Genomic DNA, 288,358 nt, shown 5'->3' on the forward strand with positions numbered 1-288,358 from the left:
CCAGCAATTAGTACTATCATTTTTCTTTAACCCATTGAATGGGAGTGGAAGAGACTAAAGTTTTTTTTTTTTTTTTGTTTCTTTGCCTTTTAGCCTTTATTTACAGAACAATTTAGGTTCACTTCAAAGTTGAGCTGTGTGTACGGAAGTCTGTTCACCCCAAGGTGCAGCCTCTCCCCCCCCATCAGCACCCCCACCTGAGGGACAACCGTTATTACACTCAATGGATACCAGGTCACCAGTGCACAGCTCACGTTAGGGCTTGCTCTTGGTGTTTTAGATCCTGTGGATTTTCTTTTAAAATTATTTTTATTTATTTGTTTGTTTGACAGAGAAAGAGGGAGAGAGAGAGAGAGAATAGGTGGGCCAGGGCCTCCAGCCACTGCAAACAAACTCCAAACGCATGTGCCCCCTCATGCATCTTGCTTACATGGGTCCTGGGGAATCGAATCGGGGTCCTTAGGCTTTGCAGGTAAATGCCTCAACCACTAAGCCATTTCCCCAGCCCAGATCCTGTGGATTTTGACAAATATATCATGACATGTGTCCACCACTATAGCATCTTATAAAAATACATTCAATGTCCTAAAAACCCCTGCGCGTCCTCTGGTCAAACCCTGCGCTCCTCCGGCCAAGCCCTGGCGATGACAGATCTTTATACCTTCTCCATAGTTTGTCTTTCCCAGAATGTCACATAGTGGGAAGCATATCTCTGTAGCCTTTTCAGAGATTGACTTCTTTCACTTAGTCATAGGCATACAAGTTCCCTTCATGTCTTTTCATGGCTCAGTAGCTCGTGTCCCTGAGGTGCTCAGCCATGGTTCTTCATTTGGATGTATCTCAGTGTCTTCATTCACCTCATTAAAAATACCTTGGGGGGCTGAGGAAATGGCTTAGCGATTAAGGCGTTTGCCTATAAAGCCTAAGGATCTCAGTTTGATTCCCCAGGACCCACATAACAGCCAGATGCACAAGGGGACACATGAGTCTGGAGTTCATTTGCAGTGGCTGGAGGCCCTGGCATGCCCATTCTCTCTATTAGCCGCATGCTCTCTCTCTCTCTCAAATAAGTAAATAAATAAAAAATATATATTTAAAAAAAAAAAACAAAAAAAAAACCTTGGGGCTGAAGAGATGGCTCAGCAGTTAAAAGCACTAGCTTGCAAAGCCTGGTGGCCTGAGTTCAATTTCCCAGTATTCATTTAAAGCCAGATGCACAAAGAGGCCCATGTGTTGGAGTTTGTTTGTAGTGGCAGGAGGCCCTGGCACGCCTATATCTCACACACACTCTCTCTCTTTCCGTGCCTATCTATCCCTCAAATAAATAAACAAAAATATTTTTTTAGGGCTGGGGAGATTGCTTAGTGGTTAAGGCACTTGCCTACAAAGCCTAAGGACCCAAGTTCAACTCCCCAGAACCCACGTAAGCTAGATGCACATGGTGGCACATGCATCTGGAATTCTTTTGCAGTGGCTGGAGGCCTTGGTGTGCCCATTCTGTCTCTCTCATAAATAAATAATATTTAAATGTTTAAAAATATTTATTTATTTGAGAGGAAGTGAAAGAGGCAGACAGAGAGAATGGGTGTGCCAGGGCCTCCAGCCACTGCAAATGAACTCCAGATGCATGTGCCACCTTGTGTATCTGGCTTATGTGGGTCCTGGGGAATTTAACCTGAGTCCTTAGGCTTTGCAGGCAAGTGCCTTAACCACTAGGCCATCTCTCCAGCTCTAAAATTTTTTTAAAAAAATAAATTTTAATTTGAGAAAAGAATACCTTGTTTGCTTCCAAGTTTGGGTGATCATAAATAAAGCTGCCATGGACATCTGTATGTAGAATTTTGTGTGGACACAAGATTTCAACTCATTTGAGTAAATGCTAAGAAGTATATTTGCTGGGTCAAATGGTAAGAACTTATTTAGTTGTGTACAAAATTGCCAGACTGTCTTCCCAGAGTCCTTACCATTTTGCATTCCACAGCTGACAGAGTTCCTGTAGCTTCATATCCTCGCTAGCTTCGTGGGCTTTGACCTGTCTACTAGGTGTGTGTTGTACTGCGTTGTTGTTTTAATTTCCAGTCCTGTGGTGATACACAATGCTGAGCATATTTTCAAAGTTGGCTCAGGTCTCGCTCATTCCAATTGCATTGTTTGCTTTCTTTTCCTCTTTTCCCTTTTCCTTCTTCTCTCTCTCTCTTTCTCTCTTTTAAAAATATTTTGAAAGCCAAGCTGGGTGGCACACGCCTTTAATCCCAGCACTTGGGAGGCAGATGTAGGAGAATCACAATGAGTTCAAGACCACCCTGAGACTACATGGTAAATTCCAGGTAAACCTGAGCTAGACTGAAAACCCTATCTTGAAAAAAATAATTATTTATTTTCAAGCAGAGAGAGATAGACAGAGGGAATGGGTGCACCAGAGCCTCCAGCCACTGCAAACGAACTCCAGATGCATGGGCCGCTTTATGCATCTGCTTTATATGTGCATACTGAGTAATCAAATCAGGGTCATTAGGCTTTACAGAGAAGCATGCTACCCCTGAACCATCTCTCCAGCCCCTTATCTCTCTTTTTGAGACAAGGTCTCCTGTGACTCATTCTGGTCTCAACAAGAAGATTGTTGTCTTATTGTTGAGCTTTAAGAGTTATTTATATATTGTGGATAAAATTTGTTTTTTTTTTTTAAATCACATATGTGTCTTGAAAACATTTTGTCCCAGAGCCCGGCATGGTGGCACATGCCTTTAATCTCAGCACTCTGGGAGGCAGAGATAGGAGGAACAGAGAGAGTTCGAGGCCACCCTGAGATGACTTAGTGAATTCCAGGTCAGCCTGAGCTAGTGTGAGACCCTACCTTGGGAAACAACAACAACAAAAAATTGTCTCAGAGACTGAAGGGTTAGCTTTAATCAATCAGTTAATTAATTAATTAGGTAGTGCTGGGGATTGAACCAAGGGTCTCCTACATGCTAGGCAAATACTCTGCCCCTGAGCTCCACCCCCATCTCTTCAATTAAAAAGAATTTATTGGGCTGGAGAGATGGCTTAGCGGTTAAGCGCTTGCCTGTGAAGCCTAAGGACCCCGGTTCGAGGCTTGGTTCCCCAGGTCCCACGTTAGCCAGATGCACAAGGGGGCACACGCGTCTGGAGTTCGTTTGCAGAGGCTGGAAGCCCTGGCGTGCCCATTCTCTCTCTCTCCCTCTCTCTGTCTTTCTCTCTGTGTCTATCGCTCTCAAATAAATAAATAAAAAAAATAAAAAAAAAGAATTTATTTGTGTGTGTGCGTACGTGTGTTTGTATATGGGTATGGGTAACTCCACGCCACGCATGCATCACTTTGCTTTCTAGCTTACATGGATATCGGGGAATTGAATCCAGGCCAACAGGCTTTAGAGACCAGGGCCTTTAACCACTGAGCTGTCTTCCCAACCTCGACCTGATTTTTTTTTTTAATTTTTAGTTTTCAAATACTTTCAAACTTGTACAGGAACTACAAGACCAGTACACAGAACTCCCTGGTGTGCTTCGTCCACACTCACCCGTCCTGGCAATTGCTTTGCCTTGTCACTTGCTGTTTACACACACACACACACACACACAGAGAGAGAGAGAGAGAGAGAGAGAGAGACAATTTTCTTGAACCATTTGAATGTAAGTTACATACATCATGTTGGCATGTATTTCCTAAGAAAAAAGACATTACTTTATATAGCCACTGTGTAGTTATCAGTTCAGGAATTTAACATTGATGTTATACTATTATCTAATCTTCACCATCCAAATGTCACTAAATGCCCCAATGACATCCTTTATGGCAACTCTCCCTCAGATCTGGGGCACAGTCTAGGGTTCTTGTTCTTTTGGTTTCCTTTAACCCAGAACAGACTCTCAGTCTTTCATTATCTTTTATGACACTGACTCTTTTGATGAGTGTGGACCAGTTATCTTGTAGACAGGCTTTTTTTTTTTGACTTGTCTTATGTTTCCTCTGTCTGGTCTGCGTTTTTGGTGGGAAAACCACTTTGTAAAAGATAAGAGAAATCAAAGTGTTTTTCCCTCTCCCACGCTACCCACTTAATCCTCTGATCACCAGCATGCGTGGGAACGGCTCCTCTCAGCAGCCACCTCGTCCTCCAGCAGACACCAGCTGAGGGTTCTCGAATTCACTTCCATTCTGACCTTGGCTGCCTGGAAATGGCATCGGATCTCACAGGTGGAGTGCTTAGCCCAAGACTGTTCCTCTACATCAGACACCTCTCATAAGCTCCAGGATGTCACCTGTGCTTCTGACAGAACCGCCTCACATTGGAGCTCCCATGACCCCTTGCTCAGGTGTGGTTCATTTGCTGGAGCAGCTCTCAGGACTCGGGGAAATACTTATCCATGCTCATTAGCTGCTTCTTATTATTATTTTTAACCCATAAGCTCACCATGGCTTACGGCTTTTTTATTTGATTTGATTTATAGATAGATAGAGAGAGAGAAAAAAAAATGGGTGCACCAAGGGCCTTCTAGTCTACGTGGGTCTTGAGGAATCAAACCTGAGTGGGGAGTTGGGGGTTTACAGGAGCTATTTTATGTGGTCTCCTTCACAAATTAGCTTTTCATCCATGTTGGGGTGGGGGAGGGGCACTAGAATGAGGATCTTTGCCATAAATTGACTTTTTGTTTCAAGATAGAGTCTCACTCTATCCAAGCTGGACTTGAAATTGCTATGCAACAGAGGATGACCTTGAAGTCTTTTAAGAAAAAAAATTACTTATTTATTTTTTTGAGAGGATGTGCATAACAGAGAGAGAATTGGTGCACCAGGGCCTCTAGCTATTGCAATCAGACTCAGATACGTGCTCCACCTTGTGTGCGGCAACGCACTCGGGCATCTGGCTTACAAAGCTTCTGGGGAGTCAAACCTGGGTCTGTAGGCTTCACAGGCAAGCGCCTTCATTGCTAAGCCATCTGGCCAGCCCGACCTCCAACTTTTTTTTTTTTTTTTTTTTTTTCAAAGTAGAGTCTCACTCTAGCCCAGGCTGACCTGGAATTCACTATGTAGTCTCAGGGTGGCCATGAACTTGTGACGATCCTCCAACCTCTGCCTCCCAAGTACTGGGATGAAAGGCATGCTCCACTACGCCCGGCTGACTTTGAACTCTTGATCCTCCTACCTCTGTCTCCCAAGTGCTGGGATTACAGGTGCGTACCACGATGCCTAGTTTATGTGGAGTTGGGGAGCAAAGCCAGGACTCTGTGTAATCCAGGCAGACACTCTACCAACTGAGCCACATCCTTGGCTCCAGGCTAGCATTTCTTCCTCGTGCCTAGGAGGGTTCAAACCTGAGACCTCTCACCTGGGCGGTGCCTCAGCTGGAGACGTCCGCGTTCTGTCCCTTTTATCTACTCAAGTCGCATTTCCACAGCCCCGCCGCTGTCTGCCCCTCCCCCGCCCCGTGGCCCCCAGTGCACTGGGCCTACCCAGTCCAATTCAAGCACCTTGACGTCATCGCTCAGCACAGTTGGTCTTATCCTCCTCCTCAAAACTATGGAAGCTACACTGGTCACTTCTGGGATTCTCATACTGTGCGCTGCCTGGCTGTCCAGTGCCTCCCCTTGCCAGCACTGTGCCAACCTAGATGCTCCTGCAGGGCTGCCTCTGTCGAGAGGGCTTCAGCCCACCTTTCCTGCTAAGCTTGCTGGGGGCCAGCTCTGCTCTGAAGACACGTGTCAGTGCCCGTGGCCCCGGCTCCTCCTCCAGGCCTCTCCATCAGGAAATGAAGGTGGAGACATATGTAAACAGAGTCATCGAGACTGGAGAAAAGCATCATATTTGCAACAGAAAAAAAAAAACAAGCTGTCTTTTCAGATGGTGTGTTAGGTCTAAGTGAAATTAGCTGCCATGTCAAACTTTACTGGCCAGAGGCTGGAGAGATGGCTTAGTGGTTAAGCACTTGTCTGTGAAGCCTAAAGACCCCGGTTCGAGGCTCGATTCCTCCAGGACCCACGTTAGCCAGATGCACAAGGAGGCGCACGCGTCTGGAGTTCACTTGCAGTGGCTGGAGGCCGTGGCACCCCCATTCTTTCTCTCTACATATATATGCCTCTTTCTCTCTGTCTTTCACTCTCAAATAAATAAATAAAAATAAACAAAAAATAATTTTAAAAAACCCACTGGCCAGGAAGCTTAGACCATAGAAATGAGTTGTCTCATGATTCTGAAGGCTGAAAGTTCAAGACCGAGGCCTCAGCCAGGTCATGCTCTAAGGCATTGGAGAAGGATCTCTTGTGCCTTAAACCCAGGCTTCTCTTCTACTTTCTGATAGTCTAAATTTGGGTGGAACCTTAAGTGGGGATATAGCTTAGTAGTAAGGCCCTTGCCTTGTATGCGCAAAGCCTTAAATTCAATTCCCGCTACCAAAAGAAAAAGGAGAAAGAGGAAGAAGAGGGAAGGAAGGAAGGGAAAAAGAACAGATAAACTAACTTGTGGTGGCATAACCCAACTCACACATAGCCTTCCTCCAAACATAGGGTATCCGTGTCCAAATTTCTCCTTTTTTTTTTTTTTTTCTGAGGTAGGATCTTATTCTAGCTCAGGCTGACCTGGAATTCACTATGTAGTCTCAGTGTGGCCTTGAACTCAGGGTGATCCTCCTACCTCTATGTCCTGAGTGCTGGGATTAAAGGCATGTGCCGCCATTCCTGGCCTGGCTTCTAACATCTTTTTTTGGGGGGTGGGGAGGGGTTCCGAGGTAGGGGCTCACTCTAGCTCAGGCTGACCTGGAATTCACTACGTAGTCTCAGGCTGGCCTTGAGCTCACCAAGTTCCTTCTACCTCTGCCTCCCAAGTACTGGGATTAGAAGCTGGATTAGGGCTCCCCTCTACCTCAGTATATATAGCCTCATCTTAACCAATACCCATCCACAGTGACTCTGTTATTGTATCAGGTTTCCTTCTCGGATTCTGAAGGCTAGGACAGGAATAAAGATCATTAGAGGAAGCCGGGCGTGGTGGCTCACGCCTTTAATCCCAGCACTCGGGAGGCAGAGGTGGGAGGATTGCCGTGAGTTCGAGGCCACCCTGAGACTCCATAGTGAATTCCAGGTCAGCCTGGGCTACAATGAGACCCTACCTCGAAAACCCAAAAAAAGAAAAAAAAAAAAAAAAGATCATTAGAGGGATCAGTGGAGATTCAACCCCCAACCGATGAGAAGATTCCAGAACCCAAAGAGCAGGGCGAAAGGTGGAGCAATGGCACTGGGACCAGGGCTCAGCCTGTGTGAGGAGTTTAGGTCACATTTAGGGCAGAGTCAGCAGCAGCTACTGACTGCTTTATGTGTCCGTGGTCACAGTGTCAACTCGCTCTTCCTCCTGTTTCCACATAATCAATTTCCACCACCCGCAGAGCACTGGGGAGTGGTTGCTGGTGTACTGGCCCAAACTGGGATCACATGAAAGTTATGCCACACACATGAGGCCGGAACTGAAAGGCACGGAGGAGATGAGCGTGATCAAGGCAGTGAAGCGAGGCAGCAAACTTCATTTGGGAGGCAAGAAACTGAAGTGTAATGCATTCGACATCAGATTCTAGCATATATGCATGAATTTCTGGTGGTACATTTGATTTTCATAGTACAGTGTTGGAAGGTAAAAGATTATCATGGGCTGGAGAGATGGCTTAGCAGTTCAGGTGCTTGCCTGTGGAACCTAAGGACCTATGTTCAACTCGCCAGATCCCACATAAGTCAGGTGCACAAGGTGATGCATGTGCCAGGTTGCACGTGTGTACAAGGTAGTGCACAAGTCTGGAGTTTGATTACAGTGGCTGGAGGCCCTGGTGTGCCAATTCTCTCTCTCCTCTCTCTCTTTCTTTTCTTTCCCCACCCATAACAAAAGGCCAGCCTGTTGGACTTGCCTCAAAAAAAATTAATTAACATATATGTGTATGTATGTATATATATATATATATATATATATATATATATAATGTTCATACCCTTATATTAATGCTACTCTCACTTTTGGTAGAGAATCTTCTCTTTTCAGATGGCAGTGACCTTGGGACTACTCAGAAGATATCATAGTGCTGGAAAGAAATGACTGGAGTGCTCAGTACTGTAATATCTCTATCACAGCTTCCAAGGCTCAGAGTCTAATGCGGAAGAGGGGGCGGAAAGAATGTAAGAGCCAAAGGAAGGGCAGGACTCCTTACAACGTGCTCCCTCCAGACACAAAATGGCCTGGATATCCATGACCTCACAGTGCCTGACACTACCTACACAAGACCATCATAAGAGGAGGAAAAGATCAGGACATCAAAATCAAAGAGAGACTGATTGAGATGCGGAGGGGATATGATGGAGAATGGAGTTTAAAAGGGGAAATTGGGGGAGGGGGGATAAGGTATTACCATGGGATATTTTTTATAATTATGAAAGATGCTAATAAAAATTTGAAAAAAATATATCCTAGGTTTTAGCTGGGGACACTGTGATTCTCTAGAGTGACATGACCAGCTCAAAGTCCCATGGCTGATACCAGATGGAGCAAGATTTGAACTCAGAAAGTCTGACAGTAAAACCCACACTTGTTCTGCCTTCCTCAGCACCTGGGTATTCACACCCAGCTGAGCTCCAGCGATCCTCCAGATTGAGGATCCTTTTAGAGTCAGCCTGGCTTGTGTTAGATGGCAGCAATAGCTGAGGGGAACAATTAACTTCTTGCCAGCCCAGGCTCAGCTCACACAGTCGGCTTCCTCCTCGAAACTAAGCTGCAAAATTCCAGAGCAGCTGTGGCTCCTGGGCACCTCGGGGTGGGTGCTTGGGCAGACAAAATAGTCCAGAAGTCTAAGGGCCCTCCCCTGATGGGGGTCGGAATCAGCAGGTCCATTCCGGCTTCCTTTCTGTGGGTGATGGTCACGGGAGACACGGTGTAGGTTTTGCAGGGTGCTGATGCAATGCGGCCCTGTTGCCCGCAGTGGAAAGTGAGAAAACACCAGCTGGTCCTGGTTTCTTCCTTCCCTGTCTCCTCTCCTGACTTCCTCAACCCTATCTCCTGGCATCACCTCGCTAGGAATTATTTGCACCAAGCCCTTGTCTCACACTCTGTTTTTGAAGGAAGGGAAGCCGACAGTGGTGGGCTGGGGGGAAGGAGCCCCTTTTCAGAGGAGCCATTGTGAAGGTGATCATAGCAAAGCCAATGGATAGCAGACCCCCCCAGATGTTTCTTTAAATTTAAATTTATTATTATTATTATTATTATTGTTTTGTTTTGTTTTTCGAGGTAGGGTCTCACTCTAGCCCAGGCTGACCTGGAATTCACTATGTAGTCTCAGGGTGGTCTTGAACTCACGGTGATCCTCCTACCTCTGCCTCCCAAGTGCCGGGATTAAAGGCATGTGCCACCATGCCAGGCTTAATTTTTTTTAAATGTATGAGAGAGAGAGAGAGGGAGGATGGTTGCACCAGGGCCTCTAACCACTGCAAACGAACTCCAGACACATGTGCCACCATGTGCATCTGGCTTATGTGGTTTCTGGGGAATCAAGCCTGGGTCTTTAGGCTTTGAAGGCAAGCACCTTAATGGCTAAACCATCTCTTCAAGCCCAGATGGAGTTTTGTTCTAGAAAAAACAACCAGCAGACAGGGAGGCCTGAGGCACAGTACAGTTCGGGCTCTACATCAGCTCAGGAAGAACCTGCTTAGGTTCGTTCCGACCGACCTGTCCGCTGGCTTGGACGGGTTCAGAATAGGGTCATGAAGGCTGGTGAGGAGGCCACTGTCATAGCTGAGCATGGATGATGACAGCTATTCTGGGGAGGTGGCCGTGGCGGGGAGAGAAGAGAGCTGAAGACGAGTAGGTTGAGAAGGACTCAAGAGGAGCCGCAGGGGCCTAAGAGCAACACCCTTGGGGTCAGGCCTGAGGCCGAGCATCTGGGACGAGTAGGGAGAGACAGAAGTAGCGAGGAAGGGAAAGGGCTGGTATCGTCTGTGGGGGACTGTGCGTGGGGTCCTTGGGCCTAGAAGACATCCACCTTGTGACCTCAGTCCTGTCCCTCTGCCTGTTTCCACTGCTAAACCAAGAAGCGCTTTGCAGAGCACCGCCTCTCGCTTCTTCTGTTCCACCGTCTCTGCAACCTTCCTTACTCCAGCTCAGGGGCGAGTGGCAGACAAATCTGAGGCTAGATCACTGCTCCCCAAGATCCTACCCCAGCAGGACACTAGACCGCCCCAGCCCCTGAAAAGGAAGGCATGGCGGGACCCAGTGCCAGCCTGTGGCAGCCTCCTTCAATTCATTATCTATATCCACAGGGGTGTCAACCCCCTCCCTGCAAACAATTCCACAGGCTCTAAGGGAAAAGGGTCTTGTTAAGTCACTGTCCTGTTTCAGGCACGTGGATGGGTGACAGGGCAGGGAGGTGGGGGCCGTCTTGGCTCTGAGCTCGGAGTCCTGGCCGTGGTGCTGAGCTAGGGCTGTAGCAGGACACAGGACTCCTTCCGAGGATCAGCTGGGAAGGTGATGTGGGAAGGGCCATGGTTATAGGCTGGTACCACCCCACGCAGGCCTGCAGCCAGGGTTGGGCACACTGTGGCATGCCATCCAGCAGCAGCTCTGGTGCCCTGGAAAGCAGCAGTTGTGGGCTGTGGCTGGGTGGAGAGGACCCAGAGAACCTGGCACCCCCACCTCTCTTTCCTGCTCGCTGTTTGTGTAGAGGGCGGGCCCACACCGCACAGTCTGCTGAGGGTCCCGTCACCCAGTGCAGCCAATGCCCACGCGGCTCTTGGGGGTTGGTGTACTTGCTCACGCGCAGAGAAAGAGGACAGATGTGTCTAGCCCCCGACAGACCCCTAGTGGTCCCCTCCCTTCACCCCTCTCCCCGTGTATTTTATTCCACAGCAAACACCCCATCCCATAGGCTCATAGACACCCTCCACAGCCTCCAGTACTATGGGGCTTCCCGTAGACTGGCTTCTTTTCAAAACATCCTGAAGGAAGTATGAAGTCTAAGGTTTGGACCCAGATCCATCCCTCACCTTAGGTCAGATTTTACTCATGACCAACGTTTGAATTTCCTCATTAAGAAAATTCAAGGGGTTGGAGATATGGCTTAGTCTGTTAAATACTGTCCAGCATACGGGAAGCCCTGATTCTATCCCCAGACGTAGTGAAGTGCACCTGTAATCCCAAAACTCAGGAGGGGGAGGCAAGATGATCAGAAGTTCAAGGCAGGCTGGAGAGATGACTTAGTGGTTAAGCGCTTGCCTGTGAAGCCTAAGGACCCTCATTCGAGGCTCGATTCCCCAGGACCCACGTTAGCCAGATGCACAAGGGGGCGCACGCGTCTGGAGTTCATTTGCGGTGGCTGGAAGCCCTGGCGTGCCCATTCTCTCTCTCCTCCCCACCATCTGCCTCTTTCTTTCTCTGTCTGTCACTTTCAAATAAATAAATAAAAATAAACCAAAAAAAAAGAAGAAGTTCAAGGCCATCCTTGGATCCTTGGCTACATAGTGAGTTCAAGGCCAGTCTGGAATACATAAAGTCCTATCTCAAAAGTAACAATTTAAAAATATCTTTACTATTTTATTATTATTATTTATTTGAGAGAGAGAAAGAGGCAGAGAAAGAGAGAGAGAGGAAGATTATGGGCACATGGGCCATGTTATATATCTGGCTTACTTGGGTCCTGGAGAATCAAACCAGGATTCGTTGGCTTTGCAGGCAAAGGTTTAACCAGTAAGCCCTCTCTCCAGCCCCAATCTTTACTATTTTTACCCACACCTTCAGGATCTCTTCTTGTATGTCCTGGGACTTCAGGACACAGCTGTTTACACTGAAGGAGTGGGGGCAAACTCTGAGATTTCTTTTTGGAATATTTTTAATTTAGTTAATAAATTAGAGACACAGAGAGAAAGAGGGAGATAGAGAAAGAATGGGTGCGCTTGGGCCTCTAGCCACTGCAAACAAACTCCAGACACATGGGCCACCTTCTGCATCAGGCTTACATGGGTATTGGGGAATCAAAACCAGGTCCTTAGGCTTCACAGGCAAGCACATTACCTGCTAAGCCCTCTCTCCAGCCTTCCTTTGAGCTTTCATAAGCAGTGGCAGGTTAAGAGAGAACTCAGCCAGCAAGTTTAGGGAGGAGATCTCCTGTTGTTCCTATTCCTGTAGCCACACATGCCCTGTTCTTCATGGATAAACACCTAAAGAGTTCTTAAATGCTTGGTCTTCTGGGTACCCAGACAGAGCCTGCTGCATGTGTGGGACCAGGGCAGAAGAAAGAATTGAATTTAGTGGGACCCAAAAGCCACGTCTCACTATAGAGCCAGCCACACATCCCTGGTGCCAAGACCTCTCCTCCCTTCCATGCAAGAAGTCAAGGCCTTGACACGAGCTGCTGCCAGTTGGCACCGGGTCCCTTAGAAGTCATTGTTTGGCCAAAACAGGAAGCCGCCCAAGGGGAAATGTGGCCTTGCCTCAGTGAACCCCCAAGAAACTTGGGGACGTGTTGGCAAGCACAGACAAGACTGGGGGTAGACCTCAGTCAACCCTGAGGACCTGGAGCAACGCATAGGGTTGAGAGCTTGGGGCTGAGTTCTAGTCCTGTGTGACCTTGGGCCAGCCATCACCGCTTTGAACACTTCTCCTTGTCTGTTACTGAGTAATTAAAGTCCCAGGCTGTCTACTTCCATAGAGCTTTTCAGTGCTTGGTGTGGACAAGGCTCGTGGAATGAGCCCTTGTCCATCAGGAGGAAGGAAGCCTCTAATGGTCTCACTGTACTGCATAGCCAGCAAAGAGCCCACTCCTCATTTCATTCCATCTCCGGGCAGTTAGGCCAAGGGGTGCTCGGTCCCATCTCCCAGGGAACATGGAAGATCAGAGATAGGGTTCAACCCTACACCCCTGGCCTTGGATCCCAGTGAGACTTGGGCGGTGTGTTGGCCCCAGAGTCAGGGAAGGCCCCAAGGAGCTGGTCAGGAGGTTGAGGGACAGCTTATACCCTCTTGGTTGGCTGTGTACTTTATTTTTCTCAACTCAGGTTTGATTTACCCCTTGGGTGGCCCAGGCAAGTCAGTCTCCTCTGTGCCTCGAAGCCTTCCTTGGTGATGTAGAAATGATGCCCAGGCCCTGACGCAGGCTGCGTCGTGTGCAGGAGCTCAGGGGCCCATAGCTTCATCATTCCTCCCTCAGAACACCGTTTCTGTTCTGCTATCCTCATCATCCCAGGGGTTAGCACTAGATCCCATTTGATCTAACCAATCAGCACAGGACCTTCCTGGGGAGACTGTGTGTGGATGGGAGCATGATCCAGGTTGTCCGTTGGGAGCAAAGAAATGGACTTCTAATGCAGGCTAGGAGAAACGCTGTATCCGTTACTTTCTCATTGTTGTAACAAAATACCTGACAGATTAAGGAAGGGCTTAATTTATTTCAGCTTACAGTTCCAAGTTACCATCCCTCATGGCTGGGCAGGCCCAGCTGGAGCTTGAGGCAACTGCTCACCTTCAGTCCACAGGGAGGAAGCAGAAGGGCGATGGATGCCATCTCTCTGCTTTTTATATTTAAGGGCTAGAGGGTTGGCCTAGCGGTCAAGGCGTTTGCCTGCAAAGCCAAAGGACCCAAGTTCGATTCCCCAGGACCCACGTTAGCCTGATGCATAAGGGGCTGCATGCATCTGGAGTTTGTTTGCAATGGCTGGAGGCCCTGGAGCGCCCATTCTCTCTCTCTCTCTCTCTCTCTCTCTCTCTCTCTCTGTGTGTGTGTGTCTCTGTCTCCCTCTTTCTCTGTCAAATAAATAAATAAATATTTAATTAATTTATTTATTTAGAGAGAGAGAGAGAGGCAGATAGAGAGAATGGGCACACAAGGGGCTCTAGCCACTGCAAAGGAACTCCAGACACGAGCCGCCTTGTGCATCTTGGCTTACGTGGGTACTAGGGAGTTGAATCTGGGTCCTTAGTCTTCACAGGCAAGTAATTTAACCGCTAAGTCATCTCTCCAGCTCCTCTCTGGTTTTTATGTCTATGACCCAGGCCATGGAATGGTGCTGCCCATAGTTAAGGTGGGTCTTCCCACTTCAGTTAGCCTAATCAGGATGATCCTTCAAAGGCATGCCCAGAGGCTAGGCTAATCTACATAATCCCTCACTGGTGACTTGAGGTCCTGTCACCCTGACAATCAGTACCAGCCATCACCAGACATCCTCTCTGATTCTCTGCTGCAGGACAGTCACAGGGAAGCAAGAGTGGGCCTCCCATGGCCACTGACAGTCATCTCTCAAGCCAGAGGCCAGTGACAGCCATCTTGAGCCAGGGGCGGGCCATCTGAAACCAGGGAAGAAAACAGCCTGTGCTGTGGGTGGCACCGGGCGCTGCTTGTCCCTGCAGTGGGGGTGAGACGACGTGGTTTCTTACGTTATTTACCCTCCTGGGAGGCAGGGCTTGCTCGTACTTGCTGTCAAAGTCATCTTGATGCCTCCTTCATCTTGCAGCTCCAGTGCACAGAGGGGAAACTGGCCACCTCCTTCCCCCGGCTCCCTGGAGGGCGATTGCAAAACCCCTGGGCCCTATGCCAGAGCCTGCGACTTGTTCACAGCTCTTTGGACGCTCTGCATTCTTTCCTCTCCGTTCCTCCAGCTGAGATCATTCCTCCCTCCCACAGCTGGCCTCTGGTCCGGGTCCCGGACCTCCCTGCTGACATTAATGCTACAAGATAGACAGGGGGAGGGAGAAAGAGAGAGTGGGGACCTTGAGCCCCCCACTGGTATTCCTCCTGTTCAGCCTTAGGCAGTATCCTCCTCTTTCCTTCAGGGACCTTGGCTGCCTCCTTCAGAGATGACCTAGGATAACCTTATTGGTGTACAAAAGTGAAAACTGGGCTGGAGAAATGGCTTAGTGGTTATGGTGTTTGCCTGTGAAGCTAAAGGACCCAGGTTTGATTCTCCAGGACCCACGTAAGCCAGATGCACAAGGGGCACATGCATCTGGAGTTTGTTTGCCGTGGCTCGAGGCTCTAGTGTGCCCATTCTCTCTCTCTCCTTCTCCTTGCAAATAAATAAAATTTTTAAAATATTTTTTTAAAAAAACTAAAATTGAGGTCCAGATATAGTCAGGAGACATGTCCCAGGGCATACTAAGCAGATACTGGTAACCAGGTATCATGAGTTTTGGTCCGTAATTCATTTGCATCCAGGACAGTTGGCATAACTCTGTTTTATGTCCCAGATGTCTCTCATCTCTACTCTCATTTTCAGATTTTTTAAAATTAATTAATTTATTTATTTGAGAGCGACAGACACAGAGAGAAAGACAGATAGAGGGAGAGAGAGAGAATGGGCGCGCCAGGGCTTCCAGCCTCTGCAAACGAACTCCAGACGCGTGCGCCCCCTTGTGCATCTGGCTAACGTGGGACCTGGGGAACTGAGCCTCGAACTGGGGTCCTTAGGCTTCACAGGCAAGCGCTTAACCGCTAAGCCATCTCTCCAGCCCACATTTTCAGATTTTATGGTCACAGTTTGGAATCAAGTGCTATGGTCACTGCGTGGGACAGGGACCTCTCTTTAAGTCTGCCCAGCTCCCATCTGAAATCCTGCCCCTCACTCCTGGCCATGGTTCTTAATGCATACACAAGTGCCATTTTCCACTTCATGTCCCATAACACAAGTTACAGGGTCCCTAAACTAGCTTAGCGGGCCCTCCTATGATAGATTCTGCCGCCCCTCACCTGCTAAGGAAGACACTACCTGTGTTTCTTCCACTACACCTATTTGCAGCTTCCTCCAGGAATCCTTCCCAGACCACCATCTGTTGCTGACGTGCTGTCTGACCCTGTTGTGCCGTGCTTCACTTTGTGGGGTGAAAGGGTCAGACCCCAGCATCTGCTCTACTGACTTGTGAGTGCTCACGAAGACTGGGACACATTCTCTCAGAGTCTCTGCCACCCCTCACTTGCCCCGACTTCTGTCTGGAGCCCTGTGAAGGCACAGAGGCCCAAGTGAAGCTTCCAATTCCTCATCCTGGGCGGGTCACAGCCCATCCATCTTCTGAGCTGCCTTGGGTGTGAGGCTGTCTGTACTACAGATCACAGACTCTGAGGACCAGGCCAGGGCAGGAGCTCTCAAGGTTACAGGGGCCAAGCTGAAGAGACTCTTCCCTGTGAGCACGAAGCCAAGAAAAACCGTGAACTTGGAGTGCAGAGCTGAGATTCCAGGAATCCATCCTAAGGGATAAAAAAGGCCAGAATGTGCACAAAGATCAGCGTGGTCGAGTTTATTTATAATAGCAACAATCTGGAAAGAATCTGGAAGTCAAGCAGTAAAAGAAAAAGACATGAGCACTTGTTGGAACGGTGATGGGCTGTGTGGCCGTTAAGACGACGTTTGCAGCATTGTTGTGAGTGAGGTGCTGTGATCTGGATATTGCTCATCCCAAAGGTTCAGGGGCTGCACGTTTGGTCCCCAGGGTGCTGATGTGAGAGCAGATGGAACCTGGTGGGAGACCCTTAAGTCATTGGCATGAAGACAGCTCTCTTGGGGCCTCTCCTTTGTACTCCTGAGAGCTTTGTTATGAAAGTCTGAGCTGGGCCCACCCAACTCTCAGGCTTCTTGTTCAAGATGTGATCTTTCCACAGCACAGCCATCTCCCATCAGCCTCACTGATACTGCTTAGACTTCCTTCAGTCTCTGGAACTGGGGGTGAATAAGCCCCTTCTCTTGATAAGTAACTTCCCTCAAATATCTTGTCATAGTGACAGAAGGATGACTAATGTATGTGGGAAAGCATTAGGTACAAATAACAGAATATGGCACTGGGAAGATAGTTCGAGGTTAAGAGTACTTGTTTAAATATGAGGGTTGGGATGGAGGAACGGCTTAGTGGTTAAGGCATTTGCCTGCAAAGCCAAAGGACCCAGATTCGATTCCCCAGGACCCATGTTAGCCAGATGCACAAGGGGGCACATGCATTTGGAGTTCGTTTGCAGTGGCTGGAGGCCCTGGCGTGCCCATTCTCTCTCTCTCTTTCTCTGTCAAATAAATATTAAAATTAAATATTTTAAATATGAGGGCCTGGGAGGGCCTAAGACTGTACAAGTTTGACTCCACACAGCCCACAGAAAAAGTTGGGCATGGCCACACACATCTATAATCCCAGTCTCAGGTGGGTGGAGACCGGAGAATTACTGGCACTCACTGATCTAAAATGATAGCTCCGGGCTAGAGAGATGGCTTAGTAGTTAAGTCACTTGCCTATGAAGCAGAAGGACCCAGGTTCGCTTCCCCAGTACCCACATAAAGCCCGATGCACAAAGTGGCACATGCATCTGGAGCTCATTTGCAATGGCTAGAGGTCCTGGCACACCCAGTCTCTCTTTCCCTCTCTCTTTCTCTCTGCTTCTTTCTTTCGTGTTCACTAAAATAAATAAATAAAAAATCAAGCATGACAGCTCCAAGTTGGAGGAGTGGCCCCACAAGGAAGCATGTAGATGAACAGTAGAGAAGGACACCCCAAATTTTTTCTGGCCTCCACGTGCTTGCACATGGCCTTCATGCATCTGCACATGCATGTGCATACAACACACACACACACACACACACAGACACACACACACACGAGAAATAACAAGATAAAAACCATATACACAGAACAATCAAAACTGAAATATGCCGGGCATGGTGGCACACGCCTTTAATCCCAGCACTGGGGAGGCAGAGGTAGGAGGATCGCCATGAGTTCAAGGCCACCCTGAGATGACAGAGTTAATTCCAGGTCAGCCTGGACCAGAGTGAGATGCTACCTCAAAAAACCAAAAACAAAACAAAACAAAACAAAACAAAAAACTGAAATAATGCATGAAGACTAGAAGGAAATACACTAAAATGCTTAAAAAATATAGATAGCAGAGCAGAAAGGTTAGTTTTTTTCTCATGTTTATAGTTTCTTGTGCATTCTAAATTTTCTGTTATAAATTTAGAATTTATTCAGTTTTTTAGTTAGAAAAATATTTGGTTAGGCAAGAACTCATGAGATCAACTCTGTCTCAGCTCTGCTGACAGTTGAACATGTGACCTCGGGAAGACCAGCCATCCTTTTTGTTGTTGCTGTTTATTTTTATTTATTTGAAGGTAACAGAGAAAGAAATAGGCAGATACAGAGAGAGAATGGGCGTGCCAGGGCTTCCAGCCACTGCAAACAAACTCCAGACGCATGTTCCCCCTTGTGCATCTGGCTAACGTGGGTCCTGGGGAATCGAGCCTCAAACCGGGGTCCTTAGGTTTCACAGGCAAGCGCTTAACCGCTAAGCCATCTCTCCAGCCCCCAGCCATCCTCTTGAAGACTTCATTCTTTCGTTGGTTTGTTCATCTGTTCTTCATTCCATCATTCTAGAAACCGCCCTGAGGACCTCATGTGTGTCAGGCCCCATTTTGGGCATTGGGGACCCAGGAGTGAGTCAGAATCTAAATGTGAAAAGTTACATGATTTTATTCACAATCAAGGAAATGCAGATTAAAACACAGCCAAACTCAGCATGGTGGCACATGCTTTTAATCTCAGCACTCGAGAGGCTGAGATAGGATTGCTGTGAATTCAGGCCAGTTTGAGACTACATGGTGAATTGCAGGTCAGCTGGGACTAGAGAGAGACCCTACCTCAAAAAACAAACCAACCAACTAAACACAAAAGAACTCGGCCAAGATGCTCGTCTTCATCTATCAGACAACCTCCAGATTGGCAACAATCTCAAATATTGAGAACATGCCTGTCAGCAAGACTGTGGGGAAACAGGCCATCTCACATACTCTCTGGTGAGGATATAAAATGGTACAGAGGGGAATTTGGCAGTTTCTAGCAAAAATCATATATGTGTGCCCTTTGACCCGGCAGTCTCATTTCTGGGAATCTACTCCAAAGATACACTGACAAAAGCATGATGCATCCATAAAGCTATTCATGGCAGTGCCCTTTGCAGAAGTGAAAACTCAAAGGTCCATTAATGGGGACTGGATGTCACTCAGAGGGAAGGAAGGAGTTCTCTGTCTATGTCGATGGTGTAGTCTCCAATGTCAAACAAGAAAGAAAAATAGAGGGCAGGGGAGACAGCTCAATCAGTAAAGAGCTTGCCTTGAAAACAAGAGAACCTGAGTTCAATCCCCAGTGCCCAGGTAAAAGAAGGCTGGCTGTGGTAGCATCTGGGGTTCACTGGCCAGCCAGTCTGGCCGAATGGGTAAACTCTAACTAGACCATTAGAGCTGAGGGGTGGATGGTGTTCTGTTGATGACATCCAAGATCAGCCTTTGACCGCCACACACAGGGCCACATACAAGCGCACACACATACACACATGCAGAAAAAGGAAAGGCGGGCTGGAAAGATGGCTTAGTGGTTAAGACGCTTGCTTGCAAAGCCAAAGGACATAGTTTTGATTCCCTAGGACCCACATAAACCAGATGCATAGGGGGCACATGCATTTGGAATTCATCTCAAGTGGCTGGAGGCCCTGGCGTGCTCATTCTCTCTTGCTCTCTCTGCCTCTTTCTCTCTCAAATAAATAATAATAAAGACAAAAAGAAAGTGAAATAAGTATTTCAAATATGATTTTTACTCAAAATATGTAAGCAAATACACAAATGCATACATGTTTTCTTCAATTATTGATTAGTTAAGATTCAAAAAATAAAATTAGCTAGGCATGGTGATATACACCCTTAATCCCACCTCTTGGAAGGCAAAGGTAGGAGGATCACTGTGAGTTTGATGCCACCCTGAGAGTACATAGTGAATTCCAGGTCAGTCTGGGCTAGAGTGAGACTCTACCTTGAAAAACCAAAAGTAATAATAATAATAATAATAATAGTAAAATTAAATTAAAAGTTGCCTATCAGGGCCAGCCAGGCGTGGTGGCACATGCCTTTAATCATAGCACTTGGGAGGCAGAGGTGGGAGTATTTCATGAATTCAAGGCCAGCCTGAGACTACAGAGTGGGATCTAGGTCAGCCTAGGCTAGAATGAGACCCTACCTTGAAAAAAACTAAAAATTAAATTAAATTTAAAAATTGTCATCTAGGGGGAGGGGATATGATGGAGAATGGAGTTTCAAAGGGGAAAGGTGGGGGGAGGGAGGGCATTACCATGGGATTTTTTTTTTAATAATCATGGAAGTTGTTAATAAAAAAAATTTTGAAAAGAAAAAAGATTGTCATATATTGGGAGGGGGAGGAAATGGAGTCAAGGGAGTAGAGGCAAACATTAGACTTTACTGAAAATGCCTTGTTTCATAGCATAATTTTAGAACCAGGCAAATATGTTTCAGGAAAATAAAGTCAAATCAATATTAATGCTCAAAAATCAAAACCAAAATGAGATAAATTAACATGCATTGAGTTGCAGCTTCATGGTGCCAAGTTAGAAGCCATCTAGAAGTTCTAATTTGGCTGTCAATTGACTGGTGACAGATACATGTGGATACATCCACATAGACACATGGGAAGAACAAAATTGCTACAAGGGTCTCATTAACCTTAGTGCTAAGAATACTCCTAATGTTGTTACTCTGAATTTTTTTTTTTTTTTTGAGGTAGGGTCTCACTTTAGCTCAGGCTGACCTGGAATTCAGTATGTAGTCTCAGGGTGGCCTCAAACTCATGACAATCCTCCTACCTCTGCCTCCCGAGTGCTGGGATTAAAAGCATGCACCACCACGCCTGACTGAAATTTTTATAATACATATATACAGACAGTGGAGAAACATTCATACAAACAAGCACACACATGCACATGCCACGCCACACTACACACGTGCCAAAACACTGAGAGAAATGAGTCAGTAATCACTCCAATGTTGTTAGGAAGCAAACTTTAGCATTCGAGAAAAGAGATACAAAAAAAGAAATCAAAGAACTTAAGTAAATCTTGTGACTCTCTCATTTAAAATATCAATATGAACTCAATTAAGAAAATTCTTCCTACTTTAGAAAGATCAGCCAAATAGCATTTAAAAAAATGTTCTCAGCATTCAGACTCTCTAAACACTATTTTTCACAAAAAGGAACCAGAGCTTCTTAGAAAATAACTGATTCCAGATCTTGGCCATCAAAGCACAACGGGGACATTTTGCCATACCAGAAAGCAAGAGGTTGTGAAATCCTGCTAGAACTGGGTCACAAGGCGGCTGAAGGATATCAGAGAGCCTCACAAGTCAAAGATGGGGCAGCATAAGTGATGGTAAGTGTGACTACCCCAGTGGGCCAACAGTACCTGGGCTGGAGAGACTGCTTAGTGGTTAAGGCACTTGCCAGCAAAGCCTAAGGACCCAGGTTCGATTCCCCAGGACCCATGTAAGCCAGATGCACAAGGTGGTACATGCATTTGGAGTTCATTTGCACTGGCTGATGGCCCTGGTGTGCCCATTCTCTCTCTCTCTCTCTCTCTCTCTCAAATAAGTAAGTAAATTTTAAAAAGTCTCTAAACCTATGCTGCTACCAACAAAATCCCTTGCTGGATCCAAAGCACTAGTACAGTGGTTAAAGGGCTTGCCACACAAGCATGAGGACGTGAGTTCAGATCCCCAGAACCCATGGAAAGACAGATACCTTAGCACATGTTCATAATCCTAATGACAGGCGAATACCCAGCAGCTGGTGGGTTAGCTAACCTGGTGTACACAGTGGTGAATACGAGATACTGCTTCAAACAAGGTGGAAGATGAGGACGGAAATCTGAGGTTGTGTTCTGACCGCCCCCCCCCCACACACACACGTGCCCTGGCACGTACACTCAAACACACAAGCTTTTACAAAGAAATTCTTTGCCAGTAATCTTCAAGCATGCTGGAGAACCAATTCATTGTGCTGAATATTGGTAATGAAACTGGTAGAGTATGAACCATTCAATCCACCTTGCCTAGACAAACTACTGCCAAGAAATCAGAGCAGAGAGAAGCTTCTCGAAGCTTTCTCTGTCCAGTTGACCTATGCAAAGAAGAAACGAGTACTGTTTTAGAACATAATGAAATACAGACATAGGCATAGATCATCAAAGGCTAAACGTTTAAAGTACAAAAAGAGAGACAGCCAAATATCATGAGAACCACAAACCTCTGAGGTGAGTAATATGCACACCTCCCGTGACAAATTCTGGCCAAAGCTTCAAGTCTTTCACTCTAGCTCCCAATTTATAGGAAAGACTGGGGGCCAGAGAATATTTTAAATAACACTATCAGGTTCAAAGAGAAAAGTCCAGAAAACTACATGAGATAAACAACGTGGTTTATGCAATAAATACATTCAAGAAGAAAAAAAGAGAGAAAGAGAAAGCTATAGATTATAAAAGATCTGGAAGATGCGAGAAGCAAATGTGTAGGACCTTGTTTGGATCCTAACTTTGAACAAACCAACTTTACAAAACCTTTTATGGGACATCAGGGGGAAGTTTAATGATTAAAAATATTATTAAGGCCAGGCATGGTGATGCATGCCTTTAATCCTAGCACTTGGGAGGCAGGAATAGGAGGATCACTGAATTTGAGGCTGGCCTGGGACAAAAGAGTGAGTTCCAGGTCAGTCTGGGCTAGAGTGAGACGAAACCTCAAAAAATACGTATTTTAAAAGTTAGAAGGCAGGTCTGGTGGCGCAGCTTTTAATCCCAGCACTTGGGAGGCAGAGGTAGGAGGATCACCATGAGTTCAAGGCCACCCTGAGACTACATAGTGAATTCCAGGTCAGCCTGGGCAGAGTAAAATCCTATCTCAAAAAACTTAAAAACTTAAAAAAAAAAAAAATAGAGCAGGGCATCATGGTAGCTATCACCTATAATCTCAGGATTCAGGAAGTTGAGGCAGGAGAATTACCACAAATTGGAGGCCAGCCTGGGCTACATAGTAAGTTTTAGGCCAACTGGACTACTATGTGAGACCTTGTTTTAACAAGCAAAAAATAAAAATGAAAACAAAACAAAAAATTAGGTAAGAGAATGGTATTTGGATAATGTCTTCCTCTTTTAGAAATGTGGACTGCTACACTTATGAATAAAAGTTCTTGGGCTGGAGAGATGGCTTAGCAGTTAAGACACTTGTCTATGAATCCCATGCACCCAGGTCCGACACCCCAGGACCCACATAAGGTAAATGCATAAGGTGGCACATGCATCTGGAATTTGTTTGCAGTGACTAGAGTGCCTGGTGTACCCATACTCTCTCTATCTTTCTCTTTCTCCCTTTCAAAGAAATAAATAGAGAGAAATTTTAAATTTCTTGATGCGCTGGACTTGCTCCCAATAATCCAGCAAGGGAGAAGTTGGGGTATGCATGGGGATGCTAATGCCTGGGGAGGAATATGTGGGATTTTTTTTTTGTACTTCTCTCTCTTTTTTGTTTTGTTTTGTATTCTGAGGTGGGGTCTCAGTCTAGCCCAGGCTGACCTGGAATTCACTATGTAGCGTCAGGGTGGCCTCGACCTCATGGCGAACCTCCTACCTCTGCCTCCTGAGTCCTGGGATTCAAGGCATGCACCACCACGCCCAGCAATTCTATTTTTGTTGTGTGCTTGAGAAATCTTTGCTGCTCTCAAGGAGATACAGGCCAAGAGATCAGCTTTCTTCAAGGGAGGGGGGAAGGGTGCTAAATTTCCAGTAGTGAATGCAAGCAGGGCTGAGAAGGTGGAGGAGAGTCCTAGCAGAGGAAATGGCAGACGGGAATGCAAAGAAGGTTCAATCCCCTCCCTCTGGGTTCAATGCCAGAAACCTGTGCTGTGCCAGCCAAGCCAAGGAGCCTTCCAGGGAGAGCAGCTGAGAGAATCATAGGAGCACTGGGGAGACACCCACAGTGTCCCCTGAGGGCCCTGGAAGGGTTGTAGCTGAAGTGACATTATAGACTCTGTGCTCTAGTGATGTCACCAGACGGACAGAGGATAGATTGGAGGAAGAGGCCAGGATGTGTGAGGGGAGACTGAGCCCAAGATGGACCTGCCTCAGAGTGCCAGGGAGGGAGTCGGTGCTGTCATCCAGACAGATAAGAGGCTGGGGATGTAGTTCAGTTGGTACCATGCTTACCTAGCATGCAGGAAGCCCTGGCTTTGACCCCTGGCACCATACAAAACCAGCTCCTGTAGCTCATGCTTATAATCCAGACATTTGGGAGGTAGAGGAAGAAGGGTCAGAAATTCAAGGTCATCACTGGATACATAGCAAGTTGGAGGCCCGCACAGGCTATCCCAAAACAGAACAACAAAGATGGGGACTGGGGAGATGGTTCAGCCAGTAAAGTGCTTGCCATAGAGGCACAAGGACTTGGATTTGATCCCCCAGTACCCATGTAAAAGGCCTGTAATTCCAGCCTGGGGAGGTAGACACAGGAGGATTCTTGAGGCTAGCTGGCCAGCTAGTATAATCAAATCAATGAGCTCATGGTTCAGTGAGAGACTCTATCTCAAGGTGGAGCCAGGCATAGTGGTGCATGCCTTTAGTCCCAGCACTTGGGAGGCAGAGGTAGGAGGATCATTGTGAGTTCGAGGCCACCCTGAAACTCCATAGTGAATTCCAGGTCAGCCTGGGCTAGAGTGAGACCCTACCTTGAAAAAAAAAAAAAAAAAAGATAAGGTAGAGAATGACTGAAGAATGCACAACTACACACACACATACACACACACACACACACACAGGGGATTGAGCCTATGAGGGAGGTGGGGCTGAGCAGTGCTGCTGGCCGTGGATCCCAGGCTGTGGCCCTCTCTAGTGTAGAGGGCTTCCTCTCTAAAATGAGGGGCAACAGCCTCAGATCAGGGGTTCTGCAAACTGACCCCAGGTGGATCTGCATCTGGCTTTCTCTATGTGCCCTTCTTGCCTGCCAGTGGATCACGAGTTCTCATGGGCCTCACTAAAAATCCATCGGTGTGATGTCAATGGCATTTCCCCTCAGAAAAAGGAAATGAGGTTAGCTCACATATTACCAGGAAAGGAAAGTCAGCCGGGCCCCACCCTTGCAACCCCGTGCTCCCCTCACACAGTGCGATCGGGACCTTCTGCCTGGGGCAGGGAACAGGACCCAGAATTGTCATGATTCAGACAGAGGCACGGGCACAGCAAGCTCGACTTCCCAGCAGAGCTGGACCACCTCCAACAGTCAGTACTTTCTCGGAGACTGGTAGCCCAGACCCCAGCCACACTGCGTGTGTGTGTGTGTGTGTGTGTGTTGGGGGAGGGGAGTGGCAGGGTCACAGGAGTGTCTCTTATAATGTCTTTTTGTTTGTTTGCTTGGTTGGTTGGTTGGTTGGTTGTGTTCGAGGTAGGGTCTTGCTCTAGCCCAGGCTCACCTGTGTAGTTTCAGGGTGGCCTCAAACTCACAGCAATCCTCCTACCTCTGCCTCCTGAGTGCTGTGATTAGAGGCATAATGTCAACAAGGCCCTGAAGTTGAGCTTTTTGTATATGAACAGACTGAGGCTCCCAGGAGCAGAAGAGACTTATCCAAGCTCACAAGGCAAATCAGAGAGCCTGGGTACAGGTCATGTAGCACCTGGGGACAGGTGGTCCCAGAAAGCTTATTCCTGGTAGATATCCTTAGAAAGTCCCTCTTCAGTTACAAACATTAAGTACCTTTATTAAACTCAACCAGTCTCTAACTCTTAGCTTTTGGGTTCTTTCCATTCCTTAAAGTGCTGTTTTGTACACAAAATGAAAACAGATACCAGTCTATCCGATATAATTGTGTGTGTGTGTGTGTGTGTGTGTTTTAATTTTTTTGTTTATTTTTATTTATTTATTTGAGAGCAACAGACAGCGAAAGAGGCAGATAGAGAGAGAGAGAGAATGGCCAGGGCCTCCAGCCACTGCACACGAACTCCAGATGCATGTGCCCCCTTGTGCATCTGGCTTATGTGGGACGTGGGGAATCAAACCCAGGTCCTTTGGCTTTGCAGACAAGCATTTGAATGGCTAAGCCATCTCTACAGCCCAGTTGTGTATGTTTTTGAGTTGAAAAAAAAAATGGTAAGGTTAATAAGTTTGATGCATTCAGCCAATTGGTCACTTGAAACACTGACAAGGTGGTCACCAGGTGAATACATCTTTAGGGACTTGACCTAGTGCTCCCACAGAGCTCCCCTCCTGGCAACCAGATATGAATGTCCCCAAAGGTTGGATGGTCCTGTGGAGGGTGGATGAGCAATGGTAGCCCTGGTCCCCCCAACACAGTAAGGTTATTACAGCATGGAAACCCCCTTGCCTTTGCTCTTTTCGAAAAAGTCACCTCGGATCACACTTTCCACCCTGCCCTCTTCAGGGAGGGCGGCTGCCTGGCCCTCCTATGCACCCAGGAGCTGGGGGTTTTCAGGTGAAGCAGGATGTGATGGTTGTGTCTCTGCTCCCCTTCAGGATTGTTCGGAAAAGATTAGGGTGTGCACACAGTGTGCAGCAGAGGTGAGCAAGTGCCCATGGAGGTAAGTTGTGTGTGTACATGCAACGTATGCATATGTGTACACTGACTTGCACACGCACATGTAGAAGTCTGGGATGTGTGGTAGTGTGAGACGCAGGCAGATGCTTATTGTCTGTGGTGGTTGTTGTTGGGTCTGAATATACGCAAAGGAAGCACACGTATGTACCCGTGTTTGTGCAGGCACACGCACGCTTGTGTGAGCATCTCTTTGCAGATTTCATGAGGTAGCTATACTGAGGGCAGGCACCCATTTATCACAGAAGGGTATGATGGTGGGATGGATAAAAAGATGCCTGTTGGCATAAACATGTGCTTGAGAATTGATGTCGATCTACTTAAGTGTGTGAGGAATAATATGAGTGCAAGGCTCATGTGCTTGGTCGGGTTGTCCTGATATAGAAATGGGGACAGGTATGCTGTGTGGTTTATGGCTGGGTTAAACCGTGTGCGGGAGATTTTCAAGTGTGTGGAGAGGTGCATTCTGGGCATACGTGTGCTGTGTGCGTGGCACATGTGATGTGGGAGTGAATACGGCTACAGCTACATGCACAAGCACACCTAGATTGCACTTTTCTTTCTTATTCTTGTGGGGGAACCATGGTTGGTGGCTCTTCTAAGAACTTGATTTCCTAGACTCAAAAGTAACCCAGAAAGGTGTGGGCAGGGCGTGGGCTCCTCAGATTATCTAGGGCAGAGGCCCCCAGGACACAAGGCTGGTGATGGGAAGGAGGAGGCTGGGACGCCTAAGGCTCTAGTGCCCATCAAAATTGTCCCCATTGTGTGTCCTGGGAAGGACACTAATCTTTTTTAAAAAACTGTTTTATTGACAACTTTCATAAGTATGGACAATATACCATAATTATAATCCCTTCCAACCACCCTCCCTTCTATTCCATCAAAATCCCCCCTTCACTGAATCCTTTCTTCTTTTTTGGTTTTCTTTATTTGAGAGAGAGAGAAAGAGGCAAAGAGAGAGAAAGAGAGATAATTGGTGTACCAGGGCCTCTAGCTGTTGCAAACAAACTCCAGATGCATGTGCTACCTTGTCACCTTGTGCATCTGGCTTTACATAGGTCCTGGGGAATTGAACCTGGGTCCTTTGGTTTTGCAAGTAAGAACCTCAACCACTAAGCCATCTCACCAGCCCCCCTTTCTTTCCAACTAGCCTCTCATCTATTTTGATGTCATCATTTTGTCCCTCCTTTTATGTGGGTCTTTTGTAGGCAGCATTTATTACTGCGGGGTCATGAATTTCTAGGCCACTTTGTATCTAAAAGACAGTATTGTAAGCAGTCCTCCCCTTGCTTTGGCCTCTACATTCTTTCTGTTACCTCTTCCACAATAATCCCTGAGCTGTGGAGGGTGTGGCAGACATGTCTCAGTGCTGGACACTCCACTGTCACTTCTTATCAGCACTATGGTGAGTTTTTTTTTTTAAGATTTTTATTTATTTATTTGAGAGTGACAGAGAGAGAAAGAGGCAGAGAGAGAGAGAGAGAGAGAGAGAGAGAGAGAGAGAGAGAATGGGCGCGCCAGGGCCTCCAGCCACTGCAAACGAACTCCAGAGGTGTGCGCCCCCTTGTGCATCTGGCTAATGTGGGTCCTGGGGAATTGAGCCTCGAACCGGGGTCCTTAGGCTTCACAGGCAAGCACTTAACCGCTACACCATCTCTCCAGCCCTATGGTGAGTTTTGAGTCACCTTAGTGGTCACTGCCCTCTGAAAAGAGAAGCTTCTCTAACTAAAGTTGAGAATAGCATCAATACAAGAGCATGGATGTAAGTATTTAGAGGGTAGTTTGGTGGGCATAATAGACCCATTTAGCCAGGCAACATAGCAGTTTCCTACCCAATAGGGCCTGAGCTCCCAAGCCATAGGTTTTTCATTAGATTTTCGGTACCAGGCATGAATTCCCTCCCATGGAGCAGGCCTCAAGTCCAATCAGACAGCAGTTGGTTTCCTCCATAACAGACATGCCACCATTGCACCAGTTGATACATTTGGCCTGGCTGGCCAGCTGGAAAGCTACAGGATCCAATGCTGGTTAAGACTGTTGATGACTTTTCTCCCCCAACAGGCAGCGCAGCTCTTTCCAGCATCCTGGCAGCTAATCAACAGGGAGGAGGTTTCCACCTCAGTTCCAGCTTGATTTCTCAGTGACCTGCAGCCAAGCATGTGGGGTCTTCAACAGTAGGGTCTTACCATCTAGTTCTGGTAGGCAAGCAGAAGCCTTGGCAATGGGCTGTACTGTTACTTTGGTGGGGGGGGAGGGCCATCGGGGACCTCCTTGGAAGGACACTAATCTTGAGCACACCTCTCAGTGACTTCCAAAGCCTTTCTCCTCCTTTCTCTTCCTTTGCTTTTCTCTTCTCTTATTTTCTTTTCTTTCTGAAGTGGGGTGAGATAGCCTCCTAAGGATCACCCAGATGGCAAGTGGCAGAAGGAGTGGGAAAGGCTCTGGGTGGAGGCTGGCATGGAGGTGGGGCGGATTGTCCAAGGACATAAGTGCCTCCAAGCCCTTGGCTGGGGTTGTTCTTAACTAACCCCTTTATGCTTCCTCCTAGCTGTTTGTGGAGGTGGAGAAGAGTGAGCAAAAGTCCTGCATAGCTCCATTCTTGCTCCTTGTCTGGCTGCCCTCCTGGGGAGACACACATCCCTCAGCTGCCAAGACAGCAGTAGGGCTTTGACCAGGGGCTGCCAAAAGCATGCATGACTGTGCATACCTCTGAATGAGGAAACTGAGTCATGCTGGAGAAATCGGCTAGAAAGCGAGGGCCACCCTGACCACAGGTGCCTGCCGTCTGTCATCAGCAGCGTAAACTTGTTCCTCTGGCCTTGGCTGACCATGGTAAACCCCACGTGTGGTTCTGTGGTTGCCCACAAGACCTAAAAATAGCCCACAGGAATCCGGAACTCCCCATTGGTGAGTGGAGATAGCCATCCCCCAGTTGTCTGCAGACCTGCACCCTACTTCCCATGAGCGGATCCTGACAAAGGAGGCCCGGGGGGGGGGGGGTGGCTGGGTTCCATGGATGGAACACTAGAGTCTACACCAAATTTGGAGACAAGATTATTTTGGTTAATTATTATCATTGGTTTGTGGTGTAAAGGTTCCTATGCCATTGGGTGGATGAGGAAACTGAGACTCAGAAAAAAAATGACCTGTCTGAAGCAAAGACGCTTTAGTTCCTCAACCCCACGATGCCTTCCTTACCTTGAATGGGGACAATGGGACTCTGTGGACCTGGCTTCAAAGTACAGCGTCCCCGGTGGCTCCTGGTGTCCTCAGGCTCCTTCCTCACTTACCCAACACGGGCTGTGTTGCCTACATGTGGAATCCTGGTGGGGATCCAGTGCAATAAGGTCCATGGTGATCCCTGTAGGGGCCTGGCATACAATAGGTGCTCCATAAATGTCCAGTCACACTTTCCCTTTTGACCACCTGGGGAGAGTCGGGGGTAGGGGGACAGTATAGCTGGAGCCTCAGTATGTCTCAAGGTCAGAGAAGTGGGACCACTGAGGAACATCCCAAAGAGTCTACAAGATGTGGTAGAGTCTTCCAGAAACAGCCTGTTGCAATCAGGTTTGCATTGCTGGTAGAAATCACCCAACAAAGAGCAGCTGGGGGGCGGGGGTGGCAGGGGAAGAGGTTTATTTTGGCTTACAGGCTTGAGGGGAAGCTCCATGATGGCAGGGGAAATGATGGTATGAGCAAAGGGTGGACATCACTCCTTGGCAGCAGCAAGAGTGTGCCAAACATTAGCAAGGGGACACTGGCTATAACACCCATAGGCCCACCCCCAACAATACACTGCCTCCTGGAGGTGTTAATTCCCACATCTCCATCAGCTGGGAACCTAGCATTCAGAACACCTAAGTTTATGGGGGACGCCTGAATCAGACCACCACACAGCCTCCACTGTTCTCTATCAAGAAACGGAGCCCACTGCCCCTCCCCTTGTGACTGGCGCACCTTTGGACCTGCCTTAGTGAATCGGATGTGGCAAAAGTGACTGTATAATGTGCTGGGCTTAGCCTTACCTGAGATAGGTCATTTCCACTCGCCTGCAGACACCAGGCAGCGAGGAAGCCCTCACCACATAAAGAAGCCACTGCCAGACGCACAGGGGAAGAGCTCCCAGGGAAAGCCAAGTGGGACAGGGGCCAACTGTCCCCCATCCCTGTCCAAAGACAAGTCTGACAGCACAACAATTGTTTCAAGCCGTCACGTTTCAGGGGGCTCGTGACGCAGCACTGAATCATGGGACATGCCTGCAGTCCCATCCCATGCTGCGGGCAGAAGCTGCAGTGAGCCCCCTCACTCGGGTGCTTCTAGGCTGAGCTCTGCGTCTCCCAGTTGGGGCTCCTTGGGGAAAATCACCAAGACTTATGTTGACACATCCCCCTTTGTCATATGGGAGTCCTAACAGTGTCTCTCCAGGACCTGGGCGGGGGGGGGGGGCGCGCGCATTAAGTAAGGGCAGGATATGGGGCTCGGAAGAAAGGAAGAGAGAACGATACAGCCATTTCTGGCATAGTGAGCGAACAGGTCCTCGGAGGCCCAGGAGGAAGAGCAGTTTGAGGGACCCCACTCTGTGAGCCCCGAGGAGACCTTCCCCAGATTGATCACAAACTCACCAAGATAAGGAGAGGAAGCAGAGTGGGGTGGGTCCTGGAAAGCTCTGGACAGGGGGTTGGTTGGGGGGGGGGGATCAGGATGGAGACAGGAACAGCAGGTGGGAGCTGAGCCAGGAGGACCAGGGGAACACTCCGGAGCTCATGGGCCCTGGCACCTGAGGTCTGCCTCCGAGACATCTCGGAAACCAGGCGGCTGCCTTTCCTGCTGTAGGCCCAGAGACCGCCAGCCCTATCAGGAGAGATTAAGTCTCGGGAGGGTCCCGGACCAGAGGCATCCTTATCGGCCATGTCTGGGGTACTTGGAAATGTGACTCCTTCGCCTGCTGCCCAGCCCTGGGAAGACACAAAGCAGACTCGGACTCACGGCACGTGGCTCCCCCTGCCTCTCGCCCAGGCAGCCCTGCCAGGCCTCAGGTCCTCCCCGCCGACACCCAAGATGTGTGCTTCCCTTTCAAGCCGCACCGAGAGCTGGGGGAGTCTCAGAGTGGTTCTGTCAGTGTGGTGTGGGCCAAGATGCCTCGTGAGGGTGCAGTACGGACCTGATCCTGCCCGGAGAAGAAGCCAGCATGGCACACGGACGGACCCCTTGTGTCCTGCAGTGAGGTCATCCATGCCACCCAGCACTTGCTCACCAGGCGTTGTGGGTGTCACCTCCTTTAATTCCCACAGCAACCCTGCGAAGTAACACAATCGCTCTACCTACTTTGCAGAGAAAGCCGGGGTCCAGAGATGGCAAGAGCTGCTCCAAGGAGCAGAGCTGTGGCCCCAGCTTAGTGCTGAAGGCCAAGGTGGGCCATGAACAAAGCCCAGAATGATCTCCTGCTGAGTTCTACTGAGCTCCAAAGACAGAGACAGGCAGGGTTGGGGGCTCACCCGGAACCCAACCCCCAGGACTTCCCACTGCCCCTGGGTGCTCCTTTCCTCAACACCCCCCCATACCCCATTGCTCTTGAGCCTGTGACTTGGGGCTCCCTCAGTCCAGCAAGGCTCCTCCTGATTCTGCCACCCCGTCTTGCAGCCTGTCCCCACAGTGCATCCCCAGGATCCAAAGGTACAACTGTGGCATCTGAAGTTTGACCTTGCCCTGCCTGGGGACAGGTGCAGGCAGGTTCAGGAGGCAGATTGTAGGGTTTGGAGTCCAAGGGACTCAAGCTGCGGTTCTGGCTCTGACCCGGAGTGACACTCAGCGGTATCTGCTCTTCCCTGGTCTCAGTGACCCACCTGGATGAAAAAGTAGTGTGTCCTCGGAGGCCTTCAGCTCAGACCTTGCAGACTCTGGAGGGACCGACGTGTTACGCTGTAACAGTGCTGCAATTGACAAAGCTAAGGGCCTCACGGCCTCACTGCCCTGCCAAGGCCATCTGGGGATTTACCTAGTGGAGAAGCTTCTCAAGCGAGTACGTAAGACAAATAACTCCCCTCTCCTACACTTCCCTCTTTCCACACCTTTTCCCCGAGCCCAGGGAAGCCCTTGTCCTTGTCCAGGCCGGTGCTTGCAAGCCGTAGGGGCAGTTCACGGTCGTGGCAGGAGCAGTCAATGGTTGCATGAGGTCCTGGGGAGTGCTGCCAGGTAGGGAAATCTGTGAGGGGAACATGACCCTTGAGGCCTGCGGAGGATTTGCCAGGTACAGCAAGGAGAGAAAGATAAGAGTCAGGTAGAGGGAGTTAGGGTCAGTTAGTCTATAGGCAGTGGAAGCTGCTAGAACATGGTGGCTACCAGGTCAGTCCGAGCGAGAGAAACATGAAGGGTCTCTATACCCAGGCACTTTCCCCTTGAGCATACTAGGGAGCCATGGAAGACTTTTTTTGTTGTTTGTTTGTTTTTCGAGGGAGGGTCTCACTCTAGCTCAGGCTGACCTGGAATTCACTATGGAGTCTCAGAGTGGCTTCGAACTCATGGCGATCCTCCTACCTCTGCCTCCCGAGCGCTGGGATTAAAGGCGCGCGCCACCACGCCCGGCTCAAGATTTTTGAATATAGGGGGATTGTTGATCAGAACCACGTGCCCAAAGGAGGTCTCTGGCTACTGTGGGGAGGTTAGAATGAAAGGCAAGATGTGTAGGAGGCAGGGAGACCCTGGGGAATACAGGTCTAAAGATGGCAGGCAAGAGAGAGGCAGGGAAGGAATGACCTTGGGAAGAGAGTGGTTATCAGGGGGAGGTAGGCGACCCCCAGGTGTCTGGCTGGCTTGAGCTCATCACCAGGCTCAGGGTCCAGACACACTAAGCCTGGCTATGTGGTAGCCTGGTTCTGGGCTCAGCCCTGACCTGTGAATGCATGCCTCCGGTCAGGAATTGAGATGGGAGGGCCTGGGATGCAGAGGCGGTGAGGTGACAGGGTCCCTCACAGGGGAGTGTCAAGCTAGGTGACTAAACAAAGAATGGGACTTGGAGCTGGAGAGATGGCTCAGCAGTTGAAGGCATTTGCTTGCAAAGACTGATGACCTCGGTTCTATTCCCTATTACCCATGTAAAGTCAGACATGCAAAGTGGCACATGCATCTGGAGGTCATTTGCAGTGGCTGGAGGCCCTGGCGTGCCCATTCTCTTTGTATCTGCCTCTCTCTGCCTCTTTCTCTCTGTCTCTCAAATAAATAAGTAAAATATTAAAGAAAAGAAAGCTAGGGCTGGAGAGATGGCTTAGCACTTAAGAGATGGCAGCCCTCTGTCTTGTCTTTTTTTTGAGGTAAAGTCTCACTCTGGTTCAGGCTGACCTGGAATTAACTATGTAGTCTCAGGGTGGCCTTGAACTCATGGTAATCCTTCTACCTCTGCCTCCTGAGTGCTGGGATTAAAGTCATGTGCCACCACCCCTGGCTCCCTCTGTCTTATTTTTTTTTTTTTTTTTTTGGTTTTTCAAGGTAGGGTCTCACTCTGGCTCAGGCTGACCTGAAATTCACTCTGTAGTCTCAGGGTGGCCTCGAACTCTCAGCGATCCTCCTACCTCTGCCTCCCGAGTGCTGGGATTAAAGGCGTGCGCCACCATGCCCGGCTATCTGTCTTTTTTAATAAAAACTATTTACTATGTAATTCTTACCTATTTAAAGTATAGAATTCAACATTTATGTCACCCTCTCCTGAAATTTACATGCTCATTAGCAGTCCCTCATCCTCCTCCAACTAGGGAACCACTAATCTCTGTCTCTATGGATTTATCTACTCTGCACACTTCATATAAACAAAATCATACAACATGTGGTCTTTGGTGATTAGTTTTTTCACTTAGCATCATGTTTCCAAGATGCGTCCCTGTTGTAGCATGTATCCGTACTCCATTTCCACATCAAGCAACAATCTTTTACATAGATGTTTCCACAGTGTTAGTCCACTCATGAGTTGATGGGCATTTGAATTGTCCCCATATCTTCGTTACTATGAATCATGCTGCTACGGATGCTCATGTTCTCAAGTTTTTCTGTGGGCATGTGTTTTCACTTCTCTTGGGAAAATTCCTAGGAATGGAATGTTTGGATCTTATGGCAAAGGTTTCACCTTTTGAGAAACTACCAGACTGTTTCCCAAAGAGGCTGCACCATTTTTCATTGCTATCCACAGTTTCTCAGGGTTGCAATTATGCACATCCTCATCAACACTTTTTTTTTTTTTTTTTTTTTTTTTTTTTTGGTTTTTCGAGGTAGGGTTCCACTCTAGCCCTGGGTGACCTGGAATTCACTGTGTATTCTTAGGGTGGCCTTGAACTCACAGCGATCCTCCTACCTCTGCCTACCGAGTGCTGGGATAAAGGCGTGTGCCACCACACCCAGCATTATTACCTTTTTTATTATAGCCTTTGTAGTGAGTGTGAGTAGTGAGTCGTTGTGATTTCAGTTGTGTTGCATCTGAGCATCTTTCTGTGGGATTGTGGTCCATGAATGCAGTCTTCACAGACATGTCTTTCTGGACCTTCCACTTATTTTTAGTTAGACCATCTTCTCATTATTAGTGGACATGATTTACAAACTCCCCCTGCCCCATTTTATAGGTTTTGGACTTTAGGGTTTTATTTTAAGCACAAAACTTTTTCATTCTGAAGAAACCCAATGTTTAAATTTTATTTTGTGGCTTGTGTTTTTGGTATCATACCCAAGTGTAGTGGTTTGAATGTAAATGCGTGTCCCCCATAGCTTGAGGGGTTTTTTTTTCTTCTTTTCATTTTTTTTTTTTTAATTTTAGAGAGGAAGGAAGAGAGAGATAGAATTGGCATGCCAGGACCTCAGCCACTGAGAGAGAGAAGAGAGATAGAGAAAAAGGGTATGGCAAGGCCTTCTGCCACTGAAAGCAAACTCTAGACCCATGCTCCACTTTGTTTTTTTTTAATATATTTTATTTTTATTTATTTATTTGAGAGCAACAGACAGAGAGAGAAAGAAGGAGGGAGAGAGTGAGAGAGAAAATGGGTGCACCAGGGCCTCCAGCCACTGCAAATGAGCTCCAGATGCATGCACCACCTTGTGCATCTGGCTAACGACATCATTCCTGGGCATGTGCATTTCTAGCTGTGGCAGCCTCTTTTGTTGAAAAGTCTATTGAATGAGATTGACGACACTGCTGAAAAACCAATTTCCTGTAAATGTTGTCCTTCCACTTTAACTCAAGCCCACATCCTCCCAATCCTGACCAGGTTGTACCCAGATTCCATATACATAGGGAGTACCATGGGTCATAATTATCTATGTGACGGCACACGAACTAGCATATATGATGGTTATAAAATATATTTATAGTTTAACGGTAACAGATAGCACCTTGGGTTACATGCTATATTCACACACTACAGTGCAAACTAGCATATAGTACAGAGCCAGATATCAAGGTTCAAATCCCAACTCTGCCATTTACTAACTCCCTGGCCCTACATAATATCTTTTTACAAATACACACACATTCAATTTCCTCATCTGTCAACTGGAGATTTCTTTACTTCATGGCATTGTCATGAGAGCTAACAACATGTAAAGTACACAGCCCATGGTAAGATGTGATGTGGGAGTTGCTATTAATCATATCATTGTGAATTATTTTTCATTGTGTTATTTGCGTTTGTGTGTCGTGTCCGTGGCTCTGCCTCCCATCTCACTGTCAGCATGCCGGGATTACAGAAGCCGTCCATAGCTTCCAGCTTTTCACCGGGGGTCTGGGGATAGAACTTGGGGGCTTCTGCTTGAGTGGCGAGTGTTTTATCGGCCCTTCATCTTACTAGTTTTCAAGCTTTAAACTCTGAGAACAGGGACCCTGTGAGTTTGGGTTCCACTGTGCCTGGCGCTGAGAGGGTGCCCGGTGCATACTTGTCGGATTAATGAGTGAATGAAGGCATGCATGCAGGAATGAGCCAGCAGACGGTTCTAATCCCACACTCCCACTCTCTGCCTTGTGACTTCTCTATAAAGTGTGGGTGTCACAGGCATGGTGGGTTTTCTCTGACTGAACGCAGGCTCTTCTCTTCTCTTGAAATAAGAGGAACCCGGTGTGAAAAGCTGCTAAAGGGAGCTGCTGTGGAAGAAACCCTGGGAAGCCCTGAACACCCTCAAAGTTCCTCGGAGCCAGCTGGACATGGTGTGCAAACCACCACGCCGGACGGCCGTGATCCCTGTGTGTTCCCCCAGCTCACAGCAGCCCATGATTCAGAGGCAGCTGATGTCTGATGCACTTAATTCAGCCCAAATGTTGGAGGTCTGTGTCTCGCAGCTCGTGGGAGGTAGAGGGACGCATTCCAAGAGGAGCCACTGGAATTCTCTGCTCCCCCCAAGCGGAAGGACACCTGTGCTGCATCACCTTCCTCCCTCAGCCTCCTCACCCACACCAGGATCTGACTGGGCTCCAGAGCTCGGCTTCTTCCCACCTACCCCTCTGCAAGGCACCTGCTCAGATCAGGTACCCCCCCACACACACCCTCATTTCACCTTCTCCAGGAGCCTAAAGAGGCCATGTGACTCTCACCCTAACCCTATCGCTACCTCCAGAACACCGTGGAACAACACGGCCCCTGTGACCAGGGCCAGGACCTGCCCAGGAGGTACTGGGGGGTCAACCTGGGTCCTCTGGAAAGCCCCAAGGGAGGCTCCATGGCAAGTCCTCAGGCCGGAGAGCCAATGCCTGGGAAAAGAGGGGCTAAGATCTCTTAGTAGTAAGTTGGGAACATGAACTTCAAAGTTAGGAAGCTCTGTCCAGATCGTTGACAGTTTCCCCACTAGTGGCATGCATCGATGGCCGTCACACTGCTGAGCTGTTGTGAGGATGGCATGAGGCAAAACCCTTTGCCCTGTGCCAGCATGGCACACCGCCACGTGAACAGTTAGCCTTACGGACATCAGTGCTGGGAGATGGTCAGCAGGGTCAACAGGAAGTGCCGAGAGGACCTGAAGCTGCCTTGGGGGGGGGGGGGACTGCGAAGCCTTTCTGGTCATTGAGTGCATCTTGTTTTGAGCATTGCCACAAGACGCGGTTGGAAATACCCAGCCTTGGCAGGAGAGGATTTGGATGGCACACTGGTGACTGCTGATGGTGCTTGGCTTGGCTGAGCCCACCTTCGCTTCAGGACACGAGCCTCCTTCACGTTAAGGAATATGAGGACATGGAATGTTGTCTGACGGGCGGAAGGAGAGGGCACGGGCTCCCCAGTCATCTTGGGTCTGCAAATTACCGAGAGAAGTTATCAAACCTTCCACGGCATCAGATTCCCTAGCAAAGGTGACGGCGGGGGTGGTGGGCTGGACCCTGGGCCAGCAGCGCATCCAGAAGTATTCTGCGTCTCTATGAACGAATGCCTGCAAGGGGGTGAGGAAAGCAGGACACTTAGGGACACTCCTGGAGCAGGGTCTTAGCTGGAAAGACCAAGCAGGGTGGCCCAGGTAGAGGGAACAACTTGAGCCAAACCACAGGGCCAAGCATGATGTTGGGATTGGAGGCAGTAAGTTTCGTGGAGGACCGGGGGAGGCCATGGGATGAGGGTGTGGGTTGGGAAGCTCAGAACCAACTCTCTCTCTTACCTCAAGAGGCAGGGTGGCTCTGTAGGTAAAGTTCTGACCGCTTTGCCCTGTGCTGGTTGCTGTTTCTTCTTTAGAAGAGCTCTTGGGTCTATTTCAGTGTCCCCAAGGGATGGGGAGGGCCCAGAGCCGGGCAGCTCCGTTGCTGACCTGAGCTTCCTGACATTCATGCCCAGAGCAGGTTCCCAGAGGGCGTGGCTCTTCCAACCTCCAGTATCTACAACCCACAGCAGGGGGTGAGCAAAGTGGGTGTGACCTCTGTGTAGGATTATTCATCAAACAGCCCCCTCCCCTCAAAAAAAGCCACAAGAGACTCCCACGAGGATAATAAAAGTAACAATTCCTTAAGTGTGATCAGAAGCATGGGGCCAGCTCTGCCGCAATCCACCTCCCTATGAGGTCACTACTGGTCACACTCCCTCCACCTAGAGGAAACAGAGACTAGGGGCAGGGAAGTGATTCCCCTGAGACAGCGTCTTCAGTGGGAGGATGAGTGTGTGGAGGGGTTCCCCAGTGGCGGGGAAGGTGGGCAACAGTCAACATTTAGGGAAGGAATTACCACCTGGGGACATTAACCCTGTGGTCCCGTCAATCTCGATTGGTGAGGGAGGGCCAGGGCTTCTGCTGCTTCAGCCCCAGGTCCGGCAGCCGCAATAGGAGGGGACAGTGAAGCCAGGCCTGGAAGGATGAACAGGAGGTGACAGGCAAGCCCACGGGAGACAGTGTTTCCAGAAGCCAGGACAGGAGCAACACGACATGGCCATGGGACATCAGCAGGGCTCAGTGTGGGTGGATGGGGTAGGAGCCCATGGGACAAGGAGGGGACCCTGTTTGTAGAGACGGGGGCCAGATCTCCTGGGCAAATCACTGACATACAGTGGGGAGATTGTCCATCTCAGGGCACACTCGACTGACTGTGACAGCCAGATTTGAAGAGAAGGGTCCTAGCCCTGTGCCTCGGAGGTGCCCCTCATAATGATCCCTGGAGGGCGGACCCTCCACTACCTCGGCATAAGTTCAGAGTCTCTCAAGGGCCTGCTTCAAGGGGGAGGCGTGTGTGCAAGACTCAGCCTCAGATGTTTCAGTGTCTCCCGTGATGTCTCCTGTCAGTGGGACAGGGTCTCTTCTGTCCTCGGGGAGGGGCGGGTCTGACTTGCTAGCGATCCCTGTCACAGTTGTGAGTGGACAGCCTCCCTGCTGAGCCCAGCCCTCCCCTATGTCATTCTTCCCAGCCCAGGCGCCAGACAATGACCCATCCTTGGACCACTCCCAAGCATGTCCAGATTTGGCCCGTGTGGCCTTCCAGGCCTAGATGGGATGTGATGACCCCTTCCTGCATGCTTCTGACTAACAGACCCCTGGCTCTGTTAAGCATCACAACAGAGCCTGTTGCCAAGGCAACCTGCAGGCTCAGGGGCCTAAGACCTAAGTCCTCTGCCAGCCCACATGAAGTGCTGGCATGGAACACTTTGAGGCAGCTCGCCTAGCTCATATGGGTTGTGAGGGGTCAGTTAATAAGAACAGGGCCTTAGGCTGGAGGGATGGCTTAAAAGTTAAGAGTCTTGCCTGCAAAGCTAAAGGACCTAGGTTTGATTCCCCAGGACCTACATAAGCCAGATGCAGAAGGCGGCACATGCATCTGGAGTTCGTTTGCAGCAGATGAAGGCCCTGACATGCTAATTCTCTCTCTCAGTCTCTCTCTCTCCCTCTGGCTCTCTAACTCTCTCTCTCTCTCAATTAAATAAAATAAAGAAAACAGTTAAAAAAAAAAAGGAGGACTTGAGACATATTTTAACCCCAGAGAAAAAGCAGAGGGGAAATTGGGCCCTTGTTTTCTCTATCTCTCTCTCATCCTCAAATATGCCAATTTCTTTAGCAGAGGCCTTCAACAGACAAACACACCTAAAACTGAACTTCTCCCCAAACCTGTTTCTCCCCTTCCATTGTGCATATACGAACTCACGTATAACACACACACACACTCAAGTAGAAACTGAAAAAGAATGAATGAGAAAGTAAATAACATTATTTGTAAAGTTTTCCTTTTATTTACCTTAATGGTATAAGAAAGTTTCTTGCATTCTAGTCATATATTACTATGAAAACTTATGGCGAGCGTTCTTCTGTTCCTTTTCTGCCTCCTCTTCTCAGGCAGGATCTCCTGTAGCCCAGGCTGGTCTTGAACTTATTAGACAGCCAAGGATGACCTTGAACTTCTGATCATTCACTTCTACCTGAGTGCTGGGATTACAAGCACACACCACCACACCCATTTATGCAGTGCTAGGGATTGAAACCAAGACCCCATACTTGCGAGGCAAGCACTCCACCATTGAGCCCCAGCCCAGCAGGCTACATTTTTATTTATTTATTTATTGGTTTTTTTGAGGTAGGGTCTTTGATTATATATTTGTTTGTAGTACTGGCAAGCTAGGCATGCACTATATTGCTAATCTACATCTACAGCCCCATGATTTACTTCTAAATAAAATCTTGGTTTAGGGCTGGAGAGATGGCTTAGCAGTTAAAGCACTTGCCTGCAAAGCCCAAGAACCCAAGTTCAACTCTCCAAATCCTACATAAGCAAGATGCACAAAGGTAAGGCAAGCGCAAGGTCGCACATGCCCACAAGATGGCACAAGCCTCTGGAGTTGGATTGCAGTGGCTGAGGCTCTGGTGTGTCAATTCTCTCTCTCTCTCTAAAATAAAATTTAAAAATCTTGGTTTAATCATGTAGTATACTTGTTTGAGAATTTTTCTTTTCACTTTTTTGTTGTTTTGTTTGTACATTTGATAAAGGCTTATAGTTCTGGGCCCAGCAATGTTTTTTGTTGAAACTTAGTTTAGCTGATACCATTTATTAGAAACTAATCAGAAGGAATTACTTTTGAAATATGTTTGACAAATTTCATTCAAAAACACACTGAAAGTTTTCACTTTAAGAATTATTTTATTTTATTTTAGGGGCTGGAGAGATGGCTTAGCAGTTAAGGCATTTGCCTGCAAAGCTAAAGGGCCAAAGTTCAATTCCCCAGGACCTACGTAAGCCAGATGCAAAAGGTGGTGCATGCGTCTGGAGTTCGTTTGCAGTGCCTGGAGGCTTTGGAGTGTCCATTCTCTCTCCCCTCCCCACCTCGTCTCTCTCCCTCAAATAAATAAAAAATAATTTAAGAACTGAAAGGCACTGCTTGGAATGGGCTGCCCCTGGCCCGGCTACTCCCTGACTATCAGCCTCACTCTGCTGCATTCGTGGTCACTTGCTCACCGTGGCTATATCATTCCTGGCATTCTCCTGTCTCAGGACCTTCGCACAAGTGATCTTGCTGCCTGAAACAACCCCCCCCCCCCCCACACACATCCTTTACTTCTTGGCTTGAATGTCAGTTCCTAGGGAGAGGCCTTCCAGGCTGGCATGCTTAAAATAGTCCCCACTCCCAGCTTTCCTGAAGTCACTTTGCCTCACTTTATTTTTCCGCACAGCACTTACCCTCCCCGGAATATTATGAGTTTGTTTATTTGTTCGTTCCCCTCCACTGGAATGTGAGCACCATGTGGCAGGGACTGTGTGGGTTTGATCGCTGTTGTATTCCAGTACCTAGCACGGAGCTTGGGCAAAGCCAGTCTATTGAACACATAGTGCCCTGTCCCCTGGGGGTGTGCAGTCTGGTTTTGAGGGCCTCTTACAGGCCCTTGTAAAGGGTGGATTCCTGCCAGGGCCTCCAGTGGCTCCTCAGAGGGTTCTTAGGACGTTGTCGTTCTAGTGAGGCCTGACAAGCCTCTGGACTTTGCTGTTCGCTAGAATCCCATCGTGAACTAGCTTCTCAGTGCTCTAGCCACACCCACCCCTCCTCCCCGCCCCCTGTGTTCCCATGTCCTCCTTGGGCCCTGGTGGCCTCCACAGAGCTGCAGAGCCCATCTCCTGGTGAAGTGGCCAAGCTGAAACACTGAGGTGGGGAAAAGAGAGCAACTGGAGTCACGTGATCAGTAGCTTCCCACAGCAGGTGAGGGAGCTTGTCCTGGGGGACACTGCCCTGGTTTGGAAGCCACAGCGTCCTGCCTCACTGCACACTGCGAGCCCCGACTTGGACACCAAGGGGACAAGAGCGGAGAGCAATGCCTCCAGTTGCCCTCCTAGGGTTGGGTAAACTCTGCTCCCTCAACCCTATCTCCTCCAGGCCCAGGAGAGTCTATAGAGGTCATGAAGGACAACTGCATTCCTAGGCAGGGACATGGAGGGCCAGACATGAGTAACGCCCCCAAATTCATACAGCATGCTGGGGCTGGGGTCCATATCCTTCATCCGTGAGTCTGGGGCCTTTGGAACAAGCTGAAGCCGGAAGAGCAGGCCAGTGAACTGGTGCCTGGTGTGTACCCTGGACCAGGGCATCCAGAGTGCCTTTAAGGCCAAGGCAGCATTGAATGGACTCTGCAAGTCCGGTCTGGTTAGATGCTTACAGGCACAGAAAGCCTTGTGGGGTAAGGAGGGGAAGGTGGGTTGAGCTGTTTCCAAGGAGACACGTTATAATAGTGTGGCTGATGTGGGAGATATGGGAAAGGAGGGGCTAGGCTATCTCTGGCAGCCCCATATCACTAGGGAAGTCACTATCTAGGTTCCCTGCCTCTTTCCCATCCAAGGTGTCCAGGCAGCACTGTCCTTTCAGCCTGGTGGCTGTCCACTCCTTGCCAAGTGCTGACGCTGCTGTTTTGAGATGCAGATGCTCCCAGTGGAGGGAAGCTCCTGTGGAGATGCTGGGGACTGGGAAGCCGACTCAGGGCCTGGGAAAACAGGCCATCAAAGCTGCCGGGCAATTCCGCTGGCCACAGAGGGGAGAGGAGAGAGCTACGGGGTCACAGCGGATGGCTAAATATAGGGACACTGGGAGGTGGAAGTAGTTCCTGCCAGATGGAGGGGCCCATCCAGTTTCTTCTCCTTGGGGTGGGGACAGGATGAGTCTCCTCAGGACCTGTCTGAGGGTAAGATGGAGCTCTGAGCGCCAGGCTCAGTCTGGAGCTAGCCGAGACCCTCAGAACACTTCAGTCTGAATTTAAGGCTGTTCTTCCTCCATTCCCAGGAATGTGACCTGGGTGAATCCCTGAACCATTCTCGAATTCCGACCATTGTCTCTAGTCCCTCCTCTGGGCATGTTCTGACCCATGCTTGGCGCTCAGGTTCAGAGGCACCTGCTCCGAGGAGCAGTCGTGTTCCCTAGAAGATCCATTTGTCAGTGTCCAAACACCTGTGGGTGGATGAAATAAAGCCTCACTCTAGAGCATCAGGGTCTTCCTCACTGGTCTGCAAGGTCCCAGGGGGAGGCAAGCTATGTGTTTTGTAGCCCTTAGATTCTTGGCCTGGAATAGGTGCTTAATGAATCGCCACTCAGTGGAAAGTAGATGATGAATGACTTCAATATCAAACCAGGCTTCGTGGGTGGGTGGCCTGGGGCTGGCTTTTGGACAAAAGATATAATCCTGAGCCAGCCCACTGAGGATGCCATGTCAGGCAAAGATACAATAATGAATGACACGTTGAGGGACCTTGGATCTGAATGACACCAGAGCCAAGTGGGAGAAAGACTAGCAGAGATCCCAGGGGGCTGTGAACATGGCCAAGAACCATTGTTGTGTAGGCTGCAAGTGTCCAAAAGCGTGTAAAAGGTGACATATTCTTTTTTTTTTTTTTTTTTTTTTTTTTGAGGTAGGGTCTCACTCTAGCCCAGGCTGACCTGGATTTCACTATGTAGTAGTCTCAGGGTGGCCTCGAACTCATGGCTATCCTCCCACCTCTGCCTCCCGAGTATAAGAGATTACAGGCATGCACTGCCACGCCCGATGACATATTCTAATAGAAAGAAAATTCTAGAACTTTTACTAATGTTTATTTTTACCTTCTAGAAACAAAAAATTTGTGCTGTACAAATAATGAACACGGTGTCCTCATTCCCACTCACAGAGCCCTTGAGGAAAACAGCATGGCTTTGGCTTCACTGTGTCCCCTCTACCTGGTAAGCCAGAGAATGTCATCAAGGCACCTCATTTTACAAAAGCCAATGGTGGAACCTCTAGAGAAGTACTTACTGACAGAAACATGGCCAGAACAAGTCTGCGCTGCACAGAGTACCCGGTGAAGTACTTCAGAGATGTATCACCTCGAAGATGGAGGTGCCCTTGTCTTTTATGAAAAGGCAGACAAGACAGACACCATTGTGCTGGCTCTTTCAGTGACAAGGGACGGTACCCAACAGATAGGGAGACAAATAATCAGACAACGTCCCTCAGCAAGTGTAAGGGTTAAGGTAGGCTAAGGAAGGCCCTACCTTCGGAGAGAAACCCATGCCAAGAGCACTTCACAGGGCCGCTCCAGGCGATTTCCCTGCTGATGTGGTACCTTACACCGCTTCTCTGTCACAGCAGCATACTGCAAAACAACTTGAGAGCTCATTTTAAAACCTCAAGGTGAGGCTGAGGATACAGCTCAGTTGTAGAGTGCTTGCCTAGTAGGCACGAAGTCCTAGGCTGGAGCTCCAGCAGAGCTAAGAAAAAATAAAATTATTTTAAAATATATTTATTTATTTATTTGAGAGAAAGAGGCATAAAGAGAGAAAGAGAGAGAGAGAGAGAGAGAATCTGTGTATCTGGCATTACGTAAGTACTGGGGGATTCAGCCCAGGCCATCAGGCTTTGGAAGTAAGCACATATAACTGCTGAGCCATCTCTGAAGCCCTAAATTTTTATTTGTAAGAAACGGTTTATATTTTACAACCCAGTGCAAATGTGCCTAGGCAAAATAAAACAGAATAGATGTGTATCTATGTATGTGTATGTATGTGTATATATGAGGATTCCTATGAGATTGAAACCATAATGAATTCTGTAACATGGGCTACAGAGTGAGACCTTGTCTCAAAAAACAAAAAACAGGAGGAGGGCTGGAGAGATGGCTCAGCAGTGAAGGTACTTGCCTGTCGTGCCTAACGACATGGGTTTGATTCTAAAAAGCATTGTGTGAGAGTGGTGAGGTAGGGTCTCAGTCTATGCCCAGCTGACCTAGAACTCACTGTAGCCCAGGCTGGCACTGAACTCACAGCCATTCTCCCTTCCCAGCCTTCTGAGTGCCACGATAAAAATCATGAATCACTAAACCCAGCTCTTAAACTTAACTTTAAAAAAGGGGGGGGTGGTCTTAGGGCTGGAGAGTTGGCTCAGCAGTTAAGGCACTTGCTTGGGAAGATGAAGAACCCGTGTTTGACTCTGCAGATCCCTCATAAGCTTGGATGCTCTCCCCAGCCAGGCCCTGGGGCAGCTTTGTGCATGGTCGTGCATGAGTTCCCCACCGACCCTGGGGGAGGTGTTACTTGTATTTCTGACTTTCAGGCAAAAAAAAAGCACTGAGAAGCTGAGTAACCTACCTCAGGTCACACAGCCAGGAAGTGGTACAGCTGTGCCTGGAACCAGACTGTCTGGCTCCCACTCATGGGAGCGCAGCCCGAATTCAGACTCGGAGGTCTATTTTCCAGTCTTTGGTGACCTTGAGGTCATGGGTGGATCATGCAGATTTCCACCACCACGAAGAATTGGAGCCTGAGGACTTGATTTCCAGTAGCCCTGCCCTGCCTCTAGCCTGGCCTTGGGAGCCTGACCCAGCCCTAGGAGTGTATTGCTACTCCAGATCTGTAGGCAGAAGAACCCGGCTGAAACCCAAGATGCTCCCGCAAGCTTTGGCTCCAGGGCCCAAGGGTAGCCGCAGCATGTGTATCTATGCTCTTGGGTGGGCTGGGTTCTCTCCAGGTACCACCACTCTCTTGCCCAAAGTGTCTAGTTTCCAGAGGAATCTGTCACCATCTGGTCTGCATATGGGTCTGTCTAGGCCCTGGAGAATTCCATGTTGGCCCAGAGTAATTGCTACCAGAGGTGGGTGGGGAAGGGGGGGCATGGAAAGGAGGGAAGGTAGAAAAGAGGGAGGAAGGGAGAAACAACAAGGCAGAGACAAGAAGAGACTGAAGGCAACAGAGACAGATAGCTAACTAGGCCCAGCCGAGCATGTCGTAGGATCAGCAAAGCGAGAAAGAGAGAGAGAGGGAGAAAGATGAGTGCAGGAGAGCTGTCAGACCCAGCAACATCCATGAAAGGAAACTAGGGACAGAAAGGCACTGAGAAGGGCAGAGACAGCTGGAGAGCCCAAAAATCCAAGAAGAGACTCCACAGAGGAAAGAGAGGGCAAGGAGAAAAGGAGGGAGGGAGGAAAGAGAAGGGCAGGGTCAGGGAGGAGCCGCATCAAAGGTCAGGGAGGGCAGGCTCAAGCAGACTCTGCCACCCAGCCCTGGCCCGGGGCTCCACAGACAGCAGTCCCGTGTGCAGCCACGCTCGCATCACAAGAGGTGGCTCTTGCCCACCGGCCCAGCCCAGGCTCACTGGCAGCTCTCGGAACACAGTACCTGCTCCGACACTTGGCCTCTGTTCATTCTCCTGCCGCCTCATGCCCGCCTGCCATCCCAAGCCCAGGCCCTTCATCTGTGGAAGGGCTGGGCTTGCAGATCTCGAGGCCCATCCAGCCTGTGCAGCTGTGGGTCCTGAGCCCCATTGGCAGAACCTGTCTGGCCTGAAGACCAAATACACAAGAACACTGGAGCCTCATCCATCAACCACTGAGCTGCATCCCCAGGCCTCCTCCACCCCATCCCCACTAGCTTCCTGTGTGGAAATCCTGACCCTGAAGATGATGGATGGTTTGAGGAGCTGTGGCCTTTAGGGGGGGTGACTAGATTTGATCAGGTTCATGCCTTTATAAAAATAATTACAGAGGGGCTGAAGAGATGGCTCAGTGGTTAAGGCACTTGCCCCAAAAGCCTAATGACCTGAGTTCGATTCCCCAGTACACATGTAGAGTCAGATGCACAAAGTGGCGCATGCATCTGGAGTTTCTTTGTGGTGGATGGAGGCCCTGGTGTGCCCATTCTCATTCTCTCTCTCTTCTATCTCTTTCTACTTGCAAGCAAATAAATAAAAAATACTTTTAAAATAATTGCAGAGAACTAGCCAGTCCTTCTGTCACGTGAGGACACAGTAAGGAGGGTCCACCTGTGAGAGAAAGCAGGTATCCTTGATCTTAGATCGCCAGGCTCCAGAACTACCAGAGAACTGCTGTGGTTTTCAAACCTTCTGGATTCTGGTATTGTGTTAGAGCAGCCAGAAACTTTTGACCTACTTATCACACACTTGCCATATCAGAGGTAAAGGAGGCCAGAGGTTTCCCCAGAAAGAGGCAGCGCCTGGCCCAAGGGAACACAGCCGATCGCAGCCTAATTCCTTTAGTCCTTTCCCTCTGTCAGTGCTAGTGGTGGGGAGGGGAGTGGCCAGAAGGACAGTGCAAATCCCACATCCACAGTGAGATGCTCTTGCCGGGTTAGGGAAAGTCTGGTGATGGCCAGTCACAGTGAGGTCACTGATGGGATCCATGTGTCGGGCCTTGTCCCAGCCCTAGGAGGCCCAGGAGGGAAGGAAGAAGGGAAGGGCTGCTGTGTGTCAGCCCAGGACCCACACCCGGGAGTGCAGGAAAGAAGCGGCCTCTTCCCAGGCCACCTTACCTCTGCTGGCAGGGGGAGGTCCCAGACAGTGCCCCCACCTACAAGAAGCCAGGTCCTCTCAGCACCTCTCAACAGTGACCTCCTGATTCTGCTTCTCGGGAACAGCCCATGGCCATGGCCTCCACAGGGGAGCTTGTGTGCACAGGCCGTGTTTTAACACTCCTTCCTCAACTCTCTTTCCTGCTGCCACAGTCTTCATTTGGGACTATAGAATAGTTGTGGGTGTGCATTTGTGTGTGTGTGTGTGTGTGTGTGTGTGTGTGTGTATTTCTTTGTTATTTTTATCTATTTATTTGAGAGAGAAAGAGAGAGAGAGAGAGACACTGAATGGGTGCACCAGGGTCTCCAGCCACTGCAACCAAACTCCAGACGCATGTGCCACCTTGTGCATCTGGCTTACATGGGTCCTGGAGAAATGAACCTGGGTCCTTTAGCTTTGCAGGCAAGTGCCTTAACCACTAAGCCATTTCTCCAGCCCATGTGTATGCATTTCTGTGAGTGTTTATGTATGTGTAAGAACACACGCATGTACACATGTGTGTGGAGGCCAGAGGGCAACCTTAGGCGTCATTCCTCCCCAGCACCACACTCCTTTCTTGAGACAGGGTTTCTCATTAGCCCGGAGGTCACCAATTAAGTTAGTCTATCTGGCCAATAAGCACCAGAGAGATCCATCTGTCTCTACCTCCTCAGTGCTGGGTTTACAAACAATTGTCCAAATACCTACTTTGTGTGTGTGTACATAGTGTATGTGGTATACGTGCATATACGTGCTGATTCAGCGCCCTGTGCACTCACCTGTGGCACCATGTGGGCTTGCCTACAGCAGCCAGAAAGCATTGGGGTTTCCATTCTGTCTGTCACTCACTCATTCACTTACCTGTTTTCCTTGCAACAGGGTCTCTTACTGATCTTGTGAGCCCTCATGATTCCCCAGTCTCTGCTTCCCTACAGGACTGGGATTACAGACACACATGACTATGCCCAGATGCTTTTGCATGGATCCTGGAGATTCAAGGTCAGATGGTCTCAGGCTCCCTTAGAGCCTCAAATTTGCACAAGAAGCACACTTAGCTGCTGGGCCAGTTTTCCATCCCCATGCCCATGTGTTCTGGGGACTGAACTAAGGTCTTTGTGCTTCCCAGCCTCAAATGGTCTTTTTAATTTTAATTTATTTGCATGTGTGGCTGCATGCATGTGTGCGTGCACCAGGGTCTCACTGCTGTAAAAGGAAAAAAAAAAAAAAAAAAACATTTAGCTTGATGTGGGTGGCTGGGGATTTGAACTCTGGCTGGCAGGCTTAACAGGCCCTTAACTGCTGAGCCATTTCCCCAGGCCCCCAGATGGTCTATCTCAATGCATCATACTTTACTAAGTCAATCTTTTACTGTCTAGGGGTCAGGTTCATTTTCTCCTCCTCTATTAAAAAATTAAAGGGCAGAAAAGCTGGGCATGGTGGTATACACCTTTAATCCCAGCACTCGGGGAGGCAGAGGTAGGAGGACGGCCATGAGTTCGAGGCCACCCTGAGACTACAGAGTGAATTTTAGGTTAGCCTGGGCTAGGTTGAGACCCTACCTTGAAACCCCCCTGCCCAACAAAAAAGAATTAAAGGGCAGGAAAAAAGTACAAGATTCAAGCAATGCAAGATTTAAATTATTTAAAGTCAAAATAAGAGCTAGAGAAACAGGGGAGAGGATCTGGAAGGGAAATCTGCTTCCCCTTTGGGAACTGGGCTTTTTTTTTTTCAGGGGGACACCTCCCTCCCTCCAGTTCTACAGGTTAATCAGCTCCAACAAAGACGAAGGTGCTGATTGGTCCATGGGACATCTTGAACTTTGCGTGTCTCAAAGAGCCCACCAAGCTGGGCATGGTGGCGCATGCCTTTAATCCCAGCACTCAGGAGACAGAGGTTGGAGAATCACCATGGGTTCAAGGCTACCCTGAGATCACATAGTGAATTCCAGGTCAGCCTGGGCTAGAGTGAGACCTCAAAAAAAAAAAAAAAAAAAAGAGCCCCCGAAACAAACCCACCAAGAGTTCACCACAAGAGTCCATTTGCAGGAAAAATTCACCCATGCAAAGAACCAGAAAGTAACAGGCCCTCTCCACCATCTTGAGACACATCAGATAGAAATAGCCACTTACCTCGGGGCTCCTCTTCCCTATCTAAATACCTAGCAGAGGAAACTTCGAAACTCCCAAGTCCCCTCTTGCTGGCCAGCATTCTCAGGCAGCTCCTTGGGGTTCAGCGGGAGTGGTGGCATCACCAAGACAGTGCCCACAGCGGGAACCCACTCAGCATCGCTTGTCCTCCGCTGTTCTGTCCCTCCTTAGCCGACTTGTCTGCTTCCTGGTGTCCCCAGCTGGGAGAAGTACCCACACCCTTGTCCTTGGCTTGAGGTCTGCATGGGGAGAGTAGTTTAAGACACTGGTTGTGGGTATTTTCCTTTGAGATCGGGTCTCAAGATGTAGCCCATCACATGCATCTGGAGTTGGTTTCAGTAGCAGGAAGCCCTGATGTGCCAATATTCACTGTGTCTGCTTTTCTCAATAAATAATAAATAAAGTATTAAAAATATAAAAAAGATGTAGCCCAGACTGGCCTTAAACTCAAAGCAAGCCTTTTGCCTCAGCCTCCAGGGTGTGAGATCACAGGTGTGTCCAGCCTCACCTTGCTGGACACTTTCTTTTGAAAGCTCAAGCCACTTAATGTTCCCTTTCACACAGTGTTTTATATCTATCTCTGCTGATGCCCTCTTGGCCTTAGAGGTAGAGAAAGCATAGGCAGGTGGCCTGGATATCAACCCCTGGCTCTGGCCTCAAGCAAGTCACTCTGCCTGGAGGAGCCTCAGTGTTCCTCTAACCCCTGCCTCTGATAAAGCCAGCAGGCTAAGAGTCCACAGTGCACAGCCCAAGACCTGAAAAGAAACCACAAGCCCCTACCTTTTCTCTCCTCTCCTCTTCCAGCCTGCATACCCACCTCTCCCAGGACTGGCTGACTGAGGCTGTGGCCAAGAGGCACATCCCAGCTCAGGTCCTGAAACCCTCTACCTTAACCCAAGTGCTTTGTCTCCTAGACACAGAGGTAGCTACAAAGATTATTCTGGATTCACAGGCGAGAAAAATACAGTACAGCGAGGCAGGGCTTCCCCAGTCACATGCCTAAGGACACCAAGCCTGGATCCACAGTAGTGTCAGCATCCTAGGGCCTGCCTGTCCGCCCAGACCCTCCTGAGAGGAGAGAGGATTCCTTGCAGTTGACTCAACTCCTGGGCCAGGAAGCCACAACCCTGGGGTTGGCTGCGAGGGAGAAAGTGAGACTGGGGAAATTCCCAAACAGCTTTGAGATCTCCAGCTCCTGGGAGCTGGGCTGCCAGTCATTTAAAGGGACGCCAGTCCCTGGGCGAGGTCTGGTACCCTGGGAGGCTAGGGGTGTGCGTGTGGAGGGGAGGGAGGAAAGTTGCAGGAAATGGGCTCTGCGGCCCTGGGGGAGCAGACAAGCCTTCCTTTGCCTGGTTTGCTGGCAACATCTTGCAAACATCCACCAAGTTGTCTTGAAAATGACCTTTCTGGGCTACAGCTCGACACAAGTGCACATGCTTGTATTTCCCCAGTAGTCACAGCTGGAAAACAAAAATAGATAAACTTAATTTTAATATATTTTATTTAGCCTAATGTAAAAAAGATCACTTCAACATGGAATCAATATCAAACGTGAAATATGAAATATGCTGCATTCTTTATTGTATTGTCTGGACACACCATGCACATGTTACACTTCCAATTCAGACTAGCTGTGTTTCAACACACAACAGTCACATGCAGCTACTGACTACGCTGGATGGTATAGTTATAAAAATCTATGGATGCTGGCTTCCTGGGAAGGCACAGGGCAGGTAAGATCTGTTCAGAGCCACATGGGCTGGAGATGCAGAGGTAACAAGGTGTTCTAGGTTCAGACTATCCTATGCCTTTTAAACCTGTCAGCAAGACCAAGAGCTATTATCCTTTTTTTAAAAAAAATAATTTTTCCAGGCGTGGTGGCGCACGCCTTTAATCCCAGCACTCGGGAGGCAGAGGTAGGAGGATCACCGTGAGTTTGAGGCCACCCTGAGACTCCATAGTGAATTCCAGGTCAGCCTGAGCTAGAGTGAGACCCTACCTCAAAAAACCAAAATAATAACAATAATAATTTCTATTTATTTATTTGAAAGAGAAAGAGGGACAGAGAGAGACAGAGAGAGAGAATGGGCAAACCAGAGCCTCCAGCTGTTGCAGATGAACTCCAGATGCATGCACCACCTTATGCATCTGACTTATATGAGTCCTGGTGAATTGAACCTAGGTCCTTTGGCTTTGCAGGCAAGCACCTTAACCGCTAAGCCATCTCTCCAGCCCCATTATCCTTTTATTTATTTATTTGAGCCAAGTCCAACAGACTAGCCTTTTCTTTTAATGTGAGAAAGAATTGGCACACCAGGACCTCCAGCCACTGCAATTGAACTCCAGATGCATGCACCCACTTGTGCACATGTGTGACATTGTACCACTGTGTGTCTGGCTTACATGGGATCTGAAGAGTTGAACATAAGTCCTTGGACTTTTTAGACAAGTACCTTAACTACTAAACCATCTCTCTAACCCCCATTTTAATTTCAATTTATTTATTAGAGGCAGAGAGGGGGGAAGAGGGAGGGAGGGAGAGAGAGACAAAGAATGGGCATGCCACGGCCTCTATCCATTGCAAATGAACTCCAGACACATGTGCCACCATGTGTATCTGGCTTATGTGGGATCTGGAGAATCGAACCTGGGTCCTTAGGCTTCATAGGCAAATGCCTTAACCGCTAAGCCATCTCTCCAGTCCCCTCCCATTTTTCTTTTTAAGTAGACAAAGGAGCCAGCTCAGTGAAGTCAGGTGACTTCCAAAATTCGCACATCAGGGTGGGATCTTAGTCAATCCCCAGTACCACGATGTGCCCCACCGTACTCCAGCATTGCTGAACTCACTGCTCCTGGGCTTACCAAGTAAGCCACGTAAGGCGTGGTGCAACCAGGAGGGGCCTTCCTCCACGGTCAGAGGTGGTGGGCTGGCGCACGGTTAGCAGTAACTATCTCCCTCACTTTGTCCTACAATGCTGTGACAGGTGGTGCCTGGCGGCCCCGCTTAGAATGGAGACTTTCTCCTCCAGCCACACTCACCAGCCTATGAGCACTCACACATATGTGTGTATATATGTGCGCACACACACACAGACACACACACACACACACACATACCACAGAGATGACAAATGCCACCCGACCTTAACAGGGGGAAACTTATGCTTATGTAGGGGGAACTACATAAAATCAAGGGCACCACTGGCCCACCTGCTGGACTTCAAGCCCACTGAGGTTCTCTGACCAGAGATTCTACTCCCAGAACCTGTGCTGGTGTGGCCTGGAGCACGTCAGAGGCCAGAGGCTAGCGGTAGTAAGGCTTGAGAATGTCCCAGTTTACAGAAGACGTCTAGGTCTTCCCCTGAACCCATCAAACCCCCAGAATCCCTGGAAGTCCATGAGAACTGGAACAGCAGAGATCGACAGCTCCAGCCCTCTGTGGCTCAGGTAGGAGAAGGGACAGGCTGAGCAGCGTGACCTCCTGCAGGCAGGGGTGCTGGTCTCCTGCAGAAGAACGCAGGAGGAAAAGGCCCCAGAGGGACCTTGGCTGAAGAGCGCCTCCTGGGGCCTAGTGTAGTTTGCTTGACTTGAATCTTCCCAGGGCTGCAGACGCTCCTGTCTGGTCCACTTCACCCATAGAGCCTCCCTCCTGGACACCCACTCAGCCGTGCCCATCGGCTAGCCTAGAAAGGGACGGGACTTGGTTCTCTAGTCACTGTCAGGGAATCTGTGCTTGTAGCTTCCTGCTGGTTCCCATGGGACAAGTCTGGGAAAGGCCCTCAGGAGAGCCACAGCATTTGGAACACAAAAGAGGGGGCGGGTTTAAGAACTCAGGGCCCAAACATAGGCTCTGTGTTGGAGCCACCAGTAGCAAGGGTACAAGGCATCTTCCTCACGTGAGAGGGGCCGAGTCAGGCCATCTGCACTGATGGACAGAGCATCCCCAGCTCCCAGGAAAGGGTAAGGTGTGAAGAAGGCTAGAAGACATCTGGCTTGTGTGGCAGGGAAAAGGCGGGGGGCGGGGGGGTGGTCTAGGTCTGGTTTGAATGCCGAGTGGTCGGAGAGAAGTGTCATTAGCTGGGTGCATGAAGGGCTGGTGTGCAGACAGGCACAAACCAAAAAAGAAAAAAAGAAAAGAAAAAAGAATCCAAGGGAGCTGGAGAGATGGCTTAGAGATTAAGGCCCTTGCTTTCAAAGCCTAAGGACCCAGGTTCAACTCCCCAGAACCTATGTAAGCCAGATGCATGTGCATCTGGAGTTCGTTTGCAGTGGCTGGAGGTCCTGGCGTGCCCATTCTCTCTCTCTCTTTTTTTGTTTGTTTTGTTGTTGTTTTTCGAGGTAGGGTCTCACTCTAGCTCAGACTGACCTAGTATTCACTATGTAGTCTCAGGGTGGCCTTGAACTCACGGCGATCCTCCTACCTCTGCCCCCCGAGTGCTGGGATTACAGGCGCACGCGACCATGCCTGGCTCGCTCTCTCTCTCTTTCAATAAAATACAAGTTAAAAAAAAAATGAACCCAGGGGAAATGGGGTACAAAGAAAGCAAGGCTGAGGGAGAGCCTGGGAAGAGCAGTCTCCAGGTCCCACACCCCCAGAACGCGTCCGAACCCTAGCCCACCCCGCCTTCTCCCCAGCCCTTGGGTCCAGGTGCCGCTAACCTCCTTTGTTGGGCCGCTGTGCCCGGATGCTTAGCACGTGGTGTGCCTGGAGGGTTCATAACAAGCTGTAGGTGTGAGAGCCTCTGAGGGTTGGCCCACATGGGCGCTAGCAGGTGGGTACCTCGGAGGTGAGGAGGAGGAGGAAGCAGAGAAGCTGGAGGCTTCTGAGTCCCTCAGGAAAGTCACCTCCCTGCCTTGGCATTGCTCATGTGTAGGAAGGGGGCGAGTGTTTTTCCTGGTGGTTGCAACAAAATACACAGACTGGGCGGCTTTGACCACAGAAATGTGTTGTCTCACAGTCCTGAGGCTGGATTTGGGGGTGAGGGGCAGGGAGTGCCCCTTCTGAGGCTGCTAGGCACATCTGCTCTGGCCCCCTCCCTCAGCCTCACTGGTGCCACGCCAGGGCTGGTAGATGGCATCACTCTGGTCTCTGCCTTCCTCTTCCCACAACATTCCCCCTTGTGTGCCTGTCCCCAAATTTACCCTTTTGATAAGGACACCAGTCTTACTGGGTGAGGACTCATCCTAATGACCTCACTGTAACTTGATTAGCTTGGTGAAGACCCTGTGTCTGAACTGGGTGTGGAGGCACTTGCCTGCGATTTCAGCACTGGGGGAGGCAGAGGTCGAAAGATGGCGAATTCCAGGCTAACTCGGGCTACACAGTGAGACCCTGACTCAAAAATAAATAATAATAATAATAATTAAATAATTTAAAAAAAAACAACTCTTCTATCTCCAAATGCAGTCCCATGTCCCAAGGTACTGGGGATTAGAGCTTCAACATGGATTTGAGGTGTGAGGAGGATTGAGAGTCAATGCAAATCACCATCCAGACCCCCTACCCTTCTGGTAAATTCTCTGGGGAATTCATAATTCAGGCAAGGATGGCAACCCACATTTGGTGAGCAAATCGGCCAGTCAGCCCCAAGCCCAGGCTGTTCTGTGGGATCAGGTGGAGACAGACATCGGAACAAAGAAGCCTTGTCCCCCAACACCACACCTCAGGGTGGAGCAGTGGGTCTGGCCAGGGAAAGGTCTGGAAGCTGTGGGAATTTCCCAGTCACCTTTCCCAAGGATTGCACCAGCAAGTCCCAACACCCCCCCACCCCACCCCCCAATCCATGGCTTGTCCCTGGAGAAGGACAAAGCGTCCTAGCACTGCGGTTCTAGGGGGAAATCTGGAAGAGATCAAAGAGCAAGACCGTGCAAAGGGAAAGGAAGGGCTGGTAGGTCCTCAGGGAAGGCGCGAGGCTATGTGACCGTGAAGCGTGGTAGAGGCCACCTGGACAGGGAGCCAGATCTTGACCTTGCCACCTGTCTCTTAGGGGGGTATGGGGACTTCCCAAAACCTCAGGCTTTTCAAGAAGCATCACCTGCTCAAGGCATTCTGGTCACCCCCATCACCCTCTGCCCTTTCTTCCCCAGCAGGCCTTTCTCTGACACTTGTTCTAGGGGGCCCTGGCCAGGTGCTGGGAAGAAGGGGGCGTCATCCAGGCCTGACTTTCACGAGCTCAGCGCACAACTGCACCAGCGGCAGGAGGGTTCTAGAAACCACAGCCAAGAGTAGTTAGGGAAGATGTCAGAGGGTCTAATTCAGTCAAATTTCATTCATCCATTTGTTCAACAAACTCTCCCAGGCTGTCTTCTCAGGTCACACCCAGTGTGGGGGAACCAGAAACACAATAAATCTGACCTGTACTTGCCCTGGAAAGAAGCTTCCAGAAGTCAGAGGCAGAGCTCTGGCCAGGTTAGAGTTCTCCTCATAGTGCTGTGAGTTCAGCCCAGACCAAGAAGTCTGGGGACAGTTGCAGGAACAAGGTAACCACAGTGAGGTCCTTGATTCTGATAGAGCTGCTGGCTACCTCCCTGGGGTCAACACAAAGCAATGGGGACTCCAGGGACCCCAGGACACACAAAGACAGGCAAGGCAACGTAAGATCTGTGTGTGTGGGGGGGGTGCACTTGTGAGACTTGAGGTGCTGGTCAGATGTCCAGGAGACTTCCAGGCCAGGAACAGACCCCTTGAAAGCATGAGGGTAGAGATGCTGCTGATTGACACCCCTGACAGAGAGGAAGTTTCTCCCCAGGAAAGCTCCGGCCACTTCCGCCCTCCACTTGGCCGCTCAGTGGTGGCTAACAGCTGGCCTCGGGCCTTGAGGGAGTGCGGCCTTCCTGCTCAGCCACACAGCACACGAAGGAAACAACTTTATTAGCTTGTGGATGAAAAACAGGAAACGTACGCTGCGACTTGGGCACCAGGCGGGGTTTCGCTCACATCTAGTTTCTAGGAAACAGAGACGCGGCCTCAGACGAGGTTGGGGTTTTCTCAGCCAGGCCTTTCTGGAAACGCTTTTCTCAGGAAAAACCATGCCTTGTCGGGCTTCCAGAGCACAGGCGACATACATCCCCATGCTGAGAAGAGGCTTTCTTTTCCTTCCTTCCCAGCCCTCTGCCGCCAGCAGACCCCCATGAATACCAGGGTTGACAGTGACCCGTTTCCTGAGTCCCTACTATGTGCTGCATGGTAGAAATACCTCAGTTACACCAGTCATGGCAATCACAAGATGAAAACTGTCCAAGGAAGCAAAAGCAATTCCATTTTAATAACTTAGAAAGGGTCTGAGGAGACTGCTCAGCCGTCAAAGATGCTGTTTGAAAAAAGCCTGCCAACCTGGACTCAATTCCCCAGCCACCAATAAACAGCTGTAAAGGCATTTGACTTTAGTAGCAAGAGACCCTGGCACACCCATGCACACGCATGCACGCACACACACGTGTGTAAATACGTAAATGAGTTTAAAAAAGTAACTTAGAAGAGTTCAGAGTCAAAGGAAAAAACAAAACCCAGCAGACAAATATTAACTCAGAAAAATCTGCCATAGCTGTATTAATATTAGACAAACCAGATGGGAACAATGCTATAAATGTTTATATAGTTTCCCATTAAAGACTCAATTAACCAGGAAGAAATAAAACTGTTTAATCCATATCAGACAAATAGCAGTAATCTATGAAGATCTGAAACATCAAATAAACAAAATATCATCAGTAAGACGTCAGCCCCAGTCAGAAATGACCAGATCCCTGGATACAGAACCAAACTTCTCCTGCCTACAGAGTATACCCAAGTTTAAAGCTCATGAGGACCTTCTTAACACAATGGTACTGAACCAAGCTATAAAACAAATCTTAACAAACTCCAAAGATCCAGTTTCACAGAAGTCATATTCTCTCACCAAAGAACTCAACACTAAAAAAAAAAAAATCTGAAAATGAATTTTTATTAGCAGAGTTAGAGAAAAAAAAAGAATTATTTCAAAGCTTATATTTAAAAACTGATAAAATCCAATATTTATCAATGATTAAAGATAAGCTTACTAGCAAACTATAACTGAAAGATAATTTTTAAATTTTGATGTCTGGGGACTGGGGAAATGGTTCAGTGTGTAGAGTACCCACCTAGCTTGCATGAAGCCCTGATTTCATTCCCAAACATAAACTAGGTGTGGTAGTGCATCCGTATAATCCTAGCACTCAGGAAATGAAGACAGGAGGAGGAGATAAATTCAAGGTCATCCTCAGCTATATAGAGAGTTTAAGGCCAGCCTCAGCTACATGAGACCCTATGTCAAAAAAGAAAATTAGGGTGTGGTAGTGCACACCTTTAATCCTAGCACTCGGAAGGCAGAGAGGTAGGAGGATCGCCGTGAGTTTGAGGCCACCCTGAGATACCATAGTAAATTCCAGGTCAGCCTGGACTAGAGTGAAACCTTACCTCGAAAAATTAAAAAAAAAAAAAAATAGGGGCTGAGGAGATGGCTCAGTAACTAAAGGCATTTTCTTACAAAGCCCAATGGCCTGGGTTTGAGTCCTCAGCACCCATGTAAAGCCAAACACACAAAGTGGTGCATGTATTTGGAGTTTGTTTGCAGTTACAGGTCCTGGAGTGTCTATACTCACTCCTCTGTCTGTCTCTATCTCCCTCTCTCAAATAAGTTAAAAAGTATTTTTAAAATAAAAATTAAATTTGGGGACTAGAGAGAGGGTTCAGTGGTTAAGGTGCTTGTCTGCAAAGACTAATGACCTAGATTTGATTCCCCAGGACCTATGTAAAGCCAGATGCACAAAGTGGTGCTTGTATCTGGAGTTCATTTGCAGTGGCTGGAGGTCCTGGCATGTCCATTCTCTCCCTCTCTCTCTCTCTCTCTCTCTCTCTCTCTCTCTCCTTGCAAACAAATTTAAAAAAAAAACTTTTAAAATTAAGTTTGGGCCTGGAGAGATGGCTTAGTGCCTACAAAGCCAAAGGATTCATGTTTGATTTTCCAGGTCTCACATAAGCTAGATGCATTGCAGTGGCTGAAGGCCCCGGTGAGCCGATTCTCTCTTTCTCTCACTCTCGCTCTTTCTGTCTCATAAAAAAAAAAAAACCCAAATTAAATGAAAAAGCCAGACATGATGGTGCACGCCTTTAATCCCAGCACTCGGGAGGCAGAAGGAGGAGGACTGCCATGAGTTCAAGGCCACCCTGAGTCTACATAGTAAATTCCAGGTCAGCCAGAGCTAGAGTGAGACCCTACCTCAAAAAACCAAAAAGAAAGGAAGAAAAAAAAAATTAAATTTGAAGTCTAACACTCTCCCCCCTCCAAATTAAAACCTTCTGTAGCAAAAAAATTTACTAAATGCTGGAAACTGAAAGTACTCGTTTTTTTTGTTGTTGTTGTTTGTTTGTTTGTTTGTTTGTTTGTTTGTTTTTCCTATTTGCTGAGGTTTAGGCAGGTCTCAGATTTTTAAAAACAAATTAATTATGAACTTTACTGTATGAACAAATTATGTGTTGGGCATATTCTCCTCATGTAATCCTTTTATATCCTCTCTTCCCCCACCCCAGTCCTCTGAGAGCCCTCTCAATGAGGTTATTGGAGTTCACTGTGAGGTCATGTAGGCCTCAGTTAGTCTCTAATATTGCCCCAGGATACTCCTTCCCTGATGCTCTTACAATCTTTCTGCCTCCTCTTCTACAACTTCCCCTGAGCCTTGGCAGGTGGGTCACAAGTCTACTTTAGTGTTGAGCTCTCTACATTCTCTGGATTTCTGCTGTGATGAGTGTCCTCAGTGTCTGTCGCCATCTCCCTGGAGCTGATTGTCAGGACTGAGGTGAGAGCAGCACTCATGCTTAAATTGCCACTTGCTCTGTAATGTCTCCTGAGGCCTCAAACTTTTGGTACTCCTACCTCAGCCTCCTTGGTGTCAGAATTGCAGGTATGCGCCTCCATGCCTGGCTAAAAGTATTGTTTTTATATCAGGAATAAGACAGGCCTGCTATTGCCATTTCTATTCAACATCATAGCAGAAGCTCCAGAAAAACATTTAGATCAATAAAAGTGTAACTGCATCTGTTCATCTACCTACTTTATAAAAGAGAACAAAACAAAGACAGGAAGGAAGAAAGCTGCCATTTCGCACAAACGAAATGATTTTTCACATAGAAAAAGACAGCTTATCTTGTAAGCATGAGGACCTGAGTTCAACCCCCATGTAAAAATGCTTAGCATGGTGGTGTGTGCTGGGATTACACATATGCACACACAAATTTGCATCCACTTATACACACATCTTTGCACGTTTATAATTTACAGTCAAATCATTAGACTTCATAAGAGAGTCAATAAATTCATAATAATGTTAAGAGCATTCCTTACTGATCACCTTTGAAGAGGGCTACCAAACAAACTCATTGTGAAAACTGATGAGTCAAGGGACTTACTCATCCTGACTTGCTATTTAAACTCAACCTCAAGGAAATGAACTAGTGTAGTTGATGGAAGGAAGTTGTTGTTTTCTTTAATAAAGGAACTACGGCTAATAAATAAAGAATAATAGAATTAGAATACCACCATTTTGCATTTCCTTAAGAATGACTGATTACAGAAGAGGGACAGGAAAAGTACAAAATCAATCTGGAACATGTAGTAATGCCAGAAAGGACATGCTCAGAGAATGATGGGGAATTCTCAACAGGATGCAGAAGCCAGATTGAAGGACCTCTCTGGGCAGGCGGAGGACGCTTTGAGCATCAGCGGTGGTAACGGCTGCAGTTCCCCTCGCATTGCAGGAATAAAGCATCTGACCACAGACAGCTGATGATGGGAGCAAAGCTGTCGCCCTGGCTTACAGTCTTGAGGGGAAGCTTCGAAGGCTTTGTGACCGCAGGGGGACAGCATGGCATGAGTGGAGGCCAGACATCACTTCTGCCCCCGCAGGTGGAAAACAGCAGCAGGAGAGTGAGCGGAGCGAACACTGACAAACAGGGCTCATAAACCTCAAGGTCCACTCCCAGCAACACACCTTCTCCAGGATGGCTCTACCTACTGACTTGTCATCAGCTGGAAACAACGCATTCAACACACATGAGTTTCTGGGGGACGTCCAATACAAACCACCACAATAACTCATTTAACAAGGCAGAAAACCGTTAAGTCCATACCGTAAAAACAAGTGACTACAGTGAAGGTTTTCTGATTAGATATTCCTGCCTGATCCAAAATTATGAACTTTTCTCAACATTCACCCCCAAACCTAGCAATAAAAGTTTTTAAAAAGGCAACCAAGAAGTTTTAGTATATTGGATATTTGGTTATATTGAAAAATCATGGTTTGAGGTATGGAGGAACCCTTATCATTTGAAGAAACTTGCTGGAATATCTATAGGTGGTGTGATAGCTGCTATTTGCTTTAAATAATTCAAAGCTAGGGTTCTGGATGGTACACAGACAGGACTGACAATTGCTGAAGTTAAGTGATGAGTGCACCATGGATCATCATACCATTCTGTTTGCAAAACAAATCTAATAAAAAACAAAACTAACTTAGTAACCTTGTGAGAAATATGGGTGCTAGGTACACAAAGCACAATTCATTCTCTGCTCTATCTTTTACTCTATCTGTTCTGCTACCACCTTGTAAGCACCGTGTTTGGTGCCTGTGGATTCCAAGGACACTGTGAGACAATGCTAGCAGAAGCGCAAATGAGACCCATCTTCTTGCAGGGTAATTTGTTCATGGAAACAAAAACTTGCTTTTAAAATGAGTCACAAAAAAAAAAAAAAAAAACTCCAAGGTATCTCAACAAGAAATCGACCGACTATGTTAGAGATCTCTGAGGTCCAATTCACTGAAAATATTGTTTTAAAATTTGGGCATTATCATTTTCCACCATGTGAATAGATATTTTGTTCTGTCTGTCTATTTACCTGTTTTGAGACAGGGTCTCATGTAGACCAGGCTTGCCTTAAACTGTCTCTCTTGGCAAGGATGACCTTGAACTCTTAATCCTCCTGCCTCTACTTCCCAAATGCTAGGATCTCAAGCATGTACCACCATGCCCAGGTAGAAATATACTTCAGACCTATTTGTAAGTGAAAAAGTTAATGTTAAAACAGTACATGAAGGACGATTCCATCATAATTATTCATAGACACATAAGTAACTGTTGCTAGCTATGTTGAAAGCTATTCACAAGATTATATACCAAACTATCAAGCTCTTACTTACAAGTAAATCATTCAAATGAATAGTGATACATTCTCTTAAGAGGACTTTTATATAAACAAACTTCTGTTTTTGGTCTTTCGAAGTAGGGTCTCACTAGCCCAGGCTGACCTGGAATTCACTATGTAGTCTCAGGGTGGCATCGAACTCACAGAGATACTCCTACCTCTGCCTCCCGAGTGCTGGGATTAAAGGTGTACGCCACCAAGCCTGGTTTAAATGAATTTTCATATAACTTTTTTTCAAGGTAGGGTGTCATGCTAGCTCAGGCTGACCTGGAACTCACTCTGTAGCCCCAGGCTGGCCTCGAACTCCTGGTGACCTCCTACCTCAGCCTCCCAAGTGCTGGGATTAAAGGCGTGCACCACCATGCCCAGCTTTTACATAAATAAACATCAAGAGTTTTCAGAGGAGAAGGTATAGCTCAGTGGCAGAACACTCGTGTAGCATGTAGGAGACCCTGGGTTTCATTCTCAACACCACAAAAAAAAAAAAAACAAAACAGGAAAACAGGAAAAAAAATTAATGACCATTAAAGATACAAAAATTAAGCTGGGTGTGGTGGCACATGCCTTTAATCCCAGCACTCGGGAGGCAGAGGTAGGAGGATCACTGTGAGTTTGAGGCCACTCTGAGACTACACAGTGAATTCCAGGTCAGTCTGGGCTAGGGTGAGACCTTACCTTGAAAAACAAAACAAAACAAAACAAAAAGCAAAAAACATTCTGGAAGCACAACATGAAGACGGGAGTGTCTTGCTGTGCCAGTTATCAAGACCAAGAGAAGTAGACTAACGCTCCAGCAATGACGACCACAAGGAAGCCAGGAAGCCAGGAGTGGGGACACCCGCCTGTGACCCCAACTCGCGGGAGGAAACGAGGATTGAGACTTCCAGGCCAGCCTGGGCTCACGGTGAAACCCTGCCTTGGCAGTTAAAGGCTCTTTGCTTGCGAGCCTGCCAGCCCAAGTTCAATTCCCCCAACACTCATATATCAAGCTGGATGCAGAGTGGCATGGCATTCTGTAATGCCAGCATGCCCTTGGTCCCTGGGATTCAGAATCAGGAAGAGCTGGAAGCTTGCGGGCCAACGAGACAGGCAGCGGCAGAAACGGGAGGAGGACGGTCTCGAGTGAGGTGGAAAGAGACCACAAGCATCACAAGGCTGTCCGCACACTCCCACATGTGTGCCATACATGTGTCCACACACCCACACACACACATCTACACACAACACTAATAAAACAAAACAAAATCCTACACAAAATTTATACTAGTTAAATAGAAGACATTTGCAAAAGGGAGTGTTGAATTTTTGTTAAAAGACAGGACCTTCTCATTCTGCAGTGGAGTAAAATAAAAAAAACAGGACTGTTAAAAGCAGACAAGCAAAGGGCAGCGAGTGGAACAGGAGAAAGTTCTTCCCCTCTCTGGAGGTGAGAGCTGAGCCCACTCTCTGTGCCTCTCCTGGTCCCGCTCCCCTCGCTTCGAAAAGAGCCTGTGGGGCAGGGGCTTCCTTCCCCAGGGCAACAGTGACAAAATGACACCAACTGGGAAGCTTAAAGTGTCAAAATGTGTTCTTCCTTTTCTTTTTTAATATTTTATTTATTTATTTGAGAGAGACAAAGAGGTGGAACGAGAGATAAAGCACGGGTACACTAGGGCCTCCGGCCACTGCACATGAACTCCAGACACATGCGCCACCTTTTGTAACTGGCTTATGTGGGTCCTGAGGAATTGAACATGGGTCCCCCAGGCAAGCGCCTTCACCACTAAGTCACTTCTCCAGCCCTGTTTCTGGGGTTTTTGAGACAGATGCTCACTACAGAGCTCAGGCCTGACTGGAATTGCAGAGAGTCATCTCTCTCCTCGCTTCTGAAAGCTGGGCTTCCCTCTTCTTACAGGAACATCAATCACACTGGCTTAGGGCCCACCCTGATGACCTTATTTTAACTTGATTACATCTGCAGACTGTGTTTCCAGATCAATCATTCACATGTACCAGCCGTTAAGACTCCAGCTTATCTGCTGGGAAGCCACATAATTCAATCCATACCCCCAACTTCATTTCTCTCTCCCCATCAGTCCTAGGAGATGGAGTTACCGCACCCCAAAGAAAAAGTGGGAGTTCTGTCCACAAGTGACTGTGAGTTTACCACCTGGGCCAAGGGATCCGGCATGATGCAACCCAGGGCCTTAGGCCCAAAAATGAAAAACTGAGTCCTGGTCATGAAGCCTTGCTCATATTCCAAGTCTCAGTTTATTTGTCTGAAAAAATGGGAAGTGACACAAGATGCCTCACAGGCGTGGTATGAAGGTCAAGGAGGATGATGTTCATGGAAGAGCATGGTGCATGTGTCAGGCTCTCAGCATAGAAGAGTCTTCCCTCCCCCAGGTCCCAGGACCTTCTTGGGGAGAATGGAAGCCCAGCAAGGCCTCCAAGGGGCTAGGAGGCCCCTCGGGGTCAGAGCTGTGCCATGTTCTCCAAAATTCCATATGTGCGTCCCTGCAGCTGATGCATCAGCGTCACATTGTCTGAGGCACGTGACCCTTAGGCAAAGGGCAGCCTGACCCCGAAAGCAAGCCAGTGGCCCCTGGGAAAGCAGTGGGAGTGTCCACACTCATGCCAGGAAACAAAGTCTTGACCCCAAGAGAGGAACTAAAAGGACAAAAAGTGTACCTCTCAGTGGGCGGCTTGGTCGGGCTCCCGTCCCTCTTCCCCGCCTCTGGAGTCTGGCCCCATTGAGATGTAGGGATGTTTATTTTTGTGTATGTGTGCGTGCATGTGGGAAAACAGAAAGGGATAAAATATTTCCTTGCGTCTGGAAGGCTATTTTGAGCTGGGTCAGCCGGGCAAAGCTCCTGGTGGTGGACTCTGGCTGACCCACGTTGGGCCCTTGCTTTCGGGCCTTTCTCCTTCCCAGGACCCAGAGTTCCTGACAGTGACAGAGTCTGCAAGAACGTGGGGTCCACTCCAGACAGGGGGCTCACTCTGGGATGGTCTTCGAGAACGCTTTGATGCTTCCTGAATCTGATCTCCCCAAAGGGAGACTGAGGCTTGAACCGCCCTGTCCTGGGCATTTTGACTGGTGAAGTCAGTGTGCCTGAGTGTGTGCTGTCCGCCCATTCTGGGCCCCGTGGCGAAGACACTTGCCATGCAAGCGTGCCCACCTAAGTTTGGATCTCCGGAACCGCATAAATTCCGACCTGGTAGTATCAGGTGTTCCTCATCCCAGCCCCCTGATGGTGAGATGGGGGAGGGCGACAAGGAGCAGAGACAAGGGAATTCCCAGAAGCCAGTGGGCCAGCGGACCTAGCCTCAACAAGAGACCCTCAAACAAGGTGGAAGGGGAGAACTAATATTGAAGGTTGTCTTCTGACCTCCAACATGTACCATGTTCATGACACACACACACACACACACACACACACACACACACACGCTTAGTGTGTAGACCAGCAGCAGACCTGCCACACCGCCTGCTCAGGCTAAGACCCAAAGGTGGAAGGGGCCTCACTGGGATCCCTCTGACTTCCATTGGGATTCTCCCCTCCCGTCCCCTCAGTGACCACACTGTCCTGGACAACCAACTTCATCTGATTTCAAATTCGCCTAACCCTTTACCAGCCTCCTGCTCTGGGAAAGAAGTCAAACTTCTTCCATGGCCGGTAGACTAGCTGGAGCTGGACCCGCCCAGCCCCTGCCCCAGGCCCTCCTCCTCCTCCTCCTCCTCTCTCCCTCCTCCTCCCCTCTCTCTCCCTCCTTCCCCCTCCTTCTCCTCTCTTCCTCCTCCTCTCCCTTCTCCTCCTCTCTCCCTCCTCCTCCCCCTCCTCCCCATCCTCCTCCTCTCCCTCTACCCCCTCCTCCTCCGTGCTCAGGAGCCTGGCTGATCTCCCCGCAGCAGCACATGTTCATCCTCTTCATCCCCAGAAGGATGTTCCAAGGCGAGGGTACCTTAAAGGGCCAAGGGCTGGCCGGAAGTGCTATGTCCCAATGTGCCTGCCACACAATAGGACCTTAATAAATGTTGGTTTCTTCCTTCCTTGGGAACACACACCCTCTTTTCTTTACAAAACCCCAATAGCATGCACATAAATCTCACTCCAGCAGCTGCTGGTGTTGGGCAGGCGTGCTGGGCGGCAGGAAGCAGTGTAAGCCAGGCCCCACGATGGCTAACCCATAGCAGTGCCGTTCTCTCCTCTGCCCCGACTCTACACACAGCCAGGAAGGGGAGATATCTCTGATCCCCGACATTCTCCGCAGAGATGGGCTCTGGTTTCTATTAAAGCAGCAGGGGAGCCCTCCTGAACGCAGGTCCGAGGGGAACAAAGATCCTATATTCACTTCTGGGACCTGAAGGTAAAAGCAGGACGGAGGGAGAGCTCCAGAGAAGAGAAGCTGCACTCCCAGAAAGGAGTTTGGAGACCCCAGGACAGCTCAGTGGGAGGGGGGGGCTAGGCATTTTGGAGTCCCACAGCCACCAAATGCTGGTTTTGGAACATGTTAGAGTACCTTGGGGCTCTGATCAGTGAACTTAGAGATTGTTGGAAATGTAGACTCTCAGGTCCCACCTGGGCCTGGAAAGCAGAAATCCGCCACTCAACAAGGTCCATGGTTCCAAGCGCGTTGAAGTTTGAGAAGTATGTCTCCCAGTGAATCTGCACCCTGGGAGCCCAGGACGGGGGAAGGATGTGTGCAAAGCTTCCCACCACGTCAGCGATGGCTGCTGAGCCTGGAGGCCAGGACAAGGGCCCCAACGCAGCCCACCCTCGCCTCCCAGGAGGAAGCCATCCTCCCTCCCTGAGGGTGTTCAGGGCATAAAGGGACTTGGAGTGTGTCTGGTTCTGATTCTTCTTTACCCCCTGAGGTGGGCAATACAGTCAGGGGTAGTGTGTTTTTTCTCCCTTAGCTGCCTGGTGAGGCCAGCAGATAAGATATCCCTGTCCCACAGATAGGCAAACAGGCCTGTCAGGCAATGGCTTAGCTCAGGTTCTCAACCCAACTTCCTTACACTGCTCTGCAAAGCCCCCGGGGTAACTCTGAACGTGCCTCCTCAGCCCAGCCTTCCTCTCTAATGGTGTGCCAGCTCTTGTCAGTGATCAGGGGCCCTGGCTCGGCTGACAGCCAGCGTGTCTGCTGCTGGCACTCAGATGCCCACATTCCTGGGCTGTGATGGGCTGTACACAAGAGGCCCACCCTGGGGGTTACCCAGAGAGGATCTGCTTGGCTGCAAGCCCTGGGGCCTGGCTGTCTGGGGAATGTCAGGAGACTAAAAGCCTTTCTCTTCACTGACAGGGGCAGGAGAGATGTGTCTAGGTGCTGCTGTGGCTGGGTAGGCTGCAGATCCAACCAGACTTTGAGACAAGACCTGGGTTAGCCGGGGCAGGGAGAAACAAGGGGTAGTGAGCTTCAGGTCAGTGGTTGACCAGGGGAGAGCCTGCTGAGCAAGACTGAAAGGTCCTGGGCTGCAAAGTCAGACCTGACTGGGATTTTAACACAGCCTTTGTCATTTGATTAGCTATGTGGCTGGGGAAATATGACCTGCCACCTCTGACCTCAGTATTCCATGAGCCTCTGTCACATCCATAGGCAACCTGTTGTGTAATCCTTCTTAGGCCAAGGCTAGGACATCACAGTCAGGTCTCCCACTAGCACTGGATTCAAAAGCACTCCCAAAGCCATCAAAATAAACCATTCTCATGAAATTAGCCTGAGAAAGGCAGCCCTGTGTTATTGCTCACATCTCATCCCAGCCACTGCTATTATTTAAAGGACAAAAATCTAATAGGACAAAAATAACCAAAATACAAGGAACCAATGGCTTCTCCCTCCCCATTTTTATTTACTTGTTAGAGACAGAGAGAGAGAGAGAGTGGGGGAGAGGGAGAGAGTGAGAATGGGCATGCCAGGACCCTAGCCATTGCAAACGAACTCCAGGTTTGTGTGCCACCATGTGCATCTGGCTTACATGGGACCTGGAGAATCGAACCTGGGTCCTTTGGCTTCACAGGCAAGTACCTGTCCTTTAGTTTGATCTACCTCAGTTCTTTTGTCAGTGACAGAAAGCTGACTAAAACAGTCTTATAAGCTACAAGTCATAACCTTTATTTTCTTTCCTTTGTAAAACATATTATTTATTTGCAAGCACACAGAAAAGGAGAGAGAGTGCAGATATGCCAGAGCCTCTTAGCACTGTAAATGAACTCCAGACACATGTGCCCCTTTTGCATGTAGCTTTATGTGGGTACTGGGAAATTGAACCTAGGCCAGTAGACTTTGCTAGCAAGTGCCTTTAACCACTGAGCCTGTCCCCGGCCCCCCCTTTTTTGTTTGAGCTAGGATTGAATCCAGAGCTTTGTGCATACTAAGCATACACTGTACCACTGAGATAAACCCTCAGTCCCTTGTAGAAATGCGGGGACGAGGGGAGCCTGACCAACTAATGATGAGAAAATTCCTCCAGCATTCCAGTTCCAGTTCCAGGCCTGATCTCGAGGCAATTCTAGAGGAGTTGACATCTGTGATGAACCAGAGATGACCACAAAACCCAAACCCAACGTGACCCCCCAATTAAATTAATTCCTCAACTTGTGCTAATTGCCTGGAGGAATAAACTTATTTCCTGGGATAAATCCTATTTACCTCAGTCTCTGCTTTTCTATGTATGGTATCTAACAGCCAAGTCAATTTAAATTAAAACACACCTCAATAAAGCAAGAAACGGCTGGGGACATGACTCAGTAGATAAAGCACTTACCATACAATGATGAGGAGAGTGATTAGGTCCCCAGAGCTCTCCTGATTTGTGTGGGTGTGGTAACCCACCTATAATGCCAGCACTTGGGGAGGTGGAGACAGGGGAGGCCCAAGGCAAGCTGCCTAACTAGGCTAGCCAAATCTACAAGCTCTGGGTTCAACTGAGAGACTGTCTCCATGAATGAAGTGAAAGCGAAGTGAAGAGACATCAAGGAAGATACAAGACACCAACGTCTTCCATACGCGTGTGGATACATGCGCAACTGCCTCCCCACGTGTGCCCCCACACACAAGCATGTGCATATACACATGCACACCACACAATACATACGAATCAATCAATACATAGTAACAAATTTAAATGTTTTAAAGCAAGAAACAGCTTACTGTTTAAAACAAGGTGATCAATAAATCCAGAGTCCGAGATAAAGAACTGGGAGAAATATGTTACCAGATGCAATAACAAAAGGAGGGAAATCTGCAAAAACAGGAGCAGGGTCTTCAACAAAATAATAGAACCTATAAAACTGAGTGAAACTGGGACCCTAGAAACAAAACCCACACTGTGAGGAATAGACACGAGGAATTGTCAGTGGCTTCTCAGAAGCTTCAAAACAGCCAGAGATTTGAGATAGGGCAGTAGAAATTACCCAAGCCCAAATAAAACAGAATAAAAATAAAAATAAAACAAACCTAGGGCAGAGATTCTGAGGGATGTGGCACAATATTAAGAAGTCTCAGGGCTGAGGAGATGGCTTAGCGGTTAAGCGCTTGCCTGTGAAGCCTAAGGACCCCGGTTCGAGGCTCGATTCCCCATGACCCACGTTAGCCAGATGCACAAGGGGGTGCACGCGTCTGGAGTTTGTTTGCAGTGGCTGGAGGCTCTGGCGCACCCATTCTGTCTCTGTCGCTCTCAAATAAATAAATAAAAATAAACAAACAAAAAAAGAAGGAAGGATTTATTTTTAAAAAAGTCTCAGTGAGTGTTCCTGGAACCCCAGAAGAAGAAGAGAGAGTGTGAAGTGGAGCATGGGAAATATTAGCAATAATGGTTCTTTTCCAAAATACTGAAAAACGCACATGGACTCATACCATGGGTTGAAGAAGCTAGGAGAACCCCGCGATAAAAGGCCTAGAAATGTTATCACACACACACACACACACACATACTGTGAGTGAGAAAGAGAGAGAGAGAGTAAATTAATACATAGCTATGGCTTTGTTGATAGAGTGCTTGCATTGTGTGTGAAAGCCTGAATTCAATCCCCAGCACTGCATAAACCAGGCATAGTGGTGTACTTCTGTAACCCCAGAATTTGGGAGGTGGAGGCTTACAGTCTGAACGAAATGTCTACCACAATCTTGTGTGTTCTGAATGCTTAGTCCCCAGCTGGTGGCAATGTGGGGGGTTGGAGCCTTGCTGGAGGAGGTGTGTCACTGACCTCCAGTGCCCAGTACTGAGACTATTTCCACATAGACATGTGACAGCTTTCCTGCTTGTGCCATGCTTTTCCTGCCGTGATGATGCTCCCCCTTGAGCCCATAAGCTGAAATAAAGTCCTTTATTCCCATAAGCTGCTTCTGGTCAGGTGTTTTGTCCCAGCAATGAGAAGTCACTACAACAGAAAATTGCTACCAGATGTGGGGTTGTTGCTACATGAAACCTGACTCTGTGGCTTCTAGTGGTTCGGAACTGATTTGTGGAAGGAATAGGGAAAAAGTTTGAAATGCTGGACTAAGAAAACCCCGCAGTGCTGTATTCAGAGCCTGATGGGCCATTCTGATGAGAGTCTGAGGAACGTAAATGCAGAAAGAACCGTGGAGGCTCAGTTTATGAGGTTTGTTGGGACTGGGTTAGACACAGCCTGCATGAGAAGCCGGCTGCTCTGCCCATGTCCTGAGAACTTGAACAAGGTTGGATTTAGAAGCAATGAACTGGGAAACGTGAGCCGATTCAGACCTCAAGCACAGAGAATGCAAGTTTCAGCTGCAATTGTTTGAGAGATTACCATCATGGAAATGGAATAACTGTTCTGTCTTGGGACAGACGGAGGACTGCTGACTTTTGAAAAGATGGGGCCGGGAAGAAGAACGGTGAAGGAGTTTTCTTCTCAATGTCAGCTTTCCTCCCCCTGGATTGTCAAAATTGGTAGCCCATCTGATACTGCTTTTAGAAGTGTGACAAATGCAGTTTGTCAAGAGTTGTTGGAGATGGTCCCTAGGTGATGTGAAGCAGGGTCACAGTCCCTGCATAGCGACCATGAAGGGCCATGACATGGAGCTGTAAGGTGAACTGTGGTTACAGTGGAAATCCCGGAATCTTGGAGATGACAGGACTCTGGGGTAGCCACCAAAGAGAGCTGCTGGCTTGGGAGGAGCAGAATTGGGATTCAAGAGATTTCACTGCAAAATCCCAGATACCCGGGCATGGGGCTGTAGGAGTTGATGTTTGCCTTGCTGGGTTTCTATCTTGCACTGACCCAGTCTTCCCTTGCTAGTCTTTCTTTTTGTAGTGGGAAGGTTTACTTTGTGCCATTGTGGTGGTTTGATTCAGGTGTCCCCATAAACTTAGGTGTTCTGAAGCTAGGTTCCCAGCTGATGGAGATGTGGGAATTAATGCCTCCTGGAGGGAATGTGTTGTTGGGGGTGGGCTTATGGGTGTTACAGCCTGTTTCCCCTTGCCAGTGTTTGGCACACTCTCCTGTTGCTATTGTCCATCTTATGTTGGCCAGGGGGTAATGTCCACCCTCTGCTCATGCCATTGTTTTCCCCTGCCATCGTGGAGCTTCCCCTCGAGCCTGTAAGCCAAAATAAACCTCTTTTACCCAGAAGCTGCTTTCAGTTGGGTGATTTCTACCAGCAATGAGGACCGGATTGCAACAGCCATTAGGTGCTGGAAGTATTATGTTTTGATTTTATAGACACTCAGATAAGAGACTGCCCCAGATGAGACTTTGGATTTAGGAGTTTTGAACACTGTTGGTTCTGGTAAAGAATACAGGGACTTTTAAAGTTGGACTGAATGTATTTTGCATCATAAAACAGTCCTGAGCCTGTGGAAGCCAGGGTCAGAATATAGTGGCTTCAATGAAATGTTCCCCCATAGCCTGATGTGCTCTGAATGCTTTGGGCCATAAAGTCTTGCTGAAGGAGGTGCGTCACTGTTTCAGTCCGGTTCGCATTGCTGGTAGAAATCACCCAACCAAGAACAGCTTCTGGGGAAAAGAGGTTTATTTTGGCTTACAGGCTCGAGGAGAAGCTCCACGATGGCAGAGGAAAATGATGGCATGAGCAGAGGGTGGACATCACCCCCTGACAAACATAAGGTGGACCACAGCAACGGGAGGGTGTGCCAAACACTGCATGGGGAAACTGGCTATAACACCCATAAGCCCGCCCCCAACAATACACTGCCTCCAGGAGGCATTAATTCCCAAATCTCCATCAGCTGGGAACCTAGCATTCAGAACACCTAAGTTTATGGGGGACACCTGAATCAAATCACCGCAGTCACTGAGGGCAGACCTTGAGGGTTTTTTGGCCCAACACAATCCCGGTACTGAGATTACTTCCAGCTAGACATGTGACAGCTTCCTGCTCGTGCCATGCTTCCCCCTGCCATGCTGACACTTCCCCTCAAAACTGAAGAGTGAGATAAAGCCCTTTCCTCCCATAAACTGCTTCTGGTCAGGTGCTTTGTCCCAGCCATGAGAAGATACCTATAAGGAGGACCAGAAGTTCAAAGTCATCCTCAGTTTTATGATGAATTTTGTCCCAAAAAGAAGGTAACTGTGACACCTGTGCAGCGGGTGGTAACAGCAGGAAGGTAACAGCTTCCAAAGTAGAAACTCTCTTCACCATCTGGCTGCTCTTCATGCAGACGTTCATGAATGTGAAAATTCACTGGGTCAGCATTTTCACTATGCGAAGGTTTTTTTTTTTTTTCCATGTAAATTATATTGCAAAAGAGTTTCTTCAAAGAGACAGCATTAAAATATGCAATAACAGTAGTCTTCAAGTCAGGAGTAGAACACAAATACGTTCCAAGTACCTTTTACTATTCCAGAGGCGGGGAGAGACATGAACTACATTGGAATTTGATAATGTAAGGATGAAGTTTTAACTTCTAAGAATTAACTAAGAATATGAAATAGAGTACATGTCTTATAAACTAGGAGAGAAAGAACTGAATGGTAAAAAAATAATTGTCCCAACTGAAGGTATGAAAAAGAACAAGAAATTAAACAGATGAAATAAATAGATAGCACAAAGTAAGTGATAGCTACAAATACAATATGTACATATTTAAATTAAATGCAAATAGATAGGCTTTCTATTAATCATAAGGCATTCAAAAGATTCCAAAACAAGCTATAAAGTAAGGAAAAGCATCTGCCGGGAGTGATGGCACAAGCCTTTAATACCAGCATTAGGGAGGCTGGTAGAGGTAGGAGGATTGCCATGAGTTCAAGGCCATCCTGAGACTAAGTAGTGAATTCCAGGTCAGCCTGGGCTAGAGTGAGTCTCTACCTCGGAAAAACAAAAAAATAAAAATAAGTAAGTAAATAAAGTGATGCAAGCATCTAGAGTTCATTTACAGTGGCAAGAGATCCTGGTGCACCCTTACATACACAAACATATGTACACATAAATAAAAATGTAAAAACATACAGAAAAGCAGAAAATAACCTATGCCTAAAATATATAAAGGGTTCTAAGAAATAATAAGAAAAAGATAGGGCTGGAGATACGACTTATCAGTTAAGGCACTTACCTATGAAACCTAAGGACCCAGGTTTGGTTCCCTAGTACCCACATAAGCCAGATGCAAATGGTAACACATGCATCTGGAGTTCATTTGCAGTGGCTAGAGGCCCTGGTGTGCCCATTCATATTCTCTCTCTTCCTATTTCTCTCATAAATAAATAAATATAACATTAAAAAAATTAAAAATAGGGGCTGGATAGATGGCTTAGATGCTAGGGTGCTTGCCTGCGAAGCCTAAGGACCCATGTTCAACTTCCCAGACCCCACATAAGCCAGACACACAAAGGTGAGGCAAAGTGCAAAGTCGCACATGCCCACTAGGTGGCACAAGCATCTGGAGTTCAATTGCAGTGGCCAAAGCCCTGGTGCACCAATTCTCTGTGTGTGTCTCTCTCTCTCTAAAATAAATAAAGAAAGGAAAGAAAGAAAGAAAGAAAGAAAGAAAGAAAGAAAGAAAGAAAGAAAGAAAGAAAGAAAGAAAGAGGGAGGGAGGGAGGGAGGGAGGGAGGGAGGGAGGGAGGGAGGGAGGGAGGGAGGGAGGGAGGGAGGGAGGGAGGGAGGGAGGGAGGGAGGGAGGGAAGGAAGGGAAGGAAGGAAGGAAGGAAGGAAGGAAGGAAGGAAGGAAGGAAGGAAGGAAGAAAGAAGATAAAAATCAAATGGAGGCTGTAGACATGGCTTAGCAGTTAAGGCACTTGTCTGCAAAGCCAAAGAACCCAGATTCAATTCCCAAAGACATATGTACACCAGATGCTCAAGGTGGCACATGTGCCTAGCATTTGTTTGCAGCAGCTGGAGGCCCTGGTGTGCCCATTCTTTCTCTATCTGCCTCTTTCTCAAATAAATAATTGTTTTTGAAATCCCAGCACTTGGGAGGCAGAGGTAGGGAGATTGTCATGAGTTTGAGGCCACCCTGAGACTCAGTGAATTCCAGGTCAGCCTGAACTAGAGTGAGACCCTACCTCAGAAAACCAAAATAAATATAAAATAATCAAATGGAAAAAAATAGACAAAAACTCAGACATTTTATAAAAAGAAAAATCTTACATTGTGTACAATTAAAACCCTTTCCTCCCATAAGCTGCTTCTGGTCAATTGCTTTGTCCTCAGCTTATTGATAAATGCATTAAAACAAACTTAATACAATAATTAGAAAAAATATAATTACACTCACAAACATCAGTGGGGAAAATAAAAATTAAAACAACAATGAGATTCCACTATTAATGTCAACTGCACTACAAAATGCTGTTATACACCATCTACATTTGTGCTTGATTAAGTAACTGGAACTTGTGGCCCAGCGAAGCTAACCCATATAATTTAGCATCACACTGTCATATAATGGAATGGCATGCCATAATAAAAATGAGTAAGCTAATAACTCATGGAAAAATTATGAATAATTTGAAATGCAATTTTACTAAGTGAAATAAGGTAGACCAAAGAGATGATATATTGCATGATCTTTTAACACATGACATTCCAGAAAAAGGAAAATGACATGGATGGAGAACAGATCAGTGGACAACAGACGCTGGGGAGAAGTTGACTAAAAGGAAGCTTTTGGAGTGAATGAACTACTCTGTGTGGTTCTGGAGTGGTACACACATGACACCACGCAATTGTCAAAAAAAGTGACAATTCACAGCACTTCAAGTGAACAAATTACAAGTAAAACTTGAAAATCAATCAAGCAAAATATTGAGGATTCCTGGGTTAGCACGCGGACTGTGACAAAGAAGCTAGCAGTATACAAACATTCGAAATAACATCTGAAGGGTAGAAGGAATAGGAGCTGATCTAAGTAACTTTGAAAAACTAGTGTTGGGCCAGAGAGATGGCTTAGTGGTTGAGGCACTTGCTTGCAAAGCAAAAGGACCCAGGTTTGATTCCCCAGGACCCACATAAAGCCAGATGCACAAGGTGGTGCATGTGTCTGAAATTTGTTTGCAGTAGCTCTCACATTCTCTCTCTCTCTCTCTCAAATAAATAAATAAAAATTTAAAAATAGCATTTTGATTGAAACTGTAAAGCTGAAGACAAAAGGAATTACATATAGACACTATTCTGTCAACAAGGGTCTTTCTCACAGGAATATAGGGTCACAATTCTAAAGCTGCTATGCATGCACACTGAGACTGAATCAAAAGAGAATGGTGGGGCTAGAGAGATGGCTTAGCAATTAAGGCACTTGCCTGAAAAGCCAAAGGACCTCAGTTCAATTCCCCAGGACCCACGTAAGCCAGATACACAAGGCGGCACATGCATCTGGAGTTCATTTGCAGTAGCTGGAAGCCCTGGTGTACCCATTCTCTCTTTCTCTCTGTCTCTTTCCCTCTCTCAAATAAATAAATAAAAATAAAATATTTTTTAAAGGGAGTGGTGCATCCTGGGAGCTGAGTTTCTCAGTACTAGGGAGGGGTGTTGTATAATAAGTAAGAAGAAAAGGCTAGAATACACAGTGTTGTATTTTGGATTAGTGAACGACATCACTGTGGATAACTTAACATAGACATACACTGACCTAGATAGAAATAATTATAGTTGTGCGGGTATTCATGGATTAGTATAACATAATTTCTAGCACTTTCTACTGAGGGCCTAGAAGCAATGACACCTAAATAGAGTGTTCACACCCAGTGCTCAGACTTTGGTTTTCTATAGCATCTTCCAGTCAAAGGAATCATGGCTGAAATGGCTGGAGCTGGCCGTGGTGGCGCACGCCTTTGATCCCAGTACTCTACTCAAGAGGCAGAGGTAGGAGGATCGCCGTAAGTTCGAGCCAGCCTAAGACTACATAGTGAATTCCAGGTCAGCCTGGGCTAGAATGAGACCCTACCTTGAAAAACAAAACAAAACAAAAAAAAGGAAAAGAAAAGAAAAGAAATGGCTTGATAGGGACAGAAAAGCCTGGAGAATATCACAGTGAAGAAGGAAGTGTTCTACAAGCAAAAGGACAAGAAGAACATGCCAATCTGAACATTGCCAATGACAGAAGCTGAAACAATCCCAGCAACAAAATAATGGAGTGTTCTGTTATAACCCGAAGCCTAAAGTCAATGTTTTTTTTCTCAATTTTTATTAACATTTTCCATGATTATAAAAAGTATCCCATGGTAATACCCTCTCTCCTCCCACTCTCCCCTTTGAAATTCCATTCTCCATCATATCCCCTCCCCATCTCAATCAGTCTTTGATTTTGATGTCATGATCTTTTCTTCCTCTTATGATGGTCTTGTGTAGGTAGTGTCAGGCACTATGAGGTCATGGATATCCAGGCCATTTTATTGTCTGGAGGGAGCACGTTGTAAGGAGTCCTACCCTTCCTTTGGCTCTTACATTCTTTCCGCCACCTCTTCTGCATTAGACCCTGAGCCTTGGAAGGTGTGATCAAGATGTTACTCAGTACTCCAGTCCCTTCTTTCCAGCACTATGATACCTTCTGAGTTGTCCCAAAGTCACTGCCATCTGAAAAGAGAAGATTCTCTTCCCAAAGTGAGAGCAGCATTAATATAAGGGTATGAATATTAAGGGAAGTGCTTACTGGGCAGTTTGATAAGCATAGTATATACATTTATCCAGACGTCAGCAGATGTTACACCCCTAGGGCTCATGACTACCCCTGTTTTAAGTTTTCAGTATCAGGGATGTATTCCCTCCCATGGAGCAGGCCTCCAGTCCAATTGGAGGGCAGTTGGTTTCCACCATGATAGACATGCCACTATTGCACCCGTTGGCTCATTTGGGCTGGCTGGCCAATTATAAGGCTTGCAGTGTCCACTGTTGAGTATCTTCACTGGTGGTATCTCTTTCTCCCATTGAAATTCATGTAGAATGGCTTCTTCCAGCTTTCTGTCAGCTGGTCTACATGGAGGAGGATATCAGCTCAGTTCCAGCAGGATTTCTCAGAGGCCTTGCAGCCCAAGTATGTGGAGCCTTCAGCAATAGGGTCTTACCATCTATTCCTGGTGGGAAACCAAGGGCTCAGGCAATGGCTTATAATGTTTTGGGGGCATCAGGGACCTCCATGGCCAATAACTCACTGGAAGGTATCCCATCCCTGGCACTGAAAATTTTCTAGCACCAATCTATGGCTCCTGAGTGTTCCATTGTCCAAAACAGGAGGATTCCCTATGATTTATTTGTATCCTGTTAGATTTTGATTAGCCCTCCCTTCACCTTTCCTTTACTCAATCTCTTCCCCTGACCTCACTTTGGGCCCTAAAGTCAATGTTAATAAGCCATGGTATACAGTTAACCCAATCAACAGTATGAGACAAGCTCTCCTAAGAGACAGGAACTTTCCAGAATGCTAGGTGAAAGGCGCAGGAGTGGCTGAGTGGAGTCCTGTGAGCCTTTTCCTGCCCCTCCTCTGGGCTCAGCCCACTCTCAGGTGTAGAAAATGGACAAGAAAATTGCTTGCTGTGTTTTGAGCATCAAGCCCAATGCTATCCTGGAAGAACTGAAAAAGGCTTATAGGAAACTGGCCTTGGAATCCCATCCTGATAAGAACTCAAATGAAGGAGAAAAGCTGAAGTAGATTTGTCAGACTTAATGAAGCTTCCTGACTTTCCAAGTGAAGGTAATTATGTGGGAGAGGAGAAGAGGTGATGGTGGAGGGTGGAGCAGGTGGTGGCTCGGGGACACCCCCCCCCCCCCGGGGACATCTTTGATAAGGTTTTTGGAGGAGGAAAGATGTGCCAGCTCTCAGTAACCTTGGACAATGTACATGACGGTGCCACCAGCAAACTGGCTCTGCAGAAGAATGTGATTTGTGAACCCAGGGCCTCACGAATGCTAGCTAAGTATTCTACCACTGAACTATATCCTCAGCCCACAAATGGAAATATCTTAAGTTACAAATTCAACTTTTCTTATTTCTCCATGAAATTGTATTTTTACTTACTATAAAGTTCTACTATTAGGTTCATATGGCTGTAGGATTAAGACCCTCTTGATAAGTTGATTTCTCTTAACATGAAATAATTTTTTTTAATGTTTCTTTTTTTATTTATTAGAGACAAAGCGGGAGAGAGAGAGAATGAGCACACAGGGCCTCTAGCCATTGTAAATGAACTCAAGACACATGCACCACCATGTGCATCTGGCTTACGTGGGATCTGGAGACTCAAATCTGGGAATCACCTTAACTGCTAAGCCATCTCTCTAGCCCTGAAATAAAGTTCTTTATACCTGACATCTAAAATATACTTTATCTGACACTTTCAACCTACTTCAACTTTCTTTGTGTTGACAGATGGAATATACTTTCAGTCTACCTAGGTCTCTCTGCTCTTAAAATATGTTTTTTGTAAGCAGTATGTAGTTGGGTCTTATTTCAAACTTAATTAACGGTCTATGCCTTTTACTTGGGGGCAATCATTTACATTCAAGGTGGCTGAGTGATTAGGTTTAGCAAGACTGGATAGTCTTGCTCTTTGATCTATCCCCCCCCCCTTTTTTTTGTTTTTTCGAGGTGGAGTCTTACTCTAGCCCAGGCTGACCTAGAATTCACTATGTAGTCTCAGGGTGACCTTGAATTCACAGTGAACTTCCTACCTCTGCCTTCCGAATGCAGAGATTAAAGGCGTACGCCACCACATCCAGCTGGTCTATTCCTTCTTTATTTCCATGTATACTCCTCTAGTTTTCCTTAATGATAACATTCTTTATAACCTTAGTGTATCATTAAAATAATCACTTTCATTTTCAAAAGCTGTTTTCAATGAACATAGGACTTCAGTACTGACTTTCTTCTATCTTTACAGATGTTATTTCACTATCTTCTTTTTTAAAATTTTTCACGGTAGGGTCTCACTGTAGCCCAGGTTGACCTGGAATTCACTATGGAGTCTCAGGGTGGCCTCGAACTCACTGTGATTCTCCTACCTCTGCCTCCCGAGTGCTGGGATTAAAGGCGTGTGCCACCACGCCTGGCCAACTATCTTCTTTCTTAAACTGTTGTTGAAATTTGTTACTTTAGTTTTTGTTCCTTTGTTTGTGACATGTCTTCTCCCCAGTACCCAAGTACTAAAGATTGTTTTTTCTTTACTCCTAGTTTTGAGCTATTTGATTATGAAATATCTTGGTATCACTTATTTCCTGTTGTTTGTAGTTGAAGCTTATTGAGCTTTTCAATATGGTAGTTTGTAACTTTTAGCAAATTTGGAGAAATTTCAGCTATTATTGTCAGGTAATTACTCTGTTGCCCATATTTGTTATTTCCTGAGGATATCCAATTACACATACACTGAAGCTCCTGAAGTTATCTCAATTCTTGAAGGTGGCTCTAGTCATATTTAATAGTAGTTAATTAATTATATGTGGTGGTGTGTGTATGTGCACAGGCATGCATGTGCCACAGACCTTAAGGTGTCTGCGCATCTGGCCTTACATGGGTACTGGGGAATCAAATCTGGGTCCTTTGGTTTTGCAGGCAAATGCCTTAACCACCAAGTCATCTCTCCAGCCCATAATACAGCTATAATAGCTTTAAATATTCTTGTATGCCAGTTTTCACATCTGTGTCAATCCTGGGTCATGTTTTATTGATTTTGCTCACTGTGGGTTGTATTTTTCTGCTTCCTTGCAACCCTGTTAATCTTTATTTAATGCTAACAGTTGTTAAATAATGTCTTGTTGAGTGCTGGAGATATATTCTCAAAGTTTGCTCTAGCACATGGTTACTTGGAAACAGTTGAATCTTTTTAGTATTTAAGATCTGTTAGGCTAGACTACAGCAACATAGCTTATTATTCCCCACTGCTAAGGCGAAACTCTCTGAGTACTCTACCCAAGGTCTTGTGAAATATGAGGCTTTTCAGACTGATGGGAAGAGGCATTATTCCTGGCCAGAGATTTTCTTCCTCTGCTCCCCCTCATGCTTCTTTCCCTAGCTGCGGGAAGTTTCTTTATGTGGCTGCACAGATCTCTGCGGAATGAATACTCAGAAGAGTCCCTCTGCAGATATCAGGAGCTCTCTAGCTCCTTTATGGTAAATTCCTTTGCATATTCTTGCTACTTTGGTCTTTCTGGATTCAGTTTTCCATTGAATTAATGGCTTTGCCTGGTTCTGCTCGCTGGTTGTGATCTGAAATCTCCTGTGTTGATGCAACCATGGACTTTATCTTACTGATTTCCCACATCTCAAGAATTCTGGCCTTTGTTGCTTAATGCCCAGTACCTTGAAAAACACTGTGTTATTTATTGTTCTTAATTTAGGTAAAATAGAACACCCAGTCACTTTTACTCTATATTGACTAGCATTAAAAGACTGAAAAAAATAAAAAGACTGTGGCCTGAGGGATTATACTGAGGGCTGTTTGCAAGCCAGAATGATCTAGGAAGGAAAGGGAGAGGGAAAGGGAGAGGGATGGGCAGCGAAATAAGGAAGAGGAAGAGAAGAAGGGAAGGAAGGAAAGAAGGAAGGGGAAAGGAAAGAAAATGAGAAGGAGAAATTATACTAAAAGAGAAGGGGATGATTTCAGAGGAAAATTCCAAGGCTGGAGGGACATAGTCCATGTCCTTGGTGGAAAAGTTATTACTGGCGAAGTAGAATAGTCTTCCGCTGTGACTAAAGGAGGCAGGTGGGCAGTCGCAGTCAGCTTCATGTTACTGGCAGAAAACGCTTGATCAAGAGTAGCTGGTGGGGGAAAGGGTTTATTTTGGCTTACGGAGAATCTCCATGAGAGCATGGGGGAACAATGGCAAGAGCAGAGGGTAGACATCACCTCCTGGTCAACGTCAGGTGGACAACAGCAGGAGAGGAGTGTGCCAAACACCCACAAGGGGAACCTGGCTAGAACACCCATAAGCCCACCCCCAACAGTACACTGCCTCCAAGAAGCTCCAGTTCCCCAAGTTGCCATGAGCTGGGAACACATAAGTTTAGGGGGACACCTGAATCAAACCACCACATGGACTAAACTGTAAGCAGATCAGTAGAAACAGCAGAGTGGTTGGGAAGTGTCTTAATTTGGTTCCCTCAGGGGACCTCTAGACAAGCTGTGAAGTATTTCTCACTCCTTTAGGAAGAGACCCCAGGAAACACCACTGTGAGCGAGGAAGTAAAGCAGGGAGAAGGTAGCAAACAAATGAAAATTATCAAGCAAGTTGCTACTGTGAGTTACTGAGGCTTATCATGACCCCAGCATAAGAGAGTTGAGCGATGATGAGAGATGCTGCTTTTTGCAGTGGGTGGTAATTACCAGGATGACCCAAAACCTATCAAAGTTCTGACTGTTGCATGTTTAGCCCTAACCTGGTATATATCCCTCTAAGGCTCAGGGATCATTGTGGAAGGGGAGGAGTGTAAGAGCCAGAGGATGGGAGGTGTGCCGTGAAATGCTGTCTTCTGGACATGACGTGTCTTGTGCACTCATGAACTTATAACATCTGGGTTAACTCACACAAGCCCTGTACATCATGGATGGTGTGTGTGGGGGGGACCATGAAGACCCTCTCTTGAAGAATTATTGGCAGCTAATGATTGATGAGGGATTGGTGTAGCTACTGATAAGCTATTCATGTTCCGGAAAATAACCCCATCTTTGCTCATGCAAGCAACCCTAATTAAACTGTGGGTCACCAAAACAAAAAATGTCATAAAAATGGGGTACAATAGTTATGGGGGTAACCAACCACTCTCTGATTGGAAGAGATGCCCTGCTCAGCTGGAAGGACTGAGAACCGAGTCAAAAGCCATATCCATCAAACAGCCTTCTAAGTATATATTCAAGCCCTTTAATTAATGCTGTTCTCACTTTTGGTTAGAGAATCTTCTTTTTACAGATGGTGGCAAATACCGGGGAGCCCCAAGCCTCATCAAAATGACAAGAGGAGAAAGTCCAGGGCTGTGAACTGAATGAGTCATTGCTATCACACCCGCCAGGATCCGGGGGCATTGGAGGGTAGTGACAAAAAGGACGTGGGTGCTGCTCTCATTACTAGCCAGAGATCCATCTGTGCAGAGAGTGTGGTAGATGCAGAGGAGACTCAAAACGTGTTAAAATAGAAATAGGATGTTGAGAACTCAACACAAAAGGAGATTTCTCCAAGGCTCAGGGGACATTCTGGGGGAGAGGGCAGAAGGAATGTAAGAGCTGTGGGGTACAGAGGTATTCTTCGGGTGCTATCCTCCTGACATGGACTGACTGGCACACTCATGGCCCCCCACAATGGTTACTGATACTCCCATGAGACCTGCAGAGCACTGAGTCTATCAGTATTTTGACACGGAGGGCAGAGAGGACAAAAGGAAAGAGGTAACAAAACCGAGGAAGGACTGCCTTGAAAGAGGAGGGTCCTGAAGGAATGGGGTAGTGAGGGAAAAGGGACATTTAAAAAAAAAAAAAAAAGGAGAAAGGGGGCTGGAGAGATGGCTTAGCAGTTAAGGCGCTTGCCAGCAAAGCCAAAGGACCTAGGTTCAATTCCCCAGTACCCATGTAAAGCCAGAGATGCACAGTATGGTGCACACTTCTGGAGTTTGTCTGCAGTGGCTAGAGACCCTGGCATGTCTATTCTCCCTCTGTGTCTTTTTTTTTTCTTTCTCTCTCTAATATTTTTTTAAAAAAAGAGAAAGGAATGGGAACATGATAAAATTACTGTATGTTCCTATATGAAAGCTCTCAATAAAATATTCTTTTTTAAAAAAATGAGGTTTAGTGGGTGGGGGAAGGAACAAGAGAAAGTAATGGGGTCTATGATCAAAACACATTATATACTCATATAAAAACTGACAAAAATAAGCTGGGCATGGTGGTGCACCCTTTTATCCCAGCACTTGGGATGCAGAGGTAGGAGGATCACTGTGAGTTCGAGGCCACCCTGAGACTACATAGTGAATTCCAGGCCAGCCTGAACTATAGTGAGACCCTACCTTGGACAACAACAACAGCAACAACAAAAACCCCTGATCAATGAAAGAAATGCTATTCACAGATGGTAAAAAAGGTGAATGGATTTCATGTGTTTCTGTTAGCTCTTGGTTTAATGAGGGGCACGGACTTCAGGGCCTAATGTGGAGTAAAGGGGCTCTAGTGGCCAAAGAAAGCAAAGACAACGAAGGAAGATGTTTGTAGATAGGTCAAACCCAGTCATCTGCCCCAAATGGAAAGGTTTACAAGAGTGAGGCACCATCACCATCTTAGTACATGCTACTGGTAGTTACTGCTCCTTGTGAACCAAGATTTTGTTTGTTTGTTTTTGTTTTTTGAGGTAAGATCTCACTCTAGCTCAGGCTGACCTGGAATTAACTATGTACTCTCAGAGTGGCCTTGAACTCATGACGATCCTCCTACCTCTGCCTCCCGAGTGCTGGGATTAAAAGCGTGAACCACCATGCCTGGCCCAAGTATATTTTTTAATATTTTTAAATTTTTATTTATTTACTTGAGAAAGAAAGAGAGAGAATGGGCGCACCAGGGCCTCCAGCTACTGCAAACGAACTCCAGATGCATGCGCCACCTTGTGCATCTGGCTAACGTGGGTCCTGGGGAATTGAACTGAGGTCCTTTGGCTTCCAGGCAAGTGCTTTAACCATTAAGCCATCTCTTCAGCTCCAAGAAAGTATTTTTTAACATTATTTATTTTTTCAGTGGGAGACAGCAAGACAGAAAGAATTGGTCTGCCAGGGCCTCCAGCAACTGCAATCAAACTCCAGAAGCCTGTGCCACTTTGTGTGCATGCATGACCTTGCACGTGTCACCTTTGTGCGTCTGGCCTACATAGGATCTGAGGAGTCAAACACGGGTCCTTAGGCTTCACAGGCAAGCACCTTAACCGCTAAGCCATCTCTCCAGCCCCATGAAGACAGTATTTTATCTTTACCATCTGAGGTGGAGATTTGAGCAGAGAAGAAATGTGGCCTCAGGGTATCCCAAGTGACACTGCATGGGTCTCACTTGGTACCACATGTTGGCAATCGTGCTTTCACTTTAACCGAGGCACACTCACGTGCACACATGCAACTGTCTCCTTAGGGTTGAGAGGGCACAAGGCTGTTGTGATGGTTAACAGCAATTGTCAACCTGACAGGATCTAGAATGACCTAGGAGACTAATCTCTGGGTATGTCTATGAAGAGGTTTTTAGATTTGTTTGAGGTAGCAAGACCCATTCTAACTGTGGGAGGCACCATCCCATGAGGTGGAGTTTCAGATTCAATAAAAAGGAGAAAAAGCAGAACACCACCATTTATTATTCCTTGCTTCCTGACGACTGCAGTGCGAATATGACCAGCCACCTCATGCTTTGTTACCAAGCCTTCTTCGCCATGCTGGACCACATCCTCCTGAGCTGTAAGCTGAAATAAACCCTTTCCTGAGCCACTCTTGTCAGGTATACAGCTGCCCATGACACCTGGCCCAGGTATGCCAGAGACAGCAAAAAGTAAAGAAAGGGCACTAGCCACGGAGCTCTGGGTCTGCTCCATGCGAACTGCATGATGTCAGGAGTTGGCTTTCCAAGGGAGAAATGGTGCTAACTTCCATCCCTGGAGCACTGTGAGAATGAAAAGAAACAGACACCAGTGACAAGAGCACTTTATAAACCTGAAAGCATGGTGCATGTGGGGGAATTATTATGACCACAGGTCACATGGTGTGGGCGAGATGTCTCAGAGACCAAGTCACTAAAGATCAGCTTTCCAATAATGTCCACTCAAGATCGCAAGCCAACTTCTAGAGGTCAACTGAAACTCCCAAAGTGTGGTCTGTGGTCCAGCAGAAACAGCGTCACCAAGGGTCTTGTTAAAAACACAGAACTGAGGCTGGAGAGGTGGCTCAGTGGCGGACTGCTTTCCACACAAGTGGGAGAACTTAAGCGGAGCTCAAGATCATGCGAGCGCTCGTCTGCATAGCTGTGGACCATGCACACCTGCGACCCCAGTCCTTCAGAGACTGAAGCAAGCTGCTGCTGCAGTCAGCTTCATGTTGCGGGCATAAAGTTCATGGGAAGAAAGGGTTTAGACATCACCCCCTGGCCAACACTGGCTGGACAAGAGCAGCAGGAGAGTGTGCCAAACACTGGCAAGGGGGAGCTGGCTGAACACTCCTAAGCCCACCCCCAATAACACACATTCTCCAGGAGGCTCAAATCGCCAAATCTCTGTTAGCTGGGGACAAACATTCACAACACGAGTTTATGGGAGACACCTAGCTTACATCACTCTGAAAACTGCACACTCTGGAATCAGGGAGACTGTCTCAGGGAAACAAGTGGACGAGAGATGGCGGAGGGGCATCCAGCATTTTTCTCTAGCCTGTGCACACAGAGAGGCAAGGGACCTGCACATCTGCACACACACACACCACACCACACAGGCCACACACATGCAAAAAAAAAAAAATATGTGGAACAAAGACCCAAGTCCACAATTGAGCCTTAAAAGCTATTGGATCAGAATCTGCATTTCAACAAGATCCCCAAGTGATGCAAAGGAATAAAGCATAAAAATTATTTCATTTATTCATTTGAGAAAGGGGCAAAGACAGCATGAATATGAACATGCCAGGGCTTCCCGCCCCTGCAAACTCCAGACACGTGCAACACTTAGTACACCTGGCTTTACGTGGGAACTGGGGAATCAAACCCAGGCCATCAGGCTTTGCAAGCAAGCACCTTAACCACTGAACCACCTCTCCAGCCCAGCGTCAGCCTGTCTACCTCAGCACACCCCTCTGATTTCTGGGGTTGCTCAGCTACCTCCGTATCAGATTTGGGCTCCAGGCCAGATCTACTCCAGCGAGAGAAAAGAGGCTGCCTCCTCAGTGACAGTATGGGATTACCTTTCCCTTCACAAGGTTCCATGCGTCTTTTATTTGCTGAGTTAGAAAATTACCAGACCTGTGTTCATCGTAATGGTGTGAAGAAATCACAGATGGGAGAATCGTGGCCAGCAAAGTGTGATCGTGTATGTTTATCTGAGCCCCTACCATCTACAATGGTTAAAATTAACAACAGTAACAACCACAGTGCCCTGGTGCTTCATTTATTTGAACTGTGGTAATCCGGAAAAGTCGTCAATGCAAAATGACTCATTCACTGAAGGTTCCGAGTAGGATTTCAAGATCACCACCCGTGGCTTTCCTGTACTTTGAAAGTGACAGAACCAAAGACTGCAGAGATGGGCACCGTCCCCCGAGTCCAGAATGGATGGTGCACAAACATCTCACAACAATAACATCCTCGTGGAAAAACAAGCTGAAGTGAGGATGTTACTGCTGAGAGCCACTCCTGCATTTCCACGAGCAAGTGTCTGGGGACCTGTGCGCAGAGACCCCCAAACCAGTATGGCCTGTGAGTCTTTGTGCAGTCTATCCTTTGTCGGTGCTTCCTCTGTGCGCGCTCTGCGAGGTCGTGAAGATGAATCTGACCGGGAAATCAGGTGAGAGGAGCCATACAGAACATGCAGGTAAAGAGGCTCAGGGGGAAGTGCATCAGGAGGCGATCAGATAAAGGGTGAGAATGGGGGCTGGACAGGTGGCTTAGCAGTTAAGCCTGCAAAGCCCAACGACCCAAGGTTCAGTTCCCCAGTACCCACATAAATCCAGATGCACAATGTGGTGCATCTGCCTGGAGTTATGCAGCAGCTAGAAGACCTAGTATGCCCATTCTCTCTCTCTCTCTCTGCTTGAAAATAATTTTTAAAAATTAAGCCAAGAATGGGGTTGCATCAACAATTAGAGGTGGCTGTATAGAATGAGGACGATATAGGCTGTGCAAGGGGAAAGGGCTGATCAGGATTCTTCCACAAAGATGACGGACAATCCAGTGCGATGGAGTGAAAAGTTCAAGACACGCAGACCTTTCAACCATGCCACAAACTACCGGTAACTTCAGAGATTTTTGGCAAGGCGCTGCTGGTAGGTGGGAATGTGGCAGCCTTTACCCTTCTGCTCTGAGTCCAAGGTTCCCTAGTTACCTGGTTCCCAAGCCCAGGTTCCCCAATTTGGGAGCTCTGCCTATTGCATTCATTCTCCCACACTTTTGCCCATACAGAAATGTTCACCCACCTTGCAACCCCAGCTTCCTCGTGGCCTTTTTCTTATACCTTGAACCCACTCGGCACATTGACACTTCTTTGTCCTCAGCATGAATGGGACACTATGGACAGGTGGCAGGTAACAAGAAGCAGCGAGTTGGAAGGAAAGAAGTTGATCATAGTTGACATGGGTGTAACGCAAGAGCTATTCTAGATATGCATTTAAGTAACCACAAAATTGAATCAAATGCATCTACCCACATACCTGCTTCTCTGGCTCTAGCTTTCTAAAAGCCCAGGTCCCTGCCAGATCCTATCCCCCATCATCCACAGTGCACCAGCAATTCTGTCTCATAAGCTTTCTCTTCTCCTTTAGATCCCACCAGGAATTCCAGTTCCTTATGCCAACAGGTGTGATGGCACATGCCTCTAATCCCAGCACTTGGGAGGCTAAAGTAGGCAGATCACCATGGGTTTGAGGCCAGCCTGGAGTAGAGTGAGTTCCAGGTCAGCCTGGGCTTGAATGAAACCCTGCTTCAGAAAAACAAACAAAAGCCCAAACCAAAACCAACTCCTTATACTAAAACAGAAGTGTGTGTGTGTGTGTGTGTGTGTGTGTGTGTGTGTGTCTGCATGTGTGCCACAGCAGGTAAGAGGCCAGAAGACATTAGGTTTGGTTTGGTCCTTATTTACCACTTTGAGACGGGGTCTCTCAAACAAAAACTAGGGTCTCTAGTTTTTGCTACTGCAAATGCCAGGCTAGCCCATAAGCTTTGGGACTCTACCTCCTATTGCCCTATGCTCACTGGGTTACAGATGGGTGTACCACTTGCATCTGGCAAAAATCTGTGTTGAAGAGTAAAGTCAGCCAAATACTTCAAGCTCCCAACCCACCAAAGATGCCAGGAAGTAGGGTAAGGGCTAGGAAAATTGCCACACTTTCCTTTTGGGGGCTAGAGAAATGTCTCTCAACTTACAGGCACTTGCTTGCAAAGCCTGACAAGCTGGGTTTGATTCCCCAGTACTCACATACAGCCAGATGCACAAAAAGGCACATGCATCTGGAGTTACAGTGGCAGGAGGCCCTGGCATGCTCACCCACGCCCTTTCAAATAAATATTTTTAAGAAATTTCCTTTTTGTGGGGCTGGAGAGATGGCTTAGCGGTTAAGTGCTCACCTGTGAAGCCTACAGTTCGAGGCTCGATTCCCCAGGACCCACATTAGCCAGATGCACAAGGGGGCGCATGCATCTGGAGTTCGTTTACAGTGGCTGGAGGCCCTGGAGCGCCCTCTCCCTCTCTCTCTGTCGCTCTCAAATAAATGATAAACAAAAAATTATTTTAACTTCCTTTTTATGGCAAAATATATACAAAGTTACTATTCTGACTGTTCTTTAGTAGCATGATGTGGTGACATTCAGAACATTCACACTGTTATTCCACCATCACCACTGAATATATATCTTCAGAACCTTTATCTCTATCCTTAAAACCCTAACTCCCCTGGCTAATAGTTTGGAAACTTCTTTTTTTGATTCAGTATTCATTTGTGTAAACTTCTATTTTCCAGAATTTTGACAAAGTTGGTCCCATTTCTGCTTTTTTTTTTCAGTTTCTGTGGAGGATGGAAGCTTGCAGCATCTCGCTGACAACACTTTTTTTTTTTTTAAACACTAAGCATTTTGTCCTGAATACCTTGGAAGAGCTGAAATGGGGGGGGGGGGCTGTGTGAAGCTCTCATTTGGGTGGGGCAGTGTCAAGGGTTGACTTTGGAGTATGTTAAGTCTAAGATGCTTAATAGATATCAAATGGAGGAGGCAAAACGGTGAAGAGGCCCAAGAAATGACTTCCTGGTGCAGTGTGTTTGCAGATGTGAAAGGATCATCTAGCATAAAGGAGAAAGTTTCTTTGGGAAGCTAAGACAGCCAAAAGTACCTTGCAGAAGAAGGAACTTGGAAAGCCTTGTATGAAAGGATCTCAAAGTTTTACCTCAAATTGATCCCTAGGTTCCATGGACGTCTTAGTAAGGCAGGAGGGTCAGGGCACATAGCAATCTGCAAGGCAAGGAGAGGTACAGGGTCCTGCTGTAGCCCAGGCTGGCCTCGAACACACAGCGATCCTCCTACCTCTGCCTCCTGAGTGCCGGGATTAAAGGCGTGCGCCACCATGCCCAGATTTAAGATGTGGATTTTTTTTTTTTTTAATGTTTGTTTGTCTACTTGTTTAGCTCTAGGAACGCAAGAAAATCTGTCAAACACTAGCTGAACACACAGGCTTCAATAACCACATGAGAGAGAAAACAATCTACGAAAACTATCAGAAAAAAATCACTAGAAAAATGCATTACTATAGTTTACAACGAACAATAAAACAGCCAACCAAGCAAACAAAATAAAACAGAAAGACCTGGGTTTTAAAGACAATGAGGAAAAAGACAAACACATCAAGCTTTATAAATCTAGGTTACTGGGCACACACAAATACAATCTGTGAACAGGGAGGAAAAAGCTCTACTAAGGAACAGAAGTTTTGCAGTTGTTGAAGTCAAGCTGGCATTGATGGGAACTAGACTGCTATCCATTCAAGATGTCAATACGATCCCCATGGAAAGAAGAAAGTATCTAATACCTTTACAATGTATACAAAGAAAATGAGTGGGCAGTCAGAACAGTCTATAACCAAACTAATGACAAAAGGCAGAAATGAAAAAACAGGGGACTCAAAAAGGTACAGGACACTTGGAAAATCAAGTATCAAATTGGCGAACGTAAGTTTAAATGAGTGAAGGAAGGCTGGGGAGATGGTCCAGCGGTTAAAGGTTCTTGCTTGAGAAGCACGTTGGCCCAGGTCCAATTCCTCAACCATCTACATAAAGCCTGACACACAAAAAAGGGATGCACGTGTTTGGCATCTGTTTGCAGGGAGAAGAGGCTCTGGCACACTCACACACACAAAAATAAATTTTAAATAAGTTAAAAGTCTCTAACCTAAAAGTAGAAGAAATGGGGCTGGGAATATAGCTCAGTGGGAGAGTGCTTTCTCAGCATGCACAAGGCCCTGGGTTCAACCCTCAGAACAGAAAAAAAAAAAAAAAAAAAAAAGGGAGAAACACATTTTAATGCCATGATCCAATATGCCATCCACAAAGACTCATCTAAGACCCAACAGGCTAACATTAGAAAATATAGATTTTTAAATAAAAACTGTTTCAAGAGACAAAGAACATAAACCGGGCATGGTGGAGCATGCCTTTAATCCTAGCAGTTGGGAGGCAGAGGTAGGAGGATCATCGAGAGTTCAAGGCCACCCTGAAACTACACAGTGAATTCCAGGTCAGCCTGGGCTAGAATGAGGCCCTACCTCGAAAAACAAACAAACAAAAAAATAATAAGAGAGAAAGAACCATATATACTGATAAATGAGCTATTTCATCAAGACATAGCATTTATAATGATATATATATATACCACACATTGTATAAATGCACAAATATATCCGACTCAAAGTGAGAAAATGTTCCACAGTAACGGAGACTTGAGACTTCGATAGCCACTTTCAATCAAGAACAGAATGTCTGGAGAGATGATCGATATGGAAACAGGACTTGAACAACAGAAAACACATTCCTTTCACAGCACACAGAACATTCTTCAGATAAACCGTTTGTTATACAAGTTTCAGAATAAGTCTGAAAAGACAGAAATCATACAAAGTATCTTTTTATCACAACAGAATAAAGATAGGTATCAGTAACAGAAAATCTGGAAAATTCAAATATGTAGAAATTCGTAACACACTCTTTAAATTTTTTATTTTTGTAATTTTTTATGAGATATAAATATAGAGAGAATTGGCATGCCCGAGCCTCCAGCCACTGCAATCAAATTCCTATGTGTGCACCACCTTGTGTGCATGTGCCACCTTGCACACGTGCATTACCTTGTGCGTCTGGCTTATGTGGGACCTGGAGAGTTGCACATGGCTCCTTAGGCTTCGCAGGCAAGTGCCTTAATCGCTAAGCCAGCTCTCCAGCCCTTGAAAATGTTTTTATTTATTTGTAGGATGAGGAGGGAGAATGAAAATGGGCATGCAAGGCCCACTTGAAGAAATGAACTTGACATACATGTTGTTTTGTTCATCTGCTTTACATGTTTTCACATGGGTACTGGGGGAAATGAATCCAGGCTGAAAGGCTTTGCAAGCAAGTGCCTTTAATTGCTAAGCCATTTCTCCAGCTGAGTAACACACTCTTAAATAATCAATTAATCAAAGGAGACATCAGAAAGTAAAATACAAAATACTTGAAAATAATGAATAAAACAAACACATAAGCCCAACAGTAGTGGCACATGCTTTTAATCCCAACACTCGGGAGGCAGTGGTAGGAGGATCACCATAAGTCTGAGGCCACCTTAAGACTATATAGTGAATTTCAGGTCAGGAAGACCCTATCTCAACAACAACAATGCACACAACATAGCAAAATCTATGTGATGTAGCAAAATTTGTGCTTAAAGTATAAAAGTAGGGACAATATTCTTAATCTTACCAACATAAAAAGGATTGAACAATTGTACATCAACTAATGCTATTACCTAAATGAAATGAACAAATTCCCATAAACACACAATTACTTCAGTTGACTCAAGAAAAACATCTATGAAAGAAATTTGAATCAGTCAAATTTCCACAAAAGTCCACAACCAGGTGACATCAATGATGAATTCTATAAAAATATTTAAAGAATGAACACCAATCCTTCTTAAATTGTCCCAAAGAAATAACAGAAGAAATACTTCCTTAGGCATTTGATGTGGTTCATATTACCCTGATATGAAGGCCAGATAAAGACATCAAACAAACAGAACATTACAGACCAATATCCTTTATGAATATAGATGCAAAAAAACTCAACAAAATACTAGCATATGGAACCCAATATAGTAAAAACACAATAACCAAGTAGAATTTATCCCAGGAATGCAAGGATAGCTCCACATTAGAAAAATCAGCCAGGTGTGGTGATGCACACCTTTAACCGCAGCACTTGGGAGGCAGAGGTAGGAGGTTCACCGAGAGTTCAAGGCCACCCTAAGACTACATAGTTAATTCCAGGTCAGCCTGGACCAGAGTGAGACCCTACCTCAACCCCCCCCCCCAAAAAAGAAGAAAAAGAAAAATCAGCATAAGGTATATTACCAGAACAAAGGGAAAAACTCACAGGATCATTTCAACTGATGCCAAAAAAATAAAAAAAAGAGGCCAGCGTGGTGGTGTATACCTTCAATCCCAGCATTCAGGAGGCAGAGGTAGGAGGATCGCTGTGAATTCAAGGTCACCTCCATGGTGAATTCCAGTTCAGCCTGAGCTAGAGTGAAACCCTACCTTGGGGGGAGGGTGGGGAGGAAGGGAGAGAATTCTTTCATGATCAAAACACTCAGAAAACAGCAGCCCAGTTTTATCTCCCTCTCCCATCTTCTTTCTCTTCACTCACTCTGATCCCATTCTCCTAACTGTTCTTTAAATACGCCAGGCACATACCTCAAGGCCCTCATACCACTGTTCCCATAGCACTCTCCATTCAGACATCTGCCTGGATGGCTCTCACTTCCTCCCTGTTTCTCAAGTCACTTAGACAGTGAGGCCTTCTGGGTCTACCCTATGTAAACTTTCACTCCTTAGAATCTCACGTTCTCTTCCCCAAATTCGGTGTTTTTTTTTTTTTTATCATCACTAACAGGCTATGCAATGTTTGAATGTTATGTTCATTGCCGGTTTAGAACGTAAGCTACATAGAACAGTACTTGTCACTATTTTGCTCACTACTACACCCTTCTAGAACCATAACTAACACTAAGATGCCATATAATTTTAAATTTATGTGTATTTAAGTAATATATTCATATCTCTTAATTAACTGGACTCAATTCATTTATAGGCAGGTGGATGTTAAAGTTGCAGCTATAGCACACACGTGTGCACGTGCACACACACACACACACACACACACACACATTTATCTAGAGCACTGATGATACCCCCAGAAAACTACGCAGTGAGAGGAGACATACTTAGCAGAAGCATGATCAGCACTTGTGGGCTTATGTACTGCTAGCACTTTGAACCTTTAAAAGGAAAAAACAGATCTCACTTGTTAATTTATGTGTTTGCAGACATGTAGATATATGTAACATATACGTACATGAAAGCAGCTTCATTTGCCATTCCAGTTGTTGAAACATATTAAGGCTAAGTTCTCAAAGGGACACAGGTTATGTTATGCTATTAAAATACGTGGAACATAACTTTACTCAAGTTTGTTCTTGCTTCCTGATCCATTAATATTTAAAAGATACTTTATTTTATAAAAACTTACATACGTAAGTAAGAGACTGACTGTAACAGAGGGCTTAACCTGGAATACATGGATAGGTTTAGGGGCTCACAAGCCCCTACAGTTGTACGCAAAATCGAACATGTGTATTGGCATGTGTGTCTTTTTGGTGAGCGAGTTCATTGTTTAGAAGTCCATGACCCAAGAGAGGTTAAAAAATTACATAGCTAGAAACAGTCACAAAGTTTTAAAAATGAATTTGTACAACCAAATGATATCCAACAGCTCCATCTATGGGTCAGTCGTTATCACCTCACAGAAATACTGACAACCATGAGGAGGAGCCAGTGCGTGTCAGGAATGGCCGTGGTGCAAGCCGAGTGTCACGGCATGTGAGTTTATTAAGTACAGTTATCACAGCTTCTTTCCCCCAGATACCGGTGCAAAATCAGGAGACTGCTGAAGAACTCGGCTAACAGTACCTCAGCACCAAGAAACTGGGCAGTTATTCTGATATGTGTACATACAGTCCAACATCTGTCAGTCTGAAAATGCTCATTTATAGTGAAATCCATATAAAACCGTTTAAAAACTTTTCTATTTACATTTTTTAAAAAAGAAAAGTACAGTTTCCTTTGCCACAGTGTGTCAAAACCGACTCTTACCCTCCCCCACTCTTACCTACTTGTGATAAGACACCAATCACAAGACCGAAACATGTCACTTACACAGACTGTGCCCTAATAAAGCAGAATACTTAAAAACATTACATTTAGGACCATAAATGAACGTTTTGTACATTTCAAAGGGGCTTAAACAAAAGTATGTAAAAGGTACTTTCAAAGTCTCAGTCCAACATGAATGTGCAATTTCAACATTAAGGACACATCAACTGAGTGAACAATTCATTTTCCTTAACATAACTTAGTACGTCCTGTGGGCCAGAAAATGTTTCTTTGCCTTTGCTTCCCAATGAAACATCTTCTAGCAAGTTTTCTTAAAGGGGGAGTCAGGGAGGAAAAGAGGCGGAAAGGGCAGGCAATCTTGGTTTACAAGAAATGTACGGAAGGCATCTGGCCTGTTCTGAAATGTTTACATTAAATAAATAGGTAGGTGTGCAGAACAGCACAATAAATTAGCATATGACCGAGGAGCATGTGCAAGCCACCCTAGCGCACTTCCCACTGGTCGGGGGTCTGATTGCTCATATCCAGCAAGGATTCTTTAATGCCAAGATTTCCTCAAATATTTATAAACCAATCATGAACTAAGCAAGTGTAAAATGTTAACCAAATTGATACTTCCGAGATATGCAAAACCATAACGAGATTTTTTTTTAAAACTTCTTCATACATCATTTCAAAATACAAACTATTTACATTCTGTTTTTTTCTTTTTAAATAGTATTTCCTGACGGCATCTTGCTCAGTGGAAATCAGCTGAAAAACATTCACAGCAAGTCTCTTTCCACTTCACGACAAAGCTTTTCCATCGACCACGGTTCAACAGAGAAAGAGCATCAGGTCTTCAGTCTCTGTAGATGTGCATCTGTTCCTTTATATATATATCTATATATATACATATATATATATACACACACACATACACACACACACACATATAAAAGTACATTCCCCTGTGAATTTTGTCATGTTAAAAATGTGGCTCCTGCAGCAACATCTTGTTGAAACACTGTTGTTTCAAGGTCCACAGCCTACTACATTTGAGCAAAGTGCTTCTTCTTTTTTTTTTTTTTTTTGTTTAAGATAACAAAATACAAGAGTTTCCCTGGACGCTTGGTAATAACCAAGCCGGTTTTAAAGTGCGCCCCTGCGCCCGAACGCTAGGGCCGGTCCGCAGAGCTGGGCGGGGGGCTGGGCTCCGTCCCCTCCTCGGCGCCGCTGTCCACGTCTTGCTCCATGGCCGTCTCGTCGTCATCCAGCTGCTGGCTGGTAAAGTTGTTGAGCTCAAGAAGCCCACTGGGCTCCACAACCACGTTGGAGCTGGAGTGACAAGGAATAGCATACTGCGGAATGGCCTGGAAAAGAAGAGGCAGAAAGTATCTTTACAGTAAGAAAGGGCAATGGAAGGGTACCCCCAACACTACGGATGGGGGCAAAGTGACATCTGTCGGACATCTGTGGCATGTCAGGCACGGTGCGAGGTGCTTTCACGTGTATGTGGCATTGCCTGTGACAAAGCTATAAGAAAATGACTATTCCCAGCTTCCAAGTGAGAAAACAGAGTGAGTAAGAGATGGACTCAAGGTTACATAATTGTAGGGGTCAATGCCAGGGTTCATCTTTAAATCCTGTTACCCTTGAGTAGAACTCAGGGTCATCTTTCATTCTCTATGGCACCTCTTCCATTAAGGTTCAAGTCTATTGAATATTCGGGGGTCAGACTTGAAAGAATACTTTCATTTTATCATTAAGTGAATTCTATCAAGTTTGCTTTTTATTGTCTTCAAGATATGGTTTGCCAACACCACAGTATTTTAGAAGTCTCTCAGAGGGTTCCAAGGGGAGGTAATTTACTTGGTTCAAAGACCAGTCATCTTTATTGGAAGTAAGAGTGGTAAAAGTATTCAAGTATAAGAGAAGCCAAAACCCGACACTTATTTAAACAACAACAAAAATCACAAGGAAACAATGGCTGGGGCTCTTGGGTAGGTAATTTTTAAGGGCTTATTATCTTATAAAATTCTTTTTTCTTGACTTTATTAAATAACTCTTGTTTTGTTTTGTTTTTGGAGACAAAGCCACATGTATTCCAGGCAGGTCTCAAACTCACTAGGTAGTCAAGCTGCCCTTGAACTCCTGATTCTCCTGCCTCCACCTTTCACATGCCTCTGGGACTACAGCGGTTTTGGACCACCACACCTAGCCTTAGGTCATTTTTAACAAGGACCATCAGCTTGTTCCACCTCAACTTCACACCCTCCAGTTGCTTCCTTCCGTGACTGTACTACAATCTAACTTCTTACCACGTCGCCGGCTGCAAGCCAAACCCACTCTACCTTGGGGCTAGTTCTTGCCCCCCTTTTGGAATCCTTTTAGTCTAAACCTCATGAGGTCAGCTATGTTGCTGACGAGTCACAAGCTTATAGAACCCTTCCTTCCATGCCCACCAAGACACAAGTGGGCTGGCCCCACAGCGCCTCTTCAGGTTCTACTCCGCTTCCCTTCACTGCATTTGTCCTGCTTCCTAAACTGCGCTTCCCCCATGAAATGGAAGCTCAGCGGCGGCACGGAGAGAGCCGATCTTGACTGCTTATCCACTCCTAGAGGCTGACAGCTTTGAACAGAGAGGCTGGCATACACCAGACACTCAAAAGACATTTGACAAAAGAATAATACATCTTTACCACTAAAAGCCCTAGGCAAAGTTGAATACCAGCACTCTGCAAATATACTTGACCAAAATAACCTTTTATCGGGTGGAAATGTAAATTTAATACTACCAAGAAAATAATGCTGGGAGTACAGCAAAGTGCTTGCCTAGCATGCCCAAGGCCCTGGGCTTCTCCACCAGCACTACAGAACACACAGACGAGGCAGGAAACAGTGCAAGATGCCCGAGCATTAGTTCTAGGGTGGTGGGGCTGTCTGCTTCTCCCCTTTCATGTGGCTGACAGTAGTGAAGACGTACTACATGGGGTGAGCAGATACGGATTGACTTCAGCTTTGGCTTTGCATGCCGTGTGGCTAAATAAAGCCTTAGATGGATCTTGTGTAACCACAATGCTTGCAAGATAAGAGGATGCTGCGCTCCAAGTCTATGAATTCCACAGATACTCCATGTATAATTCTGACTTCTTCTTCAGAGGAAATGTAGCCATTTGGTTCTCCTCCATCCTCAGCACTTAGCACGTGTCTGAACACAGGGGCTAAATGCATGTAGAATGAAGGACTGAACCAATGAATGGAATCAGGTTATTTGGCCACAGGAACAACGCTTTTCTTTCAAAGCGTCTAACAACAAAGACTGAATTCTCACATAGCATTCTTCAAGGACTCAAAACATTTCAGCCTCCTTCTACTCATCCCCATTGGTATTACTGAACCAACACAATCAGTCCTGTAGGACACAGCTATGCATATGATGATGATGAAGGTAGCAATATGCGCTGTCTTTATTGGGCTTTGCTGAGTGTCACTATGTATCAGGTAAGTGCTTTGCAGATGTTTTTTCCCACTCAATCCTCCAAATAGCCCTGAGGTAGCTCTGGTTGTCTCTACCCCATAAGTACGTACGTTAATCCAGCTGCCCAAACCCATAACCCTATGATCTAATAAGTATAGATGAAAATCAAATCTAGGGCACTCTGGTGTTAAAAGCATGGTTCGTTTTAAAAAAATATTTATTTAGTAATATTTAATATGTGCATGTTAAAGTTCACAATTAATTAAAACAATTATTCGTTTGTGTGTGCACACACACTCGCATGCCACCTTTTGGGTCTGGCTCTACATGGGTGGATGGGGAACTGAACCCCGGCCAACAGACTATGTAAGCCAGTGCCTTTTTTTTTTCTTCGAGGTAGGGTCTCACTTGCCCAGGTTGACCTGGAATTAACTTTGCAGTCTCAGGGTGGCGTTGAACTCATGGTGATCTTCCTACCTCTTCCTTCCCAGTGCTGGGATTAAAGGTATGCACCACCATGCCTGGCTTAAGTCAGTACCTTTAATCACTGAGCAATGTCCCCAGTCCCCTAAAAGCTTGGTTCTTGGTTCTTAATCACTCTGTTGCTGGTCCCTCTGATTCAGCACATGTGGCACATAGACACACTAAAAGTTAAGTGAAAATTCTAGAGAATCTACTTGGTTGTAACCTTAGGTATGAAACAAATTATTATTTTTTCTTTTTTGAATTATATTTTCACTCCTATTAATAAGGTACAGAAAAAATAACTTCTATCTAAGCTACCCCCAAATGATCTCAAAGTTAGCATTTATGCCAATCTAATCCCCCCTGTTAGTCACAATAAATTTTAGTGAAATTATTCATAGTCTCCATCTGCTGGACAATCATTATGAGCCAGGTACTGTGCTAGGGGCTGAATTTTGTATAAAATTAGGATCCTATACACAGGTCCTATGAAGCAAGCACTGCTTCCTCCCACTGCTGGTGAGGGCACCAAGGCTAGCTTAAGTTGTCTAGCCCAAAGCAGGGAAAACATCTCTTTTCTATTACACCTACCTCCTCAGCTGAAAATTTTCACAAATACAGCAGAATCTGTTAAGATTATATAATTTACTAAATTCCCTTTTATAGAGGGAAATAGATTACTTAATAATTCAATGCCATTTTGACTTGCCTTAGTTATCAAGCTCCCATATTTGTCTTAAATGGCTTAATATTAGCCAACCTAATATCCTAGCATTGCTACAAGAGGAAAGCATACTACGTGAATTTCCAAGCTATAAAACAGTACTTCTAATCTATGGCAAATCATAAACTACCCACAAGTCCATAAGTCTGAATTCTTAATGAATTAAAATGTGCTGCCTTGATACCTTCCAAGCTAGATAACCAGTTTAGCAAAAAAAAAAAAAAAAAAAAAAAAAAGAAATACAACTTCTCAGGGGCTAGTTCAGTCAAGGCAGGATGGCACATGAATTTTAGCATGGAGAGAACATGCTCAGGAAGATAAACTTCTCATGAACTGTTCATTTGGTGAACTGGCTAGTACTTACCAGTGAATGACAACAATCTTAACCAGATTATTGAGACAACAATGATCGAAATAAAAATCATATTTTAGGGCTGGGGAGGTAGTTAAAGGGCCTTGCTTACAAAGCCTGCCAGCCTGGGAGTTGATTCCCCAGTACCCACAAAGTGGTTCCTGTGTCTAGAATTAATTTGTAGTGGCAAGAGGCCCTAGCACACCCCTTCTCTCAAAAAAAAAAAAAAAAAAAAAAATTAAAAAAGGAACAGTTCCTGAAATTATACTGAATAGAAGTATAATCCACTTACGTTCCAGGATTGCTCATTTACTTTATCAGAATCAAGATCCCAAAATGAGAACCTAGGAAATCACTGATATTCTGAGCTGACCTGCTAAGTCAACAGTTGGGAACAAAAAACCAGGCTGACATATAGCCTAGAGGCCCTTTATTGTCTCTACAGGATGCTGTGTGACAACAGTCACCAGTTTTCTATGATTCTCTTCCAAAACACAAATAGAAATTTATGTATTTGAAATTGGTTTAAAACTATCACAAAGAAGCCGGGCGTGGTGGTACAGGCCTTTAATCCCAGCACGCGGGAAGCAGAGATAGGAGGATCACTGAGAGTTTCAGGGCACCCTGAGACTACATAGTGAATTCCAGGTCAGCCTGGCCCAGAGTGAGACCCTACCTTGGGGGGGGGGAACTATCACAAAGGTAATGTCTTTTTTTCTCATCCTAATATCCCAAAACGTACCAAACCCACAACCTCCCATCTGCCTTCTAGTTTTCCTCCCAGTTCTTACCTGGATGATGATTTCTGTGGGACTTCCTTCAGCTTTCTTTTGGCCTACACTCTGAATGCGCATGAACTGGCCTGTTGCAGGCACTCCTGGTGCTTCGATTTTCCTGGTCGTTAGGGGAGGGCCGACGGCAGACGGACTTGAACAGGACTCTCTACACTTCTGTTGCTGGGGAGTGGAGTTCGCCATCCCTGCCACCACCATGTGAGTGGAGGGTACAGATCCTGCTTCAGCAGTGAGCATACTAGTGGCAAGAGCCTTCTGTGGGGGATCCACTACCATATGTTCTACATTTGTATCAATCTGAGCTTCCATCAAAGACATTTTCAAAATGTCTGATACTGCTGTCTTCTCAGAGGCCTGAATGGGAGATATGCTTGTAACTGGTGATGTCAGCTTAGGCACAGAACTGACACCAGTTATCTTTGTAACTGTGGGAGGCTGGCGCCCCTCAAATGTTATCTTTGTAACAGAGGATCCTTGGGTTATAATTGGCTGCTCCACCTGAAAATAAATTGGGGGTGTGTGTGTTACAGCTACATTTCTTTGAGAAAAAGTGATCAAACACCTCAGACAATATGGCAAAAGAAACATTTGTGCAGTACACTAGGAAGACAGTGTGAGGCTCGGTGTTTTAGTAAGAGGGCTGGATGGGAAGGATCTGTTTTCTTTTAAGGAACCTAGGAAAAGAGGAGGGGTTGAAAGAACCTTTGTTCAGCCAGCCAAACTTTGCAGCAAAGCAAAAAAAAAAAAAAGTCCCAGCAGCCTAATCTGCCTTTGTGATTTACAGCCCGGAGCAGCACACCTTTCAACCAGGCTCAGTGACTTCTTATCTGCTTCTGAAACACATTTATATACAATATAATATATGTATCTGGAATATACATATACACATATACATCATTTCAGAGCCACTGATTTTTGCTAATATTCTTTTCTGATCACTCAGACATTTCCTGTGCAATCTATACATGCAATCTTGAAGATACATTTAGTAACTAGATAGTGATGATGTAAACTACAAAAGAGAGATAGATCATCAAGGAAGTTCCTTAAAAGATTGCAGTTTACTTAGTATTATTGCCACAGAAGTTAAGAGCTAACAAGCATGGACATAAATATCTTACACCTGAAAAAAATAAAACTAATTTGGGGCCATCACTTTTATGCATTGTTGATCAATGCTGAAACTGCCTGAGCTATCGGGCTCGGCATTCAGCATTTTTGTCTCCCTGCATTAGTGTGTGCATTTCTTCCCTAAGGTTAACCTGACGATGGGACAAAACACCACAATCAGAATGAGGCTTCCGGTCTCCTCTTGCAAGGAGAGCAGTGCTAGCGTGACAGGGCTGACATGCTCTCATTTTTTTCCCTAACAGAGAAGTTAACTTTGCATGCTATCAATATTCCGTTACCTGGCTTGCCGGCTGTTTCTCTGACGAGGTGGGGAGCGACATTTGGCTTTGGGGAGCTTGGGGTTGCACGTAGATTTTTGGCTGGTTTGGAGCCTGCTGCAGTTTAGGGAGCTGCTGCGTGGTTTTCACCGCGAGCACTTGCACTACGGTCTGAGGGGGCTGTGCCATTAAGGGAGGAAGCTGCCTGTCTTTGGCCACCATGGGATGCTGTGTGTGCTGTACATCTGCCTTGGGCTGTGCTTGTTCTTGCTGGAGAGGGGTGAGCTTGGGGTGCCTGATGGAAAGCTGGGGCATCTGCGGAAGCTTGTGCGGGAGCTGGTCTGCCTGCAGGTGGATGGTCTGCTTCTGTTTAGTCTGGAAGCACTGCAGAGCTTTCACTTGCAGCTGAGTCTGTTCCAGCTGGGGCTGGCTAAGCTTCTGCTGCTTGGCTGACTGTGACTGAGTCAGGGCAGATCGGTAGAACAGACCTGTCTGCGGGTCTAAGGTATCCATCTCTTCAACCTCGCCCTCCTCAGCTCCAAGTTCCTCGCTGTGTTTGGTAAAGGCAGTGTGACTGCTTAATGCCTAAGCGAAAAGAGCACAAGGTAAGAATGAAGCAAGGGCAACACCTACATCGCCACGTTTTCTTCGAACTGGAAAAGATTTGAGACTCATTTGAACAATTTTAAGAGCCTAAAAGAGCCAAGAACTCTCAGAGGCTTTCGATTAACTGTCTGAACTCTCAGACACTAACAACTTCAGAATCCAGTCACCTCACAAGTGCAGCAAAAGTCCATGAGAACCCAAAACATACAGATTAGAGGAATAAGGTGACCTTCAAAGCACTGTCCCCAAAACAAATAGCCTCCTCGGCGCAGGAACTGCCCTGCAGCCTGTCCACCAGGGATACGCCCTGGCTGAAGAGAGAAACACAGCAACCCAGCAGTGAGGTGACCACAGCGAAGCCAAGGTTCTGGGAGCTGCTTTGCCCCTTTGTCCTAAAAGCCAGTAGTACTGTCTGAGAGATGGGCCCCACCCCAGCCCCCTCAGCAGGTCTCCTGGAGGAGGGTGTGGGGAGCCCTCAGGTGTCATTGAGCAAGGTCTGTGTGTCTCAGAATCCAGACATGCCAAGATCTGGCTTCCCAAGAAAAAGGGAGACTGCCTGACGTTATTTAAGATAACATTTGGGGGCTGGAGAGATGGCTTAGTGGTTAAGACACTTGCCTGCAAAGCCTACGGACCCAGGTTTGATTCCCAAGTACCCATGAAAGCCAGATGCACATGATGGTGCATGTGCCTGGAGGTCATCTGCAGTGGCTAGAGACCCTGGTGTAGCCATTCTATTTCTCAAATAAATAAAGGATGTTTTTTAAAGATAGCATTTGGAGGAGAAATCATGAGTGACACTGTCAATGCCAACCTGTGTGACTTCCAGATATATTGAGACAGATCAGTGTCAGGACTTGCCAAGAGTGGAGTGAGACCTGTCACTCAACACAAACTGGCCATAGGGCTTCCCTTTGGAATACACCATATCTACCCTATCCTTCCAGGCTTGCCATGCTCACTTCACTACTGTCCCAAACTTTCAAACCAGAACTCTCCCCTCTATCATAACCATTCTACACACAAGTTATCATGTCAACATCTTTTCTCTGCCATTCAAGTAGTTTGCCTATAATTAGGTTCAATGCTAGGAGCTGAATGACAGTGACCTCTGTGAATATTACAGTCCTGGTCAAATCTGATATCTACAATAAAGCTATGTAACAGAAAGTGTCACTCTGGATGAAATCCTGGCTCTGCCACCTGCAGCAACTTTTTAACTTGGGTGAGTGTGATTTTCTTCCCTTGCCGGAGGGAAGACACGCTCACCTGTAAGAATCATGGTGACAATCAGATAAGTAAATGTACTTCAAGCTTACAGTACTGTCTGACACAAAAATAATCAATGTTATCAACAGAGTTTTCCTTTGTCCCACTGCCCTTAGTGTCAGAGGTTTCTGGTTTGAATTAGCTATTCGCCTTCCTGTTTAATCTTTCTTTGGAAATGGCCAATGGAGTGAAAGAAGTTGAATATTTATTTTCCTACTTAATCATAATGGTCTCATTAGGAGTCAATATAAAAGTATAAAACAGGGCTGGAGAGATGGCTTAGTGGTTAAGGCACTTGCCTGTGAAGCCTAAGGACCCCAGTTTTGATCCCCCAGAACCCATGTAAGCCAGATGTGCAATGTGGTGCATGGATCTGGAGTTCATCTGCAGTGGCTGAAGGCCCTATTTATTTATTTATTTCGAGGTAGGGTCTCACTCTGGCTGAGGCTGACCTGGAATTCACCATGTAGTCTTAGGGTGGCCTCAAACTCATGGCAATCCTCCTACCTCTGCCTCCCGAGTGCTGGTATTAAAGGTGTGCGCCACCACACTTGGCAATAAAATACTTTTATAAAACAGAACAACAACAACAACAACAACAAAAAAAAAAAAACAGTAGAAAATAGCTAAACAAGACAAATGCTGTTTCATTTTGAAAATCTTCTTTACTTCATTGGTAAGTTCTTTCCTAACAATAAGATACACAAAAATAGTGACCAATTCTGATGTGTAAGAGATTCACTCAAGCAACTCAACCCTTCTGAAATGCTCAGAGTTTCCGGAAAGTTCAAAAACTCTTTCATAGTGATTTCCGGATGTTAAGACACTCAACTTTTTTTCTCTACAACTGAGGTATTTCTCCTCTTAAAAGAGGAGATAAAACTCAATCTTCTTTCAGGAATGACGTACTTAGAGAGAGTATGAAGAAGGAGATACAACCTGCTGCATTATGTGGGTGATTGCTCCTGGGGAAGAAGCTGGGATGGACTTCACGACCACTGAAGTCTGTGTTGCAGTCTGGGACTGGGCCACATGCTGGAGCAAGGTCCGCTGGGTCTGGGAGGGCTGCTGGGGCTGTGAACGGTGACTGACTGAAAAGAGAGGAGGTGATGATATTGCACCATAGCGGCTGAAACCAGAAGCCACGTGAAAACAAGCGTCCATGAGCTTGTATCACACAGAGCATGGCACTGTGGGCTAAGGTGAAAAAGACTGGATTCTGTACAGGCATGAGCTGTAGAACTCTAAAAAAAAATCTATTCTCTGGGACTTGTTTTCCTCATCTATAAAGAGGGAATAGAGCTACTGTAAGGGTGAGAAGAGAAATGCATGTAGGAGCATTGGGAAAAGTCTTTTAACCAAGGAGGAGCAAACTCCTTGAAGTATTATCCTCCCATGAATTATTCATTTTCTCCAATGACTTTTATTCCACTAAGGAGCACTAAGGCATTTCTATATCCCGCACATATTAAATAAGGTGATGTGAGTTCTTTAAACCCTTGGTCCCAGTTCCAAATGCAGTCCAGATACTGGCAGCATTCACTTCCTTAGTGAAGTGATAATGTCGCATATTCATATAACCCCCTCAATGTAAGAGAACAGGCCATGCTGCAGATAGAAAATCAGACCAAGAGTCACAACTGGATGCTGCCACCAACCAACCATGTGAATTTGCCAAGGTCACTTATCCTGTATTAACCACTAAAACTTAGAGAGTTTGTATTGTTTCTGTGGGTAAGACGATATGAACTTGCTGCTTCTACTTAGAAGAGGACCAAATGAAGCAACGGGTTGAAAAACGGTCCTTCAATTGTGAAGTACAAACAAATATAAAGTCAACAAAAGATAGAAAAATGTTTCCCATCATCTGTTTGAGCTCATCTATGTGGATGAGAGAGAGTGCGGCTGTAATGAACAGCTCACCCTTCTGTCTTTGCCTACAGAGAACCACCCATAATACCCATCCACGTAGGTGGCAAGCAATACCATCTTTTACTACCTCAATTTCAAGTGTTTCAACAGTGTAAACATTCTTGTACCTGTATACAAGTGCAGTGCTTCCCTTTTGCTACAAATATGATCCGATATTATAATCAGCAGCAGCACTAGAACTTTCATAAATGTGCTCTGTGTATTACTGGGTGTTACAGTATATTTACATGAGCATTTTAAATTATGTGAGTTAATAAAATCTTCCACATGCTCCCAACTATTTGAAAGATAGATAATAAATTTCTCATGAAATTACCAGATTATACAGAACATCTCTGCTGCTCACAACTAAGCTTGATAATTATTATAAGTTTTTAAAATAATAAAACAATATATCTACCAAAAAATCAACAATGTAAAAATAACTCTCCTTCAAGATACTATAAATTTCTCCATATCAAGTACCCAAAGTTTAGAAAATTACAGTTTTAGAAAGCCAAACAAAACTAACATTTACTACAAAGTGATAGAGCCAGGGAATCTGAGAGGAGGTGATTACAGAAGGAGGTCACAGAAAAAATATTTGGAAAGTGGATGAAGTAACCTTAACTGGCCCAAACACCACAGGAGTCTTTTATTGCTAGTTTTTTTTAAAAAACAGATTTTTTTTTTTTTTTTTTTTTTGCCAGCATGAAAATGCTTGTTCCTGAGAAAGAATCCAACTACTCTGCAAAGTCAATGGTTCTTTCCCTTTCACTGAGTGGAGCTTACCTTTCCACTACCAGATCAGAGTAGAGCGCATCCATTTAAGTGGTTCCCCCACAAACCTTAATTACGTACAATGGATGCACACCACTTACCTAGAAGGGGAAAAGCAACCTCCGTTCCCTCATCAGTGCGCTCTGAAAAGGATAAGGGAAGAAATCACAAGTCTTTTCATCTAGTTACCATTTAATAGTCTAAGCTACCCTAGCGGTTAATATTCAGATGCCCAACATATTGGCCTCTATGTTAATTGGCTTTCTGATAAAAACCTCTTTAGATCCTACATGGCTTTCCATAATTTTAATTGGATTTTCCCTTTGGGAAATTTTAAACCATCAACCTTATCTCCTAAAATGCAACAGAAGTGCTTTTCTTCTATGGCAATTAAATCCTTCAGATACTTGTAACTTTGTGTTCTCCCTTAAGAAAACTTAAAGACTGGAGCTCTCTATAAATTACCTCATAAGTCATCTCTCCAAACCCCTTGATTATTTATATATTTGTTAAGCCATTTCAAACCTCAAGTTAATGAAGTGGTGTCCAAAACAGAAAGCAGTATTTCAGGTGTTAGCTCACCAAAATATGAAAGAATTTAACTTCTCCACATTGTACTGTGTTTTTTATAGAACAAATGTTTCCTTTACATTTTAAAGACCTAATTTGCTATCCACCATAACTCTTAGTTCTGCACATTTCTTTGTAGTAAGCAAAAATGAAGATATATTTTTTTATACCTTCTTTTTCTCTTGACTCACCTCCTCACAAAAGTATAAAAACTCCAAATGCATAAAAATATTTACTCTCGCTAGGCGTGGTAGCCTTTAATCCCAGCACTTGGGAGGCAGAGGTAGGAGGATCGCCAAGAGTTCGAGGTCACCCTGAGACTACATAGTTAATTCCAGGTCAGCCTGGACCAGAGTGAGACCCTACCTTGAAAAACAAACAAACAAACAAACAAAAGACATTTACTCTTAGTGGGGCGCATACTTTTAATCCCAGCACTCAGAGGCAGAGGCAGAGGTAGGAGGATCACTGAGAGTTCGAGGCCAGCCTGAGACCACATAGTGAATTCCAGGTCAGCTTGAGCTAGGGTGAGACCCTACCTCAAAAAAAAAAACAACCAACAACAAAAAACTTACTCTTAGATGAAAGTTATTTTTTCTTTCCCCTACAATTGTTGCTATATATTCACTGATACTATTTTGCCAACTTTAGTTTTATGTAACTTGTAGACTCTGTAACATCCTATTGATACTTTTCCTAGTCATCAAAGACAAGGTAATCCCAAATGTATCAATCTGCTCTAAAAACAAACAGGAAGCTAGAAATATAAAGAAGAATATTCTCAACCTCAAAGGACAGTCCATGAAATCAACAAACGCAGCACTATTTTTGTACGACATTTTTTAAGAGGACACCTACCAGTAGTGATGTATTCAGCAACCAGTTCTGACTCTACCACAGCAATGGATGGACTCTCAGGAGAATGTCTCTTTTCCTGGGTCATCTGAATAGGCACTGCCATTTGACTCAAGTCAATGGTGGGTTGTCTTGGTTTAGATTCCAATTTTTCCTTTACTGTATAAAAAAGTCAGGGAAAAGTTAACTTTTATTGTAAACAGGTACTAAAACCAGAGTCGTCCAGGGGAATAATGGATCACAGCTCTGGGGCGCAACACCGGCAGGAGCTAAGAAGGTAACGGGCTGAAAACTACAGACTGCACGGTTGTTTGTAGAGGACACAACCTGCGTCATGGCAGCCAGTGGCCTACGAGCATTTATGCGCAATCACTTCCAATCCCCAGTGAGCTCCCACCAGCTATTTCCCTTTACGCCCTCCCCTTGGGGTGTTACTCCCTTTGTCCTTCAACATGGCCCCTGCTATCTCTGTATACACTATGATCTGCTCTAGGCCACATCTGTCCAGAAAAGCACATCTCAGTGATTAGTTTACTTTGATTTATTAAAAATTCAAGGGCCTGGGGATATAGCTCAGGGTGGTGTGCTTGCCTAGCATGCATAAGGCCCTGGATTTGATCCCCAGCACAAGAAAAACAAAAATCATGTAACATTTACTGAGGCAGGAGGATTACCATAAATTCAAAGCTGGCCTGAGCTACATTGTAAGTTCAAGGCCAGCCTGAACTATAGAGTGACAGCCTGTCCCTCAGCCCAATTCAAGACAGTGCCAAAGAAATGCTACTTAAAGAAAAAAATTTTCATTTTGGGGAAAAATGGGTCCTCTGCTTCTGCAAAAATAACTAATAGAGAACAGCTGACAGTCAATAATGGTTTCTGTGAATAGACTTATTTTCTTCATTTTATCACCTTTTCAACAAAATCATTCAGTGGTCCTATATCTAATAAGCATTAATATATATGGTTGAATTCATCAAAGATAAGGAACTGAAAAAAATGTCTAAGGCCAAAAACACATCAATACAAAGAATCATATACAACTTAACACTAAATGCCAGTATAGAGTGGAAGTTACAAATAAATACTAACCAGTAATCCACTAAAAAACTCAAAACAATCATTTTAAGTAAAGAAATCAAACCAAACCAAATGAGTACAAATGTGACTCCTTAAGTAGAGAATACTGAACACGGTAATAATGAAACATCATGCAGACTCATTCTGCCTCTTAATAACTGACTAACCTCTCTAGATCTCAGCTTATTTTTAACATGAAAGGTTAGATTAGATCACCATTGCAATCCTTTAAGTAGTCTGGCCATCTGTGACTTACTGTAACAGAAAATTCAGTATTACCTATAGAGGTTTGTCTTAAAGAGTTTATCACAGATATTTGGTAATTATAAATATAGATAGGGGCTGGAGAGATGGCTTAGCGGTTGAGCGCTTGCCTGTGAAGCCTAAGGACCCTTGTTCGAGGCTCGGTTCCCCAGGTCCCACGTTAGCCAGATGCACAAGGGGGCGCACGTGTCTGGAGTTTGCTTGCAGAGGCTGGAAGCCCCGGCGCGCCCATTCTCTCTCCCTCCCTCTATCTGTCTTTCTCTCTCTGTCTGTCGCTCTCAAATAAATAAATAAAAATTTAAAAAAAATCCTATCTATATTTATTTATTTATTTGAGAGCGACACAGAGAGAAAGACAGATAGAGGGAGAGAGAGAACGGCGTGCCAGGGCTTCCAGCCTCTGCAAACGAACTCCAGACGCGTGCGCCCCCTTGTGCATCTGGCTAACGTGGGACCTGGGGAACCGAGCCTCGAACCGGGATCCTTAGGCTTCACAGGCAAGCGCTTAACCGCTAAGCCATCTCTCCAGCCCTATAGATAGGATTTTATTATGAGTTCACTTGTGCCTAGAAGCTCAAGCGAATGAGCAATAATAAATCTGAACATAAAATTAAAACACATTAGAATGGTAGCATGAATCTCTAACAATGGTTTATGCTGGCAAAACTGCTTGCCAGTCGTAGAGAGGATGGCAGGGGTCCCTTAATCTCTGTCCTGTTATTCTAAAACATAGCTGGTAACTGAACTCACCTACACTTGCACTTAATGGTAGACCTGTTCCTTTCTGGTAGCAAAAGCACTATCCATTTTAAGCAGATGACAGGCCTGGCAACTTTTTCCTCTTTTCTATTGACAATGGTCATATGCACCCTGTGTACACATTACAGAGCTAACAAATACAGAGACTGTACCAATGGTTATAGACAAGTTCGGGGGGGGGCTGGGAAGATGTGCAGAAAATATTTAACAGTGGTAGCACTTTAGCACAACCCGTCTCTAGAGAAAAGCTGCTTTCTTCAGTTGAGCACGCGGAGACATACCTGTCGTCTGCTGGAGTTCTAGGAGAGCCTTGATTGTTGAGGTAGCTGACTGTGACTCACTGGATACGTCCTGATATATCACGGTGGGGCTGGTCTCCACTGCAAGCTCATGCTCTGACCAGTCCTGACGCCGGGAAGCAATAACGTGAACTACAGGCTGGGAATCTGTTTCATATCAGTTAAAAAAACAAACAAACAAACAAACCCTATAAACAAAGTTTCTCTTTAAAATAAAACAATGTTTCTTTGCTTATCTTTGTATTTATTGTAAATTTCCAAGTTTATATCTCCAAGAAGACTGTAAGCCCCAGAAGACATACTGTCTCTCTCACTTCTGAATTCATTTGATCATTCACTCATTTATATCACACTGGCTACCTATATATCCGATCTATATTTGGCACTGAGGGTTTTAAGGATGTCACAGAGTCATCAAAGGATGCTCAGAAGCATACAGTCTGTGGACACAAACACGTGAGAAGACAAAGTACAATTTGGTCTAAATTGCTGTTTATATAGATGTGCATGTTTGTGCTTAGTAAAATCAAAACGTAGGTGTCTGATTTTCCCCAATGCACCTGACAATGTTTCTGTATCACAGTGTGAGTATGCAGTGAACACTTAAGGGATGGCTGCATTACTGATAGTAAGAAAAAAACAAACGACGATCTAGGAGCATGATGAAACAGGACGAATGAAACACTTAAGAGGTTAGAGTTGGGTTAAAGTCTCCACTTGGTTAATTACTAGCAAGTTGATTACATGGGTCTTAACTTCACTGTTTCTAAAATATTTAATGATAACAAAATTACCTCTCTACCCCAGATCCAAAAAGATACAATGAATTAATAGCTAGTTATGTATTGCTTACAACAGGAATAGGTTGTCTTGTTAGGCAAGCCTGTCATTGTGAAAATAACAGAGCATACTTGCACATATTTAGGTGGCAGAGCTTGCTACAAAGGTAGGCTATATGGCCTTGCCTATCATTCTATCACTGTATATATAGTCTATCACTGACTAAAGCACCACTATGTGGATCATGAATATATACATAAGCACACACACAGACACACATATATACGTAAATAGGTTTTATAAAGAACATTATAAATATGGTCGTTGATACACCCCGGAAGTTCTCAATTCTAAGACTCCTAGTTGGTTTGAAAATAAATTACAGCCTTAACTTAAAGGTCTATTATATTCATATGCAAATATTAAATGTACATAGAATAAGCAACAAATGATTTTAAAAGGCTTCTGTCTATAAATGACCTAGTTGAACTAGCCGAATGAATACTTGCTAAACTCCTTTTACTAAGACAATACACGAGAAATGACAGAGGACATAAAGACATGATCCCTAATCTCAAATCTAGATGATAACAGGAGAAAGATAAAAGATGTGTAGCTTTTTATCTTGGAGTAAACATCAAATTATTAAAGCAAACAAGACAAATACAAATGAAAAAGAGACTGTTTTGAACTGGCCTGGTCAGTAAAAGTAGCTAAAAACGAAACAGAATACACATTTTTGCATTTTTTAAAACTTTTTATTTATTTGAGAGAGAGAGTAAGAGGCAGATAGAGAGGAAGAGAGAATGGGCACACTAGGGCCTCTAGCCACTGCAAGCAAACTTCCAGACACATGTGCCCCCTTGTGCATCTGGTTTACATGGGTCCTGGGGAATCGAACCGGGGTCCTTAGGCTCTGCAGGCAAACATCTTAACCACTAAGCCATTTTACCAGCCCCATTTCTGCATTTTTGAAACCCACAAAGTTGTCCAAAAATGTTGGAGTAAAGGGAACAATGATTCTATTGAAACAACCTTCTTTTTTATTTATTTTTATTTTTTTTTGGTTTTCGAGGTAGGGTTTCACTCTAGCTCAGGCTGACCTGGAATTAACTATGTAGTCTCAGGATGGCCTCGAACTTACAGTGATTCTCCTACCTCTGTTTCCCGAGTGCTGGGATGAAAGGCATGCGCCACCATGCCCAGCGAAACAACCTTCTTGAAGAAAATAAAATCAATATTTTTTGTTTTGTTTTGTTTTTTGAGGTAGGGTCTCTCACTAGCTCATGCTGACCTGGAATTCACTGTGTAGTCTCAGGCTGGCCTCAAATTCACAGCGATCCTCCTACCTTTGCCTGCTGAGTGCTGGTATTAAAAGCATGCGCCACCACATCCACTAGGTTTGGAATTTTCAAATAAAGTTAACGGACAGGCCGGGAATAGTGGCTCATGTGTATAATTTCAGCACTTGGGAGGCAGAAGTAGGAGGATAAGGAATTTAAAGTCACCCTTAGCTATATAGAGTCTGAGGCCATCTTGGAATACATGAGAACCTGTCTTAAAAACAGAAAACAAAACAAAAACTGCCACACACAAAAAACACCTCAAGCAGTACTTTCTCTTAAAAACAGTGTGTAGAAAATAGACCACACCAGAGATGCACATTTCCTATTAAACTTCCAATATAAAGAAATCTGAAGGATACGACCTTGTAATTTCAAATGCCATGGGAAGCATATGGCAGTCTTCCTTTACATTTTAAGCAGATAGGCTTCATTTACTATCTTACTGATTGATTGATTGACTGATTGGGACAGAGTCTCATGCAGCCTAGGGTGGTCTAGAATGCACTATGTAGCCAAGGATAACTTTGAATTCCTGATCCTTCGACCTGCACCTCCCGAGTGCTGGAATTACAGCTTTGTGGTGTGGGTATAGAAACCAGGGCACACACTTGTCATTCCAGCATTTGCAAGGCTGAGGGAGAGAAGAATGCATGAATGCCACAGAGTTTCAGGCAAACATGGTAAGAGACTATTTAAAAGAAAAAAAAAGTCTCATGATGATATAGGCAAAGAATGATTCTACATCATAACTCTGAAAACCACTGACTATTCAGAGGGCAGGGATTATGTCTATAAAGATAAGGTAAATAGGAATAACAAAATCCTACATAACCAGAGTACCAACCAGAAACTGTAACTCCAAATAACAGCACTCCATAGGGACTGAGAGATTGTGCCATCTTTCTATTTACACTCAGAGCAGCTAAAAAACCACCAAGTATCATACAGCAACCCCAACAGCAATGATACAAAATGGAAATGTGAACCTAGGTGAATGGCCCCTTTCCCTCCACTTTTTAGCTTATATTTAGACCTAGGTCCATGCTTATGGGGTCTGATGCTGGGGTCACAGTGCAAACCTTAAACACTAGGAGTCTCATCTCACTAGGGCTAGAGGCCCAGGTGCACCCATTGTTTCTCTGTCTGTCTTTGCCTCTTTCTCTCTCTCAAATAAATAAAACAATATTTTTTTAAAAAGGGATTTTAAAGTTTAATGCAATCATGAATCGTACACTATCCCCACCAGTGTGCAAGCTCCAGCAATGGAGGATCAGGTATTTCTAAGAGGCTTTCCTTTCAGTTTGTACAACTGTGACAATATTTTTTAATATTATTATATTCTTCTATTTCTTATACCAAGAAGAAATAGATCCATCCACTGGTTCTAGTATCCATATACAAATCCACAATAACCAATTCATTTCCCTCTTCCACATGAAGTCTTCAAAATAACAGACCCCATGTCCCCTCCCAAACCATACCACCCCTAGTTTCTTTGATAAATATCCTATCTCTATATTCTTCCTGATACAAAATGATAGCTGATAGCATCCATGCATAAGTCACCTTTTTTGAAAATTATGGATGTCTGTGTACTGTGTGGTGTGGTGTGTGTAATATGCATGCAGAAGTGTGGCCCTGTGCACAGGCCAACAGAATGTCAGGGGTCCTCTTCTAGGTCATTTCCTTGAGACAGTCTCTCACTGAACCTGAATCTACCTTTATTTTTTCAGTGACACTGGCTGACCTACAAGCCTAACTGCCTGAATTCAATTCCCCAGTGCCCGCGTAAAGCTGGGTCCACAACATGACACACATGTCTAGAGTCTGTATGCAGTGGCAAGAAGCCCAGTGTGCCTATTCTCCCCCACTCCCTCTGCGCGCACATAACTAAAGAGTATTACAAAACCTGGAAAGAACCTCTCCTTGCTATGCTATAATTAAACTACCAAACACACAAGCCAAAGAAAAAATATAGAAAGCTCTTAAGAGAAAAAAAGCAAGTTACCGATAAAGGCAAACCCATCAGGATAACAGCAGATTACTCAATACAAACTTTAAAAGCCAGAGGGCTTGGAAAGATGTATTGGAAGTTCTGAAAGATAATAATGGTCAACCAAGATTACTTTATCCTGCATAGCTATGTATCCAAATTGAAGGAGAAATTAGGACATTCCACAACAAAAACAGGCTAAAAGAATGTATGACAACTAACCCACCTGTGCAGAAAATTCTTGAAGGAATCTTTCACACTGAAGAGAAAGCAAAGCACCCACATGAAGAAAACAGGATAAAACAAGAGAAAAAATGGAAAACAGGAAGCACTACAAAACAAGAAGAATGACAAGAATGAACATATACCTTTCAATAAAAACTCTTAATATCAATGGCCTCAATGCCCCAACCAAAAGACACAGGCTTGCAGACTGGATTAAAAGGCAGGATCCTGCTGTTTGTTGCCTCCAGGAAACTCAACTCTCAATAAAAGACAGACACTGTCTTAGGGTAAAAGGATAGAAAATGGTATTTCAAGCAAATGGGCCTAGGAAACAAGGAGGGGTTGCTATCCTAATATCTGACAGGATAGACTTCAAACCAGTATGAGTGAGGAAAGGTAAAGAAGGTCACTTTAGGGCTCGGAAGATAGATTAGTGGTTGGGGCCCTTGCCTGCAAAGCCAAAGGACCTAGGTTCGATCCCCCAGTACCCATGTAAGCCAGATACAAGGTGGCACATGCATCTGAAGTTCGTTTGCAGCGGCTGGAGGCCCTGGCACACCCATTCTCTGCCTCTCTTGCACACACATAAATAATAAATTAAAATATTTTCTTTAAAAGAAAGTCACTTTGTACTGATTAAAGGAACACTCCAACACAAAAACATTATATTCCTAAACATATATGCTCCTAACATGGGGTCTCCCAATTTCATCAAACAAACACTATTAGACTTAAAGTCACAGATAACACCAAACACAATTATACTGGTTGACTTCAATGCCCCACTCTCATCAACTGACAGGTCTTCCCCGCAATAAGTAAACAGAGACATCTGGATAAAATTATGTCATGGAACAAATGGACCTAACAGATATCTACAGAACATTCCATCCAAACGCTGCAGAATATAATTTTTCTCAGCAGCACATGGAACATTCTCCAAAATAGACCATATATTAGGACACAAAACAAATCTTAACAAATACAGGAAAACTGAAATAATCCCTTGTACTCTATCTGACCACAACGGGATTAAACTACAAATCAGCAAGAAGAAAAACTACAGGGCATACAGAAAGTCATGGAAAAAGGAAATCAATAAATTGACAGAATCAAATGATGATGAGAATACAATATACCAAAATCATTAGGACACAATGAAGGCAGACCTAAGAGGGAAATATATTGCTCTAAGTGTCAATATTAAGAAATTAGAGAGCCGGGCTTGGTGGCACACACCTTTAATCCCAGCAGTCGGGAGGCCAGAGGTAGGAGGATCACCATGAGTTTGAGGCTACCCTGAGACTCCATAGTGAATTCCAGGTCAGACTGGGCTAGAGTGAGACCCTACCTCAAAGAACAAAAAACAAAAAACAAAACAAAAAAAAAAAAAAAAAAGAAAAGAAAGAAATTAGAGAGTTCACAAGTAAACAATTTAATGTTTCACCTTAAGGCCTTCGAAAATGAAGAACAAGGCAAACCAAAACTCAGTATATGGGAAGAAATAATAAAGATTAGGGCAGAAATTAATAAAATAGAAACCCAAATCATCATCATCATCATCATCCAAAGAATCAATGCTGGTTCTTTGAAAGGAGAAACAAGATGGATAAACCCTTAGCAAATCTGACCAGAAAAAAGAGAGAAGAGACATAAGTTAATAAAATCAGAGGTAAAAAAAAGGCACCATTACAACAGATACCAAAAAAATCCAGAAAATCATTAGGATATATTTTAGGAATATTTATGCCTCTAAGTTTGAAAATCTGAAATAAATGGATGATTTCCTTGAGTCATATGACCTACCAAAACTAAATCAACATGAGATTAAACCATTTCAATAGACCTAAAACATGTACAGAGATCCAAGCAGTTATAAAGTCTCCCAACTAAGGCCAGGTGTGGTGGTGCACGCCTTTAATCCCAGCACTTGGGAGGTAGAGGTAGGAGGAATGTCCTGAGTTAAAGGCCACCATGAGACTACATAGTGAATCCCAGGTCAGCCTGAGGCAGAGAGAGACCCTACCTCAGAAAAGTTAAAAAAAAAAAAAAAAAAAAGGTCTCCCAACTAAAAAAGCCCAGGCCCAGATGGATTCACTGGTGAATCTTACCAGACATTCATGGAAGAACTAACATTACCACTTCTCAAACTTTTCCAAAAACTAGGATGGGAAGTAATCCTACTGAACTCCTTCTATGAAGCCAGCATCACCTTGATAGCAAAACCAACAAAGACAGGACAAAAAAAGAAAATTACTGACCAATCTCCCTCATGTATATAGACACAAAAATTCTAAAAAAAAAAAAAAAAGATTGGAAAACAGAATACAAGAATATATCAGAAAGATTATTTACCCTGGCCAAGTAGGTTTTATCCCAGAGATGCAGGGATGGTTCAATATATGCAAATTGATAAACGTAATACATTATGTAAATGGACTGAATGACAAAAATCACATGATTATCTCAATCGATGCAGAAAAGGCATTCAACAAAATCCAATATCCCTTCAAAGTAAAAGTCCTACAAAGGGCTGGAGAGAAGGCTTAGAGGTTAAAGCACTTGCCTGTGAAGCCTAAGGACCCCGGTATGAGGCTCAACTCCCCAGGACCCACGTTAGCCAGATGCACAAGGGGTTGCACATGTCTGGAGTTCGTCTGCAGTGGCTAGAAGCCCTGGCGCACCCATTCTCTCTCCCTCTCTCTCTCTCTCCCCTCCTCTCTCTCTGTAGCTCTCAAATAAATAAATAAAATTAAAAAAAAATTTTTAAAAGTCCTATAGAAACTGGGAATAGAAGAAACATATCTCAACACAATAAAAGCTATTTATAACCAACCCATAGCCAACATAATACTAAATAGGAAAAAATTTGAAGTTTTTCTACTAATTTCAGGAACAAGACAAGGGTGTCCACTATCCCGACTTTTATTTAATATAGTACTGGAAGTCTTAGCTATAGTAATAAGGCAAGAGACACTCATAAAAGGGATACAAATTGGAAAGGAAGAGATCAAATTATCATTATTTGTAGATGATATGACTCTATAGATAAAGGACCCTAAAGACTCTACCAGTAAACTGTTAGAGCTGATAAACACTTTTAGCAATGTAGCAGGATACAAAATATACACACAGAAATCAGTTGATTTCCTATTTACTAACAACAAGCATGCAGAGAATGAAATCAGGGAATCTCTCCCATTCACAATTGCTTCAAATAAAAATAAATAAATAAAGTACCTTGGAATAAACCAAAGCAAGGAAGTGTAGGATCTCTACAATGAGAACTTAAAACACTCAAGTGAGAAATTGAAGGAGACGCTAGGAAATGGAAAGACATTCCATGTTCTTGGATTGGAAGAATCAATATTGTGAAAACATCAATCTTATCAAAAGCAATCTATACATTTAATGTAATCCCCATTAAAATTCCAATGACATTCTTCACAGAAATAGAAAAAGCAATCCTAAAATTCATTTGGAAGCACAAACACCCTCAAATAGCCAAAACAATTTTGAGCAACAAAAACAAGTCTGCTGGTATCATCATACCTGATTTTAAGCTACATGACAAAGTCATAGTAGCAAAACCAGCATGGTACTTGCACAAATATAGACATGTAGATCACTGAAACAGAATAGAGGACCTAGATATTAATCCAGGGAGCTACGGCATCTGATTTTTGACAAAAATGCCCAAAATATTCATTGGAGAAAAGACATCCTCTTCAACAAGTAGTGCTGGAAAAACTGAGTATCTATATGTAGAAAGATGAAAATAGATCCTTATCTTTCTCCATGCACAAGAATCAAATCCAAGTGGATCAGGGACCTTAATATCAGATCTGAAACTCTGAAACTGCTGGAGAAAAAAGTAGGGGAAATTCAACACATTGGCATAGGCAATAACTTTCTGACTATAATAACCGTAATTGCTCAGGAAATAAGACCACTAATCAACCACTGGGATCCCATGAAATCACAAAGCTTTTATACAACAAAGGACACTGTGATCAGAGCAGAGTCAACCTGCAGAACAGGAGATCTGTGCCAGCTGCACATCTGACAGAGGATTAGTATCCAGAATATACAAAGAACTCAAAAAACAGAACTATAAGAAATCAAACAACCCAGTTAAAAAATGGGCTATGGAACTAAATAGAGAGTTCGCATTGGAAGAAATACAGATGGCATATAAACATCTAAAAAAGTGCTCTATATTCTTAGCCATCAGGGAAATGCACATTGACACTTCTTTGAAATTTCATCGCACTCCTGTCAGAAGGGCTATCATCAAGAAAACAAATGACAATAAATGTTGTCGAGGATGTGAAAAAAAGGGGAACCCTTCCTTCTACACTGTTGGCAGGAATGTAGTCTGGTATAGCCATTGTGGAATCAGTGTGGAGGTTCCTGAGACAGCTAAAAATAGATTTATCATAAGACCCAGCTATAGCACTCCTAGGCATATATCCTAAGGACTCTTCTCACTACCATAGAGAAACTTGCACAACCATGTTTACTGCTGCTCTATTCACAATAAATAGGAAATAGAACCAGCCTAGATGAATAATAGATAATAAGGATAATAATTATATTTAAACAACGGAGTTCTATTCAGTAGTAAAGAAAAATGAAATTTGTGGGGAAATGGATGAATCTGGAAAGGATTATACTAAGTGAGGTAACCCAGGCTCGGAAAGCCAAGCATCGCATGTTCTCTCTCATATGTGGATCCTAGCTATGGTTGTGTAGACTTGTGTGTGAGATGGAACCAAAAATAGGTAGCAGGGGCCAGTAAGCTGGAAAAAGGGTATAGGGGAGGGAGGAGAGGGCAGGACTTAAGGAGATGGTATTGTACATATGTAAGTAGAAGAACAGATCACAGGGAATGGAATGGCCTGTGTGAGGCCAGGGGAAGATATTGAGCAAGAGAAAGATAGAGGGAGGGTCAATCACAATTCAAGATATTCTAAGACATATGAAAGCCTACTTTGGATAATAGCACATCCAGAAGCCAGATTGCTACTAGAAAATTTTCAGTGCCAGGGATGGATACCTACCAGTGAGCTGTTGGCCAGGGAGGTCCCTGTTGCCTCCAAAACATTACAGGCTATTGCCAAGGCCCTTGGTTTCCAACAAGAAATAGATTGTAAGACCCTGTTGCTGAAGACTTCACATGCCAGGGCAGCAAGGTCATTGAGAAGTCAAGCTGGGGCTGAGCTGAAAACCTCCTTTCTGTAGAGTAGCCAACTGAAAGCTAGAAAAAGCTGCATTGAATGCAACACTACGGGACAAAGAAATCATCAGCAGTGAAAACAGTAGACCCTGGAAGCCTCAAGTTTAGCCAGACTGAACAGGTGCAACAGTGGCATGTCTGTTCTGGGGGAAACCAACTGCTCTCTATTTGGACTGAAGGCCCACTCTATGGGAGGGAATAATGCTTGGTACTGAAAACCTAATCAAAAACCTATGGCAGGGAGGTCATGAGCCTCAGAGATATAAAGCCTGCTCTTGTCTGGCTAAATGCATATATTAAGCTCACCAAATGGCCCTGTAAGCACTTCAATTAATGTTTGTATTCATATAATAATGCTACTCTCACTTTTAGTTAGAGAAGCTTCTCTTTTCAGATGGCAGTGACCACTGGGGTGACCCAAAAGGCACCATAGTGCTGAGAAGAAGGGACAAAGGAGTGTCCAGCACTGAAACATCTCTATCACACCCTCCAAGGCACAGGGTCCATTGTGGAAGAGGTGGCAGAAAGAATGTAAGGGTCAAAGGAAGGGTACCAGTCCTTACAATGTGACTGTCCAGCAGAAATTGGCCTCGATATCCATGACCTCGCAGTGCCTAGCAATACCTTCACAAGACCCTCATAAAAGGAGAAAAAGACAATGACATCAAAATAAAAGAGACTTACAGAGAAAAGGAGGGAATATGAGGGAAAGTGGAATTATGGAGGGAAAAGTGGGCAAAGAGAGGGAATTATCATGGATTATTGTCTGAAAGTACAGAAGTTGTCAATAAAAAAAAAATCATACATAAAAAAAAAAAAAACACAAAGCATGGAACCTAGATGCTTCTTCCCTGGGAGTGGGAATGCAAGGGAAGCTTAGAAGCCATGATTGTAATCAAGCATTCTCTTGGCATAAAACATCCTTGCTCTAGGTCTTATATAGGGGAGATTCCTAGAAAAAGAACCTGAAGCCAAGAAAAGGTTGATTCTTTCTTAGAATGCTAATCAGTAAATGTACAAAGAATAATTGACTTTATTTTAAAAATATTTTTATTTACTCATGTGTGTGTATATGTATGTCAAGGCCTCTTGCCATTTTTTTTTGTTTATTTTTATTTATTTATTTATTTGAGAGCAACACAGAGAGAGAGAGAATGGGCAGGCCAGGGCCTCCAGCCACTGCAAACGAACTCCAGACACGTGCACCCCCTTGTGCATCTGGCTAACATGGGTCCTGGGGAAATCGAGCCTTGTACTGGGGTCCTTAGGCCTCATAGGCAAGCCCTTAACCATTAAGCCATTTCTCCAGCCCCCTTGCCATTTTTTGTATCAGGCTTTATGTACATAGCAGAGAACTGAACTGAGGCTGGCAGGCTTTGTAAGCAAGCACCTTTAACTGTTGGGCCATTTTCCCAATCCCTAATGGGCTTTAGAAAACCACCTATGAATGCTAAACCTTGTGCTTAAGTATTTGATGATGTATTTATAGTCTCAGAATGCCTTCCTACACATTTCTATTAATCCCAAAGGAGAATGTGTTAACTTCAAAATGGAGAAAATCGGAATCATCACCCTACTCGAGTGACCAATGTTTTAATTAACATCAACAGTGTTGTGGCAAACTGACATCATGTGTCTCCTAACTAACTTGAGGATCCTGAACCAAATCATGATAAAATACAAAAAAAAAAAAAGAATGGACTCTTAACACCAAATCAGTATATCCAAAATAATGAGCAGAAAGTAAGCATCACTCCACTCTAATATAAAAACTGACTCATGGCACTGGAGAGATGGTTTAGCGGTTAAGGTGTTTGCCTGCAAAGCCAAAGGACCCAGGTTTGACTCCCCAGGACCCATGTAAGCTAGATGCATCTAGAGTTTGTTTGCAGTGGCTGGAGGTTCTGGCACGCCCATTTTCTCTCTCTCTCTGCCTGCCTATTTTTGTATCTCTCTCCCAAATAAATAAAATGTATTTAAAAAACTGACTCACTATCAATACAGAAAGGTAAAGTGAATGTTATCAAATATATTAAAATATTATCCATGATAATATGCTGAAAAGCACAGCCTTTCTAAAATGAGTGTCAAATTATTTGTTTGTTGAAAGCAATGTCTGCATTTATTTTTTGGTGATGAGTTTTCAAGGATGATTTCAAATTTTACATGCTTCATGAAGCTAAATCTTTTCCTCACTGAAGTGTGAACTTTTAGCCTTTGGCACTTTTTTATTTGCATGATATTAATAAAAATTCTTATACTTCAGTTGTATGTGTGTATTTTTTTACCCTCCAGTTCTTGATTTTAAGCTCCTGGCAGGCAAGAACTGTATTTTACTCAACTATTATAGGGTCTAACATAATGCTTAGTACATGGATAGAATAAACTAATAAATGTCAAACTGAGTCAAAATTCAACAATGTGAACCATGTGAACAATGTGAAGACACCACTAAAGAATTAAAATAAGTCATGGAAAATGTTAAGAAATATTAAAAAAAAACCCAAAATAATAATAATAAATAAATAAATATTTAAAAAAAAAAAGAATTAAAATAAGGACAGGGGTGGTGGCCACGATTTTAATCCCAGCACTTGGGAGGCGGAGGTAGGACGATTGCTTGAGGCCACCCTGAGACTACATAGTGAATTCCAGGTCTGCTTAGGCTAGAGTGAGAACCTACCTCGAAAAACCAAAACAAACAAACAAAAAAGAATTCAAATAAGGGTCAAGAAGATAGCTTAGTACAGTTCTTGCCACACAAGCACAAGGATCTGAGTGGGGATCCCCAGGCCCACATAAAAACCAAGCATAGCTGGGCGTGGTGGAGCACGCCTTTAATCCCAGCACTCGGGAGGCAGAGGTAGGAGGATCGCCGAGAGTTCGAGGCCACCCTGAGCCTACAGAGTGAATTCCAGGTCAGCCTGAGCTAGAGTGAGACCCTACCTCAAAAAACAAAAAAAAAAAAAAAAAAAAAAAAAAAGAAACCCAAGCATAGCAGCACAGGTCCGTAATCCTGTGCCAGGGAGGCACTGACAGGAGAAGCTCTAGGATTTGCTGGCTAGCTAGTCTAGCTGAATCACTGATACTAGGTGCAGTGAGAGACCTTGTATCAAAAACTCAAGCAGGGCTGGAGAGATGGCTTAGCAGTTAAGGTGCTACTCTGCAAAGCCTAAGGACTCATGTTCGACTCCCCAGATCCCACATATGCCAGATGCACAAGGTCATGCATGTGCACAAAGTGGCACATGTGTCTGGAGTTCAACTGCAGTGGCTGGAGGCCCCAGCACACCAATTCATTCTCTCTCTCTCTCTTCTTCACTCTCTCTCTCTCTTTCTCTCTCCCTCACTCTCTCTCTCTCTCTCTGTTTATAGTCCCCGAACTCAGAAGGCTGAGGTGGGAGGATCACTGTGAGTGCAAACTAGCCTGGGCTACAGAGTGAGCTTCCAGTCAGCCTTGTGCTAGAGAGAGACCCTGCCTGCATCAAAGAAACCAAAGGGAGAGTGGTGAGTGAGACTTCAAAGAGGAATTGTTGACAGCTGACATAAATACAAGCCTACAACTTCTAGCCACCTTTCCTTGATCATGTCAAAAATGATTGCCCAGCTGGGCATGGTGGCACACACCTTTAATCCCAGCACTTGGGAAGTGGAGGAGGGAGTATCACCATGAGTTCAAGGCCACCCTGAGACTATATAGTGAATTCCAGGTCAGCCTGGACTACAGTGAAACTCTACCTCAAAAAAAAAAAAAAAAAAAAAAAAAGATTTCCCAGTGAACTGCTAAGTTAAAATGAGTTCTAGTATATTTTTCTTACTGGGTCTATGAATGTACACTAATTTGATTTCCTGCAATGGGTGTATGTGTAATTGTCATCATTCCATAGCCTTACGGTCTCAAGTGGTAATTTCAATATGCTTACTGTTGCTCTTACTTGATAAAACACTCCTTAAAAAAGGCACAAAGTAGAGCAGTGGCTAGTTATCCATAAAGAGTTTATTCAACAGATATCTGACGAGTTCCTGATCCAAGTAAAGAAGCACTTCTCAGTAACTTGTACTAAGTATGTATGGGAGCAAGGATACACCCTTCAGAACTTACTTCAGTGTTTTTAAACACAATCTTTTCCTTTTTCTACTTGGTATTGTTAATTTTAGGAGGCAAAACTCATTCTGTGAATTAGTTTTCTCATCTAACGTAGTAGTGGGAGACAGCAGCCACATGTCTTTAAACAGCCCAAACTGAGCTGCTTATGGGAGCAATATTTGATACTCTCGGGTAGGATGTGCTTATGTAATGTTTAGAATGACATATTAGTAATCTGTTAAGGAAAAAAAAAAAAACAAAGAGAAAAAAGTGGTGGAGACCAATCGAGGAAGATGCTCAACACCAACCTGACCTCCACACACATGCAGCGCACATGCACGTACACACATGCCTGTGCTCACAATGTAAGAACATGCATTCCACACACACATGCATACACATGCACTTGTGCTCACAATATATGAACATGCATACCATACTCACACGTTGCACACACGAATTAAAATAATGAAATGGTTGCATAATGTGAAAAGATGCTAGAAATACCCATTAAAGCAACAAACTAAAGGTGCTAAACAAACACTCCAGCAAAGCCAAACAGGCACGCAGGGAAGTATGGAGAAAGGATGGATGGATAAGGAAAAACAAGAGGGAAGAGCATCAGCTTTACTTAGATACATCAGAATATATCAGCATAGGCATAAACATCCCGGTTGTACAACTTTGACTCAAAAACACCTAATTCAGGGCTGGAGAGATGGCTTAGCAGTTAAGTGCTTGCCTGTGAAGCCTAAGGACCCCGGTTCGAGGCTCGATCCCCAGGACCCACACTAGCCAGATGCACACAGGGGCACACATGTCTGCAGTTTGTTTGCAGTGGCTATAGGCCCTGGCACACCCATTCTCATTCTCTCTCTCTCTCTCTCTGTTACTCTCAAATAAATAAAAATAAAGAAAAAAATACCTAATTCAAATACCCCAAAATCTGAAACTTTTGAGCTTAGAAATGATTCTACCAGGGCTAAAGAAATGGCTTATCGGTTAAGGCATTTGCCTCCAAAGTCAAAGGACCCTGGTTTGATTCCCCAGGACCCACATAAGAGAGATGTACAAGGTGGCAAATGTGTCTGGAGTTGGTTTGCAGTGGCTAGAGGCCCTAATGTGCCCATTCTCTATCTGCCCCCCCACAGTAAATAAATAAAAATAAAATATATTTTTTAAAAAGGAAATGATTGTACCAATGGAAAATCCTATATCTGACCTCATGTAACAGGTCACAGTCAAAACACAAGTACAATTAATTAAAAAAAAAAAAAAAAAAAGGAAAAACTGCAGGGCTTAGGAGATAGCTCACAGGTTAAAGGCACTTACTTGCAAAACCTGCCAGCTCGAGGTCAATTCCCCAGTACCCAGTAAAGCCAGATGCACAATGTGGCACATGCATCTGGAGTTCTTTTACAGAGTGGCAAGAGGCCCAGGCATGCCCACACTCTCTCCTCTCTTAAATAATTAAATAAAAAATACATATTTTTTTTAAAAAAACTATAAAATTGGCCAGGTGTAGAGGTGCATGCCTTTAATCCTAGCACTTGGGAAGCAGAGGTGGGAGGATCGCTGTGAGTTCAAGGCCACCCTGAGACTGCATAGTGAATTCCAGGTCAACCTGGGCTCTTAAGAGCAAAACGCTACCTCAAAAAACTCAAATTCCTCCTAAATAAAATTAATAAAGTATTTTTAACCTGTAAAATTACCTTCAGACTAAGTATATAACGTCTACATAAAACATAAATAAATTTCCTATTTAAACTTGGATCCTGGTCTCAAGATACAAATATTCTAAAAATCTAAAAACATGAAAACCAAGACACTTTGGTTTTATTCCTTTCAGTAAAGGATACTTAACCTGTGCCATTTATACAGTACAGGCAGTTAAGATAATTGAGCTACGTGCATACTGGATTTGAGGGGTCTCAAAGCTTTAATGAGCATAAGAGACTCTGAAAAAAAAAAAAAAAAAAACTAACAACACTAGTGATTAAAACAGCCTCCTTGCTAGCTTCAGACTTCCACCCTAACAATTAGGACAATCACAGAATTACCATCTGGGATACTTTTGAAAGTGAAAAAAAAAAACCCCACTATTAACAATTATGCAAGAATAGAATAAACTAGGAATTGTCCCATGCAATGTACAATCAGTCCACTTATAGTACGCCTCTGATCACTCTGATTCTTTCTCAAGGTTTGGCAATAATCACTTCAAAGTAATATTCACTTTCCTGCATATTTCTTCCCAAACCAAAGATGAAGAATAAGAAAATAACCATCTGGAAATCACAGCTCTGCCCAATTTGACATTGTCTACCTGATAAAAATCAGCACCTAAAGTTTGCTAGTTATTAAAAAAGAAAAAGATCCATAAAGTTTGACAACTATTTGATGAACTTGGGACATGCAGGAAAGAATGGTTAAATAAAAGAATGTCAGCTCACTTATTAATCATAAAACAGAGGAAAACAAAGTCAAAAGAACTAGCATAACGCACAGCGTGCATGAAATATCTAGACGGAAAGCCCACTTGGGGACTAGAACGCCGTCGGCAGTGCTTGTTAAATCACAGCTAAAGTGGATCTTCTTACCTTGGGACCCTTGCGAGGACTCCGTAGAAGAGGAACTACTATCTGCGTAACTCTGGGGTTCTTCTTTTCCTTCCTGAATGGACGTATGACCAGCCTCTGCTACCCTGGATGCTTGCTGCAATGTTTCTGTTACCAGCTGCCTCGTTTGTTCACTAACAACGGTGGCTTGAAATGTCACTGGTTTGGGTTTAATAAGAACCTAGAAGAAAAGCAGAAATATGCTCAGGGAAAATTTTAGAGCCTTGTTTAAAATGCTAAGCTTGGCCAGGCATGGTGGCTCAAGGTTGTAATGTTGGTACTTGGAAAACTGAGGGGGAAGCCTCCGTCCAACGGCTGCACACGACCTCCAGATGCATGTGCCTCTTCATGCATCTGGCTTTATGTGGGTGCTGGGGAACTGAGCCCAGGTCATTAGGTTTGGCAGGCAAGCTCCTTAACCACTGAGCCATCTCTCCAGCCCCAGCACAGCTATTTTTATTTCTACTGTATATGAAAGTGCTTTTAGACTCTTAGTCACTGACTTCTAAGAGTTTAAAACAAAGTACGAGCAGGTGGTGGCGCACGCCTTTAATCCCAGCACTCGGGAGGCAGAGGTAGGAGAACTGCCGTGAGTTCGAAGCCACCCTGAGATGCCACAGTGACTTCCAGGTCAGCCTGGGCTAGAGTGAGACCCTACCTCAAAAACCAAAAAAAAAAAAAAAAAAAAGAATGAAAGTACGGCTTACATTATACATTAAATGAAAGAACAAATGCAACTGTTGCTGGTGAATTCAATGAACGACTTGCATCCACAATACTAATGATTTAAAATATGTAAACAATATAGCTACAACTTTGAGGAAATAGATTCTAAATGCTAATTACAAATTTATATAGGTAAATTAATACTTTTATGCAATATGCAATTCTATTTCTCAACCAAAGCTGTTACTGTTTCCTCTGATATTCTCACAAAACTGCTAAAGTACCTACAAAACACACAGCAGCCAGCAGAATGCATCGTGGACCTCAAATTTCTAAGCAAACTATTAGAAATATTAGCCTGTATGGGATGAAAAATGAGCAAACCATTAGTATCTCTGTTATGCAGGGTTCAAATAAAACAAATCTTATTAGTAAAGTGCTCATGAAGACCATGTAAAGTTAGAAAAAGTAAGTTTTGAGAATTCATCCTTACTCAACTAACGGTTCTCAAATCACAATATGTACTTTCAGTAGATTTTATTCCAAGGGAATTTCTCCTTCACCTTTGCTGATAATGTGACAGAAATATGTAGACTTTTTTTTTTTTTTAAAGAACTGAAGAAAAGACACATTCAGTTTTAACTTTTAAAAACCAGTGTTTTCCAACTGCTGATCTTTTCCTTCAAATTTCTATCTAGAAGTTTTAGGAATTTAAAATAGCCGAGAGCTGAGCTGAAGAGATGGCGTAGCGGTTAAATGCTTGCCTGTGAAGCCTAAGGACCCTGGTTCGAGGCTTGATTCCCCAAGACCCACAAAAGCCAGATGCACAAGGGGGTGCACATGTCTGGAGTTTGTTTGCAGTGGCTGGAGGCCCTGGCGCGCCCATTCTCCCTGCCTCTTTCTCTCTCTGTCACTTTCAAATAAATAAATAAAATTTAAAAAAAAATAGCTGAGAGCCAAGAAACATCATTATATACCATACCTGTGTCTTCCCTTGCTGCCCATATACTATTTTTGTCGGGATGATTTTAGCTGCTGGTTGAACTGTGGAGCCTATTCCTTTTGGCTGAGTCACAATCATTTTGGTGATGGGTCGTGTAGCAGTGATGATAGCTGGCTTCGCGCCCGTTGGCACTGTCTGAAGAGTCTTTTCTCCCTAAGTTGAAGTCAATGAGATTTACATATATTTAAATAAAAAATACTGCCCTTTAACTGAAAGAGTACAAAATGATTTCGTGAGGATGAGAGATATCTATATAACTGGTCTCTAAAATCCTCAGTGGATTACTCATTCTGCAGTTCAAGCTCTTACTTACGCCAGCATTTAGCAATGTTGTGACGACGTTTTTGCCAGGGAGGCCTTGAATGGTCGTTCCTTTTCCTGTAGTCTTTTGCACAACAATCACATTGGGCTTGGAAGTCATAGGGATTGTAGTGATTTTGGTAGTTGTTCCTTAGAGAAGGAGGAAGAAAAGGAGGCCTGAGTTAAGGAGTAGTGGTTAGTTGGTTATTTCTATTTATGTTGTATACAACCAATCAGGGTCATGACATGAGGACAAAAATGAAAGCTTACAATAGCAAGGTTTTTTTTGTTCTTTTTTTTTTTTTTTTTTTTTTTGGTTTTTCAATTTTTTGAGGTAGGGTCTGACTCTGGCTCAGACTGACCTCGAATTCACTATGGAGTCTCAGGGTGGCCTCAAACTCTTGGCAATCCTCCTACCTCTGCCTCCCGAGTGCTGGGATTAAAGGCATGCGCCACCACGCCCAGCTACAATAGTAAGTTTTAACTCATCCCACAATGAGAAAATATCAAGAACTGACTCTTAACGCAGTCATGTTTTGAGCATCTACGGACCTGTAACAAATTCAGATTCTAAAATCATCACTGTCCATTTCCCCATCAATGTATCGTTCCTGACTAATTAAATGAAACAAATCAAAAACACTATTCCATGGTACATTTCCCTCAAATTTAGTATTAAATCTATGTGACCAGCATAATGGAAAAACTTTAAAAAAGAACATTAGTGGTAAATATCAAACTTTACTAGACTAGAGAAAACTTATGAAAAGAATTAACATCTAACAAAGCCACGTGCAGCAGAGCCTGCCTGTGACCCCAGCACTTGGGACGTGAAGGAAGGACTGTGATAGATGAGCCTATGCTACATACAGACCAAGTTCAAAACAATAGAAGCGGATCAACTGCATTTCTGGGGGATTACAAAAGACAAAGAGAACACAGATACAAAAAGAAGTTCCACTTCAACCTATGCTTTTTACTGAGCAGCACTGTGGGGAGTGTGAAAATGAAACTGATTTACATAAGTAAATTTATTGTTTTCAACCTTTAAATATCCTTTCTAGTCATATAAACATATCTTGGCCTCTCCCCTGAACTAGTCCCTAATTTGTATCTTTTCTGCCTATCAAATCATCTACTACCAAATATTTGCTCTATACTCTCGTTGCCCAAGTTAAAAAAAAAAAAAAAAGTGTTTACTTGAGAGACAGAGAGAAAGAGAGAGAATGGGTATGCTGGCCAGGACCTCTAGCCACTGCAAATGAATTCTAGATGCATGCATTTCCTTGGGTACCCTTATAACTGATGCAGAGAAAAATTAGTCCTTCAAACATTGAGTACTAGGGAATCGAACCTGGGTCCCCAGACTTTGCAGGCAAGTACCTTAACCACTAAGCAATCTCTCCAGTCTCCAGCCCTTTTTGTTTTGTTTTGCCTGATACAAATTGTTTTTTTCCCTTTTTTCGAGGTAGGGTGTCACTCCAGCCCAGGCTAACCTGGAATTCACTATGGAGTCTCAGGGTAGCCTCGAACTCACAATCCTCCTACCTCTGCCTCCCTGGGATTAAAGCCGTGCACCACCACGCCTGGCTCTAAAATTTTTGACTAATGTCTTGATTTGACCTGATAACAAAAAATGCTCAATTCCTAGTACAATGGATGGCAATAACTTTGTAATCTTTGTACATGAATTATGTGAATGAACTCTATCAGTAGTATGTTTACTTTTGAAATGTTACCAATGCCAGTTGAATAATCACACTCCAATTGCCTCATTTCCCTACTATCTACTTTTGAGTTTCTTAATCACACAATGTCAGTGGTCCCTGACATTTCTAGCATCCTAAATAAAACTTAAAATAAAAATCTTATGTCAAGAACACAGAACATCTTAAACAGCTCTGCCTGGATACTGGGAAGATTGAAGCAATCAAACACAAGTCTTACACGGCCCATCACAGAGTCAGGATAATGAGCTCATTTCTGAAGGATCCAAACTTCTCTATAAAATAGTTGCTTTCTTCTATCAACACTCAACACAGCTCACAAAAAACAACCCTTATAAATCTGACAGTTATCGCCTCTACACATATAAATACCTATTTTACTATATATGAGTTAAATAACCATAAGAACTGCCATGGCTTCCACTGCTTATTCTAATAGAGATGACCTTTGTAGAAAGTACCATAGAAAAATGTAAGAGCCAAAGGAAGGGTAGGACTCCTTACAACATGCTCCTCTAGACACAAAATGGCCTGGATGTCCATGACCTCACAGCGCCTGACACTACCTACACAAGACCATCCTAACAGGAGGAAAAGATCATGACATCTAAATAAAAGAGAGACTGATTGAGAGGGGGAGGGGATATTATGGAGAATGGAGTTTCAAAGGGGAAAGTGAGGAGAGGTAGGGCATTGCCATGGGATATGGTTTACAATCATGGAAACTGTTAATAAAAAATAATAATAAATAAAAATAAGAAAGTACCATGGAAGCATTAACTTGCATTACAGAGTAATTACATATCCAGAAGAAGTAACAGTTTCATAAATAACTAATATATAGTGCTCAGAATTACTTATAATGGCCAGCCGTTCCCCTCCAAAAAAGTAGAAAAAAAATCCAAAACTACTACAACTATAAACAACGTAAAACATTCAACAACAGTATGATCATAGTATATCATATAAGAGAATATTCAATGCCCATAGGGAGGATGTCAAAATATATTTACTAGCATGGGAAAATAATCTATAATATTATAGGAAATAAGAATTAATAAGCAATATCTTGATTTAATTTTTAAAATATACATACATTTATACAAACAAATTTTATGTTCTTAAATTTTTTGTACTTTTATAAAGTTTCTGGGTTTGGTTTAAAAAGTCTTTTTTAATTTTTTTTCTTTCAAGATAGTTTTTCATTCTAGCCCATGCTGACCTGAAATTCACTATGTAGTCTCAAGGTGGCCTTGAACTCATGAGGATCCTCCTACCTCTACCTCCCAAGTGCTGGGATTAAAGGTGTATACCACCACACCTGGCCTTCAATATTCTTTTTTTAAAAATCTTTTATTTTATTTGAGAGAGAGAGAGGCAAATAGAATGGGCACACCAGGGACTCCAGCTGCTGCAAACCAACTCCAGATGCACATGCCACCTTGTGCATCTGTCTTATGTGGGTCCTGGGAAATCAAACCTGGGTCCTTTGGCTTTGTAGGCAAGTGCCCCAACCACTAGGCCATCCCTCCAGCCCATAAGTCTTCTATTTTTATAGCCATATATTTTAGGAAAAATGCTTCTTTAGGAGGAAAGGGAGTTCTAGAACTCACCATCTCCTAAAATATAAAGGCAAAAGATTGTCTTAATGCATTCAACCTAGCTACTATACTATACTAGAGACAACAGGGCTTAAAAGTTACATGAATGCTAGTCATGGTGGCTCACGCCTTTAATCCCAGCACTTGGGAGGCAGAGGTAGGAGGATCGCTGTGAGTTCGAGGCCACCCTGAGACTACATAGTGAATTCCAGGTCAGACTGGGCTGGTGTGAGACCCTACCTTGAAAAAAAAAAAAAAAATCAGAAAAAAAAAAGCTATTCATGGGGCTGGAGAAATGGTTCAGTGAAACAGAGATATATACATGATGATCTCTATGCAACCAATAAAGTCATCTCAACTGCATGACAAGTGTATTCTACAATGGTGGGAAAGTTCAGTAACTCTTCCATGCACACCACCCCATTCACTTGAAATAACAACTAATCATAAGTGGTTTTACCTCTAATATAAAGATACTGTACGTGTATAACAGATATATTTTACATCAAATCTCTGCTTGTAAGAAAATGTGCTTGTTTATATTACTCTAACCTAATATAATGTAGCTACATTATGAATAAGGTCCAAAAAGAGACCTCATAACATCAAGACACACCTTCCAGCTATATAATAGTACCAATTCATATATGTAAATAAACATTCCAAGTTTGTTCAAAAAGCTATCTTTCAATGAAAAACATGATCCACTTCATGAAAAACATCTAAGTGCTTTATAGTATTTGAAGATACTATCATGTAATATATCATAATTGGCATTTTTACTATGCTATTGAAAATATCCACTTTAAGAGCTAGAACACAATGATTCTTTCCCTACTGGTTTCACCCCCATTCGGTTGGCAATCACTGGATTTTCTCACTTACACTTCAGAGTAGAGCCAAAATTAACAGCTTTAAATGCAGTGCTTTATGCCAATACCATGCTCTGTTTGCTTTTTTCCATTTCCTGAGTTATCAGCAACATCAAATGACTGCCAGGAACTTCAATCCCTTGACTTAAAAATGTTGAAACAACTCACTTGGGGTATACAAAACATGACTAGTCTACAAAAGTTGTAGACAGTTAAAATTCACAAGGCTTGCTTAATCAGATTATTTACATAATTTTAATTAAAAAATAATAATCAATGAAAATAGATGCCATGTTTAACATTTCATTTCAGAACCTACAACATAAATAACTATAAGGATTAATGAGCCAATAAAAAACTAGTAATAAATAGGCAAAGGGTTAGTTTCAGTACTTCAATAAAATATTTTTAAAAAATGACATAAATAGGGAAAAAACAGATAAAGCTACTGAGCTGCTTTATTTTTTTAAATATTTTATTTATTTGACAGACAGAGAGAAAGGAAGAGGCAGAGAGAAAGAGAAAATGGGCACACCAGGGCCTCCAGGCACTGCAAACGAACTCCAGACGCATGCACCCCCTTGTGAATCTGGCTTACGTGAGTCCTGGGGAATTGAACCGTGGTCCTTAGGCTTTGCAGGCAAACGCCTTAACCACTAAGCCATCTCTCCAGCCCTCAGGTGTTTTATTTTTAATAAGCTAAAGTGACACTGGTACTGGAATGTACACACTAAGTCCCCACAACATACTGAAATGTGTAATTCTTACTGTCTTGTTTGTAAGGTATGTTCAGGTAAACTTGACCCAGCTAAACCCAAATCTGTCATTTGTAAAGTTGGTACAATACTAACTACATCAAGATGTATTATGTAGTCTGAAATGATTGACAAAGGAAACTATTTTTTAAAAGAATGTCTCTGTGCATATACAGTAGGATTGTGGGGCAAACCTGCAATCCCAGCACCCATAAAGTGGCAGCAGGAGGATCAGATGTCCAAGGTCATTCTTGGCTACACAGAAAGGATGAGTTTAGCCTAGGATACATAAAACAGTGTTGCATGTGTGTGCGCGCACACACACACACACACACACACACACACACACAAGCTTCTATTTTAGAATTATCAAAAGCTTTATATGTGGCTACTAATACTGAAATTAAAAACTATTCAGAAACCTGGAGTAGTGGTGCATGCCTTTAATCCCAGCCCTTGGGTGGCAGAGAGGTAGGAGGATCGCTGTGAGTTCAAGGCCACCCTGAAACTACATAGTAAATTCCAGGTCAGCCTGAGCTAAAGTGAGACCCTACCTTGAAAAACAAACAAACAAATAAAGCAACAACAACAACAAAAAAAAAACAACCTAATCAATCACCAAATATAAGGACAAAAAAACAAAGCTTTAGCAGTTAAGTGCTTGCCGGTGAAGCCTAAGGACCCCGGTTTGAGGCTCAATTCCCCAAGACCCACAGATGCACAAGGGGGCTCACGTGTCTGGAGTTCCTTTGCAATGGCTGGAGGCCCTGGCACGCCCATTCTCTCTCTATCTATCTGGAGCTTTCTCTCTCTGTCTGTTGCTCTCAAATAAATAAATAAATATATACATATATATATATATATATATATATATATATATTTTTTTTTTTTTTTAAAAAAAAAAAGCAAAGCTTTACATCTCCAAGGAGAACTGGTGGAACCCTGCCGCAGTGATACATGGTTTTTCCTCTCACAGGTCAATCACACTTTCAATGTATTTCAGATAGACCTACCAGAAACTATATTACTGCTAATTATCTTGCCCCCCAAGGTAGCCAATGATTTGGGTACCACTGTAATGATGCTGCCACTGGTAGTTTTCACATAGGTTGCAGCTCCAGGGGTTGCAGCCATCCGACCTAAGGATGGGCTCACTGTTGGCCGGGTATAGGTTGCCTGTGTGCCTGCAGGGAGGGGGAAAAAAAAGAAAAATGTTATTTATAAAAGAATGCTAATCAATACAATTTAACTATAATTAAATGTAATCTACATCCCTTTAACTCAAAAATAGAATTTCAAGGGATGTGTGTATGTGTGTGTGTATGTACATTTAGTACTAGTATATAATATTTCAAGGCAAGAAATTAATTTGCAATTTTACAGTCAGCTTGAAATACATGTAACAAGAACCAATGCCAAGTCAATTTGAGTTAATTTTACACATAAAATTTTGTGAAGTGTTGCATCAAATTACTAGCCCAAGAAAAAGTAAAACTGTTCCCCTTTCTTCCACTATACTTCTTCCATTCATTTTATGCCAAAAAGAACTTAATCATCTATCCTGCCAGGACATTTTTGATATTTCTGTAACAGATTTAAGGTCTCCACATTTGTTTTATGCTGTCTCAGTGCCAAACACAATGTCGGCACTCAGCAAATAAAGCAGTATTATTTGCCTAAAATTTTATAACTCTTACTGCTTTATACCTTTCTACTCTCTAAATATATTTCCACCTTCTAAAGAAAGGGTTATACCATCATTTTACTAGAGATTAAAACTGAAACTGCCAAGAGTTGCCAGGGATATTTCTTTAGCCTAAAATTTTCTCTATTAACATATTTCCTCTACTTTAACTGACCTGTTAAAATATTTTTCTTTATGTCTCTGATAGGATTCTACACCTTTTCCTTGCTATTTCAAAGACTTTTCTCTTTCTCAAAAGGACTAGTTAGATTAGCCTATTGTAGTTTCTTATAAATCCAGTGATTCAGAAAGATCATTCCTAAAGTATTAACCTTGAGGTAAATCAGAAAAAAAATAAGTAAGATAACACTTTTAGCCAGGTGTGGTAGCATATGCCTTTAACCCAAGCACTTGGGAGGCAGAGGTTGGAGGATTGCCATGAGCTTTTGCCACCCTGAGACAACACTGTAAATTCCAGTTCAGCCTGGGTTAGAGCACGAACCTACCTCAACACTGCCAGCCCCCCCCCCCCCCCACACACACACACAAAGAAAAAAGATGGTACTTTCTTCAAATGCACTTTTCTTCATGATTACATTCAGAGGCTAATAGCCATTCTCAAAATAACCCCATCTCAAAAAATATTTTTAGCAAGTTGTTCACCTTTTAAAAACAGAACCACTATAACAAAGAAACGTTAGGCAAAATCAATTCAAGTTGATTACAAGCATACACCTGCATCAAAAAAAAAAAAAAAAAAAAAAAAAGCTGGGCATGGTGGTGCACTCCTTTAATCCCAGCACCTGGAGGCAGAGGTAGGAGGATCTCTGTGAGTTCAAGGCCACCCTGAGACTACATAGTGAATTGCAGGTCAGCCTCAGCCAGAGTGAGACCCTACCTCAAAAAAACAAAACAAAACATCAAAAAACTGAGGGCTGGAGAGATGGTTTAGCATCTAAGACCCAGGTTCAATTCCCCAGGACCAGTAACCCAGATGCACAAGGTGGCGCATGCATCTGGAATTTATCTGCAGTGGCTAGAAGACCTGGTACGCCTAGTCTCTCTATACATATCTCTCTATACATATATACATATTCTCTCTATACATATACCTGCCTCTTTCTCTCTCAAATAAATATTTTTAAAAATATATTAAAAAAAATCAAGTTCAAAGTAAATATGCTACAAAGATACAAAGTTTGAACCCTTTGAATTATAACTGAAAAAAAAACTAAGTTCAGCTTTTGTTTAACAAAAGAAAACACTGGGGCTGGAGAGAAGGCTCAGTGGTTAAGTGTGCTTCCCGCACAAGCACGAGAGATTCAAAGAGCGCGAGTCCACCAGAGTTCAGGTCTCCTAATCCCACAGTCCTGTGGGGAGCAGAGAAAGCAATTTCTACAGGGCTTGCTAATTGTCAGCTCAGAAATCAGTAAGAGACTCCACCAAGAAAATACAGAGGGGTAAGTGATGGAAGGGAGACACCAGACATTATCTGTTCTCTGTCTCATGCAGGCAAGCACACATGACACCCCATCATGTGGGTACACACACATACACAGACACCATACACACAACAGCACATATTACACACATGCAAAACACAGTCCTTATTGTAATATTATCACACAACATTATAACCTTTCTTAAACATGAGGTATGATGTATACAGATGTTGTCTTTCAGCCACACAGAGAAAAATCTGCTATGAGTATTTAATGAGAATAACGGTGTTTAAAACAGAGGCAGAAAGGAAAACAGTATTGTCAAGGACAAGGAGAAACGAGGAGTAGTTTAATAGATACGGACTTGTAGCATGGGAGGAAGCAACAGATGGCACTGAAGATTGAATGACAATGTGTGTGTGTGCTTCATACCTATGACATATACATCCTGCTTAGATAGAGAAAAGAAAAAATTTGGGGAGATCAAGTCACCTGCTTACTTGTTCAACAGGCAGAGCTGAATGTTTCTATGGTTGTTTGAATGTAAACGTCTCCTATAGCCTCAGGAATTTTTTTTTTGGGGGGGGGACTTTTCAAGGTAGGGTCTCACTCTAGCTCAGGCTGACCTGGAATTCACTATGTAGTCTCAGGGTGGCCTCGAACTCACGGTGATCCTCCTATCTCTGCCACCCGACTGCTGGGATTAAAGGTGTGCGCCACCACGCCCAGCTTAGCCTCAGGAATTTCTGACCAGCCGCAGGTGGAGGAGTGTTTGGGAGACGGAACCTTCCTGCAGAAGGTGTACTGCTGGGTGCAGACCTCAGGCTGAGAAGTGCAGCCCTGTGGTGTGATCAGAGCCCGCTCACACTTGCTGTTCTCCCTCTGCTGCAGATATATGTATGATGTCGTAAGCTGGTTGCGTTTCCCTGCCCTGATGAAGCTTCCGCTGCAAACTGTGAGCCTGAAATCAACCCCTTCCTCATGTGAGCTGCTTCTGTTCAGGAAATCTGTCCCAGCAATAAGGAGGTAACGGCTGCACTCTCCTATCTGGCACAATCGCATGCTTCTAACCTTAGTCTGAGGAACATTAACTACACTGCAATGTAACATGGACTCAACCTCACTGGAGTCAGATTCTTGTGAGTTGGGAATGTTTTCATTTATTCAACAAATCCTAAGTGAGCACCTGCATGTGGTGGACACACAGATTCAATCTTGGACTCGCATAACGCTTTTGGTCTAATAAGGACAAACAAGTAAATAGTTAAGTAATTAGAAACTATAGTAAGTCCTATAAGGAAAAAGAACAAGGGACTAAGAGAAAGTAACAAAAGGGAGCTAACTCCAGGGGTGAAAGTGAAGATTAGGGGAGTCAAGAAAGACCTTGTTGGCTGGTGTATTCCTAGCATGCCAGAGGCCTGGATTTGATCCCCAGCATCATATAAACCAGCCTGGAATGCCAACACTTGAGAGGTGACAGACAGTATGGGGAGCAGAAGTTCAAGATCACCTTCTTACTACATAGAGAATTCCAGGCAAGGCTGGGGTATATAACCCTGACATTCATTCAATGGATGGATGGATGGATGATGGATGGATGGACAAGCAGGCAGACAAACCACTTTTTATTGTCTACAGAGCCCAAGTGTCAAACATACTGCTAGTATGGGAAATGTACTTGATGAAAAATGAATGAAGGAACTGATGTTTCTGAGAACTTACCAGTAGGAGTAGTTACCAGTTTCGTTGTCATAATTGCACCATTACTGCTAACCACCATAATAGGGGAATTGCTACTGGTGGGTAGAGTTGCAGTCACTGGTTTGGGTAAAATTTTACTTGGTTGAACCTGTTGTGTGATGATTTTAACACCTTTGAAAAAAGAAAGATAAATCTCAGTACAAATTATTTTTTTAAAATGTCCTTTATACCAACCTAAGAGGGCAACAGTCACGCATTTATTATGCCCTACCTAGAGATGCTTTTTTCACATTGATGATACTCTTTTGAACTTTCATTACTCAAATTATCTCCTAAGTTATTCAAATTTAGGAGTATAACTAAAACATTACACATTTCTTAAAAATAAATGTTAGGGCTAGAGAGATGGCTTAGTGGTTAAGGCGCTTGCCTTCAAAGCCTAAGGACTCATGTTTGACTCTCCAGGTCCCACATAAGCCAGATGCACAAGGCTGCACATATGCACAAAATGGAGCATGTGTCTGGAGTTCAATTACAGTGGTTGAAGGCCCTAGGGCACACATTCTCTCTCTCTCTCTCTATTTGCCTCTTTCTCTCTATATATCTCTCCCAAATAAGTACACATTTTTAGACTCAATGAAATTGTTCATCCCCAGAAAAATCTAAGAAAAAGAAGTCACACACCAAGCAAAGTGCCTGGAGAGACGGCTCAGCAGTTAAGGCACTTGCCTGCAAAACATAACCTAGGTTCAATTCCCCAGCACCTACATAAAGCCAGATGCAAAGTGGCACAGGCATCTGGAGTTTGTTTTTGGAGACTAGAGGCCCTGGCATGCCCATTCATATTCTCTCTCTCTCTCTCTCTCGACACCCCCACACACACCTCCGTGCAAATAAATAAGGAAAAAAATAGAAAAGAAATGAAGTCAGGTGTGGTGGTGCATTCCTTTAATTGTAGCACTTGGGAGGCAGAGGTAGGAGGATCACCATGAGTTCTAGGCCACCCTGAGACTACATAGTGAATTCCAGGTTAGCCTGAGCTAGAGTGAGACTTTACCTCAAAAAATAAAATAAAATATAAAAAATGAAATAAACGTTAACATACCTATCGAAGAAAGTAAAATAAGGAATTAAGACTAACAAACACACACTCACAGATTTGAGAACTTGGAAATGGGCAAATTCCTTAAAACCATAAAGTGCCAAAACACAAGAAGAAACAGATAATCCAAATGGTCTTCTAACCATCAACAGATACTGCAAAATTAGAAAACTACAGATCAACATCTCTCATAAATAGAAATAAAAACTGAACCTTCTGAAATATAAAAAAGATAGCCAAGCATGGTGGCAGACACCTTTAATCCCAGCCCTCAGGAGGCAGAGGTAGGAGGATCGCTTTAAGTTCAAGGCCACCCTGAGACTATGGAGTGAGACCCTACCTCAAAAAAACAAAAAACAAAACACAAACAAACAAAAAAAAAAACCCATACACTATGACCAAGTAGGATTTCTTGCAGATATATAAGACTGTCAGCACCATGGGATATTGTTTACAATCATAGAGGTTATCAATAATTTTAAAAAAAGACCTTTATAATAGAAGGAAAAGATAATGACATCAAAATAAAAGAGAGACTAATTGAGAGGGTGAAGTTGCAAAGGAGAAATATGGGGGGGAGGGAATTACCATGGTTTATTGTCTAAAATTATGGAAGTTGTTAATAAAAATTAAATAAATTTAAAAATCAATAAATAAGACTTATCAGCAGACAATCAATCCACAGGAACCAGATAGCAGCAGACTAAGTAAGAAACAGTTTTTGGGCTGGAGAGATGGCTTAGCGGTTAAGGGGCATGCCTGAGAAGCCTAAGGACCCAAGTTCGATTCTCTAGGTCCCAAGGAAGCCAGATGCACATGGTGGTGAGTGTGTCTGGAGTTCATTTTCAGTATCTAGAAGCCCTGGCATGTCCATTCTCCCTCATCTCTCTCTATCGCTAATAAAAATTTATCGTATCAATTGAACAGACAAAATATTTTGACAAAATCTAGTAACTATTCATGACAAAGCCTCAGAAAAGGAACTTCCTCAAGTTCAAGAGCATTTACAAAAGAAGGAAGAAAAACAATAACAATAACAACAAAAGACCTGTATCTTAACACATCTCACTTAATATAGGAAGACTAAATGCTTTCTCCTTGAGATGAGGAACAAAGAAAGGATGTCTGCTCTACCCACACTTAGCCATTTAATAAAGGACCGAACATTACAGCACATAAAGTAAGACATGAAAGGAGGGAAGAATACTGCCGGGTGTGGTGGTGCACGCCTTTAATCCCAGCAGGAAACAGAGGGCCAGGCATGCTGGTGCTCGGCTCACTTTCTCCTTTTCATGCAGTCCGGGACTCCAGCCCATGGGCTGCAGCTTCCCACATTTGGGATGGGTCTTCTCACCTCACTTAACCTAACCTGGAAACACCTTTCTATGGTTTCTATGTTAATTCTGAATCCCATCAAGTTGGTATGATTAACTTTGACAGAAAGGGCTTTTCCCTCCTTCCTTTCTCATCAATATTCTTCCCTCCTTTTTCGGTTTATCGATGTAGGGTCTTGGTCTGGCCCAGGCTGACCTGGAATTCACTACGTAGTCTCAAGGTGGCCTCCTATCTCGGTTCAATTACCCAGGACCCATGTAAGGCAGATGCACAAAGTGACGCATGCGTCTGGAGTTCATCTACGGTGGCTGGAGGCCCTGATGCACCCATTCTCTCTCTCTCTCTCTGCTTCTTTCTCTCTCTTAAATAAATAAAATAATTTTTTGAAAATGGGGGGGGGGACTAAGGGATGGGATATCTTCCAGTGAGCTGTTGGCCAGGGAGATCCATGATGCCCCTTTTAAAACATTATAGGCCACTCTCGAGGCCCTTGGTTTCCCACCAGGAATAGATGATAAGACTCTATTGCTGAAGACTCCATATGCTTGGGCTACAAGGCCACTGAGAAATATTGCTGGATTTGAGCTGATAACCTCCTCCATGTAGACCAGCTGACAGAAAGCTGGAAGAATCCATTCTGCATGCAGTTCAATGGGAGAAAGAGAAATCACCAGTGAAGATACTCATCAATGGACATTGCAAGCCTTATAATCGGCCAGCCAGGCCAAATGAGCCAACAGTTGCAATAGTGGCACATCTGTTATGGGGGAAATCAACTGCCCTCCAATTGGACTGGAGACCCACTCCACGGAAAGGGAATACATCTCTGATACTGAAAATTTAAAACAGGGGTAGTCATGAGCCCTAGGGGTGTAATACAATTGCCATAGGAAAAACACAAATCAAGTGCCTTGGGAAGTCAGGGAGGAAAGATTCATTCCCTAAAACGAGAATGGGGAAAGTTCCATAATGGACCTGCCACTAGGACTGGGGATGTAGCTATTGGTAGAGTGCTTGCCTATCATACATGAAGCCCTGAGTTTGATTCCCAGCACTGCATAAATCAATAAGCATGGTGGTATACACCTGTAATCCCAGAAGTTCAAGGTCATACTCAGTTACCTAGTGAGTTAGAAGCCAGCCTGAGCTACATGAGAATCTGCCTCAAAAAAAAGCAGATGGGGCTGTTGTCTGGCCAAATGTGTGTACTATGCTTATCAAACTGCCCAGTAAGCACTTCTGGTAATGTTCACACCCTTATATTAATGCTACTCTCACTTTTGGTGGAGAATCTTCTCTTTTCAGATGGCAGTGACCTTGGGATGACTCAGAAGGTATCATAGTGCTGGAAAGAAATGACCGCAGTGCTCAGTACTGCAGTATCTCTATCACACCTTCCAGGGCTCAGGGTCTAATGTGGAAGAGGTGGCGGAAAGAATTTCAGAGCCAAAGGAAGGGCAGGACTCCATACATGCTCCCCCCAGACGCAAAATGGCCTGGATATCCATGACCTCACAGTGCCTGACACTACCTAGACCATCATAAGAGGAGGAAAAGATCAAGACATCAAAACAAAAGAGAGACTGATTGAGATGGGGAGGGGTTATGATGGAGAGTGGAGTTTCAAAGGGGTAAGTGGGGGGAGGGAGGGTAATGCCATGGGGTTGTTATTAAGATTGAAGTTGTTAATAAAAAATGTTTTTTAAAAAGGGTGGGGCTAGAGGGATGGCTTAGCAGTTAAGGCATTTGCCTGCAAAACCAAAGGACCAAGGTCCAATTCCCCAGGATCCATGTAAGCCAGATGCAGAAGGGGGCGCAAGCATCTGGAGTTTGTTTGTAGTGGCTAGAGGCCCCAAAGCACCCATTCTCTCAATCTCTCTCCCTGACAAATAAATAAAAAATAAAAAATGTTTTAAAGAAATTTTAAAAAGGGGAGGGGAGGGAAATACCATGGTCTATAAGTATAGAAGTTATCAAACAAAAAATATATGTGTATTAAAAAAAAGAATGTGGCACAAGCATCTGGTGTTTGCTTGCAGCAAGAAAAGGCGCTGGCAAAGCCCCCTACATCCCAACATGTGCAAATACATAAGAATGTAAAACCATCTCTTTGCTGAAAACTGTAAAACACTGAAGAAGCTAAAACAGACCTAAGTAAATGGAGAGACATACTACATTCATGGGCTGGAAGCAGCAGCGCTTCCTGGGAACATTTTCCAATTACCTGACTCCTGTTTGATCTGGATGGTAGGTTTGATACCAGGAGGCAAAGGCGGCTGCTGGGGCTGCGGCGGCTGGGGCTGCGGCGGCGGCTGTTGCTGCGCCACTGCGGGAGGCTGGGCTCCCGGCTGCGGCGTCTGCTGTTGCACTTGCTGTACCTGCTGCTTAGGAGACTGCTGGTGCTGCTTAGGAAACTGTGCAAGAATCTGGGTTGGGGCACTCACTAAGCTTTTGGGGGAGGGAAGCCTTGTTGATGCCATCTTGATTGCTGATGTAGATACACCTAGAGGAAAATAAAAAGAAGTGATGAGATATAACTAAAATGACTTTTAGTTATTATAGGTAGGTAACTGCTGAAAGTGCTAGCAGTCAATAGAAAGTATGGTTTACTGAGTACTTTGTAAGTCTCAGACACAATGTGTTGTGCCTTACGTATTTGTTATGCAGCTTTCAAACTGTGAGAGGCACCATTACCCTGTGACTCCAAACAATGAACTGATCTTCCATCAGTGAAGAATTACGAGGAAAGCATTTTAATAATACTAGTTTTCAGGTTATACTCGCATTGAACATGGTAGAAGACAATAATTCACTGAAACATTCATCTTTTGAGCTGTTCTGCATAACAAGTACCTTTCCTATACCTCATTTCTAACAATCTACAACTAATTCCTTATACTTTTTGAGATGGCATCTCACGTAACCCAGACTAGCCTTAAACTCCTGATTCTCCTCCCAAAGTGATGGGATTGCAGAAGTGTGCAACCACCCTGGGCTCTTCCATACATCTCACGTAAAAGCATGTAGGGCTCTAGATTCAGAAAACTGTATGTAAATAGCACATGTAACTGTGTGACCTGATTGAAGTATTTAGTCTTTGGATACTTCTTGTCAATAAATACTTAACTGGGCTGGAGAGATGGCTTAGTGGCTAAGGTGCTTGCCTGCAAAGCCAAAGGATCCCAGTTCAATTCTCCAAGACCCACGTAAGCCAGATGCAGAAGGGGACGCATGCCTCTGGAGTTCGTTTGCAGTGACTGGAGGCCCTGGTGTGCCCATTATCCCTCTCACTCTGTACCTCTTTCTCTCTCAAATAAAATATATTTAAAAATAAATACATACTTACTGAGCATATACTTTATGATAGAGGAATTTCTTTTTTCTGCCTTCTTGTTTTGTTTTTACTATGAAGCCCTGGTCTAGAACTTGCTAAGACCAGGCTAGCCTTGAACTTGCAGTGATCCTCCTGCTTCTGCCGCCCACATGTTGGGAGTAGAGGCATATGCTACCACATGTAGCTGTAGATGGTCAGGACACCACTCTGCATTCTTGAAAGCATCCCAAGTTGCTCATAAGTCCTCATGGCTAAGCCTAATTGTTTTCTCAGTTATAACTCAGAAAGTGTAATGTTTTCTTAGTCTTCTTTCTAGCTCACTTTGGTTGGGATACTGGCTAAAGTCCTAAACCTACTATCTGGATCCCAGGCATTCTGTGTCTCCCCCCTGCCACACACACACACACACACACACCAGGATCTGCTGAGACTACTTGCTTTCTTGATCTCTAACTCAAAAAGCATGACTTTTTCTTTTCCTCTAATCCATCTCTCTCCTCCGAGCAGATGCTGAGATGTCCAGCTTTCCTACCTGCCATTAAATTCGAATAAAATTGCCCTCAAATGTAGAAGAAAGGGCAGAGGAAGGAAAATGAAAGGTCAATTGTTCCTAAAAACCATTGATTAAATCCTCTAATGGGGCATACACTCTTAGTTGTCATCTAACAAAACCTGGTTTTCTCCCCATAGAAACCCAAATCCCTGGGCACTGGCATGTATTTCTGCAGAGGCTGTCCCACAAGGAGCCCTAGAAGGCAATTATTTTGTTGTGTGTGTATATGGATGTATTGGGGGGTGACTTGGGGCATGACTTGGGAGGCCACATGGTCAGGCACTGCTTACTTGCTTAGAGACAGGGTCTCTTACTGGTCTGGAACTTGCCAAGGCTCGACTGGTTGCAAATCCCCAGGATCCACCTGTCTGCTTCCCCATACTGGGATAACAAACTCTACCACACCTGGCTTAAAAAAAACAAAAAACAAAAACAGGGTGGGAGAGATGGCTCAGCAGTTAAAGCATGTGCCTGCAAAGGCAAAGGATCCCGGTTTGATTCTCTAGGGCCCACGTAAGCCAAATGCACAAGGGGGCGCATACATCTGGAGTTCGTTTGCAGTGGCTGGAGGCCCTGGCATGCCCATTCATTCTTTCCCTCTCTTTCTCTCTCTCTTTCTCTCTTTGCCTCTTTCTCCCTCTCAAATAAGTAAATAAATAAATAAAATATTTTTAAAAAAACATGGGTTTTGCAGATTGAACTCAGGTCCTCATGCTTGCAAAGCAAGCATTTTACCAAATGAACTGTCCCCCAATGCCCCTAGAGGGTAATTTCTAATTGAATTAGGCCAGTCATGGAAAACTCCCAACCTCTACCCATTATTTATCCCAGGAACATATTTAAACTAGTTGGAGCTAACAGGATATAAGGGAAATATTCTCCTGGGAGACATCTGGGAAAGCTTTCCTTATTGCTAACAACTATACAGAAGAGAAGCGTGTCTTCTTCCTTCCCCTGTGTATTTTTATACCTTGATGGGACACCTAGAATGTACTCATCTTGCCCATGACGGCAGAAAATAGCTCATACACTAGGTAGGCTGAAAAGTTAAGAAACAAACCAAAAAGCTCCTTGTTGATCCAGTGGACTGCTGCCTCAATTAACTGAAGCCTTCCTCCTGGACTTCTGCTGTTGTGAGATAATAAACTTTCTAATTGCTAAAAACCAGTCAATACAGATTTTTAAGTCATTCAACCATTTATCACATTTTGCAAGTAAATTTAGATATTAATCCAGATAGAAATTCTGGATCAATTTATTAGGCATTTGAGTGACCAAAAGAATATAAGGAGACCAGCTGACAGAAAGCTGGAAGAAGCTATTCTGCATGCAGTTCAATGGGAGAGAGAGAAATCACCAGTGCAAAACTCAACAGTGGACACTTAGATCTGGCCAGCCAGGCCAAATGAGCCAACCAGTGCAATAGTGGCACATCTGTCATGGTGGAAACCAACTGCCCTCTAGTTGGACTGGATGCCCGCTCCATGGGAGGGAATACATCCCTGATACTGAAAACTTAAAACAGGGGTAGTCCTGAGCCCTAGGGCTGTAACGTCTGCTGCTGTCTGGCTAAATGTATATACTGTGTTCATCAAACTGCCCAGTAAGAACTTATTACATAAGCATGTCGACTTGAATTCAGATACTCAGAATGCATGTAAAGCCAGATGTGAGAGCATATATGTAATCCAGCACAGCCAAGGAAAGAGAGTTGGAGGGGTGATGGAGACAGGATAATATACAGAACTGCTTGCCAGTAGAAAACACAGAGACCTTGCCTCAAACAAGGTGGGGGGGGGGCCAATTTCTGAGGTTACTCTCTGACTTCCCTCCATATATACACACTGTTAACATGCAGGCCTGTACTCATACACAAGAGTTTTTAAAGAAAATATTAAGGACTTAATAATGGCCAGATTATTAGTGAACTAATCCAAAATGTTATGGTTCAAGAATACAAAGGATAGTACATAGGAAACTCCAAAATACTTCACCCTTTCAATCTTACTCTTGAGTGCTGATTCTAATAAAATCCACAAAGATATTCACTATGGCTTAATCTAGACTAAAACCTGAAAAAAGGGCTGAGGAGACAGCTTAGTCAGTTAAGTAAGTACTTACCTCATAAGCATGAGGACCTGAGTTCAATGTCCAGAACCCATATTAAAATACCAGGTATGGCCAGGTGTGGTGGCACACACCTTTAATCCCAGCACTTGGGAGGCAGAGGAAGGAGGATTGCCATGAGTTCGAGGCCACCCTGAGACTCCATAGTAAATTCCAGGTCAGCCTGGGCTACAGTGAGACCCTACCTCGAAAAACCAAAAAAAAAGTAAAGGGCTGGAGAGATGGCTTAGCGGTTAAGCGCCTGCCTGTGAAGCCTAAGGACCCCGGTTCGAGGCTCGGTTCCCCAGGTCCCACGTTAGCCAGATGCACAAGGGGGCGCACGCATCTGGAGTTCGTTTGCAGAGGCTGGAAGCCCTGGCGCGCCCATTCTCTCTCTCTCTCCCTCTATCTGTCTTTCTCTCTGTGTCTGTCACTCTCAAATAAATAAATAAATTAATTAATTAAAAAAAAAGTAAAAGAGAGACTGATTGAGATGGAGAGGGGTATGATGGAGAATGGAGTTTCAAAAGGGAAAGTGGGGGGAGGGAGAGTATTACCATGGGGTACTTTTTTATAATCATGGAAGTTGTTAATAAAAAAAAAATATATATATATATATTAAAAATAAGAAAATTAGGGCTGGAGAGATGGCTTAGCGGTTAAGCGCTCACCTATGAAGCCTATGGACCCCGGTTCGAGGCTCGGTTCCCCAGGACCCACGTTAGCCAGATGCACAAGGGGGCGCATGCGTCTGGAGTTCGTTTGCAGTGGCTGGAAGCCCTGGCGCGCCCATTCTCTCTCTCTCCCTCTATCTGTCTTTCTCTCTGTGTCTGTTGCTCTCAAATAAATAAATTTAAAAAAAAATAAGAAAATTATAGCAAAGTAGATACATGTTAATGAGACATGCCATCAAAATAAATGTGAACTTTTATTCCAGAAATATAATCAATTATTACTGACATGAGTAAAAAAGCAGTCACATGGAAAGTGCTGCTGCATGGGAGAGCTATGGAAGTACTGGTGGACTTTTATTTTTCTATTATTCTCTTGCTCCACTAATTTCAGGTGTTTTTTTAAAAAATTTTTTGTTTATTTTTATTTATTTATCTGAGAGCGACAAAGATACAGACAGAGAATGGGCGTGCCAGAGCCTCCAGCCACTGCAAACAACTCCAGATGCATGCGCCACCTTGAGCATCTGGCTTAGATGGGTCCTGGGGAATAGAGCCTTGAACCGGGGTCTTCGGGCTTCACAGGCAAGCACTTAACTGCTAAGCCATCTCTCCAGCCCTGATTTTAGGTTTTAAAAGTGTTTTAAAAAACTTTTAGATGCTAAATAAGAAGCATACTCAAAACTGATAGGACTGAAGAATTTCAGAGGAATATGATTTCATAAGACAGGAACAGAAAACAGAAATTACTTCACAGCAGCTTAAGTAAAATGACAGGAGCAGCATTAGTGGATGAAATGTCACTGGAAGTAACACACTACATAAGCTAAAGTAGGCTCAGAGAAGAAGAACAAAGACCAGCAGAGTATTGTCGCACTACTGGAAAAAGAATTCATGAAGCCCACAAAAAAAAAGGACAAACAATGAGATAAAAGATTTCTCTTACCAAGAAATAAAAAAAACAGTGGCAGCAGAACAAAAAGAATGTGGAATGAATTTAAAGACTAAGAAATAACCCATTCTCTGGTTACTGGAAGATAAGAGGTTTACTGGTAGAAAAGCAAAAAGTTAATTATGGCATCTATTAGGATAAATATGTAATCTTGAGGAAAAAGTAAGAAGAATTAAATATGAAGTGGTTAACTAAAAGTAAACTCTTGCCTGCCATTTATACACAAAGCACATTTCAACTATCACCTCTCTGTACTGCGAACACCAGGACTTATAAACACCAAATTAAAAATTAGGCCTTCTTGGGCTGGAGAGATGGCTTAGTGGCTAAGGTGCTTGCCTGCAAAGCCAAAGGATTCCAGTTCAATTCCCCAGGACCCATGTAAGCCAGATGCACAAGGGGGCGCACGCGTCTGGAGTTTGTTTGCAATGGCTGGAGGCCCTGGCGCACCCATTTTCTCTCTCTCTTTCTCCCTCCCAAATAAATAAATAAATAAAATATATATTTTTTAAATGATCCCTTCCAAGCATTAACTGTGTAACAGTGTATATGATGCTGAACTTTTGTTGTTGTTTTTTCAAGGCAGGGTTTCACTCTAGCCCAGACTGATCTGGAATTCACTACGTAGTCTCAGGCTGGCCTCGAACACACTGCAATCCTCCCACGTATGCCTTCCAGTGTGGGGATTAAAGGCATGCATGTATATACAAATATATGTATTTGCTTATATGTTTACAAATGGAAGGATGAAAGCTAATTAAAAGGAGGGAAAAAAAAAGATTAGCATCAGGGAAAGATAGAATGGGATGTAGGAAATCCTGACAAAAGATAACTTAAAGCTGCTCATGGTCATCCATGCCTTTAATCCCAGCATCAGAAGGCTGAAATAGGATGATCGCCATGAGTGTAAGGGCAACCTGGACTACAGACAGAGTTCCAAGTCAGCCTGCGCTAGAGTGAGACCCTGCCTCAAAACATTAAAGAAAGAAAAAAGAAAAAAGGAAAGAAGGAAAGGGTGGGAGTAGAAAGGAAAAAAGAGATAAAAGTGAGTAAACCACAAGTTTGACAGTCTCAAACTGAGGGAAGGCAAGGAAGGCATGATCACTGACCTCAAGACACAAAAATACACCTTGCTTTCTTCATAATTGCTACATACCAAGTACAGAACTACATGGCAGATTTCTACTCACCTTGTGCTACTGTTGACATGACCACAGATGGTGTGGAGGATACTACAGCTGTCACTGCGACTGTATTAGGGACAGGTGAAGGTGTAGAGTTGCTGCTGCCACTGCTGCTACTGCTGACCAGAGAGGACTGGGAGGCAGTTATGACGACGGGTGGCTTCTGAGTTGTGGAAGCAATGACGGATGTTGGTACAAGCTTAGTGACTGCTGCATAGTTATGGGATTTGGAGAGGATGTTGGGCACAAAGGTTGAACTTGGTGATGTGGTCACTATAATAACCTAAGGAAGGAGAAATACATTATTTTCATGTGCCTACTATGCTATCAATGTATTTAAAGTCATATACAATTAAATACTAAGTTTATGAAAAATGAAGATAATGTCAACAGAAAGGAATATACAACTAAAAACATGAATGTTTTCTATTACTGGCAATCATCAAAATTACTTAAAAACAACGGGTTTCACTAAAAATTTTAAAAGTCAATATTCAGTGTTGTGCAAGATGGGGCACTAGAAACATATCGATATACTGCTTAGGAAGTATCAATTGGCACAATCTGGTGAGAAAGTAATCTGGATATTCACTTAGTTAAGAATATTTATTGAACATCTACTATGTGCCAGGCATGTTTCTACATGCCAGGGATAAGAGAACAAGCCAAGTTCATACCTCCATGCTAATATTTTAGTAAAGGGGAGAATAATAAGATACAAAAAAGTAAGTTTACATCAGGTAGAAACAAATGGAAGAGACAATATAGCAGGGTAAAGAAATAAAGGATGATGACATTGTGGTATGATTTTTATAAAGTAGTCAATGAAAATCACCTCTCTGTGACATCTGAGCAGAAGTCAGAATGAGACAGGAGTATGAACCATGCTGCTTCCTAGAAGGGCATCCAATGTTACAGAGGATAGCAAACACAAAGGCACCAAGGCAAAAAGCAAGCTTGGTGCAGAGAAGAAATGTTAAAGACCTAGTAAGAAGGACTGGAACCGTAACGCAGAATGCAGCAGGGATACCTGTACAGGTAACAGAGGCCCAGACAGTGCACGACCATGCTATGAGGTGATAAGCAGCATTTTCTCTGTGGTCTTCTCCCCCAAAGCCCAGTCTACTCATGAGAAAAACATCAGAAAATGTCTAACTGTGGAGCATCTTACTAAAATACCCAGCCTGTCAAAGTCATCAACAAACAGGGAAATCTGAGAAACTTTTACACTAAGAAGAGACTGGAAAGAGACATGACAAGTACACACAATGTGGTATCATGGGCCAGATCCTGAAACAGAAAAGGACAATAAGGACAATCCAAGAAAATCTGAATGAGCCAATTAAGAAGCTCTTATAACAAACCAAGTAGAGATGATAGTGACCAAAGTGTCTGTACAAGTTGTGAAAAGTGAACAGATTTGATTACCTCTTAAAAGTAAAACTACAAGGATCTCCTCCTAATCTGTCTGACAGAGAATGGAGAAAAAAGAGAAGCAAGAGTGAGAAGTCAAGGTTTAGTCAGTTCGACTACAAAACTGTAGCTTATTTAGGGACAATGCATTTCTCACAGACAATACTGAGTAAAAAAGATCTAGGGCTGGAATTAACTTGATGCATTTAAAAGCGAAAAGAAAGGTAAAACGCATGTAAGGCAAGGAGGGTGGAAAGCAGGAGCCACACAAAGCACCTCGATTCCACATTAAGAATACTGGGAAGTTCTGCAAGGATTTTAAGCATAGAAACAACAAAATATAGTTTCTTCTAAATAAATAAATAAATAAATATATTATATATATATATATATATATATATTATTTATTTAATTATTTGAGAGAAGGAGGGTGGGAGAAACAGGCAGATAGAAAATGGTGTGCCAGTGCCTCTAGCTACTGCAAATGAACACCTTGTGCATCTGGCTTATGTGGGTATCGAGGAATTGAACCTGGGTCCTTAGGCTTTGCAGGCAAGTGTCTTAACCACTCAGCCATCTCTCCAGCCCCCAAAATATGATTTCTATTTAAAAGATAACTACAGAGCAGGGCATGGTGGCTCACACCTATAATCCCAGCTCTCAGGAGACCTCCTGAGAAGAAGGACCTCCTTGAGCTAGAGGACTGCCTGGTTTACAGAGTGCTTGGTCCGTCAGGCTAGAGCGAGAACCTGCCTCAAAAACAAACAAACAAACAAAGCCACTCTATGACCATGAAGTGAAAGACAAGAGGAGAAGCAGTGACAGCAGTTAAGAAACTACTACTGCAGACCAAGCAAGAAATGACAGGAACATCTAGGACTGGTCCTAGGAGTAGAAATCAACAGAAGGGACCAAATACAGTTCTGAGAAACAAAGAAAATAAAATTCGACAAAAGAAAATGACAAAGTTAGGAGAACAGAGTCAATAGCTCCTAGAGCTAACATATACTGACTGATCTAAATGTCTCCAAATCCCATGACACAGATAATATTATTATCCCTATTTTACAGTGGAGACCAAAAAAAAATGATTTATGCACTGGTGGTATCACAGTTTTATTTTGGGTGAGTATAAATGGTATACAGTGATACCCAAATTCTTCTTTCACTAAAATTACCTGTACCAACCTAGGACCAAAAAAGAAAACAAAACAAAACAAAAAAAGGAGCTGGGCATGGTTGAGCATGCCTTTAATCTCAGCACTTGGGAACTTGGGAGGCAGAGGTAGGAGGATCGCCATGACTTCAAGACCACCCTGAGACTACAGAGTGAAATCTAGGTCAGCCTAAGCTAGTGTGACACCCTATCTTGAGAAACTAAAAAAGAAAAAATGAGCTGGAGAAGGCTTAGTGGTTAAAGGTGCTCACTTGAAAGCATGGCAGCCTGAGTTTGATTCTCCAGTACCCATATAAAGCCAAATATAAAAGATGGTACATGCTTCTGGAGTTACGTTTGCAGGGGCAAGAGGCCCTGGCACACCCATTCTCTCTCTCTGTTTTAAAATTAATAAACAAAATATTTTTTAAAACTGCTCTGAAAATTCCAAACGGAGAACTTCTCCATTGTTATACTGGTTCTAAAGAAGGTCTAAAGTTGAATCAGTCAAAACTCACTGTCTTTATTCAGCATCTACATTTCAAAGATGCTTTAACTATTACATCATGTATTTTCAGTGTTATAAAGATTTAGAAGACAGGAGTATTTTCCCACTGCTGTAAGGAGTCTGCTTTTTAAGCAATTAAGAAAAACCCAAGTTTTGGCCAGCAGACATGTATACTGAAGTGGCCCCCATAATTATGTAGACAGGGTCAGCAAACACCTATATAGTATTAACAATCAAGAAACCATCATACAAGCTGGGTGTGGTGAAGCACACCTCTTTAATCCCAGCATTCTAGAGGCAGAGGCAGGAGGCTCACCATGAATTCAAGGCCACCCTGAGACCACATAGTGAATTCCAGGTCAGCCTGGACTAGAATGAGACTCTACCTCAAAAAAAAACAAAAGAAAAAAAGAAAAGAAACCATCATACAAACTGCAAAGAAGATCAATATGGTAACAGGACCACAAGCTTGAAAGTCACATGAACCTGCAATTAGATTGTCTAGCCTCTGCCACTTACAAATGGCAGGCCCCTTGGACAGGTTAAAAATACCTAGGTTCCATTTCTTTTTCTTCTGTAAAATAGGGATAACACCTACTTTGCTAAATCATTAGGATTTTGTACCATAAAGATTAGATGAGATAATCATGTGAAATATCTACTAGGCACATAGCATATGGTCAATATTCGATAGTTAATAAATAGTACTTACTGGCAGCATATTATTCCTATTTAATAATAATTCTTAGATATCAGTAATAGTAGTATAGATCAAATTAATCTGAAAACATACTTAAACAACTTTGTTGTTATTTCATTAAAAACATTGTCTTTATCTTTCCCCAAACTTTTAACACCCCTGAGAATACTACTATTATCACACCCAAGCTCATTAAGTAGCAATGGCAGTTGAATTTCACTTCTCTTGATTCTTAGTCAATAGCTTCCAAGAGTCATAATGCTGATAATGACTGCAATAAAGAAGGATTTAACAAGGTTTGGCAGGAAAAGTATGCCACAGTTAATTAACAATTTCTGTCACAGGAAAGGGAAAAGGGAAATGTTCAAACATGTGTCAAATATTTGACATTTCAGAACTAAAGAATGCAGATAGGCTTCTTATATTAAGATAACAAAACATCAGTAAAATAAATCTAGTCTTTAAAAGCATGTTTTAGGTTACAGACAGAAATGATAAAAACACAGTTTGAAATTCCAGTATACAAGATGCCTTCTGATCTGTAAAGGGGCTTTCCAAATTAGAGATCCTCCTTGCAGAAATCTAGTTATACTTTAAAGTTACTGATTACAACAGTGGAGACATAAATGGGTTTTAAAACCAACTGAACCAAACAATGTTTATTCAGGCCATAATTCAAATTACTGACCTTCTAGCACTCACAAAAACTCCTTAAGAGTGCTGGGACTTGCACCCTAAGGACAAAATGAAAAATATCAATCAAGCACATGAAAGCATAAAGCTGTATTCTGCTGCTCTGTTTATATCAGCGCTGCACCAATGTTGTTTTAAATGAAGGCAAAGTAACACACATGGAAATGAATCTGCCCTGAAAATGTAAAAGCTATCTGAATATGAATAAGGTCTAGAGTTCATAAATAACGATACCTAACGTAAAAAGCGCTTTATCTAAAATACTTGCTAAGATGGCTTACACACGACCTGTGAGAGATTCCAAGGTGAATGCAATAATGACAATAGCCTTGGAAAAAAATATTTTTAAAAAATCCAATTACTCAGAAAAAAATTTAAAAGAGAAAGAAAGAAGCATTTATCAGTTCTAACTATACTCCACTTGTCCAAGAAATTAAAAACCTAACAGCACTGAGTACAAATGAAGAAAGAGTACAGTTTTAAGTCTAGAAAACAGAAGAGACGCTCAACTGTTACTCGTAGAATAAAGATGCATTTATTCTTACTTTTCATCTTACTTTTAATTTAACTTGCCTTATTTATTCATTTTAGCACAGCAAGGTAAACCTGAACCTCTGACCTTAAATTTCATAGCATAGCTTATAACTGACTGGAAATAAGTGTGCCTTCTTAAACGTACCGTAAGTCTGACAAGCTCAACTATCCATTCACCCCTCAAAATCCAGAAAAAAAGAAAAAAGCAATGATTTAAAAAGTTCATAGACTTCACTTATAAGGGAACCTACAAATGTTATGTAGTCACCAAGGAAGATCAGAAAGATAAACTTATCACCTACTACATACTCACTATGTGTACGACATTATTTTCCTTCCCATTCAATCCTCCCTTTACACCAAAGAGTACTATTATTATCTTCATAAAGAAACTGGGTTTCAGCAGAGGGCAGGAGATGTATTCTCGGGGTGAAACACATGTCTAACACGCATGTGCAAGGCCCAGCTAGTATTGGAACTGAATCTACTTATTCATATATTGACTCATTCATTCACTATTAAGTCATTCAACAAATATTAATTAGCACCTACTGTGGGCCAAGCATTATTCTAAGCACTAGAGAATGCAGTGATGAACAGAACAGTTCAAAGCTATTTTCAGCAGCAGTTTATGGGAGAAAAAGAAAATGACAAATTTACAAAATAATGCCAACTACTTATAAATATAATGAAGAAAAATAAAATATAGAATGGAATTGGAAAAATATTAATGGAAGGTAGGTTCGCTATTAGCTATAGATTTACTAGACCTTCTCAGATACTAAAAATTTTAAGTACCTGAGAAGGGAGAATATTGATAAAATATGGCCCAACAATGAAGGCAGAAAAACATTATAGTAAAACTCCTGGGCTGGTGAAATGGCTTAGTGGTTAAAGCATTTGCCTGAGAAGCCTAAGTCTAGAAAACAGAAGAGACGCTCAACTGTTACTCGTAGAATAAAGATGCATTTATTCTTACTTTTGATTTCCCAGGATCCACAAAAGCCAGATGCATAAGGGGGCGCATGTATCTGGAGTTCATTTGCAGTGGCTAAAGGCCCTGGTGTGCCCATTCTCTCTTTCTATCTGCCCCCCCCATAAGTAAATTAATTAAATATTTTTTTAAAACTTTTAGCAATCTGAAGTACAGCAGGCTGGTGTCATAATGTAGTGCTAACTCAGAAAGCAGTAACTGTGGGCTAGGAATCTATTTCAGTGGTAGAGAACTTGCCCAGCACATGCAAGGCCATGGGTTCAATCCTCAGCAAAGGAAGGAAGGGAGGGAATGATGGAGGAAGAAAGGAAGGGGAAGAGAAGCAGTAAGTATATGCTAATGTAACATTCAGAGTGCTACTTAGAATCATCAAATAAAACAACAAAAAAAAAAAGCTTAAGCCAGGCATGGTGGCGCACGCCTTTAATCCCAGCACTCGGGAGGCAGAGGTAGGAGGATCGCCGTGAGTTCAAGGCCACTCTGAAACTCCATAGTGAATTCCAGGCCAGCCTGGGCTAGAGTGAGACCCTACCTTGAAAAACCAAAAAAAGAAAAGAAAAAATCGGCAGGCGTGATAGCACTCACCTTTAATAATCTCAGCACTTAGGAGGCAAAGGCAGGAGGATCACTGTGAGTTCAAGGCCAGCCAGAGACCACATAGTGAATAGTCTGGGCTAAAGTGAGACCATACCTCAAAAAACCAAAAAGAAAAAAGAAATTGCATTTAATATAACTTAAGAAGTCATCCAAAATAATTTCAACACAGTAAAGGATAGACTTTAGTGAACTAACATTATTAACTTATTGTTCAATTATCTGGAACAAACAGTTAATTATCAACAGTAACTAAAACACTGGTTTCCATTAAAACCCTGCCTAGAAAGCATGCTAACATTTTCTAAGTGCACAACTTCTTTAGCAGCCGATCTCATTTAGTCCTTGCAATAACCTCCTACGATTAGCATTTTTTCTTATCCCACAGTTGATGAAAAGGATTTAGAAACACTTCTTTGCCCAGGTCATCCTGAAGAGCTGGATTTCTAATCCAGGACAAAAATTCTTACTTGAGGCTTGGGTACGGCTCAGTGGTAGAGTCCTTGACTAGCAAGGTTGAGCCCCTGGATTCCATCCCCAGGACCACAAAAACAAGTTTCTTCCTTGATTTTAGTACTATCCTGACACCTATTCTATACCATAATCCCTTATCCTGAGATGGAAAGCGCATTATCCCTTCTAGTTATTAAGAAAATGATTTTTTATACATTATGGAATGTAAGTCCAAAAAACTCAAGGAGGCTCTTTAAATGAAAGTTATGATGATACTGAAGATTCAAAGGTGCAAAGATCATGAATCAAACAGAAAATTACCTCCATACCCTCCCCAAATCCTTCTAAAACAGAATGAACAGATTTGTGCCCCCTCACCACCACCACAGGCAGAGAGAAACACAAAGACAGACAGAAAGAGACAGAATGGGTGCCAGAGGCTCTAGGCGATGCAAACGGACTCCAGATGCATTATGCCACTTTGTGCGTCTGGCTTTACATGGGTACTGGGGATATCAAACCCAGGTGGTAAGGTTTAGCAGGCCAGAGCCTTAATCACTAAGCCATCTCTCCAGCCCCAGATTTGCTTTTTTAAGGGGAAAAGCTACATAAACTTGTAAAGTCAAAACCAGAATGTGGCTGGGCACAGAAGGACATGCCTAATCAACTAAGCAAGAGGCTGAGCAGGAGGATCATTTGAGTTTCGAAGTTAGATACCCTCCAGAGGGGCAGACTATAAAGTTCGAGAAACTGGCAAACACAAGTGTGATGGATCAAGCACAGTCAAGGAAGTGGGAACCGAAGCAGCAAACAGAAAAGCAAAAACCAAGAAACTTGTCTTAGCCTAGAAAGACACGGGAATTGTATGAAGAGAACCAAATACCTCTGTGGTATGGGCAAGTAAGGACTAAACAACAACAAAATCTGTTTAAGAAGGACTTAGGTCCCAGCTGTCCTTCCACACCCCTCAGGAATACAATGACACTGGGGATAGCTGAGATGGGCAAGTAAAATCAGTACAAGAATGCGGAGACCACATAGCCCTCTTCTTCCATTTACTTAAAACACTGGCAGCCAGGCTTATGCTACCCAAGAAAGGAGACTGAAGCTGGAGAGATGGCTTAGTAGCTAAGGCATTTGCCTGCAAAGCCAAAGGATCCCGGTTCGATTCTCCAGGACCCATGTAAGCCAGATGCACAAGGTGGAAGATTCTTCTCTCATGAATCTGACCAGTCCAGGAAAAACCTTAAAGAGACTGACAACTGAGAGAGGTTCAGGAGTGACGTGTTCCTTAACAGAACAGCCCGGTTAAGAATCCTCAAAAGTAGTTGTTAGTTACTTATTAGTTATCTTGTTAGTGTCCACTTTCATACCTTCCTTGACAGCCATTCAGGGAAATTCAAAATGAAAAACATAAAAATAGATTAAAAAAAACTGACAAGTAAAGCCGGGTGTGGTGGCGCACGCCTTTAATCCCAGCACTCGGGAGGCAGAGGTAGGAGGATTGGTGTGAGTTCGAGGCCACCCTGAGACTACAGAGTGAATTCCAGGTCAGCCTGGGATACAGTGAGACCTTACCTCAGAAAACAAAAACAAAAAACAAAAAACAACAAAAAAAAAACAAAAACAAAAACAAAAACTGACAGGTAAGAGAAAGAACATGAAAAAAAGACTTCAAAAAAAAAAAGGGGGAAAGCTGGACATAGAGCCCATGCTTTTAATCCCAGCCCATGGGAGGCTGGTGGAGGAAGACTGCCCTGACTTTAGGGATAGTCTGGGCTATACAGTGAGCTTCAGGTCAGCCTAGGCTAGAGTGAAAACAATTATGAATATAATCACATAAAATAATACATTAATAAAAAAAACAGGATACTACTTAAAAAAGAAACAGAACTTTCACAGAACAAGGAAGAATTCTTAGAAATTTTAAATATGATGGTTGCCAGGTGTACATGCTTGTAATCCCCAGCACTCAAGAAGCCGGGGCAGGAGACTGGGAGTTGAAGGGCAGCCTAGGCTACAAAGTAAAACAGTGAAGGATAACGTTGAGGAACACAGAAAAAAAAATGTACGCTTACTGGTGCTAGGATCTACTCTAACAATTTCACACATATTATCTAATCCTAAAACATATTGCTGGGCTGGAGAGATGGCCCAGTGGTTAAAGGCACTTGCTTACAAAGCCTAAGGACATTAATTGGATTTCCCAGTACCCACATAAAGTCAGATGCATAAAATGGTACATGCATCTAGACAGAGTTCATGTGCAGCGGCAAGATGCCCTAGCAAGCTCATTCTCATCCATCCCCCTGTTTGCAAATAAATAAATATTTTAAGCATTGTTTTATCTCTCCTTACAAAGAAAAACTATAGTCTAGAATTTAGTCTTCCCACAGGCTCACAGCTATTAAGTGGGGAAAGCTGGTATGCTGTGTGGATATGTGTGTGTGTGTGTGTGTGTGTGTGTGTGTGTGTGTGTGTGTGTTGGGGACACGTGGGGGGGGGGTGACACAAAGGAAAAATGGAAATGACAAAATGTAAGAAAATTAAAGGATAAATTCAGTTAATTCTGGTCCAAAAAAAAAAAAAATGGAGAAAAACCCAATAAATAACAACAACAAAAAAAAATATCTTCTGAAACTTGAAGGATATCAGTGTCCAAAACAAAGGGGATCTAAAGACACAATACAAGGAACATTAAATCCTTGAAATTGACAATAAAAATAGAAGGTAAAATTAAAATGGCATTTGGTTTCCCCAATATCATTCTGGTAATACTGGAAGCCAGAGCCAACAGAATAGTATTTTCAAAATCCCCAAGAAAAAATTACTCCAAACCTGAAACACTTGACCTGCTAAACCATTAGGGAAGCAAGAGGGCAAAATAAAGAAGCTCGCAATCTGCCTAAAAGACCACAAAAAAACCTACTTTCCATTCACTTCCATGCTGGGAGCCTACTAGCAAAAGAGTAAGATGAGAATGGTATTACACAGGAGATCCCAGAAACAGAGTAGAGAACAAGCCTAGAGAATCATCCAGAGTAACAGAAGACAGAGGGATCTAGTAACATGAAGTTGACATGATACCCGTGTCTTTTACACACATGGATGAGATTAGGAATAAACTCATGACAGCAAAGAATAAAAGAAAAGAAGACAGCAATTGTTCATTTAATCACATCCCTTCTTTCTCCTAAGAAAAAGTAAAGCCATACAGCCATAAAGGAAGAGGGGGGTGAAAATCTACACAAACAAATGGTATTTGAAAATTCCAGAATGAATGGTATCTAAATCTCTGTATACCAACTAACAAAATAATTGAAAAAGAAAAGGCTTTTCTAGGTGTGTTTTTTTTTTCAACTAGCATTATAATTATCAAACAGTTGAGAAATGCATCTGCTGGCCGTGTTGGCATAGGAGTCTCCTCTATATGAAGTGAAAAAACTGTACCAGTCTTAAAAGCTTTACATAACAATTACGTAAGAGATGTGAATATCTCCAGCATAACGTCACATGGTAAATACTCGGCACATGTGATATCGAAATCACACTGTCTGAATCAGCCAGACCAGAGCGGGCCCGCGGAGACTTCCTGTACCGCCTACCTTCTGCGTGCTTGTGTTTGTGGTCTGCGTGGATGGCTTGGTGAAGGTTATTTTCACAGGAGACATGTGCGGTGGTAAGGAGTTAGCAATGCTCTGCATGATGTTACTCATCTTGGGACTGCCGCTCACGGGCACAGTGATCGTCTTGGACACGGGGACCACGGCTTTTGGAACTTCCTTGAGGACAACGGGAGAAGAGCTGGAAGAGTTTGTTCGCCTTCTTTTCCGGGGCTTTTCGTCTTCATCTGAACAGCTGACACCTGAAAGACAAGGTCCATATTTCTATATTTAGGCCAAGCGAACACTGTCTCTAACGCTTTATCTTTAAAACAGTTGCCTCATGCCAGTCTGTCTTATCAGTTCTCCCTCAGAAAACTGTCTCCAAATAGCCTTCCTCTTTCCTTTAAAGTACTATTCCAATCGGGAGTGATCGCTTGTCTGGACTTTAGCAATAATCCCCTAGAAGATGCTCACACGTCTTTCCAGTTCTATTCTACACTCATCCATCCTATGTTATGAAGCTTCACATTTCAATATTCTGTTTAGAAGTCCTTAAGTTGGTCCAGGAGTGGTGGCACACACCTTTAATCCCAGCACTCAGGGGGCAGAGGTCGGAGGATCACTGTGAATTTGAGGCCAGCCTGAGACTACATAGGGAATTCCAGGCAGCTTGGGTTAGAGGAAGACCCTACCTCAAAAACTAAAAAAGAAAAAAAAAAAAATCCTTACATTATCTCCCTATAGGAAGAGGCACAAAATTACCTTGTTGCACCTAACACTGTGCCTCCCTATAACCTTAGCATACCAAAGAGCTCACTGTTTCCCAAAGCCACCTTAGCATATCCTGAGTCTCTAAATCATATAGTTCTGTGGGGAATACCACCCACCACCATTGACCTCTTTACCTTATAAGCCAACTCCTCAGTGAAGCTTTCCCTCACTCCTGTAAACTAAGTCACATTTCCTCTGAGCATAAGAATGTAAGTACTTTGTACCTCCCCTTCTGTACCATGTATAAGCCATGTGACTGTTTATCAGTACATCTCCCATTCCTAAGGAGATCTCAGAGAGGAATGACTGAGTTCAGTTGGCCTGTTTCTCTATCTGATAGTGTCTTGTATATACAAAGTTAGGTAAATGACTGACTGGTTACAACATGAATTAACACTGTCTGTGTGAATTCTGAGTATAAAGCAATATACTTCTTGTCACTCAAGACTACGTTATTTTGTGAAATAGTTTCTGTATGTATGAGATTCACTTTGAGTGTTCAAAAAATTACCAAAGTATAGGCCTCTAGAGTTATTTTTAAAGATCACCTTGGTTAAATCCATAGAAACCAAATATAAATTTAATTAAAAGTCCTTGATTCTTAACATCTTTCTGCCCTAAAACCTTGGGTATTTTTGTAGACTTTGTTAAAATCAAATGATAAGTATACATTGTAATGAACATAGAAAATCTCCACAGCAAACACATAAAAATTACACAGTATGACTCGAAGAATTGCAATAAAATAACTCCCTACACCTTCCATTTTTTTTTTCTCTAGGGGATTAACAATCATACAAGCCATCCTTATCTAAAACAGCAAGCTCTAGCTGTAAAATCTGCCAAGAAATCAAGTTTATAATGATAGAGAAAAATGAAAATCAAATACTAATGACCTCTAGTTGATATCAAAAGCAGAAAAATAGTATTAAAAAAATAAATTTAAAAGGACACCAATATAACAACAACAAAAAAAAATGAGCTGGACACCAAATCATTTTAAGAGCCAGCACTCGGGAGGCTGAGACACAAGGATCCAGTGTCACAGCAGCCCAGGCTACACGGTGAGATGCTGTTTCCAAAAATGGGGGGGGGGGGGGCTGCTTCAAAGGGTAGAATAAGGCGTTTACAAGTACAAATAAAAACTTATAAAAATCACAGTCAAGCAGAAATAGAAAAGGCAAGGCTCTAGAATCCTTCACTGAACGTAAGAGCTGAGTGATAATATGAAACGCTTTAAGAAAACACCACCAGGTCTAACAGGTCAGGAGTAACTACTGAAGAAGTCACATAAGCACACTCCTTCAATCCCCAGTCACACTTGTGTTCCATGGCCACCAAAAGAAGTGAAGGCTTGGAGGACAGCACTGTCCAAAGGCATATTCCCCACAGAAAACAGAACAAACACACAAACAAAAAAAAGGGGGGGCAGCATTTCTCAAACCCCAGAGATGACTAAAAAGCAATATATACCTAGTCGCATGCACAGAAAGGAATTCTGAAGACCCTTCAAAGCAGCCACCACTGTGGTGATTGACTTATTCCAGGAAGGTGGTCTAACCAGAGCCTATGCCACAGCAGTGAGCAAGATGGCCCTGGTAACACTGAGAGTAGCACTTACTTTTGACATAAACAGTGCTTCCACTTGGCAAGACAACTACATTGGAGGCAGGACTGGCAGGTCTTGGAGACTTAACCGTTGCTATGCTGCCACTTGGCACAGGGGTAGAGGTTGGGGTTGACGTGGTACTTGTGTAGGAATAGCAAACCACTACTAAAGGAACAATAAAAAAAGTTTGCTGTTAACTTTCACCAAAGCTGTCCAGACACACGGAAAATTATTTTTACTGCAGGCCAATTTTAATATTCTCATGTGATCAGAAACTAGAGGCCAGTACAAAGCACCATACCTATACATTAAAAGTTATTTATCATCTTCCTTGAAAATCATCACTTAAGTGGGTTTGCCCCAAGTATTTAACAGTTGATCTACAGGTAACTTTGCGAATGGAAAAGAATGGAGGTGCAAGGATGTTAAGTTTTAAATTATACCTAAAGCCGGGCGTGGGGGCGTGCGCCTTTAATCCCAGCACTCAGGAGGCAGAGGGAGGATGATCGCCGTGAGTTCTAGGTCACCCTGAGACTACATAGTGAATTCCAGGTCAGCCTAGGCTAGAGTGAGACCCTACCTTGAAAAACCCATATATATGCATGTGTCTGTCTGTCTGTATGTATGTATGTGTATGTATATGCGTGTGTGTGTGTATATATATATATATTTTATGTTTTACTTAAAATTTTTCATTAAAGGCAAGAATTGGACAACAGGAACATACTTGATTTCCTTTTTTAATATGAACAGAAGTACTAACAATGAAGAAATGTATATAAGTCTCTAACCATAGCAATTCCCAGAGAACCAAGCTGTGGTTCATTCACATAAACCAACTCACTAGCCATCTGCTAACCAAGTAGTACAACAAAAACTGAAATAATAACATCAAACTTCAACCTCTTTTATCACTCAATGCAAGGACACAGCTCATCATCAAGCACAGCTTTCCAGCTGCCATCTCCTGAGGACCAAGCACTGCACAAAACCTATGCATATGCATACATACATACCGTCACCAATTCTCACAGCACCACATGCTCCTTAAAGGAGAGGAACTCAAGGCCTACAGATGTTAAGACTTGCTAAAGGTCACCACGTTAGGACATGGCACATTGAAATTTAAACACTGACTTTACTATTGGAAACACAACTTTCTTCCCATTCTGCGGGACCTGGAGGGTGGAAAAGGTAAGAGCGGGAAGAGAGGAAAGATGCCTCTGACAATGAGGAAAACAGAAACCAAGTACAGGCTAAGTTTACAAGCTGAGAATGGCCTCCCTGAAAATACAGCTTCCTCTGGCATAAAGCAGTCCAGCATTAAGTGGAAGTATCTTATTCTGCTCAGAGCCCACCGCTAAGCAAAGCAATTCCTCGGAATAATCTGACAAATGCATTGTTTTCAGGGTTGCTGTCGTGCAAAACCAACTATGCTACTGGACTTATTATGCTCTTAGACTTAGCATTACTCATGGTGGCCTACAGAGAATTCAAGGATTTTTAAAGCATGTGTCACCTATTAGATTAAATATCCCTAAGAAAGCCTTCAGGTCACGGATTAGCACATTGGCTAGAACAGAGAGGGTGCACGTACCATTAGTTTCAGAAGATACAGAGTATTATTTTTTAAACCTGTCAGTTCAGCATCTTTTATCCACCAGTGAAATAATTTCTATTACCTTTATTTATTCTCCAATGTCATCAAGTCCTTCCATTCACTTATTAAAAAAAAAAATTCACGTGTGTGTGTGTGTGTGTGTGTGTGTGTGTGTGTGTGTGTGTGTGTAGGGAGGCACATGCATGCCACTGTAGGCATGGGGAGGTCAAAAGAATTGTCTGGGCTCTCCTTCCTTGACACAGGGTCTGTGGCCATTTCAAACAGGTGAGTCTGGCCTGAAGCAGCTTTACATAAGTATTGGGAAACTGAACCTGGGCCAGCAGGCTTTACAAGCAAGTGCCTTTAACCACTGAACCATCTCCAAAGCCCTTCCATTCACTTCTACCACGATGCATTCACAGGGTATAGTGGCTCAGGCCTATAATCCAAGCACTAGGGAGGCTAAGCCGATCAGTCTGGGATACATACTGAATTCCAGTCCAGCACAGGCTAACGTATGAGATCCTATCTCAAAGCAACTCCGAACAAAACCAAACAGAAGATACACTAATGTAGAAAATTCGTTCAAAAAAGGCTTTTTGTAATATTACGATTAACATAATTTGCACTTTGAACTAAAGAAAGATTTAAGTTTGGCTGAGACTAAAAACCTAGCAGTTTCTAGTTTCAGAGGTAGAATTATTCACTATGTTTCATGACCAGTAAATACTAGACTAAAAATAGATAAAGAAATAAAATAACTTCCTTTAAAAGTTCTGGGAAAAGTAATCTCTAACACAAATAACTTTCCACTTACCTTCTTTGCTTCCGGTCTCTGCAGGCACTGGAAGGGCTGCATTGTGTTGGATGGCTGCATTGGCCACAGCATTCGCTGTTACAGTGAAGGCCGTTTGGGGAACTAGCCGGGGCATCAGTGGTACCAATCGACGACCTTCAATGGACCATTCTGAAGAGCTATTAGGTCCAGACATACTAAACAAAAGAGAAAATGCTGCTACAAGGGTTCTTACTTGCTGAAAATGAGTCAACAAATACAACTTGTAAGTTATAAAAAAGTACCCTGAATGAAAAGGAGAGATTTTCTTTTAAGCAAGCAAGATCAAAATGACAAATATTTAAAATTCAAGGAATGCCACACACTATGGTTCGTATACATTCTATTCTATAACCTAATCTTAAAATGAACACAACTGAAACTATAGAATTTTTTCCTATGCCTTATGAATAAATACTGGTTTTAGTTTCAGTAAACTGGGTTTTACTAGTGAAAACAAATGTTTCTACTAAGTTTTAAAACATATGAGATTTTCCTTAACAATTAAGAAGGGAATTCAATGAGCTTCTGCAAACTGATGTAACTGCCTGCATGGTCAGAGGTTCTAAAGGCTTTCAAACAGGAGCAAACGAGGCAGTAAACGAGAGTGATTGGATAGTAAAGGACAGAAAAGAGCTGTACATCCGATAGCAGGTGTCACTGGCAATGTTTGGTTTCAAATTTTATATTACCCTTCCTGTTTAATAAAAATAGGTTAGACTTAAGGATGTTAAGAGACCTCTACCGCTACTTCTTTTGTATTTGTTTGGAGAATGCTTCACTGTGAGTTGGATTTGAGGCAACTAGACATCTCTCTAAGCAGACACCACCCACTCGGTTTCTTGACCAAAATTTCTTGAGCAAGTTTAATCCCAGGAAGCAGACCAGAGGTTGAAATATCAAATCAGTGGTCACAACTCCCACTCGGCTCCATGGAAGACTCTGACTAATGATTAGTGTCAAAGCTTAAAATTAACCTAGAAACAATTTCTTCACTGTATCAGAAATATTTCTGCACTTTTTGTAAAACCCTAGATTCTACAATCCATCCTAGAGTTTAATCTGTACATCCAATGGTTCTTCAGATTAAAACAACACCATAAAGGCCCGGGTCAGTGGGCAGTAGAATATGACAGTAATGATGGTACTGATAGTGGTGGGAATGATGTAGCTAAATTCAACTGAAGACATATTACATGTCAGGTATTGTTCTAAATACCCTGTGTATGTTAATTCAGTTCTCTCAACAAGCCTATCAGTCGATAACTTATTAAATCTCCACTTTACACTTGGAAAACCTGAGTCACAGAGAAGTCAAACTTCAACACACACACACACGCTACAAAAATTACTTGCCACATCATAAATCAAAGAATAAAGTTTTTCAAATGGGTTTTGATTTGTTTCCTTTTTTGAGTCTAGCCCTAGCTGACCTGGAGCTCACTCTATAGCCCCAGGCAAGCCTTGTGCTCACGGGATCCTACCTCAGCCTATGATTAAAAGCCTTTGGCACCACGTGGAGCTCAAATAGTTTATGCCTACCTTTTGCTTTTGTTTAATACCAATTTGCACAATTGCCTACTTTCTACCAACTTTCACTGAATGGAATAAATTACAACTTTAAAAGGCTTTAAGTTCAGGGCAGAATGGAGTGATTACAAGCCAATGAATCTAGTTGCTATTGTGAGAAATATATAATCTCTCAATAGTTTAACACAGTCCTGCCTAAGACAAATGAAAGCGGAGTTCCTGAGACCCCAGTAACCTCACAAGTGGATTACATATGCTCTATGTTAACACTAATTCAGAAGCAATGAATGGTAGGGGCAAGAAAAATGAACAGGAGACGCCTATATCTAATTGCTGAAGGAAAAAATTCTAAGAGCTACTCAGTATTTTGGGGGTGGGCTCCTACTCTGCTTTCACTTGACTATATCACTGACAAACATACTTAGTGTGAGTTTTCCACACAAGTGATAGCTACACTTACCTGGTGCATTGTTTAAATGATTGCAGAAATTATGGAAGATTAATAACATGAAGCACATGAACACTGCTACTAAGAAGACAACGCTTGCAGTGCTGAGAGACACAACTGCAACTTTAGAACGATCATGAATCTTCCAAATTTCCACTCATGCAAGCATGCTCAAATTTGAAATAAATGAGAATTGTCTGTTAGAATTAGATCAAAAGTTCCTATGTGTTTAGTAATGAGGGTGTAAATATGCACTAGTTTGCACAAGTCATCTAACATGAATTTACAAACCAAGTTGGTATGGACTCAGTAGAGCAAAGTCAGATGGGCACGTTCTGGTCCCTATTCTGAAAAGTCTAATATGACACTGATTAAACTTTGCTGGCCCTCACATCCTTCAGTGCGCAGAGTAACAGGAAGAAATCTGCGTCCTCACACAGAGACACACTATACTGGGAATGACTGACAGGCGGTGGGACGGTTAAGAGCAGAAATTCCAGACTGCCATTTTATTCTAACTCTACAGTGTGGACAAAGTGGCCCAATTAAAATATATGAAGCATTAATACTTATAATTAAGAACTGAGTTGCAGTATCAAATTTAGTAAGTGGCCTGAAACTACACAACACAGGTCACGCTTCAGGCCACAAGCAGGCTCCTCTTTGAAGCCAGACACCCTACTCCTTTTGTTCCCCTTCTTTTGTGCTCAGCCCTGCAGCTTTCAACCACATTCCTTCTGGACTAAACTGCAGTTTTGAGTGGGGGAGGGAGGGAGGGAGAGAGGGAAGAGGAGAAAGGGAATGCAGTCAATTAGATGCATTCCTCTGGTTGTTTTTTTTAGACTCAGAGTAGGAAACCTTCCTGTAAGTAATCTCTGGGACTGGGCTGTGTTGTTATTTCAGAGGGAAAGAGGGCAGTCACCAAGCCTTTCTACCCTTGGGCTCAACAAATAAAGCATCCAGTCACACTAAAACCACGATATATAATATTAAAACAGGAGTACAGAAAGACCTAGGACACTTAATATTATACACTGAAGTAGACCCTTCAAAAAATGAAATTCATTTATTAAAGAAATCAGTAAGGAGAGAGGAAAAAAAAAAAAAGAAGAAACACAGGCAGATAAAAGCCGACTCTCAATTATCCATGCTAATGGAGAGAGGAGGGAAAGGGAGAGGCCAAACAGATTTTTTTTAAAAAATCCATGCATTATCCAAAAAATATTTTGGCAAATACTAGTAAATTCTTCCACCAAATCTTTGCCAGGACAAGTAATAAAATAAGTAATGAACATTTTCACCTCCTCTCCCTTCCCACCCTCTGACTAGAGGAATGCCCAAGCAGCCAGGTAGCTAAAGGGTGGTCAGTGTTAGGAAGGGAAAAAAGGAAAAAGGAGGAGAAGCAAGGGGCCATGGTTAATTTGTAAACGGAATAATGTGCCCCTGAATAATTGAGAGCTTCAATTTGGAAATAAATACAAGAAAAAGCCTGAAATAATAATAACCTATTTGCATACCTGTAACTTGGTCTGTCACCCAAATATAAGGATAAATTCATTCTTTAAAGGGGAAAAAAGGAAAAGGAGACTAAATAAATGTTATCCTTTAAGTATGACACTGATGCATCAACTTATAACTTGTTGCCCCACAATACTCTTTGAATGCTTCTGAGATATTACTTTGGTTGCTAAATTCACTACTTTATTATCTAGCATATAAATTTCCTATTACCAATTGTCAGATTAGAATCTGGACTGTTATTTTTAAAGCATCCCAATTCAAAAGCATGAAGCAAATTAAGGAGGGACACATTAATATTTCAATGTGTCAACCATGGGAGCCTGACAACTAAATACTAGACGTCTCCAAAGGAAATTTTTCAAAATTCTACAATACATACCTACCACTGAGGAATTTCAAAATTCTAGCATAAACAGCAAAACTTTCAAACTACACTGTTAAGAAGGCAATACCCCATTTTGTGTGTTATATCAAATGAGGGACAGTGAAACCCATTACGAAGCTAATGGATCTCTGGGGTTAATTCAAATTCTGTCAAATGCTCTGAATACACAGTTAAGGTTATTATATTGTGAAAATGCAATGATTTTTTCCCCTTAGTTTTATTTCCTATAAAGCACACAAGTTAAGACAAATGGGCTATACTGTAATATTTTATGGACTCTTTCTTTCTTTCTTTTTTTCTCGAGATAGGGTTTCACTCTAGTCCACGCTGACCTAGAATTCACTATGTAATCTCAGGGTGGCCTTGAACTCATGGTGATCCTCCTACCTCTGCCTCCCTCCCGAGTGCTGGGATTAAAGGTGTGCGCCACCACGCCCAGCTCCTTATGAACTATTTCTATATCACTCAAAGAACAAGTTCTGGGCCTGTTCATTCTTTAGTAGGCACTGTCTCCATACATACTCAGTGAATGCTTGATCCTGCTCTCAATCCTCTATCACCCTCTGCCCCATCTGTTAATTAAGATGACCTGAACACAATTTGAGAAAAATTTCTCTTCATTTTGTTGGCTTTTAAAAGTAAATTAAGATATACTGCCATCTCTTAAAAGCAGCACACACACTCTATGATCTTTTTCTGAATCTCAAAATACATGAATTAGAGCCATATAAAAACTATAAAACCTATTTGTAAAGCAAAATACATGTCAGATACCATCACAAAGAACCTCTAAGGGGCTTTCAAGCTGACCATACTACTTTGTTATTGAGCTGTGTTTCAACAAAGTGAAGTATTTGCTAAGCTATGGTGGTCTTTAGTTGTAAAAGGTTACGGGTTTGACCTGAGTACTTTAAGCATCCCTAACCAAAAAAAAAAAAAAAAAAAAAAAAAAAAAAAAACCCATAATCAAGTGAATAAACAGTTAACACTATGGTCAGGATCCCTGAGTAGAGAGGTCTACTCACTAGAAGACTGAGGAACCTGCTACACAATAGGAAGGTTGTTTCAAAGCTATGTTACACTACATCATTAAAAGATCGGGGGTGTATGACTAATGGCTTACTTATGTGCAATTGTTGTTAACCGTTCATCGTTTACTGCTCTCCGAACTTCAGCACGGTGGCGTTCTGTTGAGATGCTATGAAAAAAAATAGCCATTATAGAACTCTGCCAAGCAGGCAGCTCCTTTCTATATTTTTTATTAATGTTTAAGTCACCATTTTGTTGGGGTGGAGGTTGCCTAATGTATATCTTAAAATGTTTCAAAGTCTTAGAAAAGGATTCATACAGATTCTGTGTAAGGTCAGGATCAGTTGTAAATCACAGGGAAACAAATTCAAAGTGATATGAAGATTTTACTTCCAAATCTCTGGAATGGAAGGTCACAGACAAGGGAAGCAGAGCTTCCTATGACCTCCAAAATCTTGACTACTGAGAAGAGGATTTGGGCACTTAGAAGAGAACCTTCTGATATCTTTACAAAAGCTTAAGAATCGAATAATTTTATGTTAAAGGAATATAATAAAAGAAATGAGTGGTACAGTATCTGTTTCCTGTGGCTATATGCAATGAAACTTGACACCATGGTATTTAACCTTTCATTACTCAACACTTCAGCTAGAGATTTACATTGTATTACCAGTGGTAAATGTGCTGATATTGGTCCTGTGATTTTATCAATCAGAGATAAAGTTATTACTCATCATTTTTAAAGACCCTACCCATTCTATTCATAAATACTCAATAAAATGAAGATAACTTTTTCTATTATATACTTTTAATTCTTAAGGGACTAAAAATCAAAAACCTACGAGGAATCATAAATAACAAACAATATGAGCAAAAGTTTTGCTCAATAAATTGTTAATAACGGAAAGCCTCTTACACATCTTTACCTTTAAAACAGGGCAAAATGGCTTTAAATGTAGAAATCACACAAGTTAAAGTAGAACATTTTCTGAGGAAGTTTAAGAATAAGACTGGATCATGACAAAGTACCAAGGAATCCCTTCCCCAAGAATTCTTTGTTGGGTTCAAATGTCACTAACACTGCTGCTGGAGAGAAACGATGTTTAAGGGTAGATTACATAATCAGAACCCACTCATCTGTTGAGGGATCTTCCCTGTATCCCTCTCGTCCCTCCGACAAATGCCACTCTGGATCTTGATACCCAGTTGCTGCCAGCTCATCTTTCGTTCCTCCCATTTGCAGATACCCAAAAAGACCTGCCTTAAACCCTCTGACTGTATCGTAGAATAAAGGATAAGTTGTACAAGTGCAGCAGACCACCAGGGGACAGGATCTCTAAGCGCCGATATACCTAACACCTCTGATCTTCAAGTTGAGAGTGAAAAGTTATACATGCCCTCAAAAATGAGATTTCTAGTCACTTCTACCAAACTTTTATAACACATTACCTAAGAACTTTTGAGAGTTCTCCAAGAAGATCTTTCTTTTCCTTGGTAAGATCCCCCTGTGCCCGAAGTGCACTGATAACTCCAGCATATGCCTCCAATTCTAGAAGAAGAAAATTATTCAATCAAGATAAGCCTTTAATACTGCAGGTATGCAGTTCAACTTATGGGCAAGAAACCTAAAATCAGTCAAATACAAATTTTAAAAATCTTTTCTAAAATTGCATCTAATAAAAAGATTTAAATGTGGACCTTCTAAATTATATTTTATTCCAATATCTTACCAAAGTCATGTATATAAAATACTTAGGGGATGCACAGATGGCAGCGATTAAGAGCGCTTGCCTCTTGAGTATGAGAGCCTGCGCCCACCTGAGTTGAACTCCCCAGAACCCACATAAAAAGCTAGCTGTAGCCAGACATGTCTTTAGTCCCAGTCTGCAGGGGGGGCAGAAACCAGAAAATCACTGGGGCTGGCAGAGAAAATGGCAGCTCCAGGTTGAGGTAGAGGCCCCCAATCTCACGGAAGTACAAGAAAGAGCAATACAGAAGGGACGGGAAGCTCTCCTCTGGCCTCCACCTGCATTTGCATATACACATGCGTATAGCACACGTAATACACCACACTACACATGCTCTACAAAAACACACACACAAATGTATAAGGAGGAAAATACAACATTAGACACCTTGTCTAGTACATTATTGCTAAAGAACATTCAACTCTAATGCTATCAATGGGTGGAAATAGGCTCCAAATGATATAAAACAGGTAAGAAAAGTTTTTAGCATTATTGAAAGGTACCTTTGCTGATCAACCCTTAAGTCTACCTAAGAATTCATACTATAATCCACTTCCCTCATGGGGGGTGACAATACTGTGTTGTACAACAGAAAAAGAACAGGAACAAAAAATTCTGGCACCCCACTATTTCTTACTAGTTGTGTGATATTGGCCAAGTTGTCATTCATCTCTCATCCTGTCTCTAAATATACAGATGAAAGCAAAACTCCTCAAAGACTCCTAAATAAAAGATAGGCACTACTCAGTATAGTCCATCATGGCCTTTGTGTAGTTCCCTCTCACAGCAACTCTAGGCATGGCCCTACTTTTAGCCAATGAAGTAATCACCAAATGGGACGCACACAGATACCCGTTCAGCGCTCATACACGTGGCCTTGCTCTCTTGGAACCCTGGTACCAGCGCCCACACTGTGACCAGGCTCAGTAGGAAAAAACACATCAAGAGAGGCTCTCAGACACCTCGGCTGCATCTGTCCCCAGCTAAGCTACCAGCTGTGTTTGAGCCCGAACTCAAGACAATGCAAGCAACCCACAGAATGGAAATAATAAAGAGCTGTTTTAAGCTACTAACACCATGAAGCAGATATTTCTGAGCACAACAATAAATGTTTACATCACAGCTATCATCATCCTCAACTTGCTCTTAAGTATTTATATTTGCCAATGTCTGACACACTCAGTAAGTGTGAGCAAAATAACGAATAGATGCATGTCTGCAGACTAGTCACTGACCCAATAAAAAACCAAGTGTCATTCTGTACACACTATTCGCAATTCTGGCTGTCGAAAGGAAGCTTGCTATAGAAGAAAAGGATGACTACATTGAGCAGAAATACCCAGTATAGCTAAAAACCCTAAGTGTGAGCACTGCATATTCAGTCCATACTGTGTGGACACTATGTGGACAAGGCATATAGTTTCTCTTCAAGGACAAAGCTCTATTGTTAAGTAGCGAAATGAATACTTAGTTCTGAAAAAATACATGTCAGCTTTTGTCTAACCCAGAATATGGTACAGAAAGGCACGACGGGAAACAAGTAAGAATTCACCACACTCCAAAGCACGCCTCCATTAAAATGTGTATGAAATATTTTATTTAACAAATCAGCTGGAAATGGTGGTGCATGCCTTTAATCTCAGCACTTGGGAGTCAGAGGTAGGAGAATCATGGAGAGTTTGAGGTCACCCTGAGAATACATAGTGAATGCCAGGTCAGCCTGAGCTAGAATGAAACCTTACCTCAAAACAAGAAAAGAAAAAAAAAAAAAAAAAAAAAAAACAGAAAGAAAAACAAATCAATGTTGACCCCTACTACAAGGCCTATGTTCACCGTATAATGCAACTACAGTGAAACAAGTCATCTGGCAACTATGACACAGTTAACATGTAATAAGGAGCAACATATCATCTGGTTAGGAAATAGAAGCTTTTATCAGAAACTGCGTACCACATAGGGAACAAGAACATGTGCAAAAGGAATGGAGAGTAACAAAACAGATAATGTACTTCATTGAACTTCAGTAACTTCCAGTAACAGTAACTACACTTGAGAGTCTTACACTAAGGGAAGTAAAAATGTCTTTACTTAGACAGTCACTAATTCAAGTCAAACTAACAATATTATTGCTACAAAGTACCAGAGAAAATACTTGTGAGTATAAAACAAAGTCCCTATCCTCAAGATGATTAAAATCTAAAAAGGAGCAAATATATGTGTGTGTCTGTGCATGCGCACAGACACACAGACACACACACACATTAAAACTGTTAGGAAGGTTTTATTTCAAACACATGCAAGGAATCACAGAAAGAAAAAAATGGAGAAACGTAGCTTGTGTCCTCTTAAAAAAAAAAAAAAAAATTCCATTGGCCTGGCATGGTGGCGATCCCAGCTCTTGGGAGGCAGAGGTAGGAGGATCACCATGAGTTTGAGGCCAGCCTTACAATATATAATGCATTCAGGGTCAGCCTGGGCTAGTGTGAAACCCTACCTTAAAACAACAACAACAAAATCCTCTAATACCAGCCGCAAGTTTTCTCTTTTTAAAAATATTTTATTTTTATTTCTGTATTTGAGAGAGAAAAATAGGCAGCAAGAGATAGAGAGGGGTTGGAGAGATGGCTTAGCGGTTAAGCGCTTGCCTGTGAAGCCTAAGGACCCTTGTTTGAGGCTCGATTCTCCAGGACCCATGTTAGCCAGATGCACAAGGGGGCACATGCATCTGGAGTTCGTTTGCAGTGGCTGGAGGCCCTGGCGTGCCCATTCTCTCTCCCTCTCTCTATCTGCTTCTTTCTCTCTCTGCCTGTCACTCTCAAAGAAATAAATGAAAAATTTAAAAAAAAAAAGAGAGAGATAGAGAGAATGGGCTCTCCAGAGCTTCCAGCCACTGCAAACTCCAGATACATGTGCCACCTTGTGCATCTGGCTTACATGGGTCCTGGAGAACTGAACAAAGGTCCTTTGGCTTTGCAGGCAAGCGCCTTAACTACTAAGCAGTCTCTCTAGGCCCCAGCCTGAAGTTTTTATTGCTAGGACTCAGTTATTGATTTTGGTAGTAATGACAGAAGAAAAGGGGTAAGGTTTTGTATTTTGCAAAAGGTTTAAGAATGGGGTGGCTGGGGAAAGAGCTCACTGGTTAAAGACTCTTACTTGCAAAGCCTGCCAACCCAGGTTTGATTCCCCAGTACCCAGGTAAGGCCATGGCCACACAGGCCTGCAATCTCATAATCTCAGTCCTATACCAGTGGAGACAGTAGAAGCCCTGAGGCTTGCTATCAACCAACCAGTCTGACAAAAAAAAATGGCTGCTCCAAATTCAGTGACTCAGTCTCAAGAAAAAACAGAAAAGTAATAGAGAACACCCAACGTTCTCTGATGTCCACACACATATGCAAGGGTACATACAGTTGCATATACATGTTCATACATAAAAGTATGTGTGCATGCACAAAAAAAAAAAAAAAAGTATGGCAATGCCATACTAAACAAATGGAGAGCCAGGTGTGGTGGCATATGCCTTTAATCCCAGCACTCGGGAAGCAGAGGTAGGTGGATGGCAGTGAGTTCGAAGCCACCCTGAGACTATAGTAAATTCCAGGTCAGCCTGGGCTAGAGCAAGACCCTACCTTGAAAACACAAACAAAGGAAAAACAAAAGCAAAGAAAAAAATGGAGAAATAAGAGGAGTAGCTTGGAGAAAAAGAAAAGGATCTGATTTTCATTTTGGTTTTTTATTTTATTTCCTTTTTATGTTCTTGAGACAGGGTGTCTTACAGCCTAGGCTGTCAAACTTTTGGTTCTCTTGCCTCTACCTTCCCAGTTCTGGGATTATAAACCTAATGAGGCCCAGCTTAAGAATGATCTCAAAGAAAACAGAGTTAACTAAGAAATGTGACAAGTATTTCTGATGTGTCAAGACTTTAGACAGTTTAAAGTCATATACAAAATTGGAGGTGGTAATATCGAACTCAACACGGGGGTTCTCAACAGCATTATCATAGCTACACATGCACTTCTTCTAGAAGTCTAGTCACTACAGAGAACCTTAATTAGCTTCCCAACTGCCTTCACATTTGTTGTCAACCATTTTTATGCATATCCTGAGACAACGATATACCTTATACCTGGGTTGATTTTCTGGTACTTTTTTTTTGGCATGCGCATGCACGTACTCGTGCGTGCGTGTGCGTGTGCGTGTGTGTGTGTGTGTGTGTGTGTAGTGTGGTGTTTATTGTATACACATGTGTATGTCTCTGTGGGGCACCACACATTCATCTGCAGCAGGGTATGCTTGCCAGCAGAGAACATCAGGTGTACAACGTCAGCTATCTCACTCCACTACTCCTCAACATGTTCGTTTTATTATTATTATTATTTTGTTTGTTTTTATTTATTTATTTGAGAGTGACAGACAGAGAGAGAAAGAGGCAGAGAGAGAGAGAGAGAGAGAAAGAATGGGCGCAACAGGGCCTCCAGCCACTGCAAATGAACTCCAGAGGTGTGTGCCCCCTTGTGCATCTGGCTAACATGGGTCCTGGGGAATCAAGCCTTGAACCAGGGTCCTTAGGCTTCACAGGCAAGCACTTAAGTGCTAAGCCATCTCTCCAGCCCTCAATCTGTTCTTATTTGAGCAGGAATCTCTTACTGAGCTTGCTGTAGCCCCTGTAAGCTCCAGTGATTCCTGGTCTCTGCTCCTCTACAGGATTGGAGCTACAGGTGCACATGGCCATGTCTAGTTGTTTTCATGGGTTCTAGAGATTATAACTCAAGTGGTTTCCAGTCTCTTTATCAGGCCCTCATGCTTGTGCAGGAAGTGCACCTAACCACTGAACCATTATTTAATGTTCACTGTAGTATTCACTCCTGTGAAGTATAATAAAATGCTAACACATGCTGAGCATGATGGTATACATTTTTAACCCCAGCACTCGGGAGGCAGAGGTAGGAGGACTGCTGTGAGTTTAAGGCCAGCCCGAGACTACATAGTGAATTCCAGGTTAGCTTGGGCTAGAGCGAGACCCTACCTCAAAAAAAAACAAAAAAAAAACAAAAAACTGCACATATGTGAGCACCTCAGAAAACAAAAGCAGCGAACTATTTTTATAAAACCTAGCTCCATTTCAGCCATTCCACTACACTACCATCACAAAGACCCAAGTTAGTTAGAGTTCTAGCTCAGAAGTAGTTAAAATTCAGATCTGGTACAGCAACTATTAAGTACTGGGAAGAAGGAATTCAACTGGAGTAGAAGGGGATAAGAGAAGGTAGTAGGGTGTGTGTGTATATGTGTGTGTATGTGTATGTATGTATGTATGTATGTATGTATGTATACATATGTGCATGTGTGTGTGTGTGTGTGTGTAATTATTACAAGCATTAGGGCCCACTAAGTTTTATTCCCAAGAACCCACATAAACAGCTGGGTGTGGTCATACACATCTGTAACCACAGTCCTGTGGGGAGGGAAAATGTCAGGGCTCCAGAATCAGTGAACAGATTTTGTCTCACAGAACCAAACAAGCATATGAACCAAGGCGGGGGACATCCAACATTCTCCTCTGGCCTGTGCTTCAAGAGAGCAGGGCAGAAACAGATCATAAATAATATGAAAGTCAAAGGAAAGTCATAAGTAAAAGGGTGAAAGGTGGACAGGACAGAAAGATGGGGCACAGGAGGGAGACTGTTAACCAAACTAAGTGTATGTATTAATACTTTAAAAAAATTCAAGCAAGAGAGGCAGGCCAGAAAGTAATAAGCATTTACCTATCACCCAGACTATCTATCCCAAGTGCTTGGTAATTAAAATGTTTGGCATCTGTAACTATTTCAAAAATGGTAAAGTTAATTCTTAAGCTGTTTTAAGCAAATTCTTAAACACAGTATCTTCTCTAAACTTTGGACCTGGAGTTGATGTTTAAAGGCAACTCAAAGGTTCACTGTTATGACAACAACCCAATGGGGAGAAAGGAAATCTTTCGGCAAATCACTGTCAAGAGCCCCTTCCCAAAGTGTCAATGAAGAGGACGCTGCCATGTGAGATGACTGTTTCTCCTGCTTCTCACATAGCTCTAACTAAAACCAGAGACCCACTCATCATTTTTCACTTTTACTTGCATTTACTTTATGCTGGATTTAATTCCTAGACCCTAAAGTTTTTATTTCTTCGGGTCCTTCTGTGATATCTTTTTCTAGTATACAACCTCTCTTTCAGTAAGGATCAATTTACTGCAGCAGGAGAGTTCACATATGAGTTAACCTGAGCCTGAGCTCTGTTAAGTACCCTGGGCATTCTGGGTGATTTGTTCACCATAACATACAACGTGACTAGAGAGAATCTACATGTAAATCCAGAAGTTATGAATTACACTGCATCTTAAATTATGTGCGGCAAACAAAAAAAAAAAAGGAAGCACCCTCTCTGGGCTAAAGGTACTGTGACTGGACCCACCACCTGGCCTGGGCACATATATTTGCTCTACCACTCTAACAGAATGGTATGCATTGCTTTTACAAAGTAACATTCTTCTGATACCTGGTGACCTCCCACATATACATACCCATAATGACCTGGGCAGTTTCACAGGTGTTCACTCTTAAAATGAACACCAAGATATTAACCTCTTGATTTGCACGGTTTTATAGGGTTTTAAGGGTCAAGAGAATACCCTGTCCCCAAACAAAAACAACAAAAATCATACCCAATTTTCGAAGAATCCGTTTGCATTCATCCCTGCTGAGATCCAAAAGGGTTGGCCACACAACAGGCATTGCTGCTTCTGTTTGGTAGCCCCAAAGAGCTTATCCTCCCTACAAGAAATAGTTTAAAAATCAAAGTTACCAAAGTACATTCAAATGGCCACTCATTTGAAGATCCATCCACAGGCTGAGTATAAACAGAAAGATACCTTGCAATCACTTTTCACCACCAGACTTTCCAACTTCTGACAAATGAGGAATAAAACCACCATCTGAGAACATCCGGCCCCAGCCTAATACAGTAGAATGAGCACGGGGTTTAGAGTCAGGCGCCTCTTGGTTCAAGTTCCAGCTTTTTAGCATACTAGTTGTTTTATCCTAGGTAAACTGGCCACTCTGAGCCTAAGTTTAACACATTTATGAAGAGAGAGATAATACCACCCAGCTTGCTGTGAGTTTTAAAGCATGATGCATGTCAAGTTCTTTCAAACTGGCTATATAGCACACTGAATGGATGTTATCGCCGGTGTCACCTTGGGTTAAGTGTCTTGACTTCCGTCAGCTTCCTCAATAATTACATGCGATAAAAATAAGTAAAAATCACAGCATATTACTCGGATTAACAGACCTTTAGAAAGTACTCTCAAGTTTTAGCAATGAAAAAAATGAATCTGGGTCCTGTAGTCATGAAACCACCATTTGGCCAAAAGTTTAGATACCAGGAACTTCGAACCGGGAATTCCCGTGTCTGGAGGACAAAAAGACACGACGCTTGTGGCTCACACAAATGCCAGCTTAGCACACTCAGTAGACTCTCTGTAAACATTTGTCAAACAGATAAATGAATGGTTAGCGGGAGAGGGGGAAACGAATGAATGAAAGAATGGAGCTCAATGGAGCCTGAACCGAGGTAACTTGCTCTTTCCCACCGCATCCCAGGCGCGCCGGGGCTGCGAACTTCCAACTCTGGGCTCCCAGTCGAGCCTCCCTCCCGGACCCCCCACCCCACCCCCTCTTTCCTTCCCCCCTACAGTCCTCGGAGCACAGAACCAACCCGGAGCGCACCGAACTGGGTTGCGCGCCCCAGCTGGCAGAATGACATAAAGAAAAAAAAAGAAGGGGGGGGGTGGAGAAGAGGAAGGGGCAGAGCCAAAGGGAATCCGCTCGGCTCCCCAAAGCCCGTCCCCGCCTCGCGACAGGATCACCAAAGGCGGCCGGCGACCGCCCGAATCTCCAGCAACCACGTCACGGCATCCCAAAGCATCTCCCCCCACCCCCGCTCCACCCTATACACACAGGCGCGCACACACTCACACACGCACCCCAGCCCGCAGCAGCGCCCCCGAAAGCCCGGGCCGCCCGCCGGGACCCGCCGCGCGCACCGATCCTCTCCCCGCACCCCGACGTCCCGCTCAAGTGTCAGCAGGCCAGCGCGCCCCGCCCCCTCTCCAAACACGCACCCGCGCCGCCCGCGGCCCCGGCCCCGGCGCAGCCCGCCCGCGCCTCTCCCAATGTCAAGCCCACGACCCCGAGCCCCGGCAGCCATCGGGGGCGGGCGGGGGGACGGGATGAAGGGATTTGCGCGGGGGGGGGTGGTCTCCGGCCGGGGTCCGCGCCTCGCTCCCTCCTCTCAAGAGGAGAGGACAAGGAGGAAAAAAAAAAAGAGAAAGAGTAGGCGCGCAGGACAGACAGCCACAACGGCCGGGAGGTTCCCAGAGCCGAAGCCCCCCGGGGCATCGTGCCAGTGCGAGTACCAGGGTAGCCCACCCCTCCCCGAGCCTACCTCGGGGAGCCCCTACGATCCCGTTAGGAAACAACGGAGGATGGGGGCTAGGCGCCCTATGCCGGACTCCCAAATGCCTGGGGGACGGGGAGGATGGAGGGGGTTCCCAGCCGTTCCCCTGCCCTGGCTAACGTGCCAGCTCTTCCCAGGATTCGCCCTGAGACACCCACCTGCCCGGCCTTTCGGGGCTCATCTAAAAGGCTCCTCCGCCAAGACTAGGGGGACACCAGGAATTGGGTTTGTTTGCGGTGCCTCCGAAGGGGCAAGATGGCGACAGACGTCAGAGCGCAGGCGCAGGCGCGCGCGGCTCGTCGGGACTTGTAGTTCGCCTTTCCCGCCTTTCGGTGGAGGGAGAAAAAAAAGAAAGAAGGAAAGGGCACCAGAAGGATTCTTCCATTCGTCCGGTCCCTCTTTTTTGTTGTTGTTGTTTTTTTTTTTTTCCTCGTTTTCAAAGGAAAGGGCGGGCATCGCTGGGGCTGCCGGGAGTTGTGGTCCAAGGCGACCCTCCGTCCTCTTTCTCGGTCGCGCCGCGCAAAGGAGTCTGGGAGTGTAGTTCCCCCGGCCTCTGATATAACCCTGGGTGGTGGTGGGGGGGGGAGGTCGGGGGTGTCTCTGGCTTCGCGCGCCCGAGCCTCCGTCTCAGCCAATCAGACGCTCTCGGCCCCTACGCGCGGCGTCCTACGTAGCCGGGCCGAGATGGCGTCGGGAGCCGGAGCCGGAAGTCGGGCGGAGAGGCTTCTTAGTGGAAGTCAGGGAAAGCTAGCAGCGCGGGTCTGGTCACGCTGAAGCGCGGCTGAGGATTAGGATTCGGTCGCTCGGTCTGCGCGCCATGATCGGCGGCCGCCAGCCACGCGGACCGGAAGTCGGGCAGAGAACCCACGCCGCGGGAACGGGCCCCGAGCGCCTCGCACTTGCCCGCGCCCCCGCCGCCCGCTTCTCGGTGTTAGGTGCGAGTAGCGGGACGGAGCCAGTGTGCTGGGCGGGGTGGGTGGATAGATTTCTCGCCAGTGTGGATGGCCGTTCCATCCAACTTTGTGTTTATTGTGTACTTTGGTAACGTTGGATGCGGTAGGAATGCCCAAATCTAAAGCACATTTTCGTGTTCGTTTTGCTATTCCCATTTTCTTTCTTTTTTTTTTTTTTTTTTGGAAAAGTAGGGTTGGGTTGGAAGCTCGGTGGTAGAATGTTTGCCTAACATACACAAAGCCCTGATTTTGATCCCCCAGTACGGGGCCCGGGCAGGGAGTGTTAAGATACACAGTTTGGCTGAGGCTCTGCGAAGCACATCTGTGAATCCCAGCCCTTGCCAGGTGGAAGCGGGAAGATCGGGAGTTGAAGGTCAGCCTCTGGGCTGCATGAGACCCTGTCTCCAAAACAACAACGAAAAGTTGTTTTGTTTTTTTTTTAATAAATTGTGAACCACTATACAAACGTGAGAGATGTCATGTATATAAGTGGAGCTGTGAGTTAGGTGGAGAAAAATGCCAAGTTTGAATTTCCTGCCTTTCATTCTTCCCCCATATTTCCGTGCATCCTAGTTTGAGGTTCACTGCTTAAGGATCGTGTATAAGACGATAAATTAAATCTGAGTAGATGACTGTAATGTAGCATATTCTTTGATTTGACCCTTGCATCATCTCCGTGAGGCAGGTGTAGAGTTCCCTGTCCTATAAATGGAAAACCGCCGCCAAGCATTGATAGCTGGGTTGTATAACCCTCAGGTCTTTTGAGCTCTAGTCGGCCTTCATTAGAAATGTCAGTGAAGTAGAAATGGAAAGACAGGGCTTATGAAAACAGACAACACTGGTGAGACCAAGGCAGGAGGATCTCCCAAGAGTTTGAGGCCAGCCTGGTCTACAAAGTGACTTTCAAGCCAGCCAAAGGCTACATAGTGAAACTCTGTCTCAAAACACAACAACAGAAAGGCGTGACTGTTAACAAGTAGCATAAGTTGTTAATTCTCCATTTTTTTACAAAATGAGTCCTTAAAACAACTTTATGAGGTAGATACTGTTATTATCCTTAATTGCAAATAAGTCACTTGAGACAGTTAAATACATTCCTAGGTTCACACATAAATGTTAAAGGATTTAGATATAAGGCCTCGCCAGTGGCCAGTGGTTCTCAAAGGTCATTGTTCAACAGATAACTGTGAAAGGTCCTGATGAAATGCAGATTTTGAATTTTGGTTGTGTAAGTTTTGGGATAGAACCAGATCCTGTATTTCTTATCGTGTGTGTGCGCATGTGTGCATGGATGCATATTTGTGTGTGCAGGTGTACCTATATGTCTGTGGAGATCAGAGGACAACCTCAGGTGTTATTCCTCAGGTTCCATGTCCCTCACTGTTTTTCTGAGGCAGGATCTCTCACTGGCTTGGAACTTGATTGAAGAAGTAGGCTAAACTGGCTGCCTAGTGAGCCCCACAGCAGATTGTGTATTTCAAACAAGTTCCCAAATAATGGTGCTGGTAGCCACTCCATACTGTTTTACTTCTCCCCTTCCTCCTCCTCATACTTATTTATTTGCTTTTGGACACACAGTCTCATTATGTAACCGTGGGTGGTCTGGAACTCACTATGTAGACAAGGCTGGCCTTAAACTCATGTCCTTCTGTCACCCCAGTGCTGAGATCATAAGTGTGTGCCTCTGTGAACAGATCCTAATTTTTAAAATGTGTCTGTGTGTGTACACACATACATACATGGAACGCTTTACAAATTTGCATGTCATTCTTGCCCGGGGCCAGGCTAATAATCTCTGTATCGTTCTAATTTTAATGTATGTGCTGCCAAAATGAGCACTCCTATTCCTATTTTGCAACTAGAAACTATCTTTCCCAAGCACTGTCTGACTAACTTATAATTCCAAAGATTTTTAACATTCTCTCTTAGTTAGGGGTTAGACTCTTAAAAACCCTCAGAAAGCTTATCCTGCCCCTAGTATTCCCTCTAGGATGAGACAGGCCATTCCCATCTCTGGTCTCATGCCAGTCATCTTGTTAAATGGCTTGGGATGTAGAATTATGCCCATTTGTTTTAAAATTCCTGACCAGACAAGCTCTTTAAGGAGAAGGGCCACCCATGATAGCTAAGGGGCTAGAGAGATGGCTTAGCTGTTAAGGCGTTTGCCTGCAAAGCCAAAGGGTTGGGGTTCAATTCAATTCTCCAGGACCCAGGTAAGCCAGATGCACAACGGGGTGTGTGCTTAAAAAAGAATGATAGCTAAAACTTATTTAGGGCTTTTTCTCTTACACTTGCTATTTTACATTACTTTGTTTAATCTATACACTAACCTTCTGTTAGCCACATGATATAAATGAAGGAACGAAGGCAATGAGGGGTGAAATAGCTTGCACAAGTCTAGAAAGTAGCATAAGCCATGATTTCTATGAAGAGCCTTTCAAAGGAGAAAAACTAAGCTGGCCATGGTGGCACATGCCTTTAATCCCAGTACTCAGGAGGCAGAGGTAGATCGCCATGAGTTCAAGGCCACCCTGAGACTACATAGTGAATTCCAGGTCAGCCTGGGCTCAAGCAAGACTATCTCAAAATAACAAAAAAGGAGAAAAACTGAAACTTAGCCTGCTAGATATAAATGATTATAACTACTTCTAGTCTAGGAAAATATATAGAAATGTGACATCTATATCTATTGAATTCTATTCCTTAACTGGGATTACAGATGCTAACTGTATGGGGTTTGGGGATCTGAACTCAGGTTATTAGGCTTTCCCAGCATGTACTTTCATCCACTTAGCCATTCCATCTTTCCTGCTTTTTTTGGTTTATTTTGTTTGTTTGTTTAGTTTTGTTTCTCAAGGTAGGGTCTTACCCTAGCCTAGGCTGACCTGGAATTTACTATGTAGTCTCTGGGTGGCCTTGAACTCAGCGATCCTCCTACCTCTGCCTCCTGAGTACTGGGATTAAAGGCGTGCGCCACCATGCCCAGCTTTTTTTTTTTTTTTTTTTTTTTTTGAGACAACAAGTGTCTCATTAGCTCAGTCTGGTCTCAAACTCACTATGTATGTAAAGACGACCTTGAACTTCTAACTCTTCCGCCTCCACTCCCCCAGTGAAATACAGAGGAGCGCCACTATGCCTAGCTCACTTCTACGTTTAGAAAAACAAAAATAAGAGTCCAGAGAAGTCAAGTGATTTAACCAGTCACATGAGAATTTCACAGCTGGGGTTTTTCACTGCTGCTCTTTCCACGATGCCACACTGCTCTTAGATTCTTACATTTAGGAAGTTTACCACAGTGATCCAGCCAACATGTGTGCTGTTGACTGGAATGGCAGAACCAAAAACAATTGTAAAATATGGGACAAAAGATCAAGATAAATGGAATGGAGTGGAGGGACAGAAAAGAAGAAAGCAATGAGACAATTACATGCCCAGGGTCAAAGTGTCAGAAATATTTCTAAACAATCAGGCTTTGAGAAAGTCAGCAAAGATCTAGCCACTGGCTGCCTCGCCCACTGTGTCCCTTCATTGCTCTCAGTAGATTTGCTTGCTAAATAGCTGGCTTTGCTGTTTCAGTGGCATGATGGGGCTTGGCCCTTTTACAGCCCTCTTCTTTCAGAGGAACCTTCTACCCTCTGCCCAGGACATCTGCCATCCTGCCACTATTGTCCAAGTGAACAGTCATTAAAACAAACAAACAAAAGAAACCCCTCCTGGGCCTGGGACGTTGCCCAGTTATTAAGATGCTTGTTGCACACCGGTGAGGACCTGAATTCAAATCCCAGTGCTCACATAAAAGCTAGGCTCAGTGGTATGCACCTGTAAACCCAGTGCCAAGCAGCAGAGGGAGGGGATGGCCAAGGCCTGCTGGCTGCCTAGTCTAGCTTGAGGTTCAGTGAGAGACCCGGTCTCAAAAAGTAGGGTACAGAGTGACACCTGACACTTACCTTCTGGCCTCTACATGAATGAGTACATACATGCATGTAAACCCACACGCATACATGCGTACCACATACATGCAAAATAAGAGTTCCTAATTGCCAACAAAATAAAGTTCCAGCTGTTGTGCCAGCAAACCTGGGCTGACTATGTCTAACCAATTCTTAGAGCACTGCTGTGGCCTTGGCTTCATCTGGACATCTGGCAGCTAACTGAAGTTCACTGCTAACATCAATCAGGTTCTCCCTTCTACGCCGTGTTCTTATCGTGAGCCAGGAGCCAGAGCTAGCATTCTCCATTTCCACGCGTGTTACCCTGGCACTGGGACTTTCACTGTCAGACCATGAAGTCTCCTCCATCACTCTGAGCTTTTTTTTTTTTTTTTCTTTTTTTGGTTTTTCGAGTTAGGGTCTCACTGTAGTCCAGGCTGACCTGGCACTCACTATGTAGTCTCAGGGTGGCCTCGAACTCACAGCAATCCTCCTACCTCTACCTCCCGAGCACTGGAATTAAAGGCATGTGCCACCACGCCTGGCTCCGTCTGAGCTTTTTTTACAGTCTTGCTGTCATCAGCTTCAGTGGCCCCCACTGTCCACTCTGCCCTTACAGTCACCATTAATGACCTTTCATCACTACTAGTATTGAGGCACCCACTTCTGTGATGATAATTCTGCACTTTGTGCTCCTGAATCAAGGCATTCCACATTCTAGACCTTATTCCCGGCTGTGTTTTTCCTTTGCCCTCACCAAACCTGCTCCTCAACTTCAGCGCAGTTTACGGTTTCTTTTTACTACCTTTATTTTTTCTTCCTCTTCAACTCTCAAACTCAGTCTTAGCACATTTGGGGGGGGGGGGGGCAAGTTAAAAATAACCATATCTATGTGCACAGAATTGGGGGGAGCAGAAGTGAGGAAAGAGGGAGCATCAATGAGCCTACTGTCAAGTCCAGCGCTAGAGCAACTGCCCCCGAGCTGGAACCAGCCTGGCAAATAATCAAGTCAGGGAGAGGGTCACGTGATCCTCACACCTTTTTTTCTGATGTCCACCTGTCACTTCTTGCACAGCATTCCTGCCGTACTGAGGCAAGCTCCAAATCTTCAGAAAGGGGGCAACAGCAGTGAGACGAGCTGTGGTCCCAGTCGGTCCCACTCTGAAATTGTACACTCTTGATTTGGAGCCTTCAGTGGGCATACCATGACCCGAGTTCCCTGCACTCTGTGGCACCAATGCCAGTGTGCTGGGAGTGCAGTAGATGGATGATGAGCTGTGGTCCCCAAAGCCGGTCACCGCTGCGGTGACTGAAGCCAGTCGTGGGTGTGGCAAGGTGTGAGGCCCTGCTGAGTGGAGACAGTGGTTGATGGCAGGCATTTGTCTTGTGTTTCCACGGGGAGGTTGGGCTGCTGGTGATGGTAGTCCGGCAGCTGCTGCTGAGGCAGTACCCCCCCCACACCAGGGAACTACTTGTACTGCCCTGTGGCCCATTTATCCATTCCAGTGATGGACTGAGGGGCAGCTCCTGTATGAAAACTACAAGCTGCAGTTGACCTCCAAACTGACCACATGGACAAATTGGTGGAAACTGGCAGAGTGTGGGAAATGGCCTTGGCAGGGTGGTATCCAGAGTGTCAAAGTCCACGGCACCATAGGATGGTGGCATTTCATTGCTACCTGAACTTTGTTCTCCTGAATCAGTAGCCAAGGTATTCTACATTCTTTTTTTTTTTTTTTTTTTTTTCCTTTAAGGCAGGATCTTACTATAGCCCAGGCTGACCTAGAGTTCACTCTACAGGCCAGTCTTACTGCAAGCCTTCTTCCTCAGCATCCTACTTCAGTGCTGAGATCAGAGGTATGAGCTATGACAGCTGGCTCAGAGGCAAGCCTTTTTGATTTATTTTATTTATTAGAGAGAGGGAAAGAGATAGAGAATGAGTGAGAATGGGTGCACCAGTGCCTCTAGCCACTGCAAATGAACTCCAGATGCATGTGCCACCATGTGCATCTGGCTTATGTGGGACCTGGAGAATTGAATCTGGGTCCTTAAGCTTCATAGTCATGTACCTTAACCACTAAGCCATCTCTCCAGCCCAGCAAACCTTTTAGTTATTTACTTCATTTTATTTGACAGAGAGGGAGAGAATGGGTGTACCAGGGCCTCTAGCCACTGCAAACAAACTCCAGATGCAAGTGCATCTGGCTAACATGTATCCTGAGGAATCAAACCTGGGTCCTTTGGCATTGTAGGCAAATGCCTTAACCACTAAGTCATCCCTCCAGCCCCCAACAAACCTCTTTTAATCCCATATTTCTCACTCCTTTGTTCCACCAAACCTACTTTTCAACGTCCGCACAGTTTGCCACTTTCAGTGGCATCATCGGCACTGATAGTCTATCCTGTGAACCTTAGCCAGGAGTGAAATAGCCCCCTGGGGCAATAGCCCTAGGCTTTTCCTCCTGCTTGCAACTCCTTTTTGACACCCCCTCCCCCCCCCACACACACACAGAGTCTGCTGAGCCTGACAGATGGTTTGAGCCAGTTCTTAGATAACATCTTTCAGTGTGGAAGAGCATGGAACTGGGTCAGGCCACACTCGCCCATGTACAAGGCACTGCCTAGGAGTTGGGATGCCTCCAGCAAGGCTGTGCCCAGCAGGGTACCTCAGAAATGAGATCCACTATGGATGCCAGGGACCTACTTGTCACTTTCCCATGCCTAGGTGAACTTGTTTTCTCATCATCCTGGCCTTCTGTCTCCACTGGGCAAGGTGACTCCTTCTGTTCCTGCTTGTGCTATCGAAATTTCCTCCAAATGGATGGGAGACTTAAGACTCAGGCAGTAACTCATAGGTCTTAGGAAGTCCTTGAAACTTAACAGGGTATGTGTGCTAGTTTGAATGGATGGTCCCCATAGATTCAGCTGTTTTATTAAAGCTTCTACCTTGGATCTCTAGCCTCCTGGCCAGCGGAGGTGTCACTGAGGTTGGACCTGGATACTATCCCAAAGGTGTGCAGAGATGTGAGCTCTGCGTAGGGCTTTGCCTGCTGAAGTTTTATTTTTGTTGCTTTTGGTGTTTCCTGGCTGCTGGTGGTTTTTCTCTCTGCTTGGATATATGGAAACAGCTGCTTTCACCACTGATAAAACTTTACCCTGGATCTGTAAGCTTGACATAAATCCCTGCCTTCCCCAAACTGTGCCTGGTTTATATGTTCATCCCAACAACGTGGAGCTGAGTACACCGTATATAAAAACTAAGCACAGGGGGGCTGAAGGGATGGCTTAGCGGATAAGGCATTTGCCTGCAAAGCCAAAGGACCCAGGTTTGATTCCCCAGGACCCATGTTAGCCAAATACACAAGGGGGCGCACACGTCTGGAGTTTGTTTACAGTGCCTGGAGGCACTGGTGCACTCATTCTCTATCTCCCTGTCAGATAAATATTTAAAAATAAAGTAAGCACTGGGCTGGAGGGATTGCTTAGTGGCTAAGGCCCTTGCTTGCAAAGCTTATGGACTCAGGTTCAATTCCCCAGTACCCTCACAAAGTCAGATGCACAAGGTGGCACATGTATCCGGAGTTTATTTGCAGTGTCTGGAGGCCCTGGCCTGTCCAGTCTCTCTCTACCCCTCTCTTTAATAAATAAATAAATGTAAGCAGTGCTTGGAAAGAGCTTCTCCGACCCCGGAAATGCCTACAATTCATGCAGTGAGCTCCAGAGACCCTGCTTCCAGTAGCCGTCACTGGAGGTGAGCTTTTTAGAAATACAGCTGCCTGTGAATCCATACAGACGGTCCTGTAAGCAACCCTAGTCAACTCGCTGGCTCACTAAGCTGTTTTTGGTCTGTTGTTGGTGCCTTACCCAGAGTGAATAGATATTTGCTCACATCTCCCCAGGAAAAGTCACACAAGAGCAGGTCAATGAGACAGATCTCCGCTCCTCACTAAGTGGAAATCCTTATAAGGGTGAGCATCTTCAGTCTTTAGTACTGGGCTTCCCTCAAGAGCACATGATCCACAAGAGAAAGCAATGGTAAAAGCTACAAAACTGCAATGTGAGTCTACATAAACACAGAAATCGAATTTCATACATTAAGCGTAAATCTGTTGAACACACATCCCATAAAGGGTTGTACAACTGTAAAACTAGCAGCACTTGGTGGGAAGTTGAACTATTAGTTATTAGAAGCCCCTTGTATGAAGAATGCCTATGTGCATCAGTTCACTGAAGCCTCACAGCAGCCCCACGGCACAGTGCTTATTGCATTTTACAGCTAAGGAAAACAAGCCCAGGAAAGAAAGTTCATTTGTCCAAAGTCGGATCTCTCCAGAAGACTTCTCAAGAACACAAGTATGAAGGAATTCTGGTTAGCCATGATTGCTTAACAAACCATTGATGCCACATAAATTATGTTGCTCGTAAATCTTCAACTGGGGGAGGGCTTACCACGGGGCAGTTCTCCACTCTTGACACTGGCTGTGGCAGCCAGAAGGTTGAACGGGGTCTGGAATCATCTGAGGACTCGTTTATTTATATGACCAGCAGTTAATTCTGGCTAGTGCCAGAATGTGGCTATCAACCAGAACATCAGTACATGGCATTTCCATGTGACTTATGCTTCCCTTCAACATATGGCTAAATTCCAAGGCCAACAGCCAGAGAGAGAAGGGTAAGAAATTATCTTTCTGTGATGAAATTTGGAAGCAATTTAGCAAATTTTCTTTCCTTTTAAAAGTTTTCCTCTTTTTGTTTTTTTGGAGAAAAGGTCTCATGTAGCACAGGCTGGCCTTTAACTCATTATGTAGCTGAGGGTGGCCTTGAACCCACGTCCCTCCTGCTTCTACCTCCCAAATTCTGGGATTAAAAGGATGCACCACCACAACTGGCCCTCCACTGTACTATTGATTAAGTCAGTCACAAGTCCTAAGTTCAAGGAAAGAGAATTTCTTTTTTGAGGCAGGGTCTCACTCTAGCCCAGGCTGACCTGGAATTCACTATGTAGTCTCAGGCTGGCTTTGAACTCATAGCGATCTTCCTATCTCTGCCTACGGAGTGCTAGGATTAAAGGTGTGCACCACCACATCCAATGAGATGATATCTCTTGATGGAGTGAATTACGGTAGAATTCCAGAAGATGGTACTAAACAAAAATATTAACTTTGGGGCTGAAATTGCGGCTCAGCAGTTAAAACATTCCTGAGGAGGCATGAGATACCACTCACATTTTATCCCCAGGACCCACATAAACAGCTGGGCATGGCCATATGTGCCTGTAACCCCAGTCCTATAGGGGAGCAGAAACCCAAGAGTCACAGGAGCTCAAAACTCCAAGATCAGTAAGAGACTGCTCAAACACATATGCATATACCATACCCCAAACACCACTTATGTGCGCGCACGCACACACACACACACACACACACAAGAAAAAAAGTTACCATGGCCAATTTTAAGAATTTACTTATTTGCAAGCAGAGAGAGAGAATGGGAGTACCAGGGCCTCTAGCAGCTGCAAATGAATTCCAAATGCATGTGCCATCTTGTGCATCTGGCTTTATGTGGGTTTGGGGGAATCAAACCTGGATCATTAGGCTTTGCGGGCAAGTGCCTTAACCGCTGAACCATCTATCAAGCCCACCAAGGCCAATTTTAGAAAAGCATCAAACTTCACAGTCTGTAACAATCCATATCCCTCCCACACTCCTTCACATTCCTTCACCCAATCCTGCAGTCTCTTCCCATTATGACAACAGGCTTGTGCTTGAGGTCCAAAATTTTGTCACCTAAATCAAGTCCAGATGTGGATAATGTTCCTCAGGCGCACCAGCTCTCAGTGTAAAGACTTGGGAACCAAAGAGACAAATTATGTTTTCCTGGCATGTCTAGCATTCATGTTAGGATAGGTATGGAATAACCACATACTGTGTGATAAGACCTTACTCTGTTTTCTCTTTAGATCATACAAACTTTTCACCTTTTTGTTCAAAATAGGAAAACACAAAAGCCAAACGTGGTGGCACAGGCCTGTAATCCTCACACTGAGATAAGCTAAATTAGAAGAATTATTGCAAATCTGAGGCTAGCCTGGGCTACATAGTACCAGGCCATCCAGGGCTACATAGCAAGGCCCTGTCTCAAAACAATTAACCCAGACATGGTGGCACACACCTTTAATCCCAGCACTTGGGAGGCAGAGGTACAAGGATCGCCATGAGTTTTGTTTTTCTTTTTTTAATTTGAGAGCAACAGACACAGAGAGAAAGAGGCAGATAGAGAGAGAGAATGGGCGTGCCAGGGCCTCCAGCCACTGCAAACGAACTCCAGATGTGTGAGCCCTCTTGTGCATCTGGCTAACATGGGTCCTGGGGAACCGAGCCTCAAACCGGGGTTCTTAGGCTTCACAGGCAAGCACTTAACCGCTAAGCCATCTCTCCAGCCCTCGCCATGAGTTTTGAAGACACCCTGAGACTCCATAGTGAATTCCAGGTCAGCCTGGGCTAGAGCGAGGCCCTAGCTTGAAAAACAAAACAAAACAAAAAATTAGGTAACTGGGGAGGTGGCTCTTGTTTGCAAAGCCTTCTGAGTTTAACTCCTAAGCCACCCACATAAGCTGGATGCAAAAAGTGGTACAAGCATCTGGAATTTGTTTTCAGGGGCAAGAGGCTCTGAGGCACCCATATACACATACAAATTTAAAAATATATATATAGGGGGCTGGGGAGATGGCTTAGCAGTTAAGCACTTGCCTGTGAAGCCTAAGGACCCCAGTTCAAGGCTCGATTCCCCAGGACCCATGTAAGCCAGATGCACAAGGGGGCGCATGTATCTGGAGTTCATTTTTAGTGGCTGGAGGCACATTTGTGTCCATTCTCTCCCTCCCTCTCCCTCTCCCTCTCTCTCTCTCATTCTCTCTCTTTATCTTTCTCTGTTGCTCTCAAATAAATAAATAAAAATAAACAAAAAGTCTCTAAATATAAATATATATGGCTGGAGAGATGGCTAAGTGGTTAAGGCACTTGCCTGCAAAGCCTAACAACCCAGGTTCTATTCCCCTGTGCCCACAAAAGCCAGATACACAAACTAACACATGTATCTGGAGTTCATTTGCAGGGCTAGAGGCCCTGATGTGCTTATTCTCTCACACACAAATAAATAAAATATTTTTTTTAATATTGCTATAGGTTATAACCCAGGGTGACCAAGGATGACCTTGAATTTCTCCTGCCTCCACCCCCTGAGTGCCTGAATTACCAGCATGCATTACCTCACCAAGCTTCTGCTTGTTTTACATTTTTCAAGCACTCTTAAAATAGTTCAAGAGGCTGTTGTCTGTTGGAAACACCACCGCAAATCTGAGGTCTCTCACAGTTGTGACTTGATAGCATCTTTACACCATATTGTCCTGACAGCACCCTAAGTTTTTGTCTAGAAGCTATTTCTTAATATCATTTGGCAACTGAAGAAACTAGGAATAGGGGGGGAAAAAAACACTTCAGGTTGGAAGGATTGCTTAGTGGTTAAGGCGTTTGCCTGCAAAGCCAAAGGACCCTGGTTGGATTCCTCAGAACCCATGTTAGCCAGATGCACAAGGGGGTGCGTGCATCTGGAGTTCATTTGCAGTGGCTGTAAGCCTTGGCATGCCCATTCTTTCTTTCTTTCTTTCTCTCCCTCTTTTTCTGCAAATTAATAAATAAAAATAAAATTTAAAAAAACTTTATTTTGAAATTACAAGTCCTGGTCCCTTGTTCCTAATAGTTTGTTCTTTTTCTCATTTCTTTATAAGCAGATAGAAGAAGCCACATTTATTATTTATTTATTATTTATTATTTGCAAGCAGAAAGAGATGGAATGGGTGCTCCAGGGCCTCCTGCCACTTGCAAATGAATTCCAGATGCATATGCCACTTTGTACATCTGGCTTTATGTGGATAGTGGGAACTCAAACCCACACCCATCAGCCTTTGCAAGCAAGTGCCTTTGACCACTGAGCCATCTCCCCAGCCCCAAAAGCATTTTTAATACCATTTGGAACCTCATCAATTAGGTCAACTAGTTCATGAGATGCACACTCAGTTTCCACATCGTTATTGGTGACAATGTCGCTCAGGTTTCTTCCACCACATTTTAAGGATGTACAGTCTGCCAGCTTCCAGTAAGAGTTTCCTCACTTTGCTTTATAGAGCATATTTCTCCAGAAACACCAGGCTGATAGTCTCTTGGAAGCCCTTTAGTTTCTCACACCAATCCCAAAACCTCATCTTAGGTTCTGTTATAGCATTCCACTTTGGGTACCAAAATTTGATCTGAATCAACTCCTACATAACAAATCAACACAAAACTTTCTGGTTAAAAACAGTATGATTCATTTTCACTCAGATTTCTGCAATTTCAGTAGAATTTGGCAGGAACACTGGCTACATTTGGAAGGTACAAATTGCAACAGTCACACCAAAATTCAAACTTAGTTCTGACTCCAAAACACATGTTTTTTTTTCCCACTGTATCAGCATGATACAGTTGTGTAGGATGGATGGATATTAAATTTAAAAATGAAAATGATCTGTGCAAAATAATTGAAAGGGAAAAGGGCTAATCCAAAAAAAACTACTCAGAGCAGCCTACCAACTCCATGACAGGTAGCATTAGTCTAAAGGGAGTTTGGATGACCACTGTAAAAAAAAAGTAGATACATGTTGTGGGGCCTGGGAGGTAGCTCAGTGGGTGTGAGTACTTTCTATGGGAAGCACAAGGACCCAAATTTGATCTCCAGCACACATATAAAAAGTAAGATGTAGCCGGGCGTGGTGGTGCACACCTTTAATCCCAGCACTTGGGAAGCAGAAGTAGGAGGATCGCCGTGAGTTTGAGGCCACCCTGAGACTGCATATTGAATTCCAGGTCAGCCTCAGCTAGAGTGAGATGCTACCTTGAAAAAAAAAAAAAAAAGTAAGATGCTACCAGCATTCCTGTAACCCCAGTGCTGAGGGGGAAGAGGGTAGGCAGAGGCAGGATAATCACTGGGACTCACTAATCAGCCAGTCTGACCAAAAATCAGCAGCTCTAGGTTTACCAAGAGACAAGGAACTATTGCAGAAGAGCTGTAGAGGAAGGCACTGGATGCCCTTCTCTGGATTCCACACCTGTGTGCATGGGATGCACACATCTCCACACACATGCATATGCCATACCATACACACAAAAAAGAAGTTATGTTGTGTGAGCATGAGGGTAACTAAATGTTAGATCTCTTCTCTCCTAAAAATGATCTCACGTAAGCACTAAGGAATTTACATATGATAAAGTTCTTTTGCTCTTTGTTGAGCACTCATTGTGGTAAAGCTTTATGCCAGACTCTAGAGAATATATTAATAAACTATGTTCAAAAAAGTTATAATTGGGGGCCTGGAGAGATGGCTTAATGGTTAAGGCATTTGCCTGCAAAGCCAAAGGATCCTGGTTTGATTCTCCAGGAGGCCCTGGTGCACCCATTCTCTCTCTCTCTCTGTCTCTCTCTGTCTCTCTCTGTCTCTCTCTCTCTCTCTCTCTCTCTCTCTCTCTCTCCCCCCTTATTTCTCTCTCTCAAATAAATAAAATATAATTTTTTTAAAAAGCTATAATTTGGACTGGAGAGATGGCTCTGCTGTTAAGGCACTTGCCTGAAAAGCCTAACAACCCAGGTTCAATTCCCCAGTCTCCACATAAAGCCAGATGCACAATGTGGCACATTTAATCTGGAATTTGTTTGCAGTGGTTAGAGGCCCTGGAGTTCCCATTCTCTTATCTTATCTGTCTCTCCTCTCTGTCTTCTTTGGCTTGCAAATAAATCAGTAAATTTAAAAACAAACTCATAATTTAGTGGAGGAGACAGGCACACAAACACGGTAGCTATACAGTATCACATAGATGGTATAACGAAGTTATGAGAAATGGTTTAAGGAGCTATTAAATCTTCCTGGAGGCCAGTAAGGAGAGATGACAAAGAAGATATTAAATAAGCTAGGCCTTCAAAAATGGTTGTTTAGCAGACAAAGGAGGAAATTGTATTCAAAGCAGAGCTAGAAACAGCGATGGCAAACTCCATATATAGCATACCATGCACACACACACACACACACACACACACACACACACACACAAAATCAGAATCTGAAGAAACATGCCTTTCATGGACCCTAATTCCAAGTAAAAGTCCCAGTTCTAGGCTTTGTCTAATACCATCCCACTAGACAAGGTGAGAGGCACCTTATTACCAGATGCATTTTTATATTACACATGTGGCCTTCACAGAAGGGAAGAAGCAAAGTGTCAGGAAAGGGCCTTGTTCCCACCTTCTGAGAATGAAAGACACTTCCTTTTGTCTTCTGACATGGACCCAGGAGCTATGAGATGGGAGCTGGATGACCTCATTATACCCTGGCTAGGTTGGAAGCCTTTAGTGGTGGGGTTGGGGATAAAGCTATAGGAATTTTTTTTTTCCCCCTGTGGTACTCAAATAGAATAGAGTGCATACTGCCTAAAAGTTTCTGTCTGTGAGGTTGCTACTTTTGACTAGAAAGAACAGGCATCTCTTAGGGCCTAAAAGGAAAAATGTGTACATTGGCATTTCTGGATTGCTTGTTTCTCAAGTGTCTGATGTAGGATGTCTGACAAGATAAAAGAAAGAAAGAAGGAAGAAAGGAAGAAGGAAGGAAGGAAGAAAAAGAACTCTGGGCTGAAGAGATGGCTTAGTGGTTAAGGTGTTTGCCTGCAAAGCCAAAGGACCCTGGTTCGATTCTCCAGGACCCATGTTAGCCAGATGCACAAGGGGGCGCCCATGTCTGGAGTTCATTTGCAGTGGCTGGAGGCCCTGGTGTGCTCATTCTCTCTCTCTCTCACTCTTTCTATGTCAAATAAATAAATAAGTAAAAAATATATATATATATATTTTCAAAAGAACTCCAGGCTGGAGAGATGGCTTAGTAGTTAAAGCGTGTGCCTACAAATCTAAGGACCTAGGTTTGATTCCCCAGTACTCACATAAGCCAGATGTACATGCATCTGGAGTTCATTGGCAGTGGCTGGAGGCCCTGGCATGCCCTTTCTTTCTCTACTTCTCTCTCTTTCTCTCTCTCTTTCTCTCTCTCTCTCTTCTTCTATCTCAAGTAAATGAATAAAATATTTTTACAAGAAACAAAGACCTCACTGCCACGTACTATGTATTCACTAGGTTCTGTGTCTCATCTGTTCTTTCTGCTTCTCTCTACCAGCCACAGTCTTCATATTTACTTTATGCATGTTTTATATGATTCATTCATTCTCCAGGGGTTTTTTAGCTGTACCTGGCAGAAAGAATAGAGAAAGGTAAATATACTCCAGCTTTCTGCAAGTAGAATTCTCTGGTTAATTGGTTTTTTAAACAAAGATGTGATGACAGTGCTCTGTGAAAGACATCGTTAAAAGAATGAAAAGGAAAGCATGGAGGAAAATACTTGCCAAAACTGCCTGAGCTGATGGCCAGATGTGGTGGTTATTCCAACAATCAGGAGGCCACAGCAGGAAGATTGTTAATTCAAGTCCATCCTGGGCTAGTGAGACCCTCCCTTAGAAAGTAGAAAAAAAAATTTAATTATTTTAATTTTATTTTATTTAAGATTTTATTTATTTATTTATTTACTTACTAATTACAGAAAGGCAGAGGGAAAAAGAGAGAGATAGAGAGAAAGTGAGAATGGGCATGCCAAGGCCTCTAGCCACTGCACACAAACTCCAGATGCATGCACCACTGTGTGCATCTTGCTTACATGGGACCAGGAGGATTGAGCCTGGGTCCTTAGGCTTTGCAAGAAAGCACCTTAACTATTAAGCAATCTCCCCAGCCCTTTAAAAAAAATATTTATTTATGTGAGAGAGTGAGAGAGAGGTAGATATAGAGAAAATGGGTGCTGCAGGACCTCTAGCCACTGCAAACGAACTCTAGACACATGCACCACCTTGTGCATCTGGCTTACGTGGGGTCCTGGAGAATAGAACCTCGGTCCTTAGCATTTGCAGGCAAGCACCTTAGCCACTAAGCCATCTCTCCAGCCCAAGAAGGAAACTTTTTTAAGAACAAGCAAACCAACAACAACAACAACAAAAAATCTGACAAAGTGCTTATATCCAAGAAGGAAAACAAACAATCCAATTTTAAAACAGGCCAACAAAAAGAAAGAAATTTGAATAGACCCTGCATCAAGGAGGCTATAACAATGTTACTTCAGGGCTGGAGAAATGGTTTTAGTGGTTAAGGCACTTGCTGGCAAAGCCAAAGGACCCAGGTTTGGTTCCCCAGTACCCACAAAAAAGCCAGATGTGCTAGATGGTGCCTGAGTCTGAAGTTCGTGTGCAGTGGCTAGAGGCCCTGGTGTGCCCATTCTCCCTCTCAAATACAATATTTCAAAAATTAAAAAAAAAACGATGGCACTGAAGCACATGAAAATGTACTGAGCATGATTAGCTGTCAGAGAAAAACTAAAGCCATGGTATGACTCACTACACAGTCAGTAGAATGACTGAGATAAGATCCTCTGACAAGACCAAGTCCTGCTGAGGATGTGGAGCCGCCGAAACTCTCTACATTGCTAATATGAATGCAAAATGGACCAGAATGCTCATTACAATGATTAAGAAACGCAGTGGGAGCAAGGAGAGAGGGATTCCTCCGATCAGAGAAGGCTTCATAACCGAAGCAGCATTTGTTCTGGTCCTCGCGAGATCGCCAGACAGAAAAGCGAGGAGGGACTATCCAGGATCTTGGGGCAAAGGATTAGGAGAAGCTTCGAGACAGAAAGGGCCATGCAGAATAGCAGCCTCCAAGTACAGAAGGGGGACGTCAGGCCCTTAGTAGCCCTCGGCTGGGAGTATTCGTCAGAATAAGGTGCGGAGCTCTGTGGAATGTCAGAAGGCGGATGTACAGCCTTGGATGAGAGCCTTCGATGGCCACTGAGATTGTGTCTCTACCCTAACGGTTTCTAAGTCTGTGATTTCCACGGTACCAGACTTAATAACACAGGTTATTGCCATTTAATCCATGTTAGACCCCAAGTGGCAAAAATACTGTCTGTGTTCCAGACTGCGACTTGACACTGATTAATGACTTGATTATTAGAAAGCCAAAGAGAATTGCAAATGAAAATAGAAATAAAGACATAGTCTCGCACATGGAGTTTTTCCCCAGTTCATCCTGGGAAAAAAAGGGGGAAAAAAAAACATAGCCTTTTTTTTTTTTTTTTTTTTTTTCAGATTCATCCAAGTGCTAAGATGCCTCAGGTGAGGAACTGATGATAATCGGTAATTATCCAAGGTGAGATCCAAGATATTTCATAAAGATGGAAATAATAACCCTGTCAGAAATGGAAATCAGCTATCATGGGGGAAGGTGCTATAAATCCAAACATAATATCCAACTTGTCTTCACCTCAGAGAGTTTCCAGCTGTTTATGACGTTCTGCTGTGATTTGCCAGAGTTGAAATGCATAAAAAAAAAATTAAAAAAAAAAACCCTATTCCAGCCAGCTGAAGAAAAGGCTGGGAGCAATGATCTCTTTCAAAAAGTGTTGAATGCTCATGAAGTCTGCAGAGAAATGCTAGAAGGTGTCCCACCGTCTTGTCAGTTCCAATTAAGCTCTTTCCCTGGTAACTCCGGAGCCGATCATGATTTTCTAAGTGCGCTCGTAGACATTCGGGTCAGGCCTCTCTCGGATTGAAAGGGCCTTGTTTGAAATGCCGTGGGCTTTAAACTTCCCACTTCAGGGCCAGCAGTTCAAACCCATGCCCTGCTAAAGGCAGGAGTCATAAAGGAACACACGCCTTATGGAGAGCTCAGGGAATATACGTGTTGAGAAATGATCGCGGGAAGGAAATGGATCTAATAACGCTCGCATGGGTATGCGCGCATGTGTGCGCACACACACCCACACACACAGGGTCTGCACTCAAGCATTGCAAGACAATCAGTGGTAAGAGCAGTCATTTCGTCAGATCGTAATTAGACTGGAGAGTCCTTGAGAATAGAGACTGAGGCTCGTGGAGCCCTGATTCCCCAGCAGCATTGAAGCAGTGAGCGGCGTGTTCCCTCCGAGAAGGCAGTGGGTTGGGCAGGGCAGGAGGTGTTCCCACAGTCCCACCACTCTGCCCGAGGCTCCCATGATGGCCTGGCACCTCCGTGCTCTGTTCTGTGACTGTATCCCCCGCCTCCCAGGCCCAGTCTATTTCCCTTCCTCCATCTTTGTCAAAGTGTGCCACACTTCCCTCTCATTTTATATAGCCCATCGCTGTCTTTTGAAAAAAAAAAATTTTTAACTTAAAAAATAATTATTTTTATTGGGCTGGAGAGATGGCTTAGCAGTTAAGCGCTTGCCTGGGAAGCCTAAGGATCCCCGTTCGAGGCTCGGTTCCCCAAGACCCACGTTAGCACAAGGGGCGCAAGCATCTGGAGTTTGTTTGCAGTGGCTGGAGGTCCCTGGCGTGCCCATTCTCTCTCTCTATCTACATCTTTCTCTCTCTGTCTGTCGCTCTCAAATAAATAAAAATGAACAAAAAATTATTTTTATTTATTTTTATTTATTTTTATTTGAGAGAGGGAGAAAGAGAGAGAGAGAGAATGGGCAGGCCAGGGCATCCAGCCACCACAAACGAACTCCAGGCGCATGCATCACCTCGTGCAGCTGGCTTACTTGGGTCCTGGGGAAATCGAACCTGGGTCCTTTGGCTTTGCAGGCAAGGACCTTAACCGCTAAACCATCTCTCCAGCCCTGAAAATAATTTTCTAAGCACATACATTCTTGGAAATCTAGACAGATCTGGATGTGAGTCTCAGCTCTACTACTTGGATATCCTTCAGCAAGGTGTATCACCTCTTGTGCCTTAGTGTCCTCTGAATAGGTGTTTTCTGAAAGACACCATGTGATAAAATATGTGATGTCCCAAGCTCGGTGACTGGTCCAGGGTTGACCGGCAGGGCACAGGTGTGAGCTGGCTCACCTTCATAGGCTCAGCGTTAGCGCCCTCTTCAGGCCCGTTTTGTTCGTATCTCCGTTAGTTTCTTTCCTCTATCGCACCTCTGTGTTATCAGCTGTGATTTCTGTCTCCTTCATTTCAGGCGGCCTTGTTTATGCCTGTTTTCTAGCACTTGGTTATTTTTAAATTTTTATTTATTTTCATATGATTGTGCGTGGGGGTGGAGGAGGTTGCGTGCTGCTGCGAATGAATGCTTGTCTGGTTTTATGTGGGTGGCTGGAGAATTGAATTTCCAACCAAGCTTTTTGTTTGTTTGTTTGTTTGTATGTTTGTTTGTTTGTTTGTTTTGAGGTAGGGTCTCACTCTGGCCCAGGCTGATAAGGAATCCACTATGTAGACTCAGGGAGGCCTCGAACTCACGGTGATCCTCCTACCTCTGCCTCCCGAGTGCTGGGATGAAAGGCGTGCACCACCACACCCGGCTCAACCAAGCTTTTTTTAAAAAAAATATTTTATTTCTATTTATTTATTTGACAGAGAAAGAGGGAGAGGGAGAGAGAGAGAGAATGAATGGGCACACCAGGGCCTCCAGCTACTGTAAATTAACTCCAGATGTGTGTGCCCCCTTGTGCATCTGGCTAACATGGGTCCTGGGGATTCGAACCTAGGTCCTTTGGCTTTGCAGGCAAACACCTTAATCACTAAGCCATCCCTCCAGCCCCAACCAAGCTTTTTAAACCACTGAGCCATCAATGTAGCTCCATAAGAAATTGTTCCTTTGTTTGTTGCTTTTTAAAATATATATATATATAAATATATATATATATATATATATATAATTTATTTATTTATTGAGAGAGAGAGGCAGACAGACAGAGAGAGAATGGGTGTGCCAGAGCCTCCAGCCACTGCAAATGAACTCCAGATGCATCGGGCTTACATGAGTCCTGGGGAATAGAACCTGGGTCATTTGCCTTTGCAGGCAAATGCCTTAACTGCTAAGCAATCTTCTCCAGCCCTGTGGGTTTGTTTTGTTTTGTTTTGTTTTGTTTTGTTTTGTTGCAACATGGTCTCGTTCTACCTGAGGCCGACCTGGAACTCACTCTGTAGCCCAGCGCAGGCCTCCAACTCCTAGTAATCCTTACAGGCTGACTTGCCCTATAACTCACTTTCCCTCCTGTGTTAGAGGAAAGTGTCTCAAGAACAGTGTGTTGAACAACCAGCATAGGGTTAGTCTAGGAAAGCCATCCCATATGATTGTCTAATTGAAATAACATTTAATCCTGCTTTCCAGAAGGCAAATGAACACGTAACACGTCTTCTCCCAGCAAGTGCTCAATGGTCTAAGTAGCAAGGAGGAAATTCCCCTGCAATTAAACGGTTCACAGCTGATTGCTGTCCATCCATCCCAAATAAACAGTCTCGATTTCCAGATGTCTCTGTCTTGCTCACTCCCAGCCTAGCCAGGCCAGAGGAACGTTCCCATAATTCCCATGAGAACATCCCCATTCTCAAAAGGTAACCCAATATATCTTTCTTTCTTTCTTTTTTTTTTTTTGTGATCTGATTACAGAGTGAAATACTTTCCTTGGACGAAAAAGAATGAAGTTTTTCTCTGTCATCCCACCGCCCCCCCCCACCCCCAAGGATAAATGCAAAAAAAAGTGAGAAACTGACGCCAGAAAAAATACCTCTTGTGCCCCAGGCAATGAACACCTCTAGTCAATATGACAGAAGTTGTCCTGAGTCGCCACCTCAGAGCCTCAGCCAGAAAGGACTCTTATCTATGTCCTGAATTGATCTTGGGGGGGGGGGGAGAAGCAAAAATAAATATAAATAAATAAATCATTCCATAGATATTGATGAAGCTAGACTTCTACTTAGTCTCTTGTTCTGTGCCCTCACTTATTCCCTCCCTGGGAAAAGCAGTGTTCTACATAGGAAGCAAAAATACCATAGATTAAGGGATATGGGACTGACATGGGGGAATGTAGACCTCCACAGCTGTGAGAGTAACTGGGGAAATCCTGCTCTGAAAGTAGACGGAGGCAGGAATCAATTAAGTTACATCGCCGGGCGTGGTGGCACACGCCTTTAATCCCAGCACTCCAGAGGCAGAGGTGGGAGGATTGCCGTGAGTTCGAGGCCACCCTGAGACTCCATAGTGAATTCTAGGTCAGCCTGAGCTAGAGCGAGACCCTACCTCGAAAAACCAAAACATAAATAAATGAAAAAATAAAGTTTCCATCCAGTTGACACTGAAAGGCAAGCCATAAAGGGGCTAGGAAGAGAGAACAGATGGAGAAGACGTTAGACGTCTGCAGATTAACTGTTTGGTGGTGGGTTGGATGCCTTTGTTGATCATCAAGGGTGTCTGGCAGAAAAACACCTGGCAGAGGGAAGGGGACCATCAAAAGGAAATGTGGTTCCACCTGAGTTGGAGCAATTACACAAGAAATTTCTAGGCAGAAAAGGGGAGCACATGTCTGACAGATACCAGCCATGCTAAGGGTAAATACAGGAAAGATAAGAGTTTGGGGGGGGGGCTGCAGGGAGATTGGGGAGGTGAAGAGCCTGAAACCCCAGAGAGGAATTAAGGGAAATGGCCAAATGTCAGGTCATAAAAGCCTTCAGTTTAAGCTAAGGAACCCAGTAGAGCAGAGGGTGTAAATTTTCAGGACAATTTGCCCCAACTAAACTTCTCAGATGGTTTGTTTTGTTAATGTTTTAACTCTTTATCCCCACCTTCTGCAGAAAAATCAGATCAGGCTGCACTTGGCTCTCATCTCTTCCCACAGGAACAGGTGTCATTTGTTAGTTTAGAGGCCATATGCATTTTGTAACTCTGCAGTCTCACCACACCCTTTTGTCACCATACCTGTGTGCTTGTCTTTTTTAACTTTTTATTTATTTTTTCTTTTTGGCTTTTCGAGGTAGGGTCTCACTCTAGCCCGGGCTGACCTGGAATTCACTATGGAATCTCAGGGTGGCCTTGAGCTCACGGTGATCCTCCTACCTCTGCCTCCCGAGTGCTGGGATTAAAGGCATGTGCCCTCACACCCAGTGCTCTTGTCTTTTTTTATTAAGGCTGCTAAGCCAAAAGACCCTGGTTAGATTCCCCAGTACCCATGTTAGCCAGATGCACAAGGGGGCACATGCGTCTGGAGTTTGTTTGCAGTGTCAGGAGGCCCTGGCATGCCCATTCTCTCTCTGTGTCAAGTAAATAAATAAAAATAAAATAATTAAAATTAAAAGAAAGTCAGGGGACAGAGGTTAGACTGCAAGAGTCCGGCATTTCAGAATATGAGGAACAGCGTGCCTCTGCAAGGAAGAAACAGAATACATCCTTTGGGAGACTTCAACCTTCTCTTAACCCTGTCCCTCAACTTGTTTATGTCATCTGCAGAGCGCGCTGGGTAAAAAGTGTTGACTTCACAGGGCCACCTCACTTTCATAAAATCTTGCAAATGCTCACAGGCCATCAGGAAGGAATGTGTCGGGGGTGCTAGTCTTAAAGAAGGTGTAGGAGACATGTCTGGCCTGCCGAAGAGAGGCCAACACTGACTCTCCGAGCCTGAGATGAGTGATGAGTCAAATAGAACAAAATTGAAAGGACCCAGAAAAGGACTTGTCCAGACCCCAAAGGCAGCTAACGGCCAGAGTTCTCTGTGGGCGGGAATATGGGAAAAGAGATGCATTATGAAGGCACCCCCCCACCCCATCTAGGACCAAAGGACCAAGCAGCTCTCTATCACTGGGACTGAGAACTGGCCCAGACACTCAGCAAGTGGATCCATCAGGCCACCGCCTCCCTCTTCTCCCCACATCCTAGGAATGCTCTCCAGCTCCCCCCACCCAAGAGCCCTGGATCCCTTGCTTCTGAGTTCTGAACTGCTGGCCAAAGAAGGCTGCTCTGGGCTCCACGGGGACCCCCTGTCTTCAGTGATGATCCTCTGCGGCTCAGCCCTGGCAGTCTCAGCTCTTTTCCCAGCGTAACTGATCCCAGTCCTCTGGTTCTGTCGGCGCCTCTTGGTGCATGCACTATGACACGTTCGAGCCCCGGCTGGGCGGCAACCCTCAGAGAAGCATGAATTTCCACTGAGCTCGCTGAGGCTGCCTTTCCACGGCAATCCACATGCCTGGGATCCCCTATTTTTAGCTGCAGAATTCTTACACAGTAGCCTACAATGCTACACATGTCATGCTTCCGGTCAAATTCCCTCCAGTGGTTTCCTACTGTTCATAGAATTCAAACCAAGTATGTTGGGCCTTTGCCGGGGTGACCCCAGAATGCCTTGTCTAGGCTTCACCTTCCAGTCACTATCGGAAACGTATGTGGTGTGCAGGCACGAAGCTTTCCAGCCTGGGCCCTTCTCTTCCTTCCTCCTTGCCATCTCCAGCTGTCCAAGGTCTCTCCATTCTACAAGCTTCACCTCAGCGCTGTCCTTCAAAGTCCCCAATGGCTTCAGTCACATGTTACCTCTTCTTCCTTAAGGTACCTGCCACAAAATATGTTTTCTTTCCTAGATCCTGGATGTCACCTACTTATTTTATTATTATTGTTGTTGTTATTTGGGTTTTTTTTAAGGTAGGGTCTCACTCTAGCCCAGGCTGACCTGGAATTCACTATGTAGTCTCAGGGTGGCCTCGAACTCATGGCGCTTCTCCCACCTCTGCCTCCCGAGTGCTGGGATTAAAGGCGTGCACCACTACACTCGGTTTCATCTATTTATTTTAATTATATGGCCACGTGCCTTAGCCTTTTTGCCAGACTGAGCCTAGACAACAGGGGTCAAATATTACTCATGCGCATCATTAAGACCTGGCAAATGTGAGATGTGTGGAAATAATTATATAAAATAAAATTATATAAAATGTGTCCCCCAGCCTGTCATATATATATATATATATATATTAGATATAGGAACAAAACCTTCTTGGAATGCCTCATGTAACCTTAGACTCTTCAGCAAAGCAATGTTTTTTAAGTGTTGTTTCATCCAGTCCTACATTTGATGATAGGAATGTCTTCATAAAGTCCCCGTCAAGAGGTGATGCCAAGTCATTCCCGCGAGGCAGTTGTGGTTAGAACCTTCCAGGTGGAACTAAATACCTGTGGCAAGAGAGAGATTTCATGCACAAAGACACCAGAATTAGTCTCATTGGGTCTGGGCTTGTCCTTTTCTCCAGATGTTCTCAAGCTTCAGGGGTAAGAAAAGCTCCATTCACTGGATATAGGGGACTAAGGGCAAGCCAATTCGTGTGTCACTTGTCAATGATATAATAATATATTCATATAAATAGTATAATAATAATGGTTATCATGCCAAGCCTCCTGTGGCCGTCACTCTTCATCCTCCTAGGAGGAAAGACATCATATTTTCAGTACCATACATAATATATTCAGGTATTTGGGAATTCTACTCCAGAAATTGGGAGACAATAAAATGTGAAAGAAAGAGTATGGTCTTTGGAGCCAGCATGATGGTTGGGGTTCAGTTTTCATTGTCTTGCTTATATAATGTGGCCAAGAACTCTGAAGTTGAGCCAAAGTAGGTCCAAGTGTATTCAGTGAGTTCCTATGTTTATGATTTTGGGGGAAAAATGCTCAGCTTCTCTGAACCTTCCAATATGTAAAATAGAGACAATAACACTATCCTCATTGATGCTGATGACAGTTAAGAAGATGCACGGTTTTCAGATAGGATGTTTCCAGCTCCACGTGATAAACGAGGACTTAAAATGGCTAAAATAAGAAGGCACTTTTATTATCTTACACAACGGAAGTCCAGAAGCAGGGGAGTTTCAGGATTGGTTAATGCATCATGGACCCAGGCTCTGTCAGTCTTGTGTTCTGTTAACCACAGTGTAAAGGCTTTCTTACCCTGCATTCATACAATTCTAAAAATTATATCCAGACTACGTAATGCAGAGAAAGAGAGGGTGAGAGACTGTGTCATCTCTTGCTCTTATCTCTAGGAGTAAGAAGAACTTCCTCAGAAATCTTTCCCTGACCACTTATCCCACCATATCTTTGGCCAGATCAGGATTATAAGCCTCCTTTAAATATTTTTATTTAGGGCTGGAGAGATGGCTGAGCGGTTAAGCGCTTGCCTGTGAAGCCTAAGGACCCCGGTTCGAGGCTCGCTTCCCCAGGTCCCATGTTAGCCAGATGCACAAGGGGGCACACGCGTCTGGAGTTTGTTTGCAGAGGCTGGAAGCCCTGGCGCGCCCATTCTCTCTCTCTCTCCCTCTACCTGTCTTTCTCTCTGTGTCTGTCACTCTCAAATAAATAAATAAAAAATTTAAAAAAAATATTTTTATTTATCATTCATTTATTAGTTATTGATCTGAGAGAGAGAAAGGCAGATAGAGAGAGAATGGGCTTGACAGGGCTGCTAGCCACTGCAAACAAACTCCAGACACACGTGCCACCTGTACATCTGGCTTTATCTGGGTACTGGGGAATTGAACCTGGGTCCTTTGGCTTTGCAGGGAGGCGCCTTAAGTGCTAAGCCATCTCTCCAGCCCATAAGCCTCCTTTTAATCCAATGACTGACAAAAGAGAATAGGAATGACGTGATGCCCTGGCCAGTTATATTGGAACTGCAGTCCTTTTTCCCAAAGATGGGTATATGAACAAAAGAAGGATTCTGTTTTCACAGGAGAGGTATAATAGCTGTTGGGAAGGAACTTAACAGTATCTGTTACAACATAAAGTCTGGCACATGATAAACATTATGGGTTAGTTATTTTGTTATTAACTCTTGTTAACTGTATAAATTTTTTTTAATTTCCAAAGTACTCAATTTCCTCATCCAAAACACAGGGATAAAGTGATCTGGTTTGCTTTGTATGGTGGCACACACCTGTAATCCCAGCACTTGGGAGGTGGAGGCAGGAGGATCAATTCAATGTCATCCTTGGCTACGTAGTGAGCTTGAAGTTTGCCTGAGCTATGTGAGAACTTGCCTCAAAAAAAAAAAAAATGGGGGCTAGGGAGATGGCTCAGTGTCTGAAGGTGCCTGCTTTCAAAGCCTGCTGGCCAGGGTTCAATTCCCCTGCACCCACGCGTAAAGAAAGGTACAGAAACTGGCTCAAACATCTGGAGTTCGTTTGCAGTGGCAAGCACTCCCTGTGTGCCCATTCCCACTCCCTTGTTCTCTATCTCGCTTTCTCTCTTTCCCCATTCCCTCTCTCAAGTAAATAAATATATAACAAACAACAAAAGATTGTTTGAGTTGGATGATTATAAAATTAAATTAGACAACCTAAAATCATTGGTGCTTAGTAATAATAGTTACTTATTATAGTTGTATGCAATTATTGCTCGGGTGATAATTCCCAACAAAAGGTTCCCAGTGTTGATCCCCACCTGCAGAGCTCAAAAGAATGAGCACTAGACAAGCATGTTTATTGCTGCTCAATTTAGAATAGCTGGGAAATGGAACCAGCCTAAATGTCCCCCAACTGATGAGTGGATAATAAAGATGTGGCACATTAATACAATGGAGTTCTACTCAGTGGTAAATAAAAGTGAAGTTATGAAATTTGCAGAAAAATGGATGGACCTGGAAAGGATTCTACTAAGTGAGGTAACCCAGGCCCAGAAAGCCAAGTGCCACATGTTCTCTCTCATATGTGGATCCTTGCTACAGATGACTGGGCTTCTGCGTGAGAATGAAAATACTTAGTAGCAGAGGCCAGTAAGTTAAAAAGGAGACATAAAGGGAAGAGAAAGGAAGGGAGGCGGGTACTTAATAGGTTGATATTGTATATATATAAGTACAATGATTGCGATGGGGAGGTAATATGATGGAGAATGGAATTTCAAAGGGGAAAGTGGGGGGGGAGGGAGGGAATTACCATGGGATTTTTTTATAATCATGGAAAATGCTAATAAAAATTTAAAAAAAAAGAATGAGCTCTAGAAACAGTACCTACTTAACATTCTGGAATTATGATTCTGCCCATTAATTTCCCAGAACCTAACTCTGTAGGTGAATTGTGCATGCCCAATACCTCTGTGTGGGGAGATCCTGTGAAACAGGCCTAAGAGGGTGTCCCCGTCCCTAGGGAGCACTAGAAGGAATCCTTTTTCCCCTCCTGAAGAATTTCATGGCCCCAGACAGGTGTGGTGGCACTCAGGAGGCACAGGTAGAAGGACTGATATATGAGTTCAAGGCCATCCTGGGATTATAGAGTGAGTTCCAGGTCAGCCTGGGCTAGCGTGAGACCCTGCCCGGGGGGGGGGGGGGAGAGCAGAATTTCATGACCCAAAGTCAACAACCACTGAGGTTGTTTGCTTTTTCTCATTTGCTCTTTCTTTCTTTCTTTCTTTCTTTCTTTCTTTCTTTCTTTCTTTCTTTCTTTCTTTCTTTCTTTCTTTCTTTTCCTTTTTGTAGTTTTTCAAGGTGGGGTCTCACGCTAGCCCAGGCTGACTCAGGGTGGCCTCGAATTCCTAGCAATCCTACTACCTCTGCCTTCTGAGTCTGGGATTAAAGGTGAGTGCCACCAAACCCGGCTAGATCTTATTTCTATTTATTTATTTATTATTCATATTTATTTATTTATAAGCAACAGACTGAGAGAAAGAGGCAGATATATAGAGAGAATGGGTGCGCCAGGGCTTCCAGCCACTGCAAACAAACTCCAGACACGTGCGCCCCCTTGTGCATCTGGCTAGGGAATCGAGTCTGGAACCGGGGTCCTTAGGCTTCACAGACAAGTGCTTAACCGTGAAGCCATCTCTCCATCCCTAGATCTTATTTCTTTTTGTTTGCTTTTGTTTTTTGTTTTTCGAGGTAGGGTCTCACTCTAACCCAGGCTGACCTGGAATTCACTATGTAGCCTCAGGGTGGCCTTGAACTCTCAGTGATCCTCCTACCTCTGCCTCCTGAGTGCTGGGATTAAAGGTGTGTGCCCGGTTTAGATCTTATTTCTTTTTTTTTTTAATTTTTTGTTTATTTTTATTTACTTATTTGACAGTGACAGAGAGAGAAAGAAAGAGGCAGAGAGTGAGAGAGAGAGAATGGGCATGGCAGGGCTTCCAGCCACTGCAAACAAACTCCAGACACGTGTGTCCCCTTCTGTATCTGGCTAATGTGGGTCCTGGGGAACCGAGCCTCAAACCGGGGTCCTTAGGCTTCACAGGCAAGCACTTAATCGCTAAGCCATCTCTCCAGCCCTAGATCTTATTTCTTGTTAAGTTCTCAACTCAGGATAGGAACTTGATGGACAAGGAGCATCTCCTATTTCCTTTGTTCCTCCGCATTACCCATGTCCATGACCATGTCAGATCCTGTGGCCATCCCATTTCTACCACTTACTAGTGCCGCGAGCCAGGGCAAAGCACTTCACTTCCCCTTGAATAGCTTTTGCCCCCCTATCAAATGGATGCAATGTCGTCTTTCATGACCTTCCTCTCAAACTGCAGCCAGCAGTTAGGACCTGCAATTCCCAGGACCACCACTGTCACTTCTCCGTCTTCACCCCAGGATTGTGAGGCCACACGATGAGGGCAAGCTCACCATCCACCCCAACTTATCCATCACTTTACTGTCAGTGGTCAAGAGTGATGGAGTGCCTACTGTCTACCACTGCGCCTAAACCTGATCAGGGACGGGCAGCTCTTCACTTGCCAGTCACGGTGGCAAGAGTGTTGTGTGAAGCCCCCGGCCCCCCAAGAGCACTGCCGAGTCACCCACTCTCTCTCCCTGTTCACCCCTGGAATCCCGACCCTAGCAAAATTGCATGACTTACTTCCTGGAGAGACTATCTCAGCAAGTGGAGCATTTCAATAAACAAATAATAAAAGTGAGGAACAAATGGGAGAGGGAAATATATCCCCCAGGAGGGGCATTGGAATCAGACTTGGCAAAAGGCTATGGATATATTCAAAGCTGTGAGATTTATGGTGGGGAAATTTTGTGTTTCCACATGGACCTCGACTGCCTTCAGTGAACAGGCAGGGTGGAACATAGTACCAAAATGATCTGGAGGAGGTAAGACATCTGTATTCATTTTACTTGGAAAGATATCTGGATTTTTGCTCTCCATCTTCAAACACAGGGGTCCTGAATGGTCTTGAGGGCTTACTATATTGTACACGCATCTTCTCTCTCTCTCTCTCTCTTTTCTCTTTCTTTTTTCTTTTCACATGCAGGGATTAATCTTTTAAAAATCCTCATGCTCCTTGCTTCCCCAAGAAATTAGTTTAAAAGATAAAGCCCAGTGTGGTGGTGAATGAATAACAGAGTGAGTTCCAGGTGAGCCTGGGCTACAATGAGACCCTACCTCAAAATAACAAAACAACAACAAACGGGCTGGAGAGATGGCTTAGCAGTTAAGGCACTTGTCTGCAAAGCCAATGGACCCAGGTTTGACTGCCCAGGACCCAGGTAAGCCAGATGCACAAGAGGACACACACATCTGGAGTTTGCAGTGGCTAGAGGCCCCTTCTCTCTCTTTTTCTCTACTTGCCTATTTCTGTATCTCTCTCTCAAATAAATAAATAAATAAATAAAAACAATATATTTGTTAAAAATCTACACATTGGGCTGGAGAGATGGCTTAGTGGTTGTTGCAGTCCGGTTCACATTGCTGGTAGAAATCACCCAACCAAGAGTAGCTTCTGGGAAAAAGAGATTTATTTTGGCTTACAGGCTCGAGGGGAAGCTCCACGATGGCAGGGGAAAACGATGGCATGAGCAGAGGGTGGACATCACCCCCTGGCCAACAGAAGGTGGACTACAGCAACAGGAGGGTGTGCCAAACACTGGCATGGGGAAACTGGCTTTAATACCCATAAGCCCGCCCCTAACAAAGCACTGCCTCCCGGAGGCATTAATTCCCAAATCTCCATCAGCTGGGAACCTAGCATTCAACACACCTAAGTTTATGGGGACACCTGAATCAAACCACCACAGTGGTTAAGACGCTTTTACGTGGAAGCCTGGCAGCTCAGGTTCGAATCCCCAGGACCCACATAGAGCCAGATGCACAAAGTGGCACATGCATCTGGAGTTTGTTTGCAGTGGCAAGAAGCCCTGGAACACCCATTCTTTCTCTCTCTCTCTCTCTCTCTCTCTCTCTCTGTGTGTGTGTGTCTTTGCAAATAATAGTTTAATTTTTTTTAAAAAAGCTACTTAGCTCTTTTTTTTTCTGGGGCTCAGGAGGATTTAGGTATTCCAGATGCTCATATTTGGCTGAGTTGAACCACATATCTTTATCACAAACTTTAAAGTCCCATTCATTCCAATTTAGTGTACTTTAATGTGACAAAGCTGAGGTGGCTGTGGCTTTTACTAATGTTTAAATTTTTTACTGAGAGGATCAAAGTTTGGGTCAGATTTTGTGTTATAGTCATCCTGAACCTGTCGTAGGCTTCAAAAATTATCTTAGGACTGGGGAGACGGCTGAGTGGCCAAAGTGGTCAATGCTCAAGCTGGAGTGCCCGGGAGTTTTATCCCCAGACCTCATGGGAAAAGGCAGAAGGGGGGGGGCGGGTTTTTGTAATGCCAGCACGCTGAAGCTGGCACTGGCAGTGAGAGGGGAGGTGGGTACAGGGGGCTTCCGGGAAGCTTGTGCCAAGTCCAGCAAAGACCAGAGGCAAGAAGAACCCAGAGCTAGAAAGCCTGCCTCAAATGATGTGGTCCAGCGAGGACCAACCCGAAATTAATCTTCTGACCTCTACACACACACACACACACACACACACACATACACACACACGGGATGTGACAATGGTAGAGAGAAGTTGGCCTAACATACAAAGTTGCTGAGCTCAATCCCCAGTATTTCCCCCTCCCATGTCTTTTTTTTTTTTTTTTGAGGTAGGGTCTCACTCTAGTCCAGGCTGACCTGGAATTCACTATGGAGTCTCAGGGTGGCCTTGAACTCATGGCAATCCTCCTACCTCTGCCTCCCAAGTGCTGGGATTAAAGGCATGCACCACCACGCCTGGCTACAAATCATCTTAGTGCCGCAACAAAAGCTTTGTTTCTCTGAACATGTCTAGACCCAGGATTTTGTAACTCTGAGCCATTATTTTATTTTGATGAGCAATTCAGCATAGTCAGTGTTACAATTAGGTTCACACTGCTGGTAGAAATCACCCAACCAAGAGCTGCTAGTGGGAAAAAGAGATTTATTTTGGCTTACAGGCTCGAGGGGAAGCTCCACGATGGCAGGGGGAAATGATGGCATGAGCAGGGGGTGGACATCACCACCTGGTCAACATAAGGTGGATAATAGCAATGGAGAGTGTGCCAAACACTAGAAAGGGGACACTGGCTATAACACCCATAAGCCTGCCTCCAACAATGCACTGCCTCCCGGAGGCGTTAATTCCCAAATCTCCATCAATTGGGAACCTAGCATCCAGAATACTTAAGTTTATGGGGAACACCTGAGTCAAACCACCAGATTCCACCCCTGGTCCCCCTAAACTGATAACCATACATGATATAAAAATGCAGTGCAGTCATCCAACTTTAAAAGTCCCCATAACTTTTGTCAATTCCAATGATGTTCATACATCCCCATAGTCCAAGATTTTTACCTGAGCCATACTACCAAAAAATAACCCCCAAAAGCCTATAATGGCACAGAATAAACAGTCACACTGCAAAAGATGGCATTGGGCATAGCAAAGAAGTATTCAACCAATACAAGATTTAAACAAGGCAAACATCAAACTCTGTAGCTCCAAGTCCAACAACGGTAGCCAGTGAAAAGCCTCCAAGTCCAATAACTCTAACCAGCAACAAGTCTCTGAAGTCCCAATTCCGCCCCTCCAGCTAGGCTACTCACAGTCCTGGAAAACTTCAGTGGGGCCAGAATCTTTCCTTAGTAGCCATCTTACAGTCCCAGCATCTCCACTGGGTCTCCACTGCAATCCATGGTTCATCCTCACGGCTCCATCGGGTCTCCATGCAGGCATCCAGCAAACCTGCTTCACACTGCCCACGGCCATTTCCAAAACACAAAACCATGTTGCTAACTCAATGACCATCTCTTTCCTGCATTTCTTATACTCCACAATACCAGGTAGGGTGCCAATTTGTTAATCCAGGGGGGAATAAAGGAGACTTTGAAGAACAGGACACCCCTGGAGCACTCAGGCCTCTTCAAAAGAGTCTACATGCTTCCTGTTGCCCCAGTGCAGGTCAGATGGCCCAATCTCAATGGTTGTAATCTCTCAAACAATTTTCAGGTGAATGGGAAGCAGTTTAGGCCCAAAGATTTCATTTTTTTCTGTGCCATGTTCCTCTGCTCACACCAGTCCATTTCTATGCAAGGCAACCCTGCACAACTTCTCAGGACACGGCCATAACAGCAAGCCTCTCAAACTGCTTCTAGCCCAGTCCAGGCAAAGCTCTTTCTCACCCTCATAAGCCAAACTTCATAGTCCATAGTTCTTACTGAATTCAGGCCTTTCAACTCTGACCAGAGTAGTCCATCACGCTGTACTTATAGCATTGCAAGGCGTCTCTTAATCCAAGGTTTCACATCCTTTCACATTCCTCTTTTTTTTTTCTTTTTTCTTTCTTTTTTTTTTTATTTGAGAGTGACAGACACAGAGAGAAAGACAGATAGAGGGAGAGAGAGAGAATGGGCGCGCCGGGGCTTCCAGCCTCTGCAAACGAACTCCAGACGCATGCGCCCCCTTGTGCATCTGGCTAACGTGGGACCTGGGGAAACGAGCCTCAAACCGGGGTCCTTAGGCTTCACAGGCAAGCGCTTAACCGCTAAGCCATCTCTCCAGCCCACATTCCTCTTGAAAATCAGCTCCAAAAGACCAAAGCTACATAGTCAGGTGTCTAGCAGCAATCCCACTCCTCGGTACCACTTTACTGTTGCAGTCAGGTCTAACCAAGAGCAGCTTGTGGGAAAAGGGGGTTTAATTTGGCTTACAGGCTTGAGGAGAAGCTCCATGATGGCAGGGGAAGATGATGGCATGAGCAGAGGGTGGACATCACCCCCTGGCCAACATAAGATGGACAGTAGCAACAGGAGAGTGTACCAAACACTAGCAAGGAGACACTGGCTATCACACCCATAAGCCCCCCCCCAATAAAATACACTGCCTCCAGGAGGTGTTAAGTCCCAAATCTCCATCAGCTGGGAACCTAGCATTCAGAACACTTAAGTTTATGAGGGACACCTGAATCAAACCATCACAGCCAGCATAAGTAAATCCATCTTAAAATGCTGAGCCACAGTTCCCATCTTTATAGTCCCTTTCAACTGTAACTTGGTCTCCCAAAACTTATCTCTAGTCAGCCTCTTGTCCTAAGTTTTCACAGGAATAGTTTAAGTAACTTCTGTTGCCTGCCATAGACCATTAGGTGTTACAAATTGCAGGCCAGAGCTGGAAAGATGGCTGGCTTAGTGGTTAAGGCACTTGCCTGAGAAGCCTAAGGACCCATGTTCAACTCTCCAGGACCCACATAAGCGCAAGGCAACGCAAGCACACAGGGTCACACATGCGCACAAGGTGGCACACACATCTGGAGTTCAATTACAGTGGCTGAGGCCCTGGCATGCCAATTTTCTCTCTCTCTCTCTCTTTCTCTTTCTCTGGCTTGCTCTTACACTCTCACCCTCATGCTCGCATTAAAAAAAGGCCAATCTGAGCCAGGCATGGTAGTGCATGCCTTTAATCCCAGCACTCAGGAGGCAGAGGTAGGAGGATTGCTGTGAGTTCGAGGCTACCCTGAGACTACATAGTGAATCCTAGGTCAGCCTGAGCTAGAACAAGACCCTACCTCGAAAAATCAAAAACAAGAGTTGCAATCCACTAGAGGCTCCAAGTGTCCCTGCATTTCCTCATCAAGTGGGCCAAACTGTAAGAACTAACCACTTTTCTGTCCCTGAGTCATTTCTGTAATTAACCACAAAGGAATGAGGTAGGTCAATGGGAATCACAGCAGGATTGCTGTGCCAACGGTCCACTCACCAGAGGAAGGAGGCTGGCTTGTTGATGGCTTCTTAAAAAAGCTCCTCAACTAATGGTCGGGGGCTTCTCAGCACCAGCACCCCCCTTTCTGCATGCCCGGCCACGGCATTGACTCTGAGGACTTGGGGACAAGGGAACCAGTGCCACCAAGCGGTGGTCCTGCCGGCTGCCATGCCCTGCTCTCTGATCCCGAGGTGAAGTACTTTCATTTAGCTCCTGTGGGCATGGATGAAGCCAAGTTAGTCGGGTTGCCGTCTGCTATCTCCAGGAGGTTGGGATACTTCCTCCTGTCCCCATCACAGACCCATTTTCCACTGTGGGTGACATCAAGCCCATCCAGGTCATATTACAATCCCAGCTTCCCACCTTTGAGGGTCATATTCTCACAACCACTGTCCTGTCAAGTTCCCCATCAGGCAGAGTCTGTCAGGCAAGAAAATCATTCTAAGTCTGTGGTGTCCAATGTGGCAGCCATTACCCACAGGTGGCCATTCGCATTTAAATCATTAAACAAAATGGGAAAATTCAGTTCTTTTCTCATATTAGCCACATATTTCAGCTTACTGGACACATATGTCTAGGAGGAACATCTTGGCATGGTTAGACCATTTCCGTCCTCACAAAACATACTATTGGACCATGCAACCAAAAGAGATGTGTTAAAGCCGGGCGTGGTGGCGCATGCCTTTAATCCCAGCACTCGGGAGGCAGAGGAAGGAGGATCGCCATGAGTTCGAGGCCATCCTGAGACTACACAGTGAATTCTAGGTCAGCCTGGCATAGAGTGAGACCCTACCTTGAAAAACCAAAAACAAACAAAAGATGGATTGGGGGCTGAGGAGATTGCTCAATGGTTAAAATCACTTGTCTACCGAGCCTAATGACCCAGATTTTGAATTCCCAGAACCCACAAAAAGCTGCGTGCAGGCAACCCCCGCAGCTACAAACCCAAGGTGCCTATGACAATAGGAGGAAGGGTTAGAATCCTGAAGTTTGTGGGCCAGATGGTCTGGTTACAAACAAAAACAGCGACCCTGTCTCAAACAAGGTAGAAGGTAAGGACCAAAATCTCCCAAGGTTGTCCTCTGACCTCCACATCATGCTACTACACACACACACACACACACACACACACACACAGACCCACACACACACAGACATACTGAGAGATTTAGCCTAGGAACTTGTTTTTCAAAGACGTTGGATATATACAAGAGGAATCCAAAAACAAAGCTCTTAGAAGATTTGGAAAAGTGAAGGCTGCTGTCACCCTGGGCGAATCCAGCCTCCAGCAACTGCTGAGGGCCCACAGTGGCTTCTGAGGTTCCCAGAATTGTGCCGCTGCTGCTATTGCTAGTCCTGACATTAAAAAGCAGGGCAATGGGCTGGAGAGATGGCTTAGGCGTTAAGGCGCTTGCCTGAGAAGCCTAAGGACCCAGATTCGATTCCCCAGTACTGTGTGTCTGTCTCTCTTTCTCTCTCTCAAATAAATAAATAAACAAAATATAGAGCCAGGTGTGATAGTGCACGTCTTCTCCCCTGCACTCGGGAGGCAGAGGTAAGTGGATCCCCATCAGTTCAAGGCCAGCCTGAGACTACAGAGTGAATTCCAGGTCAGCCTGGAGTAGAGTGAATCCCTACCTTGAAAACAACAACAACAAAAAAATTTTTTTAAGCGGGACCAAACAAGTGTTCAATACATGTTTTAGTCCCTAACAAGGAGATCTGAAAAGGAAATCAATCAATGTCTATACACCCTGTAATACTGAGGAGGGCAAAAGGGGGTGGGAACTGGGCTGGGGAGGTGGCTCAGTGGTTAAGGGCACTAGTTTTCAGCTTGTGAAGCCTGTCAGCATAGGTTCATTTTCCTAGTACCCACATAAAGCCAGATGCGCAATGTGGCACATGCGTCTGGAGTTTGTTTGCAGTGGCAAGAGGCCCTGGTGTGCCCATATTCACTCACTTTCTCTCTCTTTCTCTTCCTCTCAGCTAAATAAAATATTTCAAAAGGGCAGGAATGAATCTTACAAGTAACCAAATTGCTGCAAACTAAGGATTTTATCAATGATATTACTAGGACGGGTGACCTAGATCTTCCATCCATTCCCTTAGCTCTAGCAACTGATCCCTGGCCCTAGCCACAAGGAATTGCTCTTAGTTCTGTTCTTCTGCCTGGTGTTCTTGCTCCTCCTCAGATCAGTGTGAATCGTTATTATCTTTGTGTGCACATGCAGGATATGTGAGTGTGTGTGAGTACGGGCACGCCCATGCCACGGCACCCATGCATGTGGATGTCAGAACCTTCAACCTTGTTTACCACTGAGTCTCTTGTTCACCTCTGTGTGTACATAGAGGCTGTGTACGTAGGCATATGTACATGTGTGTGCATAGGCTGCTGTACCAGCCTGACCAGCCCTTATGCTTCTGGGATTCTCCTGGACCTGTCTCCCTTCTCACTGTCGGGGGACTAGGGCTCCAGACACTTGCCACTGTGTCACGCCTGGACAGCAAGCACTGCTGCCCACTGAGTCATCTCCCCAGCCTCCTCCTCCTCCGATCCTGCAGTCCTGCTTTCCCTCTTCATATGACTGTGGTCATGTCTCACATATCGTGTCTGATGCTACCTCCTCAGAGAGACCTTCTATGATCTGTCCTTGTCGACCTGCCTCATCTCAAACCTCATCTCTGAAGCTGGAGAGGTGGCTCAGCACTTAAGGAGCTTGCCTGCAATGCCTAACAACCCCAGTTCAATTCCTCAGAACCCACATAAAGCCAGACGCACAAAGTAGCACATGTATCTGGAGTTCAGTGGCTAGAGGCCCTGGTGCACCCATTCTCGCTCCCTCTCCCTCTCCCCCCTTGTAAATACATAAATAAAATATTTTGTTTAAAAAAATAAAAGAACCTCAGGCTGGAGAGATGGCTTAGTAGTTAACGCGCTTGCCAGCAAAACCTAAGGACTCATGTTCGACTCCCTAGGTCCCACGTAAGCCAGACGCACAAGGTAATGCAAGTGTGCAAGGTCGCACGTGTGCACAAGGGGCCACACACATCTGGAGTTCGATTGCAGTGGCTGGAGGTCCTGGCACGCCAATTCTCTCTCTCATGAAAATAAGTAAATGAAGAATCCCAGCATGGTGGCACACGCCTTTAATCCCAGAGGCAAAGGTAGGAGGATCGTCATAAGTTTGAGGCCACCCTGAGACTGCATAGTGAATTCCAGGTCAGCCTGGGCTAGAGTGAAACCCTACCTCAGAAAAAAAAAATATAATAAATAAAAATAAAAAGTCCAATCCTTTGGGCTTGCCTCAAAAAGACAAGAAAAGAACTTTATTTCCACACCTCCTGCCCAGCCCTTTCCCATCATTCCACTGTCTATTGTACTTTAATGGCTTCTACTGAAAATCATTTCTAGGTTTATTTTCTATCCCCTTTTTTTCCCCCTTGGTTTTTCACCTGGCTCTATCTCCTTTTATTAGAATGTAAGCCTTAGGGGCTAGAGAGATGGCTTAGTGGTTAAGACGTTAGCCTGCAAAGCCAAAGGATCCTGGTTTGACTCTCTAGGACCCTCGTAAGCCGGATGCACAAGGGGGCGCACACATCTGGAGTTCGCTTGCAGTGGCTGGAGGCCCTGGTGAGCCCGTTCTCTCTCTCTCTCTCTCTCTCTCCCTCTCTCAAGTAAATAAAGAAATAAAAGAATGTAAGCTTTAGGCAGTTCACTTTCTTGTGCTCTCAGCATTTAGAATGCTGCTTGGCATGTAGAGGTGTTCACTGTCTACTCCCTGAATGAATAGCTTCTGTCTACAAGGGCGCAGTCTTTCTTGTCTCCCTGTGTTAGTTATGCTACGTCTTCCCAGAGACCCTACATGTCTCTCGTTATAACACTTGATTGGAATTGTAGTTAGTCCTCTATGTTCATAGGTTTCACAGCCACGGGTTTGACCAACCAAGGATTGAAAAAAGAAGGGGGGGGGGGAGGAGAAAAGAAAAAAGAGGGGGAAAAGGTTGTATCTGGATTGAAAATGTACAGACCTTTTTGCCATGTCTTTAGTCCCAAAGCAATACATTGTAACAGTTTACATAGCACTTACTTTGGGTTAGGTATTATAAGCAATCTAGAGATAGTTTAAAAATACATGGAGGATATAAGCTATATGTAAACATCCCATTGTAAACAAGGAGCCTGGACATCTGTAGATTTTGTTATCAGTAGGGGATTAGGAGGTCTTGGAACTAACCCTTCATGGATAACAAGAAATGGTTGTACTTTATATCGACCCCTCTCCAGACTAAAAACTCAGAGACCATGTCTATCTTGTTTATAATTGAATCCCAAGGGTCAGCTTAGTGCCTGGAATATGACTGAAAATAATAAACTACCTGACAGATTTGGTCATTATATTGTTCTGTCAAAGAGTTTAGAAAAAGTAAAGAAAAAGAAAGAAAGAAAGAAAGAAAGAAAGAAAGAAAGAAAGAAAGAAAGAAGGAAAGAAAGAAGGAAAGAAAGAAAGAAAAGGGCTGCGACGGTAGCTCCGTGGCAGAGCACTTGCCTAGCATGTTACGAAGTCCTGGGTTCAATCCCTGGCACTACATTAAAGAAATAATATAGGGCCAGGCATGGTTGACCAATGCCTTTAATTCCATCACTTGGGACGCAGAGGTAGGAGGATCGCCATGAGTTCGAAGCCACTCTGAGAAGACATAGTGAATTCCAGGTTAGCCCGGGCCAGAGTGAAACCCTACCTGGAAAAAAAAAAAAAAAAAAAAAAAAAGAAAAAGAAAGAAAAGAAAATCATGGACAACTCGTCGCGCCCCAGCAGCCGAGCGCAGCGCCCGCGGCTTGTGCCTGAAATGGGGGGACCTGCTCGATGGGCCAAGATAGTGACTTCTACTGCCTCTGTCCCAAAGGCTTCACGGGTCTAGTTTGCAACGAGACTGAGAAAGGTCCCTGTGCCCCAAACCCCTGCCATCATGGTGCTGAATGCCAGGTGACTGAGGCCACACACCGAGGGGATGTCTTCGCTCAGCACATGTGCCAGTGCCCTCAGGGCTTCTTGGGCATCCGCTGCGGGGCGAAGTGCGTCATGAAGCTAGGCGTGGAGCGAGGCGCCTCATCCGTGCACTTTGGCTTCTTGGGTCTGCAACGCTGCCGCCCAGAGCTGACCCGCCTGCACCTTGCAGGCATCGTCAACACCTGCAAGGCAGGCAACTATGACAGCAAGCCCTGCATCCAGATGAACCTCCTGCAGAAGAGGCGGGTGTCAGGTAGGGTGACGCAGGGCACCAGCCGTGCCGGGGGCTGGGGGGTATCTGTAGACCTTCGAGGTGGCCCACAGCCTAGACGGACGCAAGTTCCGGTTCATCCAGGGTGAGCGAGCTTGGGTCTGGGGACAAGGAGCTCGAGGGAAATGTGGACAATAACAGCCTGAAGTGTAACATGTTCAGCACCCCCTTGGAGGTGCATTACGTGAGACTGTACCCCATGTCGCGTTACCGGGAGTGCACACACCGCCTTGAGCTCCTTGGCTGTGAGATCAACGGTGGCTCTGAACCTCTCTGGGCCTGAGGGACAACAGGATTCGCGACAGCAGTATCACAGCATCTAGCACCTATAAGACCTAGGGCCAAAACCTCATAGGCCATTGCCAAGGCGCTTGGTTTCCCACCAGGAATAGATGGTAAGACCCTATTGATGAAGATACCACATACTTGGCTGCAAGATCACTGAGAAATCCTGCTGGAACTGAGCTGAAAACCTCCTCCATGTAGACCAGCTGACAGAACGCTGGAAAAAGCCATGCTGCATGCAGTTCAATGGGAGAGATTGAAATCACCAGTGAAGATATCCAACAGTGGACACTGCAAGTCTTATATTTGGCCAGCCAGGCCAAATGAGCCAGTGGGTGCAATAGTGGCACGTCTGTTGTGGTGGAAGCCAACCACCCTCTAATTGGACTGGAGGCCTGCTCCATGGGAGGGAATACATCCCAGATACTGAAAACCTACAACAGGGGTAGTCATGAGCCCTAAGGGTGAAATGTCTGCTGTTGTCTGGCTAAATGTATGTACTGTGCTCACCAAACTGCCCAGTAAGCACTTCTCTTAATGTTCATATCCATATATTAATGATAGTTTCTCTTTTGGTAGAGACCCTTCTCTTTTCAGATGACAGTGACCTTGGGATGACTCAGAAGGCACCATGGTGCTGGAAAGAAGTGACAGGAGTGCTCAGTACTGCAATATCTCTATCACACCTTCCAAGGCTCAGGCTCTATTGCGAAAGAGGTGGCGGAAAGAATGTAAGAGCCAAAGAAAGGGTAGGACTCCTTACAACGTGCTCCTCTGTACACAAAATGGCCTGGATATCCATGACCTCACAGTGCCTGACACTCCCTACACAAGACCATCATAATAGGAGGAAAAGATGATGACATCAAAATCAGAAAGACTGATTGAGAGGGGGAGGGGATATAATGGAGAATGGAGGTTCAAAGGGGTAAGTGTGGGGAGGGAGCGCATTACCATGGGATATTGTTTATGATCGTGGAAGTTGTCAATAAAAAAAAAAAAAGACCCGGGGCCTGCATGCCTTTGGCTGGTACCCTCATTGGACGCAGCTGGACATGCAGGGCAAGTTCAACACCTGGGCCTCCCAGAGCAACAATGATTCCGAGTGCCTGCAGGTTGACCTGGGTTCTGAGAAGCAGGTAACGGGCATCATCACCAAGGGAGCTCATGACTTTGGCCATATCCAGTACGTGGCATCCTATGAGGTGGCCCACAGCAACGATGGTATAAAGTGGACCATTTATGAGGAACAGAGGAGCAGCAAGGTCTTCATTGGAAACTCAGACAACAATTGCCCAAGAAGAACGTGTTTGGGGTGCCCTTCCTGGCTCGCTATGTGCGTGTCCTGCCCGTTACCTGGCACAACACCACCATGCACCTGGAGCTGTTAGTGATCCATCTGCACCCCTAAGTGACCCAAAGGCTGGAGGCTGAGGGGCCCCTGCCCCTGCCTTCCCAGGCCCTGCTGCCTTCCGTGGCCAGCTGCCTCCTGTTTGGACTGGGGTTAGAAAGAGTGGGGGGGGGGGTGCCGGAGTGGATGCCACCTCGCCATCTCCATCTCCTTGCCCCTCCACCTGCAGCCCCTTAGGTCCCTGACGTCAGTCCTCCTGTTATCCCATTTTTCTCAGGTGCTGCAGAGAGTTGGGTAGATCTGGGATGAACAGGGAAGGGTGACGCCCTGGCTTCCTCCACACACTCTGCCTCCCCCAACCGCCCAGGTCCCTGTCTCCCTGACGGGACCTCTGGCCTCCCTGCCTGCCCGTCTTTACCACGCATTCCCCAGAATGTCCCATTCTGGGCCTCTTGAGAAAGTGGCCCTATGCCTGCTTGCCGCCCCTCTCGAGTCACCAGACACCGTCCCTTATCTCCTGTGACCACTTTTTTAAAAAAAATTTTTTTTGGTTTATTTTTATTTACTTATTTGAGAGTGACAGACAGAGGAAGAGGCAGAGAGAGAGAATGGGCACGCCAGGGACTCCAGCCTCTGCAGATGAATTCCAGACGCGTGCGCCCCCTTGTGCTAACCTGGGGAATGGAGCCTCAAACTGGGGTCCGTAGGCTTCACAGGCAAGCGCTTAACCGCTAAGCCATCTCTCCAGCCCTCCTGTGACCACTTTTGACCCTCTTTGCCTTGGAGCCCAGGAAGACAATGAGACTGATGGGTCTATGGAGAGACAGGTGGGCTGGCTGGGTGGCCGTGGGGTCTCTGTGCTGGCTGCCCATTAGACTCCATAGGCAACTTCTAAAATATATTTGTGTTCTCCACTGGGGGAAAAAAAAAAAAGAAAATCATAATAATAGGGAGCTGTGGATATGTCTCAGTCAATAAACTGCATAAAAACCTAACTTATATCCTCAACAGCCATATAAAATGCTGGGCCAGGCAGCACACACCCCTAATCCTGGTGCTGGGGAGGCAGAGACAGGAGAATCTCCAGAGCTTGCTGGCTAGCTAATCTATCCCAGTTGGTGAGATCTGGGTTCAATGGGAGACACCATCTCTTAAAAATAATTTGGAGGGCTGGAGAGATGGCTTAGCTGTTAAGCCCTTGCCTGTGAAGCCCAAGGACCCTGGTTCAAGACTCAATTCCCCAGGACCCACTTAAGCCAGCTGCACAAGGAATCTGAAGTTTGTTTGCAATGGCTGGCGGCCCTGGCGCACCCATTCTCTCTCATCTGCCTCTTTCTCTGTCTGTTACTCTCAAATAAATACATAAAAGTAAGCAAAAAAGCTGGGTGTGGTGGTGTACATCTTTAATCCCAGCACCCGGAAGGCAGAGGTAGGAGAACCACCATGAGTTCAAGGCCAGCCTGAGACTACATAGTGAATTCCAGGTCAGAATGAGCTAGAGTGAGACCCTTACCTTGAAAAAAAAAAAATTCTGGAGAAGACTGAGGAAGACACTTGGCATTGGCCTCTGGCCTCCACATGTAGCTGCACTCATCTGAACATGCATAAACACATGCGTGCACACCACACACAAAAGAAAGTAATGGAGGGCTGGAGAGATGGTTTGGTGCACAAGGCTCTTGCCATCTCAGTGCTAGTATCTGAGTTTGGACTCCCACAGCCTACATATAAAGCTGGACGCTGTAGAGGAGTGGGCTTGCCTGTAATTCTAGCATTCTTCTGGGTGAGATAAGGGGTGGTGATAGGAGAATCTTCTAGAAGCTTTCAGGTGAGCTAGCCTTGCAAATACAGCAGTAAGTAATGAAAAAACCCTGCTTCAAACAAGGTGAAAGGTGAGGACTGACATCTGAGGTGTCCTCTGACTTACACACACACACTGTGGCACATGTATGCCCATGCACACCAGTGCACAGACATACACACACACAAGTGATGGTAACTAAGCAGAAAGAAAGAAAGAAAAAAAAACAGGGCTGGAGAGATGCCTTAGTGTTTAAGCACTTGCCCGTGAAGTCTAATGACACTGGTTTGAGGCTTAATTACCCAGGATCCATGTTAGCCAGATGCACAAGGGGGTGCACACATTTGGAGTTCGTTTGCAGTAGCTGGAGGCCCTGGCGTGCCCATTCTTTCCTCTCTCAATCTCTCTCTCTCTCTCTTTCTCTGCCTCTTTGTCTGTTGCTCTCAAATAAATAAAAGTAAAAAAAAATTCAAAAAAAGAAAGAAAAAGAAGAAAGAGAAAGAAAAGAAGGAAAGAAAGAAAAAGAGAAAGAAAGGAAGTTACAAAGAGGCTAGTAAGACAACTCAGTTGATAAAGTGCTTGCCTTGAAAGCATGAGAACTCAAGTCTAATCCCCAAGACACATACAAAAAGTGTGTGGTTGTGCATGCCTGTAATCCCAGCACTGGGAACCCTCCCAGACTCTTCCAGTGCTCACCAGCCACGAGCTAGCCCATCTCACTTCCCACACATCCCACTCCATCCCTGAGAGTTCTGCCTGCCCCCAGCAGGCTAAGGAGAGAGAAAGAGTGGCCCTGGAAGAAATGCTGGCATCTAAGAGGGCAAATAAGTATAAGAGTATTTCTGGTTATAATATATAGTACTACATGATGGTTTAACCCAAATGTGATCTAATTATAGATGTAGGATGGGGGAGGAAAGTGGTATCAGAAAAATCTTTTGTTATTCAAAGTTAGTAGATGATGTTTGACCCTAAAAATCTAGAAACAACAGTATAGATATATTATTTGGAACATTGAAGCACATACCAACAAAAGAGTTGAAAGTGGCTAGTTGTTTCCAAGGAAGGATGTGGCAGGAATTTATTGTTATCATTTTTTTAAATTTTTTATTTATTTATTTGACAGACACAGAGAGAAAGACAGGTAGAGGGAGAGAGAGAGAATGGGCACGCCAGGGCTTCCAGCCTCTGCAAACGAACTCCAGATGCGTGCGCCCCCTTGTGCATCTGGCTAACGTGGGACCTGGGGAACCGAGCCTCGAACCGGGGTCCTTAGGCTTCACAGGCAAGCGCTTAACCGCTAAGCCATCTCTCCAGCCCTATTGTTATCATTTTTAAAGTAATTTTTTTTTTTGCTTTGTTTTGTTTTTCAAGGGTTAGTCTTGCTCTAGCCCAGGCTGACCTGGAATTCACTATGTAGTCTCAGGGTGGCCTTGAACTCATGACGATCCTCCTACTTTTGCCTCCCCAGTGCTGGGATTAAAGGCGTGTGCCACCATGCCTGGCAAGGTAACTTTTTTATTTTTATTTATGTATTAGAGACAGAGAGGCCAGGAGAGGCAGAGCGAGAGAGAATGGGCATACCAGGGCCTCTAGCCATTGCAAATAAACTCCAGATGCAGGTGCCACTGTGTGTATCTGGCTTACATGGGTTCTGGGGAGTCAAACCTGACTCCTTAGGTTTCACAGGCAATGTTATCATTTTTATTATGTAAGTCTTATAGGAAATTTTGACCTTTGGACCATGTAAATATTACTGTTGTTTACTATTAATTATTATTATTATTATTATTATTATTATTATTTTAGGAGACTGCTATAGGAATCTTGATGAAAGATGGTGTCCAGTGGCAATGTAATGAGACAGACAGAGTGGGTCCCCAAAATATTTAGATGGATTGGCATGACCTGGTGCCAAAGGGCAATGGAGTGGAAAGAGACAAGAAAAACCACACAGATGGGGCATATGATTGGGGTTAGGGAATGACCATCCCTTGGCGACCATGTGGAAGCCAAAAGTCCCTCTAGGCACCACATGTAGCGAGAATGTCCCTCCTGGGGAGGACCAGAGTGAGCTCACTGACTATAGAGAAAACAACAACAACAACAACCAAAAACAGTCATGCCTGAGAGCCAATAATGGAGCCTAAGTGGCCCTCTCCCTTGAACTGGTTGCAACCTAACAGGTACAAACCTTTAGAGAACATACACCAAGAGCCATGAAAATGACTCTAACCTCTCCTAGTGGCACTCACTATCCCCAGGGATCGTTCCTAGGCAGATGCCTTTTTTTTAAAAAAAAAAAAGTTTTATTTATTTATTTATTTTGTTTTTTCAAGGTAGGGTGTCACTCTAGCTCAGGCTGACCTGTAATTCACTATGTAGCCTCAGGCTACACCTCCACCCACTGTAAACATACTCCAGATGCATGCATCACCTTGTACATCTGGTTTATGTGGGTCCTGGGGAATAGAACCTGGGTCCTTTGGCTCTACAGGCAAGCGCCTTAACTGTTAAGCCATCTCTGCAGGCCCAGGGCCAAGCATCCTGATCTGTGGGAACATGTGGATTAGGAAGCTGTTTGCCTCATGACAGGGAACTGTGAGACAAGAAAGGGCCAGGAGCAAAACACCCTCAAGGATGCGTGCCTAATGACCTACTTCCTCACCCTGAGCCCACTTCCTAGCACCTGTTAAAATAGCACCATCAGCTGGTACCAAACATTTTGATATATGAGATTTTTGGGGGTGGGCACCATATATGACCATATCAAACCATAACAAGAGAAGTCCATTTTATTGAATTTACACTTAAAATTTTTTTTTTAATTTTTATTTTTGTTTATTTTTTTGAGAGTGACAGACAGAGAGAGAAAGAGACAGATACAGAGAAAGAGAACGGGCACACCAGGGCCTCCAGCCACTGCAAACGAACTCCAGACGGGTGCGCCCCCTTGTGTATCTGGCTAATGCAGGTCCTGGGGAATCGAGCCTTGACTGAGGTCCTTAGGCTTCACAGGCAAGCACTTTCAGCCCCCCGTTTTTTTTTAAAAAATTTTTTTTGTTTATTTTTAGTTATTTATTTGAGAGCAAGAGACAGAGAGAGAAAAAGGCAGAGAGAGAGAGAGAGAGAATGGACGTGCCAGGGCCTCCAGCCACTGCAAATGAACTCCAGACACATGCACCCCCTTGTGCATTTGGCAAATGTGGGTCCTGGGGAGTCGAGCCTCGAACCGGGGTCCTTAGGCTTCACAGGCAAGCGTTTAACCACTAAGCCATCTCTCTAGTCCCCCCCCTTTTTATGGTTTTTTTGAGTCAGGGTCTCACTCTAGCTCAGGCTGACCTGGAATTCACTATATATTCTCAGGATGGCCTCGAACTCACTGCGATCCTCCTACTTCTGCCTCCCAAGTGCTGGGATTAAAGGCGTGCATCACCATGCCTGGCTTATTAAGTATTTTTATTTATTTATTTGAGAGAAAGAGAGAGAGAGAGAGAGAGAGAGAGAGAGAGTATGGGCATGCCAGGGCCTCTTGCTACTGCAAACAAACTCCAGATGTACACATCATTTTATGCTGCTTTTCCATGGGTACTGGGGGATCAAACCCAGGTCTACAGGCTTTGCAAGCAAGTACCTTTAATCTCTAGGCCATCTCCCCAACCTTTTGTTTATATTTTGAGGCAGGGTCCCACTATGTAGCCCAAGTTGTCCCTGAACTTGCAATCCTACCGCTTCAACCTCTCTTTGTTCAGTCTTGGCAAAAATAAGTCCATATAGTTACCCGTGAGCAGCAAAATGAAAAAATCTTAGAGCACAATGCCAAGCAATGAGAATAGAGCATGGATTTATGTCACTATACAACTAAAAAACAAATGATGGCTGGGCATGGTGGCACACGCTTTTAACCCCAGCACTTGGGAGACAGAGGAAGGAGTGTTGTGAGTTCGAGGGTAGCCTGAGACAGCATAGTAAATTCCAAGTCAGCCTGAGCTAGAGTGAGACCCTACCTCGAAAAACAAACAAATTAAAAACAAAACAAAACCAAATGCTGCTCCCAGACATAATCAGGAGGGGAAAGAGAAATGCAAACAGATAATGGCTCTTTCTTTCTTTCCTTCTTTCTTTCTTTCTTTCTTTCTTTCTTTCTTTCTTTCTTTCTCTCTCTCTCTCTCTCTCTCTCCCTCTCTCTCTCTCTCTCTCTCTCTCTCTTTACTGAAGATTCCTTTCTTATCACTATTTGTTTGCACAATAAAAAACCGTTCACAGGGAAGAATGGAAGGCCTGGAGGATATGAGTCTCTGGGGTGGATCACAGCTCGCCTCAAGTCCAGCTGTAGATCCAGGCCTTCCAGAGCCCTTCTGAGCACAAGGCTTGTAAAAAAAAAAAGAAGCTGGCTCCTTCTGGACAAAGGAAGGGAAGGGAAAAAGATAGTGTGTGACCCAGGCCAAAAGGTTTCAGTTATGTGTCCTGCTCCAATGTCATTGTCATAACCAATGTGGAGCTTGCCCGTACTTGGGTTGGCCTGTATCCCAGCACTTCTAAGCCCAGGAAGCATATCTGATGGCGGCTCCTGAGCCCTGGTCATCTGGGTCATTTGTTGTTGGCCCTGCTGGAAGAAGGGTCTGTATGAGGTTATGACTGAGGGACAGAGGCCAAGGTGGCCTCAGCCAGCAGAGAGAACAGTGAAACAGCCTGCCTCTCCCTTGACTTTTAAATATTTTTATTTATTTGTTTATTTGATAGAGAAAAAGGGAGAGGGAGAGAGAATGGGCATGCCAGGGCCTCCAGCCCCTGCAAACGAACTCCAGACGTGTGCACCCCCTTGTGCATCTGGCTAACGTGGGTCCTGGGGAATCGAATCTGGGTCCTTCGGCTTTGCAGGCAAACGCCTTAACCACTAAGCCATTCCTCCAGCCTTCCCTTGATTTTGATTCTGACTTTTAGGTTACCATGGCCTTTCAGTTGTCCATCTGTGCATATCCTTCCTCAGGCTGGAGTGCCCTTTCTCATGCTTCCTGGAAGAGCTGACCTCACCCCTGCTGTGCTGTAGTGACAGCTTTTTTTTTTTTGGTTTGAGTGTGTGTGTGTTAGTATGTATGTGCATGCATGTATGACTGTGTGCATGTCACGGACTGTGTGTGTGTGTGAGTATGTGTGTGTGGAGGTCAGAGGACACCTTAGGGTGTCAGTCCTCGCCTCCCACCTTATTTGAAAGTCTCTCTTCGTTTTTGGTTTTTGAGGTAGGGTCTCGTTATTATCCAAGCTGACCTGGAATTCACTATGTAGCCTCAGGGTGGCCTTGAACTCATGGTGATCCCTCTACTTCTGCCTCCCCAGTGCTGGGATTGAAGGTGTGTGTCACCACGCCTGGCTCAAAACAGAGTGTCTCTTGTTTTGCCACTAGCTGGCCTTCAGTCTTCAGGATTCTGCCTCCCATTGTCACGGGCATGTCGAGATTGCAGACAGGTGCCTAAATACTTGTTGGACATTAGTAGGTTCTGGGGATTCTAATTCCAGTTGTTAGATTTGCAGTAATAAGCACTTGTAAGCACTGGGCCATCTGCTCTTTTTAATGTACACACGTATATAGATGTATTTTTTTTTTAAAGTTATTCTAGAGAAAGAGACAGACAGAAAGAGAAAGACAGAGAGTTGGCACACCAGGGCCTCAGCCACTGCAATCCAACTCCAGACACCTGCGCCACCTAGTGTGACCTTGCGCTTGCCTCACCTTTGTGCGTGGGCTTATGTGGGATCTGGAAAGTGGAACATGGGTCCTTAGGCTTTGCAGGCAAGCACCTTAACCATTAAGCCATCTCTCCAGCCCCCATCTACTTAAAAAAATTTTTTTTATTAACAACTTCCATGATTATAAAAACTGTCCCATGGTAATACCCTCCCTCCCCCCCACTTACCCCTTTGAAACTCCACTCTCCATCATACCCCCGCCCCATCTCAATCAGTCTCTCTTTTGTTTTGATGTCTTGATCTTTTCCTCCTCTTATGATGGTCTAGGTAGTGTCAGGCACTGTGAGATCATGGCCAGGCCATTTTCTGTCTGGAGGGAGCATGTTGTAAGGAGTCCTGCCCTTCCTTTGGTTCTTACATTCTTTCTGCCACCTGTTCCACATTAGACCCTGAGCCCTGGAAGTGTGATACAGATCTGGCAGTCCTGAGCACTGCGGTCACTTCTTTCCATCACCATGATACCTTCTGAGTTGTCCCAAGGTCACTGCCATCTGAAAAGAGAAGATTCTCCACCAAAAGTGAGAGTAGCATTAATATAAGGGTGTGAACATTACCAGAAGTGCTTACTGGGCAGTTTGATAAGCATAGTACACACATTTGGCCAGACAACAGCCCCATCTGCTTTTTTTTGAGGCAGATTCTCATGTAGCTCAGGCTGGCTTCTAACTCACTAGGTAACTGAGTATGACCTTGAACTTCTGGGATTACAGGTGTATACCACCATGCTTATTGATTTATGCAGTGCTGGGAATCAAACTCAGGGCTTCATGTATGATAGGCAAGCACTCTACCAATAGCTACATCCCCAGTTCTAGTAGCAGGTCCGTTATGGATCCTTCCTCCCTGACTTCCCAAAGCACTTGATTTGTGTTTTTCCGATAGCAATTGTATTTTTGTATGGTAACATTATAGTTTTTTATGTCTGTGTCTGCTTCTCCCTCTAAATGGTGAGTTCTCAAAGTAGCCAAGGAACATGTTTTATCCAACTCAGGGTTCCACACACACACACATGGTAGGTGCTCGATCAATGTGTAGAATGACATGAAATTATAATGGGCAAGTTCTTCCTCTTTTTTTAAAATTTTTATTTATTTATTTGAGAGTGACAGAGAGAGAAATAGATAGAAAGAGAGAGAATGGGCACGCCAGGGCTTCCAGCCACTGCAAATGAACTCCAGACGCATACACCCCCTTGTGCATCTGGCTAACGTGGGTCCTGGAGAATCAAGCCTCGAACTGGGGTCCTTAGGCTTCATAGGCAAGCGCTTAACCACTAAGCCATCTCTACAGCCCTAGTTCTTCCTCTTTATATGTCGCAGACTCTGTAAAAGCTGTGGAGGTTACAGGCAGATGATCAGCCAGTTTTATGTCCATTTCTTTCCTGGGCCTTCTGGAAGAAGCAGGAAGAGGAAGAGAGTTAAAGCTACCTATGGATCCATATTCCAGAGACTTCAGTCAGTGCTCCTAAGAGGGGGCAATAATGAGAATAATAGCTAACATATGCCGAGGCTCTTACTCTCACATGCATCGACTCCGTTGCGTCTCATGAGGTCTTGAGGAGGAAGCAGGCTGGGTGGGCAGTATTGGGTCTGTCCTAGTGTTAAAGCAAAGGAAACCAAAACTCAGAATAACGAAGCAATTTGCTGGAGATGAACTACTGGGCGCCCTGTGGACTCTATGTCCCTTGTGTTGGAACTACCGAGGTGACAATGGCTCACACAACATTTTCCCAACAAAAAAAGCCCACAGTTTAAGCCTTGATAAGGTGTATTTGTGTCAAGTCCCAGATGTTACCTTCATACATATTTACCTGCTGAAATGAAGCCCAGCTCCACAACGACCATTCCTTCCCCTTTATTGCACTCTCCAAAGCTCAGGTCTTTGACAAGACCCCCCCCCGCCCCCCCCCCCCCACTTTTGCTGGGTCTTGCTTTTCATGTCTGCAAAAGGAGGCTGGGCTAGAAGTTTAAACTGGGTCACATGCTTGCTGGCAGCGCCCACAATTTCCATCACCCTTCCTGGGGACAACTCCCAGCTTCAACACTAGAGGCCTCCAGGGCTCCGGAAACACCACAGCTTCTTCCCGGGCTGGCTGTGGAAACTGAGCCTCCTGCAAACAGCAAAGCCTCTCTGTGCTCGGATCAAGCCCACAGCCTCATTAGTCACGTCAGATGACATAGTTAACACTTGGGGCAAGCGGGGCCAGTTCATCAAAAGCCCCTGTGTGCCTGGCTCCATCACTGCAGCTGAGGAACTACTGTACGCGGAGCAAGGCAGGGACTTCAGAGGAGCAGCGCCAGGATGCTTCCAAATTGGTTTTGATTAATTGCATAGACGTCTTTAATTGGTGCCAGGGTAGCGGCCAGAGAACTTATGGGAAAGCAGGATGTTATACTTTTATTCCCCGAAGCCCCATAAAGCAATGAAAGATGAGGAACAGAACTCGGTGAAAATTTATCGACCGTGCAGATCCAGAAAACACAAATAACTATCTGAATCGAAACCTACCCTCATTTTCCCCAACCCGTTGGAAGCTGTGCAAGCTCTCCTCTGCCTAGTCGGCAGAGATGTGCGGCTGAGCACAATGCGCGATGCCGAGCTGGAGGGTCGGCTCAGTGGTTAAGGCACTTGCCTGTCCAGGTACCACGTAAGCCACAAGGTGACAGAAGCGTGCAAGGTTGCACGTGGCACACACATCTGGAGTTTGATTGCAGTGGCTGGAGGCCCTGGCATGCCTATTCTCTCTCTCTCTCTCTCTCTCTCTCTCTCTCTTTCTCCCACGCTTTCATAAAAATAAATAAATACATAAATAAAATGTGTGATGCCTGTGAAAGGAGTGTTTTAGCACTGAGATGAGTCCTCAGCTTTCCCCAGGCCTTCCTGAAGAAGATGCCTAGTGGCGTCTGGGAAGGCGCTTGCCCTCTGCAGCATCTCTCCCTCCATCCCATCACTATCCTATGAACTGATAGCAGAAGCATTCATTCATTCATTTTGTGTGTGTGTGTGCAGGTGTGCATGTATGCCCACATGTGCGAGTGTGTGCCACAGTGTGTATAGATCAGAGTATAACTTTGGGTGTCAGTTTTCCTCTTCCACCTTATTTACTTATTTATTTTTGGTTTTTCAAGGTAGGGTCTCACTCTAGGCCCAGGCTGACCTGGGTTCACTCTGTAGTCTCAGGGTGGCCTCGAACTCACGGCGATCCTCCTACCTCTGCCTCCGAGTGCTGGGATTAAAGGTGTGCACCACCACGCCCGGCTCTCTTCCACCTTATTTGAAGCATTTAAAAAATATTTTACTTATCTATTTGTGAGAGAGAGAAAGAGTGAGAGAGAGAGAATTTGGGCATGCCAGGGCCTCCAGCCACTGCAAATGAACTCCAAAGCAGGCACCACCTTGTGCATCTGGCTTTACGTGGGTAATGGGGAGTCAAACCTGGATCCTTTGGCTTTGCAAGCAAGCACCTTAACCATTAAGCCATCTCTCCAGCACCTTGTTTGAGACATTTTGTGTTCTCTGGGCTAGCTGACCTGTGAGCTTCTAGAAAAATCTTCTGTTTTTGCTTTCCTTCTTTCTTGAGGTAGGCCAGTGTGGTGGGATTACAGACACCCACTATAGAGACCAGTTTTCATGTGGATTCTGGGGATCCTAGCTCAAATATTCATTCTTTTTATTTTACTTTTTGTTTTTTTGAGGTAGGGGTCTCACTCTAGCCCAGGCTGGCCTGGAATTCACTACGTAGTCTCAGGGTGCCCTTGAACTTACAGCGATCTTCCTACCTCTGCCTCCCAAGTGTTTGGATCAAAGGCGTGCGCCACCACGCCCAGCTTCAAGTATTCATTCTTACGTGGCAGGGGCTTCATGGACTAAGCTACCTCCTCACCCCATTTTCTTTTCTACCCCTTGGAGATTTAAGACACAGACACATGTGGTAAGTATGTTCTGAGTACCAAGCACTGTTCTGGTACCACAGCAAACATGGAATGGAGTCTAATAGAATGTCTTCTCTCAGGGAATGGTGTTCTAGGAAAAAAGAAAGGAAGGGTTCACAGATGAACTAATGCTTGGCCAGTGGCATCATATAGAAGTTGAATGATCAGGGGCTGGAGAGATGGCTTAGTGGTTAAGGCATTCGCCTGCAAAGCCTAGGGACCCAGGCTTGACTCCCCAGGACCCATGAAGTCATATTCACAAGGTGGCACATGCACACAGGTGGTGCACGTGTCTGGAGTTTATTTGCAGTGACCAGAGGACCTAGCACGCCAATTTTCTCTCTCTCTCTCTCTTGCATTCTCTCTCTTTCTCTCTTGCATTCTCTCTCTCTCATATACACATTAAAAAGAAAAAAAAAAGAAGTTGAATGATCAGGCTATGGCATCCAGAGGACTTGGGCTCAAATCTCAACTCTAATTTGTAGCTCTGCCTGGGAGAATCATTTTGATGGTCTGAGTTTTAATCATGGTATTGTATTTAGGGAAAAAAAAAAAAAAAAAAAACCTTCCTGTCCATGGCAAGTATGAGGCCTGTAAGAGTTAACAGGCTAGAAAACACAAGTTCAAGGTTTAGCACCAATGAATAGGTATTGGCAGGGCTAAATAAACGTCACCAGCAAGGTTTTGATAAGAATGCAATGTGGGGCTAGAGAGATGGCTTAGCGGTTAAGGTGCTTGCCTTTGAAGCCTAAGGACCCCGGTTTGAGTCTCCAGTACCCATGTAAGCTGGGTGCACAAGGTGATGCATGTGTCTGGAGTTCATTTGCAGTGGCTAGAGGCCCTGGCATGCTCTCGCTCTTTCTGCCTCTCTCTCTTTCTCTCTCTCTTTGCCTCTCTCTTTCTTAAATAAATTAATTAAATATTTTTTTAAAATTTTGTTTATTTTTATTTATTCATTTGAGAGTGACAGACAGAGAAAGAGGCAGAGAGAGAGAGAGAGAGAACAGGTGCGCCAGGGCCTCCAGCCACTGCAAACGAACTCCAGATGTGTGCGCCCCCTTGTACATCTGGCTTACACGGGTCCTGGGGAATCGAGCCTTGAACTAGGGTCCTTAGGCTTCATAGGCAAGCGCTTAACTGCTAAGCCATCTCTCCAGCCCAATTAAATATTTTATTAAAAAAAGAATGCTATGTGAAGCCAGGTGTGGTGGTGAATGTCTTTAATCCCAGCACTCAGGAGGCAGAGGTAGGAGAATTGCTGTGAGTTCAAGGCCAGCCTGGGACTACATAGTGAATTCCAGGTCAGCCTGGGGTACAGTGAGACCTTATCACATAAATATCAACAACAAAAAGAGAATGCTTTGTGAGAGTTCATATACTCTAGAAACAAGTAACTACTGATCACAGACCTTGTGTTAGCCGCTGTCCTGGGCATTAGAGAATTGCACATGAATCAGCGAAGGCCAACCTTGGGTGAGACAGATGTCTACTAGGGTGTAGGCAATAAGCTAGTGTGTAAGAATGGTAAAGCAAGCTGTAAGCTGGGCATAGTCCCACACATCTGTAAAGTTAGCACTGGGGAGGCTGAGGCAAGAAGACTGTGAATTCCAGGCCATTGTGGAGTAGGTAGCTAGCCTGGCCTATGTATTGAGATGCTGTCTCAAAATCAACCAATACTATTACTGTCAATAGTGAATTTGAGGCCAGTCTAGGCATCATGAGACTGTCTCAAAAATGAATGAATGAATGAGTGAATGAAATTGAAATAAAGTGAAATTATAATGGAACAGTGAGATGCTTAGTCCATGAGAACCTGGGTGTCTTTTCTTCCATTCCGTTACATGTAGAAAACGACCTGGCACATTGTAGGTGTCTCATAGATGTTTATTACATGAGTAAATATATACTAGCAGACACAGAAGGGCACACTTTAATCAAAGGAGTAATACATAAACGCGGTGCCTGGCACACAGCAAGCTTTGAATGCTTTTCCAAGAAGTGAAATGTTTCAGGACGATCCGAAAGGGACTAGAGGAACAGAAGTAGGTCCTAGAAGGTACGGCCTCTGACCCTCACCCTGCAGGCAGAGAAGCATGACATAGTGATGGATGCTGGGGAGATCAGGACCCTCAAAGCAGAAAACGTTCAAATCCCTTCCAATCTTGAGCATCCAAGAATTTCTCCAGAGCAGATCATCTCTTGCCTGCCTTCCTGGTCCCCTCACTCACACGCTGCTTTCCACTCTACCCTGTCTGGAGGCTGTAAGACATCTAACAGGTTATTTCCTGCCAGCGTAAAACATAGACGGATGTGTGATACTCTTTTTCGGTTTTTACCATCCCCTAGGTAGAGATGGCCACATAAGTCAGGGCAGTGGCTCCAAGCACAGCCGGCCTTTCCATAGGGTGGTGAGTGTTTGCAGCTAGCACCTCCCTGGCCCACCTCCCAGGGAATTTCGTCTTCTGGTCCTGAGTCTGCTCTTTAGTTGGATGCGCCTCAGTTCACTTGCTGGAGCACTGATGTGTGACTGTTTAACTGCCACTGCTTCCTGTCCCGGGGTTCCTGGGCTTTGGGGAGCCTGGGAAAGAGACAAGAAAGAGAGCTTTATATGAGGTAAGCCTCCACAGTAATAATAAAGGCCAAAGACTAACTTACACTTACATAGTGCTTAACAATTTACAAAGCCCTGGAGAACTCCCATTCATCCTTCAAGACCCTGCATAAATGTCAACTCTTCTGACCAAGACGGCTCTCCCAGGCAGAGCTGGTCCTTCCACCCACACTTGGTAAAGCTTCCATTATCATCCATGCTGCCTCGTAATGCTTATTTGTGTCTGTGTCTCATTTCTCATCAGCTCCTTGGGGGAAGATTGCTTTCCTTCTAGTAAAAAAAAAAAAAAAAAAGTTTTTGTGTGTGTGTGTGTGTGTGTGTGTGTGTGTGTGTGTGTGTGTGTGCTGGAGACATGGCTTTGCGGCTAAGGTGCTTGTCTGGAAAGGCTAACAACCAGAGTTCGATTTCCCCAGTACCCACATAAAGCCAGATGCACAAAAATGCACATGCATCTGGAGTTCATTTGCAGTGGCTGGAAAGCCTGGCATACCCATTCTTTCTGTCTATCTTCTTGGTATCTCTCTGCTTGCAAATAAATAAAATATTTTTAAACCATATTTTTTTCTTTCTTAAAAAATAATTTTAGGGCTGGAGAGATGACTCAGTGGTTAAGGCACTTTCCTGCAGAGTCTAACAACCCAGGTTTGAGTCTCCAGTACCCACATAAAGCCAGATGCACAAAGTGGCGCATGTGTCTGAAGTTTGTTTGCAGTGGCTGGAGGCTCTTGTATACACATTCTCTCTCTTTCTCTCTCTCTCTCTCTCTCTCATTGCAAATAAGCAATTTTTTTTTCCCCCTGAGGTAGCGTTTCACTCTAGCTCAGGCTGACCTGGAATTCACTATGGAGTCTCAGGGTGGCCTTGAACTCATGGTGATCCTCCTACCTCTGCCTCCCGAGTGCTGGGATTAAAGGCGTGTGCCACCACATATGATTATTGAAACTTATAGTTGACTGAAATGTTGAACTTTAAAATATAAACCTTTTTTCAGGCATGGTGGTACACACCTTTAAATTTTTATCTATTTTTTTTTATTTATTTGAGAGAGATACCACCGGAAACAAACTCCAGATGTGTGTGCCACTTTGTGCATTTGGCCCAAACTGGGCACTAGGGAATAGAACCTGTGTCAAATCTGGCTGGTTTTGCAAGCAAGCACCTTTAACTACTGAGTCATCTCCTCAGTCTAAATTTTTTTTAAGACATGGTCTCATGTAGCTCAAACTCACTATTTTGAAGAGGCTAACCTTGAACTCCTGATCCTTCTGAGTTTACAAGCATGTGCCATCATGCCTAGCCTTTAAAATATCATCGTAAATGACAATATTATTTAATGTGTATACCATCATGAGCCTGACCATTTCCTCATTATGGGACTTTCCTATTTTTTTTTTTTTTTTTTTGCATCTCTACCATTTATTTAAAATCTTACTCAAAATATTAAATAGAACCATTTCAAATGTGAAAGAAGTGACTACAACAAGACAGTTCTGGGCTATTTCCATCAGGCTGCCCCTCCTTAGGGCAGTGCTGTCCGGAGAGGGAGGACAGACAGTTCTTCCTCCATCTCTACACAGAGCACGTGGCCGCTGGCTCGTCTGGGCCTTGTTGAACACATAGTAAAGGTTGTTTTCTAGAAAGCTGTAGCGACACTTGTTAAGTCAACCATAGTTCAAATCACATATTTACATTCTGATCAATTCTTTATAACAAAAAGACAAGCTAAAATGAAATGCAGTAGAGCCGGGTGTGGTGGCGCATGCCTTTAAGCCTAGCACTTGGGAGGCAGAGGTAGGAGGATTGCTGTGAGTTTGAGGCCACCCTGAGAAGACAGAGTGAATTCCAGGTCAGCCTGGGCTAGAGTGAGACCCTACCTCGAAAAACCAAAATAAGGACTGGAGAGATGGGTTAGCGGTTAAGCACTTGCCTGTGAAATCTAAGGACCCTGGTTTGAGGCTTGATTCCCCAGGACTCACTTAAGCCAGATGCACAAGGGGGCACACGCATCTGGAGTTCGTTTACAGTGGCTGGAGGCCCTGGCGCGCTCATTCTCTTTTCCTGTCTGTCTCTCTCAGATAAATAAATAAGAATAAACACAAAAAAAATAAAAAAAAAAGAAATGCAGTTAATAACTTCCCGTTGCTGGGTGGCAGGAAGAAAGCAAGGCAGAAGGTAGATTGTTCAACACGCTTATCTTTTATGTCTATAAACCTCGTTGCAATTATCCTTTTAATTTGAAAGACCTAAATACAGTGTTACATGATAATGACCTCTAAAACTTATTCAAACTTACTATGACGAAGTGAAAAACTATAATATAAATTTTGCACTCTGCCCATTGCTTGCTTATTGTTCTTTTATTTCTTTTTTTTGTTATTTTTATTTATTTATTTGAGACTGACATAGAGAGAGAAAGAGGGAGAGAGAGAGAGAGAGAATGGGCGCGCCAGGGCCTCCAGCCTCTGCAAACGAACTCCAGACGCGTGCGCCCCCTCGTGCATCTGGCTAATCTGGGGAATCGAGCCTGGAACTGGGGTCCTTAGGCTTCACAGGCAAGCACTTAACCACTAAGCCATCTCTCCAGTCTCATTGTTCTGGTTTTTGAGTTCTTTGTGCATTCTGGATATTAATCCTCTGTCAGATGTATAACTGGCAAAGATTTTCTCCCATTCTATAGGTTTTCTCTTTGCTCTACTCACAGTGTCCTTTGCTGTACAAAAGCTTTGTAATTTTATGAGATCCCAGTGGTTGATGAGTGGTTTTATTTCCTGAGCAATTGGGGTTATTATATTCAGAAAGTTGTTGCCTATGCCAATGTGTTGAAGGGTTTCCCCAACTTTTCCTCTAGCAATTTCAGAGTTTCCACTTGGATTTGATTCTTGTGCTTGGAGAAAGACAAGGATCTGTTTTCATCTTTCTACATATAGATATCCAATGTTCCCAGCACCACTTGTTGAAGAGGCTCTTTTTCCCGTTTTACACAGAATTCTGTAGCAGACAGTTGTCTATGTGGCCTCCTTTGCATCTCTAACTATTCTACCAAGAAAGATTCCTAGAAATGGGATTTCTAGGTCAACTGGCTGAATCACTAAAGGTTCCCGATGTTCACTGCCAAATCGCTCTGAGAAAGCCAAAACAGCCAGAGAAGCAGCTAAGTGGTACAGCACCGGGCTCCACTCCCAGTACCACGAGAAAACAGAAGCTTCTTGTCTGAAAGCAAAACCAGTTTGTAATTTCACCAATGTGAGAGCAGTCCCAGCTCAACGTATGGCAACCAATACTGTTATCCCACATCTGTCTTTACAAGTCCAGCATTCTCTTTCCTCCTTTCTTTCTTTCTTCCTCTCTTTCTCTCTCTGTCTTTCTCTCTCTCTCTCTCTCTCTCTCTCTTTCTTTCTTTCTTTCTTTCTTTCAAGGTGGTGTCTCACTCTAGCCCAGGCTGACCTTGAAAATTCACTCTTTAGTTCCAGGCTGACCTCAAACTGACAGCGATCCTCCTACCTCTGCCTCCTAAGTGCTGGGATTAAAGATGTGCACCACCATGCCTGGATCCAGCATTCTTTTCACAATGCTCCTCAAGGTGATTTTTCTTAAATATGGTAAAAATTACATTAACCAAACTTAAGAGTAGTGTTCTTCCAGGGTGTCAACCTAGGAGGGTATATGTATTCAAACAGTGCTTCTGCTGCCTTAAGCATTTCTGTAATTTTTATCTTTATTTATTTAATTAGTTGTTTTGTATTTTTTTAATTTTTTGTTTATTTTTATTTATTTGTTTGAGAGCAACAGACAGAGAGAGAAAGAGGGAGAGAGAGAGAGAGAGAGAGAATGGGTGCGCCAGGGCTTCCAGCCACTTCAAATGAACTCCAGATGCGTGTGCATCTGGCTAACGTGGGTCCTGGGGAATCGAGCCTCAAACCGGGGTCCTTAGGCTTCACAGGCAAGCGCTTAACCGCTAAGCCATCTCTCCAACCCTGTTTTGTATTTTTTGAAGCAGGGTCTCACACTAGCTTGGGCTAACCTGGAACACACTCTGTAGCCCTAGGCTGCCCTCTAACTCACAGTGAATTTCCTACCTCTGCCTCCCAAGTGCAGGCACTAGAAGCACACACCACCACGCCTGGCTTATAATTTTTATTTGAAAATTGGCTGCAAAACAGACAACACACGCTTTTACATCAAACTTACAATACATTTCTGTCTTGCGGGAGTAACTTGAAACTCATGGTCAATGAGATAAGTATCTGTAGTTGGGTTTGAGGTCAGAATTGAGGTATAACTTTGTGGTTCTGAGGTTGAGGTCTCTCTGTGACTTGTAAAGGGAATCCCACAGGAGTCCTAGGTAGTGACAGCATTAAAATAAGGCTAAACCTGCCGGTATACCCATTCCAAAGCAACCACACTCTGAGGGAGATACAAGCCCAGAACCTCTTCCTGTGGCTTTGTCACCATCCCATGTGTAGTCCCAGGGTGAGACATCAGTTTATCTCATTCCCGCTTGTCTCTCCCTCAAGGCCACTGGAGCCTGATGTGACTATATGACCAAAATCTTGGAGGGACACTTGAGGGGGAGAGCAGGACACGGCCTACCAACTGAACTGTAATTAGAAAGTACTAGATCTGTGGCTGACTTCTGCCTTTTGCCAGTGTGTGTTAGGCCATATTTGTGAAGGAGAATGCTATTCATAGGACTGTTAGAAATGGAGGACACATGCCAGAGAGGATGGCTTAGCCGTTAAGGCACTTACCTGCAAAGCCTAAGGACTGTAGTTCGATTCCCCAGTACCCATGTAAAGCCAGGCGTACAAGGTGACGTATGCGTCTGGAGTTCCTTCCTTGCAGTGGCTAGAGGTCCTGGCATGCCCATTCTCTATCTGTCTCTTTCTCTCTCTCTCAAATAAATAAATAAAATATTTTTAAAAAGAGAAATGGAAGATACACAAACACATGCAGGCACATGAAATAGCTAATACAGTGCTGTGCTTTCCGTACATACAACAGACCACACAGGTGCCACCCATCCCTTGCTGCCTCCCACCACAGCACCCTTGTAGTTAGGAGCAGTCATGTGGCCAGAATATGCAAGCAGAATTCTGCCGCTAGCTTTTAGGCGGGCTGAATCCCAACCTGTCTCCTACACCCACTTTGAATGCGGAGCTGCTGGCTATCACAGCTATGCTGTGATCAAGATGGGTCACTCTTAGCTTAGTATGCCCTTTTAATCACTTATTAACAAGCTGGATGTGGGAATGCACACCTGTAATCCCAGCCATCGGGAGGCTGAGGCAGGGGGATCACCCATAGTTTGAAACCAGACTGGACTACACACAGTAAGTTTCAGTTCAGCAGGGGTCAGTGCTGGACCTCCACCAGTCCTACACAGCTCTCTTAGTAATAATTACTTACATCTAAAATGTTCCAATAATACGGGCTGAAAAGATGGCTTAGTGGGTAAGGAGCTTGCCTGCAAAGCCTAACAGCCTGGGTTCAATTCCCCAGTACCCGTGTAAAGCTAGATTCCTAGAGTGGTGCATGCATCTGGAGTTTGTTTGCCGAGGCTAGAGGCCCTGACACCCCTGTTTACCTCTCTCTGTTTCTCTGCTTACAAATAAATTTAAAAAATTAAAAATGAATACGTAAAACTATATTTAAAATATTCCAATAAGAGATGCTCAGTAAAGTGTATCCAGAGAACTGGTAATGATAGTTATGACTTACAGTTCTTCAGCACGTGACGATTTTCAAAACATCTGTGTATCTCTTTAGTTGATCTTTGTAGCTCTGTATAGAAAGCAACTTTTTTTTTTAAATTTTTTTAAATTTATTTATTTGAGAGCGACAGACACAGAGAGAAAGACAGATAGAGGGAGAGAGAGAGAATGGGCGCGCCAGGGCCTCCAGCCTCTGCAAACGAACTCCAGACGCGTGCGCCCCCTTGTGCATCTGGCTTACGTGGGACCTGGGGAACTGAGCCTTGAACCGGGGTCCTTAGACTTCACAGGCAAGCACTTAACCACTAAGCCATCTCTCCAGCCCTAGAAAGCAACTTTTAAAACTTTTTTTTTTTATTTATCTAAGGGTGGGGATAGAGAGACTGGACACAACAGTGCCTCCAGCCACTGCAAATGAGCTCCAGATGCAGGCGCCACCTTGCATATATGGCTTTAAGTGGGTCCTGGGGAATCCAACCTGGGTCCTTAGACTTCACAGGCAGGTCCCTTAACCACGAAGCCATCTCTCCAGCCCAAGAAAGCAACTTTTTTTTTTTTTTTTTTGCTTGCATGTAATGTACTATGCGGTGTGTATGTGCTCTTTCGCTACCCCATAAGCTAGCCTGTGGGTGGGGTGCTCTCACCTGTGGTGGCCAGAGTACAACACTGGGCATGCCATTCAATTGCTCTTCCACCCGCTCCTGTTTGAGCCTGAGTGATACCTCTTACTGATCTTGGACCTTGTTGGTTTTCCCCAAATTCCAGCAATCTGGGGCTTACAGGTACGCATGGACACACCCAGCTGTTACGAGGATCCTAGGGACCTAACCCCATTGGTGTCTCGGGCCTCCCCAGACCCTCATGCTTGCACAGGAAGTGTTCTTAACCACTGAGCCATCTTTCCAGCCCAAGCAACTTTTCTTCAGTCCTGACTCCTTTTAATTGCACAAGGATGCTTCTACGAGGCACTTTAAAATATTTTATTTTTATTTATTTATTCATTTGACAGAGAAAGAGGGAGAGAGAGAGAAAGAGAGTGAGAGAGAATGGGTGCGTCAGGACCTCCAGCCACTGCAAATGAACTCCAGGCATGTGCGCCCCCTTGTGCATCTGGTTAACTTGGGTCCTGGGGAATTGGACATGGGTCCTTTGGCTCTGTAGGCAAACGCCTTAACTGCTAAGCCATCCCTCCAAGTCCTCTATGAGGCATTTTTAAATGCTTACATGTTGCACATGGGCTCATGTCCTTCCTTCCTTTCCTCCCTCCTTTCTTTTTTTTTTAATGGTTTTTTAAAAATTTTTATTTATTTATTTATTTGAGAGCGACAGACACAGAGAGAAAGACAGATAGAGGGAGAGAAAGAGAATGGGCGCGCCAGGGCTTCCAGCCTCTGCAAACGAACTCCAGACGCGTGCGCCCCCTTGTGCATCTGGCTAACGTGGGACCTGGGGAACCGAGCCTCGAACCGGGGTCCTTAGGCTTCACAGGCAAGCGCTTAACCGCTAAGCCATCTCTCCAGCCCCCTCCTTCCTTTTATGCCAGGCTCGGCCTGCTGTTCTCAGATGCATCTTTTCGCCTTCTGCTCTGCACCACAGGGAGATTGATACAGGAGCCACACAGCCTATGAACCTAAGCTCCCTGGCATCTAACTTCCAGCCGAGCCTGGCAATGGGAGATTCTAGGGGCAGAGAGGGAAGTGGATGGGGAAGAAAGAGGCCACACACGCCTTCTCCCCACTTGCTTTGCACAGCTCTCTGGTTACATGTCCTCCATGGCTCTTGCTACCACTGACAGGCCTGCTAGAAATGGCACTTCTGATGGGTGGCATGGCTCCCTGGCTGATACGGCAGTTATTTCCTGCTCTTAAGGTCCCTGTGCCTCCCTTCACCTGTGAAAGCAGTCCACTGCATTTGTCCTCACTTCTAAACACCTACAGTGCCTTCTTCTCCTCAGAGTCCACCATTAGCTCACGGATTCACTGTACCATGGTAGGGGGTTGACTCAGCTCCGAAGGACTCATTAGAACTCTGCTGCCACCACTGACCGTCTGCCTCTCTGAGACCTGTTTTCTTTGAAAAATGGGCACCTAAGACAACTTATGTGCTAGGGCTATTTTCAGAGCAGTGATTTTCTTGACTATTTAAAAACAAACAAACAGGGTTGGAGAGATGGCTTAGCGGTTAAGGCACTTGCCTGCAAAGTCAAAGGACCTCGGTTCGATTCCCCAAGGCCCACGTAAGCCAGATACACAAGGTGGCGCATGCGTCTGGAGTTGATTTGCAGTGGCTGGAGGCCCTGGTGTGCCCAATTCTCTCTCACACTTTGTCTCTGTCTCTTTCTCTTTCTCAAATAAATAAATAAGCATAAGATTAAAAAAAAATAAAAGATAGAGAGCAATCTTGAAAAAACAAACAAAGACAACCTGGGCTACAGTAAGACCCTACATGGAAAACAAACAAAAAAGAGCAAGGTTTCTTTTTCCTTTTTAACCTAAATTAAAAAAAAAAAAAAAGGGGCTGGAGAGATGGCTTAGTGGTTAAGCGCTTGCCTGTGAAGCCTAAGGACCCCGGTTTGAGGCTCGGTTCCCCAGGTCCCACGTTAGCCAGATGCACAAGGGGGTGCACACGTCTGGAGTTCGTTTGCAGAGGCTGGAAGCCCTGGCGCGCCCATTCTCTCTCTCTCCCTCTATCTGTCTTTCTCTCTGTGTCTGTCGCTCTCAAATAAATAAATAAATTAATTAATTAAAAAAACTTTTTTATTGACAACTTCCATAAATATAATCCCCTCCCTTTTCCTCCTCCCAAACCCCCCTCCAACTGAATCCCTTCTTTCCAACTAGCCTCTCTTGTATTTTGATGTCATCATTTTTCCCCTCCTATTATGCAGGTGTTGTGCAGGTAGCATCAGTGACTATGAGGTCATGAATAGGAAGGCCACTTTGTGTCTGGAAGATAGTCTCATAAGCATTCCTCCCTTTCCTTTGGCTCTTACATTCTTTCTGCCATCTCTTCTGCACTGGTCCCTGAACCTTGGAGGGTGTGGTCGAGATGGCTCAGTGCTGAACTCTCATTTCTCTGTACTTTGGTGAGTCTTGAGTCACCACAGTGGTCACCACCATCTGAAAAGAGAAGCTTCTCTAACTAAAAGTGAGAGTATCATTAATATATGGGCATAAGCATAAGTATTTAGAGGGTGGTTTGGTGAGTATAATATATTCTTAGTATGGCCTTCCCAGCCATAGGCTTTTTTTTTTTTTTTTTAAGTGTTCAGCACCAGGCAGAAATTCCCTCCTGTTTGAGCAGGACTCAACTCCAATCAGAGAGCAGCTGGTTTCTCCAATAGCAGACATGCCACCATTGCACCACTTGATACGTTTGGTCTGGCTGGCCAGCTGTAAAGCTTGCAGGGTCCACACAGGTTATGAAGGTTGATGACTTTTCTCCCCCAAAAGGCCACTTAGGTCTTTCCAGCATCCTGACAGCTAGTCAAAAGTGAGGAGCCTTCCAGCTCAGCTCCAGCTTGATTTCTCAGTGATCTGCAGCCCAAGAATATGTAGTCTTCAGTAATAGTGTTTTACCATCTAGTCTCGGTGGGCACCCAAGAGCCTTGGCAATAGCCTGTAATGTTGGCAGGGGGTGGTGGGCATAAGGAGCCTCCATTGCCAACACCACCACCACATTGTACCCCTGGTCCTGAAATTTTTCTAAAAACACTCTCCAGCTTCTGGGCACATTACCCACCTCCACAAGAACTTCTGCCTAAACCCTCATTAACCTAAAATTTTCTACTAGCAATTTTCATGCCCATGGAAATGTGTGTATTTCTAACTAGTCCCTCTTCTTCTTTTTTCTTATTTTGGTTTTTCGAGGTAGGGTCTCACCCTAGCCCAGGCTGACCTGAAATTCACTCTGTAGTCTCAGGGTGGCCTCAAACTCACGGCGATCCTCCTACCTCTGCCTCCCAAGTGCTGGGATTAAAGGTGTGTGCCACCACGTGCGGCATCCCTCTTCTATTTTGATGTCATTTTTTTTTTTTTTTTGGCCCTACTCCATTATCCATGACCATGATGATATGTTGATGAGCGCAATATTGTGCAGGTCTTGTGCCGGTAATGATAGCTGCTGTGGGGTCATGAATGCAATGGTCACCTTGTGTCCATAAGGCAGTGTTCCAAAGCACTTCTCCCCACCCTTTGGCTCTTACGTTTTTCTCTACCACCTCTTCCACAGTGACTCCTGCATTTTGGAAGGTGTGAGAGAGATGTCAAGACAGGTTTTCTTGTAGTTCACACTGGCCGCAAATTCACTATGTAGCCATAGGTAGCCATGAATCTTGCCTCAGGACAACAGGCCTGTGCCACCACATCCAACTGGAGAAGAAATGCATGCCTGTGGACCACACACACACGCACTCACATACTCATGAACATGAAATGAAAGCCTACAAAATAAAACAATACTCCCCATTACTACACGGGCTCTTCCCTGATCATTTCTCTTCTAGTGTATTTCATGTTTAATGGTCACGGCCCACCAAATTAATTTGACAAGCTGTAAGCTAATTTTCTGACCCTCCCCCCAGTTTTCCCCTTAGCATTCTTCAAGAGAGGGTTTAGTACTGGGCCTGGTGCATAATAAATACTTAAGGCAATTACAAAAAAAAAAAAAAGAGCCAGGCATGGTGGTGCACCTTTAATACCCAGCACTTGGGAGGCAGAGGTAGGAAGATCACATGCGTTCAAGGCTATCTTCAGACTACATAGTGAACTCTAGGTCAGCCTGGGCTTGAGTGAAAAACTACAAAAAAAGAAAGAAAGAAAGAAAGAAAGAGAGAGAGGGAGGGAGGGAGGGAGGGAGGGAGGGAGGGAGGGAGGGAGGGAGGGAGAAAGAAAAACACAGAAAGCACGAGATGCTCTCAGTCTGTGGAGGGCAGTCAAAAGCCTTGGAGTTGGACATTCTCAATTTCCAGCACAATGTACAGGTAAGTACTGCCATGGCCTGGGTGTCCTCCTTTTCATGAGGTAGACGAAGACAGGGTGCCGGACCCTTGGTATGTTGTCTTCACTGCCCACCTTGCCAGTGAACTTGGAGATGCTTCTCGGTGGTGGAAATGCCTGTTGGTCTCTACACCCTCCAAGTCAAACGCTCGGGAAGAGCTTAGCTTCTTCTGCTTTCTACTTCCACCTGTTGTCTCTACAAACAGCCATACCTAGGAAGCAGGAAGAACCTTCTTTAGAGTAACAGCTTCAGGTAGATGCTACTGAAAATTGTCCTTGGGCTGGGGCGATGGCTTAGCAGTTGAGGTGCTTGCCTGAAAATCCTAAGGACTCATGTTCAATTCTCCAGGTCCCATATAAGCCAGATGCACAGTGACGTAAGCATGCAATGTCGTACATGCACACAAGGGGGCACACATGTCTGGAGTTGGATTGCAGTGGCTGGAGGCCCTGGCTCTCCAACTCTCTTTCTCTTTCTCTTTCTCTCTCACACACACATAAAGAAAAAATGTCTTTGAAGGACAAGAATGGAGAGAAGCTAGATGCAATGACGTGTCCTTAAGATACCTGTCTGAGTTTTTTTGTTTTTTTGGTTTTTTTTTGACACAGGGTGTCACTGTGAAGCCCAGGCTGGCCTCAGATTTACAATTCTTCTGTCTCTGCATCCAACTTCTGTGATAATAGGCATGAGTCACCACACCCAGCATGTGTTTGAGATTTCATGGACAAACAGACTGAACACCAGAGTGACTTACTCAGTTTTATTGATTTGGCAATTTAGATCAACTTTCTTAACTGTAGTTTTCTTTCATTCTTTTTTGTCTCGTATTCTTTTCTTTTCTTTTCTTTTTTTTTTTTGAGACAGGGTCTTGCTATTTATTCATTGCTGACCTAGAATGTGCTATATAGATCAGACTGGCCTTGAACTTGTGGTGATCCTCCTGCCTCTGCCTCCCAAATGCTGATATTTCAAGCATGCACCACCATGTCATATCTTGTTCAGTTTTCTTTTAATCTATAATATGGAGATATGAAACCGGGAGGTACCTTCTATAATCCCAGCTCTCAGAAGGCAAAAACAGAAGGATCAGGAGTTCAAAGCCATTTTTGGCTACTTACTAAATTTGTCTTAAATGACACTATAGAGAAAATAAGATCCATAAAATAAGAGAAAATATTTGCAAATAATGGATCTAGTAGTATCATATCCAGAATTTATAAAGAGCTAGAGTTCAACAGGAAATAATGAATAACCCAAATAAAAAGATAAACAAAAGGGGGCAGAGGAGATGGCTCAGTTGGATAAGACACTTGCTATTGCAAGCATTAGTATGTGAGTTTGGATGCCCATACCCCATGCAAAAGCTGGAAACTATGGCAGACTTGTATAATCCCAGCATGCTTGGAGTGAGATAGGAGATAGAGACAAGAATGCCCTAGAAGTTTGAGGGCCAATTAGCCTTGTGAGAGTGGTGAATGAGAGACCCTGCCTCAAAGGAGGTGGAAAGGTAAGGACTGACGCCTGAAAGTTGTCCTCTGACCTCCGCGTGCATGACACGGCACCTGCACACCCACCCACCACTACACACATACCCAAAAGAAAACAAAAGAAAAATGGACAAATACTTGAACGCTATGGTCAGTCTCTGGTTGTCAGCTTGACCAGATTTAGAATGCCACGGAAACAAATCTTTTGGCATGTCTGTTAGGGATTTTCTAGGTGAGACTAATTGAGATGACAGTGGGTCCACGGGCTGGGGGGTTCCTGAACCACATAAAGAGGAGAAAGCGCACTGAGCCCTGCCATCATCTGCTTCCTTCCTGCTGGCATGACAATGTGAGGCAGGCTTTCTGCTCCTGCCATGATTTCCCCACTTTGAAAGACTACCCTTTCCTTCCTGAAGATGCTTCTGGGTGTGTTTTGTCCCAGCAATGCGAAAGTAACTGATACAAACACATCTCTCCAAAGAAATTGTACACATAGCCAACAAGCACATGAAAAGATACTTAACATCAGTAGTGACTAGGGACATGCAAATCAAAAGCCCAGGATAACTGGGTATGCCTGTGATTCCAGCATGTGGGAGACTGAGGCAGGGGGATTGCTAGGAGTTCCAGGTTAGCCTGGGCCACATGGTGAGTTCAGGCCAATGAGGGCTTGCTTACACTGTGAAACTCTGTCTCAAAAACTAACTAACTATCAAAAAGAGCCCAATGAACTAGCATTTCATGCTTACTGTAACAGATAGAAGAAATAACGAAAAATACCAAGTGTTGGAAGATATGAAAGAATTGGAAGCCTTGCCTCTTACACTGCTGGTGGGAACGTCAGGTGGGGCAGCAACTGTGAAAAGGCCTGGCAGTTCCTCAATAAGTTAAACCTAAGATTGCCATTTGACCCACACTTCCTACTTGGATACCAAAGAGAAAGAAACCAGATACAATAGGCTATATATGCATATTGTTATGATTCCATTTACATGAAATTGCAAGAACAGGTAAAACCATAAGAAGTTTATTAACAGCTGCCAAAGGCCAGTTTCCTAAAGGCTATGAGGTTTCCTGGTGAAAACGTTCTGGGATTGCATAGGGGTAATGGTTATGCAGCATCGTGAATATATACTAAATGCCATTTAAAGGTATGCTTTAAACAGTGAATGCCGTTATGTAGATTTTACATTCAAAAAGCAGCCACCATGAAAATTGCTTCTTTCATTCAACTGCCAAACAATTATTGAGCAGTTCCAGGCAAGACTAATGCTGGATTCGGGGAATACAGAGGAGGATCCGAGGCGGTTGGCCTAGGGGCAGCGGTGGGACCCATCCTTCAAACAATTAAGTGCGTCTGTTTCTTTTCCTGTGCTCGTACAGTATGTGTGGAGCATATGCTGAGACACACGACGGCCACAGAGTGCCTGTTTTTGCTCGCTTCCATGTTTCCTTGAGAGGGAGTCTCTCGCTGAACTGAAAGCTGCCATTTTTGGTCAGACTTACCAGTGAGCCCTGTTAATTCTCTTAGTCTCTGTTCCCCACAGGACTGGGGTTCCAGACACACATGGTCATGCCCAGATGTTTACTTGGGTTCTGGGTAATCAAAATCAGAGCAAAGGGGGACAAGGGGAGGGAGGGAATTACCATGGGATATTGTTTACAATTATGGAAGTTGTCAATAAAAACATCAAAATTTAAAAAAATTAAAAAAAAAAAAAAAACAAAGCCGGGTGTGGTGGCGCACGCCTTCAATCCCAGCACTCGGGAGACAGAGGTAGGAGGACCACCGTGAGTTCAAGGCCACCCTGAGACTACAGAGTGATTTCCAGATCCGCCTGAGCCAGTGTGAGGCCCTACATCAAAAAACCAAAAATAAATAAATAAAATAAAATAAAACTAAACAAAATCAGGGCAAAGCAAGCCCTCTTAAGCCCTCTTACTTACATAAGTGCTTGTATCCACTGAGCCATCCCTCAGCCACGTTTCTTTGACATATGAACATGCACTGTACATTGGTGGCTGTGGCTTTACCAACAGGGGTGCCCGCTGGGGAAGAACGTCAAGGCTTGAGTGCAGAACGGGAGGGTGGGTGCCAGGCACATGGCAGCAGGAAGGAAGGCTATGTGTGTGGTTGAGCAAGCTCAAAAACTCAGTGTCATTGGGCATGGTGGCACACGCCTTTAATCCCAGCACTCCCAAGGCCAAGGTAGGAGAATCACTATTTGAGGCCAGCCTGAGACTACATAGTGAATTCCAAGTCAGCCTGAGCTAGAGTGAGACTCCACCTCAAAAAAAAAAAAAACAAAAAGTCAGTGTTCAAGTCTCTCATTTCCAGCAAATTCCACACTGTCACATGGACAATTTAGGGGGTAGCAGGTGAAAGGGGAGGTAGCCACCATCTTGTCCAGCCAGTGAGAAGTGTTGGAGGGATGACATGCACCTGCCAGTAACTTGGTGGGTGGTGGGTACTACCAGTCCCTATGGTGGGCATAGGACATTCTGTTCTAAGGAGACATCCAACCAGAATGGAACACCAGTCTCCTGACTATCACTCTGTGTGACCCTTCCGCTTCTAATGACACCCCTTCCTCTCACTCCTTCTCCCTCTTCCTTTCCCCACTACAAACCTCCCCCTGGGCTTCCTGTTTTCCTGCTTGAAATACGTGTTACCATGGGAATGTCATAGCACAACATAGTGGCCTTTACAAGTGAAGTGTAAAGAATTTTTACAACATGCAGAAATACAAGCCCGGAGTTTAGAGGACATAAGACCTAATTATGTGATAGCGTTCATGACTTCATCCACGGTGTCACAAATACAAACACACTTGGAAATGTGAGATGGCACAGAGGAGACGGTTGAAAGCTTTATTAGGATTTATGTGCCCACATTTTTAAAAAATGTATATGAGAAATATTAAAAATGCAAAACATAACACATTACTTGAGAAGAACATCTGGAAAAAAGGAATGACAGAGTGTCAATGTTTACTTATAAATGCATACCCCTGAAGGTCTGGGGATCTGGACACCCCAGAGAAATTTGAACAAACCCTCTGCACCGTGTTCTATGCTATACCCCTTGTTCCTATATAGAAATCAGCTCTTGTTAAATCGTTTATTAAATATACTATTTTAAAGCTATCTTAAAAGTGAACATTTTCAAAAATTATTACCAATGACATAATAGAAAACCTCAGAGGATTCAGTTGGCTCAGTTCATTATTTTTCCAGCTCTGCCACCAAGTAGATGTGTGATTCAAGTAAAGTAACTCAACCTCCCTGGGCCAATTTCCTCATCTAATCTGGGTTTTAATTCTGAATTTTCACTTGGTAGGCTCTTAAGGCAAGGCCCATGTCCAGTTTCTTCCAGTATGTAATATTCCAAACCAAATTCTGCACAGAGCCCTCAGGACGATCTACCTAAGACTCAGAAATGGCATGGCAGCTGGGTGGTCACAATTAATTAATTGTGCTGGGCACTGGCTTCTTTGTACCTTCTGTTTCTTTGCACTTTCTCAGTTACATAATCACGCCAAGTGTGATTACACATTTGTTGTTACAAATTCCTTATAAAAGCAGACTCCTTAAAGCTGCCCTCTGGGAAAGACTGATAGTCTAAGGGAGACCATTCTGGGTGCATCTTTCCATGCCTGGTCCTTCTTCCCCTCTCCCACAAAGCTGGGCATGTACTCTCTGCACCCAGAGGCTAGATCCAAAGGAGATGCTTGGTAACCGTCTGTGTGCTACATGTTTTGGGAACAGGAAACTGAGGCAGAGAGATGGATTTTGTGACAGACTTGTTTGGGTGAACTCCTGGTTGCTTCTCGAGTGTCTACATTTTCTTCCACAAGCAAAAATATCAACAACAACAACAAAATCAACAAACCATGGGTGTTAAAACCCTTTTTCCTGGCTTCTTGTCACTTCCCTGATCTCCCATAAATAATGTAGGAGCCAGTCCCTTTCCAAAAGTGCAAGTGTTGCTTGGTTTTCCAATGTCTGGCACAGGAATAAGGCACACCATTTTTAAAAATAAAAACATCTAGGGCTGGAGAGATGGCTTAGCAGTTAAGCGCTTGCCTGTGAAGCCTAAGGACCCCAGTTCAAAGCTCGGTTCCCCAGGTCCCACGTTAGCCAGATGCACAAGGGGGCGCATACGTCGGGAGTTCGTTTGCAGAGGCTGGAAGCCCTGGCACGCCCATTCTCTCTCTCTCCCTCTATCTGTCTTTCTCTCTGTTTCTGTCGCTCTCAAATAAATAAATTTTAAAAAAGTTAATAAAAAATAAAAAATAAAAACATCTATTAAAAATGTATTCTAATTTTTTTTTTCTGCTGTGAAAGCAATGACACTACGCATTTGTCTGGGTGGGCCTAATACCTGCCATCCAGGATCACACAGGGGATTGCTGCCGACTGGCTCCCGAAAAGGCTGTGTACAAATGTTCAGACACCACCTTGGTAACCTGTCATACACGAAGAATTCTGTCACAGTTACAGTACAAATTTGTCTTACGGCAAAAAATGAATTTAGCCTTTGCCGACCATCCAGAGACAAAAAGGCAGTGACGGCCCTTCCCTGGTTACTGCTATTTTGTAGGGTAGCTCAGGAGCTGTTGTAAAGAATACTGAGAATGGTACCACATGACAGTCTTCAACATCGCACCTCCTATGCTATTCAATGGACGCCTCGCATGTAATAATCACTAAGATACTACGCTTCAACTTAGCTTGTTTCCCTCACTTAAATGCATGTCAAGTGGAGAGATTCCCCCTCCCCCTTTGCTTTGTATATTGTCATATCCTATGCCTGGAATGGTGTTAGACACATATAAGCCTCAAATAATTATTTGTTTAATGAAAACAATGAGCAATTCCATAAGATATATAGTATTCTTTTTACAGATGGGTAAACTGAGGCACTCAGGGCGCAGATGAACTGCTTGGTCATAAGCTAGCTGAGACGCCAGAAACTAAAATCCAAGCTTCACCCTCATTCTTTCTATAGATCAAGGGATTTACCTGTAATCTTGAAGAATTCACCCAGCTAGAAAAGTCCATAACCTATAATAACTCAAAGAGCAGAGACTTACACTGTGTACTCATTTGAAGGCTTTGAATTTCAATAAGGAGATGTGTTTAACATTTTAATAATAATCATTTATTATTATCATTACTATGACTAAAGCAACGATGAAGTACACACTTCGACTTTATCTGTGCATAGGCATTAGCAACATAATTTGTCACCTAAGAGTCTCATACATGATTATTATTCAGACACTAATTCTGGACAACCATGAAATAATGTTTGCAAATCCACAATGCCCTCCAAGGCTCAGGGAACACTGCCTAAGAGGTAGGTTGGGGGAATGGAAGGGCCACAGGGTAGGAAGGAATACTTTGAGGTACTGTCATCCAGCATTCATGTCCTCACTGTGGTTGTTGTTACCCCACCAGACTTGCATAATTCGGAGTCATGGACATTTTGACATAGAGATTAGAGGAGGAAGACGAAAGGATGGAGACATCAAAATGGAAGGACTACTTGGAAAGAGGAGGTGCTCAGTGCAGTAGGGGTGGATGAGGGGGGACAAAAGAGGGTAATAGACAAGGAATACGATTAAATTACAGTATGTTCATGCTTTAAAATTATTAATAAAAATGTTTTTTAAAGGATGTCTTATGTTCTGCACTTTGTATTCTCAGTGCAAGACACCCAGTATTCCAGTGGACATCTATGCCACTTGAGTGTCCCAGTATGAGAGGAGACAGACTTGGCACATCTCAAGCTATTACTATACTGAAGAAATTATACAGAAAGCTCAAGGATGCTCCAGAGATTCAGTTATAATAAAACTCATCTTAAATATTCATTTTAGGGCTGGAGAGATGGCTTAGCAGTGAAGGTGCTTGCCTGTGAAGCCTAAGGACCCATGTTCGATCACTCTCCAGATCCCACACAAAGGTGAGGTAAGGGAAGGTCACACATGCCCACTAGGTGGTGCAAATGTCTGGCGTTCAATTGCAGTGGCTGAGGCCCTGGAGTGCTGACCACCCCCCTCCCTCTAAAAAATAAAAATAAGGGCTGGAGAATTGGCTTAGCAGTTAGGCACTTTCCTGTGAAGCCTAAGGACCTCAGTTCAAGGCTCGATTCCCCAGGACCCACATAAGCCAGATACACAAGGTGGCACATGCATCTGGAGTTCATTTGCAGTGGCTGGAGGCCCTGGCGCGCCCATTCTCTATCTATCTGCCTCTTTGTCTGTTGCTCTCAACTAAAAATAAAACAAAAGATTTTTTTAAAAAATAAAATAAGGGGCTGGAGAGATGGCTTAGCAGTTAAGCGCTTGCCTGTGAAGCCTAAGGACCCCGGTTCTAGGCTTGATTCCCCAGGACCCACATTAGCCAGATGCACCAGGGGGTGCATGCGTCTGGAGTTCGTTTGCAGTGGCTGGAAGCCCTGGCGTGCCCATTCTCTCTCTGTCTCTCTCTCCCTCTCTCTCTGTCACTCTCAAATAACTAAATAAAAATGAACAAAAAAAAATATTTAAAAAATAAATAAATAAAATAATATAAGAAAAATTCATTTTGTATGAGAGAATGTGACTGTGAAATCCAAATATGGTTAATTCCACCCAGGAGAGAATCTCATATCCTTTCATTTGTCAGAATAGACATGATTCATAAGCTCTCATTTACCTGCCTAACATCACATACTAGGAGCACACCACTTGTAGTGTCCTTTCATAACCACTCTGGTTTCCTTGATGGGATTTTGGTCACATTTCTTCTCCTGGTGGAAGATCCTTTTCCCTTTTGTCCCACTACTGCTGCAACACTGTCTCATGAAACCTCCATGCCAACCGGGCACTTCCTTCTTCATGGATCAAACTAGAGCTGTAGCCTCAGTCTCTCCACTGCCAACTTCTGATGCTGTTTTGTTGTTGCTGCTATTAAAAGTACTAACAGTTTGGAGCCGGGCGTGGTGGTGCATGCCTTTAATCCCAGCACTCGAGAGGCAGAGGTAGGAGGATTGCCATGAGTTCGAGGCCACCCTGAGACTCCATAGTGAATCCCAGGTCAGCCTGGGCTAGAGTGAAACCCTACCTTGAAAAACCACACACACACAAAAAAAGTAGCAAGTTTGGACAAACATCTTTAAAAGCATATGCACCAGATAAAAACTAAGGGCTCATAATTCAACAACTCGGAGTTACTATAGCCTTTCTAGTCATATAACACATTTTTGGATATATATACAACTTCTGCCTCCTTTTCCCTAAGCATTTCTTTTTTGTTTGTGTGCATGTCATGTGGTGTACGCATGTGTAGTGTGAGTGGTGTAGCCATACGTATGTGCCCTTGCAGTGTCCCGTGTGCTTGCGTTTGGCAGCTGGAGCCGAACAAATGGCGTCCCACACCATTGCTTGTCTGACCGTCCTTACTGGAGCAGGAGTCTCTTACTGGTACCAGCACTTGCTGTTTTCCATGAGCCCAGGTAATTGCCTGGCCTCTGCTCCCCTTTGTACAACTTGGGTTGCAGGTGCATGTGGTCATGCCCAGATGTTTAAGAGGGATTTCAAGATTCAAACTTGGGCAGTCTGGGGCCCCTGAGGCACTCATGTTTGCACAGGAAGTGTGCAAAACCACTGAGCCATCTTTCCAGCCCCCTTTAGCTTTCGTAACGATGATTGTATAGTAGTCTATTGTGCAGTCACACTATAATTTAATTAACCAGTTTTCTACTGTTGGACTTTCAAGTTATTAAGCATAAAATGTGCCCACATTTTAGACTGTTTCTTTAGGACAGATTCCCAGAAGCAGAATTAGAGGATCAGAGGATATAAACATTTTTAAAGCTCCTAATAGATACTGCCAAATTGGTTTTCAAGAGAGCTGTTGCCAATTTACACGTACAACACTGCCAGCATGTTTCTCGACCAATACACATCCATGTAAAGGGTAATAAAGCTTAAGTGAACACACAGTGCCCAAAATGATTAATGCAGCTGGACAGGCATGATGACACAGGGGCCAGTGGCAAAGGTCACACCTATGTGCAGGCACACAGTCAACAGTGAGTTAGTGCGAGCAAATGGAACAGAAGTTGTGCAAGGGTGGAGGAGTAACATAATTAGATTTCAGACTGTCAAATCCAAGGTCTGTCTGTTTTGTTCATTGCTCTATTCCAGCACATAGGACGGGGTCTGGCGCACAATCCATATTTGTTAAGTGAATTAACACAGACTTTTCTTGCAATTTTGCAGCCACTGCGGGGTTTAATCAGTCCTCGTTCAGGAGAAACACAGTTGGCCTTATCAGCCATTCTTATAAAGGTCTGGTCAATCCTGAAACTGTGCTATAGCTTTGGAAAACCCCTTTAAACAAAAGTGGCACCATAAAAACTGCTTTAGGAGAAAGAAAAATAGACTCCCTTAAAAGGACACACCTCAGGACTAGTTAGATATATTATATAATAAACGTGCAAAACTATACTTCAGTGAAATTTGTTGCCCCCATCACACACACAGTATGCTACAAGATAACATAAACTTATCCAAATGCTGCCCAAGGTCCAGGCACTTGTGGAACAATGAAAGTCATGATTCCTGGTTGTAAGTCAATGTCATTTTCAATACTGCCAAAAAAGATCTGAGATATTTCACAAGAATAATGTAGGTGGGAGAATAATGTAGGTGGTAGTTTGTATTATTACATTTTCAGTGAAAAAGAGCACACAGTTCATCTTGTGAATCAGAATACAGTCAAGGTGAAATAACCAATTATTCAGTTCTAGTTCACTCTCCTGGTCTCATAAAGATTCTTTCCAATATTCCACAGTTCCTATACAGTAAATTGTGAGACACTGCCAGATGAACTTGGCATGAACAATGTTATTGATGGAAAACAATCAATCATCTGTCATCTTTATATACATACTTTATATGCACTAGATTAGGAGTAGGCAAAATATGGCCCATGGGCCAAATATAGTCCATCACTTGTCTTTCTATGTTCTATTTTTTTAAACATTTTTTTACTGATTATGGGAAAAAACTGAAATATTTTGTGAAAAATTCAAGTATCCATTTATGGAGTTTCACTGGAACACAGCCACACTCATCTGTTTCCATATTAGCTATGTCTGTTTTTGCACTAAAATGCTCAATAGTTGCAACACAGAACATATGGCTCACTAAGTATAGGGTGTTTCCTATACAGTCTGCTGGTGCCTGCACTAAACCCAAGTGGGTCCTTGGAGCTGCCTTTGTTTATGGATGTTAATACTCGGAGAAAAATGAAGCAATCTGCACAGTATTTGCAAGGATCTGGTAAGGCAGAGACAAGACTTAAATACACAAGGGTTGCCTCAGACAGGGTGCAAAAACCTGGAAAATCACACTGGAGAGATAGCTTAGCACTTAAGGTGCTTGCCTGCAAAGCCTAAGGACCCCAGATCCCACAGAAGCCAGATACACAGGTGATGCTGCACATGCACACAAGGTGGCACATATGTCTGGAGCTCAATTACAGTGGCTGGAGGCCCTAGTGCACCAATTCTCTCTCTCATTAAAAAAAAAAAAAAAAAAAACAAACCTGAAAAATCTGGGAGGACTGCTCCAAGGGAAGCATCTGCTGAAGGTTGCAGAGTAATCCAGTTCAGGAGCTATGGGAAATTCTTGCTAACTGAACAACATGGACCCTGGTGAGTGATGCAGTCTTCAAGTCTAGTGAGACATGTTCCTAACAGTATCTGAAAACAGTAAGCACACTGAATGGTGTATGACATGGTGACAGTTCCCTAATAGAAGTACACTTTACTAGGTGTCCTCAAGTCCTTTAGCATCTGGATTTATTCAGGCATCTCCAGTGGCAAATGTGTACTTTGATTATGGACTGGATCTGAAAGGAAGACTCTAGAAAACAGGCCCCAGATATACATTCTTTCTTCCTAAATAACAGCATCTATTTCTTTCTTTCTTTTTATCAAGACAGTCTTGCTACATAGCTCAGGCTGGTCTTAAATTCACAATTCTCCTGCCTCAGCCTCTTTAGTAATGGGATTACTGGTATGTATTTCCAAACCCACCCTTGATAATACTATTTCAGTAAGGACTCCCAGCCAGGGGCAGAAGTCAGAGGACTGAAGAGACACTCTCATGTTAAGTCAAAGGTTTAGTGAATATTTTTTGATCACTATTTTTAGGGCATTTGTGATGAATGGTGGAGACTTAAGAGTAAAATCAATGATGGGATGAAAGGTATATATTCCTCCACGACTTTCAGTTGTGGCACAGAATAATTTTAGGTAGACTTTGAACCAGAACTGGGGTAAAAGTAGGGGTAGAGAGGAAAATCAATCTGAAGGCCAGAGATTCACTGACTGTTAAACTTGAAAATGAGTCAAGGCTCACTGACATCCACAGAAAGCCAGGCTTGGTCTCTTGCAGCTAGCATCTCCTGCTAGGAAAAAATGCGGTTGCTGGGAGAATCAGATTTGGATGCCTTGTCTCGGAAGAGGTTTCCTGACTTTAGGGACTGGAGAAAACAAAACTGCTTCCCTGAGAAACAGGTTGTGTCTGGGGAGCGCAAATGATGTTGGCTATGGGAGGTAGGACCTCTGTCCTACCTCCTTCTCAGGTCCATTTGCCCTATACAAAAAGCAAAGAGAAGCCTATCAACCCTCCTTCACACCACTCTACTCGACTTCTGGAATCTAGGAAGGCAATCTGCAGTCAGAACGATTGCAGGTCGTGACTTAAGTCAGGACCTGAAAGAGAGACTCAAAATTCAGAAGGAAAAAGACTTGTGAGGTGAGTGAAAAAAGCACGCCCAACAGGACACTTCAAGGATCAGAACCAGGAAACAGCACTAGGCAGTCAGAGAATCAACAGCCCACTGGTAAAGAGAACTGAGAGCTGTCTGAAAGGGCCAAGAAGAGGCTTGCATGTGGGTCATGGCTGGAGCCAAGTCCATAGGACCAGGAGCTCAAGGTGCTGGGAAAGGAAGGTGCAGGCCAGCAAAACTCAGGCCAGAAATAAAGTGGGCTCAGCAGGTGGACAGGAGCACTGTGAGGAAAAGATCATGACATCAAAATAAAAGAGAGACTGATTGAGATGGGTAGGGGATATGATGGAGAATGGAATTTCAAAGGGGAAAGTGGGGGGGGGGGAGAGGGTATTACCATGGGATTTTTTTATAATCATGGAAGATGTTAATAAAAATGGAGAAAAAAAAAAAGAAACTCTCCTATTGCCTATGAGCTCATAAGCTGGCCTTGAGATGAATGACCCTGAAAAACCACATGAGTGTTTTGCTCTGGATACTAGGACAATCATTTTAACTCCCTCCCCCCTCACCCCCCCCAAATCTGAGGCTTTCTACAGCCACAGAATCCTTTCTTGGAAGCACTACAAATAGGTCCAACTGGCAGTTCAATCTATGACTTGGGTCATGGTCTCAGGTAATATATTAAGTTCTTTTCATGAGCCACCTGGAACAACCTGAATTCCCATGTCACCTGCTTCTGTGTACTGTGCCCATGCTTCACTTGGGCTCCCTTTGCTTCTGGTGCCCTGCATTCAGCAAGGGTCACTCCAGCTCTACTCACCAAATGAGCTAAAATCCAGAAATAAGTTCTCTTAGGGCTTTTGTTATGATGGGCTGGAAATCAGGCCTCAAGATGGAAACTGCTGGTTCTTGGTCTGGCTCATGAGCATACAATTCTGCAGGAATTACCAGAAGACCAGGGCAAGAATGAATAACTTCAGCAAGAAGATATTGCCAACAGCTTACAGTGGGGATTTTGTTCTTAAAATGCAGTGTCCATAGCAGCAACTGCTCACGGGGAACCCAAGACCTGGTTTGATGTAGGAAGACTTAATGGTCCTGAAATGAAATGTCTAGGAACTATTATGCAATAGAAGCCTTTACATTGCTGCTTCTAGGATTTTTCTTATATATCTTTTCTTTGTGAGAGAAGACCTAGCTTTCAAGGTACCTCAAAACTGATGGATATTGCTGGGAAACATACTTTCTGAAGGCAGCAAAGACAGCAAAAGGAGAGAACTATAAATGAACTGTGTTGGATAGTGTTGGGCTTCTGCTAACATCAATCTGTATTTACTTCCTTACTGGGTAAGAGGGGCTAATATATGTCATAACCCTTGGGAAAAGGAGACACTGGCCAATACTATGAAATGCCACAACCAGCCTGCTTCCTCCACACCCACCCAGGCATTCTGAAATGTTTCCAGTCTATGTTTATCATCTGGAACCCGCCTGGAAAAAAATTCTATTCCATAAATCCTGGCAGAGAGGTAGGAACAGAAGAGAGAGTTTCAACCTGTAGAGAGACTGCTTTTGGGGGACCAGCAGGAATGTCAGGTGATCTAATGAGCGCATTAATACAAACCTACTCACAGTCTCAGGGGAAGCAATTCATAAACTACTGGCATAAATTTGGGGGCAAAGGAGAGGAAGTCAATTATCTCAAATTATTTATCTGCAACATCCTTATTTTTCCCTTTAAACTTTGCGCTTGCAGCCAATGTCACCCTTTCCCCCGGACACAGATCCCAAGCCTCATGCTGTTCCACCTCCCGTGTAGCTTTCCTCTCCCTCATGCCCCTTTGTCTCACCCTTCCCCAAAATGGTAGAGGGCTGGAGAGGTGACTTAGTGGTTAAGGCGCTTGTCTGCGAAGCCTAAGGACCCATGTTCAATTCTCCAAATCCCAAGTAATCCAGACGCAGGGTGACACAAGCACACAAGGTGCATGCTTCTGGAGTTTGACTGCAGAGGCTGGAGGCCCTGGCACACCAATTCTCTCTCTCTCTCTCTCTTTCACTCTTGTATTAAAAAAAGGCCAGTCTGGGGCTGGAGAAAATAGCTTAGTGATTAAGGCGTTTGTCTGCAAAACCAAAGGACCCCTGTTCAATTCCACAGGGCCCATGTAAGTCAGATGCACAAGGAGGCACATGCATCTGGAGTTCGTTTGCAGTGGCTGGAGGCCCTGGCGTGCCCACTCTCTCACTCTCTACCTTTCTCTCTCTCAAATAAATAAATAAATATTAAAAAAAATTTTTTTAAAGGCCAGTCTGTTGGGCTTGCCTCAAAACAAAATTTTAAAAGTAGATACTCGAAACACGACTGTCCTCAGTTATTAAAAACTTCTTACACTGTGGTGCTGGACCCCTTAAATCAGTGTCTGGAGAGTCACCCAACCTTTCTTGTCACACATCACAGTCTTGACCCAGATCACATGGTTTAAATATTCTAGGACCAGGTCCTTCTCTCTGGGAAGAGGGAACAACCAAATGAATGATGGCCCAAAGCACTGGATTAGAGTGAAACAAACCCAGCTCTCTTGTCAGGGGAGATCCACGAGATTAAGTACTGGTGACCAACTCCTGAGTTCTCTGAGGTTCCACTGAATCATTCCAGCCAGCAGCCTTTAGGCGTCCCTCGCTCAATGTGTTAGTAGGACACTGCCTTCTGTGTTGAATCGGAGGCCGGACTGTGAAGGACGGTAAAACTGTAGGCCTTCTTTTGGGGTCCTCCCAGAAGAGCATGTCTTCTTGGACACAGAGATGCTAGACTCTCCCTCCCCTTTCTCACTGCCATGATCCCCTGGGGCAAGCTGAAGTGGGTACCCTGAAGAGATCCAAACTCGGTAAGACCATTAAAAAAAAAAAAATCAAGAACAAGCTAGCACCAGAAGTCAGCAGCCACAATCACACCAAAGTGCTGGAGAACAACAGGGAAGACAGCCGCATAGTTTCCAGCATCCTGTTAAGTAGGAGGGCCCTGACAAGCAGGAAGGAAAATGAAGACAGCTTCCCTAGGCAGGTTCATTTTACCAGGATGCAAACCAATCCCAGGAAACCCCGGTGGAAAGGCTTGCTGAGAATGACCCCTGCAGAAGCTGGCTGGCGGGATAGTGGATTCGGGGACGTGGCATGGGCAAAGGCATTTCCCCACCAGCTTCGCCCTGTAGATGACTCCATGTTTCAGAACTTGTTGCCTTCCTTCTCAAACCTGAGCTAGTTTTCCTAGCTTCTTTTGAATGGTCAGACCGAAATTTCCCAGCTTTAGTCTCATCCTTCAAAATGTCCGATATAACTTTGGCAGAAACTTTCCTCATGTTCAAGTTTTCTTTCAGAATGAGCCTAACAGTTTCTTTATCTAAATTTAACTCTTCGGCCATCATTCTCACCGTTAACTGCCTATTTGAACAGACCAAGTCCTTCACCTTCCGGATATTTTCGTCTGTCCTATGGGTGATCGGGCGACCACTTCGTGCGTCGTCCCGTATATCTTCTCGTCCTTCTTTAAACCTTTTGTGCCAGTCGAAAACTCGGGCCCTTGACATGACTTCATCTCCGTAGGCTTCCTTCAAAAGATGGTGGGTCTCACTTGCAGACTTGTTCCGTTTCACACAAAATTTGATACTAGTCCTTTGTTCTAAATAGCGGTCACTCATTCTGGCAACAAGTCATACGCGAACGTTAACAGGCCACAGAAGTGTGGGCAACACTGAGGGATCCAATCTCTAGGGCGCTTCGGCCTAATGGTGCCACGATTCCTGTTCCTCCGGAAGCCTTCGCGTCCAGTCGGTTCTGGGGAGACCCAATCTCACCCGGCATCCGGACCCAAGCAGATAAGACGCAAAGGCAAGGGAGGAAATCAAATCTCCGTCAGCCCGCGACTGTGTCCAACCAGTGCCCGCAGCTCCGCCGGGAGTCTGCAAAGCCGCCACCCAAGCTCGTCCTGATTCCTGAGCCTTTAAGAACCTTGGGCGACGATTGCAACAGACGCCTCAGAACGGGCCACCGACGCCTGTAGCTGTAATGACGGCGTAAAGTGCAGGCAAGCTCGCCCCAGACCTGCACAAACCCGCGCACGCTAAACCCACCGGGGAAGCACAGGCGGGCTCGCCCGCAATCGAGTCCCGGGAAGAGCCAGGCCTCCTGGGCGCTAGCTTCCCCACACCTCCCGCCGCGGGTTGGGCTGTGCGCAGGCGCACTACAGCGTCCGTCCTCCCTCCTCCCCCCCTTAAGCCCCTCCCCCAAGCCCCGCCTCCCTTCCGCCATACTCCGGGGCCGGCGCGCTTCAGTGCGCATGCGCGCCCTCGGAGAGGTGGGCTCCGCGGAGGGGCGGGGTAGGAAGGCTGAGAGAAGAAGAGAGGGCACCCTCGGGCGCCCGAGTGCATTGTGGGAAGGAGGCGGCAGCGTCCCGGGCGGGCGGGGGGGAAGGTACACCAGTGGCGGCGGCGGCGGCGGCGGTAAATCCTCCCGGCCGCTCACAGCACTGTGGAGCCGCGTCCCCAGGCCGGCCTCGGACCGCGCGCCCCTCCTTGCCCCTCGCGGCTTCCCGTGCGCCCGCCCCTCCTTTCCCCCCCCACCCCACCCCCCGACACACACACCCCGGGCGCGCGCGCGCGCGCGCCGGCCTGGCCGAGCCGGGCCGAGCCGAGCCGAGCCGAGCCGAGCCGGGCCGGGCCGGGCCGAGCCGAGCTGACTCCCCTCCCCGGGGGACCCGACGGGCGGGTGGGCTGCCCTGAGGAGGCGGGGAGGGGAGGGAGGGCTCGGCTCGGCTCGGCTAGGCCACGATGCCGAACTTCTGCGCGGCCCCCAACTGCACGCGCAAGAGCACCCAGTCGGACTTGGCCTTCTTCAGGTTCCCGCGGGACCCGGCCAGGTAAGCGGCGGCGCCCGCAGCAGCCCACGGCGCGGGGCGGGCGGCGGGTCTCGGAGCACGTGCGCGCGCCGGGCTGCGGGGAACTACCCCCCGGAGGTGGGCTTCCCAGCCGCCGCGCTCTCTGCACTCGACTCACGTCCTTAAGCTGTCAAAACGGGGACTTTGGGGACTCGGTCTGGGATGGTTCGTTTTTCCCCCTCCCCTCCCCGGAGAGCGGGGGCAACCCTTGGACACCCCGCTCCTGGAGCAGGAGCGCGGAGTGCATTCTCTGTGCTGGACTTGGCCTGCTGTCTTTGATATTAAGTTAAATCAGGTCACACAGGCTGCCGCCTTCGGACCTGTCATTCATTGCACAATGTTCGAGTGTCCAGGCTTGACCGTTGCTCATCTCCCTTGGATGTTGTTGGGGGGGGGGATGAAAAGGGGTACACGTGAGGGCGTGGGTATTTGTGTTGAAATCTCTTACTTTGGAAGCAGGAGGACTTCGTGTGAAAGGCTGTAGATGTTTCGTAGGCCTTCATTCATTTAAAAATATACGCTTACTATGTTGGGAGTACTAATGTCAGGTGCTGGGGACTCAAAAAGAAAAAGAATGTGACTGTCATTGGCTGCAGAGAGCTCCTAACATGGAAGGGGCAGATACCTCAACAAGCAATTATAATATAACAAACTGTTTATTAGTTCAGTAAATATTTACTGAAGGCCTGCAGTATGCTAAACATTGGTCTGAGCATTGCAGGAGAGTAACAGATGAATCAACGAAAAGTCGGAGGTTACATTCTGGTGGAGGAAAATAGACAAGTGAAATGTATATAGCAGTGTGTCCAATAGTGATAAATACTGTGGAGAAAAAATTCAAGTTGGAGACCCGGCTATGGTGGCACCATCTGCAATCCTAGCACTTGGGAGGCCAAAGTAGAGAGGATTACCTTGAGTTTGAGGCCAGCCTGGGCTACATAGTGAATTTCAGGCCAGCATGGGCTACAATGAGACTGTCTAAAACAAAATAGCAGGGGAGGTACAATTATGAGGGAACAGAAAAAGCCTCACCACAATGAATGTGAACAGTTGAAGTTTGACAGGATACCGTGAAGCTATCTTGGGGAAGAGCATTATGGACTGGAAACAGTAAATGCAAAGGGAGGACATGCTTGATGATGAATGGCTCTAGAAAGGATGTGTGTGAGAGAGACAAGTTTCATAGGAAATTGTAGTCCATAGAAAACACCAGCACTTATTCTGTGATAGGAAGTGCTCAGAGCAGGGAGACCTCCTCCCCTCCCTCCTTCTCTCTCCCTCTCTTAAAATATAGTTTTAAAATTCATTGGTGTGGGTGGATGGATGGGTATAGGTGTGCCATGGTCTCTTGCCACTGTAAATGAATGCCAGACCATGAGGCACTTCACTTTTTGCATCTTGCTGTATGTGGGTGCTGGGCTGGCAGGCTTTGAAAGCAGGTGCTTTTAACTGCTGAGCCATCTCCTCATCCCCCAGACTTCTTTCTTTAACAGGCTCACTGGCTGCTTGTTAAATTGTAGGGAAACAAAGGTGAAAGCAAAAGGATCAATGAGAGGCTACTGCAGTAACCCAGATCAGTACAGGAGGAGGTAAATTGTTGCATTTGAGATGCTTTGAAGATGAAGCCAACAAAATTTGCTAATGGTTTCTCTGTGGGTTATTAGAGAAAAAAGAGGAGACAAGGGTGAATCCTCTGATTTAAAAAAAAAAAAAAACAAACTTTTTTTCCCCATAGTTCTTCAAATGCTTTTATTTGCAAGCAGAGAGAGAGAGAGAGAGACAGACTGGGCACACCAGGGCCTCCAGCCACTGCAAACAAATTCCAGACATATGCACCTTTTTCTGCATCTGGCTGGATGTGGGTACTAGGGAATCAAACCCTGGTCCTTTGGCTTTGCAGGCAGACGTCCTAACGACTGAGCAACCCTCCACCCTCTCCGCATTTTTAATTTTTATTTTTGGTTCTTTTAAGGTAGAGTCTCACACTAGCTCAGACTGACCTGGATTTCACTATGTAGTCTTAGGGTGGCCTTGAACTCACAGTGATCCTCCTAGCTCTGCCTCCCGAGTGCTGGGATTAAAAGCCTGCACCACCACACCTGGCTCCTCTCAGATTATTTTTAAGCTTATTTATTTATTTATTTATTTGAGAAAGAGAAAAAGGGAGAGAGAGTGAATGGGTGTGCCAGGGCTTCCAGCCACTGTAAACGAACTTCAGACACATTTGCCCCTTGTGCATCTGACTTACATGGGTCCTGAGGAATCGAACTGAGGTCCTTTGCCTTTGCAGGCAAATACCTTAACCACTAAACTATCTCTCCAGCTCACTTCTCAGATTTTTTAACCTCAACATTTACTGAGATATGAGACCAGAAAGGGCAGGTTTGGAGAAGGGATACTAAAAGTTTGATTTGGAATACGTGATGTATGAGAGGCTTGACAGACATCCAAGAATAGATATCTTTCTTCATGCCACATACAGAAATAGGCTCAAGTGGCCTATTTAGGAAAGACCAAAAGCTATTAAACTCTTAGAAGAAAGCACAGGAGTAAATCATCGTGGGATTTGGCAGCAGATTCTTGGATAAACCAACACCACATACAATGAAAAGTGAATGAATATCAAAATTAAACTTGTTTGTATCAAAAATCATTGCCGATAAAGTGGTAAGAATGAAAGAAGATGTTGGTGAGAGTTTAGAACCCAAAATATATAAAGAACAATTCAGAGTGCACATATTCCTCCCTCTCTGCCTCCTCACAGAATATGAGAAGCTCCTCTAAACTCCCGCAGCCAGGCCTTCCCCGCCATGAAGGACTGAAATCTCTCTGGAACTGTGAGGAAAGCTAGGAGCGGAGGAGCAGGAACTTCTTGAACTCCATACAGAGGTAGATACAGCAGCTGGACCTGTAACCCTGCACACTGGAATCTAATACTTTTCAGCCACCAGCCTCCTGCCTCCCGCCTGCTCTTTGTAGATAAAGTGTCATTGGAACAGGGAGAAGAAAAAGAATGATTCAACAAGGAGAAGACGGATCACCCAGTTAGAAACTGGACAGAGGACTTGAGTAGATATTTCCGCAAAGATGCATATAACACGGAAGGATGCTCAACATCACTAGCTGTTAGGGAAGTTCAAATAAAAACCACAGTGAATGACAAACAGAAGTATCTTGCCCAATTCCATTCCCAGGTTTATATCCAAAAGAATTGCAAACTGGATGTGAAAAGAAAAACTCAAATGCACAAATTCATAGCAGACCTACCAGTAGGTAAAAGAAACAACTGAGATATCTATGGGGCATGAATGGATAAACAAAATGTATGCCAATGCAATAAAATATTCTGCCATGAAAAGTGAAGTCCAGTATACCTGATGGCTGTTATGCTAAGTGAAAGAAGCCAAATACAAAAGATCATAACTGATTTCTTTTATATGAACTATTCAGCGTAAGGCAATACAGACAGAAAGCCGATTGGCAGTTACTGGAGCTGCAGGAAAGGGGCAATGAAAAACAACTAAGCGATAGGTACAGGCCATTTCTGAATGTTCTTTTTATTTTGTCTAGAGTTTATTTATAGCAGCAGGAGGCTCTGGCACATCCATTCACTCCTCTCTCAAATAAATAATAAAGGGGAGCTGGAGGATGACTTACCACTGAGGTGCTTGCCTAAGGATCCAGGTTCAAGTCCCCAGAAACTGTAAGCCAGATGCACATGGTGGCACATGTCAAGTTCATTTGCAGTGGCTGGAAGCCCTAGTGTGCCCATTCTCTCTGTTCTCCCCTTTAATAAATAAATTAAAATTAAAATTAAAAATACATATGTACTTACTTTTTGAGAGGGGTCTCATTAAGTTGCCCAGGCAAGCCCTGAACTTTGGGTCCTTCTGCCTCATCCTCTCAAGTAGCTGGAATTGCAGATCTGTGCCACCATTTCCAGTCAGCTCTTTTTAAAGCCTTTGAGGTATAATTCATATAAACCACATCTATGTGCATAGTTCAGTGGTTTTTGGCATATTACATGATATTTAAATTTTGGTAAAATATAACAGAATTGGTCATTTCTTATGTGTGGGGAGGACACACATGTGTGTAGGTGGGTACCTATGCGTGCATGTTCATGTGGAGACTGGAGATTAACATTGAATGTCTTTTTCAACCACTTTCCAACTTTGTTTGTTTGTTTATTTATTTATTTATTGAGACAAGCACTCTTTGAACCAATTCTGCTGGACTAGCTAGGCAGCTTACCTGAAGGATCATCTTGTCTCTCCCTGCACAGTGCTAGAATTGTAAGTGTATGCCATTGTTCCTGGCATCTGCATAGGTTCTGAAGGTCCAAATTCAGATCTTCTCACTTCCATAGCCAGCTCTTTTGCCAGTTGAACCACCTCTTTAGCCTTTACTTCGTTGACACAGGGTCTCACCAAGTTTCCCAGGTGGCCTTGAATGTACTCTGTAGAACAAGAATGCTTTGAACTCGCAAGCTTCCTGCCTTAATCTCCCCAAGTAGCTAGCATTGCAGGCCTTCATTGGGTCTTAGGCCAAAATAACATTTTATTTAAACCAAATCTCATACTACATGCATCTGCTGTTTCTTTAAAGCCCCAAATTGCCAATTTCATTATCATTATTGTTGTCAGTGGGAATGTAAGTTACCACTATTTAGCGAATTAAAATGTAAGTAGTGCAGCTAATAAGAAAACTATACCAATCACTTTGACAATAAATAGACTTACTCATATGTGTGGCAATAGATTTTGTTTCAGTCTGCTCCTGATCCATTCCTCACTCCTAGGAAAATTCTCATTGCATGTCTTTAGTTGTAGATGATGGTCCATCCTGGGATGGAGGGCTTGGTGGCAGGAACTTGAGGTAGTGGCTTACAACTGAGCCCACCATCAGAAAGCAGAGGGATGGATGAGTCAAATTCTGTTGTGTTTTGGTCTCCCCCCCCACACACACTTAATACCTATAGTTATTTATACAAAAGAGGAGATTTTCAAAAGTGTTTATTGAATTTGTCACCGCATTTTTAAGGGTTACAAATTTATACTTTATCATTTTACTCAAAAATGGGTTGTCAACCTCCTGTTGTTCAAAAGTTTACTAACATTGTTAACAACACAGATAAATATATTTAATGCTATTAAATAGTTCATTTCCCCGCTTACTCTATTTATAGGATCAACCACACTAGTAGAAACAGCTATTTAGAAGTGATTAAAAGTTCAAGGTCTGGAGAGATGGCTTAGCTGTTAAGACTCTTGTCTGCGAAGCCTAAGGACCCATGTTCAACTCTCCAGATCCCACATAAGCCAGCATAAGATTACACAGGCATACAGGGTTGCACAAGGTGGCATGGCGCACATGTCTGGAGTTGGATTGCAGTGCTGGAGGCCCTGACATGCCGTTTCTCGCTCTCGCTATCATTAAAAAAAACCCACAAAAAATAAAAATTCAAAAGCAGGGCTGGAGAGATGGCTTAGCGGTTAAGAGCTTGCCTGTGCAGCCTAAGGACCCCAGTTCAAGGCTCGATTCCCTAGTACCCACATTAGCCAGATGCACAAGGGGGCACATGTGTCTGGAGTTCATTTGCAGTTGCTGGAGGCCCTGGCGCGCCCATTCTCTGTCTCTCTCTCTCTATCTGCCTCTTTCTCTCTCTGTTGCTCTCAAATAATTAAAAATAAACAAATAAATTTAGAAAAAATCGTTAAAAAAAAACACTGCCTAAGCTTGATTGCACCAGGGTAGTTTGTTTATTGTAAAGAGTTGGTGGGGGGGTGGAGGCAACTCACTGTGGGGCTCATGCCCAAGTCATATGGAAAGCACAGAGGAGCTGGTAAAGTGCTCCCATCAGTCAGCTGGGCATTTGAAGCACTCTTCCTCCTCCTCCAGCAGTTAGTGCCAATTCGCCCATGGGGGTGAAGGCTTCCAATGTTCTCTTGGCAATTTAGTCAAGGTTAATTGAGAATTACATTTTTTTTATAGATGCCAGAAGTGGGTGGAGAATTGTAGGAGAGCAGACTTAGAAGATAAAACACCTGATCAACTAAATAAGCATTATCGACTGTGTGCCAGACACTTTGAGACCTCCATGATCTGTAGAACTGTAAGTAATAGAAAGACTTGGTGTTGCTCTGGTAGGAAATGTAAATTTTATCTGTTAGTTATTAATATTATCAAAAGTGTACCTTGCCACTATAAGTTGAAGATATTTTGAGTTTAATAGTATCTATTTTTGTTGTTAAAAGTTTGACCTTTTTTTCTTCTATTAACCTCTGGGTTCCTAATGTCCCACACATACTCCCTAAATATAACTTCTAAGCTTCTAGAAAATTCTGAATGATTATAGTCCTGAGAATTTATATTTATATTGGATGGTTTAGAACAATTTCTGGAACTTGTTTTTTTAATGTGATGCTTGGGATGGAATGCCAAGCTTGTGCATGCTAGGAAAGTGCCTCTACCTCTGAGTGTTGTCCCAGCCCCTCTCTAGAGCTTTCTCATGAGTGACAGTTAACCTAGGAATGGTGCTCTTTGTGTGCATGTTTTGAATGTACTCTTGAGAACCAACACATTGGGGGAAAAAACAAAAAAAGGTTTAACTGGGTGTGGTGGCACACATCTTTAATCCCAGCACTCGGGAGGCAGAACTAGGGGGATCACTGTGAGCTCAAGGCCAGCATGAGACTACACAGTGAATTCCAGGTCAGCCTGGGCTAGAGCAACATCCTACCTCAACAACAACACAAGAGCAAAAAGAACCAACACATAATTTTTATGGGATAGGTGTAAGAGGAATAAAGTCATACAAATAATGTGAAAAAAATACCCATCAGTAATTGGCAGTGTCGCCTACAGACCTTCCCCTATCAAGACCCCAGCTTCTAATTGAGTTGATAGACCAGGTGACTTTTTTTATACTCAGATTTAACCTTCTAGGATTCTGTTACTGCTGTGACTCAGAAAAGGTAAAAGTAGGGCAGATTTGATAGGAATGAAGACGATATGAAGTCCTTCAATAACTAGTAGGGAAGAGTTTTGGTAAATACTCCATAAATGTTCTTGTTTAGGTATAACTAAATAACTTATTTCATCTTAAATATTTGGATAGACATAAACTTGAAGGTACGCTATAGTTACACAACGATTTGTTTTGATTTTTAAAAGTTTTATTATTTAAAATATATATTTATTTGAGAACGAGAAAGAGAAAATGAGGCAGAACAAGAGAGAATGGGCGCACCAGGGCCTCTAGCCACTACAAACAAACTGCAGACGATTGCACCATCTTGTGCATCTGGGGACTCGAACCTGGGTCCTTAAGCCTCACAGACAAGTGCCTTAACTGCTAAGACCCTCTCTCCACCCTTATTTTGGTATTTTTTTCAGATATATTTTGCAGAGGCATCAGAAAACTAAAAGACAATTGAGTTACTTTATCTCTAAAAATTAATTGAAGCAGATGCTTGTATAGTCATTGGGAGGTGAGCCAATTTCGGTTCAATGATTTAATCACAAATATTTGAGGGATATTTTTTGCCTTGGTTTAAGAGTATAATATAAGAAATTTCATGTCTAAAAGGCAAACTACTTTTATGTTCTAGACATTAAATAAAAATATCTCAAATAATTTTTAAATACATAAGCCATAGCTGTTAAGGCATTTGCCTGCAAAGCCAAAGGACCCAGATTCGATTCACTAGGACCCACGTTAGCCAGATGCACAAGGGGGTGCATGCATCTGGAGTTCGTCTGCAGTGGCTGGAGGCCCTGTTGTGCCCATTCTCTCTCTCTCCCTCTTTCACTGTCCAATAAATAAAAATAAAAATAAAATATTTAAATACATAGTCCATATACATTTTTCAAATTTTATTTTAGTAGTAAATATGATCTCTCTCTCTCTTTTTTTTTTTTTTTTTTTTTTTGGTTTTTTGAGGTAGAGTCTCACTCTAGTCCAGGCTGATCTGGAATTCACTATGAGGTCTCAGGGTGGCCTTGAACTCATGGCAATTTCCCTACCTCTGCCTCCTGAGTACTGGGATTAAAGGTGTGCACCACCATGCCCAGCTCTTATTTTATTTTTATTTATTTAACAGAGAAAGAGGGAGAGAGAGAAATGGGTACACCAGGCCCTCCAGTCACTGCAAACGAACCCTAGACACATGCGCCCCCTTTGTGCATCTGGCTAACGTGGGTCCTGGGGAATTGAACCAGGGTCCTTTGGCTTTGCAGGCAAACTCCTTAACCGCTAAGCCATCCCTCCAGTCCATAAATATGATGTCTTAATTAGATAATTCTCACCAAATTAATGTGAGAAATTTAAAATATAGTTCACTATCTTTACTCAGAGTCTTGAATTAGAAAGGTTTCTAACTTTGCTTTTTTAATTTCTACATGATTCTTCCATTTTGAATAACCCAAATGTGAGAATTCTACATATGTAAAAGAAGCTGCTATTAAAAGCTGGTTAACGACTGGGGACGTAGCTCAGCAGTTAAGGCACTTGCCTACAAAGCCTGATGACCTGGGTTTGATTCCCCAGTACACATACAAAGCCAAATGCACAAAGTGGTGCATGCACCTGGAGTTTGTTTGCAGTGACTAGAGGCCTTCCCCCCAACCCGTGTTTCTCTGTTTCTGTCTCTCTCTGCTTGAAAATAAATACAGATATAAAAAGAAAAAGATTTCAACTGGGCCTGGTGGTGCAGTTCCAGTATTCAGGAGGCCTAAGTGGGTAGGATCACAAGTTAAGCCACCTGTGGACTATGTGGTGAGACTGGGCTACATAGTGAGATCCTGTCTCAAAACACACAAAATTAAAAAAAAGTTAAGCAAAGTAATACTGAAACCAGATTTCTTTATTTATTTGTTTTGAGGTAGAGGCTCACTTTAGCCCAGACTGACATGGAATGCACAGTTATCCTCCTACCTCAGCCTCTGAAATGCTGGGATTACAGTAGTGAGCCACCATGCCCAGTTTCAGGTTACATTCTTGATTTTCTATAATGCATGATATTGAACTAGAAAATACTGACTGAATAGCAGTTCTTCCTGATTGTATTCAGGAGCTCCTTAGTGTGTTCCACTTAGATATACTTTCCCCTTATAGCTTCTCAACTTTTCTTCCTTTACAAAAAATTTTATAGAGGGTTTTTTTCCTTTTCTATTTTTTTTTTTTTTTTTTTTTTTTTTGAGGTAGGGTCTCACTCTAATCCAGGCTGACCTGGATCTCACTATGGAGTCTCAGGGTGGCCTTGAACTCACAGCAATCCTCCTACCTCTGCCTCCCGAGTGCTGGGATTAAAGGCATGCGCCACCACACCTGACGTACAGAGGTTATTTTTAGCATAATATTTGAATATGCTTTAATAGCTTTGAAAGAATTAATACTCACAAGAAAGCATTTTTTTAAATGAATTGTACTTTGCATTTTTCACTGAAAAACTGAGGGGAGAAATGAAAGTCACTGTTTCTTTGGGCCAGCTTAAAGGAATGGTACTTTCCTTATCTGTTACTCTCCTTAATGTCTTATTCCCTGGGGTTCCTCTGGGCTAGCTATGGAAGACTGTCACCATCTAGATATGGATCCAGCCTTCTAGTGAGGCAGAAAACTATCGTCCTTCATTGATAAGACCATTGGAACAAGAAGGGAATTTAGAAAGACCTAATTCATTGTTGTCAGAAAGATGATTCGTGGCATGGGATACGATTTCGGGTAGCCTATGAATCAATTTCTATCTTGTAAGTTTTCTGATATTTGTTAAAAATATAACTAACCCACCAAAGATTATTCTTATACAGCATTAAGATAATGTTAACTAAGCAAGTGAGTAGATTGTATAAAACATGAGTAGAGGTATAACTAAAATGGCATGTTATGATCATCAGTATGTGAATGATTTCATTTTGGGTAGTGTCTGACTTCTACTCAGAATCGGAAACTGGGGCCTAAAAGGGGAATTAATTTATCTAGGGTCTGTTAGTGCATCACTGGTAGAGTTTGAATTAGTTTGTATGTCTCCTTGGGTTCAGTCCAATGTTATTTTCACTGTACTAGATATTTCCCAGTAATAGCAGCAGTGGAGGGAACAGCAGGTAAGAAATGGAGTATTGTTACAGAGGGTACATTATTTGGGAGACTTGTGAATTCTGTAAATATGGTGGGCTCAGGGAAGGGTAACAGATTAGGAGTGCCAGGAAGGCAAGTGTAAACACAAGAATAGCAGACTGACCTAAATTGGCATCAAATTTTGCAGATCTATATATATCATTAATGTAGAATTTTAATTTTCCTGAAGGATCATCTCTGAATGGGCATATTTTTCTTTTTCAGAGTCCTTATAGGACAGTTCTTCGAGATAATGCAATACCAACAATATTTGATCTTACCAGTCATTTGAACAACCCACACAGTAGACACAGAAAACGAATAAAAGAATTGGTATGTCTTTGGAAATTGAGCATTCCCACCTTCCCATAAAATTATGAAATGAAATATGAAAGCATGCATATTAAAACTGATGTGAGTTACTCTATTTCAAATGCAGCATACTGGGAAGTGCATGCTGTGATTACTAAGTAAGATGGTTAGTCTTTCAGCACTATTTAAATTGGAAGAGTGTCCTTAAATCCAGCCTGTGGATAGTTGTTGAACTTGTGCCAAGATGAGCTGTTGATTACAGGCTCATTGCTTTCCTGTGATTGGGGCAAGAACCTTTTCTTTGTTACTAAGGAAAAATGGAACTGAGGTATGTTTCCAATATTCAGCACAAAGGAATAAAGAAAAGCATAAAACCTGAGACCTGGATAGCTCTGAAAATACGGATTAAATATTGTTACTATTAAATATTGATAAGATTTAGAAAAGGATTTAGAGGGCTGGAGAGATGGCTTAGTGGTTAAGGTGATTGCCTGTGAAGTCTAAGGACCTAGATTTGACTCCCTAGAACCCATATAAGCCAGATGCACAAGGTGGCATATGTTAAAGGCCTTGTAACACCCATTCCCCTCCCCCCATAAATAAATAAAAAGAAAAAAGTTAGAATTTAAATATATATATCTTTGGGAGATAGAAGAGAAAGAGAAAAAATGGGCAAGCCAGGTCCTCCTGCCACTGTAAATAAACTCCAGATGAATCATCTGGCTTTACATGGGTAGTGGGGAATTGAACCAGGGCAGCCAAGCTTTGCAAACAAGTGCCTTCAACCACGGAGCCATCTCACCAGCCCTAGAATCTTTGAATATATCATAATTTATGTGTTTTTATATTCTTTCGATACCTTTCAGATCTGATGACTGAAACCTATCTATCTTCTGTTGGTCTTATCTGAACAAAATGACGCAGACACCTCAGTTCATAGCTTTCTGTCCCTAATGTCACGAGTAAGGCCCGTTGTGTTTGGTCTGCATTTTTGTTGTTTATTTGTTCTTCTGTTCTTATTGAACTTGGAATTGTGTAGGGCCTCACACATGCTAGGCAAGCAGTCTACCACTAAGCTCCATGCCCAGTCTCAAACCTATATTGTATTTTCCTCTTTCCACTGTTGTCATTCCTGCTTTTCCCCTATTTGTTGGTATCCAGGACAATATATTTAACATATATCAGTCTGCCTACATTAAAAGAGGACATCTAGTATTTCTCATTTTCTTCTGTTTACTATTAATATTTGATACACTAGGACTTTGTATGTATGGTGTCCCAATAGGGATCTAACTTTTTTTCTCCTTATAGAAAACTAGTTTTCCCTTCATGGCTGGTTAATAAAATCTCCCCTCTGGGTTCATGGGGTCACAGTACTTGCTACACAAGCATGGTGACCTGAGTTTGATCCCCAGCACCTGTGTAAAACTCAAGTAACCCCAATTCTTTTGTGAGAGGTGTGGGGGACAGACTTGCCAAGGCTTGCAGGTTAGCCAGACTGACCAAAACCAGCAGCTTCAGGTTCAGTGTGAGACTTGTGCTCAAGGAAAGATGCAGAAGAGAACACGTGATGTGCTGCTTTGGTGTGCACTCAGGGTGCGTGCAACTGCACACACATGTGCTACACATAGGCACACACCACACAAATTTAAAAGAAAAAGAGAGAGAGCCTATCTCAAAACAAGGTGGAAAGTGAGGATTAACCCCGAAGTTGTCCTCGTGCCTCCATATATGTGCAGGAGCACACCCACATGAACACACAGAGTTTTGTTGTTTTTTTTAAAAATTTTTTATTTATTTATTTATTTGAGAGCGACAGACATAGAGAGAAAGACAGATAGAGGAAGAGAGAGAATGGGCGCGCCAGGGCTTCCAGCCTCTGCAAACGAACTCCAGACGCGTGCGCCCCCTTGTGCATCTGGCTAACGTGGGACCTGGGGAACCGAGCCTCGAACCGGGGTCCTTAGGCTTCACAGGCAAGCGCTTAACCGCTAAGCCATCTCTCCAGCCCGAGTTTTGTTTTTTAACCACCTCTGTCACACACTTGCAAGGCTCTTTCAAGGTTCTGTTCCACTGGATCATTCATTTACATCTGCACCACACTTTTGACCACTGTTAATATGTCATCTGTCTTTCAAACAGTAGTTATTTAATTTTAAAAACTATAAACCCAACATATAAGTTTGAAAATTCTGCCAAATTCTCCTCCAAGTCCTATTAGAAGTTTTATTATAATTGCTTTGAATTGATATCTTTATAATATTAATCTCACATATGAATAGAAAAAACCCATCAAGTAGCAGCAGTCATTTATAAAACTAGGTAATTGTTCTTTAAAACACTGTAGAAACACAACGTCAAACTTTGGAGACTTGGACGTACTTTTAGATAGGCTTTGGTGATGCTAGGGAGTGAACTCAGGCCTTGTGCGTGCTAAGCAGGTAGGTAGTCCACCACTGAGCTGCAGCCCTTCTCAATTTCAGGAGTTTTTGTTGTAATCCTTAGAGAAGAATCTGTAATTTCTCCCTTAGGTTTCTTTCTAAATACATTCTAGTTCTTGATGATAGAATATAACTTCTGGCTGAGATTGTTTCTAGCAATTTTGAAGCTCATTTTAAAAAATTAATCCTAGTAATTTATTGACTTTGTGACATAACTGATTGTGTTACCTACAAATAAGGAGGAAATGATTTCCCACTCTGTATCCCAGGATGGCTTTGAACTTGCAGCAGTCCTCCTTACCCCAGCTTCCCAAATGCTAGGATTATAGACACGTGCCACCACACCTAGCTCTCCTGGGTTTTTTGTTTGTTTGTTTGTTTTTTTTTTTTTTTTTTTTTTTTTTTTTTTGAGGTAGGGTCTCACTCTGTAGTCCCAGACCGGCCTTGAACTCACAGCGATCCTCCTCAAGTGCTAGGACTAAAGGCATGTGCCACCATGCCTAGCTTCCTGAATATTAAAAAAACAGTGGCAATTTCTGACAGTTTCGTACATATATATGTAATACATTTTGATCATATTTATCCTTCCTCCCATTACACTCTCTTATCCCCTTCCGACTCTTTCCAAAGCCCCCCTTCCCAACTAGCTTAATCCTCTTTTCAGGTCTTTTTGCTGATGTTTTGGGTGATCCGCCAAGTTTAGTGTTGCTTGTGTGAGTGTGGGGAGTTACTTGCCAGAGCCTGGGCAGCTTACCAGTGGCTATACCACTAAACACAGCGATCTTCTTTCCCTAGTCACCGTTAATTGCCATGAGTTCCTCAGGGAGGGATGAGGCTTCATGAGCCCTCCCCCATCCATGATGGGCTGTTGACAGCCCAGGCTCGTGCACGTCTTGTGCAGGTAACCACAGCTCTGTGAGTTCATGAGTGCGGTGACTGACAGTGTTTCACAGCACTCCTCACCACCCTCCAGCTCGTGCTGCCCTGCTGTCCCTCCCCCTCCCTCTTCTGAGATGGTTTCTGCACCTTGGGAAAGATGCTATTTAGGGCTGAGCATTCGAGTCCTAAACTGAGATCTGTACTAACCTGCAAAAAAAAGATTTCCTGACCAAGACTGAGCAGTATTAATCTGTGGTCATAAACATAAATAGAAGGCAGTTTGGCATTTTTGTTTGTTTTGGGGACAGAGTCTCCATGATCTCAAGTAACCATGATCAAGTAACCATGATCTCAAGCTTACTCTGAAATGGGAGGCTGGCCTTGAACTTCCTGATCCTCCTGCCTTTATTTCCTAAGAGCTGAAATAACATGTGTGCCCCACAACACCTGGCTCTAATTTTTTGTTATTTTTTTCTGTTGCCTATCTTGTTTAGGCAGGTGTTCTAATACTGTGTTAAATAGTTGCAGTAATGTCACATTGTTTGATTTTATTTCATATGTTGGCTATTTATCAAGTTAAAGAAATTCCCTTCTAGTCTTAAATTCAGAGGTTTTTATCATTACCTATTAGCCTTACCCAATGCTTTCATTGAGTTTATCAAGTAGGAATGTTCACAATTTTTTGTTCTTATTTTTTCTTCATGAATTCATACAGAATATTCCAGTCAATGTTTTTGTTTTGTGGGGTTTTTTTTGTTGTTTTGTTTTGTTTTGTTTTGTTTTGTTTTGTTTTGTTTTGTTTTGTTTTTGAGGCAGAGCCTCAGTCTAGTCCAGGCTGACCTGGAATTCATTATGTAGTCTCAGGCTGGCCTTGAACTCATGACACTGTGCTCACCTCTGCCTCCCAAGTGCTGGGATTAAAGGCGTGCACCACCACACCTGGCTCCAGTCAATATTTGAATCTCATCTTCCTCCTCTTAATCCTGGTTGGTTAATCTAGAGCTAATGTAATTTGTAACTCTGTTTTTAGCAGCTATGCATAATCAGTCACATAAATTCTGCAAAAATTGGCTGGTTACATATTTCAAATCCCTTTGGGAAAGGACCCTAGGAAGTGACAGTGGTGTTGGCTCTTGCTCCTCTCAGTGACCACAACCCTTCCCCCAACGTTTCCAGACTTTCTGTTGACTTTAACTCAATTTTGGAGGAGTTCCTCAAAATCACCCATGGTCCACTTTCTACAGGGTGGACTTCATCTCCCCCTCTTCCATGGTGGCAGCAGAAACAGAAAAGGACTCTAACATGGCTTAAAGAAGAAAAAAATGATGTCAAACTGTCTGTATTGAACTTGACTATAAAATGCTTATTTTTCTATACTGTTGTCTTTAGTTGTCCAATATTGTGTAAGTTTTCTTTGTATTTACATTGAACAGTACTTAGAAATGTGAGCATTTACAAGACACTGTTCTAACTCCAATACCACCAAAAGCAGTTTTTTTTTTCATCAAATCCATAGTATATTTTCTTTCTTTTTATTACATAACTTGATCATTTTATGTATTGGCACTTAAATCTTTCACATTCTGAGAACGCTTCAGGTTTAATTTCTTTGTACCTTGCCCCCTCGTGTGTCTGTGGGACCTGTCACCGATGGGTGCTGGTGTGTGCACATGGCAGTCCTTCATTCTTGCTTCCTTTGTAGTAATGCGTACCTGGGGCACAGAGCTCAGCCTCTTCCTGCTTTGTAGCTGTCACTTCCTGTGCCCAGCCCTCAGTGGCAGGTACACTTTCAGCTCTGCAATCCTTATATCTGCAGCCAGTCCATGGCATTAGGAGGGAATGTTCTGTTTAACCAGTCTGCTGACACTTCTTGTTAGCAGCATGTCCAGAGCTACGCAGCAGGTACCCTGCAGTCCAGCTGCTATTGGCACTGTTGATTTCCTGCCACTGAACAGTAATGGGTTGTGCTATAAACACTGTGGGCCATTGAAGGGCGAGGAAAAGACAGGTGGAAAGTTAATGGTCCGTGCAGCCCTGCCCTGTGGGTCATGAGTACATCCACCGCGCGCTCTATCTTTTCTGTGCTGACCAGTGTCGCTTTCTGCTTCCTGGGGACTTAATGTGTTAAATCATGAGATTCAGTGGCTTTGCTCTTCTGCGGCATCTTCAAGGTTGGATTGAAGGGAGTGATTTGTGTCCTCTTGAATTTGACCAAACCCAGAGCCTTGTGTTTGCTAGGTGAGTGTTCTTCCACTAAGCTAAATCCCTAAGCCTTAAGTTTGGCACTAAATGCCATGGTGTCCTTTTGACAATTTTTCAGGTCTTTTTTTTTTCCAGGTCTTCATGTCCACAGTGTATTTTGATGATAGTCCCCTCTTGTCTGATTTCTTTTACTCAATAAACATTTGTAACTCAGAGTTGGGATGATTCAGATTGAAAGCAGGCTTATGACATGTTCTTTCCGTCTAGGTCTTTATTACAAGCAGTCACTAGCAAATTTTCTCTGGCTTTCTACATCTGTTTGAAGAATGTGTCTCACAGAGAGCACCTGTGCTCTTCGGGATGGGGACGTAGCTGAGTTGGTAGAGTGACTACCCAGCACACACGAGATCCTCGGTGTCACCCCTAGCACCACATAACTAAGTGTGTGCGCACCTGTAATCTGAGCATTTGGGAGAGAGAGGTCAGGAAAAGAACACAGCAAGTTTGAAACCAGCCTGGGGTACATGGGACCCTGTCTTAAAAAAGAAAAAATAATTTATGCTCTGAAATAAGTAGAATTTTACTCAAAATTGGCTTTTTAAAATCTAAAATAATTGATGATGTCAGTTTTCTTAAATGCTTTATTTTTTTGTCTTTTAGAGTGAAGATGAAATCAGGACACTGAAACAGAAAAAAAGTAAGTGGTAGCGTTCGTGACTCAGCTCCTAAATGCCTTTTTAAAAAGCCCTGACCTGGTAATGACGAATGAATGTTCTTCATATCCAAAGCCTACCTTGAAAATGGGTGGGAGAGTGCAGTTGGCTTTGTCCTGAGGCCTGAAACTAAATCTTAGGTCATTTTGTCTTTGCTCTATTATGTCACACACACTGCCATGTACAGATGGTGCAGAGGTGATTCTCCTGCTGGGTACTCCCAGTGTGGTAGGAGTGGCAAGGCACACCGTGTGTCCCAGTGTTGTGAAGTCAGAGCAGCAATAAAGGAGGGCACCGCATTACTGTCCACTCAGCTTGTGATGCGTAATGATTTCTTGGCAGATGTTTGGAATAAGTGACATTGAGTGTAGTGGTTACGATTGTCTAAGACTAGTAGATACTGATGTCTGAGCAGTGCCACCAGAGGCTGAGGCTGGACGTGGTTTCTGAGCTTGTCAGTGGCTACTATTTCTCTTTCTGCTCTGCCTTCTCCTGTTTCTAGAAACATCATCTTTGACTGATGCCAAGTCATCCATCCAGTGCTTTCCTTTTCTTAACCCCAGTCAACTTATTCTGAATTACTTTTATATACTTTTGTTTTTGTTTAATTTTGTTTTGTGGGGCAGGGTCTCACTGTAGCCCACGCTAACCTGGAACTCACTCTGTAGCCCAGCTGGCCCTTGAACTCATGGTGATCCTCTTACTTCAGCCTCCTGAGTGCTGGGATTCTAAGATATGAGCTGTCACCACACTTAGCTTAGTATTTTTGTTAGATTTTTTTTTTTTAACATTAATTGTATAATTCTCTTAGTGGCTCCTTGATAAGTAATGTTCTCCTTCTTTATAGATGGGGAGACACAGGTCAGGTAAAGGGAAGAGGAAAGTATTCTGTACAAAAGTAGAATGGCATAGAACAAGGTGCTAGATTTGGGGAGCCATGCTCGTTAGGTATTTTTAAGTATCTCTGCTAACGCACACTGCTTAGAAATGAGCCCTGGGGAGACCACAGAGGCAGAACTTGCTGGGTTGGAACCATGGAGAAATTTGTGAGAGGGAGGGACTGGCTTTTCACTTTATTCTTCTCTGGTCAGTAAGCATCTTTTTGAACAGTGTAATTTTAAGAGGCTAAGATTACTTATGTTCTAATATTAGTTTCCCAATATGCCTATATCAGATTTTATATCTCATCTCGCATATAAAATTATGACTTACCAGTTTGAGAGAAATAACATTACATGGGCCTTGTATTTAAATTTCATTTTTATCATATTTGCACCTGAGACTTTGAGCAAATTATTTACTGCCCACATTTGTCAAGAGGTGTTGATATTGTCTGTCTAAAGAAAGTAATATGATGTATATGAGATGCTTAGTAACTCTTTACCTCTTTCTGATTGTGGTAAAGAATAAGTAAGTGTGACGTAAGCTTAGTAAAAATTGTTCCTTCTATATAACAGCATTTCTGTGTACTAAAATCTGTTGAGTGTTTATTTCTCTCACTGGTGACTGACTTTAACTTCTGTCCTACTCTGTTCCAGTCGATGTCCTGTGAGGGTTGAATGAATCGAGTTTGTAGATTTTAAATATGTAGCCAATCATAAATGTTTTGTTTGTCTTTTTATGGCTCCTTATGAACCTACTTGTAAAATTAACTGTTTGTTCCAGTTGATGACACTTCTGAACAGGAACATGAAACCAACAGCAATGCTCAGAACCCCAGTGCAGAAGGGGGCAGCCAGCAGGATGGAGACATTTTACCTTTGACCCTTGAAGAGAAGGAAAACAAAGAGTACCTAAAGTCTTTATTTGAAATTTTGATTCTCATGGGGAAACAGAACATTCCTCTGGATGGTCACGAAGCAGATGAGATCCCAGAAGGTCTCTTCACTCCAGACAACTTTCAGGCACTGCTGGAATGCCGGATCAATTCTGGTGAAGAGGTTTTGAGAAAGCGCTTCGAGACCACAGCAGTTAACACGTTGTTCTGTTCAAAAACGCAGCAGAAGCAGATGCTAGAGATCTGTGAGAGCTGCATTCGGGAAGAAACGCTCAGGGAGGTGAGGGACTCTCACTTCTTTTCTATTCTCACAGACGATGTAGTAGACATTGCAGGAGAAGAGCATCTGCCTGTGCTGGTGAGGTTTGTCGATGAGTCTCATAACCTGAGAGAGGAATTTGTGGGCTTTCTGCCTTATGAAGCCGATGCAGAGATTTTGGCTGTGAAATTTCACACTACCATAACTGAGAAATGGGGACTCAATATGGAGTACTGCCGTGGCCAGGCCTACATCATATCTAGTGGGTTTTCTTCCAAGATGAAAGTGGTTGCTTCTCGACTTTTGGAGAAATATCCGCAAGCTGTCTCCACACTCTGCTCTTCCTGTGCCTTAAACACTTGGCTGGCAAAGTCCGTTCCTGTGACGGGGGTGTCAGTTGCGTTAGGGACAATTGAGGAAGTTTGCGCTTTTTTCCACCGTTCACCACAGCTGCTTCTAGAACTGGACAACGTAATTTCGGTTCTTTTTCAGAACAGTCAGGAGCGGGGTAACGAGCTGAAGGAGGTTTGCCGTTCTCAGTGGACAGGCAGGCACGATGCCTTCGAAATCTTAGTGGACCTCCTCCAAGCACTTGTTCTGTGCTTAGATGGTATAAACAGTGACACGAATGTTAGGTGGAATAACTGTATAGCTGGCCGAGCATTTGTCCTCTGCAGTGCTGTGACAGATTTTGATTTCATTGTAACCATTGTTGTTCTTAAAAATGTCTTGTCTTTCACAAGGGCCTTTGGGAAGAACCTCCAGGGACAAACTTCCGATGTCTTCTTTGCAGCCAGTAGCCTGACAGCAGTACTGCATTCACTCAATGAGGTGATGGAAAATATTGAAGTTTATCATGAGTTTTGGTTTGAGGAAGCCACAAATTTGGCAACCAAACTTGATATTCAAATGAAACTCCCTGGGAAATTCCGCAGGGCACAGCAAGGTAACCTAGAGTCTCAGCTGACCTCTGAGAGTTACTACAAAGAAACCTTAAGTGTTCCCACAGTAGAGCACATTATTCAGGAACTTAAAGATATATTTTCAGAACAGCACCTCAAAGCTCTTAAGTGCTTATCTCTGGTACCCTCGGTCATGGGGCAGCTTAAATTCAACACATCAGAGGAACACCATGCTGACATGTACAGAAGTGACCTACCCAATCCTGACACACTCTCAGCTGAGCTTCATTGTTGGAGAATCAAGTGGAAACACAGAGGGAAAGATATAGAGCTTCCATCCACCATTTACGAAGCCCTCCATCTGCCTGACATCAAGTTTTTTCCTAATGTGTACGCCCTGCTAAAGGTCCTGTGTATTCTCCCAGTGATGAAGGTTGAGAACGAACGCTGTGAAAATGGACGGAAGCGTCTCAAAGCGTACTTGAGGAACACTTTGACAGACCAGAGGTCAAGTAATTTGGCTTTGCTTAACATAAATTTTGATATAAAACATGACCTGGACTTAATGGTGGACACATATATCAAACTATATACAAATAAATCAGAGCTTCCTACAAATAACTCAGAACCCATTGAAAATACCTAAGAGATTTTTTAAATGGGCTTTGTCTTATATTTGATATTTCAAAGAAAAGCCTGTAAGGTGAATAGTAGGCCACTTAATCACTGAATACTTTGCCTATAGGCCTCCAGTTGAATATATTAGCCATTGGTAATTCACTTATTTAAATGGCCCCTGTTTGAATTCTCATGCTTCGAGCACCTGTCCTTTCAGAAAACAGCGCTGAGAGCTCCACCATCCACGTCCGTGTGTTCTCTGCTAGCGGTGCTCTGGCGTTGTTTTAGTTAAAGTCATTTTAGAGAGAAAATTATTGTGGATCCAGTTTCAGAAATTGAGTTACCGGTTTTTGAAGAGATGAATTTTGAGACCGTATGAGAGAAGAAAATACTTTTTATAAGAAGTTATAATGAAGTACACCATTGACTTGACTAGTAGGAGTTTTAAGTGTTAAAGATCTGTTAATGGCAGCACGCAGGAGGAGGAGGCAGCAGCAGGATCATGAATTTTAGGCCAGCCTGGGCTACATGGTGAAACCCTGTCTAGACTAGGACGTAGCTTAGCCACAGTGGAGCATTTGCCTAGCACGTGTAAGCCCCGGGCTCAGTCGTCAGCACTGACAACAGACCTAAGGACAGGAAGAACCAGTGCAGTAATGGATAGTTACAGAAATTGCTAGAGAGAAGTTTGTGAACTCACCTTTCAACAGACAGTACAGAGATTCTGTCTGGAATGAACTTAAAGGAATGCATTGAGGTCTGAATGAGGAGTCTGGATTGCTGCTCCTTGTCCACTTGTTTACATTCCTTTGCTGAGCCTCCATTTCCATAAGCATTTCAGCAGGTAATCTGCCTCTGCTTTTCTGGTCAAGCAGAATCCAGCTGTCCATCTAGACAGGTGACCTGTCTGTTCTCCTCTTCTGTTTCCATGATTATATCTACTGCCTTGTCTTATAAGCAAAGCCTACAAAAACAAATGTTTGTGGTTTATCTAAAAATAATACAGAAAGTATTACTGTTATTTTTGGTGAAGAAAATCAATTTGTATAGTTTATTTCAATCTAAATAAAATGTGAATTTTGTTTAAAGTTCAGGTACATTGTTCTTAGTGGGGTCAAAACATTCTTATAAATTCTCTTAAAATATATTTGATAATTAACCTCACAATTTTTACAATTCAAGATAGTGTTTTCTGGTGTTCCTTTTTGGTATGTGGTTTACTTACTGCTTGAGGTATAGAAAAATAATTATAAGTAAGAAGTTATTAACTATATCGTTTACCAAACTGATTATTTATATATATATAAATATATATATATATATATATTTATTTATTTATATACACACACACACACACACACACACATACATACATACATACATACACATACATACATACACACACACGCACGCTGTGTGGCACCTGGTATAAATTGTCAGGGCTTGCTATTGCTGTTTAAGCTGTAAATGAATGAATTTAATTGCACAGCAGCCATTCATTAGGTTATTTGTTGAGATGAGTTAGTAGTATTTGAGCTTCAGAAGGCAGAATGGGATCGATTTGCTGCAGTGCTGGGTCTTAAGATAGTCAGCAATATGTTCCCTGGCCTGGGCAAATCCAGCGGGTGTGTCAAACCAGGACACATTGCCTATGCAGGTTAGAAAGTGATAACAAGACTGTATTCTAGCCAGAGCTCTAAGTGACACCTCTGTCCTTGGCAAACAACTGACCAAATTCAGGATAGCTTTGAAGGAGACCAGAGCTGTCCTTTCCTTGTCTGCATTAAGTTTGCGAGACACTTGTGATTTCACTGGCAGGTCTGTTTCCTCCACAATATTACCTATTGTAAGATGTGCTCTGCAAATTGGGCAATTTGTTGTCAATGACCTATTGCTGTTCTACAACCAAACTTAGCTTGCAGCAACAATGTCACTTAGAGATTTGTGGGTCAAATGGCTCTTTTACAGGCATTATTTGGGCTTTCTGCATTTGTCCAGCAGGCTGGGTCTCTTCATGTGGTCTTTTGTCCTGGGTTTATCATATGGGGGTCCCATAGTGCCAGGAGGGCAGATGTAGCTTCAGAGCCTGAGCTCAGGAACTCACTGAAGGCTGGGGAGATGGCTCAGTGGATAAAGTGCTTGCTGTGCAAGTCTGAGTACCCAAGTTCAGATCCCCAGCGCCCTTGTAAAGCTGGGTACTAGTGGCCAAGAAGGAGCCACAGTCCGCTGGACACTTGCAGACCAATTAGCCTGGCAAACAGAGCAATGAACTGAGAGATAGGCTCAAACAAGATGGAAGGTGAAAACTGATGTTACAAAGTTCTCCTCTGACGACCATGGACACGCCAAAAATAAAGCCCACAGAATCTCACCTGTAACATGCTTGGTCAAAGCAAGTCACTTGGCCAGCCTAGGTTCAAGGGAAGAATAAATGGGCTTCCCTTGGTGGCAGGAGTTGGAGGAACACAAGCCCGTTTTCAGTTCACAACAACACACATTGTGTAGGTCAAGGTATCCATCTTTAGTGTTGATGATCCAACCTGAAGGTTTACAGACCTCACCAGGCACCCTGCCAAAGCACAGTCTCCCAGTGAAAGCCCTAATAGATAGTGTACTTTCACACCACATGCCCATAATCCCAGCACACAGGAAGCTGAGACAGAATTGCTGTAAGTAAAAAGTCAACCCCATAATTGAGGGCCAGCCTAGACTACCTAATGAAACAGGGGAAAATAGGAAAATGGGCGTTTTCACAAATGCATCCTTGATCATTTGAGTTTATATGGTAGTCTCAGATGAGTTTGTCTTTTGCAAGATTAGATAGTTGGCAAATAGTGGTGTGTTTGCTGTTAATGCCACAAATGCTGTGCGCCAGGCTTCTCAGGTAAGTGTCGGCAGTAACCAGGCCACTTAAGCAAGTTAAATGAAAGGGACACTCTACATGGAAGCCTTGCGAGGTGTGAAAAAAGTCCTGAATCTAGAGCCTGCAAAATGTAATAGGAGATGGACTCCAGGCTTACACGTCTGAGGAATTTGTATGTGTGTATATGAGGGTGCAGGCCATAGAACAACCTCAAGTGTCATTCCTCAGGTGGGCAAACACCTTTTACTTTCATTCTTTTAAATTTGGGGGGGATGCACATGTGCATGCAGATGCACCCCACCATATGCACGTGTGTAGAGTCAGAGGAGGACGTCTGGTGCCGTCCTTGTGCCTTACCTCCTTGAGACAGGATCTCACTGACTGGAGTTTAGCTTACCCAGTTCCTTGGGTAGACCAGCTGACCTGTGTGCTTCAGCAGTGCTCCTGTCTTTGCCCCCCTGAGCACTGGGATTACAGGCATGTATACCACACTCAGCTTCTTATGTGAGTGCTGGGGGTCAAATTCGGGTCCTCATGTTTGTGTGGCAAGGGCTCTTACCACTGAGCCATCCCCCAGGCCCTTTTTCAACCATTTTTGAGGCAGGTTCTCATCAGCCTGGATCAGTTAGCTGGCCGTCAAGTCCTAGGCATCTGCCTGTCTCTACCTCCCCAACATTGGGAAACAAGCATTTGTCACCATGTCCAACTTTAATTAGAATTTCTGCTTTTGAAATATTTACTGTTTGTTTCTGGAACGGGGGTGGGGGAGCTATATCATTGAATCCTAGTGTAGGATGTGGTGCCTAGAAAATAGATGAGAACAATTCCATTATTAAAAGTTTTGTGTAATTTCTATTGAATTTTTAGAACTGCAGTGAGGTAAGTGGTTAGTGTTGAAAGAGCAGTCCTCTGGAGACCGACTCCCTGGATCTGGTTTAGTTCTCTTTGATTTTGGGGGGTGGTCACTTAAGTGCTAGTAAAATGAAGTAATTCATAAGATACAGGAAGCTTGTACTTGCAATGTTTATTAATATTTATATGATACATTAGCGCTTACAAAGCATCTTGATTATCTCACTCAGGTTCCCAGGAAAATGCAGGCAGACCTTAGCCCCATTTTTTTCAGTGCAGAAATAAAACCCACAAAGGTAAATTAATTGCTTCCAATTATAGCTAATGAGTGCCAGAACCAGGTACTTCAATCCAGGCATTTGATCTTAGAATTGATTATGAAAGCCACTTCATTCTTCAGGTTTGTAAGAGAAATATTTGCTTTGGGAATGGAGTTCTCTTAGGTTCTTGCTTCATCCAGTGCCAGCTCGCAGCACAACAGCTGAAGTGTGCTCATTATGGTTGACGTGGGTTCTTCGTGAGAAGAGAAAAGTTGGAGTCTGCAACTTCTGAGGGACTTTACGAAGTAGGTGTAGAAACGCTGCCACCTTTGTTGGGCTGCCAGGACAACCACGAAGGCTTGTGGTCCAGGTCCTTCCATTGCACGAGAGTGGGTGCAGCTGTCCTCTTGCCGTCATCAAATGCTCCTCCA

General features: G+C 44.3%; 3 protein-coding genes, 1 long non-coding RNA gene, 1 other non-coding gene and 1 pseudogene across 17 annotated transcripts; 3 read left to right on the top strand and 3 right to left on the bottom strand.

Moving 5' to 3' along the window:
• Window positions 1–93,829: 93,829 nt before the first annotated feature.
• Emsy (EMSY transcriptional repressor, BRCA2 interacting) lies at window positions 93,830–180,278 on the bottom strand. 10 transcript variants are annotated; one of them, XM_045145253.1, is made up of 22 exons: window positions 180,138–180,278; window positions 178,187–178,295; window positions 171,188–171,287; window positions 169,833–169,907; window positions 168,321–168,362; window positions 164,808–164,983; window positions 162,403–162,555; window positions 160,011–160,270; window positions 149,367–149,643; window positions 142,785–143,063; window positions 138,145–138,294; window positions 134,310–134,480; window positions 128,355–128,491; window positions 128,021–128,194; window positions 126,355–126,553; window positions 110,067–110,231; window positions 107,689–107,844; window positions 106,362–106,403; window positions 104,509–104,660; window positions 101,716–102,279; window positions 100,304–100,660; window positions 93,830–95,863 (listed from the first exon to the last, which is right to left on the bottom strand). In XM_045145253.1, the coding sequence occupies exons 2-22, from the start codon at window positions 178,254–178,256 to the stop codon at window positions 95,669–95,671; spliced, it is 3,894 nt and encodes a 1,297-aa protein (XP_045001188.1). In that variant the 5' UTR covers window positions 178,257–178,295; window positions 180,138–180,278; the 3' UTR covers window positions 93,830–95,668. The 10 variants fall into 10 exon arrangements, with proteins under 10 accessions (XP_045001188.1, XP_004656310.1, XP_045001186.1 ...); XM_004656253.2 differs by having other exon boundaries at window positions 100,304–100,804; window positions 180,138–180,274; XM_045145251.1 differs by lacking the exon at window positions 106,362–106,403 and having other exon boundaries at window positions 100,304–100,804; window positions 180,138–180,276.
• Window positions 180,279–180,858: 580 nt separating this feature from the next.
• Window positions 180,859–201,639, top strand: LOC123459273. The gene is made up of 3 exons (XR_006636171.1): window positions 180,859–180,914; window positions 198,124–198,184; window positions 201,413–201,639. It is a non-coding gene; the product is annotated as an uncharacterized LOC123459273 (long non-coding RNA).
• Window positions 182,666–182,771, bottom strand: LOC123459725. The gene has a single exon (XR_006636478.1). It is a non-coding gene; the product is annotated as a U6 spliceosomal RNA (small nuclear RNA).
• An 18,018-nt stretch (window positions 201,640–219,657) lies between the features above and the next one.
• On the top strand, window positions 219,658–221,780 carry LOC101612266 (annotated as a pseudogene).
• Window positions 221,781–231,551: 9,771 nt separating this feature from the next.
• Window positions 231,552–263,019, bottom strand: Gvqw3 (GVQW motif containing 3). 2 transcript variants are annotated; one of them, XM_045145788.1, is made up of 2 exons: window positions 262,032–263,019; window positions 231,552–231,757 (listed from the first exon to the last, which is right to left on the bottom strand). In XM_045145788.1, exons 1-2 carry the CDS (start codon window positions 262,495–262,497, stop codon window positions 231,552–231,554), a joined length of 672 nt encoding a protein of 223 aa, XP_045001723.1. In that variant the 5' UTR covers window positions 262,498–263,019. The 2 variants fall into 2 exon arrangements, with proteins under 2 accessions (XP_045001723.1, XP_045001724.1); XM_045145789.1 differs by lacking the exon at window positions 231,552–231,757 and having other exon boundaries at window positions 261,045–263,019.
• Window positions 263,020–263,557: 538 nt separating this feature from the next.
• Window positions 263,558–285,040, top strand: Thap12 (THAP domain containing 12). Of its 3 annotated transcripts, XM_045146014.1 has the most exons (6): window positions 263,600–263,714; window positions 266,497–266,621; window positions 269,727–269,847; window positions 274,075–274,182; window positions 280,344–280,380; window positions 282,062–285,040. In XM_045146014.1, the coding sequence occupies exons 3-6, from the start codon at window positions 269,833–269,835 to the stop codon at window positions 283,978–283,980; spliced, it is 2,079 nt and encodes a 692-aa protein (XP_045001949.1). In that variant the 5' UTR covers window positions 263,600–263,714; window positions 266,497–266,621; window positions 269,727–269,832; the 3' UTR covers window positions 283,981–285,040. The 3 variants fall into 3 exon arrangements, with proteins under 3 accessions (XP_045001947.1, XP_045001948.1, XP_045001949.1); XM_045146012.1 differs by lacking the exon at window positions 266,497–266,621 and having other exon boundaries at window positions 263,558–263,714; XM_045146013.1 differs by lacking the exons at window positions 266,497–266,621; window positions 274,075–274,182 and having other exon boundaries at window positions 263,558–263,714.
• Window positions 285,041–288,358: the final 3,318 nt, after the last annotated feature.

The sequence above is a fragment of the Jaculus jaculus genome, chromosome 3 (genome assembly GCF_020740685.1).
Source record: "Jaculus jaculus isolate mJacJac1 chromosome 3, mJacJac1.mat.Y.cur, whole genome shotgun sequence".
Taxonomy (NCBI): domain Eukaryota; kingdom Metazoa; phylum Chordata; class Mammalia; order Rodentia; family Dipodidae; genus Jaculus; species Jaculus jaculus.

Coding starts and splice junctions, on each gene's coding strand:
- Emsy (XM_004656253.2), bottom strand. CDS start 178,256: ATGCCTGTTGTGTGGCCAACCCTTTTGGATCTCAGCAGGGATGAATGC. Junction 169,908..171,187: donor GAACTCTCAAAAGTTCTTAG/GTAATGTGTTAT, acceptor TTTTTTTCATAG/CATCTCAACAGAACGCCACC. Junction 143,064..149,366: donor CATGTCAACAGTAGCACAAG/GTGAGTAGAAAT, acceptor ATTTTCCTCTAG/GTGTATCTACATCAGCAATC.
- Gvqw3 (XM_045145788.1), bottom strand. CDS start 262,497: ATGAGTGACCGCTATTTAGAACAAAGGACTAGTATCAAATTTTGTGTG. Junction 231,758..262,031: donor TTTGAGAAGGAAGGCAACAA/GTTCTGAAACAT, acceptor CGATTCAGATAG/TTATTTGTGTTTTCTGGATC.
- Thap12 (XM_045146012.1), top strand. CDS start 263,626: ATGCCGAACTTCTGCGCGGCCCCCAACTGCACGCGCAAGAGCACCCAG. Junction 263,715..269,726: donor TTCCCGCGGGACCCGGCCAG/GTAAGCGGCGGC, acceptor TTTTTTTTATAG/ATGCCAGAAGTGGGTGGAGA. Junction 269,848..274,074: donor CCTCCATGATCTGTAGAACT/GTAAGTAATAGA, acceptor TTTCTTTTTCAG/AGTCCTTATAGGACAGTTCT.